Genomic DNA, 281259 nt, shown 5'->3' with positions numbered 1-281259 from the left:
CTCTGTGATTAGTTTTAAACATTCCCTGTCCACTGCCCACCACCTTTCTTACATGCTTTGAAACACCATTGGTGTGTAACAAACTCCACACCGGGTGACATCTCCAGTCTTCAGGACAACCCCAGGGTGCAAAAAATCCAGAGGACACCACGAGTGTCCTGGGGCACCATTAAATATTAATTATTTAAATTGATTAATATTAAATATCCTTATCTGAAGGGCAGGCAGTCAATGGGCTGGGAGTGCAGGGAGGGAGCAGGAAGCTGGGGAGTTTTGGTTGAAATGTCAGGTTGTTTTGAAGCACTGTGTGTGCAGTATGTAGGTCAGGGCTGGAGGGACAGACTGCCTCTGCAGAGGTGCTGAGAATGATTAATTTCCCTGGGCAGAATTCTCCGGGTTTTTTTTCACTGTGTGCTCAAGTCAAGCTGCAATTTCTCATGGACAGTGGGCTCAGGTTTTGGACCATCTGCCCAAAGGGGAAATTTATCCTGGTAGCTGCTGAAAGGGAAACTCTTGTGGATTGGTATCAGCTTGTACATTAAAAAAATGGGTGGTTTTTTGCTGCATATTGGGCAGCCTTTCAAGGATGGTTTGTTTATGTTGCTGTTGTGTTCTCTGTCCATTTGCATCAGTGAGAGGTGACATTTGGGTGCTTTCCAGCAGCTGCCAGGCACCACAGAAGGTGTGGGCCAGGCTCCTTTCACTGCCTGAGCAGCAGTACCTAATTTCCTGTGGAATACTGTGCCCTTTCGGTCCTTAGCCCTTTGTCTGATGCCCAGCTCCAGTCTGTATTGCCAAACCAGAGATGCTAATGGGCTAGTATTGTTTCAAACACAATAAAATCCAGCCTCATGGAATACTTAGGGATGACTTAAAATCTCACTGACTCTTCCATTGTAAGAGCACAAGCCTTTTTCTTCTTCCCCTTTATTCGCAAGCAGCCTGAACTTCTGTCTCCAGCAAAACACATAATAATTGGCTGATAAGTAGTTTTAAATGTCAGTAGAAAAAAGTCTGGAAAAATTGCTTGATGTTCTAAAATACAAACTTTAGATATTCTAAACTATTAACTTTAAATAGCATCTTATTGTTTATTTTTTGTCACTTTGCTGTTCACATATGCAGGAGTGGATTTTTCAAATGGCTTCTGTGGTTGTTGCACAGCCCATCTTCTCATACTTTACAGATGGATAGTGGTCCTGAAATTGTCCCAAGGAACATGTCTGCAGGGCTTGGGTTTTATTGGCATTGCAGGATGCCTGAGCACAAGCCCTGCCTTCCCTCCTACTCACTCTCTGTGTTGTCACACACTCCAGAGTCCCTGAGAGATGAGAAGCGGATGGAGGGATTATGCATAGGGAACACATTGGATGTGTTCTGTGCTGCAGAGATGCTTTAAAGGTGGGTTTGCTCAATAATTATCTCAGCCAAATTTTCTGACACAGCTTGGCAAATTCCTCCAACACTTCTGGTATAGGTGCACGTGCCACTTGTACATATCCTCAGAGCAGAGTTTCATCATTTGACAGGAGGCTTGCAGACAGTGCTATTTATTGAATAAAATGTGTTTTCCTGTAATCCCAATGGATTGATTTCTTGCCTCTGCAGTTTTTTTCTGGCAGCTGCCCCATTATGGAGTTGTGCCTTCTGGGTCAGAGATGAAAGGAGCTGGCTGTAACCCTGTGCAACTGAAACCCTTTTTCCGGAGGTACAGTAAAATTTTAGCTGCTGAAATGCAGCTTTGCCTGCTCAGTAAAGCCTATGAATTCATATTTTTGTAGCAAAGAGAATGCTTGGGTTCTTTGTTGCTGGACACCTTTGGTTGCTGCTGGATTTTTGAGATGTCTAAGTCAAAAATACTTTCTTTTCATTTTGACCTCTTTTTCATGAATGATGGAAAAACCCCCATGATCTGGAATTCTGTTTGTGGATAAGTGTATAATTTCCAAAGAATTTCTTCCAATCCGGTAGAATCCTGTTATATGGGGGGAAAAAACACTGTTAAGGATACTTACAGAGATTTTGCACTGAGGACTGCCAGTTTTTCTCAGATCTACCTTTAGAAGATTGTCAGTCTGCTGACAGCTCTTGAGGTCAAGTTCATAAGTATTTTCAATATTTATGGTGCAAAATGGCATCACAGTGTTAAGATAAATTTGTCCATCCTGAAGCAGAGCTTGGAAGTGAAATGACAGGCAAAAATACTGGGAAGTAGATGAGTTTTGTGTGTTTCTTGTCACCGCTCAGATCACACCCAAATCTGAGGGCTTTCTGATTTTCAAGCAGTATTTTCAGTTCTGCAATACCCTTTTGAAATTCCAGATTTCAGCTGAAACTCCAACTATTAAACCAGTATGAAAGAATCTGTGCTGGAGAGATTTCCAGCCAGCTTGAAACACAATCAGTACTGGAATTTTCTTTTGAAAAATCTGATCTTGCAGAACTGCACTGTGTGTTTCCAGGCCATTAGAGTCTGGACAATTTAAGATGAGCAACTAAACTCCATGGATTTCTTGCAGCTAAATCTGACTTGCAGGGACTCACACCACAGGCAAACCTCCCATGTTAGAGGCTTGTAGAGACAAAAAACATGGCTCTCAAAGTTGTTTAAAAGCACTTCATCTGGTTTTAAATATTTTGGTTTTTTTCAGTCAGGAACATCATTTTTCCTATTTTTTGGATGGAGGAGTTTTTTGTTATTAGTAGTATCTGTACATTAATTTAACTGTTATAAATTAAGATTTTTTTTTTAAGAAACCACAAAAAATATTAATTTTAGAGATTTCAGAATTTCTGGAACTATATTCAGAAATATAAAACTGGTCCATTTTTCCTGGATTTGAGTCTCCTCCTACCAAACTATAAGGGAGAGAATTCTCACAGAAGTATAGACCTGTCCATTTTTCAGGGGCACTGTGGAGCTGTGGACCTGGAATCACTACAATTGCATCAGGGTCTGAGTGTACATTATCAGGGAGGAATTCCTTTTTCTCAGAAGTGACTGACATTCCCAAAAAGTGTCCTCCCATTTTTAGGAGAAGATTTTGAAAGGCAACATTGTGATAATTCTTTTTGATCTGCTGTTTCCTTGACAGAGGTAAGAGTGGTCATGGATCTCACAGCTGGAGAGAGGAAAGTCCTCCAGGAATAGGATATGATGTGTTGATATGTATGATATCATATCCACAAATAGGATATGATGTGTTGGCTGCTTCCTTGTGGAATTATCAGGAGAAGCAGAAGGAGGGCTCTTCTTCTAGTGTGTTGGGTGGGGTTTTTTGGTTTGGTTGGTTGGAGCTTTAATTCATCCAGGTTTTTCCTTCCTCTCCTCCCATGACAACACGCTGGAGTTTCTGGGAAGGGGGTAGCATGGTGGAGGCATGGCTAGCAAACTTGAGGAAAATTGGTAGAATTTGTGAACTTCTCCAATCTGCCTTAGTCCATCTGTACAGTGAAGCATGTTATCATTATATTCACCCATTTTTTGGGTTTTGAGGGAACATTCAGAATATCCTCTGAATGAACACCATGACTTTGAATGTCCCAGTTTTAGGGAGGTGGGTGGTTCTGCAGGTGTGCTAACGTTTGGTTTTTTGTATGCCAGCAGCCATAACAGCAAATCAAACCAATTTACATCTGATTCTTCTCTTGCTCTGAGATCAGAAGACATTCCCTGAAATGTCCCTTGAAGAGCTGCATCCAGACAAACCAAGGAGCTTTGGCACAAAGGGTTTGTGTAGAATCCCTGCAAAACCTCACCTGGCAGGGCAGGTCCTGCTCTAACCACCTTGCTTGCTTGATTCTTTCTGAAGTTCATAGCCACAGGAACAAGGAGAAATTGCAGTTAATAATGCCCACATAAATCTAAGAAATTACTGATTTAGAGTGTCTAATTTTTATGCTAAGTTTTGGAAAAATATTTCAGAACTCTGAGAGTTCACTTCTTGACTCTAAATTTGATTAACCATTTTTCTCACTCCTTGCCATAAAGGAATATAGAGAACCCTGATTATTTCATCTGAAGTGGTGTGTTGTAAATTAAGTCTGCTTTTTACAGGGAGTCCACACCCTAAGTTCCCCCTGTGTGAAAAACATTTTTCTTAGGAACTAAAGCATGTTTTTAATTCTTGTCCTCTTCAGTGAGGGGCCAGACAGTCCTCAAAGCTGCAGTGAAGGTATGTGAGCACCCTGAGCTACCCCAAAGGCAGGGCATGGCAATTGAAGAAATGATAGATTCAGAAATGTGCTGCTAAACATGGGAAATCCTGCAAATACTGAGGTTATTGCACCCAACAGATAAGAAGTGTTTATTTTGCATTTTTTACTTTAAAAGAAGAAAAACATGAGCATGAAAGAAATCTCAATCTGAATTATTCATCTCATAGTCCTCAAAAGACTAACCACTTCAGTTTAGCCACAGAAAAATTAATATTTCCTGCTAAGGATTGTATTCTTGAGATACTCATCAGTGCATGCAAGAATATTACATCGCTGTCCTCTGGGAATATCCATTTCCATCTTTTTCCATCCCATTCAGTAAAACACTCTGTGAGAATGAAATGGTTCCCTGAATGAATTCTCATTTTCTTTGCCCTCTGCCCTGCTGAGGAACCCTATAAACACAGAACAGAATTATGTAGCACAGAGGAAACAAAGATATACTTTTATATTAAAAATATTATTAAGGCCTCTGCATCTGGGGATGTTCATTCCCAGTCTGGAGAGTGGTGCTGGTTTTTGGATGAACCATGTCACTGGTTTCCATAGGTGTGGCATATGTGTGATTTTCTCTGTTGGATGCAATGTTCATTTTGGCAGGAAAATCTGTCCAGAGCCTGTTGAAAGGAAATGGGGCATGGTCAGGAGCGATTTTTCCTCCCTACAGCTTGCAAAGCACCGTTCCTTCCACTAGACCCTGATGCTCCAAGTCAGAAATAAAGAGCTTAAAGCATGGGTTTGCTGGGATTTTGGGACTTGGGGAGCTTCTCCATAATCAAAATGAAACTTGTGGCATTGCCATTGCATTTCACTCGTGTTCTGCATTGCTGGCACCAAAATGTCACTTCATCAAGAGCAGATGTTGTTGCTATTAATAAATTAATACAGGATGGCCCTTTTCACAGTGTTTAGCATTTAGCATGTTCCTGTGGCTGGAGTCAGATAATGGCTTTGTTGTTGTTGTTGTTTTAAAGTCTATAAACACTGGCCTTTAACCAAACCTTACAGCAAGAATGTTTCTATACTGGGTGAAGAGGGGAGTGAGTCAGAATCTCTGTCTTTTGGACTTTTGGAAATATTACTGGAATATGACAGTAAGTTGTTCCTGTTGACATCTGAGTATAGATAGGATGGGAATGTGGGAGGTATTATGTTGAGCAGGACCCCACCTGTGCCAGGACTGTAGGAAAAACCAAAACAGGTTTTTCCTCCTCTTCCATTTTTAAAGCACTGTGTTCCACATGGAAAGATAACTGTTATTTACAGGGATTCAAAGAGAAACTGCTAAAGCCCATCCCCTCCACAGTGCTCTGGGTTGTGCTGCAAAGATACAGCAAATCGCAGAACATGTTTGAATGATCTGTGGCCAGTTTTAGCTTATCTTCTGTCCAATTTACAGACACTCTACAGGAAAGTATATTCACATTGGGCTGGACATTCTAACTGCTCCATGGAAAAGGTAATTCAAAGGCTTATTGCAGATTTTAAGCTATTTTGTATTTGTTGCAGATATTTTATCAAGCTATAATTTAGAAATTGACTCTGGATTAAATTTATTCAGTGAGAAATCATGCTGGAAATTGCTGGTGAGCAAGATTTCTAACAACTCCTGGTTTTGACAACCTTGGAAGCATAAGAGGAGTGGCCTTCCTGGTTTCCTGCATTCCTTCAGTCTTCAAAGGGGCTTTTGGTCATTTTGGTTTGGCTATTCAGGAGAATACAAACTCCAGTTCTTAATTCGTGTGAACTTTGTGTACATCCTCAGAGTCTATTTCTGTTGAGAAAGCTTGGAGGGCTTTGATTCCTATGACATCTCCTTTATCCCTCCTTTTAAGCTGATACAGGAAAAATGCTGAATAATGCTAAATTCAGTGTTTATGTGGAAGGCTCCAAAGGTCTCCCTGAACCTGCATTATTTCTAGAACAAGATGTTCTCTGAGGGTCACATGTGTGGGGGTAGGTGTGAGCAGAGGCTGGGGCACAGCACCAATACGAAAAAGAAGGCAGAGTCTATCCCAAAACATGACAGCAGCTGCCTGTGGAAGCTGTCCTGGGCCAGGACAAGTGGATAAGCACAGAAAGCCTAAAAAAATGAGGTATTGTTTCCTCAGGAAGGTTTGTTTAACTAATAGACTTAATTTGCCAATGGTTATCTTGAAATCAGAATTTACAATCCCTTGCCTGATTGCTTCAAGATGTATGTTTTTTTTTTTCCTTCAAGGACTCTTAAATCCCAGGGAACTCCATCTGTTCTGGCTTCTTTAGAGATGGAGATGGGTGGCTGCTGTGATACTGTAATTAGATGTGGCTCCTTAATTAACTGGGATTCTTGTGTCCACCTGGTGACACCTTTGAATGGGAGCAGAGAAGTGCCTGTAAGTGAAAGAACTTCATCTGTAAAAATGCTGAAATGGAATTCAGGGCTTGTTTTATTTCTATATTACTTTTATTTTATGCATGTAATTGTCTAAGCTCTTTAGGGTATAATCTAGTGAAGTTACCACAGGTTAAGGTCATGGTTTGGTGTGAGCACAAGCAGTACAATGATTTATGTGCATCCAGTGAAAATTATTTTACCTCATGAAGGATAAAATTCCAAAAGTTCTGAACTGATCTAATACTGCTCTTACCAGAGTTGCCACAGGTTTGAGAGGCAGTTCTTGTAAACCTGTGTGTCCTTGTATATTATTTCTTCCTTATGTCTTTTGCAAAAAGCTTCTGGCCATTTGGTTAAGTGCATGGGCCTGCTGGTGTGTAAAAGAGCAGCCTGGCTTCATTTAGCAGACCAAGCTGCTGTTGGAAGTGAAAGGAAAAACAATATTTTAAGTCCTGGAGAATTATAAATGAGAGCTGGATGTAACAGCTTGTATTTGGATGGGCAGGCAAAGTCTCAGACCTCTCGGTTCCTGTGGCTCAATCTGTAGATTGATCTGAAGGTGTATTCTTGGATTTCAGGTCTGGACCTGAGTTAACTGAACTTCTCCAGTGTTTGGTGATCATTAAATTGGACTTAGAATCATAAGAAAAGTGCTAGAAAACTTGGAGCTGGCTCTGAATTGTCATTCAAGCAATACATGTACAAAAAGGCTGCCAGGCATTCACACTTGACATAGCATCACTTTTTTTGCTTTGCTGAAGGAATGGAAGTACCAGATTATCTCTCTAATGCCAGTGACCAATTTCCAGTGCAAAGAAAGACAAATAGTGCAGCCTTACTTCACTGTGATGGTGGTTGTGATGGGGCTGGTGACAAAGGAGTTAGTTGGTGACTGTTTAGTTTCTCTTCTGCTGAAGATGCCACTTAGGATTGAGTTTGGGGAAGGGTGAAATTCTGAACTCCTGGCTGAATACTCTGCACAGAGAAGCTGGGTTTGGAGATGAAACACTGAGTTTGTACTCCTTCCTCTCACTAATCATTAAATACACATGAGGAGCCATGGCAGATGGGCCACGTTCCACGTTTTCAGAGCATATTTCAGAATTAATTGTGCTGACAACATTTTAGAAAGAGCAGCTCCAGACTCTTTTCTCTTTGGCAACAGTGGCTTCTGGCTGCTGTCAGGCAGATGAACATGTTTTTCTGGGTTTATTATTTTGGGTTTGGCTCACATGCTCACTGTACTGATGATTGGGTGGTATAGGGGGAGCATTACCTGTGTTCATTAACCAGGCTTCAAATACTTGCAGCCATCAACAGCTTTTTACCTGAGTGCCTGTGGATCTGGGAGGGGAGTAGCTCTGGGAGTGGGTAAGGAGAGGTGGGAGGGAAGCCTGGAACAGGATCCACGCTGTGTTGTTGTTTGTGGCCAGTAGAGGTGGCTGTCAGGGATCCAGAGGGCTGAGGTCTGCTCTGCAGAGAATTCCAGCATGGTTTAGTCTAGACTAAACATTTTTGGGTGCACCGAGTCTATCACTCTTGCTCACATTCCCCTGCCAGGGACTAATTGGAGCTGATGATTGCCTGCCATGAGAATTGCAAATTCCTTTTCAAAGGTACTTTTTTTTGTTCTTTTCCTTTTTTAAAAAGCAGTTTACAGGTTTTGGCAAGAGGCTGGTTTTGGCTCTAAAATGACAAAAATGCTTCCAGCATAGATTTAGGCATAACTGTTAATATTCTCCAGATTCCTTCCTTGAAAAACCATGCCAGTTACAAACAAGCAAAAATCCACTCCTCTCTCCATTTTGGTTAGCCAAATTTACTTTCTGTTCTTTTATTTTCAGCCCATAAAAGCTCTTTCCTTCAAGCCTTGAAATGCAGAATGCATTCTTTCATTCTGCTTTTGACAGACATCCGTTATATGTTTCTGCCACAAAATTTGCATGCTGTGGTGGGATTTCCAGAGCATTCCCCCTCAGCCTCATATTTCTGTGCTTGGAGTCAGCCAGATCAGTGTTAGACTGACTCTGGATGCCCTGGAAATCTCTTTCTTGTTTGAACACTTTGTTTTTTGTTCTTTTCTTAAAAAACGTTGGGTTTTGTTCATTTCTTCAAAAACATTTTACCTAGCTAGACCTTGAATACCTTTACTTCATTCTGAGTGTTCAATATATATTACTTGACAGTACAAGAGGAAGAGGATATGTGGTGTACTAAGATGGATGTTAGGAATTGTTGAAGGTTTTCTTTAATTTTTAGAAGGAGTTTTGAAGCATCTTCTCACCCCATCTCTAGTTTTGTCAGTTACAGGAAGAAACCTTCCTGTAAGGGCAGATATTTTAATGGTGGCCAATCAAAGGCTTTTTTGAGAAGAGGTATCAAAAGCCAATTTCTGTTAAAATTAAGTTTTTCTTATGAGGGTTTTTTTTTTGTGTGTTCTCCTAATGCTAATCCAGGAACAAGGAGATCTCATACAAGCTGTAAAGCAGCATTTTTTAGTAATGCAATTTAATTAATGTACATTTTCAAATTCTTTTAAAATCAAAACCAGATCCAGAAGTAGCTGCAAGAAAGCTGCAGAATGGGTGAAAAGGTGAAAAACACAAACTTTGCAGAGGATGACTTATCTGCTGCCTTAAGAAACAGTGTTTATATGCATAAGGTAGAAACTGGGATTGGGATCAGAATAAGAGTCTGACTGGGATGAGATAAAAAGTTGCTGCTTCTCAAAAATCCACCTGAAGCTAGTCAAGGTTTGAGGACTTGGATTTAAAAGATCTAATAATCACCCTAGCATGCATTACTGTAATAATCAGATAATTATTATCTTCTCTTTGTGTGGTGAAGTTAATTTCAGTATTATTCTGAAAGTCCTAGCTCAGCTGTCTGGCTGGATGGGAAGAAATGCAGACTTCCAGAAAAACTCTCCCCACTTACTCATGGTTTTTCAATGGTAAAGCCTGTTTTGTGATGAGTCAGGCAGTTCTGGCTCCCATTTTGTGGGATAAAACTCCTGACATACTGTATTCTTCCTGTTGCAGTAGCAGCCCCTAGAAATCTTGGGAACTTCCAAGTTTATTCCATCTCTCCTGAGATTTCTGCAGCATCTTGGGAGCAGCTGAAGCAGATTTCTCTTTGCAGAGAATTCTCCTGGAGGGCCTGCCTTCTGTGCCCTCTCATTCCTTGGAAAGGCTTCTGAGGAAGTGACAGCTGACTGACCCTGACAGGATCACAGGGTTTGGACTCCTTGATTTCCCCCTATAGCTGAGGCAAACTGCTGGATATAAGTACACACAAAAAAGAGGTGAGATCCAACTAGAAATGGTAATTCCAGTTTGAGACTGTCATCTGCCAGTCCAGGTGAAAGGTAAAAGGTTTTGGTAATTGATTTTTTTTTTTAAGAGTCTGAGGTTGATCTTTAAATAAAGCATTTGCACTCACTTGTAGGAGCTTAAGCCAGTTGTGTGCCCTCTAATTACATCAGCCCAGGAATGGAGATGTTGGGAACAGCACCAAGTACTACAGGAGCTGCCAAGAGGGATTTACTCCAAGCACCCATGCAGAATCCTAGCCTATGCTGAAGTCACAGTGTATTTCAGCAGTAATTCTTGGGCTCTCTGCTCTGGTGTTAGTTCAGTCATGGCCTTGTAACAGCCTCAGTGGAAAATGCTGGAGAAATGCCGTGTTAAAACACATAATGCCAGAACTGGAAATAGTGGGTTCTTATATTCTTGTAAAAATGAGGCTGTAACAGGCCTAAAGCAAGAACCCGAATAATTTCTTCTCAAATCATAGAAGCAATAAGATAAGTAATATTAAATAGCATCGCTCCATTAATCAATTAATTTTCCTTGATTTACACCAGCTTAGTGTCACAGCACATTTCTTGCCCTAAGGCAAGCTGTTCCTGGGAGATGTGCAAAGGATTTTTCTCCTAAAGAAACCTGGGTTTAAAAAAAAAAAAGAAGTAATAAAATGTAGAAGAGGCCTTGTCACATGGTTTGAATTTACCTGGCTCACAGCCAGCAGCCATAGGTTTGATTTGTATCCCAGCAGGTCACTGCAGATCATAGCATTTCTGTTAAAATGTGCTCAAATTTGTTAAAGGCAGCATTCACACACAGTGTGTGATCAGTTATCAATTTTAATAGCATTTCGCTACAAAAGTCAGCAGGAAAACTGCTCTATGTGTCCCTGTGGCCTGCTTTGCTCTTTCTTATAATACATTTTCTTTTCTTTTTACTGTACTTAAACTCATTACCTATTCTAAATTCTTCCCAAATCGCAAATGAGGGCATTTTGCAGCATCATAATAAAAGCTGAAATACATTGTAGCAGAATTAATCCACTGATTAAAAAAATGGTTTAAAAATCAATCAGTATAATTACTTTAACCAAGTCCCTAAAGGATAAAAGGCTGTTTCTTGGCTCAGATGATGCTGGTGGTGAGCAACCTTACAAACCTATAGCAAATTTGATCTCTTACCTCAGAATAAGTCAAAGTGAGTAATCTTTGTTTTTTTCTTTAAATGCTCAGCACACTATCTGTTTATTGTAATTTCCTAATTTATCTCTGTCTTTAGTGTTAGAAATCCTTCAGAGTTTTGCCCTTCATAGAAGCAGGATTAAACCTGCTAAAAGCCAGCAGTGGTATGAAAGAAGAGTACCAGGCAGCCTTGAGCCTCTTGGGAAAAGGAATTCCAGTCAGGAGCACTACATCTCAGAGTATCATAAAGCCTTCCCTTAAACTGCTGCAACTGATGGAGATTTTGGCACTGTCTCAGGTGATCAGCTCCCCACAGACTCTTCTTCCTTCCTGGCTGTGCCTTGGTTAAATGGATGGATTCTGAAGGGAAGCCTCAGAAAACCACCATTTTAGCTGTATTTATGGCATGGTATTTTTTCAAAAACCAGTTGATGGTAATTAACAGAGAGAAGCAGCAACAGCACTATGCTTCATTTTTGCAGAGTAATAACTCCTTTCAGAAGCAGCCTAAATTTAAGGCTGATGACAGCATTATTGTGCAGAAAAATAATGTGTCCGTTCTCTTCCATCTCTCAGACTGGGAGGGAAATCATTTGGTGCTCACAGCAATCAGGACAGAGTCATTAACATATTAATAGAGAAATAATATTTCCCTGTCTCTGTCCCTGGCTGAGTTTTGGTGCCCAGCCTACCCAGGCTCTAGTGATTGCTGCAGCTGAAGTCCAAATTCAGCCCTAGGGCATCACCAAGGGGCCCAAGAGTGACCAAATGAGTTAGAAAATCAAAAAACTAGTGAGACCTGAAGAGGCTACTGCTGTTCTGTGTTCCTGGGCTGCACGATTCAAACACCAAGGGAGAGGAGTGAAGGAGGGGATTACCTTGAGTTTACCTGCCTAGTCAGGAAGGATAAAGAAATGGCCTGCAAGTGATAAGGTATAAAGTGATCAAATGCTTCCTTTCTGGTTCTTTCATCCTTTCACAGGTGATGAGAATAAAAACATACCTGAGAACATACAAGGGGCTTTGAACAGATGCTGACTCACCATCTGTGGGATGTTGAGGAGCTGACTACAGCATGGTGTCATGAAAGGAAATGCTGAGCTTAGGGTTTCTCATGGGATTTTTGGGTGGTTACTGGCCATGTCTGCAGCACTGTGATGTGGGGGACAGCTCAGACTCCTCTGCAGGGAATGCCTGGGTTACTTGTGTGGTGTGGGGATGAAGGGTGGGTGCATTCCTTGGCTGGAAGATTTACTGCTGCATTTCCCTGGCAGCCAACAGGAGCACAGCACTGGGAAAATCAGTTCTGGGAGCCAGAGTCGGTGTTAATCAAGGCTGCAAACTTTAGAATATAAGTGACACTGTGTTATTAGTGGGATGGGAGTTAGGGGTGGGACATGTGATGTTTGTGGGAGAGGCACTGAGATTAGTTACCTTGGGGCAGAAACCCCTTTCCATGTTACATTGCAGAGCGTTTATGTCATGTGGGACACTAACAGCACTTGAGTCTTCATCCCTTTCCATCCTCAGTCCTTCCAAAGACAGATCACTCTGGACTGTCTTGTGTCCTTCCCCAGCAGAAAACATCCATTTTCTGTTTGCGCCTTCTTTGGGAGGAGAACAAATTTTTGGGACTGTCACTGCTTCTTCCCTTTATTCTGACCTGGTGCTGGAGGAACAGGACAAGGATAGGGAAATACAACTTCTCTTTTAAGCTAAGAGAAACAGTTACAGCTGGCACCAGAAAGGAGAGTAATCAATGGCTGTGTCTGGTGTCAGGGAAGAGGCAGGAGCAGAGAAGCTGCCTCAGCAGCCCTGCCCCACCTCAGTCTCTAGAGCAGTGTGTGTTGATGCTGCTCTCTGCCTTTGGAGCGCTCTTTTGCCAATGCAGGGGTGGTAAAACTAGCTCAGTGCATGTGGGGAAGGTCAGGGGATTTGAAAAACATCCAGGAGTATCCAGAACTTACTGGAGTTTGCTGCACTGAAACCATCAGGTTGATCTATCTGTGAGTCTGTGTGAGGTACGAATTTTACATTAAATATTCCATTTACACTGGGTAAGTGGCAGCTAAACACAGCTTAATGTATCTCTAAGAGCAAGCAAACCTTTTCCATTTTAATGAGAGTGAGGAAAGTCCACTATTTATAGTCATATGTTGGCCATTTATAGTCCAACATTGCAGTAATCTGATATTGCCCCAAGTAGACTCTGAGAGAAATATCTAATATTTCAGAGTCTTCATCATGGTACAGGAGCACTAAAATTGTTTCTGCCATCTCTGTTTTATTTTGGTGTGGAGTTGCTGAGATAATACCTTTGCTTAGAGGAAATGAAGTCAGAGTTAAGGAAATCCCAGCTCTAGGGGCTGTTCAGACATTTGAATATATTCCCTTTTATGTAATTTCAGTGGGAGAACTTTGTGAAATACCAGCTGCCTCTCTCCTTATTTTATTTTTCCATGGATTTTTTTTTTCATTTTGTATTCAGGATCTTAACTTCTAAGTGAGTATCTCGGCCTTTTTCATATTTCAGTCTCTGCTTTGCTATTTCTGTTTCCCTTTCCCTGTTTCCCACTCTGCTTTTGCACTCCCTTCCTAGGGAAGTAGGAAAATTCAGGTGTTAATACTGTAATGATTTTTAGTGCTGTAGTTTCAGCTTTGAAACTTGCAGCTTTCCCTTGCTTCCCTCAGGCTGATGAGATCTTCTGTGTGAGAGCAGTGGCATGGATTGTCTGTGTAGATCTCAGAGTGAGTAATCATCCTTGATACATCCAGAATGAAATCCACAGTTATATCATCTCAGCACATCTCTGTCTCATCCCAGGAGGAACATCCAGCTGACATGGATGATACTTTGCCAGGATGCAAAAGGAACCTTCCTTTTGGACAACATTTCTCCTTCATCTGAAGTTCTTCCTTTTTTTTTTTTTTAATTGTATTAGTACAGCTTTTCCAGCTGGTTGTTTTAACTCTTTTTTTCTTAAGATCACCATGATTTCCTTGTGGGGTATTTATTTAAAATATTTTACAATGTAAGATATGCAGCTCCAACTTGACTCTCATTAAAAGAACGTTGCCAAAAATGGAAAGCCTTTGGAGGCCTATTAGAGTGAATTATCCTAATGAGAAGCATGAATTCTGTCCTAGCAGCTCAAACTGCTTCAGTGGATCTGGAATTCTCCCAAAACCTGCCAGAATTTAAGGACCCATGTCTGTCTGGCTTCCCTTGCCTTGTAACCAGGACAGAGAGCAGCCAAGTGCTGTCTCTGCCAGTTGTATATTCAGAATATAATTTAAACAAAATGCTTAACAGCAGAAACTGTTTTGGCTTTGCTTAGCATGTGTAAGATATTTTTTGATAGATAAAAGTTTTCATTATCATTTCAGACAGAAAAGACTTGCTTTCTTCCTGTAATAATTTCCTACAGGTGAGCAATGGGAATTAATGTTCATACTTTAATCTCTGAGTGAGCCATTCAGGAGGATGGAGAGCAAGGAAATGAATGTCCAAAGCAATCAGAACTGTCATTTTGAACGTGTTCTCCCCGCTGTTCCTGACCCAAGATTTTAGGTGAATTTTCCCAAGAAGAAATAGTCACTTTGTGTAAACTATCTCTGCATTGTCTGCTTTAATTGTGAAAGCATCAAGTGGCATTTCCTTCCCCATGAAATTCCCTGGCCTTGTGTTGCCAGATGTGTCCGTAAGTTATGCAGCTGTAAATCAAACCAGTCCCTTTCTTCATCTTGCTGTGTGCTGCTGTTCTCAGGTGCTCCTTGCTGTTGGTTCCCCTCAAAATGAGAAGGTATTGTTACAGTGTGGTACATAAACTTTGTCTCCAGTTCTTTTCCCATTTTCTGGCACCGATAAGCAGTTTGGAGTGGTGATGTGTTACTGGCAGGGCTCATCTGGGCTGGAGGGGTGCCCTGGAGCTGATTCCCCATGCACTGGAACCCTGGCCATGTGTGCAAGTCTTCTGGCACCTCCTTCCTCACAAAATGAAGTGGATTTTTGCCCCTCTGCTTTGTGCTGGTTTATGTAGTGCACGTGCTGATGGCATCCAGCTGATCAGTGACTGTGATCCTGAGAGCCATAAAGTGCTGCATGGAAAGCTGCAAAGGTAACTAATGCTTTTGAAACCAGGCACCTGCTTGGAAGTTCAAATGGCTTTCCATGTAGGATTGCTGGATAGAGCAATTTTTCAATTCTGGATTTAACATGGAAACCTCATTTCTTATTTCCAAAATTAGGAAGGTGTGTTTTACTTTTTGATTTGCTCATTCTGTGTAGAATAGCACTCTTTCTTGCTGCTGCTTTGGTTTTTTCTCCTGGGTGGCCACTTACAAAGTGCTCATCTCAGGAGTCATTTTCACCTCTTAGTTGCTGGAGTCTTCAGGGAGCATCCAACTCTTCCTAAGGCATAAGTGAATCCAGGTTTTCTCTTGAATTCCACCCATGCCAGCTGAGGCTATCTGGGAACTCAGTCCTTCATGAAGAAAACAGCACTGATAGCTGCATAAAACTTTCTGTGCATTAGCCAGATGTTGTGTCTAAACCTGGGATCAGGTAGAAGACCTCTTATGCAGTTATGTTCCTTTTGCTGTGCAGTTTTTACTAGTAAACAATATTGTTCAATATAGCTATATGCCCAATAGCTATAATAAGGATAGTAATTTTTTTTTCCTCTGGGTCTGACATTTCTAGAAAAATAAGTTTGTTGTGTTTTCTGTCAAGGCTGTTTTATACAGAAGTTATTTATTTCTTAAACCATAAGGAGTTAATGGAGAAGTTTCTTCAATTCTATGTCATGCTGGAAATGCTGTCCTAAAAATGGGTGGCTCTGGAAGGGATTGAATGAAGTGATGTACAGGGAGGAGCAAAGGTGCAGATAAATGTAATAATGTCTTTTTGTGAATGACTGCAGCAGCTGTCAAGTGAGTTAAATAGCATTTCTGAATGCAAAAGCTGCCTGAAGCTGATAATTATTGTGCCTTTGAGAAGGCAAAGCCCTCTCATTATGAATATGTAATGAACCATGAATCCCCATCTACGCAAAACTATCTGAGATTAAATCTTCCAATTTGCATTGTTCATTATATCTAGCTGGGGTCAGAGTTTGGATGATGCATTCCTAGCCCTCAGGTTTATCCCCTGGCTCCAGGACCACAATGTCAAACAGCTCAGACAGAGGTTTCCCATTGACTCTGTTTTGGCTATTCTCAGATGTGCTGCTCCTTCCTGCAGTCTAATCGATGCAGCCCTCTGAGAAGTTCTTCTCCATTCTGTGCCTTGCCTTGTTTCTTGAAGCTTTGCTTTCCAAACAGAAACATCCACTTAAAATGCAGAGTCTTCATTTAAATTGCATTCCTTAGAGTGATCTCTTCCCAGTTCCACACAGTAAACCACAGCTACAACAGTACCAGAGAGCTGCTGTGCACAGCAAGGCTCATCTCTGAGAGCCACATCTGGATTTGTTAGGGTGAGCAGGCAGAGCATCTGGAGGGCTTAGGAGCAGTGTTTTCTGTGTGTGGAGCTCTTTGGTCACCCTGCATAGGGGCTTCATCCTATTCACTGTGAAAACAGATGGCCAGGTAACAACAGGATGAACAGGGTGGGATGATAACAGATAAAACTGGGAAGGGATTACAAAAGGCCTTGGCAAATGCAAATCCAGGTCATTCCCAGCACCTCAAAGATGCCCCAAGGCAGCTGCCTGGAATGCTGGATGAGTTCAGTCTGTGTAAGTCCATGTTTTATTTGAAGGCCACTTCCTAAAACAAATTATTCTTCTGAAGTATGTGCAAGATTTAAAAGATTTTCCTCCAGTCCTTTCAGTTGGCAAGAAACTGTTTTCCTGTGCAGTGATGTCCCCTATGTCTTTCCTCATTCCTGCTGGCAGTCAGAGCTCTGATGTCAGAAAGAACAAAGATGCATCAGAAGTCCCCTCACTCTGGAGTTTATTAGATCCCTTTGAGAGTCACCTTTGGATGGTGTGGTGCTACATAAATGTGAGATGTCACCCAGTACTGCTTGTGCTGGTGACAGACCCACCCTGCCAAGACACTGGAAGAAGCTGCAGGGCAATGAGCTGCCTGTGTGTTTCTGGAAGTGTAACTTGACCTGGATGTCATTAGCTTTTATTCGGCTGCCTGTGCATGTGAACTTCCAATGACTGTTCTCTTAAAAAAAAAAAAAAAGGAACAGGAACTGGAAAACCAAACAGATTTGGAGTGAGACTTGGGCTGTTATGCAACTGGCCCAGCACTGGAAGAAACTTAAATCCTGTGCACTTCCAATTGCATTTTCTTTCTTTTTGAATCTTTCCCCTGAAAAATTTGCAGGGTTGTCTCTTGTCTTTTCATACAGAACCTTGCACAGAGTCATCAGCTGGGCTTGCAGGATGAAGAATCACCTATCACCTTCTTCACTTATGGTTAAATGTCAGTCCAAGTATCTTTGAGCTGTCAAAGTAGATTTCTGATGAACATGAGTTATTTTCCTCTCTCGTGCTGCATGTGCTGCAGCTTTTATGTGTCTGGAAACAAGCATGTTTCCTCTTCCTAGAACACAGATTTCATGGCTTACATCACTGAGTGGCATTTTTTACAGCTGTTTTTGCTCTCTAACAATTTGCTTCTTTCCTCTGTAGCTGAAGGAAATGATGGAAAATGAGCCAAAAGCATCGTGTGAGTCAAGAGGCACAGAAGTGATGCCAAGCATTGGTTCCCACCATGGCAGCAACACTCCTGGGCTGGTGAATTCCAAATTAATGGCTCTGTGGTGGCTGCCAGAGACAGGAACAAGGCAGCAGGTAAGAATCTCAGTGTCTCACTCTTGCATCCAGACACTTTGTGGTTTCCCAGTCTGTGCTGTGGGAAGCAGGTCAGCAGGTCATCCTTGGAGCCCTTGGGCTGCTCTGCCAAGCAGGAAGAAGGTGAGAGAGGAGCAGGGAGAGAGGGAGTTCCTGATTTGGGACTGTAGCACTGAGAAGGGAGCCAGACCTCTGCAAGGGTTTTGCCTCCTTCACTGAAATAAATAACCTGAGGTCCAAGATGCTTAACACTTGACAAGATACTGCTTTTTCTTCTGTTTGCTTCTTCCAGCTTTAGACAAATATCCCTATCTAATTCCAGCCACCACCACTGCTGTATTGGCACTGTTCCAGCCTGTCTATGGCTGTATGTGCCCTGATAATGGAGTGTCTGTATGGCTCCAAAGGGCAGAAACAGCTGCATCACCTCCCCATTTGAAATCATGTATTTCAAATCATCTTTAGTTTGGTGAGAAGTGGAGACTATTGGATAATAAAGTCAGATTCTGATTTCTGTGTATTTATTTTAAAGACAGTACCAGCCCAGTATCTTTCTGTGTCCATTTAAATGGGAAACTGTAAAATTTTATCTTCCAAAATCAGGCCTACCAAGACTCCTTCAGTACAGCCATTAGCCACTGCACAAAAACCAGTGTTTTCAACTCAGGATTTTCAAGTCACAGTCTTAGCACCAAATTTCTTGTGGGAAAACCTTTTTCAAGGCTCAGACTTCACCCAACCCTGAGTATCCTATTTGAAAGGGCAGAGTATATTGTACTGGTGCAAGAAAAGAAAGAGCAAGCCAGCTTTACTCTTATATGATGAAAACTAATTTTCTGGGAAGGTAGCTGTACCCTTTCTCAGAACTTTAGGCAGTAGAATATTAAAATGTGTCACTTCTGGACATGCAGGCTGAGATTTCATTTTTCTTTCTGTTCCTTCTTGCTTGATTGTCGCCCTAAACTTAGATTCAATTCTATGAAATAATTTCATCAATATTAAAACTCAAAAAAGGAGCTGAAGAAATATCCAACGCCTTATTAAAAAGGAGCTGATCAGTTTGGAGCCCCAGATTAATTAGGAAATCCCTAGGACAGGGTATAAAATCAGTAAGACTTTGATGGGCATTTTTCTTTTCAGTGCAGGTAGTTCAGTCCTGAAGCACCTGTATAACCTCGTGAATCTTGGGTTTATCAGTGTTCTTTGCAGGTCTAGCTCTCTGCTTTCAGATCTGGCAGGTGTCAGATGCTGGGCACAAACTTTGAATTCTGTTTGTTTTGTTTGATATCAAACCCTTTGTATCTTTAAGGCAGTGTCTTTAAAAATGGTTAACAGTTAAATCATTAATTTTTCCCATTTTCTGCTTATTTACACTTTGAATTCAAATGATTTGCACACAGATCTCCATGTGAAGCGCCCAAGAAGCTAAAAAAATAGGAGCACTTATATGGAATTATAGATATTTCAGGTTCTTCATGTACTTAAGTGCTCTACTGTAGCACAGGACTTAAGGAAATGTTCTGACAAGTATTTAAGGGATAATCTGGTCTAGCTACATCACACTGAGCACTTTTGGCATTTAATTCAGAATCATTATTCAACACTTACCTGTGCAGTCAAAACCAAATCTCTGTATTTTTCACTTAGGAACCATTCCTATACATGTGATGACATTGCTTCAATAAAATATAAGGACTTAAATTATAGAAGGAAAGAAGTAATTTGGGTATTTCCTTGATGTATTTTGAAGGCTTTTTTTTTTCCCTCTGAGGCTGATGTTGCAACTTCTCTTTTAGGCCACTTGGATAGTCTTCTCCTTAACCTACTGCTTAGACTGCATAATTTGCAGGAACAAATTCTTAACAAGGAAACTGCATCTTGGAGATCTCTACCTAATCACTAAATTTTATTAGATTTGGACAGCAAAAACACATTAAGGAAGTACATATGTACACACACAAAAAAGTAATTTTAAAAGTCTTCTCTCTATAGTAAGTTAGCAAAAAACCCCTAATTATTTGTGATTTTCCATCATTTATGTCAATTTAATCCATTTTCAGGAGATCTTAGTAGCCTGTATGTTGTTTTCTAATAACTGGTAGCAGTTGTAAAGAGGAAGAGCCTCAGGTTACAGCCTGTAGTGACAGATCTTGACTCCCTTGATTCTTAGATAAATCTGGGAAGTGAGGGAGTGACCTTTCCCCCCTAACTTTAGATTTAATGTTGGCAGCAGTATGGAAAGAGGTTAATTGGAATGTCTTAAAGGGAAAAAAGGCTTCCCCCATGCAAAATAACGAAGTTTCAGTGGTATTGTGTAAAAGTGGGCAGCCTTTCCTGCCCAGGAACCTAAAAGTAGGTTCCTGGGCAGGAAAGAAGCTTACTTTAAATTGAGATTCTTTTTAAACAAGAAGTGAAAGGTTACATAGCTTATCAGTCAGACTAAGAACACCAAGGGTCCTTTGATAAGGATTTTCACAGACCAGTAGAACATTTTCCAGAGGCATTAGCTTGGACTCTGTGTTTTTTAACTGTCTGAAGACTCTTCTTTCCTACTTTTCACTCAGTGCCTCTTCCTTCTGTTTCTTCTTGCTGCAGCCATATCCTTTATTTTAGTCTGTATTTTAGGCTAAAACACCTCTTATCTCTTGGATGTTCCAACCCCTTGGTGCCTGGTAGTGACCCCATGGCTTCTAAGGGACTACAGCAGTTTATACTAAACCTCTCTCCTTTTTCTGTATCATTGTATAAAAATGTGAGTGCTTTGGAATAGAGTGGGATGAATCTCAATATGTTTGTGTTTGGAAAAGGAGCCTGGGGAAGAGCAGTGTTGTGCTGTTGACTCAGGCAGGATGGGCAGTTCCAGCACAGACCAGCACAGATGGGGCACATCAGTGGAAGCTGGGATGAAAGAAATGCAGAGAAGAAAGGCTGGAAGTGATATTATAGCATAAATAAAAATGGGTATAAAGCATCCTGTGCTGTCAGCACTTAGGACCATCAGAGGAGCAAGTCAAAGCCCAGGCAGTTCACAGCCTCCATTGCCTGCAATGGTGCTTGGGCTGCACCCGCCAAGGGGACTCACTTTTCCTTCCAGTGACTCAGTATAAAGGCACCTCTTATCCTCCAGCTCTTTTAGAGGATATTTTGGGCAAAAAAAGGACAAATATTTTATTGTACAAATGTGATTGTCAGCACAGAATGTTTCAGGGTATTTTCAATGCTGGTTTACCTTTCTTTCATGTCTTCAGAGCTCTCTTTGAGCCTTTGAGATGTCTTTTCCTACTGGAATTTTTGAGCAGAGAGAGGAAAAGCAGTTCTCTTTTCAGAACTGGGGAGTGGGCTGCTTTTTCAGGAAGATTTAAGGTAGGGTTTAATTTTATGTGGAACCTCCTATCCTTGAGGTACACTGTGGTGTTTTATACAGTGATGTGATAAATATAGAAAGGTGACCCAGCAGGCAGAACAGAGCAACCACTCAATCATTTCACACGTACAACACTGGACAGTAAATGAAGGGCTTCAGCAGCAGCAGGGCTGGGATTCCTGACCTCTGGCAGCTCCCACTGGGGTGATTTTAAGGAGTTACTGATTTCTTTCCACTCTGCCCCTTATCAGAGGGGACGGCTCACTGCTGGCACAGGCAATGGAGAAAGGTAACTTGAAATCATCCCCATATGCCATTCCTGAGCTCAGGAGTTACAGCCAGACTGCAGCATAGGAAAGCTTTCCTATAAACTTGGTCCAGCACTTAAAAACCTTTTCAATGACCTGAGCTGATGAGTGGTTTTGCTGCTTAAATCATGTGTAGTACAGACCTTTATGGAACTGTAAAGAAAAATAGATACAATTCTGCACTTTTTATTGTATTTGTCTGTAAGGTGTTAGATTCAGTAAAACCTGCAAAGGACAAGGAGTTAATCTACTGCAGAAGATGAAAGTGGTGTTACCAGAACATTTGCCTGTTGCAAGCCCAAAGCAAGCTAAAAATTCCCGAGAATGACCAAAAGGTGCTGAGATTTCAGTCGAGTTTTAGTATTCTATGTGTTTGTTTTTTCAGCTTTCCCTGGAAGGTTTGAAGAAGAAGATTTAAATAATCAAGTTGTAATGTGTGAGCAATTGTGAGGAATTTTAATTCCCAAATTAAAGTTTGGGAAGTAATTTGTTTTTATTAAGGAAAATGGAAAGCCTGCTCCTGTATTTCTTGTAGGGCAGTCACAAACACCATGTCCTGTGGGACTGAAGGATGGCTTCATCCTTCACAGGAAACTTCCTAGTTTGCTGTGGGTCTGAGGATGACTGAAAGGCACTTGATTTGCTATTTGGTACCCACAAGGAGGCTTTTCATCACCTGCTCCTGTGGTGTTTCCAGGTAAGATCTCTGCTCTGCTGTGGAGTGAAGGGACACACCAGGAAGCAGTGCCTAGCACTCAGAAGTGGCAAAAAGAACTTCTTTTCCTTTTCCTGGCTGAGTGAGCACCTAGCCTCACCTTCTGCCAGGTGTAGTGGCACAGTTACCTGTGTTCTGCTCTCTCCTCCCCTTACCTGATACTCCTTCTTGCTCCTTTTTTCCATCACTTCTGGATTTTTTTGCACTGCCCTGGTTGGCTCACCTGCACCTGGTCCAGCAGCTGAGGCTGGACAATTCCCTTCAGCAAAGTCCACTCTGCCACTGTTACACTGGAGAAACAAGATCCAAGTGTAAGCAGGAAGGGAGAGGGATCAGCCCTGTCCCAGAGCTGAATTACAGAGTGTTCCTGGTTTGGATGTGGAACCCACAAGCTGTAAGCTGCCACTGTCTTTGCCCAGGTTTGAATTCCCCCTTTCTTCTGTGCTGAATTCAAGTTTCAGTTGTGTGTAGAATGAAGCCTGTGAAAAGACTCTGGTATCAAGTGTCTCTTCCACAAAGCAGCATGGCAGCAAGTAGTAAATAAGGAGACTAGAAAAAGTTCCATGCTACATGGCACTCTAGGAGAATCATTAAATGAGAGCTATTTTACTTTACACTGAATAGTGATAGGCCAGGTCCTTTCTTCATTTGAAATTAAAGTAGATATTTTTTTCTCTAAAATGCAGTTGTTTGCTAATAAGAATCCAAGGTTACAAATTCTAATTATTTGGATATTTCACTGAAGGATATGTCCCTTTCTCAGGCTCTGACATGGGATAATCAGGTGAAGGATGCTGGCAGGGAGTGAAGCAAACAGGTAATAGCAGTTACTGATATTTTAAATTTGGCTTGAATTGCCTCAGATGATTCACTTCCCATTTGAGGCTGAATACTACACTTGAGTTTTGTACCTCGTCCTGTGCCTTGTCCTGAAGTCAAAGCCAGCTGCACCGAGTGGGAGGCTGAGGGGAAAGTGCAGAAAGACCATGAGAGAGCAAAGATTCCAAATTAAAGCTGGAACAGTTAAGAAATGCAGGTAAGGACTATGCTTTAATTACACTTAGGTGATGATTACTTCAAGTCACTGAAAGCAGCAGAATGCTTGGGCCCTTGGGCTCGTGGTTGTTCCTCCATAACTGCTGATTTCATTGGCTGAACTCTGCCCAACCAATTAAATTCACACAGGTAACAGAGCCCCTACAAATGTGTGACTTTGCACACAAGTTGAGGCACAAGGAAAAGCCTGTTTACTAGGAAAAGTCCCAGGGTGGGCTCACAAGCAAGTGATAGGAACCTGCAAGGATCAGGCTCCATTACTACTTAGGCACTTGCCTTTCTTCCCATTCTTCTCTCCTGCTTTTCCCTGCAGGGTGGAGAAATAAGAATGTGAGAAGAGACTGCTGAGACCAGACAATTTAAAACTGCAAATCTCTTGCTTCTAGCTGTTGTGGCAGCTCTCTGAATTAAAACTGAGCTTAAATGAAGCTGCTGGGAAGAAATGCAGATCAAGCCTAGGAAGTCATAACCCTGAGGTACAAGGCTTTGGCATCAAGGGAAAAATGGTACTACTGGTTAGACTTTGCAAAAAGTGCCATGATTTCATTTGGGAAATAAACTGGAAAGAGGAGAGATTGAAATGCCTTAATTATGATGGTCTTGACAGTGTGTGTCCTATCAGAAATTATAATGGACAGAAGGAAACCTGAGTGTTTCTTAGTCATCAGATGCTTTGCAGTTTTTAATTGTTTTCAAAGTGAAATGTTCTGTTGCTGGGGCAGCTGTATGGCATCTCCTGGAGCCAGGGACCACTGATCCTGAATATTCCAGTCTGGATAAAGGTATGCAAACCACATAAATTGATAAATAACTGTATTTTTAAAGTATTTCTCCATATAGTTATCATACAGAAGGAGAAGTGCAGTGTAAAACCCCCAAAAGAGGGAGGAGCTAGGACATAGATCACCCCCATTAAAGTGAGGAATTTCAATAGAAGCTATCTTCACCTTTGAAATTCAGTGCTTAGCTTTTAAAATTGATTTTAATCATGTTTCTTTATAACCACATGGTATGTATGTATGCATGCTTGTCTGCTGTGTTTGAGGTCATAAACACTGATGACCTTGACTAGCCAACAGAAAAGAAGCAGGAAACAACAAAGAAAAATATATTTATACATATTTCCCCACATGGTTTTGTGTGCATGCTTACCTATGTGTAACTACACCACAAACTTGAGGTGAATTTCAGGTATTATCCTGCAATTTGTTGCAAACAGGCTGGAGTGTAAATGAAATCCTAAAACAATACCATATGTAGTGTTGTAGCCCTTTTTTAAATGCAGATCAGGAGGTTTGGCCATGCTGTGCTGTCCCAGGGGTTTCTGGAGCTGCAGCCCCTGTGCCGTAGCTCAGCCCTGGATAATGCCAGGGCAGTGTCACACCCTGGAACTGGAGCTCTCAGAGCAGCCTCCTTTAACCCCACTGGGATTTCTATGGACATTTATACACTTGAAGCCAAACACTTGCGTGTTCTGTCTGCACAAGGTCTCCCTTTTCCTCCTTCTTTGGTGCATAGCACTGGAGGTTCCTGCTGCTTCTACTTTTCTTAAAAATTGCCTAGAGGTTGAGCAAAATATTGCTGTGGTCATTTCCCCTCTTAAGCAGCATCCAAGGTATTGTTTCCTCTGCTTTTCCTTTTCCCAGGAACAGCAAGCTGCTCTGTTGAATGGATTTCTCCATGAGGTTATTTTGCAGGTCAGGAGGTTAGCTCACTTTTGTCTTTTTACTCAGCTGCTGCAGAATCCTCTGTGTGTTCTCCTGAATTGTAAAGGCTGGTAAGAAAGAGAAGCCAAAGTCATCCATTAATCCACAGGCAAACGCCTATTGAAGCTGCTGCAGTGAAAGCTCTCACATGCTGCCCTGGAAATAACCCTGGCTGTGACGTGGTGAGATGACCCTAGGTAAGGTCAGAAGCTCAGTTCTCATTTTCATTTAAGCTCCTGGTTTTTAAACAGTATTTGGGATTGTGCCTCGTGATTCTGTTGAGCCCTTAAAGCAGCTGGAGCCCCCTCGGGAGGGAGCGGAGAAGGGGGCTCCGGGGAGGCAGGAGTTTGTCTGCTAAACTTGCCACTCTCTCCTCTCAACTTACTGTTGTTTTGGCTTAAATATTTAATGACCATGACCCCATGGGAGAGCAGCAAGTGTTATCAGGACTTGAGCTTAAGCTGCTTTGCAGAGACAAAGCACCTGTTTTAATTCCTTCTGGAAATGGAAGTGATTTGGAAGTGTCCCAGCAAATTGAAGGCAAAGTGTAATTCTTGACTGCCTGTACACTTTCTCAGGATCTGTGTACACAGCTCCTGGCCAGGATTTTCAGGAGGGCTAAGAGAGCCAGAGGTCTCTGTCCTGGCACCCTTTGCAGGGGTGCAGCTGTAAAGCCAAGATGCATTTAGTGGAAAGACAGTGGCATCAATTGTTTGTCTCTTCTCTTCATAGACACTGATACAATAAAATGTGATGGACAGGGTTATAGTTAGGCTGGATGCAGTCTGCCCCTTCCCCTGGTCCTGCTCAGCGTGCCCTGGGAGCAGCTGGCAGCTTCCAGAAGCAGTGTTATCCCTTGGGATCCAGCTGCAGTGCTTATTGAAATGCTGGCCAAAGGCACTGCTGGCAGCTGTCCACTACTGTGCTTGTTCTTGTGTCGTGGAATGACCTGCTGGAAGAAATTCAAGGAAATAGAAGTGACAAAAGCTACTGACAGGATGGATTTGGGTAATCAGGTAACACAGGAGCTCCTTGGAGTAAGGAGCTGTGAGTTAGAGCTGAATCAGCCATTCCCATTGACTTGCTTGGGGAACTGATTTTCAACAGGATATTATGATTTTTACTTTTCATTTTTCATTTCTGTGGTGCAGCTCTTGCCTTTTCTGGCTTTAGGGAATCATGCCAAGCTAGTTGATTTTCATTGTGTTTGAGAGGTAAGGGAGTGCTGAAGTGTGCAACCTCCTTCCCTCCCTCCCTCCGTATGGAAATGTGTTTTGTGTGAATCAATGACAGAAAAGCAACCACTGAAAATATATTCCCTTTCTTTCTCTTCAGTCATCCCCTTCCCCAAAAACTTCTCTAAGAATGTGACTAAAACCAAAGCACTTTTTAAGTTACAAAGGAATAGTGTTGAGCTGGTGAAGCCAGCTGGAAATGAACATAGAATCCCAGAATTGTTTAGGTTTGAAAAGACCTTTGAATCATCAAATCCAACTGTTAACCTAGACATGGAACAAGGTTATCATTTTATTGAAGATTCAGAGTGCAATTAAATTCAATTTAATTGCATTTTATTTGGCACACATTGTTTTAAAGCTCACCACCTCAGAGCAGGAAGAATTTTATGGCATGTGCTAATTATACAAAATTCACAAACACTGCTTCTTTTAATTTTGTTTTTTCACAATGTGTTTTTTAACTATAATTTTCAAATCTCACATTTTGCTCTCCAGTTTCCTGTGTCTTATGGTTAAATCTTGGCCATAAATCTTGCTCTGCTTTGTTAAAAATAATAGGTGTTCTATATTTCTTCATTTAACAACCTGCTAGATTAATAGTGGCTTTAAAACAATTAAATATGGTTGTGCAGTTTAATATTCCCAGTTTTAATGCATCATGAAGGAGAAATGAGAGGCACTGTCTTTTATGGAGTGCTTGGGTTTCATGTACAGTCTGGCAATCTTTGTCTGACACCTTGGTACTGGGATCTTCTCCTTACACAGGTCATGCCAAGAAAAGCTTTCAGCGCAGGTTTGAAAATCAAATGGCAAGTCACCAGGTGGCAAACAAGGCTCAAATTTGAGTGGTGGTATGGCAGCCAAAAAGGCTTTGGGACTTTGGGATGCACGGCTGGAACTGTGGCTGGGGCAGCTGCAGGAGGTGGGTTTCTGCATTTCAGCGGCAATACTTCAGAACATAAAATTTGGATCTTGTAAATTCTCCCTGTTAGTAAGGCTGGAAACCTGAGAAGGTCATGGTCACGTGCTCTGGTGTGTCACAGAGCAGGATCTGGGTCTCCAGTCACCTCCCTCACAGGGGACTCCATCCTTGTGTTGTATTTCCATCCAGGCAGGCTCCATGGAGGAGAGCCTGAGGCACGAGATCTCAGTCATTCAAAGGAGTCAGGTTTTGACACCAAAGCCGTATTTCAGCAGAAAAAACAGAACTGATGCCTTCCAAACTGGCTCTGATTAAGAAAGGTCATCAAACGCATATGTAGATCAGAAACTCAGAAAATAAAGTGTAATGATTCCTAAATATCAGGAAATGTCACTGCAAAACTGGGCATTAAAACATGTGTGTGGACAGGACCAGTGAAGACTGGGATTTGTCTGGATGATAGCTATTATTCCTAGGTGTTGTAGTTCAGTTACACTATAAATATTCCTGCTAGATGTTATAGTTGAGTTTACAAGGGGCTTGTCCCAAAAAATGAATATTTGAAGTTTGGATTAAATAGCACTGCAAGAACTCCTGATCAGTAACTTCCTATGGTTCCACAGAGGCAATATCCTTTAAATTCAAATCCTTTGAATTCTTGCTCCAATTAAGCTTGACTTTGAAATTGTTTTGTTGCAGACACCTCTGCTGCGAGAGGATGTGGGACCTCACAGAAACTATGTTCCAGATCAGGTAACACCATGTTTACTCCCCTGAGTATCATCCCTGCCAAATCCTCCCCCCTGGCCCTGTGCAAAGCCTTCCAGACAGAGCTCAGTGCCTCTTTGCTTCAGGCCCCAGTCTGGGTTCATGAAATATTTGTGGCTGTCAGTCTCGTGCATCAGCCAAGGTTGCACAGATGCAGAAAGCCCATCTGAAGGATTTTAGAATTGCAAATGCCTGACAGATTTTTAACAGCTCTATATATGTATACACATATGTAAATACATATATGCATATGTATGTGTAACAGACTAGAAATACACACAAGAAATCTATGATTTCTCTGGTAATAGTGTGCCAAACTGGGTTGCTGGAGATGAGAAATGTCTTAAAATTGAACTCTCAAATCCTGCCTTGATTTACGTGTGTTACAGGAGTAGCACTTGCTGTGGTTTCTTATTGGAAATAATAGGGCATCTAATTTTAACACTTTATTTCTCCTTTCTTACAATTCTTTCAAGCCTTTGGTAGATGACAAAACAGAGTATCTGCCCTGGCCCCCAACTCTGTCTGTTGTGTATCCTGGTTTCTCTGACATTTAGGAACTTTTTAAGCCAGTTTGGCACAGTTTAATAATTTAGGAGGTCACAGACTTAACACTTGCAATAATGTTTTAAGAGCATAGAAACAGCTTTACTAGAGGCCAGGGCTTTGTATCCCTGTGCCTATGGAAGGTGTCCATGCCCATGACAGGGGGTTGGAAGTAGAAGAGGTTTAAGGTCTGTTCCAACCCAAACCAGTCTGATTCTGTGATTCCCTGAAGTGCCCCTGTAATTACCCTGAACAAACACCTGGGACTGTGCACGTTCATCGTTGACCCCACAGCAAACAGGTGGTTTGCAGCACACGGCACACAGGTGTGTCACATTACAGACAAGGAGCCTGTGTTCAGCGTCTGAACCATGTGCAGTGAGGTTGGACGTCACTTGGTGAACATCCACGAGGGGAGTAAAACGGAGAATAGCTGCATGGTAAGTGAAATACTTTTTTATTTAGAATTATGGAGCTGGCACTTTACAGTTCCTGAGCCTTTCTGATCCTGGGCTTTCCCAGAAGTGGCTCTGTGAAGCTGCTGGTGCTGAATGTGACAGGCTGCTTCATGTTTTAGGTGCAGAAATCACTGTACACTTGTAATAAAAGATGCATTCCCACTCTCTCAGGAAAATTCCTTTTATTTTTTTTGCTTTGTGAGGGAAAATCATGCAGTTCAAGACCTGTGTCCTCTGAAAGAGCAGGGCTGCTGTGGTTGGAATATTCAAGGTATCTCCTGAAAATCAAGGCCGAAGCTCTCCTCCTCTTTAATGTCGCTGTGACGCAATTTGGATTTAGTAGAACCCGTATTTTCTTTTTCATGTTGATAAGATGATTTCTGGCAGGGAGGTCAACTTAAAAATTCTAGTTAAGCTGTCACATGTATTCTGAGAACATTTAGCAGCAGCAGATCATGTGTTTGTGCTATGTGGGGCCAGCAGAAACTGATAGTGGTGGGTTGTGATGTTTCACAGGAGTGGTAATGCACAAGGTACAATACAATGGGTTTTGATTGGATTTTAGGATCCAGATGTTTGTAACGCTGGCTAATTCTGACCCTGAAAAAATTCAGGCTCAGCTGAACACTGCTGGTGTTCAAGGATGTTGGAGTGGTTGATCTCTGCCTCCTGGAAAGTTTTTTCCCCCATGGGGTCTGTTACCAACTGGTTATGCACAGCTTCAACTGCATGGCATCTTCTGGGGAAATGAAGGTATACAGAGTGTGCTAGTGCAGATTTCTGTCGGTGGAAGGTGCTGTGCAAGTGGATTTTGGCTTCTGCCCAGGCCAGGCACCATTTCCTTTTGTGTTGTGTGCTGAGTTCCCAGCTGGTGGGGAGAGAAATGGCTTTGTGGTCAGACTCCAGTCTAGTGGGACCCTTGGGAACTGTTGGGATGGGACATGGGGTGATGATTTTAAACTGAATGAGTGTCAGTTTAGGTTAAATATAGGGAAGAAGCTTTTTACCATGAGAATGCTGGGGCCCTGGCACAGGCTGCCCAGGGAAGCTGTGTCTGCCCCATCCCTGGAAGTGTTCAAGGCCAGGTTGGAGGGGGCTTGAAGCAGCCCAATCCAATGACCCCCATGGCAGGGGGTTGGAATGAAATGAGCTTTGAGGTCTCTTTCAACCTAAACCATTCTGGGATTTTAAGACTGTAGCTGTTGCAGTCTGCCTTGGGTTAATATGGGAGCTTGAGGATGTGGTCCCGGGCTGGGGAGCTGTTCTGGGAGTCCCTGCCAGGGTGTGATGCAGGCAGTGATGGTGGGATGGATGGACGGACGGACGGACAGATGGATGGATGGATGGACGGACGGACGGACGGACGGACGGATGGATGGATGGATGGGTGGATGGACGGACGGATGGCCGGACAGATGGCCGGACAGGAAAGTTGTTTCTCGGTGGATTTCAGGCGCATGGAGCAAGGGCGGGGAGCGCCGAGGATGCAGCGGGAGCACAGCGATAGGATCTGTGCCTCAGTGTGTCGGTGCGCGGAGCCGGGCGGGTTCCCCGGCGGGCCGGGCCGTGCCTGACGTGGAGCGCCGCTCGGCCGGAGGCGGAGCCGCCGCGGGTTTATCAGCGCCGCGGGTCGCGGCGGGCGCACAGCAACAGGCGGCGCGGGGGACCCGCCGCCTCTCCGCCCGCCCAGCCGGCCCCGGCCCCGGGAGCCGCCGCCGGAGGCAGGGAAGGCAGCGGCAGGAGGAGGGAGCGGGCGGAGCGCGGCCGGGGCCGGGGCGCGGGCGGCCGCCTCGGGATGGTGCTCCTGCCCCTGTGGCTTGTGGCAGCCGCGCTCCTGGGGGCCCGCGCTGCGCCCGGCCGGCAGGTGAGTGAGGGAGAGAGGGAGCGGGGGGACTCCTGCCCTCCCCTGCCCTCCGCGCTGTCCCACGGGGTCTTCCTTCGTCCCCCCTGCCCCGGGGTCCCCGAGCGGTACCGGTCCGGTGCGAGGAGAGGCTGGGATGGACTGGCGGCTCTCCTCTCTCTGCCGTGCTGCAGACCGCTGCATCCAAGCAGCCTGCAACCGGACACGGCATCCTCGGCCCTGGCTGGATCCCGCAGCGGCGGCCTCTGGTCCCTTCCTTCTGGATCCTCTGCCCCTAGGTCCCCTATGCCTGAAAGAGCAAGTACCAAGCCGGCGGTGAGCTGACCATGCTCGGATCACTGCCACCGTCCCTGCGGTCACTGTGGTCCAGTTGGCTTTCCTATTCTCTACCCTAGATACAAAGAGCTGTCAGCTCACTGCTTCCTCTCTGCCGTAGCACCCGTGCTTCTTGAAGCTCATCACTTTCCTGCTGTTAAGCCCCTCTTTGGCCACCAAACTTACTTTTTGGCACAGTGTCACAACGTATAGAACGGGTCATTCAGAATCATGATTGCTAGCAGCTCTATTTCTGTTAAACTTGCTGTGGTCTCTGTTAGTATATTGGGAGAACAGCTGTTTATTCGGTTAAGGAAGAACTGCCATCCCTGGAAACCAAATGAAGAAACGTATAAAATAGTGCAGAACAGACCAAGTGATTTTTCAGCCTTCTGCCATTCCCCATTGCATAGTAATTACACTAACAACTTTGTGCACGTGTTTCTTCTCTCTTCTGCAGGCTGGTAAAGAACAGCAGATCCAAAGAGGTAAGTCTTTTTAGCTATTATTCCTGCTATCAAGACAGAAATAAAAGAAGTTAGCTCAAAGAATAGTTATTTCTGGAGAAGTGATCTGTATGCAGGCAAGCATTCCCGGTGCACTCCCCACTACTGCCACCCAGAAAGGTTTGTAGTTGCAGTGACGTGGCACCGCTTAAATTTGCATGCCCTCTCGTGCTGCGGTTTTGCATCTTTATGTGTCTGTGCTTCCCTTCTGAAATACAAACCAGTCAAAGTTATAAAATCTGTGACTGTTCACTGTTGCCTTGTAAACTGATAGACCTGGGTAAGAAGGTGCTGTGCAGTGAGTTCAGGGTCAGTGGCACATGAGGGAGCTGAAGGGAAATGTGCCTCTGTGTGCCCATGGGGTGCTTCTTACTGAGACTTCAGCCTCTAGGACTCTTCCCAAAGAGAGGAAGCTTCCTTTAACTGGGAGGATGCACCCACAGTAAATTTCAGGAGATCTGTGTTCATTTAGAGTAACTGGCAATTGGGTGCTCCACAGGATGGAAGAGGTACTGGAAGGATGTGGAAGCTGGCATTCCCAGGGCGTTAGTGGCAGGGAATGCCTTTCTATGTGCTTCTTCCCTTAGCCAGTGTGAAATGAGTCTTTGACCATCCCGGTACTGAGTGTGTGTCCCTGCACATGAGTGCTCTCTGGAGCTCTTCTGCGGTGGGAATGGACCACAGCCAGTTCTGCTCCTGCTGTTGTTGGACCTCTAGCCCTGAGGTTTTGGTGCAGCTTTTGTTCAGAAAAGAATTTCAGGCATTTCTGTGAATTTTGGAGGTCTTGTCTCAACTTCAGTTCTGGCACTGTGAGCTTCTGGGCTTAGGTTGGTTTCTGCCGTGATCAGTGAATAATGGGAACAGAGACAGCAAGGTACATTTAAAGCTAATTGGCAAACAGACGGTTTTTCCAGTGGTATGCTGATCCTGTCTTTTATTTCTAGTCCTTTCCGTGAGAAGTGGATTGTATTTGAATTTCAGAAACCATAAGCTATATAGGAATGTGTCTTTTAAATTACACAGTACATCAGGCAAAATTCCTGAATCTGGAAAATAACTTTTTGTCCTTTAACGTCTTCCTTTCTTCCACAGCCCTGGCACTGCTGTAGTCAGGAATATTTGGGGCTGAATTTGATCCTGTAGATTCTGATTCAGAAAGTACAGAACCATAGAATCCCAAAATTATTTGGGTTGGAAGGGACTTGTATGATCATCTCATTCCAAACCCCTGGCCATGGGCAATAACACCTTTCACTATCCCAGGTCACTCCAAGCCCCCTCCAACCCAGCCCCATTCCAGGGATGTGGCAGCCACAACTTCAAACCATGGCTTACTCAGCTGAGAGCTGTAACGACTTGGAGGTAAAACCTGCAAATGCACTGTCCTACTTCTGAGTCCCACAAAGTATTGCTTTGCATTGGTGGTGTGTATTTTGAGTTGGCCCAGGGCTGGCTTCTGACAGCAGCTGGTCTTTTCTTGTAGCCTGAAAAGTCACCTAGGGAAATTAAGGCACCTAGGGGTTTATTTTTGTTAGACATCATCACAGGGATAGCAAGTTAGCACACTTAATTGCCTGCATTGATGCACAGAGTGCTGCAGTGTCTGGGAGCTGTCAGGAGGGAGTCCTTGTGTGTCACTCATCCTGAAATGATGCTGGGCTGCACCTTGGCCTCCCACGCAGCAGAGCTCTGTCTCTGCTCAGTGCCACTTCTGGGAGACACCTGTGGCACAACTGTGCTGGGCCCCACTGCCTGCAGGAAGCACCTGCAAAACACCTGGAGCTGTGCAGAGGCTGCAAAAAACACCACACCAACCATCTCTTGAGCTGTCTGCATCCCTGGGACAAGTGACAGTGAAGTAGAGGAATGAGGACACCAGAGAGGTGTCCCACATCAGCCTCTCACCTTGCTTTCATTCATCCAGCTTACCATCTCCAGATCCCACACAGCCTCATCCCTTTTCAGGTGCAGAGCTGAGTGGAAATTCTCAAGGAATCTGTCCCCCCTTCTTGTCTTCTAAAGATTACAGACTTTTCTTTCTGGGCATTCCTGCCACCTAAAGGCAGCCAAACAGAGAGCAAAGGGTAGTTCTGGAGTGACCCAGGTTGTTGAGAGGGACCAAAACCACTCTGTTGTTTCTGGAAGCCACCAGCCAACAATGAAGCAGAAAAGGGTCATGACAAAATCCCTGCTGGGCTTGTCCAGTTGTCTCCACAGCATCCTCTCTTTATTAAGCATCAACTTGCTGAGTGACCAGAGCAGCTGTGATAAATAGTCTAGGATTTTCAAACCTCTGTTGAGCAGAGCTTTTGTATAGTGCAGAGACAGCTCTTGTGAGGCAGTGGCATTAATTCTGCAGTTTCACCAGGTTTTGAGGAGAAAGAAAGTCAGGATAGCTCTCTTCAGAGCCATTCCTAGGTAATTATGTTTTGGCACAAAATGAAAGAATGTGTTCTTCCTTCTTAAGTGCTTCCTTTCAACCTAAACATTGTGCAACTGGAGCGGCATTTTTAAGGCCAGATTAAAAAAAGGATGAAGAAAATTTACAGTTAAGTGCTTTTCCTCTTGCTCTGATCAGCACTGTCAGCTTTGAATTAGCAGAGCAGATCGGCTCTGAAATTTTAGCTTAGGAAAGGGAACACCTAGAGCTGGGATAGCATTTCCTCAGAGTGTGCAGTTTGTGGAAAAAGGGTAATGTAAGTCAGCAGAGGAGTTCAGATGTCGCTGGGTTTCAGTCATGTCCCATTTAATTTTAATTGCCTTTGAACAAAAGGCATTTCCTCTTCTAGCTCAGCATTTACAGACTCTGGAAAAGGCTTTCGCTGACTCAAAACCTTGACAGTTGTTATTTTCCACCCTTTGTTCCTGCCTTCTTGGGGCTAGCTGGCTGCTCTTATTAGCCAAATAGCCAGGTTTTTCCCCCCAGCCTGTGGAAATGTGGGAATTCTGCTGCAAGATGTGCAGAGCAGTTTCTCGGCTGTGCGGTGAGCACAGAGCTCCATCACCAGACTGTGGTCTCTGGCACTGAAAGTCCTGCTTAAAGAAAAAGGAAAACAAGTCACGAGGAATCTCAGAGAGGTAGAAGGTGGAATGTCAGCCTGGGAATGAAATCCCAGTGTTGAAGCACCAGGAATGTAAGGATCTGTGTTTTTACTTTGACCCAGTTAGGATGTACAACCCAGCACCTCTGTCTCCTGGGCATGGCCTGGTGTCTAATTAATAAAAATGACTTTAGAGTTTTAATTTGGTCCCTTCTCTAAGGAGACAGATTAACAATTCTGCTCAGAATTCCCAGTGTTTAAAATGGGAATTATCCTAAGGATAATGACCTAATTAAGATGCCAGTTTTAGAACCTGATCTTGTGGGTGTATGGCAAAATAGGTGGAGTTTGCTGCTGCTGAAACTCACCCTGTGGCTGCTGGCTGTAGGATGTGGGGTACCAATGGGCTTGGAAATGACTTTTCACATTCCTAGGATATAGAATTTGTATAGTAAGATATTTATAGTGCGAGAATTTACATGTGTGCATCTTACTAGTACCATAGATTGTGTTTCTGTTAGATTCCTCAGTAACTGGCTGGAAGAATATTAAAAACAGTTCCTTGAAGCCATTAGGAACATTTTCCTACTGAAGGTACTTGTTGAATGTGTGAGTCTCTTAAAACCAGCAGCCCTTGCTACCAGGAGAGAGGAACTGGCTGCTGAGCTTTTCCTCTATTTGATTCTCATATCAAGTGTGATGCACACTGGGAGCAGGTGAAATTTAGCTCACTTAATTAAGTATATTTATTTGAGGAATTCTCAGTGGTGCTTGGCACTGACATCAGAGCTATCAGATCTCGAAGCTTTTCAAATTAAATTGTCAGTAATACCACTTTGCTACTGCTTTCACCAGCTCTCCTCGGAAGAAGGGAGTAGTGAATAACTATTTTTGGGGAAGATGTCTTTTTAACTCTCACCTAGTCAAATAGAGAGGCTTAGACTTTGACCCATTCAGAGCAGAAGTGTGGCTCACAGCTTGACCTGGCTCTTCCCTTACAGCCTGAAAACCAGACACCGAATAGCCTGATTGCTACCAGATTACAGAAGTCTCACTGAAGAGATCAACTCATTTGAATGGATTTGTTTTCCAGTGGTGTGAAATTACTTGAAGACTTGTTGCCTTAGCTGAGGGTTGTGCCATTGAGCTTCTGCAGGATTACAAACAATGTGGCTTTGCTGGGTTTATGGCTTCTCTTAGCTGCACTAAAGTGCAAGATTTAGGTTCAAAATTGTGCAGATCTGTGTCAGGTTTTTTAATAATTAGATTCTCTCATTGTTTTTGATCTCTGTTACTCAGAGGAAAGGCAACAGCAAGTTGCTAGGTAGGGGGATTTGTAGAGGGAAAAGTTACTGCCTTTACCAGTGCTGACATGGATTAATTTATCAGCAGCGCCTGATCTGCTGGATTTTTTCCCCATTTCTATTTCCTGAGAAATCGGTATGCAAATTGTGCTTATAACCAAGCTTGGCTCTTCATTTTCAAAAGCTTGATGGAAGTCCTGACACAGAAGCAAGTTCTATGTCAGGTGTACAACGGACATGTGGCATTCCTTACAGGAGAATTCAGAAGGGTCTGTGCCTCTCCTGGAGCTGTTGGGCAAGCCTGAAACAGGAAACTCCCCAGATAAATGTCAGTGAATATTTCAAGCTTTTCTCTTTATTTTCTAGGAAAATCATTTTTATAATAGCAGTTGATAGGAAGAAATTCTTCCCTGTGATGGTGGTGAGGTCCTGGCATAGGTTGTCCAGAGAAGCTGCAGCTGCCCCATCCCTGGAAGTGTCCAAGGCCAGGTTGAATGGGGCCTGGAGCAACCTGGGATAGTGGTGGGTGATGTCTCTCCCCCTGGAAGGGGGTTTGGAACTGGATGTTCCGGAAGGTCCCTTCCAACCCAGACCATTTTGGGATTCCATGATAAAAGAGGAGCAGTGACACGTGTGTAGCTGAAACAGGAATCCTAAAATGGGATTTTTGGAAGGGGAGGTGTGAGGCAGGGGGGTCCTTCAGTCTTTGGGCTCATTCCAAGCTCCTGTCCTTACTTTGCTGTGGTGTCTGGTGTGTTTCTTGGCAGAGCTGCATTGGAGCAGAGGCAGCCCGTACGGCTTGGTTGTTCCCATCAGCACGGCAGCCGATGGCAGCTACGTGTCCAACGTGCTGTCGGCCGGCCGCCAGCGGCGCTGGGCACGCGAGGCACCGCACGGCCCCCGCCAGCTCTACTTCAACGTCAGCGCCTTCGGCAGGGACTTCCACCTCCGTCTGAGGCCCAACAGCCGCCTGCTAGCTCCCCAGGCCGTGGTGGAGTGGTACCAGGACTCTGGGAGCGATGCTGGGAACACCACTCGCACCGGGAGCGCTATGGAGCGCTTGTGGAAGAGAGAGCCCCTGTGGACCGACTGCGCCTACGTGGGGGACATCACAGACATCCCCGGAGCTGCCGTGGCCATCAGCAACTGTGATGGGCTGGTAAGGCTGGTTTCTTGGCGTTTGTGTCTCCTGTCACACTCTGGGCACAGCTTTTGTTGCTTGTAACCACACGTTCCTAGTGATGTCAATTACGGAACTTTATTTCTTAGAAAATATTAATGCCCTACTGCTTTGCTTTGGGATAATTTCTCTGAGGTTGATAAGCGAAGTTCTTAATGTCTCAGGTATGTGAGAGAGAACTCAAACCTACATGTTGGGTTTCATTTTTTATTTGCATGAGGTGTTACAAACAGGAAAATGACTAATGAAGACATTTTCAGACTTAAAAGGTGACCTTTTTTTAACTGAGTTTAGAATTTGCTGTCCAAATGTTCCCTCTTTGCTTCTCAGGTATGGAAATGATGGGATGCCCTGCTATCCAAGAATAGCAGCATTAAGTTTTAAAGGGTTCCTTTATAAAGTGAGCATGCTTTTTGTTCTCTTAGCCGCAGTTTTGTTTCATCAGGAGGTGTCATATGAGAGTTGAGCAAGGGGTAACGGGTTTGTTTTCGATCTGTCTGTGAGCATGCAGGTTTCCCTGTGGCTGAGCAGATGCCCAAATCCCAGAACGAAAGGCTCGGCATGTTTGGAGCCCACACACCATTCCTTGGTATGCTCAGGCAGCAGTGAAAGCCAAGAATACCCACCTTGTGCTCTATCACTGGTGGAACATGCCTGCCACATCCAGGGAGATGGATGTCATGGTTACCCTCCTGCTTCTTTGGGACAGGAACCACGTGAAGAAGTCTGCAACAAGCATCCTTTCTTGGAAGTGGCTTTCCCACTTCCTATAGCTGCCACGTGGTCATGATTTAATTCCATTTGGAGATAAGTCCTGGCTAGGAAACCTCCCACCTCAGCAGTGGCAGTAGTCACTGAGTAACTGCAGAGGTGGCTCAGAACCCCCATTCAGACCAAAACTCTTTGAATTCCTTTGCTTAGGGAAAGGAAATACTGGTAGTGTTTGCATCAGAGGTGATAACTTATGTTAGTTTGGTGTGTTTTGGGGGTTTTTTGGGGGGTTTTGAGGAGGATCTATTGCCAGTGTTTACAGAGGCCAAGCAGACCCCTGGCTGGCTAGATGGAGCTTCCAATGGAATGGCTCTGATGGATGAGACCCTGGCAGCTGGGTTGGCAGTAAGCCTGAGTGAAGCTGTTGTGTTGTGAAGACGAGCAATTGGATTAAATGGAATGAGATTAGGGAGTGTAGCTCCGGCACAGATTGCTGTGAGACTGGCAAGCTGCTTGTGCTGTGTTTTCAGGTAAAGGAAGCCAGAGGGGGACTCCTGGAGTGGGAGTGGCTTCACAGGGACAGAGGACAGGGTTGGATGGCATATTGGGATGAAATTCTTCGCTGAAGATGGTGAGGTGCTGGCACAGGTTGCCTAGAGAAGCTGTGGCTGCCCCATCCCTGGAAATGTTCAAGGCCAGGTTAGATGGGGCCTGGAGCAACCTGATCTACTGGAATGTGTCCCTCTTTTCCCATAACATTCCATGTTCTTCCCATGGTTTTGGTGACTGGACCAGGAGAACATGGCCTTTTTCCTTGAGGAGTGTGGGTAAATGCTCCTGGGTCACTCTTGTCTCTCTGTTTATTCCGACCTTCACTGTTTTAACATCTCTTGGAGCTCTAATCATGTGAGTGTGAGAGAAATAAATAATCCTGATGAGTTATTTTATGCTTTTTTCCTCCCAGCATCTCTCAGGGTAGCAAAAGGAACTTGAAATTACTGTCTCTGGTTTCTCTGTTGCTGCACTATGTGTCTCTCAACCCAGCCAGAATATTTGATCCTCAGTGTATCCTAAAGATCTGAGTGAGATAGTATGGCTTAACAGAAACTGGAGCAAGAGTGAGAAATTCTAGGGGCATGTGTGTGCTGGAGGGATTTATTTTTGACTTCAAAGGAATTTAGACACTGTCCAGAGCAGCCAACTAAGTTCTGAAGCTGTGGAGAGAAAGTGGAGGGAAGCACTGGGGTAGCAGTTTGCACAGTGTATAACTTGTAGAAGAGGTTGGATATCGTAAGAGAAAAAGAGCATTTGGTGCTAAATTTTGATTGTTTGATAGTAAATATGTGGAATAATCAGCATTTGCACTAGCAAAGTGAGATTTTGCCAGCAGTCTCTTCCTCAATCTAAACTTACATTTAAACCCCCAAATACTTGAATGCTTTTGTTTTGAAATAGTTTGCATATCTACTTTTGCAATGGAAGTTGTCTGTCTGCCATCAGTTCTGCAAATTCCTATTTTCACATCTGCTTAATCTCCCTTGGAAATAACCCTGTTTATTTAAAAATCCCACATGCATGTGCCTGCACTTGTCATGGCAGAAGAACCCTTCATTAGTCACAGAGGAGGTGCCTCTTGTCTCCTTCACTGTGTGTCAGAATGCTGGTGCATATTTCTGCTGTTGTTTGGTCAAACTAGCAGTATTTATTGTCAGAATCCTTCAGGGGTGGAAGGTGCCAGCCTCAAGAAAACACTACAAATGGTTTAGGTTGTAAACAGAGAGAAGGCAGCAAGCCTAACATTTAGAAAGAGTGTCTTAAAACACTTTCTACCTGTTAATGTATAGAAAATCACCCCAGTTTGTCAGTTAGCTTCCTGCCTTTGTGACAAACTCTGAGCAGGTGTGTGATGCCTTTAGCTTGTGCTTCCACTCTGGACTGTGTTCCTGTAGATGTGTGTCTCTGTGTTGGAGGTGGGATCTGGTTTGTGCTCACATCCGTGGCATCCCAAGGGGCAGGGCTGGTTCCTGTTTCTCCCAGAAACCTTGCTTGTTTCAAAGGAAAGGGCCAGGCCCAGGACAATGAGCCTTTAATCTTTGACTTCAGATTCCAAGTAAAATGGGACTTCTTTTTTGTTTGTTGGAAGTGATTTGGAGTATTTTTGTTTGTTGAAATTTCATGGCCTTCAAGCCCAGGGCAGCGTGTGGTTGTTGGAAGTACAGCTGTTTGCAAGTGGAAGATGCTCAGGAATCTGCCTGCCTTGTAGTGTTCAGCTGCCAAAGCAGGGAAATCCTGGAAGACAGACCAACCATCAGGAATTTAAAAAAATACCCAAACGTGCTTAGATCTGTCATTTGTGACAGATTATTCCTCACTTGCTTATTGCCATGCCTTTTTCCAAGGATATGGAGACGTGAAGAAACACGTCTGTGCATGTTCACAGCTACTTTCCTTTGGCAAATCTTTTGGAAATACAGGCTGGAGTATCTCAGACTGGAGATAATTGCACAGGCTCTAAACTTGGTTCAGGAAAAGCTTTACAAATCTGTAGGAGTTGGGGCTTATAGGATCCAAGGAGTTTCAGGGCATTTTGATTTGTTTCAAATCCTTTTTTATTACCATTGTTTCATCAGGACTGAGCTATTCAGGCTTATTTCTTGTTCCTGTGTTGGTTCTAAGGTACTATTTCAGCATGACTTCCCCCAAGCTGGCAAGACAGAGCTCCTAAATGGGGAAACATCTTTCTAGGAGCCGAGGGTGTTTGAGCCCAGTGTATTGGAATAGCATTTTGGAGACAAACACTTGAATTGCTGCAGAGAATCTGGTTGTAGAAACTCAGAAACATCAGAAACTCCTGCTGAGTTTGGGATTGGGACTGGAACTGGGACTGTCCCCTCAGGCCTGGAGGTTTCTTCCAGTCCAAGCTGAGAGCTGTGGTCAAGGGGACATCTGGTCATCCAGAACTTTGTGGGAGGGCAAAGCACAAGGACAGCAAAACAAACCCTGGGGAGATGGAAGGCAGGACAGACCCTGGGAGGCGGAAGGCAGGACAAATCCCAAGGAGAAGGAAGGCAGGACAGACCCCAAGGAGAAGGAAGGCAGGACAGACCCTGGAGATGAAGCTGCTCTGGCTGCGTGCTGCTCTGGCAGATGGCAGTGGGGCCTTAGGCTGATTTAACACTCCCATATTCCTGCTCCCCTGCCCTACTGTGCTCTTCCCACAGTAATTCCCTCCTGCCATGAACTCCTGTGACCTGCTCTGCCTGCTCTCAGCACTGGTGCTCACTGTGCTTGGCTGCATGATGAGCTGGGCCTGATGGGCTGCAGCTGGACTCCATCCCTGTCACCTCTCTGCCATGCAGCACTTCCCGCAGCCCTAGGAATCCATAGGAAAGAGGATTTCTCAAAGCTCAGGAACTCCAGAAACTTGGGAAAATGCATTCCCTCGTTTGGGACTGGGGGCTGCTGGAGTAAAACCCAGAGGGGAGGAGCACTGATTGAGAAGGGAGGCGATGGGCACGGAAGTCAAGTGTCAGTATAGTGGAAGATGTTAAATAGAAAATCTTTCATAGGTCTGGTTTGCTTCTCCCTGAAATTTATCAGTCAAAGCAAATAAGTACTTCACCATTACTTCATAGTCAAAGTTTATGCAGATGGTTGCTCCAGCTCCATTTATTTGTTCTTGTTTGTTTTTATAAATTTTTCTAACACAGCCAGATCTGGTCTAATGACAGCTTTGCCTCATTTCCAAGCCCTTGTGCCTCCTCCTCTCGCTCCTGCTTACCTTCCAAGACAGACTTTGGGCCTTAAATATTATGCTTTGGCCCCTTAAGATGAGCCTTTATACCTCAGAAGGGATGTTTGGAACTTGTGATGGTTTGTACCCCAAAAATGATGTTTTTAATCCTAGAGACAAAGTTTTGAACTCCAGAAATGAGGCTTCATGACCCAAAAATGAGTTTCTTAGGTCTAAGTGTGATTTAGACCCTATATATGAGGGATTAGACACTCAAGATGTGTCTTGGACCCTAAGGATTAATTGGATGATAGAAATGGAGCTCTGGACATGGGAAATGAGGCTTTGGGCACTATAAATGCAACTTTGAGCTATATCTGTCCAAAAAAGGTGGAGGTAGTTTAGGTCTTTTTGGCTCATAGGAAGTGTTTTTAGGCCCTTTTTGGTAACTGAAATTAAACTTGTTCTGTTTGTCTCTATCCTCTGTTGAGGAGCAGGTGGCAGCAGGTTATCAGGTAATTGAAAGTAAAGATGAAAGGGAAATCAATCCCATGTGTTCTGACCATTCTGCAGAATTCCTCACCCTCCAAGCTGAGGAGAGATGCAGTGAGTCCAGGCTGGCATCTGAATGACCTGTGATGTCACCTAAGGTGCCTTCTAGAAAACAAGGACCTCCCTGTGAGGCCTCTGGAACAACCAGCAGGAATAGCCCAGAACACCTGAACTGTGAATTTAACAACCACCCCAGGCTGGGCAAAATGTGCACGTGGCACATTGCCATGAGTAGAAAATATGGTGCTCAGGAGACTTGGGTTGTTATTAGTCTCTTTTTTCCTGTCTTTAGACTGGAGACAATATTTGAAGGTAACTTGAGAAAGTTGACAGTCTAGTGTGGGTGAGGCCAGGTGAGGAGAGCATCCTCTAGGAAGGGGTTTAGGAACAGGCAGCTGGAGAGAGTCTGCCTGGAGACTTTCCATAAAAATCTCCACTTTGGTTGCCACAGCTTCAGACTTTTATTTATAGTTTATTTCTGATGTTGAAAAATCGTTCTGTACAGCAAAGCACAGGTTTACATGTAATCCCTCCCTTTTAAGCAATATATTTAGGGGCTGAAACTGCTGTTACAGATCAGTGTGTGGTTAAAAATGCTCTGGAACAAAGGCCTGGTAGTTGAGTGCTGCTCTGGATATGTCTTTTGTAGCTGTTATTTAATCACACCTTGTAGTCTTGGTGATGCATATTCACAAAACACTGCTTTTAGGGCACTTGGGCAAAGAATTTCCTTTCTGGATTTTTACCTCTTTGTTTCCAAAACAGCAGACGCTTCTTAAATGTTTTCATTCCTGGAGGCTCACAGCTGACAGTTTATAAAATAGCAGAAGCTTATTAAAATGACTAAGTACAGCCCTTTTTATGGTTTCAGTAATAAATCCCAGATTGTATAACCTGTGTGGACCCTCAATAACACACCCAGAGTGCATGAGTTGGGCTCTCATTCCTCATGTCCTGCCTCCACATGTCACCCGTGGCAAAGTGTGTGTCCCAGGAACAGAAAGTATACAGATACTGAAATAGCCAGGGTTATCAGCATTCAATCCTTGTAGCCTCTCTCCAAGTTCTCACTGATGGTGGAGTGAATTTGGTGATGGTGGTGCTGAATCTGTGACTGCATTTGGTAGGGTGGAGGTACAGGAGCCATATTCAGCAATGGCTTTTTGATGGTCCATGTTTATCCAGTGTTGGATGTACTTGGATCTGCAATTTAGCCTGCAAGGCACGTGGCCTGATGTTTGCAAAGGGGCAGTAAGCAGGACTGGAGAGAAAATACTGTGCCAGGTCATTGAGGAAAAAGAGTTGCTCTGCTGTTTCCTGTTCTTAGTTTTCTCTCAGGGTCATGCTGCAACTCAACATTTTGCTCCCATCCAGGCTTTGAAAGAGTCATGGAAAGAAAAGTCACTTGGTTCCATCTCTGGCCCCTGTGTTTCAGCAGGAGCTTCTTGAAATGATGGACAAAGTGCTTTGCTTTCACTTCTATTTTAATAGATACTTAGTTTTCATTGAATGCTTCTGCTACTTGGCTGAGAACTTCAGTAAGTTACAACCATGCAACACTAAATCAGCTTCCCTACCTCATAAAAATCCCTTTGTCATTTGACTTTCTTGGTTTATACGTGACCAAAGGTGTAAAACTGCTTCTCCTTTTCCTTTGAGAGATTTTACCATAGTTTGGGTTTTTTTTCCTTTGTGCAAGGATGTAGAACCAATCTAAAACTATGAGTTTGATGGGAGTATTACTAGCTTTGGTGCTTCCTAGCTTTTGATCCCCAGAGTATTTCCATTCAGAGGAAGCTGCATCAGTTTTCTGTGCTCCTCTGACTTCTCTCTGAGGAGATGATTCCTCTCATGCATAGTTTGGGCTGAGTTTTCTGTTGGCTTGGAAGGGTGATGATGCTACAGCATCACTTTTGACTGTTGTGTACAGGCAGCAGATAAATCAGTATTTATTTTGTGTGCCACAGTAGAAATTGATGTTGCTGACATCCACATCATGGGGTCTTCACATTTTTGCCTTATTTATTCGCTTTATACTTTTGGAGTTTTCAGCACTTGAAGGTCTCATTTCCCCTTCTCTGAAGACGATAAGATGTCCTCACTTTTTGTTGTCCTTTCCACATTTTAGAGGAATCTATGACTGGTGGCATCCCATGATTTCTGGATCTGGGATAACACCAGGTTTACTGCAGAACTGGCAACCTCTGCTGTCTCCTGTACCATTTCTCCATGAAATAGCTCCCAGCAAAGACCTGCTGTAGCTGACACAAAGACAAAACTTGTGCTCAGTAAATATTTCTACAGAGATTTGCTGGGACTGGGCATGTGCCTGACTGCTCTGAGCATGTTCCATGCATACTTTTCCCTCTTGAATAGCTGATATTTTAAACCCACAGTTCCTTCTTTAAGGACAAAGCCTTTGGCCTGCCAGCTCTATGCAGCAGTTTGCTGTTAAAATGAATCCCAGTAGCTTTTCCAAGAAGAAAAAAGAGAGACATATTTTTCCACATAAAATCAAAGTTTGTTTTTTTTCTCTGTGCTTTCGTATAACTCTTAGGGGTTTTCATTGAGTTTTCTTAGATTTTCTGAAAGGGGGGAAAAAGAAAACCCAGAATTTGGATCAAAACCAAGCATGAGAAATTTCAGCATAAAGGAATTTTCTTATGGATGTTTATAGAGGAGACTAAAAAACTTAATTCCAGTCCAGTGCAGTGATCCAGTAAATGCTGACATTTTCTTTTCTTCTGTGCAAATTCAACAGGAATTTGGTTAATTTGATGGCTCTTCCACATGCCTTTTGCTCCTTAAAGTGGTATCAATTAGTATGTTGAGAGACTTCAATTCCTGTGGGCAGATGATTTCCAGTATTTTGGTAGGAGCTTGTCTAAGAGCCTTCTTAGTATTGCCCATGGTTTGGATATTAAAGAGGATATTAAACATTCCTACCTTTTCACCTGTGTCTGAATCCTCTGAACAGATAAGACTTCTCTTGGCAAAAGATTTTTTTTTAATTTAAAAATCTGATATTAATGATTGGTCACCAACTGGTGCTGGGTTAATAATTTAGTTGTCAAGTCCCTGTGCTGCCTGTGTTCAACACCCTTCAAGGATGGAGCCTAAAATGATACAGGAGCTCTTGCTTTAATTCTGAGATGCATGACCAGGATAAAACATGGCCTAGAACATGGATTTTATATCACACCGATCTTCCAGAGATGGAAAATGGGCTGTGGAATTTCTGCTTGCTCCTCTGGGAAGCACTCCAAGGGTACTGGAGCTGGAAGGTTAGTAAATGGAGATGTTTTACCCCAAAACCGTGGTGTTTTCCCAAAGCCAGACACCTCCATGGAGACTGGAGGCCCATGGAGGAGGAATTCCATCTGCAAACCTCCTCCGTAGGCACCCAGCAGCTGGATCAGCAACATCTGTTTCTCCAAGATGTGCACAGTGCTGCAATATTACTTTTTTCCAGCATTCCTCCAATGTGTGGTGTTTTTTCATATGCCAAGTATGTTGAGGCCATAAATACTATAGCATGCAGAAGATGTGGAAGGAGGGAAGTTATGTCCATTTAGATGCCTTTCCCTTCCCTGCCACAGGGACCTGCTGGACTGGGTGAGCACGGTTGGACTTGGCACAAGGGCCTGGGGTGACAGGACAAGGAGGATGGCCTTCAGCTGGCAGAGGCCAGGTTAGATGGGGTATTGGGAAGGAATCCTTCCTGTGAGGATAGTGAGGCATTGGCATAAACTGAAGAGTGGCATCATGGGCAAACTCAACAAGTTGAGAAGCTTCTAGAGGATTTTTGGAAAGAAACCCAGATAATCAGTTGATTCTTGCCAAAATGTGGAACCCGTGCAGCATGGGAAATAATATCCACCCAAGGAACTGAAGGGGTAACCCTGGAGCTACACAAACTTAGAATCAGTGTCCACCACTGTGGCTCAGTTTTCGGGGAGGCTGGCAGGGGGAAATGTGCTGCAGGCAAAGCATACTTCTTTGCTTTTATTTTTCTTCCAATAAATCAAGCAGTGTTGGGTGCAACTCCAAAAGCTTTTTGCCTTTGGGTGGAAAGTGGAGCAGCAGGTAGGTGTGACGCAGGTTTTGCACAGTCACCCAACTGGACCCACCTTAAGCCAACAGAGAGGTGAAAGATAGCAGTGTTTTGGGGCTGAATCGCTGTTTTCAGACCAGGCAGCACCTCTTTTATAAAAGCATGTCTCTATCCACTCCTGAAGAAGTTGAGACTGGAGGGCTGTCTCCAGAAGCTGCCCCCTCCCCTTGCAGGTCCCAGGTGTTTGTCTTGGCAGGAGGCAGTGTCTGCTGGGCCGGGGCTGGGATATTAAACTGCGGGAACACAGAGCTCTTGGTGCCTTTCAATAGGGCTTCTATTCAGGTAGGGGCAGGATAGAGCTGTCAGGCACCTGTGATTGTCCAGCGGGGAAAAAAGGAGGGATGAGGAGTGGGAGGAGAGCCCTGGCAATGTTTTCCAGTTCTATCAATAGAATGGTGTGAAGAAAGTGTTTTCTGGGTTGGTTTGACTGCTGAGTCCTTTGCTGCAGTCCAAGCATTGGTGGATGGAGAAATCAAGGATGATACTGGCTGAAACAGTGTGTGGGATGGCACAAGGAACCTCCTCAACTGAACTTCCCACAGGTGGAGAGCCTTGTAAGAGATTTTGCTGCAAGCTGATTGATCCATATGTGGCCCAAAGTGAGAATTAATCCAGGTATCCTGATTCTGATACTTGGGATAGTTCTCACTTTCCATATATATTCCAGATATGTATTTCTGCACTTAATTTATAAGGTATATGGAGTTGTTGATTAATTTAGTTTCCATAGAATGGAAATTGAATTTCAGTGGCCTTAAGCTGAAGGACGAAAGGTTTGGATTGGGTATTAGGAACAAAATTTTCCCTGTGAGGGTGTGAGGCCCTGGCATGGGCTGCCCACAGAAGCTGTGGCTGCCCCTGGATCCCTCGAAGTGTTTGAGATCAGGTTGGATGGGGCTTGGAGCCACCTGGTCTAGTGGAAAGTGTCCCTGCCCATGGCAGGGGGTAGAACAAGTTGGTCTTTAAGGTCCCTGCTAACCCAAACCAGTCCATAATTCCATGATTCTCTGTGGGAAAGAAGGGGAGTCCATTTTGGATGCTTGGAGGAGATGCAGGTGGAAGCTGAAACCAGACCATGACTCTCTCTTTATTGGATAAACCAAACCTCTGTTGGTCTTCATGAGAGTGAAGGGTACTCAGCCTCTCTTGGTCAAATAAAGCAGGTAGGTTCTGCTGCCCTTGTTTTGAAGAATGGAAGGGGGAAGAGAAAACATTTGGAGAAATCTCCAGGCTTTGAAATTCTTGATGTACAGATCCTGTCTGTTTCCCTGTGTTGGTGCGGGTGTTGGACTTGATCTTGTTCTTTGAAGCAAGCAGGTTCATCCTCCTGAGCAGAGTCTCTCCCATAAAACAGGACACACTGTTTCCCACTGAATTTTTCAGTGTCCTTGGATTGGACAGTAACTGCTTGGTTCTTTGACACAAGCCTGCTTCACTCTTCTGAGAGCTGTGATCTTCTCATGCTTCCCTTCGAGGTAGAGTCCAACAGCACGGTCCATATTTGCAACTGTGTGTGACTGAAAGGGTCAAAGTTGGAGCCACCTTCTGGAGGGGAAGGGGATTTTGGCATTCTTAGATCCCTGTGTTCATTCCTGATATTTTTCTTGCTTGTTTTTTACTAAGGATGACCATTTCATGTAGCCTCCTGCTGCTGAGCAAGCTCCAACCTGCTTATTAATCTGCTTCCACTTATTAACAGCCTGCTGTGTTTGGAGATGAATGTAAAGCCTTGAACATAATGTTAAGTTTCAATTTTTTTAGCTTATATCTCCCCTTGGAGATATAAGCCTAAAAAATTGAAATTTAACATCACATTAAGTTTCATTTCAGCTCTTCCCAGTGAAGACCCAGCATGTGGTGTTTCCAGATTGCTGTGTATGACAGAGGGATGTGCAGATCCTGGGACAGAGAGAGTATGTCTGTAATACAAATGAAGGTTCTTGTGTGGAGAGATGCAGGGAAGCTCTGTGCATCTTGAATTCCCATATTGTGTTGCTGGTTTGCTTAAAGCAGCTTTACAGATCTGTTCTCCCACTGATCAGAGCTGGTTTAGGAGAAATAGCTGCTAATTAACGCCTCAGTTCCCCAGGGTGTCACATCAGTGTTAATGCCTTTCTTTGCTGTACAAAGGCATTAAGGACAGTTTGAAAACATAATTTATAACATTTTCTTCCTTCTGAGAGATTGTGTGTTTTGCAAAGTGTTCCCAATGCAGATACCAGCAGAGTTTGGCATGGAGACTGGGAGCAGAAGGTGAGAGCATCCTCTGACCTCGTGGTGTTGGCCATGGGATGGTAGGATGGGTTTAACAACCCAAAGCCTTTCCTACTCTCTGGTGATCAGTTTTAGAAGCCCTTGATAATGGATCACTGTGACTGCTGTGCAAACTTCCTGACATTTTGAGGGTGGCCTTTCCAAAGCTCGCCTGGCAATTCACTGCCTCACCCATACTGCAAACCGCTAGAAAAGGGGGCATTTGACTTCCTAAAATACTTTTGGAAATCCCACCCATAATGTTTAATACTGAAGGTAAATGTGGCCATTAATGGACACTTCACAGCTCCCCGTTGTGCTCTCTGAATGAAGGGCTCTTTCCTCTTTCCCTACAAACACCCCATGCATATTTATAGGGAATCATGTTCCCCCTTAAATACTGTTGATTTTGGCTCAGGAAGTGATTCCTTAGTTTAACCTGCCCTTGTAGGTTATTTTCTCAAGGCTTTATATTGTTTCTTATTCCCTTATGCTTGTCTGCATCTTTTACATTTTGGAAGGAAAAAAAAAAAGTCTTTTCCAGATTTTGCTTCTTCCATGGACTGTCCAGTAAAGGATATAAGGTTTGGTGTCCTCTGGGAAGCCCTCCTAGGTGGGCTGCCTGGGCCAGACTGGGTTTGGCCTCGCTCCCATCTACCTTTTATTATGAACTCCAGCAGCACTTACTCTTGCATCTCTCTCACTCCACAGAATTCCTTCTGTTCACTCTGCACCATTTGTTCTGGATTGAGGGGGACAGGAAGAACTGCAGGGATGAAAGGAATTAATGGTCAGATGTCATTTAGACAGCTGCAGATACTGGAGAGCCAAGTAGATGCAAATGGGGTGCAGATGGGACCTAGGGCAGGTTTCTTCTGGATTCTCCCCTGGGAGAAGCGAGTTTGTAGGAAAGCCAAGGGGTCAAACCACTTCCCTGAGCCTCAGGGCTGAGGTGATGCTGGGAACAGACAGGTTTATTCCAGCCACTATGCCCCAAAGGCTGCTTGTGGATTTTGGTGGTCCTGTTGTCTTCCCTCTTTCACAGAATCCTGAGGACAGCTCTGGAGAGCTCCACAGTAGCAGATTCCAACCTGCCTCCTTCTGTGGATGGAAATTTTCAGTGTCATTAATTTAGAAGAAAAAAGTAGTAAAATTAATAGCATTCCAAGATTGGAGACTGCTTTCCTGGATTGCTCCATCAATGTGCTTTTGTGGGAAAAAAAATAAATTTCCACTACATACTTTTTTCTTGAAAATCCACCACAGCCTTTTCTCCAAGGGAGCCTTGAAAAATACGTGCTCCGAGCACCTCCCTGGCCATCTCTCTGGCTGGGGGGAAGGAAGCACTGGGCTGGCACTGCAGTTTACAGGGAGGATTCACTTGGAAATGCACAGCCTGCTTCTGCCCCTTCGTCTCCATTCATTTGGATAACTTCAAGTTCTTTTTGTTGGTGAATTTATTTTTTTTTTTGGGAGGGAAAGAAATGCATGGGTTACAGTGGTATTACAAGCATTTTATACTTTGTACCTCTTGGTACTTGTTTTAGAGCCCGGGTTTTCAGGCTCTAAAATGGCATATGGACATGTTTTCTCTCTTCCTTACTAGGCTGGAATGATCAGAACTGATGAGGATGAGTACTTCATTGAGCCTTTGGAGAGAGGAAAGCAGATGGAGGAGGAGAAGGGAAGAATCCACATGGTGTACAGGCGCTCGGCGGTAGCGCAGCATCCCCCTGACGCGCTTCCCGATGTGCACACAGGAGGTACAGTACCCCGTGGGGCTGCTTGCAGGGCTCTTCCAGGTGACTCCAACCTATGGAAGCTTTTGGAGGAGGCTGTACAGCTCCTGTAAAAAAAAAAACTGTTTAAAGTTTGGGTCCTGTTTCTTTCTGAGTAACACAAAATTGTGCCAATTTTATTGTTTTCCTCCTTCTCCTGGTTGCTATGAAAGTGCTCTGAAGGCAGTTGTGTTGATTGGATATATTTTTTCACATCCAAGAATTCCCCTCTGCCTTGAAGATGATGTGGTTGGTCCATCTGAGAATAATTACCGTGTCTGAGGATAATTATCATTGTGTAGTTTAATCCATTTGCTTGTGTGTCTTTTTAATGTTACACAAATCCTGATAAGCAAGGCATTGCATATTGAAGGTTGAGGGTTTTGAGGCTCTGGGCTCAGGATGAAAGAGCAGCTCTGCACCCATCAGTGCTCTGACTTTATTTCAGTATCATTCAGCTTCTCACATTCTCACTGTGTTTATGTTGTGTTCACATGTTGTTGAAACTGCAAAGGGTTTGGGAAATAAAAGAAGAAGTATTTACAATGCACAGAACTAGAGGTGCTTGGCTTTTGGTACCCCAGCAAGGCCATTCCAATTTAGCTCATGCATCTGTGGGGAGGTTTAGCCTGGAGAAGAGGAGGTTCAGGGACACCTTCTCTGAAAGAAGGTCAAAACTCCCTGAATGGAGGTTGTAGCCAGGTGGGATTCAGTCTCTTCTCCCAGGTAAAAAGTGACAGGTCAAGAGGATGTGGCCACACATTGCACCAGGGCAGATTTAGATTGGATATTAGAAAATATTTCTTCATGGAAAGGCTTGTCAAGCCTTGACACAGGCTGCTGAGGGCTGTGGAGGAGTCACCGTCCCTGGAAGGATTGAAAAGTCATGTAGATGTGGCACTTGGGGACATGGGTTAGTAGTAGCCTTGGCAGTGCTGCAGGAACAGCTGAACTCGGTCTTGGAGGGCTTTTCCAACCTCAAGATTCCTGAAGGTTAAAGCAAGGTGCCCAAGCCTGTGGAACCTGAGGAAATGTTTGCAGTGGTTGAGTTGTCTGGTTGGTATGAGCTGCACATGAAAATGTTCCTCTTTCTTCTCTGTCCTTACCTCTCCTCCACCACTGTGCTTGGGCTGGAGGCAGCTGTGCAGAGTGCGCCCTGCTCACACTTTGGGAGCTCAGCCAGCACACACAGGAGTCCACATTTTCAGTGACACATGACTCAACAAAACAGCCATTAAGATACAAAAGTACTTAAAATTGTTGCTGTCAATGAAGTCATCACAGAACTGGAAGCAGTGTGACAGCCTTTCTCAGCAGTGACATGGGACATGCTGTGTCATGATTTCCCTAAAAGTCACTTTTCTGGGAGGGAGGCTTCCAGCTCTAGCTATATGGAAGGAGCCTGCAGTCTGACAGGCCATCTGGTATTCCTGCAGGATTTACAGCATTTGGGGGTTGGTTGGACATTGCTCAAACAGTTGGACAGAATGAGTGTAGAGTTGGAAGTCAAAAAGCTGCCATCCTGAGGGCAAGGCTTGAGCAGTGATCACAGGGCTGAGGAGCATGGATGGGTTCCTACCTGGTGCTCTCATGGAAGTCAGTACACCTACCCACTTCTCTTTTCCTGTTTCCTTTAGGGCTGTCCCTTTGATGAAGCTCCCCTGAGCTGTCTTAAGTGGGAACCAGAAATGTGGAGGGTTCTGGGGAAGATGTTGGGATGCCTCAAGCTCCTGGATAGTGTGGGTTCAGCCTTCCCACCCTGGAACAGCACCCTGTGCTGATTTCTGTTGATGGTATCCATGGCTCTGGACAGCCTCTTTAGGGAATGACAGTGGCAATTTGCATGGATTGTTTTCATAATTTGCTTTGTGTGGAGACTGATTTCTTTAGAAGCCTTACATGATACACTCAAGAAATCAGATTGGAAATCCTGCCACATTCCTGTGAGGAATTTTTGTTTGTGTGTGTGCACAACCAGTTTAGGCCCCTTGAAGGATTCCTTCATTAGTTATTGCCTTTTTATACCTCTGTCTTTTCAGTCATTTTGGTGTGAGTAGGATCGCTTGCATATAAATGGACCTGAATATTTGGGGTTTGTTTTGATACCAGGTAATTGTAGATAGTTTTATATCTTCTATGCTTAGAAAATGCCTCTGCTCTCACTCAGTGGTATCAGGGAAATGTGGAAAATTTTCCATATTTTGACAGACTGTTGGCAGGATTGACTATTTCTATATCATGGGCAATCTGTCTGCTGATTCAAAGGATCTTGTTTGACTGTATTCCTTGGAATCTGATCTTCCTTCTGCTAGGTGAGGCAATGCAGGGAAGCAGTAGGTCTTGACCACCAAATACTAAAATAATTTCATTAATCCCAAATCCTCCTTAGACCCTGTGGTGTCCATTGGACAGGGTGTTTGCTGGTTGGAAGTGCTGGGCTCAGGTTAGCTCCCCTGGACAAAAGAAGCTCTTCCTCTTCTGTGGGGAGGAAGGCAAGGCCTCCCATGGGAAATCCCAGCTATTGAAAAAACTTAAATGCAGTGGGATGTGACGCTGGACGTTTGTTTTTAAGCATCTGGGATGAGCACCTGGTCTGGGAATCATCCCACAGCAGGACAGTGTCTAGAGGTCTCCCTGGGTGTAAATACACATGACAGGCTCCTGCCAGCTTTTCCATGGGTTGTCCTGGGATGACATTTGTAAGCTCCACTTCCCCAGTCACTTAAGTCTTGATCCTAAAGACACTGAACATCTGCCCTTCTCGTTGGGTTGAGTACTGCAGGTAATCAGCATTCATTTTGTGTTACTCCCCAGTAATGTTTCTTAAGTCAAAGTAAGACTTAGTTTTATTTAAAAATAATTGTCCTTTGTCCTTAAGGGCAAAAAGGAGCAAAGACCAAGTCTCCATGTTGGGGGTGAAGGGTCTGAGGGACAGAGAGCAAATGAGCTGTGCAGACAGAGCTGAAAGAAACAGAGCTGAGTATGAGGCTGTCATGTTAAAACATGATTTAAATAAATCCTTACCATTTTCTCGCCAAAGCAGGTTTTTACTCAGGAATGGAAGGAAATGCTCTCAGGACAAGCCTGAGTTTGGGAGGTTTTGGAAGTATAACAATGATTTTACTCTGGGTAAGATGAAAAGAAGCTGCTGTTAATAAGCTGAGAAGCATCACTGAAATGTGTGATCATTAACCTTATTCCTTGAAAGCACTCAAGATGCAGCAGAAACAGGCAAAGAACTTGTGGAATTTACAATCAAATTTGCACCTAGGAGTTCTACTGAATTTGGCTCAGTAGTGTGGTAAAATAAAACCTAAGCTATGTTTCAGAAACATAAAAGCCTGATCCAAGTCCAATGGAGTCAGTGGGAACACTCAAACTGACAGCAGTGGGATGATGAGGCAGAGTTTGGATCACATGCTGCTCGAGCTGATAACTGAGTATTGAATTTATCTTTCCTCCTGTTTGTTCACTTATCATTTTTTCTGTGCACTTCTGTGTGGTAGAATGATGACACCCAGCCCTGAGCTGAACGGTTCCACAGCGTGGTAATGTACTCGGAGCTTTCCTCTTTCATCCTCCTCTTCACACCATAGTATTTCTTAAATGACAACCTATTCACCCAGCAAGCACTTGAGATGAAAGTATTTTTGTAATTACTTCCTAACAGTGGGAAACAAGGAGTAGGAGCCTTTATCTCCCAGCTTCCTTTCAGAATTTTCATTTTCCCCAAAGAACCGAAGTGCCTGTGTGTCTGATGGGGTTGCCATGGTGCTGGCGTCGAGTGTCTTTGTCCCAGGTGGGAAACATGTAGGAGGAAGAAATTATTTGGGAATTGCTCCTGGTTGCCTGGGAATGAAACCCTGGAATAGAAGGTAGAAGGGTGGGAAGGCTATTGCCTGCTTGGGAGACCTCCCTGTGCACTTCCCCAGGCACTTCAGTAATTCTCAGGGACACTGTCGTGCTGGAGGGTGTCTGAGCTCTTTCTCAGCAGAATTTCTCATGACCTGTGTTCTGGTGGAGGATATTTTTGATGCTGCACAGCCTACCACACAAGTTTGTGCATCAGAACAATGGGGAAGATGGAAATTATTTCTGTGTAGACTCATTACAGCATGTTGTGTAACATCCTCTGTTCAGTATGGACATTCTTGTATAAACACAGCATCCCGGCGTGGTGTGGGTTGGAAGGGACCTTAAGGACCATCTTGCTCTGCCCCCCTGCCCTGGGCAGGGACATCTTCCACTATCCCAGCCTGCTTCAAGGCCCATCCAACCTGGCCTTGGACACTTGCAGAGATGGGGCAACTTCTTTGGGCAGCCTCTGCCAGGGCCTCACAACCCTCAGAGGGAGCAATTTCTCCCTAATATGAGGCCAAAAGTCTCTCTCCTGCTATCTGGTAGTCCCCCAAGAAAGGGCCACCAATAACTTGTATTGATGGCAATAACTTGGATTGTCTAAGGACATCCTGTTCTTTGTCCAGCACTTCTGGAGTTTTGTTTTTAATTCAGTCTTCTTCTCTTACATTGAAACTGAAGTGGATTCTTTGAAGTTCTTCACTGAATATAGTTTTGCTTAAGGAAATGGTAATCAAATAGAATAGGGAGAACACATTATGGTGTAAAAGATTTGGTGATGGGTGGATAGGAAGCAAAGGGAAACACAGACTTTATAGTGAGGGAAAGCTTCCATTATTTTTTTAAGAAAGAAAAGCTTGAGCAGGAGTGGATTAGAAGGTGCTGTGAAGTGACTGATGTGCTCTGTCTGTGTCGGGGAGGTTGTGCCTGATGATGAGAGCAGGAACATCCATCTGCTTAAGTCGTCTTCTGTTCTTGGCAATAACAAAGGAAAATGATTTTTGAATAAAATCAAGAATAAAGGCTTCATTCCAACTACAGGCACCCAGCGCCAGAGCAGTAAAACACACAGAAAAATCTGTATGAAGGGAAAATTGAAAAAATGGAGACAGGTCAGTACATTCAACTTGCAGCCGTTCCAAGGCTCGTACCATTTTCCAACAAAAACTCCCTGTGCCCCCAAATTGCATAGGAAGAAGAAGACTTTCAATAAACAGTGGTGCTGACAGAGAGGAAAGGGTTTTAAATAATGTGTAAGCAGCTGGTCGTGTGTGAAGGAGCCTCTTTGGTTTATAGATGACATTCTCAAGGTCACCTGGGAGGGACATGCCAAGGTGAGGATCACCCTTGGGTGGCCCGTGTAGGACTGAGGTCCCTGGCTTGGATGTGGAGTGGCTCATCTCCACTGCTGGGTTTGATCAGAAAGGTGCACATGAGATGGTTCAAAGTGTTTTTTATGGACCAGGATATATGTACCAGGATGGCACCCTCTGAGAATATGGGAATGGGAGTCAGAGGAGCTGCCTTAGCAGGGGGAGTTTATGTGAATTAGAGGTCAGGAACCAGAGGAAATGAATCCTCCCACGGCTTGTGGGGGCTGAGGCTTGTTTATGTGTTTCACATGCACATCCTACAAATTTAGGACCAAAATGAGAGCACTGAGAGACTCTGTCACTGGGAGCAGAGAGCCTTGTTTGATCAGTCTGTGTTCTACAGCAGGCTTTTGATGGGAAAATGAGCTAAAACATAGCGGTTTGTGTCATAACATAAATGAGTGATTTCCATGCTGTGGGACTTTTGTTGGACTTTCTCCTCCTGAATTTTCTACAGTTTTAGCATTTTTCCCCACTGTGAGACACCTGGTTTCTAATGGGTTTGATGCTCAGTAAATTTATAGGAAGATCCTAGAAACAGCTTAAGAATCCAAGCTGAGGGCAATTTAATTCATTTCTATCTTCGAAAATACCTGGATGAGATGAGATCCTTGGTTTATGACAGAGAAGGAAAATGCATCTGGTGTGTTTTGAAGGAGCAGTTTGGATGCCATGCTCCTGCTTTGGTGGGGTCCATGTGGGGTTACTGTGGACTAATTCTTGCTGTGCCCCATGTATTACACCAAGATGTCCCAGAGCTCGCTACCACCCCTTCCCTTTACCCCTTCCAAGCATGGTGCAGATGCTAAATGAACTGATCTGGTTTGTGGTGTGTGGGATGACACGGAGCTGGGCAGCTGGAGCTGACAGGAGCACGGGTGGAATGACTGACATGAGAACAGCAGCCTCGTACTTCACACTGCTCCCAGTGGACTGAGTTTCTTCAGATCCATTTCTTGGTTACACAAGTGCAGAAATCTTTCCAAAATGCAAGAGTAAAACACTGCAGAGTAACAGCATGACCCAGCTGTTGTTTGCTAAGAAAACAGGGTTGTTTTGGCTTTTTTTTCCAGAATACCTTGCCTAATCATTCTTTAGACTATTCCAATAACATGGGACAGGATCAGCCAGATAATTAGGGTTCTGGAGGTTATTAAAAAGTCACACAAGTCTGCAGTTAGAGTTGGAAAGGAGGGAACTGATGTCTCAGCGAAGCTGACTTCTCGTGCGTGTTGCCGGGGAGAGGCTGACCTGTGGAACTCTGTGTTGGATTCCACCACATACCATGTGGTTTGGGAGGAGAACCCAGGCAGGGATGAAGAGCTTAGCTGGCTTGTACTCCAGGAGTAGCCCAGGGAAGCATTTCATTGCTGTGTCTTCCTTTGTAGCACTATTGGCAGGGCCTTTCCTAAGCATTCCCTGGAAAGGTCTGAGGACCTAGCCCCAGGAGGCATGGCCTTGTGTCTCCTTTGGCATTTTACCTCTCCACCCAAGTAACAAGCATGCTGCTGCCTCCCAGGAGCCAGTGGCATGCCTGCAGGGAACAGGTTAGTCCTTCCCCTTGTTCCTGGCAACAGGCTGGGTCTGTCAGGTGGCTAGAAAGGGTGGGATTTTCCTTCTTCTCCCATAGTTCTGCACAGGATGCCCAGCAGTGCACCTAGATATCTGGAGAAGGCTGGGTTCAGGCACTGGCATCCTCCATGGAGGACAGGAGTGGTGGACTGTGAGTGTGTGTGGAAGTGCACACTTGATTAGCAAGCACTCTCTGTGTGAAATGACTATCCTGTAGCCATTTTTCAAATAACTGTATTCTGTAATCCTAGAGACATCAAATAATAAATCCACACAACCTGGTTAGTGCAGATTAGAATAAAAACTTCCAAATGCACAGATCCTCTTGTGCAAAATCCTAATAATACCTAAAATAAATTTTCAACTGCAACGGGGTTAGACACAGTGTTAACTGAGCTTTTTTAGTCTCTGCTGGAAACAGTAACAGGTGATACAAGGAGCTTTGTGCTTTCTTAATGGAGAGCTCTGCTCTGCCTTTCCACTTCTCCTCACTAACAGCTCCAGAGAACATAAAGTCACCATTTCCAGGAGGAATAGTAGTTGTGCTTTTCTCTCCTTGACAATAAATCTGTTAGAGGTATTAAAGTAAGAGGTAGTAGTAACTCTGTTAATTATTTACAGAAGTCAGATCAGTGGGAGAGTAAGTGATGGGTCTATGTTTGCCCTTAAGCATGAAAATAACCTCTGGACCTGAAGTGTTTGGATGTGTCTCCTCCTTTTCCTTCATTTATTACAGCAGAGTTGCTGCTGTAATCATTTACCAGTTCAGTGTATGCCCTGTTCCCTCCTGTCCAGGCTCTTCTGCACTGTGTCCAAGTGCTGTGAGTGGTGTCCTGAGGCTTGAGAAGATCCATGTAAGCAGAGAGTGAAAGTTTGTGGGTCTGGGGATTTCTGCAGTGTGCAGCATGGTTCAGCTTCCCACTGCCAGAGGGCAGGGTGAGATGGGACACTGGGAGGAAATTCTCCCCTGTGAGGGTGGTGAGGCCCTGGCTCAGGTTGTCCAGAGAGGCTGGGGCTGCCCCATCCCTGGAGGTGTCCAAGGCCAGGCTGGATGGGGCTTGGAGCAACCTGGGCTAGTGGAAGATGTAAGCCAGGAGAAGAGGACCCTGGGGGAAGAGAAGAAGCTGCTGAGGATGTTCCTTAGGAGCTCTAAACGTAGCTTGAGCACAATCACTGGGGATGGCTGCAGGCTGCTCTGCCAAACAGTGATGTACTTTTCACTTAGGTCTTGGACTTGCTAACCAAATTAGGGAGCTAATTAGGAGCCAGCTACAAATTAGTGTCCTTTTCTTCTTTTGTTTTTGGATGTAGATTTTCATTTGCCTTTGACTGCCTGTGATTTAATGATGAAGATTCTTTGTGGACTTTTTTCCCCCCCTTGCTTAGGGCAGAAAGGAAGCTCTGGCCAACCCATGGTCAAGCTGAGTTCTGCTCTTCCATGTTTCCTCATGACATGGAGCAAATATCTCAAACTCTACTTAAAAATCATGTTGTTGAACGGGAAAAATTCAGCTGCTGCTTATAGACTGAGAGCAATTCCAAGTATGTCCCTTGCTTTCATTTGATCTGTGGGAAAACCTGTTTTGAAAACTCCTGAGAAGTACCTCAGAGTGAAAGGGTAACTCATTGTACTCTGTGGCTTATGGAGAAACACTAATTGATGTCATCACAGATGATGTCACTAGTAGCATCATGGATGTTGTTGATTTTCAGCAAGAGCCCTGTATGCCATAGATCTATGATGGCAGTAAAAATCCAGATCATAAAATAATTTGCTACCTTATTTATTTACTTTTTGAATGCTCAGTTCTAACCAACAGGCAGTGAGTATCCAGAAACCATGTAATTAATTTTTTAATCCGTTTTAAGTAGTTTGTCCTAAAGAGTCCTTGAAAATGCACTACCTTATCCCTGGGTTCTGCTCAGGTTCTTCCATAGCCAGCTTCATGTTCTTTTTATTCCTGGTCACCAGTAAATTTGCAAACAGATGCATTTGAGCCTCTGCTTTAGTAGTTTAATGGTATTTTTCAATTTGCTTTTACAGGGTTGATTCTTGATTTATTTCAAGCCCCTTTTCTTAATCAGAGTTTTCCCTGTCAAGAATAAGTAACAATATAGTTTCATTACTTTCAGCACTGCAAAGCATCCAAGTTTCTGATGCTGAGAACATTTACTACTAGAAGTAAAAATCAGTCTTCCTTTAGTTAACAGTGCTCTTTAATAGGGAAGATAAATCAATTAAAAGTGTCTGTTCTTAGAGGGCTCAGGCAGCACTGTGCCATGTTGTGGGGGTTGATTAGACACTTGGTTTAACTGGAGGAAGGCTGATGAAGTTCTGACCTGCTCAGATCTGCTTCCTTTGCTCTTTGTCAAACATGCTCTATTTTTTTTTTGCTGGTGAGACAGAATCATCATTCATATTTATTTTTTTACATCTAAAGTTTGTCAGGCTGCTTGGAAAAATGGGACAATGAAAGCCATCTGGGCATCCCATCCACTTCCATTTGGAAACATCTGCCTCGTTACTAGGAACATCTCAGCAGCACTGCAATGAACAGATGTGCTCCTTTTCCATCTCCAGGCTCACTTAGAATTTCTGATAGTGAGAGAAATTCAGCAGACACTAAACCCCAAATGCCTGTTTCTTGATCAGGCCCTCTAATATCCCTTATTTGGGATGTTTGTTCCCGTGTAAAGGAGAACCCTGTGGCGTTTGAGGGAGGGGGCAATGGGAAAAGGCAGCAATGTCTCCTGCAGGTCATTCCCTTTCTGTGTCTGTGGGATTTAAAGCTGAGCACTTGCATGCTTGAGCCTTTGCCGTGCAGGTTGACTCACAGCTGTTCATCAGATGTAAGGCTCTGTGGAAATCCAGAGTCCTCTGCCTCCAGCTGCCCTATCTCCTTTCTTAAAGCCTTAAGAAATTAGAATTTAAATTTCTTTAAAGGGAGAGAATTCCCTGCGTGGAATTCACTATCCCTTTTCTGAATGTCACAGGTAATGGCACACTGTGCAGGTGTTCCAGCTGCCAGTATCTCCACATAGCTCCACACTTTGCAGTCCCTCTTCAGGTTTCCAATGAGAGTGGTGAGGCACTGGCACAGGTAAAAGATAGGATTGTGTCTGCAATGCCAGGGAAGCTGAGGCAGAAGCTGGAAAGCCAGGGAGAAACTGCAAAGCTCTGAGTTCCCTCAGGTGCTTTTCTGTGAAGAGCAGAACTGGACAACCAAGAGCATCTGTGAAACCTTTTAGGTACTTGGGACATAACAAGCTGCTTTCAGCATCTTCTGTGGAGGCTTATTTGGGGTGACAATGATATTTACAGCTGGAGTGGGATATTCAAAGACACTGCAGGATATTACCCCTACTAGAAGTGGGTAAGTTGATGCCCACAGTTTGGAAGTGGCTGTTCCACAGTGGCAGAGCTTCTATCCAAATCAAACTTCCCAAGTCCCTCACTAATGGCTCGGGTGTTATTTGTTTTTTCAGGATTTTCAGGGCAGAAGTGTGGTGATCTTTGTGCTCAGCTGGGTTTTTAAAGCTGCTTGTTGTCCTGACCCAAGACCCGCTTTGTGCAGATCAGCCTGGGATTTTGGGACAGCCCCTTCCTCTGTGGATGTGGTATCTGGGTAGAATGGCCCTGAGCATATTTTCACTGTTATCTTGGACACTCTTGTGGTCCATGGACTGTTGGGAAATAGCTTGGGCTTGGAGACATTTGTTGCTCTTGGAATGCTGACTTACAGTGCATTCATGGAAAAAAAAGCAGGAGTCCGAGTTCAACAGCATTCAGTGACAGTTTATAGTTGGAGCTTTTCCTTTATATTTATGCCAGTGGAATTTTGAGAAATGGCTGAAATTCCATGTGGCGAGAAAGAGAGGCTTATTATCCGTGACTAACGCTTGGATACACTTTTTAAAATTGGTATTATTTGCTGTTGTGCCACTTCTACTCTTCTGCTACATTGGTTCATTCTGTTGTCTCCCAGTTTTGAACAGCCTTTCTCTCACCTTGGACTGCCACTCTCACATCATTCCCACTGCCTTCCTCCTTTGGGAGTTCAAGCCCTGCAGCCACATGGTCAGCCTGGGATCCAGAGCCAGGCTAAGCTCACCTTTGTGTTCATTAGAGGTTGAATCCAAGATGAGGGCTCTGCATTTTTGCATGACAGGATTGAAAATAGGACTCTTTCTCACTGCATTTTCTGCAGCACAATATTTGACTAAGCATTTCTTTGTAGTTCTAAGTCATTAAATTTATTACTTAGCTGAGGAGGTCCTTTTATGTGTCTAAACGGAACACTTGGGCTGTTTTCCCTCCTTTTGCAGAGGAGAACTGTCTCCTGTTTGTCATATTTCTACTCAGACCCACTGTATATTCAATGGAAAATTCTTCCTAAATCTTCTCCCCTCTCAGGTTCTTCTCCTTTTTATTATTATGCTTTTCCTTGCTGTCTCTTTTAGCTTTCCACCAGACTGGAGGGCTCATTAAAGCAACACTGTGCAGGAAATGGAGAGAGGTGCAAGAATGGAGCCCTGCTCGCCAGAGAGGGAAAGTTGGCAGCTCTCCTCTGACAGGAAAATTCCTTGGATTTGAGGAGCAGCTCCATTGAGAGAGTGCTACTGAAGGGACATGAAACCCTTGGTCCAGTGTCATTCCACAAATAAATAGCATTTGGATACTCACACATTGTGATGAGGTTCCAGCAATAACCTTCCAATTTATTTGAATTAATTCGTATGTGGGAGTTGGAAATTTATGTTTTGCCTGAGTGTTCTTGAGTGTCAGGAGGGAGAAGATGGGCTCTGGATAGAAAGAAGTACTAATTCCCTGTGGAAGATGTTTCCAGCAGGCCTCACTTTCCATGGCAGACTGCAGGGATGAACCTTGCTGAAAATCTCCTTCTCCTTAGTCACAGCTTTTTCAAGAGAAGTAGTCCTTGAAAGAATGGTCTTTCAGGTCAGAACAGGAGAATTTATGATTCTGACTCTGTGCTATTTTGGATGGGATGGGGATGGGGAAAAGGAGGGGGGAATGATCAAAATATCCTGTGTGGAAACAGTGCAAGTTAGATTCATAACACATCTGTGCGAGGTGCAGGCGAGGCTGGCACGCTCGGAGGAATTTGGTGAGGTGGAAAGAAAAAAAAAATTCGTTGTGTAAGAGTCTATATGAAAAAAGGAAAGTCTAAAGGGGGGTGGATCCATAATGAAAAAAAATCTGTGTTGGTTTCTGTGGGCTGGCATTTGGGCCTTGCAGAAAACTCTTCCCCCCAAAGAATGGCCACAGGAAAGTGGAGATGGGACCCTCTTGTTTGCAAACCAGTTCTGTGGTGTGGCAGTGAAAATCAACCCTCCCAAGCTGCCTCTTTGCTGGGTTTTTTCCTAAAAATAGTGAGATGTCAGTATGTCTAATGTCAGGCTGTGTGGTTTTTGTTAGTGTATCACACTTACTCCGTGTAATTATAGACAGAGCTGTGGGTAGATGAGGTTCTGCTCCATAAGGAATTGTGAGAATTGAGAGCTGGCTTTTACTTCAGGGCTATTCTCTCCCTGTCAGCCCTTCCAGTTTTAAAATCCTCCCTTCCAGAAAATGCTTCCCTGGGAGACAGCCGAGGCTTTGACTGCCTTTCTGTGATTTCACATAATCTGCCTGTGTGTCACTGAATATTATTTTTCAACAAAGAATGAGAAATTATTTACCCAGCACAGCTAGCTGGAATATGTTTATGATTGCTCACTTCATGTATGTTTTTATTCCTCCAAAAAAAAAATTACTCCTTAATCATTAATTCAGTCAGTTCTTGTGTGCAAGTTAATTAAAAAATTAAGGATTTCAGCTAGAGATAGGATTAATGGGCAAATGAAACTCTGCAAAACTTCAGGTTTACGTACCTTACTAGCTAAATATTGTAATCCAATGAATATATCCAAATGCAGTGTATGTGTATCATAGGATGGTGGAATCCTGGGGTGTTTGGGGTGGGAAGGGGACCCCTGCTGTGTGCAGACATGGCTCTGCTGCTGCCTGGCAGTCGGCTGCAGCAGTGGAGGAGCCCTACCTTGGACGTGGCCAGTGTCACTGCAGGTGCACTGGGCTCCCAAACCCAGCTGCTGGACTTTGTCCTCTAAGAAGGTCAGAATCCACTTAGTGCCAAGTGAGCAATTAAGGACAATTATGCTTTCAGCTCCATGAAGGAGTAGGGGGGCAGGAAGACCCTGGGAGGAGGTGACCCGTTGTCACAGGCCTGCACCCTTTGTGACTCACTGTCACTGCCAGGGCATTTGAAGTACTTTTTGTCTCTGTAATATGGGCTGCATAAATATTTTCCCACATTTTTTTCCAGTGTTATACACTCAGTTATTCCTTTTATGTGAGTGATTACTGTGAATTCCATTCTCCTGTCTCCTTGAAACACTGGTCTCAGCAGAAGCCATAGGATAGCTGAGTCTTGCCCATGGTGTTCACATCCTTGGTTCCCTCCTGTGCCAGTGGCCATGCAAGGGAATCACACCGAGGGTGCTGAACAATAATTTTGCCTTCTATACCCATTCATTCAGTTTAGAATGGAACCAGGCCCAGCTAGTCTTCCTTTTCTGTGTCTTCTGTGAACCTTCTGTGAGAGGGGGAAGGAAGTGGCTTAAGGCCCAAGAAATTCAGAAATCTCCTTCGATTTCTTTATGTGCAAAACTCCTGACTTTGGCACTTGGACAGAGCTTCATCTCTTCCCTTCTCCATTTCTTATTTGGCTTTTTAGACTTCAGCTGTCGGGTGGTTGTACTTGAGATTCTTAAAGTTCCTTTCCAACCTTAACAATTCCATGATGCTGTTTTATTGTAACAGGTCACATGTTCACTCCAGCCAGTGACCTCTAGATGGATTATCCAGATTCCAAAGCTCCATCACACAGACAGGCCAGGGGAGAGCTGCCAAGGCAGCAGGCAGCACCCAGATCCCAGTGTTAACTTGTCCCTAATTTGTTGTGGTAGTGGTCTCCTCTGACTCTCAGAGATTCAGGAGAACTTGGAGCAAGTCAGTGACAAGTGTGTTTGTGTCTCTTTCATTTACAGAAGGAAACATTTAAAGTGCCTCTGCTTTTTCCACTGTTGCCACCACAGTGTCCTTCAGCATTTTTGTAGTAGCAAAAAGAGTGTTGCTGTGCCCCACCTTGTTCCCACTGGCGTTCTCCCCTTGGATTTTTACGATGTGTTTTCACTGCTGGTCATCACTGCAATGGAAAAGCTTAGCTGCCTCAGCTGCTCGTGGCTCTGCTCTCCAGCTGGACAGCAGTTCTGCCCTTCAGACAGGCTCTTTGGCTTCTCCGCAGGCAGGAGAGAGCAAACCTGTCCTGGAAAAGGGCAGAGATTCTTTGCTGAGATTTCCCCTTGCATAGTTCCTGATGGGAGAGCTTTCCCCTTGGCGTGGATAAGAGCAGCAGGCCTCCAATGCAGGGATTTTGCATACTTTGTGGGGCTGCAGCAGTGCCACATTTAGGATATTTAGGTGAAGTATCACATTGTGCATTGTACAAGTCCTTCCTCAGCAGCTGTCAAGCTCCATCCCTCATTCCCAGGGGCTGGGGAGGATGGTGTGTGTGTGTGTGTGCTGTGTGAGCAAGGCTAGCTCCCTGCTCAGAATAATCCCCTGCTAAGGGAGCCGGGCTGTGTCCCGGTGTCCCACTGCTGTGTCTGGACAGTGTTCAGGCTTTGCTGACTCCCAGAGGCTTAGGGCAGATCAAGTGGTGATCAGAGGGTAATTGCTGTTGGCAGTGGGCAGCGGGCTGCTTGCTGAGCCCTTGCCAAGGGCTGTGGCTAGGCCTGCAGAGGATCACCAGCCAGGCTGTGTCCTCTTGCACGGTTCCTGTGGCAGCAAAAGGTCCCACATGTTTAGGAATACATTCCTTACACAACTTTTAAAAACAAGCAGCTGCATGTAAACACAGCTCTGCCTTTATCCCAAAGAAACGAGCAACCCAAGGAGTAGTTAGTGCCCTCACTGTGGAAACTGCTCCCATTTGCCCCAGTCTTTGCCACTGAATATTCACTTACTGTCTTTTCCCTGGAAGCTGTGGCTGCCCCATCCCTGGAAGTGTCCAAGCCAGGCTGGATGGGGCTTGGACAGCCTGGTCTAGTAGAAGATGTTCCTGCCGTGGCCAGGAAGCAGAAGGAGATGGGCTTCAAGCTCCCTTCCAAGCCAAACCATTCCATGGGTCTGTGAAATAGGAAGCTTGGCTCCTGCTGTGCTTTCAGCCAGCTGGCAGAAGCTGGGTCAGATGCCAAGGAGTAAGGAGTGAGAGATAATGACTTCGTTCATGAGCACTGGGGGGAGTGCATCTCTGCCAAAGCAACTTCCTCCAGCACTGGAAGCTCACAGTAGTGCTCTGGTGCTGAAAATACCTGCTTAAAGAGTTTAGACCCTGGAATGCCTGTGAAGCCTGTTGGGATCTCAGGGAAGCTACCCAAAAATGTAGACAGCTCAGGCCATCCAGCATTTGTTCTGAATAAGTTCTGAATTAGCAGATAAATTATGAATGCAACCTGTGCTTTCAGAATGTAGTGGATACCCCTCTTTCTGGATTGCTCTATCCTTTTACAGTGCATTATTCCAGTTAGGAATCCAAGGATGCTTTAAGAGTACTCCTTTGTGAAGTAAAAGTGATTTTTGGGTTGATGTAATGGTACATGAAGGCATGAGTGCTTTTAAGGTTGTTAATGCAGAGCTCTCTCATGTTCCTAGGTGAGTGTCTTGACTAGAAAGTCATGGATTCAATGCTCTTCAGAGCTGGAAACTTTGGGATTAAAGCCTGGCCACTCTGAGCTGTAAAATCAAGCCTTCCCATACCCAAACTGGCTTTGGTTCCAGCAGCCCAGGTACCCCAGGTGTGTGCACCTCAGCAGTGGGCCAGGCTGCTCATTTTTGCTGACTTACTTTTTCTCATCTGCAAACCAAATTTCAGAGCCTCTACAGATGCTTTTTCCATACTTTCGGACATTGATACAGATGATGATTTTGCAAACTGGGACTTCTTTTCTTTTTATTTTTCACCTTTTATTGCAGCTGTGTTTGAAGCGCACCATTGATATTGAATCAAAGAACTTGGTGTGGTGTGAAAAAGGGATAGCTTTGCTTGGTTTATTGTGTCCAATATGTGACCCACAGGCCTCTCCATGTCATCTGTTTCTGTGTAAGCACCAGCAGAAGGTGTCGCTCAGGTCTCCTAAAATGCCAGACCCAAATGCTCAAGTCTTCCTCAAATGTCCAAAAAAATCCTGGCCTTTACCCAACAGAATGTTCTCCTGGGATGAAAGTAGAAAAATTCAGTTTACTGCTATTAAAGTCTACATGTGTAAGTTGCTAAAGTGAAGGAAGAGTGACACCATGTAATAATGTCTTGGTAAAAGACCTGGAATTGTCAAGAGACTGTTTTTAATACATTTTCATACTTCAAAATTCAGGGTCAAAGCCAGACTCCAGCTCTACCCATAATTAAGTTTTTTAAATAATGGCATGTAGTAAATATATATTTTTAACCTGTTCTAAAAAAAAATCCACAAACAAAACTAACCACAAAATCACCTGTACCTCCAAAATAAAATTATGATGGAATTCTTGCTATATATAGAGAGAGAGACAATTAATTAAAGAAATGAGGAATGGGGGGATGTCTTGCTCCTGGGAAAACAGGAATTCCAGGAGACATGGTTAGTGTTCCAGGATAACTACCTATTGGCTGAGTTGGCTGTTAGGGCTAAAGCCCAGCTAAAAATAAGGTGCAGAGCAGATGAGGCAGGGCAAGGCCGGGCAAGTCCTGAGGCCGAGTTAAGCCAGCCTGGAGCTGTGATCTGCTATTAGTGGTGGCCAGGCAAGGGGCTGTGCAGGGAGCAGCCTCTGTGGCTTCTCGTCTGCTTGTCCTGTGCCCTCCCTCAACTTTGGATTATTAGAGGGCAATGTCTTTATTCCAAACAAGTTCAGTTTGATCCTGAGCTTTACTCCTCTTTTTTTGATTGTGTGTTAGAGCCTCACAGCAACAGTTCCACCCCTACTAAATTTCCATGGATTCAAAAGCACTTTCACCACAAATCAGGTGAGTGCAGAGCTGTTGCAGGCTGTCCAGGGAGTGTGTCAGGCGTGTCCTCCAGCACTGAGAGCTCTGGAACAGGCTGGCATTCCTCTTTGCTGTTTGTTTCTTGTAATGGGATGGAAAAAGAACAGTTAATAGTTGACCTAAATTCAGGCCTGGTTAATTATAGTTTCCTTCAGTTCTGGCTTTGTTCTGTGTGTGTTTGCTGCCAGGTAAGAATAACCTGCAGTCCTAGAAAGCTTAATGCCAGGGAGGGAAGTGATGACAAGAAAATTACAGGGTAAAATTCCAGCCTTTTCTATTGGAAAAATTTATCCTGAGTTGGCTCTAAGCATAATTCGAATACACAGAGGATTATGCATTTCTACGTGGCTCCCTGAGTGTGGGGCTGGCATCGAGCCCTGGTGCAAATGAGGGCTAGGAGCTGTTTTTGCTGGTGGTGTGTGGAAGGGAAGAGCCTTCCTGTGATGTCAGCACAAGGAATAGAGTGCAGGAAATCTTCCATCCTTCCCAGAATCACTCTGCAGCTGGAGCTGCTCAGGTACCAGAGAAGCACATATTTCATGGAGGCAGTCAGCACTCCAGGATGTTTCCTTTGCTCTTTTAAATGTCAGAACAGAGTGAGATGGGGTCTGTGTTTGTGGCCCATGGAGTTCCTGCATTTTGTGACTAATCCTGCAGCCTGGGGATTCAGACCTTCCTTTAATCCTTTGTTTGTCATTCTGCCAGTCACTGTCACTGCAGAGGTCCCACTGGAAGGGAACATAAACAGAGGTAGTTCTCCAAGCTTAGTCATCTCAGGAGGTCTGTGTGTGTGAAGTCACAAGAACTTCTTTTCTCCCTTTCCTTCATTCCTTAGTGTGATGAAACTGTTGTGAAAGTGGAGCTGTGGCTGAACCTGGTTGCTGGCATTTTTATTTCCATTAGTAAATTCTTCAGTGTCTTTGTCTTCTGCTAACACCTCCTCTGATACCAAGACACCTTTATGAGAGTGACACCAGCACCAAGCCTTCTCTGCCACATGCCAAGGCTCACAGGTGCAGCAGCACTTCCATCCTCATGTGATGGACCACATCAGGGTGATGGGTGAACAGTTGGACTCAATCGTCAGAAGGGTTTTTTGTAACCTGACTGACTTGCAGGCTGTTCTGAGCTTTTCTGGTTTGGTTTTTGTAAATGCTCAAGTGATTTCTCCCACCTGCCCTGAGGGAAATGTTAAATCCGATGTTCTCTTTTGTGTAACTGCACTGTGTTTCTGCAGCAGCAGAGCTGGCTGGCTTTGTGTTATCAAAAGTTCATAGATAATATTTATTTATTGTGAGATATCCCAGAGAGACACTCTGCAGGGGCTTCTGGAAGCACCTCATGGATATAGCCTTGGACATACAGGAAAACTTCAAGTAAAGCTGTGTATTTTTATGGCCAGCTGGCTCAGTTGGGGTTGCTGCAGAGACAAACTCTTCCCTCAGCCCCCAAAAACAAACAAGCAGAAGTTTTGGCAGCAGTTAAGCAAACAACAAACTCTTCTACAGAGACAGTGACAGCATTAAGGATCCAAATCGTGGAGTCAAGACTGCAAGTCCCAGTGTCAGTGCTCCACATGGGAAGGGGGTTTGGGACAGGGACCTTAGGACAGGACACATTCTTTTCATGCCACAAAACTGTTGTGGTGGTGGTAGAAAGTCATTTGACACTTCTGGAGGAAAAGGCAATTTCAGGCAATTCTTCAAGAAAAGATAAGAGGGAATGTGTAACTTGCCAGAGTTTGTTTTTAAGGACCTAATAAATCAGAGTACACGAGTTGCAGCCCATCCCAGACCCTAATGAGAACATCCTGTCATCGTGTCTTCACCCTGCTGACCTGGGTGGTTTCTCTTGCTGACCCCTCCCAGTCAGGCAGTACCAGCAGCACCACAGAAATGTTGCATGTGGACACTTTGTGTGGAAATCACTGGGAGTTATGTTGGAACTGTCTGGAATGTGTGTTTGAACAAAATGATTCTTTTTCTCTTTGCTGCTTTTTCAAAAGGCACACTTCAAAATAAGGCTCAGGAGGTGGTGACGGGATGGACTGGCCTAGTTTCCTTACTTTGGGAATAGCAGAACAGAATTTTTTAGTAGCTGCAGAACACGTCTGTCCCTGAGGACATTTTGTACATTAAAACACTCTTTGGAAAGGGACTTAGATTGATCTCAGTGGGTTCCACACTGATTTCTCATTAGTTTCATTTTGAATTAGTGAAGGTGTGGATCTTCCCTAGATACTTTTCCTTGCTTTATTCAGAAAAAGGCTAAATTAGGCAATGGAGCTAGTGAACATATGGGAGGAACATGATGGATGGATGGATGGATGGATGGATGGATGGATGGATGGATGTAAGGTGTATATACATACATTTTTAAGGAATGGTTCTATCACTAGCACAGAGTTCAGCCCATGTATTTTACAATCTAAAATAAGATGATAAGAATCTCCCATGTGAGTGATGCTAAGGGTTCTCTTTAGGTGCACAGGAGGGTTGGTTTAGGAGGGATTAGGAGGGTTGGTTGATAACAGTGTTGATGAAATGAGATTTGGGCAGATCACAGCTTTATTCAATAGCAGGGAAAGAGCTGTAATTCCATTATTTTGCAGTCACACTCCAGGACAAACACCTGCTGTAACCCAGAATAGCCATTTCTCATGGCACAGGAGCATGGGCTGCTCTGCTCCTACAGGTAAGGTTGGGATGTAAGTGGTGCAGGTGACTAGCAAATTAAAAAAGGAAGAGGTAACAAACCAGCTAATTCCAGAATGAGATTAGGATGGATTAGTCTGTCTAGCTCAAATCCCCAAACAGCCAGATTGGTTCTGTGTGCTTCTTCACTGTTGCCCCATGTGTTATCTTTCTCTCAAGTAACAAGTGATCAGACAAGAGGAAATGCCTCAAGATGTGCCAGGAAAGGTTTAGGTTGGACATTAGGGAAAATTTCTTACAGAAAGGGTTGTCTGGCCCTGACACAGGCTGCCCAGGGCAGCGATGGGTTTTCCATCCCTAGAGGGATTTAAAAGCTGTGTGGATGTGGCACTTGGGGACATGGTTTAGTGGTGGCCTTGGCGGTGCTGGGGGAGCAGTTGGGCCCTATGGACTTAGATCCCACATGTTCTGTTAAGCGCTTGGCCACGGGTGCAGACTGCACCCTTTGAAACAGCAGTGGGCAGTACCTGTAAGCTGGGGTTGAGCCTGGCTGCTTGCTCTGAAGTGCTGCATTATGGAAAACAGACTGGAGAACAGATAAACCCGTCATGTGACACGGTGTTTTGTGGGCTGGGCACTGCAAGCTATGGGAAGTTGGCACCGTGGGCACCACAATGTGACAGTGTTCCAGCTGGGTTTCCCTTGGATGCTGTGCTTGGCAGCTGTGCCAGCTGGAGCGGTTTTTGGAATTGGAGTGGGTGTATGATTTTCCCACTGTTGTGCTGCCCTGGGGTTGGCATACTTGAGAGTGCCTGAAGACACAGGAAGGGCTGGTTTGTGGACTTGCAGCCGTGGCATTCATGAATTCCAGCCAGAGGAGAAGGCTGGAAGTTTGCTGTCATAGGGGAAAGTACCCTGATACAGCATGAGTGCAAAGCAGGAGTGTTCTCTCTCCATCCACTGCATGCTGCTTGCTCTAGCTGGGTTTTTGGAGCAGGGAGCTCCCTGTATGTTTTTTGGAAGAGTGGGGGAACAGGGGTGCTCCTGACTGTCACAGGGACACAGGAACCATAGCGTGCAGCTCACTGTGTGCACCACGAGATGTTCCTCACTGATGTTCATTGCTCAGAGATTGCTGGAGTACTGGTATGGATTTGGGAGGAGCCAAGTATCCTGCAGCTGTGAGGTTTTACCTGTCAAAAATCCCTGGCAATGTTTTGTTCTACTGCCCTAAGTGGATGTAACAGCTTTGGATTTTGTGTGTGGAATAAGAACCATGGACATTTACAGACGCATGTGGTTGAATGAATTTTTCACTTGGTTTTCTGGTGATTTCTCCCAGCCCTACACCACAAGAATAATTTTTTAGGATTCCTGATGTATCTTATCCAGAGACGTGGTGACTCTGCAGGCAAGGATGCTTTGTGGGAGGATGTTTCTGAAATGGAGCTGGAATTCCATTGGTCATATAGTGGAATCACAGAACGGGTTGGGTTGGAAGAGACCTTAAAGACCACCCGTTTCCAACCCCCTGCCAGGGGCAGGGACACCTTCCACTAGAGCAGGTTCCTCCAAGCCCCATGCAGCCCTTCCTTGAGCACTTGCAGGGATAGGGCAGGAGTTATGGCTCCACTGATGGCAGTCTGTCCTTGCAGAGTCCCTCCTGGCTGGCCTCGGGGCGCTGAGTTCCCTGCACAGCCGCATGGAGCAGCAGCTGAACGAGAGCCTGCGGCGCCGCCGCCACGCGGGGGACAGCAACCACAACATCGAGGTGCTGCTGGGGGTGGACGACTCTGTGGTCCGATTCCATGGCAAGGAGCACGTCCAAAACTACCTCCTGACCCTCATGAACATCGTGAGTATCCTTTGGGAGCTGATGGAAGCACTTGTAGGAGTGCCAGGTTTGGGAAAAACATCAATGGGATCATTCTGACTGCTGCTGGAGAAGCTTTTCTGGTTTTAAGATGTACTTTAATTCATCTTTTTCGCAGTAGTTTCCTTCCTAGGGCACATTCGAGGGTATTTCCAATAATGAGGAAATAGTTGAAAAATAGTAAGGGAAAAAAGTAAAATTAAGTTTACTTTTTTTTGAGCTTCTCCCACAACAGAGTTCTGGAGAAAAACTGATTAAAGCATAAATATCTAGAGGAAAAGGGGTTCTAAACCCTCAATGGCTCTCTGACAGAGCAGACCTTCTGGTAATACCAGTAGATATGTCTTAGAAACTGTGGCAGCATAAGGTTTTACAGGAAATGAAAACAATCTCTGAAGGATGAGGATGAGGGACTAATTATTCCCATAATGATTCCCATTAATAATGATTTTATGGCTTTAGGAGTGATTGTTATCTATTTCACACTCTTTTATTCCTGGAATAATTAAAAAATGATTCCTTGGGTTTTCAGAGCTTCTAAATTTGAGAACTTAGAATCTGAGAGGAAAAAAATGATTCCTGTATCAAATTTAACCCAACCAATGTGATGTTTTCCAGAACATCACTCAGAGAATCATCTCCTTTTTCCCACATACACCGTGGAACATCAACATTAAATTTCCATTACACATTACTGCAGAATATTGTCCTTTTGGTTTTGAAACCTTTTCAGTGAGCAGCAGGGCTGATCCATGGCCCAGACCACTTCCATGTTTTTCACATGCCTGTGACTCCATCTGCTGGGGCCAAAGGCAGAGCGAGCTGACACCCTTCTGCCCAGAGCCATCCAGAGAATGGGATAAAATGGGGGCTATGGGGAAATCTTGAAGACTTGAAATTTAAGGTCAACTCCAGGGTCCTTTTCATCTCCAGGGAAGTCATTCCAGTGTCTAGAAAGCTCCCCTGTTGTCTACTGGCACAAGGGAAGTTGTGAACACTTATCCTGGCTCAGCTCTTTGGGAGCAATGCTCTTTCATTGATGAGGAGAAAATAAGAGAGGAATACCTGACCTTTGGGATGATTGCTTCACAGGACAGGCAGTCTGAGCTCTGTGCTCATTCTCTGTCCCACTGCCCTGCTGACTCTGCTCTCAGCCTCAGGGATTTCAGGTTTAAACCATGGGCTGAAATCGTCATGCCAGGGCTCACAGTCTGGACAGCTCCCAGTGATCTTTTTCCCTGAGGGGAAATTCTGTTTAGCCTGACTGAAAAATAAAACAACCCTCTAAGTCCTGCTCAAACCCATGAACCTCTGAACAGAGGTGTTTATTTCTCACCAGTTGCCCATAATATAATATTTATTTTGTTTTTAGGGGAATGAGGAGCTTCATTGAGGAACTGCAGATGTTTCACACACTGGTGCCAGGACATTTCTCACCTTCCCAGACACAGGGAAGGGCCTCAAGAAGGACAACTTTTGGCCCATCTGCATAATTCTGTTTTTCTAACTTCCCTTCCACAAAGCCTCTTTTTAGTACAGAAGTGACTACAGAATTCTAACTGATCTCGAAAAAGTAGGGCAGCAGTATAAGTTGCTCCTAAAAAAAATACTCTTCAAAACAAGAAGCACTGGAAGTACTCCAGGCCAGGTTGGACAAAGCTTGGAGCAGCCTGGTCTAGTGGAAGGGGTTCCTGGCCATGGCAGAGGGGTGGAATGAGATGAGCTTTAAGGTGCCTTCCAGCCCAAACCAGTCTGGGATTCTGTGATTTGCGGGGTTTGCACTTGAAGTCTTTTCCCCAATCCCCTTTTCTTTGAGCTCTGATCCATGAAACATGAGAGGAGGTTTGACATGTGCTTCCCAAAGTTCCATGTGAAGAGGGGGTATGTGATGACAGGAAGTGAATCTACGCTTTCCACTGAGCAAATGATCTGAGACTTGAATCCTCTTCTGAGGACTGTAGTGGTACAGGCACTTGAAAAAACATCTCCGTGGCCTTGCAAGTTCCCTTGGTATCATCAGCGGGTTTTTCTTTCTTCTTAATATTTCCTCTTTTTTCCCTCAGGTGAACGAAATTTACCATGACGAGTCCCTGGGTGTTCACATCAATGTCGTGCTGGTCCGAATGATCATGTTGGGGTATGCCAAGGTGAGCAAGCCACTTCTCCCCCCTCCCCCCGGCAGAAAATCCAGACCCTGCTGAACAGGCTGCCTCTGGGAGCAGCTGGGTGTAAGGTGTGGCTCTCTCAGTCCATCAGCCTGATCGAAAGGGGGAACCCCTCGCGCAGCCTGGAGAACGTGTGCCGCTGGGCCTATCAGCAGCAGAAGCCGGACCCCAGCCACGCTGAGCACCACGACCATGCCATCTTCTTAACCAGGCAAGATTTTGGGCCCGCTGGTATGCAAGGTAATGCAGCTGACCCAGAGCAGAGCTCTGGGCTCGGTGTTTCTTGGCTGGCATCTGCCAGAAAAGAGGAAAAATTGGGAATTGCATTGTGAGCTCCCTGCCTTATTCATTCTGCAAGTGGTTTCAAAAGCAAGGAGACCTTGCCATGAGACCTTGCCATTAATATCCAACCACAGATTGATTTTCTTTCTTGAGAGTTGTAAATAAATACTTCTTAACTCTCTTCAAACTCCTGCATGTGCAGGGATCACTGGGAACCTCAATGCACGTGGCATTCCACTCCCTTTATTTTATTGCATCTTTCACCCCAGATTTCCATATATTGACATCCCAGCCACTCTGACACCTGCATCCATCCTTTGGCTTCAGGGAACTAATGACAGTGGGCAGAAACTCCCAAAGTTTGGCATGTGTCAGAGCAGGCACCGGTCAGGATGAGGAGCCAGGCAGGCTGCCCTGGCCTTAGAGTAATGTTAGCTTTTCCTGAGGAAGTTTTCTGGGGGTTCTCATTTAAAATCCATGTGCTGAGCACAAGACTCAGCCCTGATGTCTCTCTGTAGGGTATGCTCCTGTGACGGGCATGTGCCACCCGGTCCGGAGCTGCACCCTCAACCATGAGGACGGGTTTTCATCAGCCTTTGTTGTTGCTCATGAGACTGGGCATGTGTAAGTACCACTTTTACTATCAGATGACACCAAAATGCTGTGCTGCACCTCCTGCTTGCTCCAAGGGTGTTGGATTTGATGGCTCTGTGGAAGCTGTCCTGATTTTATTTCCAATCCCCTGGGAATGCAGTAGTGGTTGAAGAGAGAGAGAGATAAGTGGGGGAAGGAAGGGAGGAAGGGGAGGCAGGGTGAACTTGTTTTCTCTGGGGTGAGGGAAAGGTCAGGAAGGGACCTGGGAGGTCCAGGCAGTGGCAACAGGAGCTGGCTTGAGTGTCCTTCATTGCCTTCTCCTCAACCGCTTGTGCTGGTGGTGGGTCAGATTTGGTACCTCTTCCAGAGCTGTTTCCATACAGTTGTTTTTGCAGTAGCTCTGAGGGGAGTTCTTTGTTGCAGGTTGGGCATGGAGCACGATGGGCAAGGGAACAGGTGTGGGGACGAGACGGCGATGGGCAGCGTCATGGCCCCCTTGGTGCAGGCCGCCTTCCACCGCTACCACTGGTCCCGCTGCAGTGGCCAGGAGCTCAGGAGATACATCCAGTAAGGCCTCCCTGGTGCAGCCAGGCTCTGATCCCTCGTTTTTCAGACCCTCTTTCCCTTCAAAGCTCTGTTAGAAAAGCTCTGACCCATGAAGGCTGTGTCCTCACACGGGGCTGGTCCATAGCCCATCCACTTGGGGTGAAAAGTCTGTGGAAAGACCCCTCTAACTCCAGTGGGACTTGGAATAGGCCTCAGATTGTCACAGAATCCCAGATTTGTTTGGGTTGGAAGGGACCTTAAAGCTCATCTCATTCCAAAGCCCCTGCCATGAACAGGAACCCCTTCCACTAGACCAGGTTGCTCCAAGCACCAGCCAGCCTGGCCTTGGACAGTTCCAGGGATGGGGCAGGAATTAAGAGTATACATCTTCTCACAGTATTTTTTTCTGTGTCTCTTTCCATAGCTCTTATGACTGTCTTCTCGACGACCCCTTTGAGCATGACTGGCCCAAGCTTCCTGAGCTGCCAGGCATCAACTATTCCATGGATGAGCAGTGCCGGTTCGACTTTGGTGTGGGCTACAGGATGTGCACAGCTGTACGTCCAGACACAGCAAGGGGGTGTGGCCTGGTGGGAGAGCTGCAGTGCCATAATCATTGGAGAGAAGTTAATGCAGTATTTAGAGATCTGTAAAGAGCAGAGGGATATTTATGGGGGAAACTCAGTCCTCTGGGTCCTGTGGAGTAATGGGAAAATGAGTGGTAGCATGGTCTCTGTGGCACACACTGGTGAGAGCAATCCCAAGAAAGAAAAGGGGAAAAAAAATCTTCCTTTCATCCCACTTCTGGGTGTCTTCTTTCCTCTTTTCACTAGCCCAGGGCTGGGGGATGCAAGAAATAATCACTGCCCTGAAGATGCCAGGCTCATTAGGGTGTGTGAGATGGAATCTACGGAGTGGGTTGGATCCTTATCCAAAAAGTATAAATAAAATAACAGATACAAATAAATTATAAACAAAATACAAGAGTATTTACTTATCCAAAAAGTACAGGCCATCTCATGTTCTGCATTTGGTCTCTCTGTGTTTTTCAGTTCCGAACCTTCGATCCGTGCAAGCAGCTGTGGTGCAGCCACCCCGATAACCCCTACTTCTGCAAGACCAAGAAAGGGCCTCCCCTCGATGGCACCGAGTGTGCCCCAGGAAAGGTGAGTCTGGCACTCTGTTTGTCTTGGGGAAAAGCCAACAGTTACCTGATTTGGGCTGAAGGGCACAGAGGGGAGCAGGGAATTGCCTGGCATGCCTGGGGTGAAGCGAGACCATGGGGAAAGCTGTGCTTTCCCAGTGGGATATTCTGGGAGCTGTACAAGGTTTGCCCTAGCACATTTTGGACATAGAGATTCCAGCTGAGGTGCAACCTGTTCTGTGGCCTCTTTGTTAGGTTTTCTGGTCTCATCTGCAAAGTTTCCTTCAAGTGCCTTTAGGAATTCAGGGAAGCAGATGATGCTGTTACTGTGGGATGGCTGCTCAGAACTCACTGTCCAAACAACCTGTGGTAAATGTTTGTGTAGACTGAGGATTAGTGCCTGATTTTTCCCTTTAATATCCCTATTAGTGGGTGTCCTGCTGCCAATCCATTTTCAATTATAAAGTTATACTCAGATACCTGGGTTTTTTTAGCAAATTCTCTTTATTTTGAAATACAGGAGAGCCACTTGTACAATCTGAATGTGCCCCAGGCAGCAGCAAAATATTGCTGTCCAGTGCTTATACATTTGATTTGGGGATTGTGTCTGTTCTCACCTGTTTGCTGCCCCGATTCCCTCAGTGGTGCTACAAGGGTCACTGCATGTGGAAGAACACCAACCAGCTGAAGCAGGATGGACACTGGGGAGCCTGGACCAAGTTTGGCTCCTGCTCACGGACCTGTGGAACTGGGGTTCGCTTCCGCACACGCCAGTGCAACAACCCAATGTAGGTGTGAGCGCTGCACATACCTGGGCATCCTCAGAGGGGCTACTTGAAATGTCATTTGGGTTTTGGGTGGACATTCTGTTCAAGCCTCTCGAAATGGGATCATTTGTGGAGAATCCAAGAATTCCATAGAATTACAGAATCCCAGACTGGGCTGGGCTGGAAGGGACCTTAAAGCCCATTCCATTCCCCCTCCTGCCATGGGCAGGGACACCTTGTGCTATCCAAGGTTGCTCCAAGCCCTGTCCAGCTTGGCCTTGGACACTTCCAGGGATGGGGCAACCTGTGCCAGGGCCTCAGCACCCTGAGAGGGAACAATTTCTATTTCTCCCTGATGAAAATCTCTGGAATATTTTCTTCTCCCAGGCCCATCAATGGAGGTGACGATTGTGCCGGGGTGAATTTTGAGTTCCAGCTGTGCAGCACCGAGGAGTGTCCGAAGCACTTGGAGGACTTCAGGGCACAGCAGTGCCAGCAGCGCAATTCCCACTTCGAGTTCCAGGGCAGCCGACACCACTGGCTGCCCTACGAGCACCCCGACCGTGCGTCCTGCTCTGGGCCTTTAGTGACTCTTGAAAGGGTTTGAAGCCATTCCCCTTGGCCTGGATATCTCAGTGGCAGGCCCAGAACCCCCAGAAAAGCAAATGAGTTGGTTCCTCCCCATCCGTCTGTCTGTTATGTCTGAAAATCAGTAGTTTTGCCTTAAATCCAGACTTTAATACCCAAATTCCCTGCTCTGACTCAAGTTTTTGCATTTTAGCCCCAAACAATCCATTTGTCTCTTATTTATCCCTAAAATTGGCAGTTTTGACCCTAAATCAACACATTATGTGTAAAAAATAGCAGACTTGCCCTAAATCCCTGGTTTTAACCTGCATTTTCCCTACTCTGACCCAAATTTGCCTTTTTTACTGCCAAACCCCAATTTTCCCCCCAGACATGCCCTTTTATCCCTAAAGTTGACATTTTTGCTCTGACGTTGCAGAATTGTGTCTCAAAATCACAAGTCTTGCCCTAAAATCCCCCATTTCCCCCCAGGCCCCCAGTTTAGCCCTAAAATTTGCCTTTATTACTTCAAATTGCTTGTTTATCCCTAAAATGGATACTTCTTACCCCAAATGGCCACATTGTGTCTCAAAACCACCAGTTTTGCCCTAAATCCCCATGTTTCTGCCCAAATTTCCCAATTTTCCCCCAAAATGCCCATTTTCCCCAGAAGATTCCTCACAATGCATGCATTCCTTCCCAAACCACCCCATTCCCCTGCTCTGCCCCCATGCTCACCCCCCAAACCTGCCTCTCCCTTCTCACTCCTCGCTCCATCGGTGGGACAGCTGTTGGGAACACACCTGGATCACTGTCCTCCCTGCAGCCGTTTGTTTTCCCTGGCTCCACAGCTCCCAAGAGATGTCACCTGTACTGCCAGTCCCGAGAAACGGGGGATGTGGCTCACATGAAGCAGCCAGTGCACGACGGGACTCGCTGCTCCTACAGGGATCCCTACAGCATCTGTGTCCGTGGGGAATGCGTGGTGAGTGGCACCTGCTCTGGGGACAGCTCATGGGCAGAGAGAGGCTTTGCAGATGTCTCTGAATTCCCTATTTGCAGCATTGTGTTCCTGTGATTCCTTGAGATGTAAATTAAATTAGAGACCAGCACAGACCTGTTCCAGGGAAATGCTCTGCTTGTCTTCCCCTCATTGTGCCTTATCATAGAATCCCAGACTGGTTTTGGCTGAAAGGGAACCTAAAGACTATCAGTTCCACCCCACTGCCATTTCCTTCCACTAGCCCTGGTTGACCCAAGCCCCATCCAACCTGGCCTTGATCACTTCCAGGGCTGGGGCAGCCACAGCTTCCCTGAGACACCTGTGCCAGGGCCTCAGCACTGTTACAGGAAAGAATTCCCTCCTAATATCCGGTCTTGCTCTTTTTTCTGCAGAAAGTGGGCTGTGACAAGGAGATTGGCTCCAGCAAAACTGAGGACCAGTGCGGGGTGTGTGGCGGGGACAACTCCCACTGCCGGACCGTGAAGGGGACCTACACCCGCACTCCCAAAAAGCTTGGTAGGAATAACAGCTGCCTGCAGCTGGCTGGGGCTCCTGCTGCCTCTGGGGTTTGTGGGACACTCACACACATGAGATAATGCCATAATCATTGAAACCCTGGGAATAATGGGTGTAACACCATCCCATGAGGCCCATCTCTGAGCTTGTTCAGGATAAGCTGCTGTCCATCAGCCCCTGATTGTGGATGGATATGGAAGTGATGGAGGTGTTCAGGGAGTGCTGATAGATTTTCCCTAGCCTGGGTAACCTGGTCATTAAGAACACTAATAGACCTCTTTCTACAGGGAAACATGCAGCAAGAGGTGCTCAAAAAGAATTCGAGGTTCTAGAAAACAGTTTCTGCAAGTACCCAACTCAAAATCCTGCCTGGATTGTCTGACTTCCATGGACTGGTTGTCTTGCCCAGAGTGTCCAAATCTGTTGTAAATGCATTTGGCTATTATGTAATTTACATCTTTTGCTTGTAAAGAGCATCTGGGTGACACCCAGTCAGTGGAATGGCCAGACTCAGCTCTCAGGACATTAAATCCAGGTGTTCTGTTTAAGGGAAGACCAGAGGAGCCTTTCCCTTACCCAGAGGAGCTCACAGTGTTTCCCTTTCTGGGACAAAGGAGGCTCAAAACGTTCTGAGTAAGTGCAAGGCTTGTCAGGAGAGAAGCATCCCTGGGAATGGCAGTTCCTATCTTCCTGTAGACACGGACAGGTAATGCCAAAGCAGGCAGAATCTTGATGTTCCCTGTGCTCTAAAGGCAATGGGGAAAAGATTGGAAATGCTGTTGGGCACAGGCACTGCTCAGCCAGACCTGTGATCTTCCCTATTCCCAGCTCTTCTGTTCCTTCACTTGGATTTTCTCAGGAGCAGGACAGACTGCCAGTACATCCAGTAGTCCCAGAATCCAGTGATTTTGGTTAATTGAATCTGCAGTTGTTAAAAGAAAATAACAGGAATATGAAAATGCCATGCACTCAGAGAACTTAGGGGGCTCTTGATTAAATCTTGATCCCTAGAAGGGATTCTAGTCTTCCTAATGTCAGTGCTTCCTTAATTTTACGCTAATTACCTGTGAATTGCACTGGTAAATAATTGAAATTGAAACTAAGAACATTTTTATTTGGGAACAGCTTTTTACTTTCACTACAGACATGTCCATCTGAAAGGGCAGTCAGTAAGTTCCAGTCCAACAACCTGGCTGAGGACTGATTTGGGAAAGTAGTGAGAAAGACTTGTGCTTGTGCTGAGGAACACAGGAAACATCTCTGTGCCTGAATTGTTGATAGATCCTGCTTGGAGCAGCATGGCCATAAATATTAAACTGATCCTTGTGGGAAGTGGCAAATCCCTCTGTAACTGGTGTTCCTTCTCTCCCTGGAGGAGAAGAGCCCGGGGAGGGCCTGCCCCACCCTGCTCATCCATGACTGCTGGATGCCCTCTCCTGCAAGCAGAGCTGGGCATGCCCTGCACTCCTGACCATGGCTGTTCCTTTCTCTTTCCATTCCTGCTGCCTCCACTGACCCTGCACCTGCCAAAAGGGTACCTTAAGATGTTTGATATCCCTCCCGGGGCTCGACATGTGTTTATCCAAGAAGATGAGGCCTCTCCTCACTTTCTTGGTAAGTGTTTTTCTGCTCAAGTTTGAGAAGCACAGGGGACTCAGGCGAGAGAATCTGAGGGATGAGAGAATCCAGTGAAAGGGTTGGGTAAATGTGGGCTTTCCAAATTGCATGGTCAGGGCTTAATCCTGCAGTCCTACAGCTCAGCAAACAAACATCTGCTTGTTTGAATTCTCCAAAATGTTAAAGTGACCCCAATTTGCATGTGTACTAACCAAGGATTGTGATGACTCACATGAACGTGGGAACTGCCAGGGTGAATCTAATTCAGTATCTTTTAATTATTCCTATGGTGCATTGCAAAAAGCTGTATGAAAGAACAATGGGTCTTGGAACTGAATGATCTTTTAGGTCCCTTCCAATCCAAAGCATTCTGTGATCCCAGCTCTTAATGCATTGGCTTCTAATTGAGGCATCATCATCGTCATCATCACAATCCCCACTGTACCTGGCTGTTGAGGTGTGCTGTGGAAGCCCAAACCCAGGCAGTTTCACAAGGCTCCTATTCCTCAGCTCTTCACTTACAGATTTTAGCATTACTTACAGATTTTAGCATCTGGGACACCCTAACCTGTGTGCACAGGGCAAAGTACAATGTGATGAAGATCTGTTGTTTTCATAATCTGATGGAAATACCCCTCCCCGTGCCACCCCAATTGCTGCCAGTGCGGGGGAGGCACGACAGGCTCTGCTCTCACTCCTCCCAGCAATCAAGAACCAGGCTACAGGACACTATATCCTGAATGGCAAAGGGGAGGAGGCCAGGTCCCGGTCCTTCATCGATCTGGGTGTGCAGTGGGAGTACAGCATCGAAGACAACACGGAAACGCTGCACACGGACGGGCCCCTGCATGATGCTGTGGTGGTGCTGGTGGGTGACGCGCTGAGCTCAGCCTGAGGGACCATCCAGAGCCAGACCTCGGTGTCTGTACTTAGCAGAGGAATCTGTACCAGTGCTGGGTTTATGTTTGCTTATTCCCAGATCATTCCTCGGGAGAACGACACCCGATCCAGCCTGACCTACAGGTACATCATCCACGAGGATTCGGTGCCAACCATCCACAGCAACAACGTGCTGCGGGAGGACACGGACACCTTCGAGTGGGCCTTGAAGAGCTGGTCCCAGTGCTCCAAGCCCTGCAGTGGAGGTAAGCCGGGGATGAGCACCTGTAACAAAATTGCCAAAAAAGGGAAGGGGAAGGGAATGATTTATATTACTGGCTTCCCTTTTTTAACATTGGTTTGTTATTTTAGGGCTCAGGCTTAAAATATCTGAAGTACGTGATTGTTCCCAGGTGTCACACTTGCAGCCTAGGAAGAAAAAGGCTTCTTTTGGTGTTTAAATTCAAACCCCAAAGCTACTTGGGATGCCCAAACTCAGGCATTGATGCTCCTGAGCATTTCCTGTACTAATGGTGTGTCCATGGCTCTTAAGCAAATAATAGGGAATGCAAATTCCAAAATACCTGTCCTGTAAACCCATTTACTAGGCCAGAAAACCCTATTTAAGCCAAACATTCTAACAAGGACCCGATTCTCCCAATTCCCCTGATGTGTTTCCCAGGGTTCCAGTACACCAAGTACGGGTGCCGCAGGAAGAGCGACAACAAGATGGTTCATCGAAGCTTCTGCGAAGGCAGCAAAAAGCCAAAGCCCATCCGTAGGATGTGCAACCTGCAGGAGTGCACAGAGCCCCTGTGAGTGTGAGAGCAGGGATTGTTCCTTCAGACAGGGGTAGCCCCAGCCAGATGAGGTGGGATGAATCTGAGGGCATGCTGACAGCTTGCCAGCCTGCAGTTCCTGAATGTGGAGGGGAGTTTGTACCTGTGTAAGCATGGGTACTAATCTGATTGGGTGGTTGTGGTATATATATTTATTTATATTTATAGTATTTATTTATATTTATTATTTATATTTATATATGTATTTTTATATATAAAATCATGGGGTTGGGAGGTACCTTAAAGCTCATCTCTTTCCAGCCCCTTGCCATGGGGGAAGGAATTTTTCCACTAGATGAGCTGGCTCCAGGGATGAGGCAGCCACAGCAGGACAAAAAGGTTAACAGTTGAAGGTGTCTGACTCCATTTCCCTTCCCAGCTGGGCAGCAGATGAGTGGGAGCACTGCACCAAGACGTGTGGGAATTCTGGCTACCAGCTCCGCACGGTGCGCTGCCTCCAGCCCCTTGCGGACGGCACCAACCGCTCGGTCCCTGCCAAGTTCTGCAGCGGGGATCGCCCCGAGAGCCGGCGCTCCTGCAACCGGGCACCCTGCCCCGCGCCATGGAAAGCCGGGCCCTGGTCCCAGGTGGGCAGCACCGGCCTGTCCCAGAAGCTGTGGCTGGCACATGGGAACTTGTGCCGAGTGCTGTGCCACAGGATGCCCTGAGCTGTGTCCTCTGTGTCCGGCAGTGCTCGGTGACGTGCGGGGAGGGGACGGAGAGCCGGCAGGTGCTGTGCCGCGCCGGGGACCACTGTGAGGGGGAACGGCCAGAATCCGTGAGGGCTTGCAAACTCTCTCCCTGTGATGGTAAGAGAACGCTGCAATGGCTGCTGGGGGGGCATGATTCCTCCCTGAGGAGCACTGTGCTGGCAGAGGGGTCACACACAGAGGGCAGCTTTTTCTCCCCTGTTCAGTCCAGCAGTCTCAGGATGTCACAGCTCCGCACACTGGGGTCTGTCCTGTACATGTGCTCACACAAGGTTTAACCACATTGGCCCAAGTCGTGTTGGCACAGACTGGGGCCAGAGGTGAAGGTCAATTCAAAACAAACCCTGCTTGACCTCTAAATCCCAGGTAAGTTCTGCAAGCTGCCAAGTGAGGGAATAAAAATACACAAATGTGGAACCAAGAGCATTAATGAGGTTTCTGGGAATCTGTTACATTATTTTCACAGAATTTTTAACAGGTTTTGAAGCTTTTTATGACAACAATGGATTTCTTCCTTTGGATTATTCATTCTGTAGGACTTGGGGTTTATTGGGGTTTTTAACTCCCTCGTGGTGGCCCTGACACTGCTCAGGAGCTGGTAGGAAAAGCAGTCAATCTGCTGGAACTGGAGAAGCATAACCCCAAATCTCCACACTGTGGGTGGAGTCGTGGAATCTGAACCAGCACAAATGGATGCTCCAAAATGATCCATGAGAGGACAGGACCAAATGAGGGTCACTGTCACTATGGAGAGGCAAAAGGAATTGTACCTCTAGCCCAGAATTCCACACTGAGACTGGGATAGCCTCACAGTGCCTCATGGAGCATGGGTATTCCCAGGCAGAGCTGCTGCTTTTACCCCAGGAACCAGCAAGGGTTCTGAGGAAGCTCAGCAGGATCAGGACAAGGATATGTCTATATTCCATAGGATTTGCTATTTATAACCCTCATCCCCCAGCCCCAGTAGTGACCATGTCAGGTATTTTACTGAGTTCCTTGGAATTGAGCTGATTCTCACCCACTCTGAGCTCAGGCTCCAGTGGATATTTTAAAGCTGGAGAAGGCGGTGGCTGGATGTGCTTCCAGCCCATGGTGAGGCAGCCCCTGTGCCCAGGTGAGGACATCTTTCCCCGCAGAAAGCTGATTTTGGTTCAAACCTTCCAGAAGACCCTCTGGAAGTTCTTTTTCCTGAGCAAAGGGATGCAAATCCCTGCCTTGGTGGAACCTCAGGTGTGACCCACTGTTACAGCTTTCCATCGGTTCTACAGATCCATTTGCTTCCTGAAAAACATCAAACCTAATCTGAACAAAACTTCATCTTACTCTAGTTTTTTATTTTAAGGCATCTCTGAGGGCTATTGCTTGGGATTTAATTTCTGTGAAGGAAGCTTGCCTTGGCTTTAATGCTGCTGATGGATGATGTCCTCTCAGGCTGGAAGGGAAGGCATTTGGGGTGGGTAGGACATAGCCAGTGTGCGGGGGAGCTCTGGGAGGTTGGCACTGGGAATTGCTGTCTGTGCTCCTCTAAAAATGCCACGTGCCAATGTTTCCCAAGTGCCCATCAGTGGGTTCCCATCCCTGGGACATGTGTTTTACAGATGAGCCCTGCCTGGGAGACAAGTCCATCTTCTGCCAGATGGAAGTGCTGGCCCGATACTGCTCCATCCCTGGCTACCACAAGCTGTGCTGCGAGTCGTGCAGCCGGCGAAGCAGCAGCTTCCCAGCGCCCGGCGGGGCTGGCAGCGAGGGGGACGCAGCCCTCCTGGATCCAGGCAGCCTGCCTAGGGCCCCAACGGTGCCCACGCCCGCGGTGCCCGCCCGGGCGGAGCTCCTGCCTGGGAGCAGCTCTCCAAGCCGGCTGCCTTGGGAAGCACAGCAGGCTGAGCGGCGCACCCCCCCATCCAGCCCCGAGCCCCGAGGTGCCGGCGTTCCGCACTGGAGAGCTCCCGTGCCCAGCAAGACTTCCCTGCCGCTGGCTCTCCTGCACCAGTCCCCTGCCAACAGCAGCAGCCTCAGCTCCGGTAGTGCCCCGGCGCCGGCCGCGGCTCTGCCTCTGGTGCCAGCAGGGGCTCCTGTGCCAGCCAGGACCTCCGGGAAGGGCGAGGGGCGCACAGGTAAGCGATGGCCTCCGAGGGCCGCCCCTGTGGAACGATGAGCAGGAAGTCCTGTGCAGGACAGCCATGGAAAGGGGCTGCTTGGCACTCCGTGTGCGACTCCCTGACCTCTGGACTCTGCGGAGCGTGCTGCGTGCCCCGGGCAGGGCATGGGTCGTCCCCTGTAAATACAAAGGACAAGAAGTGCTGGTTCACTTTCTGGTGCTCCCAGCCTCCTCCCACCCCTCCTTCCCTGGCTGGCTGGGACACACAGAGGAAGCACTAAAGGAACCTTCCTGGCAGTGAGTGGGAGTCGCTGAGGGCTCCGTCCAGCTCTGGGCACAGAAGTTAGCCCTAACCTCAGCAGCCCTGTGGTTCTGGGCTCTGAACACCCCCATGGTAGGAAATGCCCCACTGCAGGCAGGACCAGGCATGGACACTCAATGAGACACCTGCCACAGACCGAATGAACCCTCAGGACTCGTGTCTCCCTGGAAACAGACGTCGTTGCATGAGCACCACTGCAGCTGTTGGGTAAATGCAGGAAAGCAGCATTATTGTAAGAGTTGTGTGCTGTCCCACAACTGTTTTCCTGTATTGTTCCAGTGCCAGCTGCCGGCCATCAAGTTCTGCCCTATAAGCATTCCAAAGGCTGGTGTTGAAAGCAGTTTCAAGGTGGATTTTGAGGTGTGAGAGATAGTTATATTTCCAGCGTGGATCAGCTCCAGACCTCCCTGCCCACGGTGCATCCGACTGCAATAATTAATTTATGTCCACCCCCACCTTGTCCCAGCCCAGCTGGCTGCGCTCTCCTCGGCACGGCGCTGTAAAGTACTTGTCTATAGGAGTGAGAACTGCAGATATTTATTAAAAGTGGGTTTCTTGACATTGTTTTGTGTACTAAATATGTATGCTGGGGGCAGGTGACTCTTCCTTTTGGCAAGATCAAATCTGGAGATGGAATTAGATGCTGTGTCATATGCATATTGAAGCTGCTCAACTGCTGTGGAGAAATTGTTGATCTTATTCTTTAAAAAAAGGTTTTTTATCACAGGTCTCTCTCGTTTCTCAGTGGCCATCAAGGTTTCATGTGCAATTGCTGCTTCCCTGGAAGAAGTGCCCAGGATGGAGCCATTTAATGCTGTGAGGGGATTGGGGCCCCAAAGATACAATTCTGGCAACATCCTGGCAGCCCTGTGGGGTGCCTCGGGGGAAATAAGGGTGGCACTGGCCATCAGCAGAAGCTTCAGACGTGACAATAAAACAAACCTTGGGCATCCCGAGGCTTTCCCTGCTTTTGCCCACGTGGCAGCGTCTGGTTTTGGCATTTTTGTTCCCTCTTCTTTTAGCCATTTCCATCCCAGGTAGGACCTTCCCCGAATGGAAATAAAGATTAAATATTTTAACGGGATTTTGAAAAACAGAAGTTTTGCCATTGGAGAGTGCGATGTGCGGGAAAATTGAGGGAGAGGAAGGAGGGGATCAGATCTCGCCTGGCAGCTGTCAGATGAGCCGCACCTTATTAGTGGCAGGGAAAAAGCCGCTGTTTGAAACTCCCTAAGCTCCCAAGGCACGAAGGGCAGGAAATGCTGAAGGCAGAGCTGGGAGCGCACGGTCAGTGCCACCTCCTAGGCCAGGGGCGCTCGTGGAGCCGCCCGAGGACGGGCACGTGGAAGAACACACAGGCGGCCGCTCTGGCTTCCAGAACACCGGGGGAACCCGCAAAACACCGCTGCTGCCGCCGTTCTCCCGGCAGAGCCCCGGCTCCCCGCGAGCGGGCTCGGTGCACCGTGCCCGGATCCCCGGCGGGAGCGCCGCGCTCGCACCGCGCTCCGTGTCCGCCAGAGGGCGCCCTGCGGGGTCCCGGGCCCGATCCAGATCCCGATGCCGCCTCCATCCTCCCGACGAGGAAGGGGCGGCACAGCCCGGGACCCCTCGGCAGACCCCGGCAGGACCCGAACGCCCCATCCCGGCTCCGGCTGTGGGCTCCATCGCCCGCTTACGGTCAACCTCGTCCCGGCATCGTAGCAGGAGCGGGCATCGAGTCCAGGCTGGGCTTTGCCCAGTCCTCAGCCCAGTCTCAACCCCAGTCCGGCCGAGAGCCGCAACCCTCCCGCCGGGGCAGAGGCAGCCCCGCCCCGCGAGCGGGCACCGGCAGGACTCGGTCTCACAGCCCCGTCCCCAGTCGCGGCCCCGCCGCAGCGCTCCGGGCTCCGAGCGGTCCCCGCCACACAGGGCCAGGGCTCACACAGCGCCGAGCGAGGGTCCCGGGACAGCGGTACGGGGGGGCGGGGCCACAGAGTGCGGGCATGGGATGCTCCAGCGAGACCGCGACGGCGGCCGGAGGTCCGGATGCCGAGCACTGCTGGGGTCTGCCGAGGTCCCGGGCGGTGCCGCCTCTCCTCCGTCGGGAGGATGGAGGCGGCAGCGGGCCCGGGATCGGTTTCGGGCCCGGGATGGCCGCGGGCACGGGGCGCTGCCGGGTGCGGGATCGCGGCCGTTCCCCGGTGCGGGCGAGGCGCCGCCGTGTGGGGCCGGGACCCCACAGGGCGCCTTCTGGCGGACACGGAGCGCGGTGCGAGCGCGGCGCCCCCGCGTGGCCGCGGGACAGCGGTGCGGGGGGCGGGGCCGGCACAGGTGTGAGGGGCGATGCCACGGAGTTCGAGGCGGTGCCAGAGAGCGCGTGCGTAGCTCGGGACAGCAGAGCGCGTGCGCAGGTGCGCGGGTCTCCAGAGCGACTGCGCGGAGCGGGGCCGAGGGCATTTAAATTCCGGAAACCGCTTCAGATGCCATTTTGACCCCAGCGCGGAAAACGCTGGACGCGGCCGCTATGGGCTCCCCAGGCGGAGCCCATGTGAGGGCCTCTCTGTCCCTCTTTTCTCCTCCTCCTCCTACCTCTTACCGCTTTCCTTCCTAGTTCCCCATTCCCTCCTCTCCCTGCCCCTCTATGCACCTCGACCCCCCTACTCCTTTCCTTGCCTTGCTTTTCTCCTCCCTTCGTCCTGTCCTGTCCCCTTTCCCTTCCCCTCTTCTGTCCCCTTTCCTTATCCCCCTGTCTCTCTCCCTTATCCCCCTATCTCTCCCTTGTCCCTCTCTCTCTCCCGTGTCCCCCCGTCTGTCTCTGTCCCTGTGTGTGTCCCCGCAGCCGCGGCGTTCAGGGTGCCTCACAATAAAGCCCCGAGGTCCGGAGCCGGCGCCCCTGTCTTGGTTCAAAAGGGTCGGGGCCCGCTCTGGGGCGGTCCCCCCTTGCAGATGCCAACACGGCCCCACACTGCCCGCCCTGGGCTGTCCCCGCATCACACCGGGATCAGGGCGGGCCCTCCTCAGGAGGGGTCCCAGGCCGGGGGGGGTCCCGCATGGGCCCCCTCGTTAGGAGGGGGGCCCTGGGGAGGGTGGAGACCCTGACCTGAGCGTGGGATGTCCACTCGTGTCCTGCTGTCCTGGCTGCTGTCCTGCTGTCCTGGCTGGATGTTAAGGACACCAAAGGCGACAGGCAGAGTCTCTGCGGACTGAGCTTCCTGTTCAAGTCATCCCACACTAACTCAAGGAAAGATTTTAAGGAAAATAAACTAAATTATGAAATAAATTTTAAAATACTCAAATGACCTCAAGTAACCCCTGTGACCTAAAGTAACCCTGATTGTGACCTCAAACGACCCCTGTGACTTCAAGTAACCTCAATTGTGACCTCTCATGACCCCTATGACCTAGAGTAACCCCGATTGTGACCTCAAAATGACCCTGAGCAGGGTCTCAAATGACCTGAAGTAACCCCTGGAGAAACAAAAAAATTCTCAAAGGATCTCAAGTAACCTCTGTGTCCTCAAATGACCCCCTATGACCTGGAGTAACCTCGATTGTGATCTCAAATGACCCCTATGACCTGAAGTAACCTCAATTGTGACCTCTTGTGACCCCTGTGACCTAAAATAACCCCGAGTAGGGACTTAAATGACTTTCAGTATCCTCTACTGGTTTGAAATTAATCCAAAATGTCCACTAGACTCAGGCACTGGCCCTGTAGGGTTGAACAGGCCTTGGTACCCACCCCTTGGCTCCCCAGTTCCCAAATAATCTCATGGGAATGGAAATCACAGACACGTGGAGACAACTCTTATTTGGTGTTTTATTTTGTTTTAATTAAGGGGAAAAAAAAAAAAGAAAAAAAAAAGCACTTTGGCCTTGTTGAGATGTTGTACAGCAAGTTTATGTTATGATGAAGATTTGTTGATGATGCAGAGTTGCTGTGGTGATTGGTACTCGTTCTTCTTCAATTCTCAGCAGTCCCACAGCAAAGTGCTCGCCTGAGAGACCAGGCAGGGTATTCAGTGTTCTGTCTTCTGTCTGTACAGCAGCAATCCCAAAAGCCCAACACTGTCCTTTGGGTCTTAGAAATACTCACTTCTGAGCTGGTCTGTGCTGAAGATGCAGAGCCTCTGGGCCAGCCACCACGGGGTGTTTGTGCCACTTGTTCCCAGTGCTGGGATCCTCCTGTGACGCCAGAAAGGGAAATGGATTCCACTCCCACACACCCTGGTGGCATCAGGGTGCACTGAGTGCCAGTGTGCACCAAAGCTGTCCCTCTGTGTGGGTCAGATGTGCCAGGCCATGGACCCACACAGTCCAGTAGATCCAATTCTCCTTCTCCTCCACCTGGCTAGCAGCAGGGCCCCTCTAATCCTGGTCAAAGTACAGCTGGTCTCCTGCTGTAAATGTGTTCCTGAGAACAACTGCTTCTTCATGAGAACCAGTCATGTTATCATTCCTATTTCAACAGGAGTTCAGTCCACAAGAGACCAGAGCAATATTGACTCTAGATGAGCTTCTTGTGGTGGGTGTTCCTCTTCTCAGTTCAGGTACCCAGGCTGCTAAGGAGGAGGGAGGTTCTCCATCCCATGTTCCTGAAAGAAAAAACAGAGATTACCTTGTGGAGTGTATCCTCTCTGCCTGGCTGGGGGACATCTGCTCCTAATGCAGAGACTTAGTGCTTCTGCTGAGATGTGGTAAATCCCTTCCTCAGCTCCTTTCTCAGTTTCTGATAGCCCTCTTTCATTTTCTCTTCCAAGTTCAGATGTGCTTTGCTTTTGGTTTCTTTTCCATGTGTAGCAGGCTGTGCAGATGTGGTGCCTGTTCCTTTGCTCTTGGTTTCTTTTCCCTCCATGGCAGGCTGTGCAGACGTGGTACTTGCTGACTCTGTCCTTCCATCCTCCTCCTCCTCCTCAAGATGCCACTGTACCACACGGAGCACTTCTCTGTATCTAAGCATGCTGTAGAGGGTGCAGAGGGTGCAAGCTACAGAGAGAAGACAAAGCAGAACTAACACCAAGAGATGATGCCATCTTTGACACCCAGAGGGAACTCGAGATTTTCAAAAACTGCTCTGTCAAGTCTGAATGTCAGGGGCTGGCTGTGATTGTTGAGGAGGATGCAGATGCAGCAGCCCAGACTAGGACAAGTGAACAAAAGTGAATTTCTATTCCAAGTTATGTTCACTTCCCCAGAGGTTATCAGGCAATAGACACAATAAACCAACAAAGCAATTTTCATACCATTCCCTGAGCTCAACAGGAGCACTGCAGAAGACAGGCAGCTCCCCATGTGTGGAAACAGACAGAGAGCAAGGTGTAAGAGCCATGTAAGCATGGTGAGCACCACAGTGAACAGGAGGTTTCTGTAACACAAAATTGTCATTCTGACTTCTCTCAGGACTGGCTCAATATAGGGTGCCAAAATATGTACCAGTTTGAAAGCAAACCAGTGGGAGATCCCAAGTCAGAACTACAATTTAATAGGAGAAATAAAATAAAGGCAGAAAGCACCAGCTTAAAGTGACAGAGTGAGAATACAATCTGGCACCCCAGTGGTGGCTGTGGCTCTCTGGGAGGGATGGATGTGGTTCTGTCACAGCACTGATCCTGCAGAAGGGCCTGGTCCTCCTCTGAGGGTCCCCTGGTGATCCTGGACCTCTTCTCCTCTGGGAACTCTCCAGGCAAAGGGCTCGTGGTGCTCCAAGTCTTGGCTTACATGCAGGTGGGACTGCTTGGCTCCTCCCCCTGGGCAGAGTGTCTCACAACGGGGTGATGTCACTTAGGAGTCATCCAGAGAGATTTTGGGGGCCACCTGCACAGAAATATCCCTTGGAGAGACTTACTGGAGATGAGTCATGGAAGAGAGAAAAAACACTGTCCCAGCTGTTTTAACAGCTTATGGAGATGGGGATAGCATGCATACTTTCAGTTTCATTTTTTATTCTAACCTAAGACATAACCCCACCCAGGGACTGCAATGACACCAAGAACCCCCAAATGACCTCAAGAAACCCCTGTGACCTCAAGCAGCCCCTGGGGTTCGGCACCCTCAGCTCCTGGGGAGGAGCAGCCCATCAGAACCAGGCTGGCAGGGGCAGGGGTGCCAGGCAGGCTCTCTCACAGCTTTCCCTCCCTGCCTGGTCTCTCCATCCATCTGTTCTTCCCAAGGAGTTGGCTCTTCAGCAGCAGGATCTGAGCAAGCCAGAGAACTCACCTGGCTCATGGCAGCCCTTCAGTTCTGCTGCACACAGTCAGTACAGGCTCTTAAACTGGGTTCAAAAAACCCAAAAGGGATTTCCGGTTGGGTTGGTTCGATCTTAAGGACTGTTCTGTTAGTTCTTTTAATTTTATTTGTAGTCTTGGTTGCTGTGTCCATTATTTGGAAGTTAGTTAAGAGACATTGTGTAAAGTTGGCATCCTCCCCAAACGTTAATCAAGTGATGGCCTTAGAGGATGGACAGTCGGCTGAGCTACAAGATGCTGAAGAAGAACAGTGGGCGTCAGTCCTGATGAGCCACCCCTGGTTTAGAGACCTCTATGCCGACTCAGAACTTGACAATCAAGAACAGTTTGAATCCTTTTAGGCCTTCATTTATTTTTCTTTTTTAAAACAAAAAAGGGGGAGATGTTGTATTATGTTCTGTTGGACTGTTCTGTTCCCCCCTTTGTTCGATAATGGTTCTGCCCCGGTTCTCCCTCCCATCCCTGTTAATGTCTGTCACCCTAACTCCACCCCAGTTGGTATTGTATCCTTTGAAACTCCTCCCCAGTTTCCCCAAGAACCAATGTATCCCTTTCTCAACCCCTCCCCAGTGCCCTGCCAGTCACTCTCCATCCCCACCTTTATTGCTAGAAGTTTCTAGCTGGAGAGTTGGATGATTGGTCCAGGGACCGGGGCCCCTCCTCAGTATTATCCTCATTGGTGTTTTCCCTGTGTCAGTCCTTCGGATCCCACTCCCCCACTGTGTCTCTATTGGTCCAAGGTCTGGCACCTCCCTTACCTCCTCCACCCTTTAAAAACTGCTGTAGTCCCCTCCTCCCTGTCTTCTTCTGCTGGTTCCCCTGGGAGTTATTAAACTATGGATAAAACTGCAGTTGGAGTCTGCCCTCTCATTCTGCTGGCCGCAGCTTCAATCCAGTCTCATCCTGCACAAGGCAACGCTTACAGCCGCAAGCTGGGCGTTGGCCTTAGGCGCTGTCCTGAAGCCTGCTATCGAGACAAGTGCCCCCTGTGCTGCTAGCTGTGCTGGTCAGCTAGCCAGACGTCTTTCTCACAGCCACACTGCTGCAGGGATGAATATTGTTCCACAGAGAAAAAGTGTAAAACAACTCAGTGGACACAAGACTGCCCATGTCTCATTCTTCCTGGCCTCTCCCAGCCCTGTACAACGTATTTGAAGGGAATGGCAGCTGTGGATATTACACACACAGTGCTAATTCCCATCCACACACACATTCACCAACAGTGCTTGAATACACCTCATCTTCCCCACTTCACTAAAGAACATCTGAACAACTCTTCCCCCTTTGGCACAAAATTCACATCAGACAGAGAAGTTCCTGTGCCTGCCAGGAACACTTTTTGGCCCAGCAAGGGCTCCAGTGTGGGGAGCTCAGGTACAACAGCAGATCCTGACACCCTGAACAATCCATTTCTAATGGTCTTTTTTACAAATGGCACACTGACTCCTTCCCAGTCACTATCCTGGTGGCTGCCCCCTTCCCTTTGCTCTTGGGGCTCCCTGTGCTTTTTCCCATTGGGGGGTGTAAAAACTGTGCCATTATCCTCGCCTGTACCCTTACCTTTTCCTCAGCCCTTCTTCCACACCTTTCATATGCCTGAGATCTCTTTCTAACCAATTCCAGCCCCCTCTCCACCTGCACGTGGGCTGTCACCCTCCCACAGCCACCAAACTCTTTGTAAAATCACTCATCTTCTCAAGGACTCCAAAAAAATCCCTTTGTTTACCAGGCCAGGCTTTGGTGACACATTATCTCTTACAGGGTACACAAAAAGTGGTCCCTGTGCCATACACCACAGCCTGTCCCTGTACCTCACGCTGCATATCCAGTCTTTCCTGATCACAGAGCCTCCCATTTCCATTTGCCTTAGCCATATTTCCCCACATTCCCCTTTGACCAATCCTTTCCCAAACCAACACCATATTGCTCCCTCTGGGTGTGGATTGCCAAGATCCTTTCCCGGCACCTCTTATTGTCCCCTCTGGGCGTCCATGTGCTCAACTACCTCTGGGAGAATGTGCAAACATCCCATTTTCCTAAAGGCCCCTTCAGGGGTATTTTTGATCATCATCCCCACTGTCCAGACCCTATTTCTGACTTTGCTGCAATGTATCCTGTCATGTTTTATTCCCCAAGGTTGCACTTGTTGGGAAGGATGAAAGTTTGACAAGAAAGTCTCACAGATATGTGTGCTTGGCAGAAAGATTTTTGAATGTAGAATCTGAAGAAGGAATAGAAATGAAAGCAAATTTTGATATAGAAGAAAAGAATTGCTGAGCCAGTCTTACTGGCTAACCAAGGAGGCAAAGGGTGTATTAGTTGGAAGAGGTTTTTATGGCTTAGAGAAAAGGATAAACCCACCTCAAACAAGATGGTTTTACCATGCAGAAAGATAGCACAGGCAAACAAGTCAGTAAATGTTGCAAGTAGGAAAAAAGTCTCCGAATTTTCCACTGCAAGAAAACTGAAAAACAACTTCTAGCTTAAACTGTAATGTACTAACTTTTAGTGATTGGAGAATAGTAACATGAATATGGTAATTATAGTAGTTATGATAGGCTATAGATAGAAGTTAAGGTGTAGATTGGTTCTACTGCATTAAGATGCTAAGCAAAGAAAAGTATATAATGCACTGTAACCAAAACCAAAGGGTCTCCAGGCCCGCCTGCAGCACAGCTGTAGGCACAGCTCTGTCACCCACAACCCTGGACTGCTGTAACCTCTTGGACACAACAAACTGCATTTTGGAGAGCTGCCTGGGGTCCTGCATCCCTCATTTCAGCTCTTAAAGCACTCATCAGTGATATTTGCCAAAATCCTTCCTGACTTTCCCTCAGTGCCCTTTCTGTGGTCCTTTCTGTGCACTCCCCCTGGCCCCCCATGTCCCCTCTCCTCTGTCCTGGGCAGTCTCAGGTGCCCCATGCACTCCAGGTGCCAGCCAGCACCCAAGGGAGCTGGGCACCCAAAACTGGGGGCACCAAACTGGGCCAGGCACCTCCAGCCCCTCCAGCCACATGCTGGACCTGGGCAGTAAAAGGACCCCAGACAAGCCTCCACTTGTTAGGAAATGCCACAGGTTTATACCAGAAAGGAGAGAGTCCTGCAACCTTAGTCCAGTAAAGGGAGAGGCCACTGGGGAACTTGCCCAAGGGGTTTTTTCTTTCTCCCTTCCTTTCTCTCTCTCCCTCCCTCTCCTGTTTTTTTTCTCTCATCCTCTCCCTCTCTCTTCTGTTTTTTTCTCTTTCTCTCTTCTCTTTCTCTCTTCTCTCTCTCCCTTCCTCTCTCCCTCTCCCATTTTTTTCTCTCTTTCTCTCTCTTTCTCTCCCTCTCTCCCAGGGCCCAGGATGTTGCCAGAATTGTATCTTTGGGGCCCCAATCCCCTCACAGCATTAAATGGCTCCATCCTGGGCACTTCTTCCAGGGAAGCAGCAATTGCACATGAAACCTTGATGGCCATTGAGAAACGAGAGAGACCTGTGATAAAAAACCTTTTTTTAAAGAATAAGATCAACAATTTCTCCACAGCAGTTGAGCAGCTTCAATATGCATATGACACAGCATCTAATTCCATCTCCAGATTTGATCTTGCCAAAAGGAAGAGTCACCTGCCCCCAGCATACATATTTAGTACACAAAATACTGTCAAGAAGATTATAAATAGCAAATCCTATGGAATATAGACATGTCCTTGTCCTGATCCTGCTGAGCTTCCTCAGAACCCTTGGTGGTTCCTGGGGTAAAAGCAGCAGCTCTGCCTGGGAATACCCATGCTCCATGAGGCACTGTGAGGCTATCCCAGTCTCAGTGTGGAATTCTGGGCTAGAGGTACAATTCCTTTTGCCTCTCCATAGTGACAGTGACCCTCATTTGGTCCTGTCCTCTCATGGATCATTTTGGAGCATCCATTTGTGCTGGTTCAGATTCCACGACTCCACCCACAGTGTGGAGATTTGGGGTTATGCTTCTCCAGTTCCAGCAGATTGACTGCTTTTCCTACCAGCTCCTGAGCAGTGTCAGGGCCACCACGAGGGAGTTAAAACCCCAATAAACCCCAAGTCCTACAGAATGAATAATCCAAAGGAAGAAATCCATTGTTGTCATAAAAAGCTTCAAAACCTGTTAAAAATTCTGTGAAAATAATGTAATGGATTCCCAGGAACCTCTACAGATGGCCTGACATTATCCCCCCAAAATATTCATTTTACTCACAGAGCAGCTCAACTTTTGCCCCAAAATTATCCTGACAACCTCCTTTTTACCTCAAAATGTTCATTCAGTCCATTACAAATTGCCTCAAGTTTTACCCTCAAATTGTTAATCTTGTCCCCTGTGGATGACTTGGATTTTAGCACCAAAACCCTCCACTATTTATCTCTATCTAATCCCTAAAATATTCATTCTGTCCCTTACAGATTACTTCAGGTTATTCACCCAAATGTTCTTTGTTTCTTACAGATTATCTCAAATTTTAAAGGCAAAATTTTATTTTACCAGTACACTACTGATTACCTCAGTTCACCTCAAAATTGTCTTTATTTACAGACTCAGAATCCAAGATTTTTACTACCTGTTACTATTAATTATCTCATCTTACCTCACAATGCTCATTCTCTCCCTTACACAACCCCAAGTTTTAATCCCAAATTTTTCCATGCCTATCTGCTAATGATCACCTAATTTTTACCTCAGGATTTTCAGTCTCTCTTCTCTACAGGTTAACTCATATTTGAACTCCAAAACATTAATTTTGTCCCTATAGATTACTTCCATTTTCCCACCAAAACCCCTCACCAATTACCTCTATCCTGTCCCAACTATTCATTACATTATAGATCACCTCAAGGTTTTCCCCTGAAATTTTCCCTACCTGTCCAGTTGTTTTTACCTCATATTTACCTCAAAATGTTGCTTTCTCTCCTCTACACATTAACTCAATTTTACCCCTAAAATTTTCTGTGCCTGTCCACTGCTGTTTCCAGTTTGTTTACCTCAAAAAGTTCATTCTCTATCCTGGAGGTTATCTCAGTTTTTAGCCACAAGTATTTCCCTAATGTGTGCTACTGATTACCTAACTCTTAACATTTTCATTTACTCTGCTAGAGGTTATCACAAATTTCACCAAGATTTTCCCTACCTGGCTACTACTGATTTACCTCAGTTTTACCTTAAAGTATTTATTCTCTATCCTGGAGATTATCTCAAGTTTTAGCCTCCAGTATATCACTACCTTTGCACTATTTATTACCTCAGTTTACCTCATAATGTTCTTTTTTCCCCAAGAGATTACCCCAGTTTTTGCCCCCCAAATATTCCCTCTCTGTCCACTTCTGATCAGCTCATTTTCTCCTCAAAATCTCCATTTTCTGCCAATACAGAGTACCTCAAGTTTACTCCCAAATTATTCCCTGCATGCCACTTCTGATTCCATCATCTTTCCCTCAAAATATTCATTCTCTCCCCCAGAAAGTACCTCAATCTTTTCCCCTATAAATTTTCCTTTGTTACTTATTACCTCATTTTTTCAATAAATTGATCATTCTCTACCCTCAAGATTACCCCATGTTTTACCTCACGAATGTACGTTTCTGTGCACTACTGATTTCCTCATTTTGAACCCAAAATGTGCATTCTCTCCCCATAGCTATTCCCTGAAAATGCCATCTCTCTCCCCTCCACATCCTCTCACATTTTCCTACACAAACACATGTTGGGTCCCCTCTAAATTACACAAGTTTTCTGCCAAAGTGTCCCCTCTAAGTTATGCCAGGTTTTCCCAGCTTGGAGCTGCAAGGAATTCAGGCAGGTGAAATGATATCAGGGAATACCTGTAAACAGAGATTTTACCTAGGGTTTCACCTCCAGAGTATTCATTGTACCTTACTTGGGAGCAAATCCAAAAACTCCCCTACCTGGACACTGCTGATTGCCTGAGCTGACCTCAAAATGTTCCTGCTCTCCCCTAGATGTTACCTCAGACTTTACTGACAAAATTTGCCTACCTGTGCATTCCTGATTTCCTCTGTTTACTTCTAGTTTTCCATTCTCTGCCCAGTGCGCTACCTCAAATTTACACTGAAAATTTTCCCTACTTATGGAAAATACAACTACTTCACTATGGATTACCCCACTTCACCTCAAAATGTTCATTCTTCCCCTTACAGATTAACTAAAGCTTTCCTCACAATATTTTCCCTATCTTTCCACTAGTAATTACTTCATTTTTACCTCAAAATTGTTCATTCTCTGCCCTAAAGGTTATTTCAAGTTTTACCCCCCAAAATTTCCCCCGTCTGTTCCCTACTGACTCCTTCAGTTTATTTTAAATTTCATTGCAACCCTGACAGCTCTGAGCTACTCCCATGTACCTGGAGTGGTCTGGGGAGTGGCAGGACAACATCCCATTTTATGTTTGGGAAAATATTAGATAATAAAATGTAATTTCCCTTCCTTCTCTGACCCTTGGACAGCACATCCCTGAACACAAGGGCAAATGGAGATATTTACCCAGAACTCAGTGAACAGCAGAGCTGTGCTGACATTTCCCAGTGAGCAAATCCCAACAGCCAGGAAAAGGGAAGTGTCTCCCTCTGACCTACCCCACAGCCTGGGCAGGACCAGGTCTCCTCCAGTGCAGGCCACCAGGGCTGCAGGCTCTGGCCTTTGGCTGCTCAATCCCACACAAAACCAAAGGTTTTGCCAGAGCTGGGTCGAATTAAATGATTTTTCCTGACCTGAAAGAGAGAAGAAAAGGAAAATTAAGTCTGCTGTGGCAAGGCAAAAGCTCCTGGCTATCACATATTTGTTCTCATTGTTTCTGATAGAGCTTTTCATTTAAAAAAAGGAGAGGTGGCAGCCATATTAAATACATAAATGTCCTTCTCCAGGTTTTTTTTATTGCATGGAACAGTGAGAAGAAAGCCCTGAAAGGACAGTACAGGACAAACATTTGGAGAAAAAAACACCAAGCAGCAGCCCCTGTGCTTGGCATTCAATTCCAGGCTACTGGCTTCCTTTTCCTTCTTTTGCAGCAATTGGTGTGGTGCTCTAAAAGCCACCTTCCTGCCTGCCACTCCCTCCACATTCTCTCCTTCAAGGGGGATGTGGCTGCAGCTCAGCAGAGGCAATGAAACTGCCTTTCCATTCCATACCTACCTGGGAAAGACCAGGACAGCAGAAGCAACAGAATTCCTTAAAGTTCCTGCTCACAGGCATTTTAATTGTGCTTTGCTTCACAGGGGCTTTCCTGCCAACCTCATTTCATTCTTTCTTCATCCTGAAAAATAATTTTGACAGTTGAGTTTGTTGAGAACCAGTTCATCTTTTGATGAACTGCCAGCTGGAATTCTCCCTGCCACCTCTCCTTCCCTGCCTGGAAAACAGCTCTTCCTCATCCTGCACTCTCACCTCCTTGGAAACAAGACCTGCATCCTCCTGGCTCCCTCAGCTGCATCTCCTGGCTCTGGGCAGCTGTGGTGGCTGTGCCAGGGCAGGTGACACCACCAGGGGGTCACAGCAGCGCCGAGCAGCCTCAGCCCTGGGCTCTTCTGCCTGCAGGGAAACACCAGCCAAGCTGGGATGCTTTTCCTCCCTGCAGGAACAAACAGGGACAGAAAACATCAGGGCAGTAATGGAAGCAGTTTTGTGCACCTCTTCCTCCCTCCTCAGGCTAAGGGATGCAAATCCTGACTGGAAAATGAAGGAGCACTTTGAGTCACATCACACCTTTGAGGAAACCAGTACATGTATATTTTTGGGGTAGTTTGTAGAATTGCCTAATGCTTGAGAGGTTGAGCCAGGAAATGTGAAATGCTGAAATTCACTGGAGGACAACCCTGGACTGAGAAGCCTGAATGGACCTGAAGGGAGTCCCTGGCCCATCTGTTGAACTCCTCCAGTCACTGCAAATGAAAAATTAACTCTGAGAACTTCCCTTTGATCCTGATTTCCATCTCATCTTTCCTACAGTTTGAGGCTCAAGGACTGGGGAACATCCTGCTGTACACAGACTGGTAACAACACAAGTAAAATGGCTCGTTTCGCAAATTCTGTCTCTTATCTCCTCTCTGCTTAATAAATAATTCATTTTGTGAACAGACCTGATTTACCATCCTTTAAATTTGTGGGCCAGAGTGCTTTCTTAAATTTTAAGTGCTAACAAAAATCTGAGGCTAAGGCAGGGCTTGCCTGGAGCTGTCACTCATCCTGTGACAATCAGGAGCCTGAGGATGCTCTGGAGACTGCAGTTCACAGCCTCACAAGGCCTGATTCCATGGGGAGGGAAAAAACAACCCAAACAAATAAAACCACCTCACATTTCAAAATAAAGACATGTTGATTCCCTAACAGGAGCACATAAAATTATTTTACACTAGAAATGAAATGACAAAGCAGAAAAAGAGCCAAAAGAAATGCTCTCCATCACTACCCTCTCTGGTTGCTAATTCCAAAGAAACTTAACCATGGATCAAAAGTAACTGCTAATAATTTTCCCTCTGTAAAAATTGCTGGCATGGGTTTCTCAGAGACTCTGTCCTCAGAGGGAAACACAACCCGATGGGACACAGCCCTGGCACCTCACACCCTCCTATTTGTGGCCTCCTTGGAATGCTCAGTTCTATACAGGCCCTTGGACATCACATCCCTGAACACAAGGGCAAATGCAGCTGTATCCAGAGCCCAGTGAACAGCAGAGCTGTACTGACATTTCCCAGTGAGCAAATCCCAACAGCCAGGAAAAGGGAAGTGTGTCCCTCTGACCTACCCCACAGCCTGGGCACTGGGCCAGAGTGATTTCTTAAATTTTAAGAGTTGACAAAAATTTGAGGCTAAGGCAGGGCTTGCCTGAAGCTGCCACTCATCCCCTGACAACCAGGAGCCTGAGGATGCTCTGGGGACTGCAGTTCACAGCCTCAGGTAGCCCTGCATGGGAAAGCCAAGTGGGTTTTCCTCTTGCCAGAGAGGAAAGGATACAGCAGGAGGGGCTGTGGGAACCTGAAATGTGTGCGTATTTCAGAAGCTGCACAGCCCTAAAGCTTTTCCACGTGTTTTATACTCCCATGTGCACTTCCAGCACTTTTCAAGAGAGTTTAAATGAGAATGAGCTGACTCAGTGACAGACCAGCACTAGCTCAGGGACCTCAGGACACACACTAGACAACACTCACTATGGACAGCACAGATTCTTGTGCTTCAGGGCTCCAGCTTGTCAGTACAGCTCCAGTACTGCAACTGAACCTAATGGAAAACACCTGGCAGCAACTCACATTAATCCAGGAGTGCCAGTGCATCACCTGTGTGCTATCTCAGTAAGTACAGCTGAATATTCACCCACTATAGTGGCAGGCACTTGGCTGAAATAAAGACGTTTATAATGCATTATTTTCTGCTATTTTCTGAGAGATTTATGTTTTCCTGGCATTATTTCCATATACTTGAACCTGGGTTCCACTCCCTGTCCTAAAGAAGAGCTTGGATATCATCTGTGATCCAGCTCTAGTTTTTGAAGTTACAAACAAGTTTTGAAGTTTTGAAGCAAACAGACAGAAATCAATGTTTGGAGAAATTAACACAGAAATAACTGCGTGCTTCCCAGTCCCTGCCCAGCACACCCAGTTCTCTATTGGGAGCCTAAGTCCTGTTCTTATCATAGAAACTCCATTATTTCATAGTTATGTTTTATAGAAGAGCTTTGCAGGGAAATTGCCTCTCCCAGCATCAATATCCACCCTCAGCACACCACCAGCCCCACAGGAAATGCCACCTAAAGCTTAAATGACACAAAATGAGCAAAATGCATTAATTCAACATGAAAAAGATCAGTAAACAACCAATTCAGAAAATGTTCCCCTCATAATCTGCACGGGGAGAGGCTCTGGGATGCCAAGGCAAACTCAGAGATCAGAGATTCTCACCCTTGCCATGGCCTTGCTCTCGCCTCACCCTCTCCCATTCCCGCCTCCCGCGGCCAAACCCTGGGATCGTGTGAGGGGGGACAGACCCCATGTCCCAAATCCCAGCAAAATCCCCTTTTCCTCTCTTTTATGGCAGAACCAAGCACTGATTTGGTGTTTTCTCAGCTGGATATGGAGTGAAAGAAAGTGCGTGCTTGTGGGAGAAATGTTCCTCCTAAAATGAGGGAGAAATGCTCCTCCATAAAGTCCAAAGAGACATTGTGAGGAGAAAATGAGTTAACAAGCAGGGGACAGACAGGGAAAAAAATTTGGAGCAAATTTGAGGTAGGCTGTAGTGCAGAAAATGAACATTTTGAGGTAAACTGAGGCACATGGAGGTAAAGGTTTGAGGATAAAACTTAGGTAATAGGTAGGGAAGAGAATGAGCATTTTGAGACAGTGAGCAGCAGGGAATGTCATAATGTGGAAGTCACTCCTATTTATGTGAGGGAGGACTGCCCTAGGGAATGGCTTTACCTGGGATTTGGCTCCTGTAGGGCCTTACAGAATAAGCCTTAGCGCTCTGTGATCTTGTGCTGCTCCTTGCACAAATTCTATTTCTCACTATTCCTCCAGTGTCACTCTTGTCCCTGCTGAGGTTTGTCCCATCCACTGGGCTCTCAAGTGTTTTCTCTCCTGCTCATATTTAAATTTCAGTCTTTTTGGGTGACTTCTATGCCCCTGCAACATCAAATTGAGTTCCCCAAAAAACACACCACTGAACCAATTTTTTTATCCTTTATTTCTCGAATTTCCATTTCCACTTGTTTCTCTAGCTGCAATAATAATGGACGTGACAGAAATAACAGCAACCAAGGGGAATAAATGGAATGTGATGGAAAATGCTAAATTTTGTCATTTGAGCAGGACCCAGCGCTCACAATGTCCAGGAAGAAGCACAACCATGAGATAATCCAGGGGTTGCTGGGTGCCAGACTGGGTCTGCAGTATTTCAGTCCATGAGAGTTACAGGATGAGGGATTCCTCACAGGAATGAAATGTGACCACAAACAGGGTTCAAGCAGCCCTGTTCCATGGGGAACAGAGAGATTGCCAGAATCACAGTGCCTTTCACTCCGTCCCATTGCCTTTGAGCTCCTCCATCAGCAAATCCTGCTGCTTATGGACCCAGTTTCCTCCCTTGGCTGTGTGGGGAGGGGGATCCTGGGCCGGCGGGCAGGGGGCGGCGGGCAGGGCGGCCTGGCCCGGGGCTGGCTGGGCACAGGCGGGCCTGGAGCAGAGCTGGAGCCGGAGCGCGGCCTGGAAGCCGCGGCGGAAGCTCCGGTTGCAGAAGCCGTAGATGATGGGGTTGACGCTGCTGTTGGAGAAGGCCAGCCAGTGAGCCAGGGGATAGATGTACACATTGATCAGCCGCAGCTGCACGTCCGACAGGCTGCCGTAGTCCGACAGCAGCATCAGGCTCCACAGGGGAAGCCAGGACAGGGCGAAGAGCAGGGTGACAAGGACGAGCGTGTGGATGGCTTTCCGCTTCCTCCTCCACGCTCCCCGCTGCTGCTCCCGGCCGCGCTTCCCGGCCGCGGGCACGGCGGCGTGGCACAGGGAAACGCCGATCCTGGCGTACAGGAGCGCGATGAGCGCCAGCGGAGCCAGGTAGATGTTGGCAAAGAGCACCGTGGTGTAGGCCTTCCTCATGGCCGGCTCGGGCCACTCCTCCCGGCACCAGAACACCGGGCGGGTGGCGTTGCCCGTGCCCAGGAGCAGCTGGAAGCGCTTCTCCTGCCGCAGCCGCAGCAGCGCCGCCGAGGGACACATGATGGCCACGGCCAGCGCCCAGATCACCGCGATGGTGGCCACGGCGGCGGGGACGGTCAGCTTCGGCTTGAAGGGGTGCACGATGCACCGGAACCTGCGGCAAGGCCACCGGGGAAGCCGTGTGAGGAACGCCTCCTATCCCGGGCAGGGATGCACACACATTTTAAACTGCCTGTCTTTCATCCTCCCTGTCAGTTGCTGCCTGTGCAATCCAGCTTCATGGCTGAGAAACAAACCAATTCCTGGCAAGCTGGGATAGCCCAGTTCCACCCTCTTTAAGAGACACCGGTGGAGGAGCAGATTGCTCTTTAGACCTGCCCAGATTTTATTTTGCTTAGGATTTGTTGTGGTGTTGGGAGGGTTAATGACTGGGCTCAGGGTGGTCAGGGGGCCAGGGGAGATGACAGTGGTGGTTACAGACTGCAGCATCTTACCTGTCCATGGCAATAGCAACCAGAGTGAAGACAGAGGCAGAAACAGAGATGCCTTGGACCATTCCGCTCATCTTGCACACCAGGCTCCCAAAGGGCCACCCTGCAAGGAAACATGCATTTTGGAATTGCTGCCATCTCACTGCAGGACTCTGCTTAAAATCATTCGCTCTCATCTTCCATTTCCTGAGTACAATTATAGACTCATGGGGTGGTTTGGATGGAAGGGAAGATCATGGAATTCCAGCCATGGCCAGGAACACTGTGCCATGGGCAGGGACACCTTCCACTGACTCAGAATGCCCACAGAGCCCCCTGGACACACGCCCCTGGCTCTCCCCACCCCACGGGCAGCCAGCCCACCTGCAATGATGTTGTCCAGGAGGGTGGTGGGCATGCAGAAGAGCCCCACCAGCAAGTCACTGACGGCCAGGTTCAGGATGAACAGGTTGGTGACCGTGCGCATGTGCCTGCTCCACAGCACGATGAAACAAACCCCCCCATTGCCCACCATGCACAGGAGGAAGATGAGCAGGTAGGAGGTGATGAAGACAGCAGCCACCCAAGGCTGGTGGAGGTAGAAGTCCACATAGGAGACATTTCCTTCCAGGTAAAGGTACTTGTACGTCCTGTTGTAATTCAGCAAATCCAAGTGAGGCCAATCCAACGAGGAGTTTGAGTCCATTCTCCTCCTTGTGTTCCAATGTGCCCTAAAAGATATTTGTAAAGAGGCCATTTTAGTCTGCTTGCAATTGATCTGAAGCAATGTGATGATATTATTATTATTATTATTATTATAGCATTGTCATCTCTTTTGGGTGCACTATGTGCTGAAATTAGTGTGAAACTCACATGCACCCTGGCAGCAGTGAGGTGGCTGAGCAATAATCACTAAAAAGTCACTAATTCCAGCACTGAAAAACAGGGATTAAAGCTTTCTCAAGTGGCACAAGCCTTCTGCCTGCAAGTAACTAAATCCAGCCCCATTTCATGGACATGAGATGGTTTTGTGTGCAGCTGGATGATTTAATTCCCTGCTCACAAGCTACCCAACTCCAAGGCTGCAATCAAGAAGGACCATGCAGTGTCTGAAACATGCTGAGCTTCAAGAGAGCTGGGTTCATTTCCAAGCAGCTAACTTGACTTGGAGGCAGCATTTCAAACTCTTTCCCACATATATTTTGTCTCCCAGATGAGGATGCCTAAAGAAGCAGGGGGCAAAATTAATTGGTGGCAGCAGGCATGAAATTAAAGTGTGAGCACAGGTGCTTTCAAGATGCTTCAAATTCCTTAATAGAAATGGGATTTAAATTTAGGCACAAGTTATCTGAATCCTGATGAGCTTGTATGAAAGCTCAGCAAAGCCTCTGCAAGTGCTTTACTCTCAAGAAGTAAGTGCAGTAAAAAAAAAGTATTTATTCTGCTGTGCCTCAGGTTTGGAACAAGCAGAGCAGTGAAAACCCATCATGTTCTGCTCTCTTGTGCCTGTTCAGAAATCAGCAGCAGTGCAGTGTCTTAATGGGTCTGTATTTTACAGACTTATTAAATGCCTTCACAGCAAGGCAGGGAGACAAAAATCTGGAGTCCCTCACCCAAAATCAGCTGCTTGTAGGTTTGAACAAGTGTAGGAATAGTTGTACATTCTGTGGGGATGTCCTTACAGACAAAGGCTTATTTATCTTGATTAGTTTTTACTCAACATGCTTTCAAAATCATTGGAGGTGATCTTATTGAGATATCTGATGAGCCAGATGCTTTCTCCAGCCAGAGCTCAGAGTCAGCCTTGTGAGAAATGCTTTAATGCCCATTTTCCTGATCCCTCAAGGAAGCAGCACTGGTGCTCTTGCACCCCAACCTGGGCTCAAGGTGGAGAGCTCTGACAGAATGCCAACACGGATATTTGACAACACGAGTTCACACTGCTCCTTTAATCCCAGACCTGGAGCTGGGCTTTATAAATCCCAGGAGATGCTCTCACCATTAAAAAGCAGCATTCCTGTTGCTCCCTTTGCTGCTCTTCCCCACATTACTATTACTATTATTATTATTATTACTATTGCCCACTAATTTTCTGCCATAATCTTCTGCCTCCCAAAGGAGTTGCTTTAGGGAGACACTGTGGCCAGGGGAAGGTGGCTTTTGGCTCTCACCACATTCCCAGTCCCCATGCCCAGCTGTCCCTGTGCTGTCCCCAGAGGTGCCTTTCCTCCCTTACTTGCTGGAGTTTGGCTTTTCCAGGGGTCTCTGATGATCTGAGGCACAAGTTCTTGGTCATGCCATGACAGGGCTGTCCCTTATCACACTAAAAACAGGAGAAATAATGGTTATTTTGGATACATATTTTGTTTTTTCTCTCTGTTTCTGACACTGTGCTGTGAGGCAGCAGTTTCTAATCTCCTCAGTAATGATCTCTGGAATAGTTTTTGTCCATAGCTGGTAAACAAGAAGTTGTAAACAGCCTTGAGGCAAAACTGGAGCTGAGTCTCTTCCCAGTTGCACTAATGAAATTTTGGTTGTGGCAGGCATAGGGAAGTGGTTGTGCAAACACTGCAGATGACAGGAAATGGAAAAGCTCCATGGATTTCTATTATCCTGAAGCTGAGGGGGAGGAGGATTGGCTGGAAGGAGAAATTAAGCCAGTGCCTTGTGTTTTCACAGGGACCTTGCCTGCTAAAACAAGGGGTGATAAATAATTGAGAGAGGCACAGAGGACAGAAACATAAATCATCTAAGAAAAGGGAAAAATTATGCAATACCTAATTGGTATAAGATGATGAATAACAGTAATCTGCTTCCACGTGGTAACTTGATAAGAGCAAGGCCTCCCTCCTTCATTTAATACACCAGAGAAAATCTGCAAAGGAATAAAGTGGGAGGGAGGCTCCCAGAGTGCAAACTGCCCCAACCCACAGTGGGCTCCCAAACACAGGAGGCTCATTCCCTGCTGGAATCCCAGACACAGCCTCCATAGACAAATACACAGTGTAACACCTCACAGCCTGACCAGGACAATTGTGTACCTCTGGCTAGAGAAAAACAGTTTTCCCTCGTTAGAGCAGCAGTTCCAAGCCATTATGAAGTGATGCCATTGTTTTTATGTTGGGCACATGGAAGAAATCCCCTGGAGCAGCCACCACTGCCTCACCCCCGTGCACAACCTGCTGGGTTTGTCATCTTGATATCTTCATTTTTATGTGTGAAATACCCTCACAGGATCCTCTGAGGCTGAAACAAAAATAAGGAGACTTCAGAGATGGGAGGAACAGCAGGAGCATGTAGCTGTACATGAAGAACATTCAATGTGGTAAGTGCTAAAAAACCTGTTCTTCCCTTGTCCTGAGCTCAGTAATGGCACAAGAACAGAGACTTCCCAGGGCTCCCAGTTCCCAAGGTTTCCCACTTTGGAAAATGATCCCTGGTCTGCTGAAAAGTGAGAAATTCCCAGGAGCAAAACACAGCCCCTGAAGGATGGCAAAAAGAACAGGACATTCGTCTGTGATTGTCTGAGAAATAAGGGAGAGAGAAATTTATGGATCATCCTCTGCCTCAGGGAACCAGGAAGGGAGCCACTGACTAAAAACCTGAAATGCTGTTCCACAGGGACCCTGTGCACAGCCCATGGGATTCTGGGGTCCTCTTGGCTTCTCTTTCAGAGCAAGGGGGAGCTGCAGCCACCCCAAACCCCCCATTCCCAGTTCCACAGGGAGTGGTGCAGGAGGTGTTTGGTCTGGGCCATGCAGGGCTTGAGCTGGGGACTCTGGGGATATTTGTGAATTAAGGTAATAGAACTTACTCTTTAAGTATTTAACTTTTTCATCCATCAATATTTCCATCCTATTTTATAGGACATACCTCTGAGTGGTTCATCTCCAAATAAGCCCAAATATCCCAGCAAGTTTTCAGCTGGAAAGGAGAAAGGAGCTGTGGAAGAAAACACACCCTTAAAAATAGCCAGTTGCAATCAAATCATTCTTTCTTACTGACATTGACTTTCATAAAGAAAAACAAGTGCACCTTGAGAAGCAAATTTCTCATTTTGAAATGGGCAATCCCAGGCAGATGTGCCAATCTCAGAGCTGCACACACATCTCCTCTCAATGAGCTTAAACTGCTTATTCCTCCCCTCAGAGTCATTTATCTGCATAGTCTGAGCTGGGGCCACAGGAAATAGTTTGTAGGTATTTCTTTTTGAAATAGGTATTTCTTTCTAAAAGATCTCAAACTTCAAATGATGGAGAACAAGGCTATCAGCAGGATGACTGGAATAAACACCAGACTTAGCTGCAGATTACTCATCCACTTGAGCTGGGAATAGAAAGCATTTCACTCCAAAGCCAAATTGTAACTGTAAATCAGGAGATGTAAATGGCAGGTGAGGCATTCACAGCAAGTTGGTAATGGCTCTGTATTTTTATACATATATATATTTATATATAATTTCCACCCTACTTCATTAGAGCCAAGGCTGCTTACCTATTTCTTATCATTATGATCCCTTTTTTTCCCTTTACTTCATGTTTAGTCAACCTTTAAGCTTCTAAATATATTTTTTAATTTTTTTATTTGATGCATCACAGGCAGTTTTAAATCTTAACTAAAATCTCAGCCAACTGCTCGCTGAAATCAGGTTAAAGTAAGATTTCCACACCCAGGCACACTTATGCCACCACTTTATTGAGAAGCCTGGCAAGCAATAAGATTTTAGCTGCCTTACCTTGGAAGCAAGTCCCCGTTTTAAAAGCTTTCAGTAGGAAATTACTCAAGTTCCCTGGGATTCAGTCTCCAAGTAGCAGTTTCCCATCCATCACTGGAAACTGGGCAGGGACCCCACAGAATATCTGGACTGGCCACAGCTTTTTCCCTGGAGAGATGCTCCAGCAGTTCAGCAGTGAGTGCTGGGGTTTGATCTATAGGAAGAGCTAAATCAATGATCCTTGCTGGGCTCTTGGCAGCACTAAACTCCCCACAAATGGGACATGAGCCTCCTAAATTGCACCTTTCAGCTCAGCCTGTGCTCATGAGTCACTCCCTGACAGCCCTGTCATTTGGGGCACTGAGACTGAGGGGAGTAATTGGGGAGCAGGTAGATAGAGGTAAAAAACACCCCTGGAAAGTGGGACAGTCATGGGAGAGTCTCAGTGGAGGACAGGATTGGCAAAGAACAGAAGTGCTTAGGGGCCCATCAGCCAGTGAGGGCTAACGCAGCAGGTACAGGAGACAGCTCTGCCAGCAGGCAGTTTGTGTCCCCCCAGAATGGGGGCACAGAGGATCCTGTAATCACTGCCAAGTGAAAGACCAGAAAACCCAAACCTATCCCAAGGCACAGAGCACACCACAGGCGTTCTTTGCACCAGCCAGAGCCACGGAAATGTTTGATTTCCATCTCTTTTGGCACAGAAGTGCCATTGCCCTCTCTGAGACAGGCATGAGAGCAGACAGCCCATGACCTGGTCACACAGGGCACCATGACTTACAGCCTGTCACAATAAACACCATTTTACCCCCACCCAAGCTCCTGGGCTGCAGAATATTGGATTATGCCTCACTAGGAATTGGGCAGAGCAGCCTGCCTGGCCCAAGGGCAGGGCAGGTGAGCTCCCTGTGCAGCACCCTGGGGTTGGATCCTTAACACTCCACCTCAGCCCATGCTGGATTTGCCCCGAGGCAATGCCTTTAGTCTTAAATAAGTGCACAGGAGAAGAACTGGCTGTGGGGGTGACAGCAGAGGTTTAAATGCAGTGTCACCTCTGCAGAAAGATGATGGTTGTGGAAGGGCTGAACTCTCCCTGTACCTTCCTGCCTTCTGACTGCTCCCTTTACATCACCATCCACATCCACACAGGGGTTTTAGGTAATCATTGATTTTTTTTTCCCGTGACCTGCTCTTGAATTTCCATTTGCTGCTGCCTCAGTGACTCAGTTTTAATTAACACCAAATTCTAAGCCTTACCTGGATAACATGGATAGGTACCTCTGATTGATGTCAGGAATTTGACACGCTGAGAGGTTACCTGAGAAACCTCCTGGTTGGACTCCAGTTGAAGCCAATTCTGCTCAGTAAATGACAGCTGCAACCCACAGCAGTCCAAACAGCAAGGACTGCAAGGAAGTTTTCCTTGCTAGGATTTTCTTTTGGAAAAAAACCCCAGCAGCACAGATCCTTTCTTTTGGGATGAGGTGCCATCTTACCTGCCAGCCTCAGGAAATGCTCAGAGTTACACTTGTTTACACCCCTTTCCCCAGCAAAACACCCCAAACTGATCTCACTGCATTTCAGACTTTGCAGCCCCTGACAAGGTTCAGATTTCAATGCTAACATGAGCTACTTCAAGCTCCAGACACTTTCCTCCTACTGGAGGTACCTGCTACTGATATAAGAGCAAAATAAAATGATGTGAACTTGTCTTAACCACTGAAAAAAAACAAAACAAAACAATCAGCCCCAGGATCTTCTTTCCCCAATTCTGGAGCTCTGCAGAATGCTCCAGCTCCCAGCCCAGGCCCTCCTGCAATTCAGGGGCTGGAACCCCAAAGGCAGAGGCTCAGGGGCACCTGCTGCCATCCCCATCCCAAACTGCTCCTTATCCCAGCCCTGCCCACCCCGGGCAGCCCAAGGGGGGCTGTTTCCAGCCGGCAGGTCCCTGGCATCACCGGGATTCCGGGGCAGGCAGTGCTGTGCCCCCCTGCCAACCAGGGCACCTCCAGCGGTGGCAGCAGCATTCCAGCTCTCTCTCTCTCTCTCTCTCACACACACACACACACACACACACACACACACACACACACACACACACACACACACACACACACACACCCACCCACCCACCCACCCACCCACCCACCCACACCCACACCTGTTGCTCGCCGAGCTCCCGCGGTTTTCCCCAGCTCCCAGCTGCAGCAGGGAGGCAGGAGCAGCCCAGCCCCGGGGGAAGGCAGCCCCAGCCCGATCCCCCCGGGGTACCTACCCCGCTTACAGCTCCGCCGCCGCCGCCGCTGGCTCCGCAGGCAGCAGCGAGGAGAGGCTGCAGCCTCTGCTCCCGCAGCCCCTGCGGCTCCTGCCTCAGGCAGGGAGGAGGGACAGGAGGAAGGAGGGAGCCGAGAGCCCAGCCCAAAGCCAGGCGCCAAGCCCCGGGGCTTTGGGGGGTGCCCGGCTGCAAGAGTTTCTGGGCTACGTTCCATTGCAGAGCCTCCCTGCTCTGCTTGAGGCATCCCTTGGCCTTGGGAAGCTCATTCCAAGGGTCAGGAAGTCACAGTTTCATGGTTAAGAGCTTAATTCATGGTTAAGAGGTAGAAATTAAAAGGCCATTTTTGTCACTATCTGATGTTCAAGACTTGAATCCTTTTCAATTCTCTTGTCTTGCTGAATTGGGACTGAAAACTTTGGGCAGACAGAAGTTTGGAGATAGGGCACAGAGCTGGTGCTGTTGGCCAGTGTGAAGAGCTTGTGGACAGTTGGCTAGCTGAGAAAGGTCACGTAGACATGATACCGCTGGTCAAGTTAGAAGGAGACAAGTCTAGGAGTCAGCAGTCAGTGTCCAGTGATGGGCAAGGACATTGTGCCCTTGGTGCAACAACAGGATAGAGGAGAGGATCTTTTGCCAAAAATATGAGGATAGTTTCAGCAGAATAATCACAAGAATGTAGAAGTAGTAACAAAATAACCATAAGAATATAGAAGTAGGCGTGGTTGACCGATGAGTAATTAACCAATAATGAGCTCAGCTTTGCAATATGTATAAGCTTCATTAACACCAAGATAAATATGTGTGACTATCAATAAAGTCCAAGACTTGCTGATCACTCATATTGAGTGCTGCTTTTCTCCCGCTGATCCAACAAAATGGTGACCCCAGTGACGTGATTCCTGTAATGGCAACCACGGTGGATCGGTGTAGGAGTTCGAGTCCTGTCGCAGCACGGACGGCCAATAAGCACCGCTGAAAAAGGGAAAAGTGCCGTGCCCTAGGTGACCTCAACGGAGAGCCTGGCTGATACGTGCTGCCAAGACCTTGTGGGGCTGCAACAGCGCTGACGTTCTTAAAATGGAAAGAGAAAGGCAAGCAGCATATGATTTATTTACTTGCTTTTTACAAAAGCGTCAGGTTAAGGGCATAGAATTGCAGAAAGAGCTTCACGGGTTGTCAGCTTGCGGGTATGCACAGGGAGTTTTTCAAAATCCTCATACAGTACATGAATTAACAGAGTGGTATAAATTTGGGGACAAGATGTGGTAGGCAGCTATAGATGAAGATAAAACTGCAAAAAAAGTTGGGAAAGCAATGGCGAGTTGTGCATGATGAGTTATTACAATACCAGGCAGAAGAAAAGGCTGCTAAACAAGCTAGCATAGCACATGATAAGAATAAGGGTTATGGGGACTGATTTAATTGTCCTTTACCCCCTGCCACATCTACAGTTATCTTGCCACCAACATCAGCTCCTGCTTCAAGCAGCAACTCACCCCCTGTGTGTGCCACAGCAGCACCGTCTGCACTGCCTGTACCATGGCCAGACCCTCCATCTCCTCCTCCTAGTAATGAGCCGATCCCTGGGCCAGAGAGTGACCTAGCGGGGGCCGTTGCACAGGAGCGAAGGAAGGCATGGGCAGCGGTAGCAAAAGATATCATGGACTCGGGGGATAGAGAGGCTATAGCAGCAGCTATGGATGTTGCTTGTCCGGTGATATATTCACCCGTGGCAGGGGGCAGGTTTCAAGCAACAATAACTGCTCTAGACTGGAAGTTGTTGTCACAATTACGGTCCACAGTTAGTCAATTCAGGGTAACCAGTGAGCCCACAAAACAAATGCTTGATTATATCTGGGGGACTCAGGTTTTGCTGCTGGCTGATTGTAGAGGAATAGCAAAGCTTATCTTCACTCAGCATCAGCAGCTCTTGTTTAATGCACACTGGCAGTCGCTCTGTCAGGAATGTATAGCAGTAGCATGGCAGCCAGGCGACCCGTTACATGGGATAACCCTAGAGGAGCTAATGGGTCTAGGGCCTTTTCTTCGGACAGAAGCACAGGCGTTAATTGGTCCTGATAAATGTCGGGAGGCTATGCGCCTGGTGCGATTAGCTATAGATAGGATAAAAGAGCCAGGCGGGATCCCCTCTTATATGGGAATAAAGCAAGGAAGAGATGAGTCATTCGGATCTTTTATAGATAAGGCGGCCAATGCTATCGAGCTGGCAGGAGTCCCTGATTTCATGAAGGGTACTTTGTGGAAACAATGCGCACTCCAGAACTGTAATCAGGCTACAAGGAATGCATTAAATACCCTAGGAGCTAATTGGTCTATAGAAGAAGCTTTAGAACGATTGGCAAATGTGCCCGTAGGAAATCAAGCGATGTTAGTAGAAGCTATTAAGGAGTTAGGAGTAGGATTACAAAAACAAGCAGCAGCCTCACAGAGTCAGGTGTTAGCTGCTCTTGCACTCCTACAAGCAGCGGCAATAAATACTCCACGGGCTCCATCTCCTGGCCGATTCAAATGTTACCAATGTGGAGGTCTAGGGCATACGCGACGGGCTTGTCAAGCAGCTAGCGTCTGGTGCCAAAATTGTTGCTTGGATACCCACAACACCGGAGCTTGCCGACGCTGTTTGGGAAACAGGAAGGCCAGCGCGTCCACCAGTCGCCGCGCCCAGACACAAGTAGCTGCTGTCAACACCTCAGCACAGCTTCCCTTCAACCAGCCACCGCCGGGAGCCTCGGGCTGGATGTGGCAGCCTCAGTAGCAGTAACATTGATGACCACCCAACCGGAAAAGGTTCTGACTGGAATAAAGGGACCAATCATTATTGATGGATTACCTATGGGAGCTTTGCTCCTGGGACAGTCATCGGCCACCATGATGGGATTGTTTGTTTTAGCCGGGGTAATAGACGCTGATTATACGGGGGAAATTTGTGTCATGGTGCATACTCCTTTTCCACCTATACAAATCGAGAAAGGACAAAGGATAGCTCAATTGGTTCCTTTGGAACAAATGGCTAAAACTTTACCCCCTCAACAATCACAGTCGAGAGGGGAGCGAGGGTTTGGTTCCACTGGAGGAGTTACTTTATTAACAATGAACCTGAATGATCGACCTAAGCGCACTGTAATAATGGAGTATCGGGGTGGGAGGCAAACCTTGGAAGGTTTATTAGATAGTGGCATGGACTCCAGCATTGTTAGTCCAGATTTCTGGCCCCACAACTGGCCATTACAGCCAACCACAGTGACAGTTACCAGGGTTGGAGGCCTAACACTTGCAAGAAAATCACCCATGTTATCCATAACTATTGATGGAAAAACTTTGCGGAGTGTTTTCTCAATTGTACCTTTGCCCCCTACTGTGCAGTGCCTCATTGGTCGGGATATTTTGGCTCAAATGGGAGTAGTGCTGACAAATGAGCACCCTTTGGGCTAATGGCCATTGTGTGGACTTTCCCAATCCCATTAACTTGGACCACGGACGTTCCAGTGTGGGTTAAGCAATGGCCGTTAAAAAGGGAAAGTCTGGAACAAGTTCATGTACTAGTACATGAACAATATAAGCAAGGTCATTTACAGTTGTCAACAAGTCCATGGAATACCCCTATCTTTGTTATTAAAAAGCAGTGCCAGAGAAGATCAGGGTGACGTGGCGAACTTATGCTGCTGTTTTAGTAATCTTCACCCTCTTAATAGACAGTACAGACATTGCTGGAGGAGTGGAAGCCCTTCAAGTATGGGCCCCACTTCAGTCCAAGACTAACATCTGGGTCACCCTGGCAAACTTAACTAACCAGGAGGCTATTTGCCTGTCATTATCCTCTCCCGGTAATCCATTTACAACCTGTTTGATTGGGTTACCAGCGGATCCCTGGCCATGCCCCTCACATGTAGGACCAACAATGCTAGGGCAAGTGTAGATAATTGAGACCAATGGGTTTCCTTTTTTCCCATAGCACCGCAGGAACCTCGAGATTTGGAGCTGTCAGGTTCAGTGATGGCAGACGCATGTCTTAATTTCAACCATAGAAGCCAGCTGCCAGCCAAGAACCATTCCACTATTGTAACCTCCAGCATGGCTGTCTACCAAAATGCAACAGCCTGGTGCAATTATACCACTAAGAAAGTATCAATCTCATCAAATGACCCTATTCAATTGCCAGCAGGTTACTTCCTGGTATGTGGGGACTGTGCTTGGCCCGGTATCCCATCAATGCTGCACGGGGGACCGTGTACAATTGTATGGCTGTCTCTACTTACACCCAACACGTCCATGATACTGAACATGAGCTGCCACCATCATCAAAATAAACGAATGGCTCATGCATTTGCTGCAGACTGCAAGGACAATGTAAAATTTTGGTCCCCAGGGGCTATAGTTGCAGCATCTTTCTTGGCTCCAGGGGTATCGGCAGCAGGTGCTCATGCCATTTTAAACAAGTTGGGATGTTGGCTGGCTAAGCAAACCAATGCCACCTTTTTGGCACTTTCTAGTCTTTTGCTTGGTGTTGATTCTATTCGCCATGCAACGCTTCAAAATAGAGCTGCAATTGATTTTCTTTTACTTGCACAAGGCCATGGTTGTGAAGAATTTGAGGGCATGTGTTGCATGAATCTTTCTGATCATTCACAGTCCATCCACTCCCAACTCTCTGACTTGCAGAGGTTAACTGGAAACTTACAGGTAGAATCGGGTTTTGGTATTGATGAATGGCTCAAATCTTTAGGCCTGGGATCATGGTTACGCTCTATTGTTAGGGTCAGCTTATAGTGGGCATTATAGCTTTGTTAGTACTAATAATTTTGCCGTGTTTTTGCATGTGCCTACAGAACATGGTACAAAAAATGATATCTGCTGCATTTAATCAGACCATGCTTGTTCAACAGAAAAACGGGGGAAGTGTGGAGAGCTTTGTGGACAGTTGGCTAGCTGAGAAAGGTCACGTAGACATGATACCACTGGTTAAGATAGAAGAAAGCAAGTCTAGGAGTCAGCAGTCAGTGTCCAATGATGGGCAAGGACATTGTGCCCTTGGTGCAACAATAGGATAGAGGAGAAGATCTTTTGCCAAAAATATGAGGATAGTTTCAGCAGAATAATCACAAGAATGTAGAAGTAGTAACAAAAAAAACATAAGAATATAGAAGTAGGTGTGGTTGACCGATGAGTAATTAACCAATAATGAGCTCAGCTTTGCAATATGTATAAGCTTCATTAACACCAAGATAAATATGTGTGAACTATCAATAAAGTTCGAGACTTGCTGATCACTCATATTGAGTGCCGCATTTCTTCCGCCGATCCAACAGGCCAGGATTTCAGGGTGAGTGCAATGGTGCTGTGACTCCTGTGGGGCTGGTTCTTTGTGAGTGCTGTGCTGTCTAAATGAACCATTTCTGACAAATAGAGGCAGGAGCAGGGGAAGAATCTCTTCCAAGGTATTCTGGGACACTCAAGGAAACACAGCAAGGACACACAGGTGACAGAGGAGAGGGGGGTCACTGAGGTTCGAACATGAAGCCATTAACCACAGAAACAGTGATTACAGTCCATATCTTACCTGAATTTGTGCATTTGATCTCATTTGCACTTCCACTTCATAAGCTTAGGATTTAAAATGCTTTTATTTGTTTTGTTCTGTGACTATTTGGGATAATATGATAACATTTCATACCAGAAGGTGGTGGCCACAGCCAAATCCTGAATTTCCATCACTTAGCTTATTGTTTCAGTGGATTTCCTTATGGGGATTCAGCCTCTCTCTGACCTAAAGGTGGCTTTTTGTCACTTGGTTTGCTTTAAATGCTCCCTGTGCCCTTTGTGTCATTTGTCCAGCGAGGACCTTCCCAAGATCTGTGCAGCTCCTTACGCCGACAGCATTTTCTCACTCCTTTGGATGAGTTCTGGACCCTGGAAAAAGGAAAATCCCTGGGAGCATCAGTGTCAGGAGGGTGGCTGGTGTGTCTGTGACACGTTCAGTGCTCATTAAGCTGTGACTGCACTGGCGCTAATTAATGAGCACGAGAGCAGCAGGCCGGGTTCGGCCGAGCTCGGCTCGGTTCGGCTGAACTCGGAGCCGCTCGCTGCATTCGGAGCTCAGCTCGGTTCGACCGACCCCGTAATGTTCAGGTTGGTTCGGCTGATCTCGCGTTGGTTCGGCTTATCTAGTTCGGTTGGGCTTATCCAGTTCGGTTGGGCTTATCTAGTTCGGTTCGGCTGAACGCGGTTTCGTCCCGTTCCGTTCAGTTCACCTCAGCTAAGCTCGGATCGATTCGGCAAATCGCGGCCAGAGTCGGCCCTTCGGGTACGCTCGGCTGTTCTCGGCCACACTCGGCTGTCGGCGGCTCCACTCGGCCACACTCGGCTCTTCGGCCGTACCTGACTCTGCTCCGCGGTGCAGTGGCGGTCGGTGGCGGGGCCCCGCTCCCCGGCCTGAGCCCCGTGAGGGGACAGAGCGCTGGGACAGCCGCCTCAGCCCGGGTCACCCTGTCCCTGCCCGGCCCCGCGTCCCCCGGAGCGTGCCCTGCGGCGCAGAACGCGGCCTTTGGGCCAGGAGCGGGGACAATGCCCTTGGCTCGGCAGCAGTGCCGGGAGGCAGCGGGCGATGCCCTCAGGTGAGCGGCCGGAGGGGAGGGAACTGGGCCGGGGGCACCGGGGCCGGGGCACCCACAGGGGGCCGGGGCTGCTTCGGGCGCTGCTGCGTGGGACCCGCTGTGGGTGGGACGGGTCTGTCCCAGGCCTTGCGGCTCTCTGGGATCGTGTTCCGTGGAATAAAGCTGGGGCTCGTCCCAGCTGCGGGGACAGCGCTTTATTGTGTGAGAAACAAAGTTCACTCTTTAGAATTTTTACACGTTTGTTAAGGGATAAAAGGCAGCGTTGGGGTGCTTGGCTGTTTGCCGGGAGCACCCGGTTACCTTAAACCGTGTTCTCTATATTGTGTTACATTGCAGTGGTGTGAGCATATTCATTATAGTTTATACATATTCAAAGAGTCCTTTGAGTTTAGATGTTCTTTTGCTTGGTTTTAACCTTCGTGCCATCTTGTGGATTAAACCAATATATTTTATTTCTTCCTGTGGTGCCATCCTGTTTTATTTTCACTCCCTCGTTATTTGATAACGAGGGTCAATAATTTTTTCCTTTATTTCAGTGCTCTGGTTTCTGTTTCTGTTATCTTGTGTTTCAGATAAGATTGTCCCCAAATGTGGGAAATCACCTAATTATCTTACACCATTTTCTGAGTTACTTGCATGTAAAAGCATTTTAACATTTCACAGTCTCTATTATGCTACAGTCTAAAATAGTATCTATTACACTGCTATTTATAAAAGCTATGCAGGGCATACATGAACTGACAGATTATACTTTATCAAGAGCAGTAGTTACAGATTGTACTCTCTCAGGATTTTTGTGGTCAATAATACCGTGCCAGAGCTAATAGATAAGTGCCAAAGGCAATAACTGCATTTGTTATTTATATTTCTGGGGTGGGCTGAGCTCTGTTTTCCGGAAAGCAGTGGGATGGGTGTCCCTGTGCCCACCCCCCTGGGTCCCAGAGAGAAGCTGCTCCTGTGGCTGCAGCTGAGGGGCAGTGGGAAACCTGAACAGTCCTGATGGAAACCGATGCAAAACCAGGTTTTGTTGGGTTTGGGACTTGCCATTTTCCCCTGATCCGTGTGTTTTGCCTTAGGAAACAGGAACTAGGCACCAAGACATTTTGTTACCCTAGAAGGGACGAGTTTATTTGTGTTTATTTCCTGAGCCACCTGGAACGATTTGGGTCTCAGTTGGCACCTGAGAGCCTCCTTCTGTGTCCTGGGTGGGGTGGTGGCTATCAAAGGGGTAAAAGTTGGAGCAGGAGGGTGGGTGGAGAGGAGAGCAGTGGCTCTTTGGGGATTTGCATCTGGAAATGGCCCTCAGTTTCCTGATGGGAGTCCTGGAAACAGAGCTGAGAGTCCCTGAGCAATGAGGATGGTGCAGCTGGAGTGCTGAGAGTGCAGAGGCTGCAGTGGGTGTTGTCTGCTCGGTCTCCCGATGTCCCATCTCTGATGCTGGGCTGGCACCCAGGCACCTCCCAGGTCTGGACACCCTCAGGGCAGGGGTGGTTTTGAAATGTTTTAAATGCTGCAGCAGCTCCCTCAGCTTGGATGAGTGTGAGGATATCCAGCGCTTCCTTAGGGCTTGGAGCATGGCAAGGGTGCAGGGCTCATGGTCAGTCTTGTTTAAACCCTTGCAATAGCAAAATATTTTAAAACAGAGACTTTGAGGAAATAACATCGGTGAGTCTGTTGCAAGGATAGGTACAAGCTGTCTTTATTAAAGATCCACACTGCTGGATGTTGTGTCAGAGCACTCTGGGGACAGAAGGTGTCCCCAAAGCTTCATTAACCCCTTGTTTTCTGCTGGTAGGGCAGGGTGTGAGCCCAGCCTCGGGGGCTGTGTGGCTCATCCTGCCTGGAGCAGGGACACCCCGTGAGGCTGAGCCACAGAGGTTCAGTTGTTGGAGCAGCTGGGGATCTCTTTGTGCCTGGGAATTGTTGTTGCTGCGTTCCTGTCCCAGCTGCAGGGTTCCCTCAGAGCCTGTGCCCTGCAGCAGCACTGGGAGCTCCTGTGCTGGGCAGGGAGCAGCTCTGGCCTGGGGCTTTCAGTCCCATCAGCGTCCATTGAAATCCAGCGTTTGTTTTACTTCCATCGGCCTCTCTGCTGTGCCACCCTCGGTGCCAGGGGACAGAGCTGTGGGGAGGCTCCATCCCATCTGTACCAAGTGCTGCCAGCGCTTCCAGCAGCACTGCTGGGGCATCAAGGGCTGCCTTTGGAGCCTGGCTTTCACAGAGGGTTACACACTCTGCCCTTCAGCATCCAGCTGCATCCTACAGCTGCATAGTTCAGCTCGCAGGGAGCAGAGTCAGCTCTTGGGCCCAAACCAGGTTTTGTCCCACAGAGAGCGACTGAGCTTCCTGAGGTAGCACACAGATGTGCACTGGCCTTTGGGGCTGATAGTGAGTGCTGCCAGGTGATTGTGATAAGGTTGAACTGAAGCTTTCTTAGAAAAGCCACCAGCTGTAAGGAGAATCTATGGAAAACAGGTGGTTGGTGCACTAGCTGGTAGTAGGTCCTGGGCTTTTCTTCTTCTTCTCTTTAACCTGTTCTTAAGAGGACCCCAAAACTGCAAAATCGAAAGGAAGGGGGATGTGCGGGTGAAAGTTGCTTTTCATTTTTTGAAGTGTTGCTGTGGATTTTGGTGTGTCAAGTGGCACTACCAAAACAGCATTGGAATAACCAAACTTCAGGACTCTGCACTTAATTCCTTGAATGTGTTTGTGTGGGTGCAGGAAATGCCAAATCCCAAGGCAATTCCATGTCTGTAACTTCAAGTGCAACATCTTTAAAACCAAGTGCTCAGTGTGGGCTTTCCACGTGGATGCAAATGGTCAAAGGCCTCTCTTGTGTTCCAAAAGCAAAAACCCTTTCTCTGTGAGGTTTTGGAGGGGATTCTCTTTGGGATTTCTTGTGATGCAGCATCCTGGGTGTCCCTTCCTTTGTGCAAAGTCCAATGGTAAAGGATGGAATGGCTGACACGTGGGGTCTGGGATAAAAATGGTTCTGTTAAAATTGGGCAGAGAATGCAATAAGAAAAATGAGCATCCTTTCAATGTCTGAAATAGTCAGGAATAAAAGTGCTGGAAAAGGACACGTTTATGTTTGAATTGGTGTCACCTCTCATGGATAAAACCCCATAGTGAGCAATCAGAGCAGAAGTATGAGAGCTGGGATCCTTTGACTTCCACAGTGGACTTAATTTTCTTTTTCTCCTCTCTTTCAAGGCAGGAAAAATCATCAAACTCCTCCCATCTTTGCCAAAAGCTTTGGTGTTTAAGCAGCCAAAGGCAAGAGGCCTCAGCACCAGGGGTCTGCACTGGAGGGCTCTGGTCCTGCCCATGCTGTGGGGCGAGTCAGAGGGACACAGGGCTCCTCTTTTCCTCTCTGCTGGGATTAACTGCCATGGGAATGCTATTGCTGACAGCCCAGCCCCAGCTGTGTCTGCTGGAGAAGGGCAGAGGTGAAGAGACAAATGCCAGAGTTCCCTGGGGATGCTGGAGTTGTGGTGTTGGCTGGGCCCTGAGGGGCAGGTTGGGCATTGTCTGTGCACCCAAGGACTGCTCTGGGGGTTCGGGAGCTCTCAGTGCATTCCCAGCTCTGCCAGGGCTGGCAGCCGGTGCAGGGCTGGGTGACAGCCTCTGCTCGGGCTGGGGGCAGGCACTGGCCCTGGCACAGATGCAGGGGCAGGGCTGGGAGGATTTGGGAGCAATGGGAGGAGAATGAGGGATGGTGCTGGGCACAGGGGTCAGCCTGTGCTCGTGTCAGCACAGCCCTGCAGGGCCCTGGCATCTGGGAACAGCTCCAGCTCTCCTGGTGCCCAGGGATGGGCTCTGAGGGACTGGGTTTACTTGTGGCTTTCCAGGTCAGCAGGAACAAGGGCAATGTGGTGCCAGAGCTGTGGCCCATCCCATCAGGCTGTATTTCCCTCTGGGAAAGCAGAACAGTCTCTGGGCTGAGGTGAGTTTCCTGCAAGTGCTTAGAATCCAGGGAAAAAGGAGTTCAGGAATTGCATCTGCTGCTGGGAACAATGCCTTAGGCTTGCTTAGTTTGTGTCTGTGAGAAGTGGGCTTTGGGCTGGAGAGGTGCTGTTGGCAACAAAAGATGGAGTCAGTCCTCTCCAGGGATGTGCAGTGAAGGACTGAGTGGGAGGGAAGGGGAGTATTTAGAAATGATATCAGCATTTCTCCCAACATTGGGATGGAGCAGTGATGGGGGTGGTTGGGTTTGCTCTGGGCCTTGTTATTCCTTGTGCAATTTTTCAATTCTGTTGCATGATTTATTATCCAGTATCTTTCTAACAAAAACTGACAGAAATTTAGGTTTAGGATTAGAACTTAGGTCCATTCAGTGCAAAATCTTGCCAAGGCTGGAGGACTGGGATGATGGCTGCTCTCAGCAAAGGTCACTTATTAATGCTGTGTCAGATTTCCCTCAGTGCTGGGCAGGAAAGGTGAGGGTTTGGATCAGGAATTCTGCAAACAAGGCCTGGGTGATTGTTGATTTGTTTTGTTTTTCAGTGAGCCAGGGCTGGCACAGGGAATCGTGCAGGTACTGATCTGGCACCAGAGCTGCTGCCCTTTGGAGCCATTTTAAAGGTATGATCATAGAACATTTTGGGGGCTGTTTTCAGAACTCTGGGTTTCAGAACTCCTGTCCCCAGCCCGTTGCTAACCCTGAGACATCTGCTCTGGTTTCAGGCTGTCCTTGCTGGAGCAGCCTGGTCCCTGCCATCCCCAAGCCCTGAGACACAGAGGGAGCCCTGTCCCAAGTGGCCTTTGGCACCTTGTCAGGAATGTGGCAGCAGCCCCGGGAGCAGGCTGGAGGTGAGAACTGGGTGCTTGAAACTGAGGAGTGCTTATCTGGGGCTGGGGGGAAGGGGGAGGAGTTTCCATCCCCCCTGGAGCTTTCCTGCTGGGATGGGGCAGCACAGGGAGCGGAATTAATTGTGCACCTCCCACGGGCATTGCTGGCCTTGGTGTCTGTGTTGTGCCATCAGACCGTGGCACTTTACTGCTGTCACTGCCACTGCCATCCCACCTGGGGGCTGTGCCCTCCTGCCAGCCCCACACAGGAGCTCCAGGGGTGCCTCTGTGCTCTGTTGGGAGCGTTTGCTGGGAATGTGCCTCAACCCTGGGAGTGTCCCTTTGTCCCTGGGCTGCCAGACAGAGCTTTGGGCTGCTCAGGCTCAGGGTTGGATTGCCAAAGGCCCTGAGAGGGAGCAGCACAGGGAGGGTGCTCAGAGAGGGGCTGGCAGAGCCCAGCTGGCAGGCTGTGCTGGGTGCTGCAGGTGGGTGTGTGTGCACTGCAGGGAGTGAATGTCCCCTTCCCTAACCAGCCCTGCAGATCCCAAGGGCTCCTAGAGCAGGATTTTATCCCTTACTTCCCTTTGTGGAAATTCATTCTCCAAATTGCCATGAGCAATTCTTGGATTTCTCTAGGAGAAAACCTCCCAGCAGAGACAGATTGCAATGGAGGCCAGAGTTGTGTTTGGAGCAGGGAGTGCTGAGAGCTGTGTCTGCCTGTGCTGCCACAGCCTGACCACAGCCACATGGAACAGCCTGGAAAAGGGACTGGGGGAGTTGCTGATGCCCCAGTGAGAAGAACACAAACTCACAGCCATTCAGCCTGACAGTCCCCTCCACCCAGAGCTCAGGAGCTCAGCACACATCCTCAGAGGTAAGTCCAGCAGCTGAAGGAGCAAAAAACCACCAAAAAACAGAAGAAAAAGGTGATTTATTTTGCTCTAAAGTTATTTCGAGTTGTTATTAAAGCCTAACCAACATTTGCTCTTGATTTTGGTTGGGTGAATAACAAGCAGTGGGCATAGATGATGCCATTCATGTAGCTGAAAACCTGGTGTAATCTAGAGGAGATACAAGAACTGTTTGTGTAGGAAAATGTGAGGGGATGTCAGGGGGAGTGAGGTGGCATTTTTGAGGGAATTGCTGAGGTAATTGAAGGGAGACCAGCAGACAATTTCCCTGGGAAATCCGAGGCCCCTGGGGCCCACAGCCAGGACTCTCCAGGGCTAAGGGGTCAGCACTGGAGACTCACTGTGTCCTCCTTCCTTGGCAGCAGCCAGCAGGGAAGGGAGAAGAGGATCCCTGTGCGATGAGGCTGGAGAGAGCGAGCAGAGGAGCAGCCTCGGGCTGGAGAAAGGCAAAGGGACCAACATGGTGTCACCAGGGCACCTGTGAGGAACAGAATGGACACTTGGAGGCCACATGGAGGTGAGGAGTGGATGGTTTGGGGCAAAATGTGAGTTAATCTACAGGGAAATAAGTATGGGATATTATGAGGGAAAAGCTGAGGTGATGAGTTCACCCAGCCTGGCACAAGGTGTGTTTGCACAGGCTGGGGCCAGAGGTGAAGGTCAATCCAAAGCCAGCCCTGCTCAGCCTCTAAATCCCAGGATAAGTTGTACAGGCTGAGGGATTAAAAATACATAAAAATGAAACCAAGAGCATTAATGAGAATCCTGGGAATCCCATTAACTTGTTGTCAAAACTCCTGACACAGTTTTGAGTTTTGATGACAAGAATGCATTTCTTTATATGGATTATTCACTGTGTGAGATATGGAGTTTATTTGGACTTTAAAGCCCTCATGGTGGCCCTGACACTGCTCAGGAGCTGGTAGGAAAAGCAGAGTCAGAGCTCCTGGCAGGCACAGAGATGCTTTCCCCCATAGTGGATTGTGGAGGAATTGTCTGGGACCTGGATTGTCCCTCTGGGTGATGCCACTTGCTGTGGTTTGTATAATTCTGTTCATTTTATTCCCAAAACTTCCCAGCCCAGGGGTTTGAGCTGACAGGGCAGGACAAAGATTGTTCTCTGTGTGGTGCCCAGATTTGGGGTTCCCTGTCAGCTGTGCTAGATCTGATGAATTATACCCATAGCCCCAACTTCCCTGCTCCATTCCCACTGCAGTAACCTCACAGTGCCCCATGGAGTGTGGGTATTCCCATGCAGAGCTGCTGCCTTGGACAGCAGCTGTGTCAGGAGCCAGCAGAGCTTCCAAGGAAGCTCAGCAGCACAGGGACAAGGACAGGGTTCTATTCCATAGAACTGGCTATTTAGAACCCTCACCCCAATGGTGTCCCTGGGCTCACTGGACAGAGCTGCCTGGAATGGAGCTGATTTCACTCCCCTGAGCTCCAGGATAGAGAAGATGCAGTTGGTGTTTTAAAGCAGGAGAAGGCAGTGGCCAGATGTGCTCCCAGCCTGTGCTGAGGCAGCCCCTGTGCCCAGGTGGGGACATCTCTCCCTGCAGAAGCTCAGCTCCTTTCAGAGCCTCAGCAGTGGCCTCTACAAATTCTTTTCTCTCAGGAAAGGGATGTGCATCTCTGTCTTCAGCACACCTCCAGTGGGACCTAGCTGTGAAAGCTTTCCATGACATCTGCACTTCCAGCTGGATCCCTGGAAAACTCCAAACTCCATCCCACTGATTTTCAGGTATCTCTGAGGGCTGCTGCCTGGGATTTAATATCTGTGGGGGAAGATTGCCTTGGCTTTAATGCTGCTGATGGATGATGGCCTCAGGCTGGGGAGGAGGGAAGGGATTTGGGGTGGCTGGGACATAGCTGGCAGCTGTGTGGGAGCTCTGAACCAGGAATTGCTGTGTGAGCCCCTCTGCAAAGGGCCCTTGCCTGCATTCCCAGTAATGCCAGCTGCTCCTTGGGGTCCTTCTGGGCTGTTGGTGGTCTCTGTCCAGGTTGAAGCATTTCCACGTGCCTGGTCAGAGCAGCCCCTGGCCGAGGAGCCACAGTGCAGGCACAGCTCCTCCCCTGCAGATCCCAAAGACACGAGGTGCTGCTTGCCTTTCAGGAGCTTCTGGCCTCCTCCTGCCCTCCGCTCCCAGCCAGCTGGGACACACTGAGGGAACACCAAGGAGCATTGCTGGCAGCGAGCAGGAGACCCCGAGGCCTCTGGGCCAGAAAAACAACCCTGGCCTCAGCAGCCAGCATCATTTTGACCTGGCAACACTCACCTGCAGGAAATACCCCACCACTCTCCAGAAGAACTTTGGCCATGGAGCAAGGTAACCCTCAGGACATGTCTTGTTCCTGGGGAAACAAAGGGACATTGTGGGAGCACATTTACAGCTGCTGGGTAAATCCTGGAAAGGGCAGAAAAACCAGGGTTATGGGGAAGAGTTTGGTGCTGACATGTTGAGTGCCAGCCAGTTCTGCCCTACAGCCATTGCAGGGGCTGGTGTGTAAAGCAGCATTAGCAGAAGGGAAGGAGCTGCATTTGTAGAGGAGTTCTCTTACTGGCAGCAGTCATTCCCATCCCACACAGGACCTTTGGAACAACCCTGGGATTGGCTCAGGTGTTTGGAGCAGGGTGCTGAGAAGGCCAGAATTCCGTGTTCCAGGTGCAGCTGGGCCAGTCACTTCTCAGCATTTAACTCAATGATCCTCATGGCTCTGGAAATAAAGAACAAATAGTTTCCACTGGTTTTTTAACACTGGGGTTTTTTCCCTTGTGTTTCCCAGGGGCTCCAGTCCCACACCAGGCACAATCAGAGCAGGGGCAGCAACACCTCGGCCCCAGCGGCCGCTCCCGGCCGGGGCGCTGCAGCCCCCGGGGGTGCGGACACGGAGCAGGGGCTGCGGGCGCTGTGGCTCGTAGGGGAGCGCGGTGCTCGTGGGGTTACCGGGCCGGGGGGGCTGCGGGGCGGCGCCGTGTCCGCCAGGGGGCGCCCCGCGGGGCGGGCGGTGTCGCTGAGCGAGCGGCGATGCCGATGGGGTCCTGGGGCCGGTACGGGCGGTCTCCGTGTCCTTCCCGCTTCCAGCCGCGATCCAGAGGCTGCTCCCGGGAAGCGTCATCCTCCTGGCGGGCATAGTAGTGGCACAGCACCGGTTCCTTACCGCCAGAGCATGCCTGGAGCCCCAGCGGGACCCAGCCCTGCACTGGCTGCAGCCGGAGTGGCAGCACCTGTCCCGGAGCGGCTCTTCCCGACCGCGGCGATGCCGGTCCCGATCCCAGCCCCAGTCCCCCCTCGATCCTCCCGCCCCGGCACCCATACTCGGCTCGCCAAGGAAGAAACTGCTCAGCCCGGCTCCCACAGGAAATACCAACAAAATCAGAGCCCAAATCCCTGGGCCCAGATCCCAGTCCTACCTGAGCACCTTGGACCCTGCGCAGTACCAGCAGCAGACCCCGATCCGGATCTCCGTACAGCGCTCCAACCGATGCTCCCGCGGCATCCCGAGACGAGCATCCCACACAGAAAGCGGGACAGGGGCGGATCCGCCGGGTTTTTTGGGTGGGCGGGGGGGGAGGCGGGGCCCCGGGGGCGGGGCCGGCACAGGTGCGAGGGGCGGGGCCTGCACAGGTGTGAAGGACCCCAGTGCGGCTGCACGGGGCGGGGCATTGGGGGATTTAAGGCGCGGGGAAGAGCTGGCGGCGCCATTTGCTCCTCGGCGTTGGGTGAGGGCGGTTTCTGCCGGCCGGGGCCCTATATCTCTTTTTCTCTACGTTTCTTTACTTCTGCGTTTCTTTCCTTTTGTATATCTTTTTCCCTTTACCTCTGCTTTTGTTCCTCTCTTCCTCCCTCTCTCAAACCCCCCCTCCCTCCTCCCCTGTGACCGTCCCCCGCCCCCCCTCTCTATTCCCCTACCCTACTCCTCATGCTCTTCCTTCCCTCACCGATCGGGCTCCCCCCTGCCCCTTTTTCCTGCTTCCTTTCCCCCCCACCCCCAGTCGCTCCCCACCCACCCTCAGTCCTGCTCCTTCCTCCACCTTGCCTTCCCCCCAGCCCTGTCCCCTGCTGCCCTGCACACCCCGACCTCTCTCCACCTACCCCTCCACTCCCCTAGTCTCGTTCTCCATTCCCCCCCTTTTTTTTTTTTTAAATATGGGCTCACACTGCAGTGACCTGCCCCCCTCTGCTTCCCCCCGTCCCTCCCCCGTCCCTCCCCCCAGGCCCCGGTGCGGAGGAGGGGTCCAGGGGAGGGGGCGGGGCCTGGAGGGCGAGTTACCTCTCAGGCTCTGCTCCCTCCCTTCGACTCCCTCCTTTGGAGGGAGCCCTTCCCGACCTCCCCCCCAGGGACCCCCTCCTCCGGAGGGGGCGCCTCCTAATCCCTCCTCCCCCGTGACTCCCCCTATTGAGGGGGCCCCTGTAATTCGGCCCCCCCACGCCAAGACCCACCCCCCCCCCGTGTGATGTTGGGAAAGCCGGAGCCCTGGCGGTGTGGGGCGGTGCATTGCACTGCAATGGGGGCACCCGCAGAGCGGGTCCCCAGCGAGGGTGGGGGCGCTGGGCTCCGGCCCTCAGGGCTTTATTATTGTCTGGCACCCCGAGCCCCGCGGCTGCGAGGAAAGAAGGAGAGGGGAGGATGGGGAGACAGGAGAGATGGGGGAGGTGAGGACGGGGAGGGAGAGGGGTCGGAGTTAGGAGGGAAGCGGGAGAGGAAGGGAAAGGCCGAGGTGGGAGAAGAGGGACGGTGGAGAGACGAGGAATAGAAGGAAGTAGCGGGGAAGGGACCGGACGGGAAGGAGTGAGGGGGAGGGGTCGGGTTTGGGAGGAGAGGAAAGGAGCGTTTCAGGGGGAGAGGGAAGGGGGAGAAAGAAAGGGAATACGCGGAGAAGGAAGGAGGGACAGAGAGGGACAGAAGGGGAGGCCGAAGCCTCCGCACCTTACCTGCGGAGCCCGCACAGGGAGCTCCCGTTCGCACCGTGCTCTGAGTGAGCAAATGCCGGTCGAGGCGATTTCTGGGGTCTAAATCACTTCGGCCCCGCCCCGTGCAGCCGCCCTGGGGCCCCGCGCACCTGAGCTGGGCCCGCCCTGCACACCTGAGCTGGTACCGCCCCCTGTGCCGTCCGGCCCCGCCCCCACACCTGTGCCGGCCCCGCCCCCCGCAACGCTGTCCCGCGGCCACGCACCCGGCAGCGCCCCGTGCCTGCGGCCATCCCGGGCCCGAAACCGATCCCGGGCCCGCTGCCGCCTCCATCCTCCCGACGGGGGAGAGGCGGCACCGCCCAGGACCTCGGCAGACCCCAGCAGTGCTCGGCATCCGGACCTCCGGCCGCCGTGGCGGTCTCGCTGGAGCATCCCATGCCCGTACTCTGTGGCCCCGCCCCCCCGTACCGCTGTCCCGGGACCCTCGCTCGGCGCTGTGTGAGCCCTGGCCCTGTGTGGCGGGGACCGCTCGGAGCCCGGAGCGCTGCGGCGGGGCCGCGACTGGGGACGGGGCTGTGAGACCGAGTCCTGCCGGTGCCCGCTCGCGGGGCGGGGCTGCCTCTGCCCCGGCGGGAGGGTTGCGGCTCTCGGCCGGACTGGGGTTGAGACTGGGCTGAGGACTGGGCAAAGCCCAGCCTGGACTCGATGCCCGCTCCTGCTACGATGCCGGGACGAGGTTGACCGTAAGCGGGCGATGGAGCCCACAGCCGGAGCCGGGATGGAGCTGTGGAGCTGCCGGGGTCTGCCGAGGGGTCCCGGGCTGTGCCGCCTCTCCCTCGTCGGGAGGATGGAGGCGGCATCGGGCTCTGGATCGGGCCCGGGATGGCCGCGGGCATGGGGCGCTGCCGGGTGCGGGATCGCGGCCGTTCCCCGGTGCGGGCGCGAAGCTGCCGTGTGGGGCTGGGGCCCCGCAGGGCCGGGACCGCACCCCGGAGCTCTCCCGGCCCGGTGCTCCCCGAGGCCGCCCCTGAGACCGCGGCGCCCTCGGGCCAGAGCAGCCCGTGACTCCCTCCTTCCCTTCCCTGGCGCCGCAGCTCCGAGGGGCTCCCGCTGCACCCCAGGGGAATGAGCGGGACCGTAGGGGTGGCAGAGGACAGGACAGCCCGGGCACCCGGGTTGAAGTTTTTATTTCAGCTTTACTCTCTTCTAGAGGACACAGAGACTGCCTGAGAGCTCCCACATGCCGGGGGTGAGGGATTATTTCCCCACGCTGCCCAGTGCCGGGGAGAGCTGGAGCCCGCTGAGCTGGAGCAGCACCGAGAGAGGACAGCGATGCCATGCGGCGAAGTCGCTAGGACAGGAGCAGCGGGAATTGACAGCTGCTCCTCCTCAGCAGACTAAAAAAACACCCATGTGGCTTTTCAGTTTGGGGTTATCTTTATTTTACAGTTTATAAAAAGCTTTTCCCAACGCGTGTGCTCCGTTAAACTTCCGTGCCGTCGTGCAAATTGCTATGGACTTTGACTTCCAAGTTCACCTGCTTCACCTTCCTGCCGTGCCCCTGGCAGCCACCGCCGTAGTCCCGCGGGGGATGAACGTTCCTGACGGTGCAACACCGGCTGCCCACGGCCTGCGGGCCGCCCCGAGGCAGCTCCACCTTGGTGTTCAAGGGGTGCTCCTCAGGAGTGCCCCCGGCAGCCTCCCGCTTCCTCCGCAGCTTGCGGCACTCCCTGGCCAGGAGGCAAATTCCGGACAGCACCAGCAGCAGCAGGGTGAGGGCGGCGAAGGCACTGCCCAGGGAGGCACCCGCTTGGGACAAGGAGGCTGCAGTGGAAGCTTCCTCCCTCTCCAAGAGCAGTGACTTCATGTTGGTGCCATTCTTCAGCTGGTCGCCCTCGTTGTCGTAGATGAGGGAGTCATCCAGCGCCTCGGGCAGGTCCCTGCGGCCGCGCTGCCAGCGGCGAGCCAGGGAGCGCTGCACACGGGGCCCGGCCGTGCCTTCCGGGCCGATCACGTAGATCACCTGGAGGTACCACTGGTGCCCAGCTTCCACCTTTCCCAAAGAGAAGGCATGGAGAGATGTCATTAACATCTGTCGAGTTTTACATCAAGTGATTCTGTTAAAGAGCTGGTGTGTTTTGTGTCCTGTGTCTGACAAAGTCATCTCAGTGGGTTTTTCTAAGCAGTAACACTGACCACCTAGTGGGGTGTCCAGCCTTTGCCGGAGGCAGTAATTTATTCAGGAAAATGAATAACATATTTTTAAAGAGTTTTTTCATTAATGCTTCAGGAAAAAAAAATAAAATCACCAGAATAATATCCTAATCTCCATTTCCTGTGTCAGAGTTGAATTCTGAGGGCCCAGAGCTTGCAATTCACCAAGTGTTTGGGAGGTCGTGGACAGACAAGTCAGTGTTGGGCTACCAAAAGCACTGGGTATATACCTTGTAGAGAGCATCCACCTTGAGAGTGAATCCATCAACTCCAGGCATGCTGCTGACTGAGTGGAACTCGGACAGCTCGGAAGCAAAGTGGGCATCAAAAGGCACATCGTGGAAATACTTATCCGTCACTTCCGGCTGGTTTCGGTCCTGGAAGGCAGAGAAGTGTCCTGAGGGATGCTGTCTGCTTTCCCAAAAGAGGCTGGAAGGCAGGGCACTACCTGGGTAAGGGTTCTAATACAAATGCTCCATCTCCACACCTACATGCAGGCACAGATTAAGGGACACTCATGGACAAAGGGCGGGGAAAAAACCGGTCCTGTGTTCACACTTTGCACCAGCAGTACAAAACATCCAGTGAGCTCCTTTCCTCATCCCTCTGCAGTCAGGATCTGCTTGCTGCCAGAGGAAATCCCAGAGGGGAAGCAGGAGCAGAGCACTCACCAGGAGCAGGAATCTGTGCTTCAGGTACTTGTTGGGCTGGATGCAGCCATACTGGGGCCCCTCGTTGTAGACGGTGCCCGTGGGGTCGAAGAAGGGCACGTAGCCATCCCTGCCCGTGCACAGGTAGACCTTCTCCAGCTGCAGCCTGTACGCCGCATTCAGGTTCTGCTCCGGGTGCCAGAGCACGCGCCCATACAGGATTTGCCCTGGGAACAAAGTGGGGCAGGTGGAAGCTCCCAGCCAGGGGAACACTGCCAGAGCCAAGTGTGCCAGACCACAGGTGAGTCTGTGCTGAGAAGGGTTTGGGTTGTTTGGGAAGGGCTTGGGGGGGTGCGAGTGGCAAAACAAGGTGCCAGAGCATGTTGTTGTTTTACAGGGCTGTAAGATGCTCAAAATGCCATTTATTGCTGTGGAAGAGGCAAAGCCACATCTGGGTTTTGCCCTTTCCTCTCCAGGAAATGGAAGCTGTGCAGGGAAAAACAGTGGGAACAAGCAGAAGAGGAGAGGTAAATCCTACCCTTGGAAAAAGCCCCTTTGTAATCCATTTCTGCCAGAGATATTTCTGACTTGGTGGGGTCCATGAGAAAAACCTTCTCGTTGTTGCAGAGCTGAAACTCTGTGTTCAGGGAGTAAACAACTGGAACCGGGCGGTTTGTCTGCTGGAAGGCAATCGGGATCAAAAACCTGGAATTGGGACAAGGAAGGAAAGAAAGGGGAGATGAGGTTTGTGCAGCCCAAAGGGGCTGGCCCTGCCCTGCTGCCCTGGGGCCGGGGCCTCCTTACCGCTCGGGAGCGTGAGCTGTGCAGGGCAGGGGCTTGTCTCCAGGCTCTGTCCATGGCTGCGTGGGCTGCACCGTGCAGGGGATCAGCAGGATAGTGTATTCTCCAGAGTAATCCTTCCTGGGAACAGACAGGAGCAGTCACCAAGCAGAGCTCTGAGCTCTTCGCCCAGGGCAGCAGCTCTCTCTTGCCCCGGCAATGTCATCCAGCATTCCCTGAGGGACAAACGTGACCTTCTGAAATGCAACGTCACCTCTGGGATCAGCCTGTCCACAGGCTTCATTGCTGGAAAAATTCCTTTACAAGAGGCTGAGCTGATTTTCCTCTCAGTAGAACAGTGTTCCAAGCTCTGGCCAAGCTCCTGAGCATTCCACACTACTGCAGTGGCTGCTGGAGGGGTGCCAGGGAGAGCCTGGTGCTGTGGGAAGCTGCTGAAGGGGACTGGACCCCCAGCCCTCACCTGTTGTAGGAGCTGGTTGCTCTCCAGAGCTGGTAGGGAGAGTCAAAAGTCTGAGCACTCCACAGCAGCTGCAGGTCAAACTCGATCCCTCCCAGGTGCTCTGGAGTCATCAAGGAGGACCTGACATCTGGCAGGCTGTGGTGCTCCATGACAAACAGCCCTGGGGGGGGGACAAGGAGGTGACAGGGCACAGAGATCCCATGTTGTCAGCACAGAGGGGCTCCTGGCAGGGACAGGGACTTGCTCTGCTGCCTGTGGTGCCAGAGCAGAGCTGTGTGTGACCCTACTGTGTGTCCCTGCCAGGATCAGCGTCCTCACCTCTGAACTTGGCCTGTGTCCTGAACTCGATGACGAGGCGGCCGTCATCACGGATGTAGATGCGGATGATCTGCAGCCGGGCTGAGAGCACGCTGTCCGTCTGGATCCCTGCAAGCACATCGGGGCCACGCTCGCTGCTCAGCTGGGCTCTGCCAGCCCCAGGAGCTCTGGGAGACCTCCCAAAGGCAGGGTTTCCTTGGCATCATCCTCCCCTGGGCCAGCTGCACACTTCCTCCCTCCTCCCCAGCTGCCTAAGCCCCCCGCAGGCATAAAGGAAGGAATATCCGAGTGTCCACTCCCTCAGGACGCTGGTGGCAGTGCAGGAGCTAAGGGGAAACATGAAGGAGCCACTTATTCCACAGCCCTTGGAGTGCCCCAAGCTCACCTGTCCTCCAGAGCACGGTGTCGTAGAAGAAGGAGAACTCCATCTCCGTGTGGTGCTCCAGGGAAGCCCAGCCCCTCGGGGCCGTCACGTAGATGTAGGACACGTACAGAGGCACGTGGACTGTCAGGAAGGACTGGGCAGAGTCCCTCACCTGGCAATAAAACCCCAAAAAGGGGGTTAGGCACCTTCAAGGGAGGTCAGAGGTGACTCTGGGTATTCTTTACCTCAGACAAACCTGAGTTTTAATTCAGGGGCAGTGCTGAGGCTCGCTGGGACCATGGGACAGAGGAGCTCTAGGTGCAATTTCACCTCAAAACCCCCCAATTTCCAAGGCTGGAAATTAAAAATCAGCAATTCTGCTTGCTCAGGCCTCCCAGAGCTCTCCATTTATTATCTGCAGAGTGCAGCTGCACTTTGCAGGCCCTGGAGAATTCAGGGAGATGTTCCAGCCTGGCTGGTGCCAGGCTCCACATGCTCCACCGGGTAGTTGTTCAGGCCAAGTAGCTTCTCTGGGCTTGTGCAAACAATTGGAGCTATAAAAGGAAACAATGAAGTAGTCCAGGCTGGCAGGAATCAAAAGAGATGATACTGGTCCTAGCAATGTGCCTGGGAATTTAATGCCGGAGCTTAGGGGAGGTGGAGTGGGCTGCACATGGATAATGTAGCCACGAGAGGGCGGTGAGACACCTCACATAGTGGAAGCCACTCATTTATGGAGGAACATTTCTGGGTTTTGGTCTGCCAGCCTGTTAATTAGGAAATGAGTTAAAATATCCCATGGCCTCGCTCTGTTGTGGGGCATGGACTGAGCTGCCTCTGCTCTGTCCTTGGTTCATTTCTATTGGCTGAGAAAACAGCCAAAATTATAAAAGAGAGCCCAGCTGAGAATGTTTTATATTTCCAGTATGGCTATACATTAAAAAAACAAATATTTTCCTGGTGCTCTGAATATTAAAAGAATAAAACCTGTGATACTCCTAGGAAAATAAATGAAATAAATGCACTGTTCTCTTCCAGGTGATGGGGGGGAAAGCCAGACTCCACCTGTACAGAGCAGAGCAGCAGCTACACTCAAGTGCAAGGCAGAGCTGTGCCTGAGAACTGAGATCTGGGATAGGTGGGAGAGCTGGGGATGGACCTCTCACCTGGAAGTCAGCAGTGACAGAGCCTCCACAGACATCGATTAACTCGGTCATGTCGTAATAGGCGTCGAAGGTCCAGATGCAGCTCTTGAGGTTGAGGTGCTGGTACAGCTGGATGCTCCGGGGCTCCCTCACTGCAGGGTCCAGCTGGTAGGGCCGGTCATAGCCCGGGCCCAGCACCGAGCTCTCCGGGGCCACCTCGGCCAGGAACCCTGCCTCTGAAGGACACAAACCAGGACAATGCCCCCTCCCGACTTTAAACTGCCCCAGGCCACATGCTTGCTTCACTCTTGAATCACCAGAGCTCCTCTCCCTTCCTTATCCTGGAGGACACACTCAGGTCTTCACAGGGGAAACTGTTACAGGAATGGGGCAAGCATCCTAAAAATCAAACTTAGGGACTGACTGATTCAAGGCTGAAGTTAACCTTTAAGAAAAGAGGAATGGGTTCAGTATGGAATTATCAGAATGAAGTACAAGATCCTGCCTGGATCTAGCATGGACTTCATTCCCTGGAGTGTCAAAGACACAATCTGCCTGTTCTTTTCAGCTCTGACATTTCTTTCAGCAGTGAATAGATTTTGTTGCGTCATGGGAGACCTCAGTGATCCAGACACAGTGATCCAGCCCTGCAGACCCCTCTCTTACTGGGAGGATATCACAAAAACGATTTAAAAAGCAGAAAATCACTAGCTCAACATGAACCTACAACCCCAAATGTTCCCATGCCTGGAATCCCATCTCCAATGGGGCACCTCTGGTCACTGCTGTGAGACCAGGAAGATTCATTGCTATTTACATCATGTCAAGAGAGCCCAGAGGAAGACAAAGACCCCTTCTCTGATTTCTTTCCAGGCTTCCATCTTCAGGAAGCAAAGGCTGGCTTTGAAGGTTACCTGAGATGCCTCTGAGGTCCCTGGCAGTGACCAGGTTGGAGCAGACGTGCTGGTGCCTGTAGATGGACTCGGAGAGCAGGAAATGAAGGTTGTGCAGCGGCAGCGTGGAGATCAGGGGCAGCATCCCATCCTGGTGGGGGATCTGCACCGAGATGTGGATCCTGGAACAAGCAGCACGTGAGACAGCAGAACAGAGCAGCCTGGCAGGCACAGGATCCCCACAGCAGCACATCCTTAAGCTGTATCCCCCCAGCTCCCCACTGCTGAGGGGAAGGGCACCCCCTCAGCTGGGCAGGCTGTGAGCAGAGAGTGGGAGCAGGAACCTGAGCAGCCCATGCTGCCTGAGGGATGTGGTTTTATACACGCACATCGTGCTTGTGAGCCCGGGCACCCCTGTAAGCCCAGGGGGGCTGGGGAAGGGCTGCACTCCCCTTTCTCCAGCCTCATACCTGTTGGGATGCTCCTTGTGCTTCACATCCAGGTACTTGAGCGTGGCAATGAAGGACTGTGCCTGGAACCCTCGGGCTGTCCCTGCCACCACGGGCGTGTGGCAGATGGCACTGTCTGTGCCTATGGTGACCGCGCTGCTCCTCAGGGGGGTCCCCACGTGGCCGGCCCTGTCCACAGCCTTGGCCACGCAGCGCACGTGGAACCGCCGGCTGAAGTAGATGCTGTCCAGCACCTGAGGGAACAAAGAGGGGGAAACCACTGGTGCTTCCAGCAGGCTAAGGGAAAACAGCGTTTAGAAAACCCAAACCTCCAGGCCTCAGATCCAAGGAGACTTTAGTCTGGAATGTCTGTGTACCCTGTGGTTGACGCTGGTGAAGGGGGTGTTGTCTGTGATGGTCTCGAAAGGCGACCGGGCTCCGTTGCCGTCCATGGGGGCGGCCACTTCCCAGCTGAACTGGATGGAGGACTGGTTGATGCCAGCCTCAGCACAGCGCTCCCTCATCAGGGTGTACTTGGGGAAGTGAGGGTCACAGGGAGTCACACAGACCAGGGGGTAGCCTGGGGAGGGGGATTTCCTAGCGCCCTCCTTGGTCACTTCTTCCACGCGGTCGTAGTCAGCCAGGGTGACAACCTGTGTGGAGGCAAGAGGGGCTGAGGGAGATGGTGGAAAATGCCATCCTTCCCTCCCATATTGTCACTGCAGCTCTACATTTTATTTCCAAAATCCCACTGTGGTTTCCAATCTTTACTTGCAGGGCACTAAATCACATCCACTCACCACGGGAGGTGCTGGAAGAATCAGGCTCCCTGCTGCCTCCTGATCCAAAATAGTCACTGTGGCAGTGCTGATGTCTCCCAGGACTGCTTCCACTGGATCATCTGGGCCCAGCACCAGAGAAAAGGACTCATGCCATTCCCGGTCCTCGTTGGACATGATCTCCACCTTGAACATGATGTGGGCCACACCTGGAGGAGCAAGTGCAAGAGAAACAGAGGGAAGTTGATTCATCACCAGAGACTGCTCTCAAGTTCTCATCTGAGCCCTGCACAGCTGCTCCAGGCTGTGACCACAGAGACATTATGATAAAATGCACATTATAAATTTTATTTCCACTCATTGCTGCTAATAATTTACCCAGAGGAGTCTACTATCAACATAAAACTCCAGCTATGACAACTGATCCAATCGATCCGGTGATAGATTTACTGGCAGATGCCGACTGAGGATTAATAATGACTGTCTTGTATTAGCTGTCTGAAGGAAAAACCTGGGATGCAAAGCACATTCCCATCCCTCCTCTCCCTCAGACTGGTATGCAGAGCTGTTTAGTGAGGGTCCAGCAACATGGTCTGAGGTGTTCACAGCCCTACATTCCCCGAGGAGGACTTCACTCTGCCAGGTGCCAGTGCTCCTTCCTCTGGTCCCATCACCCTTCGTTTAACACATCAGCTAAAAATTCCTGCGACAAGCATCCCCTGGGCGTTCTGGCCACGCCCCCACCTCTAACCCTCCCCTCGAGGCCCCTTTACCTGGGCTGAACTTGAGCATGCGGCTCTTGGGGTAGTAATCCACGCCGGCCTGCGCCGAGCCATCGCGGGTGCTGCAGCGCACCCGGGAGGTGCGGTTGTGGTCGCCCCTGCGCACCACCGGGATGCTCAGCACCGCCACGCCCTCGGGGCCCGCCGGCTCCCGCACCTGGTATGCCGCCTCCTCGAACTCGATGGTGGGGGCTGCAGGCACAGTAGGGAGGGAAAAGCCCCGGATTTGCACCCCTGGCTCCCCTCAGGCTCATCCACACACCTTCAGGGCAAGGAGCTCCTCAAAGCGGGGGCCAAAAAGGCTTGGGTGTGGATGTGACTTAGGGTAAAACCTAAGGAGGGTGTTGGGCTACAGAGAATGGCAAATGATTCTCCCATCCCTGCCTCCCACATGTCCCCAAATCCCTGCCACGTGCTGGTGATCCAGCCTGGAATCCCTCTTCTCCCCCACAGATCTCTCCAGGCTGTGCTGCTGTGGAGGGAGAGGAACATCTCCCAAGGGAAGCACAGCAACTCCAGCTGCAGGGGAATGGGAAATAGGAGAGGTGGGGGGTCCAAGCACTCCTGTCCAGCCTCTCCCTTCAGCCCAGCCCAGTGCACAGCAGTGACCTGCGCACAGGGCTGTGACCATGGCACCGAAGGCATCCACATTGATGGGGCTGTGCTGACTCCCTGGGAGCCCCCAGCCACCCTTGCTGAGCAGCCTCACTCACCATCCTCATCGTTGGTGACAGTTATGGTTGCCACATCCATCTTCCCAATCCTAGCTCCACTCCAGTGGTTTCCAAGGGGGCTCCCCAGATAGACCTGGAACTGCTCTTCTGGTTCGAAGGCAGAGTCATCACTGATGTGAACACTGCAGTTCTTCACCTAAAGCCAAGTGAAGAGGAGAAAGCAGCAAACTCTGGTAAATCTGATAAAGCCACATAAAGGCCAGGCTGTACTTCCCTATCTAGGGCTGCACATTGGAGTGCTGTCCATCCTGGAAGAAGCCCTTCCATTTTTAGGGCTGCTCCTTCTGTGGAGCAGTGTGGACCAACCACACTGTCACATGATGAGACACAGCAGCAAAAGCATCTCCTTCCACAAATCCACAGCTCTCTGTACAACAATCCTGGGTCCTCCTGATGTATCAGATTTGCATTTCACAATTTAACCAGTTCCATCCTGGAACACCCAACCCCTTCAGAGTGGGTCATGTTGCCAGGACAAGAATTTGCATCATCTGAAACCAGCCTGGACCAGTCTGCCAGCTCCCTCTGGTGAGAGAGGGCCGAGGAGGAGATGTGAACCTCTCCCAGCACTGGTTCTTCACTCCCCCAGGAGGCAGGTGCAGCTCACCTTCTCCCCTTTGAGGAAGGTGATACGAGACTCCTCTGCATCCCTCCTCTCGGTGAAGTCCTCCATGACCTGCGCTGTCAGGCTCCGGGTGTAGCACCTGACGGAGGACTCGTAGCTCAGGTCCCCCGCGCGGAAGATGGGGATGTGCAGGGCGCCCTCCTTCTCCCTGGCCGTGTAGGTGTCCTTGGTGAACTGCATGCTGGGCACTGCAGGGGGGCAGAAACAGAGCCAAGCAGTGCTGGGGATGCACAGGGAGCCAAGGGGCCAGGAGGGAGCAGTCACAGCTGCCAGGGATGACTTACCGTCCTGGAAGATGTCATTGATGGCCACGATGGCTTGGAAGGGCTTTGCCAGCTCGGCTCCGTGGGGGGAGCTGAGGTAAACAACAAATGTCTCCAGCCCTTCTATCAGTGGGTACTGGGCATCATCCAGGATTGTCAGGGGGCAGAACTGGGAAGAAAGTGGAATTCCTGCTGTTAGACGTACAAAGCTTTCATCCTTCCCAGCACTCACATTTGGGAGTCTAGTGTAAAGCCATTATGTCATTATGTTTTCTGAGTCCATTAATCAATGTAAAGAATGTTCTACATAAACTCAGCCTATCATTTCAGAGAACAGGCAGCCATCCTTGCCCTGGAAGAGGTGGCATGACCAAATCTCTCCAGGCTGGAGTGCTGATGGCATGGAGAATCTGTGCCTAGCAGAATTATTAACAGTTCTCAAGTGGCCCTGAGACGATTTTCAAAACAAATGGCAGATATGCACAGAAACACAAGACAGGTGTCGCCAGGCAAAGCAGACTCAGCAGGAGTCCAAGTGGCTCCTCACCTCTTCTGTCTTGCCTGGCCTGAACTCTATTTTCCTGGAGCTGGGCACATAATCGACTCCCGGGCTGGCCGAGGGCGGATCTGATGTCCGAGTGGCACACCACACCGACGTGGGAGTGGAGAGGTCGGGTCCCTGCCGCAGGACTGGGATCTCAATGTGTCCTGCAGCACCAGATGCACATGAGAGAGAACAAACTGAGAGAGCAGCCACATTCCAAAAGCCCACCCCTTTCCCTTCAGCACTGCTCCTGCCCCCAGCCTCCCCCTTGGCGCAGAGGGAAGCACAGAGCCCCTCTGCAGCACATCTTTGCAGTTCTGCTGTGCCCTGAATTGCTCCTTCTGACACCTCTTCATGGTGAAAGCTTCTACAGGGAGCATCGCAACACAGCCCCCTGCTCCTCACCTGCAGCCTCGCTGACAGTAAAGGTGGCATTCCCCAGGGACACCGTGGAGGCGTCATTGGGACCGGCAATGACCACGTTGGCCGAAGCCCGGCTGCCAAGGCGCGCGTTGTCCGAGGCGTCGGCCAGCACCACCTCAAACTCCTCCTCCTCTTCATACTCGCTGTCATCGATCAGAGTGACATCACAGGTGACCACGGTGACACCCGGCCCCAACACGAGGCGGCTCTCATCCGACAGGCCCCGGGACTTGAAGTCGGAGCCGGATTCCAGCATGTAAAGGCTGCTGCCCCTGGCTGATTTGGGGATGGTGTAGCAGATGGCAGACACAGTGCTGCTGGCATCCCCTATGAAGCAACAGGAAAACTCCATAGTGGAAATACTTTAAATCTACTTGGTGGAGACACCTTTCACTTAAATAATAAAGCAGCATTTGGAAAAGAGGATGAGGAATGAAATGCTGAACTTGGATAGCAGCTGGCTTAGATGTGACTTCCAGGCAAACTTCTAACCCACACTTAGGAAGCTGAGAGGTGGCACTTGCCTATTAAAGAACACACAGCCACTGACAGGCACCATATAAAGCACTGTCTAGCTCACAGAGAAGCAGCAAACAAATACAAAGGTTTGCTCCTGCTCATGCCGGGAGCTGAAACAAATCCAAACACAAGAGGCTTTAACAGCAGAGACAGGAAAGGTTAAAAAAATAAACAACGCTGCCCCATGCGTTACGTGCCATTGCATTGTGCCGCAGAACCTCTTCCAAAACATTGGAGAAGGCCACAAAACCATAAGCAGGCAAAGCCCAGGGGTTCCCCCTCTGCATGTGTCCCTCCCACGGGGCTCAGCACGGCCCAACCCACCTTTCCTTTGCACAGGAGCTGAGAGGAAGCCGGCGCTCTCGCTGACGTGGAAGGTGCTCCTGTCGAACTGCAGCGTGGGCTCGTCCTCGGGGTCGGCGATGGTGATGGTGGCACGGGTGATGTTGCCCAGCAGGGCGTAGGCTGGCATGCTGAGCTCCACGGAAAAGCTCTCTGTGCCCTCGAACACGTCGTCGTCGTGGATGGCGATGGTGCAGGCCTTGGTGTCCTCCCTCTCCTCAAACTGTACCTACAAGGCAGCAAGATGGCCGCTGTCCTTGGAGTGCCGCCTGGAGCTCCCCGTCCTTCCTGTCTCACCCTGCCCTGAGTTGTTCCCTCTTCCAACAGCAAACAACCCACCTGACTTTACTAATAGAACACACCCTCCTTGGTGTTTTGGTCACTTCCCACCCATTCTTTGCTCCAGGCTTGGTGGCAGGCATGGTGAGGCCGTCCCTTTGCTGTGTGCCACCCACCTGCCCCGCGTACTCTACGTAGTCCTGCTCTCCGGGCCGTGATCCCGATCCAGCGGCGGCCGTTCCCTGCTCGGTGCGGCACAGGACGATGCTGTACTGGTTGAGGTTCCCCAGCCGCCTCACGGTGACGCTCACGGAGCCAGCGCTCTCCCTGACCTTGTAGCTGGAAAGGGATCAAGCACACACGAGGAACAGGCTGGGGAGCAAACCCTGCATGTTTGTGTGACACTGAGGGTGAGGTTCCGTGGAAAATCCGAGGCAAGGCAATAACCGGGCAGTTACTCCGTGGTTCAGCCTGGCAGGGCCCTCTCCTCACTGGCAGGATTTCCTTCCCACACTGTAGGGAGCTCAGGTAAGAGCCCAGCTGCCAGGCAAGTGCTGTGACCCTCATGGCACTTACCTGGAGTGAGTAAAGCTGAGGAGGGACCACTGGATGTGGAAGACGTTGCCACTGACCACGGTGGGTTTGCTGTCCTTCACCAGGAACTGGAAGCTGTCAGTGGTCTCCTGAACCTTCTTCTCGTGCATCATGTACCGAATGAGGCCCCGGTTCACATCCTCTGCCAGGAGGGAACAGCCAGTGAGTCAACACAGGAATCCAAAGGCAGCTTTGTGGATGAGCAGTGTGGATCTGCTGGGACTGGGGATCCCAGTGGCACAGGAAGCAGTTACCCCCTCAGCTCCCCTTCCCTCAGCCCTGCAAGAGTGAGCTTCCCCCACAGTGCTGACTCTGCACAGCTAGACCTCTGCCAGACTGTGATGATCAGATGCACTTGCAAGATCTGCAACCCCTCTTTACTGTCCCAAGTCACATCTCCAGCTCTAACAAGCCTGGAGAACCTGGGACAACCTACGGGACACAGGTTGTTGTCTCTAAGAAATTGTAGGATTTCTGCAACTGACAGCAAAGTTCAATGCTTATTTTCAACATGCTGCCCCTTGGCTTTCTCCCCTCACACCTTTTTTTTCCTTATTTTAACAAACTGAATCAACTGATGGAAAAAAAAGCAGCAGCGCACAGCCCAGCTCCATACCCTGTGTAAAGGTGGTCACAGCTGTCCCTGGCTTCAGCTTGTTCTCCACATGACCATTTCTGGGACCAGTTGTTATCTCATAGATCAGCTGTTTGTCATCTGTGTCAGGATCTGTCGTCAGTAATTCCTTCTTAGTGATGAGATTGGTGGCCTGGATTAAAGCCAAATCAAGGGAGTAAAACTGAGGCTCCAGCAGTGCAAGTCTGATTGACTGTTCACACAAAAAGCCCAGCCATCCCTCTGTCAAAACAGCTCTCCATGAGGGAAGATCTAAGGATGTGGAAGTACAAAGCAGCCTTGAACAGAGATATCCCACAACGTGTTTGACAACACAAGAAGGATTCAAATTTTGTCTCACATCTGGTTACTTGAATTAAAAAGACAAATGTGGGTCAAAGAAAAGCAAATTCCAAAGCAGCTGCCCAGCCTTATTTAGCCAGAGCTAAAAGCTAGGACAAATCTTTGAGTTTCTCTTAGACACCTCTATTCCATGAGCTGTGCTGATGCTCAGGTGAGGCCCTCCTTGGCAAAAAAAACCAACTCTGCAAACAGCCTCAGATTGAAGGACTCACTCAAGACTGTTCACACAGCTCTGCTGAGTCTCCATGAGAGCCTCTTTCAAATGCCCTCACAGGGATCTGATTCAGTTCCACCACATTTTGCTTCCTCTTCAAAAACAAAATGTTTTTAACAGCAGGAGAAAGAGAGAAAATTGAGCTGCTTGAGGCTGCAGGAGTGCTTTGCCTGGAAGTGAGGAGTTTGAGCTGAGATAGCCATTTCATAATACAATTATTTACTACAGCATCTTCCACTCATTTTTTTTCTGGGAGGAACCAAAGTGTTTCTTTACAGTTAATGCTGGCTCCTCAAAAACAAGCCAAGAGTTTCCTGGGGTTCTCTTTGGACTTCAGCACAACAAAGGCATGTTACAACAAGAAATTCCTGCACCATATCCTTGGAAAGCCACATATCTCTGCCATGGCTGCTACAGCACATCATCAAGCCATCTCCACCATCAGCAAAGCTAAAAATGTACCCTGGGCATTCTCCCTCACAAAAACAGAAGTGCTGAAGGATGAGGATGTTTTCCTGAGAAGCCCCTTCTCCTGGAGCAGCCTGAGAAGCAGCCCAGGCTGAGGCCAGGCACGTGTTACCTTGCCATCCATGTACTCCAGCCACTGCAGGCCCAGGTTGGTGACAACCCTGGGTGTCCCATCATCCACAGGGAGGATGTCCACCTGGAAGCGCTGCGGTGCTGTGGTCACCACCTGACAACAGTTCAAGATAAAAGGGGGTGACTCTGGGAGGCAGAGCCTCACCCAACACATTATCAGCTCGGCTCCCTTCAGCTCTGCTGCCATCGAGGTCCTGGGGCGAGTTTGCACACCCAGAGGGCAGGGAGGGGAAGGAACAAAGGGAAGGAGCAAAGGGATCACATAAAGGAGAGCACTCAGCCCTTGCGTGCAGCCACAGCAGCTCAGCCCCCTGCCCCGAGAAGAGGCAGCTCCCTATGGGCTCTCAAGGCCCCTTCCCATCCCCTGTGCCCCCTGACCTTCCTTTGGCCCTCCTGCACCACGAAGAGGGCGTTGGTGCCATCGGACACGGTGAAGGTGAAGCGGTCCCTGAGCGCGCTGCCGCCACTGCCATGGTGGCTGTAGCTGATGAGGTTCTGGTAGATGTCAGCCATGGTGAAGGTGCTGGCCTGGAGGGGACGCTGCCCGCGGCCGCCACGCTCCAGCAGCCCGTGCCGGGGCGGCTGCACCACCCGGAATGTGATGGACTCCACCTGTGCCCGGACAGGGAGGGGCAAAGCTGGCACACCACCTCAGGGCCAGCACATTCCTGCTTCCCCCTGAGCCCCACCCTGGCCTTATCCCTCTTCCAAGGTGTCTCCCTACAAAGCAAGGCACGTCCCACCCAACTCCTGGTTCAGCTGGTCGGAGACAGCTCCCACCCTGTGACAGCTCCAGGAACACAAGAGCAGTCCCCAGCCCTGCAGCCATGCTGGGCAATGTGTCCCTTGCCACTCTGCCAGGGCAGAAGCAGCAAAAACCTTTGGGGGAAGATTTTGGCTCAGGCAGCCGGATCTCTTGCTGCAGGGGAAGCAGTGGTGAGGTAGAGCCAGGGTCAGACAGCTCAGCCTCTGGCCAGACCCAGCAAGAAGAGGAAGTGCCATTCTCATCCATGCTAAGCATAAACTCAGTGTTTATGAGTCCTAAAACACAAGCCCATTTTCCAACAGCCCAGATGTGCAGCAGAAGAGGGGAGGGAGGAGGCTGGGGGGTCCTGCCTTACCTCTGTGTCAGCATCTGTTGCTTTGAGCTCAAACTCAGTGATGGTTTTTCTCACCCCTTCCTGAACCGTCATCCCAAAGATTTGCACTACGGGTAAGGAGTCATCCACAGGGTTTATGGTGATGTCAAAGGTCTGGCTCACCTGGGACAGGAGGAAAAACCTCTCTTGATAAACTCAGCCTTCCAAGAGTGCAACTTCATGGCAAGAGCACAGCAATCTTCAGGTTGGGTCATTTCATTTCAGCCTTGTCTGGTGAGTAAATCTGAGCTGCTAAGCCCAGATCACATGAACATGACCTTCTTTATCCCTCCCCACTAATTAATTCTCCCTCTTTCTGTGATATTTATGGGCATGCACTCTCCCTCCCTCTCTGTCTGTGTTGCCCCTCTCCCTCTATGTGCAGCTCTTTCAGAAAGCAGCAAAGAGGCATTTCTCCAGGTCAGGTGGAGGCATTTCCAAAGAGGCATTTCCACTGTCGTCAGGTGGCTCCCTGCTCCCTGCACAGGGCTTGCTCCCTGTTCCCTGCACAGGGCTTGCTCCCTGCCCTGAGGGATGTGGGGAATCTCACAGCAGGAGGAGGAGGAACAGCCAGCTCTGCCCAGGCTCCTTCTCAGGCAGAGGTCAGGCTGGGACTGACCTCGTTTGTCCCATCAGACACAGAGAAGGTGAAGGTGTCCCTGTGCTTTTCCGTGTCACTGGTGTGGATGTACTGGATGCTGCCAGAGGCCAAGTCTGTCTGGCTGAAGGAACTAATTCTTGTCCCTGGGAAATGAACAACGGGGGGAATGTGCAACAGAAAGAGCAAGGCAAGGAAAAACCACAGGAAGCAGGACATATTTAGCCATAAGGACTCAGTTTTGGCTGGTTCTGATCCAAGTCAGGCTGCCCCATGAATCTCAGTGGAGCCAGGGATTTAAGCTGGCACAGAGCCTCCTAAAATCTCCTTCTCCAAAAGAAGTCCAGGCTTCTTTTGACCTCATTCTGTTGGGAGTGGGCCTCCTGGGGCAGAGGGGGAGAGAAGCTGGGAGAAAAATGGCCCATGTAACACTTGGATTGTCACTGCTGGGCAGGACTAACCCAGCCAAGGCATCACTGAGGATGAGCTAAAGGCCTCCTGGCCTCACAGCAGTTTTCCAAAATGCCTTCCAAGTGTCTCTTCTCTCTACCCCTCCTTGTACCCCTGCATTTCATACCAAGTCCCTTTTTCAGCGCTGATTTATGGTGACATCTTTACAGGCCATTAGGTGTGACACAGCCACAGAAAGGTACCTGACAAGCATTTCAAAAAGCACTTGAGCTTTTTAAATCTTGCTGCTGTGTTCAACAGTTTTACTGCTGTTGTCAACAAACACCCCGACAAGAAGTTTGCTACCAATATATCACACTAAATGGCTGCTGGCAGATGCTGGCCACACTACAGAAGACACCAGGATCTGATTTAAATAAATGAGCCAAAATGGAATGTTCAGCTAATATTTCTTCAGAGCTCATCAGCTGTAAAGGTTTGGGTTCTCTTTTGAACACTTCAGTATTCTCTTCTTAGGTTTAGGTCGTTTAAATCATGATTACAACTACTTCTCAGTCTGTGACTCTGTATCCTTATTAGTCCCTCACAGACATGAAAAAGCACAGAAGTCAGAATCATCATCAGATTTTAAATAACAGGAGGAATAAAGTCCTTAATTGAAGTCTCCAAAGTACAAGATTCACTGGTTAGTTTGCAATTTAGGCAAAAACAGTGCATGTTTTTAATTTACTCTCAGCAGTGAGTTATTATAACTCATTCATTATTCCTGCCCTTTCAACATGTTTTTGGTGAGAAGATGAGGCAAGCCCCACACTCAAACTGAGCTGTACAGGGACTGTCTGCATCTTGAAAACACACAGCAGATATTTCCACTTTAATCTCATGTAAATGAGAAATCTAAAGCTAAGAAGAAATATAATCTTGGATGAGTATAATAAAATCAGAAGAGCATATAATGTGACACCACAGATTTAGATTAATTCATCAGAGGGACAGCACACTCACACTGTCAGCAGGCATGAAAGGCAGCTCTGAAATTCAGATCACATGTGCAGGACAAGTCATCTGTTTACCAAGATGGGCTGTTTCCAAGGACATTAAGGGATGGATTCTTTGGGGCACTGTTCACAGCAAAGTCCAAAGGTTTTTCTGTCATGCAGAAGCAGCAGTAGGGCCATAAACTCACATAAATCCTCAACTGGGATTATTGGGCTGCTCTGCCTCCACTCACCTTATTCCCCAACCCTCTGGGCTAATGGCCCTTTGGTTCCTAACAATTCTGTGAATTGTTCTGTGAATTGATTTCTAACAATTTCTGGGAATTCCGTGCTGCTGCCTCTGGGCACGTTTTTCCTGCAGTGAATGTTTAGGGCTCAAGAGGCTCCAGTGTTTTGATGCTCCAAGGACCCAACACCTCCCTGCTCACCTGGGGAGGCCACGTGCTCCAGGTGGCCCAGCTGTGGCTGCTGGGTCACCTTGTACTGCAGCTGGGAGGCCTTGCTGTCCTGATCAGTGGCTGAGAGCTGGAGGGTTGTGATGGCCTTGGCTGAGTTCTCATCCAACACTAGCCCCTTGTTGGTGATGATGGAGGGGGGAAATCTGTCGTCTGGAAGGGTTAAACACAAAGCTGAGTTAGGAGACAGTCACACTGCATCCCTCAGGTACTTGTGCTCAAGCAAAAGACAGCACACGCACAAACATTTTGATAATTCCAAAACAGGAACTTGGGGCCATCCCATTTATCAGGGATGGTAACATTATAATGTCCTAAAGACTATCTAAACAGCATGAAGGCATTAAGGGGAATTTTTCTACCTTTTCAGTGAGTTTGTCAGAAGCCAAAGAATGAATCCTTGCATCTGCAAAATCTCCCTATGCCGCTCACATCAAAGGCCTTTGAATTGACAGCTCACCAAAACCTCAGCTCAAAAATTCCATTTTGCCTTGCAGTACATATGGGATGGGAATCTCTGGGCAGGCTCAAGCTCTGCAGCAAAGAAAACACAACTTCAGCACTACTTTTTACCTATTACATGGATGTGAAAAACCTGGTCCATCAGCTTGTTGCCATCTGCATCCATCACATCAAAGGTAAAGGGGAAGTTTCCACCGGGATCCCCTTTGCCATGGCTATACACCACGTGTCCTGGGGAGAGGGAAAGCAGAAAAGAGATGCTTTAGTACAGGCTGCAGCTTTTAATCCTTACTTTGGAAGCAGGCTGGCACCATCAGCTGAGGCACCTGGGGCTTGGCAGGGCTCCTGGATTTGGGTTTCAAAATTTTTTTTTCCTCTTTATTCTCTTTCTTCTGCTGAGAGAGACTTTTTAACATATATTTAATGATACATGGTTCTGCTTTAACTTAACAACCTGAGCTTACTTCTTTCCCTCTCCCTTCCCTACTTCAGCTCATCACTCCCCCCTCATAAAGATGAGAGTCATGGAATATCTCAAACTGGAAGGGACCCATAAAGGTCATCAGGTCCAACTCCCTGCTCCTCTCAGGACTACCTTAAACCAGCCTTGGTTTATATACTTGCTGTGACTACCTAAAATCAAGCACTCTCACCTTTGTTTATATCAGCCTGGGTGAAACTTCTGAGGGGTCCTTTGGCAGAGATCTGGACTGGGCTATCAGCTGTGGTCAGCTGCAGCTGGCCCCTGCTGGGGTCCCTCCTCAGGACAAATCTGATGGCCGTGTCCCCTGAATGTCCAGCTGCTGCTTTCAGGTGCTGAGCCGTGAGCCGAGCTGCAGAGCCTGCACCAGAGAGAGCAAAACCCACAATCAGCTTCAGTCAGCCTCAGGCAGCCTGGCCAAGCGACAGCAGCACCCAGCAATGCCACTCTCACACCTGTCCCCGTACCAGCTGGCAGCTGCAGGTCCCTGCTGACAGCCACCGTGGGTGGCAGCTTCCTGGGCAGCTCCATGGAGAACTCCAGCCTCCCTGCCTGCGTGTGGAGCCCATCAGTGAGGGAGAAGCCGAAGCCATCGGTGTCGGTGTGTGCGGCAGCCCCGCTCCGGGTGTAAACGATCAGCTGCTCCAGGACATCCTGGTAGGTGAAGGAGGAGCCCCGGGACAGTGGCCGGCCCTGCTCCGGCGCCTCTGCCGCGCTCTGCCTTCTGCGCAGCTGGCCTGCCAAACCACACAGGGCTCAGCACAGCCAGCTGGGGACAGAGCCTGCCTTCACCTGGCACCCTGCCTGCCCTGGGCACTGCAGGGACAGGCACCTGCCAGCAGGGAATCCCCAGGGAAACACCTGCACCACCCCTGCTGCTCCCCAGCAAAGAGCAGGGACAGCCCGCCAAGAACAGGGCTGTCCTCAAGCATAGTCCTGGTCGAGATTGTGCTTCTTCCCACATGCCAAGCTTCCATCTTGCAGCAGAGGCTCTTACAGACACACAGACAGACAGACTCCCTGTCCCTCAGCCCTAGCCTGTCAGGACATACCATGCTCAGGGCTTTGGCTGACCACCATGACCAGCTCGCTGCTCTGGGTGTCCAAGTCCTGTAGGCTGAGGGAGGCGTTGGTCACGACCACGGCTGAGCCCTCCTGCACCCGGACAGGCTCCAGCACCATCCTGGGGGGCTCGTCATTCTGCCGCTGCACACAGCCAGAAGAAGGAACATGAGCACAGGGAAAGGCCCACCTGATTGAAACACAAGCTCCCAAATGACAGAACTGGTGCTGGCATCACCAGTCCCTCCAAATCTATCCAGCACCACAGCTGCTTCCAAGACGGAGGAGACACCAGAGCAGTAAGCCCTGGGGAAGAGGCTACAATGCACAACTGTCCCTGGGCATCACAGGTAAATTACGTGCCTGTGCTAGGGGAAGGAATCTCCATTTAATCCCCCTTCCCACATACTAAAAAGGAAGGAGTAAAGCCTTGAAAAGAGTTTGTGTGAAAGGAGAGGGCTCTGGCAGCTGGCGTACCTGGATTGTGATGTTGATGCGCTGCACCTCTGACTGGCTGAAGCCATCACTCACATAGAAGCTGAAAGCGTCACTTGTGGGCTCAATGCTCTCATGGACACTCTGGAAGTAGTAAATGTTCTTCTCCAGGACATCATGAAGGGAAAAGGATGCATCTGTGCTCCCCACAGACTCACTCTGCGGGCCAAAGCTCTCTCCTGCAAACCAGAATACCACTGGTGAAAGGATGATCAAATGGCTGATAAACTCAACAGAGACCCAGCACATTGTGAAGGACGCAGAAGAAGGGATGCTCCTTTCTACAGCTTGGCTTCCCACACCTTGTGGCCTTTGAGGGAGAAAACATCTGCTGTATTAGAGTGGGCCCTGGGGAAGCTGCAGTTTTTGTTGCAGCACAAGCCATCCCCTCCATGGGATATGACAGATGTGATCCTGTTGGGGAGCCCAAAGGAGGGAAGAAGGGAGAACCCAGCAGTTTACCTGTCCTGGTGTTCTCGACACAGCCATACACAGGCAGAGTGACCATGGTGACCCTCAGGTCCTCCTTGGCAGCAGTGTCATAGTCAGCAGTCAAGTGGTGATGAGCCAGCAGTGGGACCCTGCCCCCCTCATCCACCTAGGAAGCAACAGCAGACAACACAAATCCTTACTGAACAAGGCTGCCTCCATGGGAGAGGCTTGCCCAGGCGCTGGAGTGCTGTCCCACTCTCCCCTAGGTCTGTTAATCAGGAATTCAGCAGGGAGGTGAGGTGAGGTGAGGTGAGGTGAGGTGAGGTGAGGTGAGGTGAGGTGAGGTGAGGTGAGGTGAGGTGAGGTGGGATGGGAAGAACAAAACCCATCTGGCCTCCAAGAGGAGCCTGGACAGGACAGGAAGGGAACTGGCAGTGTCATGGTGACCTCTTGGAAGGCAAGACCTGCAGTTCTTGTTGTGGAGAGCCTTTTGAAGGCAAGGGAGGGGGAATGCACAGCTGGAAAGGAGGGAGATGACTTCCAAAGGCCTTGATAAGGAGTGTGAAATGCTCTGTGTCAGCCCAAAGCACCAGGTGTCTTCAGACTTGAAGAGTCTCTTACACACACACTGGTGAAATTAGGGATGAAATATTGAGTAGGGCTAAAAGTGACTTGCTCCACTGATATCAAGAAGACACCCTCGGGACAAGCAGCTCCTGAATGGACAGATGAGGTTTGGGGATGCAGATGGACTGTCAGACTCCTCCAGCCTCCAAGTGCTTTGTTCACCTTTTGGGTGGCACAAGGAACACTATGCTTTATTCAGTCACTTCCCCCCAGTCCAGGAAAACTGTTCAGCTACTCCCATCTGAGCCGTGGCTGCCCCTGTCCCCAGGCACTCAGAGCCATGGCTGTCTGTCCCTGTGCCCAGGCACTCAGAGCCATGTCCCTGTCCCCAGGCACTCAGAGCCATGGCTGCCCCTGTGTCCAGGCACTCAGAGCCATGTCCCTGTGCCCAGGCACTCACGGTGACGTGGTCAGCGAAGGCAATGAGCGTCGGGGCGGAGGTGATGGTGACGGTGAACATCTGTCTGTCCAGCCTGTTGTTGTCAGCATCCAGCACTGAGAAGTGAAAGATGTCAGTCACGGGCTGATTGCTGGTCTCAAACGTGGTGGAGTAGCTGTGGGATGAGGACATGAGGAGTCAGGGAGCCTCACTGACCCCCAGGCACATCTATCCCATCCTCTTGGAAGAGAGGTGGTGTCTCAGTTCCCAACCCTCTGTCACTTTCATTCCCTGAATTCTTTTAAGTAGCCCAGAGATCCCTGGGGAAAAGCTCAGTGAGCTTTTAACTGGTATGGCTTGAGGGAGAACAGTGTTCTTTGCTACCTGATCCTCTGGCTGTTGATGTCTTCCATGGTGAAATTGTAAACCTTGGAAAGGTCTTCATTGTGGGAGCCTGACATCCTGAGGAGGGTTCCATAGGCTGGCAGAGATATCAGCTGGATCTTGATCTCTGAGTCAGGAGAGTTGTTGTCCTAAGCATGAAGAAACAAACCAAATGAAAACAAGGCAGAATTAGCCATTGCTGTGTTCCACTAAAAGAAGAAAGAATAAGAGTTTTATGGTTTTATACCTGCCTAGTTGGGTCAGACCCACAGATGAATATTAAATGAAACTCTACTGATGAGAGTCAGGAGGGTTGACATTTTCAAAGCATACCACAACATCTATTTTCATTTTCTCTCAGCTCAGCAAGGCTTTCTCTATGTCCTTGTATCACATTAACACAGTCTCCCAGACATAAATGTGATATTTTCATTTTCAAAGTACTTCACAATGAACTAAAATCTGATTTTGTCTCTTTTCAACCACATTAAGTACAACCACACTGTGGTATCACAACTCAGATGTCATCTTTCTTAGAAGAGTTTTGTTAGGTTATTGAAAAATAAGACCCAGAGCAGAAATCAACATATCCTGAGCATATGGGTCAGAAGTGAAATCTTTTCCCTATCTGTGCTCTTATTCAGATTAAACATGAGCATCTCCCTTGTCAGCCTTCCTCCTTAAGAGGAGGACAGGACAGATTCCAGACTTGTATCCAGACTGATCCCTTAAAAAAAAAAACATTCCCAATCATCTGACAGCCAGCCTCTCTCAGCTCAGGTCTCTCCAGCCTTGTATCTGTACTGTGATCTCTCCTCCCTCAGGAGGATGCTACATCATCTGCAAGGAGTACAGAGCTTTCCTGGGAATGTCACCAGCAGGATAACTCTTGCACAGCCCACAGGCCCTGGGACCAACTCAATCCACCAAGCTCTGCAGCATCCTGGGGTGGTTTACTCCTTCCCCCTTCTGATCTGCCCAGAAAAAGGTGGGTGAGGGGGCTGAAGTTTTCAAGGGATTAACACTTGACAAATCCACGTGCTTTACTAGCAAGTCTGTTAGACAGAAAAATCTGGGATTAACTAGGTTCTCATGTTTAGCATGGCAGTTCACCTCTGGTACAGTCAAATGGGGATAACCTTAAATCCCTGTGGGATGAAAGAGTCTGTTATCCCCTCTTTGGCAGCAGCCAAAACTTGAGCTCTCTAGCCAGAATCCATGTTGACAGCAGGGAGGTGTGTGGGGGATAAGGAAAGGGAGCCTGGCAGCATTCCCTGGGCTTAGGAGGAGATGCAAACCCACCGTGTAAGCCAGGTGCTGTCGGGACAGGGTCACAGAGCTTTTGCTGGCCAAGGTGACAGCCAACAGGCAGCCTGGGGCCAGCTGGGGGCCATGGGTGTCCAGCTGGGACACGTCCACCCTCAGCACCGTGGTGACCGTGGTGACACCGTCGGTGACAGAGATTTCCATGCTGTCCTCTGCCGCTGCTGAGCCATCGTGCACGTACTGCAGAGCATTCCGGGTGACGTCCTCGTAGGTGAAGGTGTCGCCTGCCCAGGGAGGAGACACAGGAGTCAGAAAGACTCTGCTCAGAGCAGGAATCCAACTCAAATGACTTTAATCAAGAACTAAACTGGCATTTCATCCCATCCTGCCAGGGCTGTGGGTTATGAGGACGTTCATTAAGGAGCTGGCAGGGCAGAGGAAAAGCTGTGACCTTCCCAGTGCCAGTAACTCAAGGAGGGCACCAACCCTCCTTTTCTTCCCAGCTGCTTCCTGAGCTCACAGCTAGATAAGGCTTCGCTATGGATGTATCCTGATGTGCCAGGAGCATCTGTCTCCTCTGGCTATAAACCAGCCAGGCTGAACCCTCTCCTGCACTGAGGGAAACTCTTGCTCCACTCACCTGCTCTCATGAGCTCCTGCACATCTGCGCTGTACTTGAGCACGATGCCATGATGGGGAGGTTTCACCAGCTCAAAGAAAAGGCCCTCAGGAGCTGTATCCGTGTCACTTACAGCCAACTGGATCCCTGTGCCAGGGAAAGAGAGCATAGCTGATGTGAATGGAGCCAAAAAAAAAACGTGTAATTCAGTCAGTACAAGAAAAGTAAATAATTCTGGAGCTCCCCCAGCCTGAGAGCTACAAGTTCCATGGAAATAGTTTGTGCCCTGATGATGCTCAGGCTGTGTCAGGGAATTCTCTCCTAGACTGGCTCTCAAGTGACCCCTGGGCAAATGAAGCTGGGCCTCCTGGCAGAGAACTGAGGCCCAGCCCATGCCCCATGCACCCAACTCACCGATGGTGGCTCTTCCCCCCTGGCTGACCTCCAGGAAGGGAGCTGCAATCTGGAAGACTGGAGGCTGCTGCTCAGCAGAGAGCAGGTGGATGACAAACACCATCTCCGGGCTCGTGTGCTCCCCACCAGACACTAGGCACAGACAGAAACCATGCCTGAGTGCAGGAATGGGTTTGCAGGGACCCTTCACCTGGGAAATTCACCTGTCTGTACAAAAATCACCATTCCACATTGCTGACTCATCTCCCACCTTTATCTGTGAGCATACACACACTTCACCCAGGCCAAGAGCATTTCTCTCTGCCCCTAACTCAGAACATGGACTTCTCCTTGCTAGTGGAAGCCAGAAAGCACATGGAAACAGAAGGATGTGTTAAACAAGCAAGCAGCTTATCTATGGCAATTTAATTGCAGAGATGTCTCCATGCTGTATTAAAGAAAATGAGAGCGTAAAACTCCTTGTTCACAATGGGAGGACAACGGGGATAAATCAGGCCTTTAGGACTGATTCCAGGCAGCCTGGAATCAGGAAAAAGATGTCTCTAGCAAGCTGCAGCTCAGCTTCTGTAAAGCACTGCTGGGAACCTGACAAATTAATATTCCCCAGGCACGTGCATTTCCAGGAATTCCTACTGAGTGCCCACAGGTGTGCCTGCAGCAGAACAAAGGCCAAGGGGCAACAGGCAATGGGAAGGGCAAAAGAAGGATGAAAACTGCTGTGGCCAGGAAAGAAAAAGTGGCTGACATACCTGTGAATCGGAAGCTCACGGACTCTGGGAGACCTGGCGGGACAAACACAAGCACAGAGCGACTATGGTCAGGACAGGAAAGCACGCCTTGACGTGGACTTGGAGGAATTTGGGAGAAATTTGAAGTGCTGATGTTGAACTGGGCAGAGCCTTTCCTCAGCAAGGAGGAGCAGCAGCAGTGCAGCTGGCGTCCCAGCCCTGCAGGAGCACTGGGACCTCACCTGCAAAGGAGAAGGCCATGATCTCCCGGAGGTGAGGAGCGGCGGTTGGCGGGCGATAAGCGATCCTGCCGTGGTTGATGTCGGCCTGGCTGAAGTACCTGGCTGGGGACAGAGGCCTGTCCCTGTGCTCCACAATACCTGTGGATGCAGAGACACCAGCATTACCAGGAGGGGTTAATTACTCCATCACTCCATCTGATCCCACAGCTTCCTTTGCTTTTTCCCCTTTGGGTACTTCTTCGTACTGCTTCCTGAACAAGTCACACGGATGCAACTGCATGGAGGATGGGCTCTAGGGACAAGAGAAATGAAACAGAGATTCCTCACTGAGGCATTTCTTCACAGAACCTCTCACTCGAGAGGTGGGAAGCAGAAAGCCATGGGACACAACATTCAGTATTAATCATACAGTAGCAAAAACTGTCTGAACCCTGCAGCACATTCCTAAAGAAGCCAAAGAAGCTGGGTTAAGGAACAAGGTGTTTAAAAGCCAAGGAAAGAGGCCAAATGGATTAACAGGTGCCTCCACAGAGTGATACTCCGAGGGAAGGAGGAGATGTGCTCAGAAAATGTGGCATGCAGCAGGTTCACTTGCCTTGCCCAGGAAGGAGAGGCACAGTCACGTTGTACAGGATTTTCTCACTGGGAACCTCCGGGTCTACAAAGGAGAGGTGACGGGGCTCAATCACTGTCACACGGTCCTCCAGCACCTCAATAAACACATCAGACCATGAGCATCAAGGCCAGAGACAGGGAAAGATTCACCCAAAAATGCATTGAAAGAGAATTTGCTTTGCTCTAGTAAACATAAGACACTCTTGAGATGTAAAGGCCCAGTTCTGAAACCTGACCCTGACCCCCTGTCCCCTGCAGATGCACAACCTCCACACTCACAGGTGGCCAGGTTTCTCTTTTGGCCTACAGCAATTAAAAAGAGAGAAAGGAAAACCTAGTTTGATCAAGAACCCCCTGGAATGAACAAATAGTTCATTGTCTGTGTAGTTTTCTCATATAGTCTGATGTGGCTGGACTTCATTCTCTTTCAAAAGAAAATGACTGAAAATGACTCAGCCCTTTCAATTGGAATATAGAGGAAGCAAAGCTCTCCCTTTTATTTTAAACCTGACTAAAATTGCTCCGATCCTTCCATAACAAGATTATCACGAACCAAAGGCAGGCAGGGCCCTAAAGGAATTACAGTGCTGCTTGAAGAGACTTAAGTGCCCAAAACCAGTTAATTTCCACGTGTTCATGAACCTTAATCCTGCAGAATTAACAAATTAAACTGCTCATCTGGGTATGAAAAGCATCCAGCTCATTTCATAATCTTGAGCAAAAATAGGGAGAGAACAAGCTAAGTTAAGGATTTGGGCACTTAAATAACCTGCTTTGGAACATGAAAGGTTACCAATATGGGGGAATGAGGTTTACTAGAGTGAAGAAAAACCAATATAGACGTTGTGTCCAGTTTAACAAAAGAGTCATCAAACTTCCCTGGACCTTTCCCAGCAGTGCAAGTCCAAGTCAAGACTAGAGGGATGGGAGGACTCACAGTATTGTGCTTTCCTCTCAGCTTTAGAAGTCTCATTCTGAAGGAGTCTGAAGATGAATGAACAGAACTCCATCACACTGGGGCAGGGAAGTGGGATTATCTGACAGAAAGATTTAAGGTTATGTTTCTTCCTTGCTGCCTCCAAGGCCTATTTGTCTCTCCCAAAGGTGGGACTTGCAGGTGGTGAAGTAAAAGGTGTTTTATGGCCCTATTGAATTTTGTGGGGAGTAATTAGCTATAAAACCCAGTGCTGTGTGGCTCTGCCAGACATCTCTCCCATCAATTCTGTCAATAATGACAACAACAAAAAGTCAGGAGTGGGAAGATGAATGGCTCCAAGTAGCAGTCTGACCATGTTTCATTATCACCCAGGAAAGGTTGCCACTATTTCAAACCTTGACAAGGCGTTGTGCCATGGGCTTCCCACTAATCCCTCTCCCATTGCTTCCTGTGCCTTTCCTGGCCCCATGCCTGGCATGCAGGCCAGGAAAAGTAGAGGAATCAGCCGCAGGTGGTGGGGACACACAGGGAAGGCTTGCACCACAGCCTGAGAGCCCACAAAACTGACTTGAAACTCTATGATTATCTTTCCAATCAACACAGCTGGGGAAGGAACCAGCTTGGAGAGACAATTCTCATTCAAATAGTCATTCCCAGAGCAGCAGGTGGGATCAAGTTTACAGTGGAACTACTGGCAAACCCCATTCATTATGGTCTAAGCCACAGTTTTTCTCTCTTGCCATTCCTCCTGGCTTCTCAGGAAAGGGTAAGAATTGCATAAAACGTTGATGTTGCTTCTCTTTCCCCCTCTCCTTTCCAGTCTGTACATTCATTACTTTTAATACTGAGTTTTTCAGCTTTTCATGGATATATCTGCACCCCCCAGCCCAGTTACTCTTCTAATCTGTTTTTTTCCCCTTCCTACTCCAGCCATATGTTGGTGGAGTCACTTACAGCCATGTGCAGAGAGGAGCCAAGGGAAAGCTGAGGGGCCTTGGGTGTCTGGGGCAGAACAGCAACGTTGAACACGTGGCTTTCCAGGCTGGCTTGTGGACTGGCAGAGCTGGACACCTGGGAAGGAAAGGCCACAGGACAGTGGTGTTCAGGTGTTCACATAAGTGAACATCCTGAAGCCTTAATTTTTAGAAAATGCATAAAAATGTAAGCTCTGATGAAAGGAACAATGTCATTTTAGCCATTTGCTGCACCTGCTCTGTCCTAAAATCAATGAAATGTCCCAAGCCAAAGTTCAAGGCCTGGGCTTGGACAGGGGTGCCATGGTGTCCTGATGTGACCAGGTATTCCCAGCTCCCCTTCTGAGCTCTCTGTGCAGTCATTGCTACTGCTCTGAGATACTGAACCCAAACACTCCACTCATGCAAAATGCATAGTCTCTAAGAGGAATGCAGCAATTAAGCCAAAGATTAGCTTGTTCAACACTGACGCTCACAAATTCCTCGTTATCACTTATGTTAATTACTTTAGAAATTACCTTAATTGCCTCTGCGGTGCTACAGTAATTGCTCCTGTCTTGTAAACCAGATGTAACAAACACTGCGTGCCAGTGTTCATGTAAGCTTATTGAGGGCAGGCTGTGAAACCTTCCCAGCAAACAGCAAGGGCCTGTCTGAGCAATTTTATGGCTCTTAAACCTCTGGGGAGTGGGGATTTATTTCAGTTTCCCAGCTGCTGGGGAGTATTTTTACCTTTTGGCCTGTTCGCAAGACAGAGGACTGGGAAGCCAAAATGAAATTATTAGCTTAGAAACCAAGGGCTGTGTGACTCTGGGGCTCACCAATTTTTAAAAAGTCACTTGGAACGTTTTTCACTTGGTGTCAATATTCTAGGTTTTATGAGAGGGTGCTGTGTCCTGACTCCAGAGGACACGAGTGGAGTCACCTCAGAGAGCTGCCATGTGGTATTTCTAGGGAAAGGACAAGGAATACCTGGAACTGGAAGGAGTCACTCTCCACTTCAGCCCCTGAGTGCCTGTACCACACGATGCCATCGCTGATGTCCTGCTGGGTGAAGGAGGTGGTGGGGGAGGCTGCTCTTCCATCGGGTAAGAGCTGCCAGGAGCCCGCCGGGCTGTCCGCCGCCATGGGCACCAGCAGCACCACCTCCCCTGGGAAAGGTAAGCAGGAGCTTGGGAGAACACAGGCAGCAAGCCAAGAACAGCCAAGGTAAATGCCCACCCACTCAGAGCTTTTTTCCACGCAGTGTCAAGTGACAGAAATGCCAGCAGAGCTGCCAAAAGCCATCAGCAGACATTGAGACATCCCGGTGACATTGGGCAATCTTGTTAATTTATTCCATTAAATGGGTTGATAATTCTGCTGATTGATAATTAATCGCTCTGTTATGTGAATCATCCATCATAAGCTCTCCCATTTCATTTCCCCAAACCACCCTTGAAAAGTTGGAGCAACAAAAAAAAGTAATCCAGCAAGATACAGTATCACACTTCCATTCCATCATCAAACTCTGGGCTAAAATTCCTTTTTCAGTACCCTAATTACATTCCAGATCTTATGGTTTTGCTTATGGGAGTTCCTCTAAAAACCTAAAAATCAAATTCTATATTTTCTATAGGTATGAATATCTTTCCCATTATTCACAGACTAAGTTAGGCAGATAAGGCCTCCTGGATTCAGGACCAATTTTCCACATTTCTCTCTCTTACTTCTTCCCTCCCTTTCTGCTGCTTCTTCCTGCAGCTACAAACCTGCTTATATTACTGCAATTAATCACAGCAGCAATAATTATGGTGATACAAATACGGGATTATAAATTTTAGTTAGGGTTCGGCAGCAGGAGACAAGCTCCTCAGGGAAAAACTCCTGTTTCATGTAAATGCTTATTAAAAATTGGAAGACAGACCTTCATCTGCAGAAAGCAAAAGGGGGAATACAAATTAATTACTTCTCTTCTAAACTGCAAAACTCGCATTATCTCTGTTTCCATCAGGTGCTGGCAGTTGATGGAAACCAGCCTGTCCTCCCAGCAAAAGGAAATAAAAAAAACACATGGATGTTGCTAGAGGGATCCTCTAATTTTCCCAGATCGGCAAATTAAATGCAGTATCATTTCTTAGAAGTGCAAAACATGTTATTTGAAGACATGGATTTTGTGAAGAAAGTAGTGATGCTGAGAAAGAAAGGAGCATTTTTCTTTTCTTTCCATATTTCAATTCCCTCCACATGACATCTCTTTTTCATCCCGTGTTTCTCCATTTATGGCTCAGTCACAAATCCCAGAACCTTCCACACCCCCCTTACCCTGTGCCCAGAAGATCCTCCATAAGCATGGGGTTTCTGGTGAAAGTCACTGCTCTGAGAGCTGAGCTCAGAGCCTTTCAGAAGGAATCTGGAGACAAGAATTATCTACAGATCCAAACAACACCAGAAATCCTGTTTCGGTAGCAATCCCTTCCTCTGGGCCAAATTAAATAAAATGTCACAGAATGTAGGGAATTCTTCAAGGTAAATTTCTGCTCAGCAGTTTCTAGATGCAGATACTGCTCTGTGCTTCTCAAGGCAGGCATTCACCATGGAGGATTATCTTTTGGCACTAACATTCTGCTCTCTCAGGGCTGTAAACACACCAGGATTCCACCACAACTGGAGGAACACAGATGATCAGGAAGGGCAAAAGTGCTTTGTTCCTCTGCACAGCCATTAGGAGTGGAAAAAGATGAGGTTAGCACATTCAGCCACCCTACCATCCGAAGGAAATATTCCCCCAAACGTGCATGTAACAGCCTGGAAGGGTGCTGCTGTGGGGCAGCAGGACTGCAGGGGATTTACCATGTCTGGGCTGCTCCTCAGTGATGGTGTAGGTGATGTCAGAGTCCCTGGCACCGGGCAGCTCGGCGTGCAGGATTGTCCTGGAGATCTGCAGCATTCCTCCCTGGGGCACCCACACCAGGGAATTGCTCACCAGCCGGGGACTCCTGGCACCCTGCAGGCAGGGGACAGCAGGGAAAGACTGATTGCAATGTCAGCAATGGCACTTCCAAGGGAAAAGAGAGGATCAAGGAGAGTATTCTGGAATTTCTTAGGCATTCTACCCTGGTTGTCTGCTTGAAGAAATCTTCTGCTGTATCCCTCAGACCCCATTCCTAGCCTGTAGAACTGACCTCATCCTCTAATTCCTAATTTCCTGCTGCTGACCCTAAACTCAAGCCTCCCTCCATAATTTTTTCTTTTACCACCATGCTCATTCTCTCTGAGCATCCACCCAAGTCTTTAGTTACTTTGTGGGTTTCCTCACCTTCAAACTATTCCTGTGGCTTTTAAAATTTTTTTCCAATATTAATTTAAGCTTCCTGAAATGTGGATGTCAGCACTGGATTGCAATAATAGTTTCACTACAGTTTCCATTTATTTCAGTAACGCTACTCTGGCATTCAAGGATTAGATCAGCCCTTTTTGGCTCTAATTTGCTTTGTTGGACAGATCACCAAAATCCCTGTGACCTCTTCCATGCCATGGCTCTTTCTTATAAGCCCAGCTGCTGTAAATGTGACTTCTTTTGTGGATTTCTGCACATTCACCTTGAAACTGGCTGTGGCTGCACTTCGCCTTGAACTGTGTGATCAGTCAAAATCCTGACTGCTCCATCTAAGGGATCACCTCCCTCCTCACTTGCTACTCCACATAATCAGCCCCCAAACTGAAAAATGACTCACTGCTCTGTTCTTCTGGATCTGCCACTAAGACAGGAGAGAGAGCTAAAAAGATGTTTGTGAAAAGGAACCACATTACAGGATGATTCCTCACCTCCTTTTTGGCATGTCTGCTGTGCACCCACCTATTTTGTACTGCACTTACACTGTGTGTTTGTTATAAACATGGAAACCTTCAGCTCTGAGGTCACTAAATAACTGAATGTTCCTTCACTGGCCACATCAAACCCACCCAGCACGTTGTGATACCATTCCCACATGGCTTTGATGCTGCATGTTAATAAGAACAGACTCATGAGACAGCACTTTTTGCTTGGTAATCTATGTTAAAAATATTTTTAAAATGTAAAAGTGTTTTCATCTACCTGCTCCCAGGCAGGGCAAGGTCAGCTGCCTTGCAAATACCTTGGAAGCCTCCCTTAGCTGGATCTCTAGAGGTCTGGAGTACCCCTAAAATAAACATCTTTTGCCTTTTTTTTTTGTGTTCCCCCTGGCCTCTCAGAAAAGAAAGGCTTCCATGTCCCTTGGAACTGCAACAGTTCCAGCAAAGGGTCTGGATGGAAAAAGCAGCCATTAGCAACTAAAGGGACTGGAAAAAGCCCTAAAAGCTGCCCTGCTCTCGCCTCTGTCACCACCTTCATTCTCCTGTGTAGCCAAGTGCTGCACAGAGAAATGTGGAATGATAAGGAGAGACAAGGGAGCACAAAACAGGATAATAAAAGAAACCACTCTCAACAATTCACCCTCATTGGCATTTACAGGAACCTGCTAAATCAGAAGTGGGGGAAAAAAGGTGTTACAAAGAACACAGAGTGGTGCCCAAGCATTTCCACAGCCCTTGTGATCCTGGTCAGGCTCCTTAGGGCCATGGAAGTGGTCTGGTGAAAACCACAGGCAGGGCTCCTCTTATTCCAGGAGTCTAATAGCAGCACCAGCCTTGAAAACAATGCCTTTTTCATCCCCAGGCTGCTGTATGAGTCACAGCACTAATTAACATTAATTACTACCATAACTTTAGGGGAACCTGCAGGGTCCAAATGGGATCAGGGCCTCCTTTTGCAGAGCTCCACGGCCACACGGAACACTCACCAAGTTCCCTTAAATTGTCCTCCCCAAGTTGCTGTGAAAGACATCTCAAACTGCAGAGAGGGCCAAAGAGGGGCAATGTCATCTCCTCCTAGCTCCTTCCCAAGGGGGGGAACTCCAAGACAGTGTGTCATATCTCTACATAAAAGACTGCAAACTGTGACCTCTAATGACAGCTCTACTTGTTGCTACTCCTTCACTTTAGTAAGGAATGAACATATCTTCAGCTATTTTCCTTCTGCTTTATTACAGTTTATTACCTTTTATCAAGTAACTATGGACTTTGAATCAGCAAAGCTGCACAATTGGAGCTGTGGCAAACCAAAAATTCAGGCAACCTCCAAAACCCACTCAACCCACTACTTCCTCCGGCTGGTTACTCAGGATTAGTGACACCTCAGGGACAGAGTGGCACTTCTCCAGACTCCCAGCATGCCTGCCAGGGTTCATGTGCCAGCACATACCTCGGGAGCAATCCTGATGAGGAGGAGGATGTTCTGGAAGTGGTACCCGTCGCTCACTTGCAGCAGAGCCGCGTCCTGCTGGCTGTCGGAGCCGTCGTGGGCGTAGCGCAGCCGCCCTCCTGCCAAGTCACCCAGGGGCAAGGTGGCAGGGTCCCCAGGGGCCCCAAGCAGCCTGCCGTGCCTTGGGGGCTCCAGGACCATCAGCACCACGTCCTGAGGGTTGTCACTGTCCCCCACGCCGAGCACCAGCTCTGATATGGTCCTGGTTTGCCCCCTGCCGATGAGGAGGGGCTCGTTCCTGAACACGAACGGTGCCTAGAACACAAAAGCAGCTCTGAGGTGTCTTCTGAGCCTGGGAGGCTGGATCATGATCAAAGGGTGGAATTAAAAGTTTGGGGATAAGGACATCAGCTCACTTCATCCCTGGAAATCTCCTATTTCTTAGCAGCAGAGAATCGCTCTCCACACCTTTTCCCCCAATGGGCAGATCTAAGAATATTTAGCATTTAAACTGAATTAGTCCCTTTAAAAGAAGATTCTCATGCCACATTTGGCTTAGGAAAGGCAAAAACTTGGGACATTTATATAGCAAGCACCTGACTCTAGCTGATCCTCATGAGCCTTTTGAGACGACAGCAAAACCGGGTGTCTTCATCATCAGTATTTATTTCATTTCCAACACTCCCCACAGCCATACTCAACTTATACCAAAAACCTGCTAGAGGCCATATTTCTGCTGGTTTAAATTAGTTCTCCAGTTCTTTGTCATCAAGAAAAGTTTCAATCTGCAGTGTCTATTGATCCCAACAAACACCATTTGCCATGGGTAATGCACTGCCTTGGGAGGGAGGCGTTCCCACAGAGACAAAGGCAAAGCCCTGAGAACATCCACCAGGGAACCCCCTCACCTGTGCACAGCTTCCCAGGGTTATTAGGGAACAGCAGTCAGAATTCCTATCATTAAACCTCACTTATGTATTCTGGGGCAGTGACTGCAGCTCTTACTTAGGTGAACGTCCTACTGAGGCAAACAAGAGATTAGGCTGAGCCAAGATCTCAGCACCAGCCAGAATCAATATAAACACTGCAGGATCAAAACCCACAGTTTGTCTTATTCTAAAGGACAAACTAGAGCACTTCTAATTTCCAGAAGTTATGGGAATGACTACTATGGAATATAAATTACCCATGGGGAGGGTGGAGGCTGAGCCAGGCTTGTAGGCAGGAAGGAGCCAGCACTAGAACAGTTCTGTCAAGTCATTTGGTGCCCCTCTTAGGATGTAAATGGGCCTTAAGAGTAGCAGATTCTCTTTTGCATTTTAGGGTGTCTATTTGTAAGAATATGCCAAGTAGTCACAACTCCTGACAGAGCTTTCCACACTGGAAAAAGCTCAGTGTAAGCTGCTAAGCCCCCCTGGAAACCTGGAACTTGTTCAGGTGCCTGTACCCTCCCTGGGGTGAGACCCATAGATTGTGCCACAGACTTTAAATAAAAACAATACAGGAGACACTTGGCAGTACCATCACCTTGCCCAGAAGTGGTGAGAAGTTTAAGAGACACACTTTAACTAGCTCATGCTGATTTAATTCCCAGCTGTCCAAGAACAGAGCACTGAACCTGAGTGTCAAAGCTCTCCTGCTGTCAGGATCAATCCTGGCCCATTTGGCCTGCAGCAAGAGGCTGAACTGGAGCATCAGCAGATCCAGAGGACGATTGGAGCAGTAGGGATTCCTCAGCCCTTACTGATAATTGCTCTGTGATTGCACAGCTGCCACTCCCTGCACAAGCAAAACGACACAGGCCAACCTCTCCAGTCAATTCCCCAAGTTCTTTTCCTCCATGTGACTCCTGGCTGCTGCCCTAAGGGAGAGCTGAGCCAAATTTGCCTGATCTGAACCTCTGCTCAAGTTCTGCCCAGCTCCTCTGTTACCCCTGCAAGAAACCAGGGCTTCAAATGGTACCAAATTTGGGGTTGTTTCCAGGCTTTCTTACCTGTGTTGAGAATGCTTGAATGTTGATCACCTCAAGGTGGGAGAATGACTCTTGGTCACTGACCTTCAAGGAAAACTGTCCTTTCCTAAACAGGTCCCCAGCAAGCCAAAATACAGGATAATATAAATTAATGAAGTACTCTTCCAGGACTCAGCAATGATAAGCACATTACATATTCAGCAAAAGTGACTGGCTCAGTGACAGAAGCTTTAGCTCAAGTTTCCTTCAATTACATTTTTATAGTATTTTTTCCTGAAGATTCACAACAGTCACAACAGACAATAAAGCACCTTTAGCATTGTGATAATATACCCTCATCTTCCTTTGAGTAACATCAGATGGCATCCCCAAGATAAAGTGCCAATTCTAAATGCTGCTAAAGAAAAACCTCACTTCTCTGGCTTCAGGACTTGCCAGGAATTTTCCTTCCCATTGACTTTTCAATGATGCCACCCCAAACACCTTGAAGTTTAAAGTAACAGTATAAATAATAAATAGAGTAATATATGGTAATAAAGCAGCTTTGTTTCTCAAGACAAGATGCTGACATTTCATGGTGACTACCAGGTAGACTAAAAAAAAAAAAAAGCAGGATACAGGAAATACAGGAACGTATGCCTGAAGTCTGGTGAACACCAGCTAACCCTTGGCATCAGGACACCCTGAAAGTCTTCTTCAGATCTGATTTAGATGGAAGACACCCCTGATTTATACAGCCAGAAATTTAGAACAGTTCCACCCATGTCACTCTGGAGCCAAGGCTTTATGGTGATGCAAATCAAGTGTGAGATTTGGCAGGGTGGCTGGCTTATTGCCTGGCTGCAGAAAAAATCTGCTTCCCTGCAACACCCTCACAGTGCAAGCTTTGCCAGCTACTAATCACCACTAATTATTCCAGGGTACTAACAGAGCTCTCACTGGAGGCAAACAAGGAATGGCTGAAGGCAAACTATGCCAGGGAGCACAGCAATGACATCACTTGAGCATCTTCCTAACAATGTCAACAAACTGTGGTAACAATCAGATTAATATGCCAGTTTTAGCTCTCAGCTGAGTGCCCTGAAGATGGGACATATTCCTGCACCCCAAAAGCACAGAAGGTTTGGGATTGGGTCACAGTGAGCTCTTCCACCACGAGCTGAGAAGTTTTGCAGCACCAGTTACACTACGGTACAGTGTAAGAAGCTGCAAGTCGATTTAGCAGCAGTGGGAAGTGTGCCTCCCCGTAGGAATGCTTCCAAGGGAAAAGGAAATACCCGTTCTCAAGATACAGCAATTTTTTTGTGAGGCAAGAGCTCAGTAAAGAAGCCTCCCCCGAGTCACCTGGGCTCCTGTGTGCCGTGCACGAAGCGGACCCTCCTGTCCCGCACGTCCGCGCAGCTGAAGCGCCGGCCGGGGCTCAGCGGCACCTCCCGCCCGGCCTGCAGCATCACCAGCCGGCCGGTGGAGGGAATGCTGTCCACCTGGAACTGCGCCTGGCCCCAGGAACTGGCCGGATCACAGCCCAGCAGGGCCGGGTCTAGGGGCTGCACCCCGCCAATGCCCACCGTCAGGGTGCTGCTCACACGGGAGCCCCGGGGATGCCTGCTGCCTGAAGGGAAAGGAGGGAGAGGTGTTACTGCAGGGACCACCACGGGCTGTGCTGACATCATGCCTGTCAGCACTGGTTTTTGGGTGGCCTGTTCATTCCTGACTCAGGTGAACTGCAATCCATCCCAATCTCCACCACGACTTGGGCAAATCACTTCCCACCTTGATTTCCCCATCACAGAACTGAAAGCCAGCTGCAGACAGACTAGTAAATCTTCATTAAGAATAAAGAATGGATAAGTAACCACTCAACTTGATTCAGAAAGGGATTTCCCCCAAGACATTTTGACACTGGCTTTACACTGATGATAAATGGCACTGTCTCTTGAGAGGCACTCACCTTCTTCACACTCTCTGGTCTGTAGATTGCCATAGAAACCCTGGCCACAGGCAGAAACACAGATCTTATTCTTCAGAAACGTGCTGCGGTCACAGAGGTGGCACAGGCTGCCACTGTCACACTCCAGGCATCCAGGAGGACAAGCTGCATGGGATGGAAAGCACAACCCCACTGAGACAAAACCAGTCTCAGTCTCAAAACCAGCACATCCACTGGCACACAGAGCTGTCCCCAGGCTCAGAGCAGAAACACAACTATGTGTGTCTTACCTACCTGACAAAAAGAGTCAAGATAGCGGGCAAAGAGCTATGATAAAAGTTGGCAAGCAGTTCCTTCCTCATTTGCCCACTGTGCCTGCACCAAGCTCATGGTGCTCACCTGTGCACTGGCGCTGTGCCTCGTCTGCGTGGTATCCCTGCCCACATTTGGGAACACAGGCACTGCCCAGGAGGAAGAACGGGGCTGGGCAGAGGCTGCACTCATCTGCTTGGTGGCACCGAAGGCAGGGCTGGTCACACCCTGAAGAGACACAGGCAAAGAGCTCAGCCTGGCAGCTCTTGGAAGACAAGCAGGGGAACATGTTGAAGGGAATGCTCCATGAAAACTCACTCTGGCACGTGTCTGATTCCTGGTAGAAAGCTGGAGGGCACTGTTCCACACAAGCTCCTTCGTGGAGAACATGGCCTTCCATGCACTGCAGGCAGTCAGTCCTCTGGGGACCTTTGCAGGCGTTACAGCTCCAGTCACACTCTGGAAGAAAACAGAAATCAGTTCAGGGCAGTCCTTTCTGGGGGGCTCACCCTGCACAAGGGCTTAGCACTTGGGGTCTACAAGCTGTGGACTTATTTCCATCATGGAACACTCTGCTGGGGAGTTCTGGAAATCTTTCAAGTCATGTGTCTTTTAAATCCCTCCAAACTGCTGTTTCTGCAGCCATCTAGTGATGCAGGATTTAGTAAGACAGAGAGACAGGTAAGTACAGGAGGCCAGATAAGTCCCTGGAAAGAGACTTAGCCTGGCAAGCTCACTCCTTATCAGCTGACCCGTGACTAAATGAATTGCTGGACCTGACCCCTGAAAACTTTGCTGGCTCAGTTACAAAATCATTTACAAGAGAGCGATTTGCAATCATCTTGTTCCACTGAAAGGCTCAAGTATGTGACAGCAGGCTGCCCGAAAAGCAAAAAAAAACCTGCAGAAACCTCGCAAACAACCTGTCACTGAACAATTTTCCCCTTCCTGCGCCCTTTTTAAAGCAGGCCACCTGCACAGCTCTCGCTGCCATCTAATGGATTCTTAGCCAAGGCCACTTGCATTTATTCCTTTTTCTCTTTCCTTTTTTTTTTCCCTTGAAACCAGCAAGGCATTTTTCACCTTTGCAAGTGTTGGTGGAAAAGTCCAGGTAATACTGCTGAGCACAGCTGTTGTACTGGCACTCCCCAAAGAGCAGGACCTTGGCTGCATCTCTGCACGACGTGCAGCCGGTGGCCGAGTCGCAGCTCCGGCACTGGCTGCTGCAAGCTGTGGGAACACAAGATAAAACAGGCTCATTCCTCATGCTGGTTACCCTGCAGCCTTCTACCCCTCTTGTCCTCTGTGGACACTCCAGGGTTTTTGCTTGTTTTGCTCCTTTTCACAACCTCCAAAGTGTAAAGAGCCTCGTTCCATTTGGAGTAGGCTGGAATGTTCCCTCACACTGCTTCTTACTTTCCTCTGGACAGGTCAGGGTAAAACATGGACTCTGAATCCAAATCCCCAAATAAGAGCTTTCCCTGCCTCTGTTTTTTTTTTTTTAATTTCCTTTTTCATACAACTGAAACACAAATTTGGAGAGCAGAGTAGACTGCTGTGATCCTTGGTGGGACCAAAGGCCCATTTAATTTCACTTAACGTTTGTACCTTTTTATCTGCGCACAGTGTGAAATTCTGGAGCTGCAGGGAGCAAAAAAGATGCCAGGAAAAAAAATTAATTCAGGGATTTACTGAATCTAGGATCAAAGTCCAGAGGTTCAGAATATTTCAACTCACCTCTTTGATGTCCAGGAACTAAACTTTGCAGGAGGCTGTACTAACAGTTTGGGTGATAAATACTGACATGTTCATTCAAAGCACAGTTTTATAACCAAAAAACCTCCAAAGTAAATGTGAAAATTTACCCATGTTGCTCTCCCTGAAGCAGGAACACAGTGTTTTTCAAAACAGTTCTCTAAAAAATGTCACAGAACGTCTGCATTTTATTGATGTACAAATGATTTCTAGCAAAATGTTTACCTAAAGAATCAAGTAGCTGCTTTTAGGTGCTCTGGTGCCACTCTGATTTTTCTTCACTTAAGAACACTACATGAAAAAAATATTTTTTTCAAGTGCTCCAAAGAACCAACTATTAAAAATACAGTAAAACATTCTACATGGGGTCTAAATCCACGGGAATCTGGCTACCCATGGAGGCATGCCAGAAGAGTAAGCAAAAACTGTATCTGGAAGCAAACCTGTCTGCTTGTTTTATCAGCACGACTCCCTATCTGCATTTTTAAGCCTGTTAAGCTTCTCACTGTTCCTGGGCCAGGATGTCATTGAGTTTAAAAATATCTCCCAGGGCCCATACGTGCACTCAGCATCTCTCTGAACCTCATTCCAACCCTGAGTTCCTCAAAAGTGCAAAGAGACTAAAATAAACGTTGAAAAGGGACCAGATTTTCTCAGCCTGGCAGCCAACCTCCGATTAAACAATCTTCATTCCCTCCAAGTGGCAGTTTCCCAGCAGCCTGGGACAATTTGTATCTCCCTGGCTTATCAGCAGCACTTGAAAAGGCACAAGTGACACTTGGAATGACAAAAATCCAACACACTTGGCCTTGAACCCCCTGCTCCAAGGATTACAAACACTTCTTAAAAAGCCATTTGCAATAAGGAGATTAGAGTAGCTAAATTGGCTTGCAAAAAAAAAATCTATTTGAGCCCCTGAACCAAATTCAGGAAGGGTGCAGGCCTCATGAACATTCCCAGTCTAGGTTGATATCCTGAGGCAGAAGCTATCAACAGGAAAGCTTTCATTAGAAAGGGACATGTTAATTAGGAAGGGAGATATTTTGGTGCAGCAAGCAAGAAGAGAATCCCTACTGCTGGAGTAAACTGAGTATTTTATTGAGCTTGTAAGAAACCAGCCAGAACATTTTTTTAATTCCTATTTTTTATTACTTCCCCCTTTTTTTGTTATTATTATTGAATGCCCTTTTTCATTTTTTTTCCACAACAGAAGAATGGTACAAGTCCTTCCAGCTATTTCCTTGAACTTACGTAAGGTGTCTCCATTTCTGCTGATCAGATGGAAATAATAGTTTCAGGAGAACCATCTATTTCAACAACAGGCAGGTAAAGCTGACAACCACTTCAGTTTCCTCCTACAGGACCTCATCAGCGACAAAATTGGGTCTAGGTAGGATGACACTGATACCTGGACTCAGTGCAACAGAGTTATTTTATCATAAACTGGGAGAATTTAAATCAGAGTAATGCAGGACTTCACTAATCTGAACCTGAGTGTTCAGGTTCACAGTGACCAAACCACATCAGCAGTCACTCACTTTTAGGTATGTGTATTATAGTGGGACAATTCAAGCAGGGCTTTTTCCAGTTTTTGTATCTTTAGGCCATATAATTTTGAATTTTAGAACATCAAGCTAAATAATTTTTGAGAGGAATAACCCAGGGTCGGAGTGAACACAAAATAATACAGGAAAAGAGAGGCCCTGAGAGAGGGACAAAGGATAGCAATAGTGGGATAAAACATAGCCTAACACCAGATCAATTCCACCAGATCATTAGGATCAGCTCAGGTCTGTGTCTGCCAAACTATGCCTTGATTCTCCTGGGGTTTCCCATGAGAAGAAATGGACATAAAAGCTCCAGTGCAGCTTCCATGGCATGTACTGGCAGGCAGTGCAGTGGGGAGGGCGTTTGCCTTAGTAAGGACTCATTAAAACTGGTCTCAACTTGCCAAGTTTTCATCAAGCCAGAATCCATCACAGGGAAACCTACACAAATGCTCCTGAAGATTTTTACAGCAGGACACAAAGCCTCTTGTCTTTTGAGATCAATAACAAAACTGCAACTGTTTTGAAATTTCAACCCTGCTCTAGGCTCTGCTCCTGAGGCAGCTCATCACCTCTGTCAACTCACATCACGTTTTTAGGCACCTGAACCCTTTTTTTTCCAGGCCACAGCCATGGTGAGCAAAGAAGCAAGAAAAGCCAGGTTGGAAAATGCACTGTGGGAAGGAGAGGGGGCTGGGGGAGAGGCACTCACGTCTGCAGGTGTTGCTGTCATCCCTGTAGTAGCCCAGGGAGCAGAGTGGAGCACACGCACCCATGTGGGACAGCACCAGGCCGGCACTGCAGGACGAGCAGGACAAGGGACCCTCGCCAGTGCAGCTCTTACAGGAAGGATGGCACCCTGCAGGGACAGCAAAAATAAGGCTCTGGTCAAGGAAAAACAGGTCTCAGGGCAAGTGTCACAGGCTTCAGCAGAAACACTCTGAGACTCGCAGCAGGGGTGGTGAGCACCAGAAGTTCCTGCCAAGTCTAAGCCCTCAGGGGTGCACAGTGCCCCCCACCCAAGAAAGGATCCTTTCCTTTCCTTCTTTTTACCCTCTTCTCTTCAGCCTTCCCTTCTTAAGAAAAACCCTTGCAGGATGTGTCCAGGACCTGTCTAACAGAGAAGAGTGAAAAAAGGGCTAGCGCATACCTCCCTCTCATGCTTTCTCCCAGCTAGCTTCAGGTTAGATCCTCTTTGTCTGTGCAGGAACCATCTAGTGCTTTTCTGACAGCTCCATACTTCCCTGAAGATTCACATCCATCCCTTCAGCAGGAATTACACTGATGAAGACCAGACTACCTCCATGCACCCTCTCCACATTTCCCTCATGACTTTTCAGGCTCATTTCTTAGTCTGACCAAAGGGATTTAAAATATCACTGGGGCTGAGGCCAATGTACCCTATTACTTTCTCCAGAGAGGTTACATACAAAATGAATAATCTGTTTTGCTTCTTGACAGGCCTTTATTTAAAGATTGATACCATCATTACACTTATCATGATAGGTGTAAAATTAATCATGAGAAAGAGTGGGACAAAGGGATCAGAAGCTGTGCTGGGGATCTTAAAAGGCAGAACAAAATATCCTACAGGCTGTGACACAGTCTGAAAAATGCACAACTCCTTTTAAATCAAACCTTCAAACCAAAGGGAAGAAATGTTATCCCTAGGCTTACACTGCCAGGAAGGCAAAACCTCTCTCTCTCTCTCTCAGAGGCCTTTCTAATCAAGTGACACAGAGTATGTTTCATAGCTCTGAGATCTCATTTGTCAAAACTAGGTAAATAAACACACAATAAAAAAATAAGCTCCCAGAATGCTGGAGAGAAGCTTTGAAATATTACCCACCCTCAACTAGATTAGGAAATGCCACTTCCTGCAAAAGGAGCATCTCCATTGTGCTGAATTTCTGCTCTTGGTTCTTTTCTCTCAAACTGAAGTGCAATACCCTCTGCTCAGCTTGGAGCTTTACTACTTCTTGTCAGGCTCAGAACAAGAAAAAGAATCTGCTTCCTTCTAAGAGCCCAGGGAGTAGAAAGCAGCTCAGACAATGACTGGAACATGAAGCCACATCAACAACAACAAGTGGAGGAGATGCAGGCACATGTCAGAAAATGAAATGTGCCCTGGGTGCTGCATCCATTGCACCAGCCTAGAAAGCTGAATGGAATTGGCTTTCTGTTTTGGGAACTGCTACAAGCCATCACCTTCAGGGCCATTATTGCAGCAAGACAAGCCTCAGCAAGAGACCTTAGGCTGCAAAACATCCTGAAAAAACTCCTACAGCACAAAACCAGAACTGCTCCAGCGCAGTGTCCTGCCAGCTGGACAAAGCCTCTCCACTAGACAGGAGCCACTTGATGGGACTCCTCCCGGGGGTGCAGGCAGCTGCCCGAGGTTTCTGCAGGAGGCACTCACGTTTGCAGGCTCCATGCTCGGTGTAGTGTCCCGGGGGGCAGTCGGGCAGGCAGCGATCCCCCAGCAGCAGGTGCCGCCCGTGCTGGCACTTGAGGCACACGCTGCCGCTGTCCCGCAGGTCGGCCACGCACCGCTGGCACAGGGGGTGGCAGTCTGGAGGGAACAAGGGACACTGAGCATGGAGGGACAGCACAGAGCATGCGTGAGAACTGCAGGAGGGCAGCAGGGATGGAACTTGGAGAGCAAATCCCCCTACCCAAAACTCCCGCATCCCTTCCTCTTGCCTCATCCTCATCTTGTGCTCTTCCTGAGCACCACAGCATTTTCACTTTCCCTCTGCACCCCTCCTGCCCCATTGAAGCATCCTCTTTCCATCCTTAAGTGAGCTTGGGAAAGTTTTGCACAAAGCCAGCTCAAAGGCCTCTGCTTCCCAAGCCCCTTCTCTGATTCTGAGTGCCTCTGCCTAAGGTTCCTCTTTAGCCCCACTGGAGGCCTCGGGCACCCATCTCCCTCTGCTCCCACCATGGCAAAACGAGGAGCAGGACCTGTACAGCTTCATGACCTTCTGTAGTTCCTGCTGCTCCCATTTTCCCACACAAATGAGACACCCACACCCTGAAACAGCCACAGCAGCCCTCCAAGCCAGGCCAAGAGTGGCATCAGAGTGCCTCAAAACCTTTTCCTTTTTCCATTTCTCCCCAGCAGAACGCAAGCGTTTCCTGACCTCTGCCTGAACTTAGGTGCTTCACAAGGTTTGACAACAAGGCTTTTGTGTGCACAAAGGTGCAGTGTAAGGCAACCTGGAAGCCAAATTAATCCTCATTATGGTAATCGAGAAAATTGTAAAGGAAATGACGACTGTCTTGAAAGATATGTAACAATGAGGCTTGATTGGAGTGCCTGGCTTCTTGTCAGATTTCTGCTGCAGGTTCACCTTTCTGTCTTTTGTCTCCTGTGACAGCACTACTACAGATTGTCAGGCAATCTAGATTTACAAGCTGAGCACAGGCTCACATGGGAGCCTGGAGGAATTCTGCATCCATAGCTGCAGGAGCCTGGCCCCAGCTGACATCTCCTGCATGTCACACACAGGAGATTCTCACCCCACACTGCTGCAAAAGCCCAGAAGCAGCTCAGAAACTGATCCAGCCCTGACTGCAGGCAGGGATCCAAGCTTCTTACAGAGCTGCCTCCTTCAGGTCCTGCTTTTACAGGGTGCAGAACCCATGAAGTTTCTGCCCCGTGCTCTCAGCCTTGGAGCTGGGAAATGGCCAGCCAGAGTTGGGGTACAGAGGTGGAGTCCCTGGAGCCAGGGAGAAAGGACCACATGCAGCCCACCTTAGGGAGCAAGGACTGAGAGATCATCCCAAAGGCCCTGAGTACCTGTGATTTGTATGGGCTGGAGGTGGGGTGATGAGGTTTATGTACTTATAACCAATAAAATTACCAAAAATCCAATTAGTTTTTTGTACTTCTACATTTACCTGGTAATATGTTGACTCTCCTTACTGCTAAAATAATACTCCTCCAGTTGAATCTCTTGCTGGAGCCAGTAGTCTCTAATAAAGACCTTTGGCAGGGTATAATGAGTAACAAATCTGCTCAAAAGGTTTCATACACAGAGCATAAAAATGAGGCTGAGAAAATGCAGGGTATCCACACAGTCAGTATCTGCAGCAAAAACCTAGCTTCTCACAAACTAACACTTAAAAATCCAAGTATCTACAAAACTCAGTGCTGCTGCAGCAGAGTTTTCCCTTCACAAGACTCTATTTTCACTCCAGTGAGTGGCAAGAGTTTTCTCAGTTACTGTTTTAGGATGAATCAGCCCCATAACTCTCTTGTTCCTTTGCAAGCCTGGAGATCAAAGCACACACAGCACCAACAAAAAACCCAGGGCTGCCACTCGTGGTGAATTTCAGGGACATTGGGGAGTGAGTGAGAGAGCGAGGGAAGAACTGAAGGGCTTTGTTTAGGGAGAGATGATTTCACTTTTTCACAGCAGGCTCCCTTTGAAGCCAGGACTAACAGAAGGGGGATGTTTTCCTTGTGCTTCTCAGTCATCCCCCAGCCTTACTTGTTTCCTGCTTCTGCCTTCTCCCTGTCAGTCCTGCCTCCAGCTCAGCCAGCGAGCACAGCCTGCAGAATTTGGGTTTTCTGGAGCCTTCACATCCCCAGCTGGCTGCAGGTCAGTGCCACACTAGTTAGTTAATTTCCTTAGACCCCTTCCAACTGAATTCTTAGGAATTCTGTCACCCCTTTACTGGTAGTCCCAATGCCTCCCTCCCCATCTTTCTGAGACTGCTGACTTTCCTCCCACTCTCCAAGCAAAATGTTTTCCTGCTCCCTTTCCAGCTGGCTCTGATTTCTCTCTTCCTCACCTCTATGCAAAAATAACCCCCATCACTGATCTTCCTATGAAGTTACTTCCATTGCAAAGCAGAATGGAAGTACTTACATGGATTTCCAGAGTTACTTGACTTCCACAACCTCTTTAGCTTTCTCTTAGCAAATAAAGCAAGAAAAATGTGCCCTTCCTATATGGAAATTATCTGTTACAGGTTGTTCTAAGACAAAAGAGGCTGTTGGGGAGACAAAACCATCTCTGAAGTGTTTGTGAATGCTCACAAAGGAAACCAGTGGCATTTCTGCCTCTCAGCTCCACCACTTGCTAAGCATATATTGTTTAAACACAGCACCCCTCTTAGGGGCTCTCGAGGAAAGTATTTCCTGACGCAAGTTTTGTGCTGTGCTCTAAGATGAGACTTGAGGTTTACAACAGAGCATGACTTAAAATCAGCACTGAAAACACCACACACTTTATAGTCACCTCAATGGGCAAAAAAGCCTCTGGTCTTACAGTAACTCCAGAAAGCAAGTCAGTGTGTTTGGTTTAGAAGGATATGCAACACTGACCAGGATTTTTGGCTTGCTTTGGTTGTTGGAATGTTTTTCTTGTCTCTCTTTTCCAAGACCTGAGAGGGAATCTGTCATTGAAAGAAGCCAAGTGAATTCTTGATGAAGTGCAACCAGGTTTGCAGGGATCTGCCTGCTTTGGGAGAGCTTCCCCAGGCAGTGTGAGGTGGGAGACCCAGCTGGAAGGTCCCTGGCACAAAGAAGCCCAGACCAAAGCAGTTTTCCCTCCTCTGGCAGCTCAGCTGCTGGCTCTGTAGGAGGCTGTAGAGCAGTGAGGGAGTGGAGCTGAGCCCCTCTTGCTCCAGCTCTCTGTGATGATATCAGTGTCTCTCTAAACGGACAGCAACAGCTCATTAATTTTACAAGGAGCTGAGGATATTTCTTGTTGTCAGAGTGTCCCTTCTGGAATTTTAAGAGCAAGGCAGCAAAGCTTGTTACAGGCCTCCTCCTGAGCGAGCTGTTCTGGTTTAGCTTTGAAGGTTTTCCCAACTGCACACAGGCTAAGAAAGCAAGGGCCTGAGGAACACAGGGAGTGGGAGCTCCCTTGCAGCTGGAGTTAAAACCAGACTGAAAGGGATTCTCTATCAGTTGGGGTGCTCAGTTTTCTTCCACACCAGTCCCTCTGCATTTGTCTAACTGCCCTTCCATGCAGTCAGGAAAAGTCAGGAAAAATCAGGGAAGCTTCCCGATCAACAGGGAAACCTCAAATCAGAAAAGCAAGGGCAGGACAAGGCTTTCACCAGTGATTGGGATTTTTAGAGTGCTTATTGCAAAGTTTCCTGAAGCTGAGGTCAAGCTGAACAAGAGGGAGAGGGACATCTGGGAACTGGGAAAACAAACACCACAGAAGCTGTGAGATCCAACGGGGAATGGCTCAAGTCTCAAGCACATTCCTGTACATTTGGGCTATAAAGTGAAATTAATCAATTGAGCACTCTCAGGGGAGAGTTGGCACAAATTCTGTGTGCCCAAAACAGAGCTTAGGGACTCATTGATTTTCTGAAAGTTGAGGACATTTTATCTTTCCTCTGCTTAAATGTGAAATGCTTATTTGATTAACTGCTGAAAACAAGACCTTTTTTTTGTTCCTATTAACAAGGCAAATGTTCCAATCCTCATTCAGGTAACATGCACAATAACACCATTAATTCCCAGGCAATCGTTTGGAGTGACAGTTGCTTTTCTCCAGCCTCTGTGAAAGATTTCCCCCTCCAGGTCCATAAAGGATGGCAGATGACTGATGCACAGCAGGCCCTATAAGCCATAACACAATTCTGCCTGCAGGGTGGGGAATTAAAGATAAATGGGAAGATAATTGTAAGAATATATTGCTTTGGGAGGTGAAGGAAAAAGCTTTGTTAGATTCCGTTGCAAATCATATCTTATGAGGGTGTCAGGAGTTTTAATGTGCTCTTTTATGGGACAGCTGCTCTTTAACTGGTAATTAATAACTTGCAAGGGCAAATTCAGCATTTCAATCAGTGTTCAATGAGAAGAATGAGTGAAACTTAACAACCTGGATGTGGAGCACTTTACCTCCAGGAGAACTGGCCACAAACCTCTTTTGCTTAAACACCAGACATAAATTTAGCACAAAGAGCAACACACTTCAGACTGCAGATCCTGGGCCAAAGCACAGCTTTTTGGTCAAGGTGAAAAACCTCAGTTATGTTGCTCTGCAAGGGTTCTCACAGCTTCTGTGGGACAAGGAAACACCTGGACACTGAGGGTCCCATGCCACAAGGAATGCCCTCCACACTGCTTTCAGTTCCTGGGACATCTCCCTGATGATCACTGGGATTGGGGAGCAGGAGAACTGGTCCATGACACCAAAGAAAGGGATAATTAAAGAATAAACCCTCCTCAGAAAGAGTGCTGACTGATGATAAATGGTACTAAGGTTTTCCCAACGCAATTCACAGGGGAAGGCCACTTTTCCACAGGACTTCTTTCATAGGAAGCATAATGCAAATTAACGGGGAAATAAGGTGGAAGAATTAAAATGCACAGCGCTCTCACATGCCAGGACATTAGTTAGTACCACTGTATCCCCCAAAATTGTAGAGGACAGAGACACCTCTTTACACTGAAATGCTGAATTATTTCCAGTTTGCAGTTATCTGGCTCTATCTTGATTCCCCAACCTGAATTCCTAAGGAGCTGTACAGTACTTTTAGGATATTTTCCTACTCCTCACACACCTTCTTTCCCTGTTCTTTTTGTCCCTGCAGACAAAACAGTCACTGTTGTTTAAAAGGGAGATGAAAAGATGGTTCATAGAATTAAGCTGTTGAGAGCAAAGAAACAAGTCTTTCATTAAAAAACATACAGGACATAGATGTTCAGCAAAGAGAAGGCTCTGTGAAGGGAAATCATATTAAACTGAGAACAATAGCCTCTCAATGGATATATTTATTACTCCTAATGCATTTTTCCCTTTTCTTAGGATTCCTTATCTCATTTGGAACTGTTCAGCCTGGATTAAGCCTCACACACCGTAGCTTTTTCTGATAAAGAAAAAAAAAAAAAAAGGCTTGATAAAGCTTAGAAATGGTTGGAGCTGTTCCCAGGATATGTTTATACGTGTCTGTGGGACGGATTAAAAGCGATATTTCTTTTTAAACAGATAAATGCAATCAGTGGTTTCAGAAGATTGGCTTAAGTGCAGGCAGTGAGCACCCACACAGCACAATCCCCATCCAGAAATCCTATTACCTCCCAAAAATGCACACAGCAACTCTTGCTGTGCCAGCTTTTCTTTAGGGCCCCATCAACTGCTTCTTTGGATCGCAAATTCCAACTTAGCTCCTTTTCCTGAAGCTCTGAGCAGCACCCAAGCAGCTTTGCTGGCAGTGTGAAGCAGCAGTTAATGGCACAGACAGCTCATGCCCCAGAAGCTGTCCTGACTCACCCACACAGTAGCCCACCAGGTTGAGGTACTGCTCCTCCTTGCAGCCTGTCCTGCACTTGCCACCATCCAGAGTGGCATGGGGGTGGCAGGTTGAGCATTCCCAGTCAGAGGGGCCATGGCATGTCTTGCAGGATGGGTGACAGGCTGAGGGAGAGAATCAACACTCCTGGTTAGGCTCCTGGTGCACCCTCTCCCCTCCCTTCCCAAAAACCAGCTCCCACCATCATTTACGCCCACAAAACATGGGCACAAAGTGGTCTCATGGCACCAGGGACTGCAGGGTTGTGGCTTGGAAGGCTCATTTTGAATAAACAAGGTGAGGAAATGGGTTGTCAGTGATTTGTTCCCTGCATTAATCAAGGTATAGATCTAGACACAATATAAAAGAGAGAGAGATAGGTTGGCCCTGTTATTCCTCCCTCCAGCATACGCTTGTGCATATAAAAAACCAGAGTGGGATGCCCAGGGGAGATAAATTAAACTTCTCTTGGGACTCTGTCAACATCATTGTGGAGCTTGATATGCATGAGAGGAAAACCGGGGAATGGTTTTTCCACCAAGCCCTCCCAAACTGAAACCTCTGAAGCAGGAATGCCCTGCCAGCTCATTAGCCACTTCTGTCTGCCAAAAGCTCAACAAAGACATGGCAGAGAAAGTGGCTTAAGAGCACTCAGAAATATTTCATGGGCTGCTTTTGTATCCTCCCAGCTTTAATGACAGATGTCAGATTTCCATGCTACAGAGCTGAGGGAGATAAAAATACTACGGCTACCAGTCAGTAAAAAATTCTTAAAAACTACTTTCAAAGCTCTTTAGGAATGAAAGGACACAGCTTGCAAGATGGCACTTTCCTGACACTGAAATTTTGTTTCTAAGACATTTTTATAAACCTGAAGCAGCGTAAAGCAGCACTCAGCAGTTACCTCAGCTCTAAGGTGGCAGTGCACACCTCAGAACTGATGAATCTTTACAATGGCCTGCCAAATAAATCTATTTATAGAGTTGTTCCTTGGTTGAATAAATTGAATAAATAGAGCAATGGACTTTTTAGGAAAGGTTTTTCTCTCTAAATCTGAGACATTGCCAAATAAAAGCATTTTATTTTTTTGGTGTTGTCCATTAAAGAGTTTTTTTCCACAGCACACAAGCTAGGAACACCACCCTGAAATCAAGCACAAAATATCTTCAGGGAAACAGTCCTGAGGAGCAAAACATAGTGCAATTTATGATTCCAAGTGCGTGTCTGTTGCCCTGGTTTTTTGGATTTTCTAAGCCTTCTGATGTTTACATTCTTGAAATGAACTTTCTCACACACTTTATGTAAATAACTTATTGTTTTGCATTCTTTTATGGAGAAGAAATTTGATAGACTGCGGGTTTGTCCAGTGCCATTGGAGAGGTGGCGCTGTCATCCCCCAACCCACTGTCACTTTTAGAAATCTATAAATGTTGGAGTCAGAAATTAAACTTCCCTCTTTTTAACCTTGGAGAGCTGCGTGTCCACGTTGTTTTATTTCATGTGCTATGAAATAGCATGTGCTACACACATCTCTCTCCCATTAGGAGGAGATTCCATTCCCTGAAATTGGACTGAAAATACCTAAACACCCTCAGAGAAATTACAGCCTCTGTAATTGCAGGTGCACTCACGGGAGCAGCGGTTCCTGTGGCTGAAGAGCCCCTCAGGACACGAGGGGAGGCATCTGCCCAACAGCAGCACGCGAGGAGCCGGGCAAGCCGTGCAGTCCTGGGAGGAATTCCCCACGCAGCCTGCACAGGAGGAGTGGCACTCTGCAGCACAGGGAGACACAAGAACACACAGAAAGCCACGTTAATTCTGCCTTATTTTGCTCCTTACTGCCTCAAAATATGCTTGGGAGAGGTAGGAAGGAGTGCAAAGTAGAGAGCAGTTCCTGAAGATAAGGGGCATGCAGAGACAGCTGCAGATTTAATATCTCTTTGCACCCACACAGTTCATTGCTGAAATGCAAAGCTGAGCTGCCCAACACCATGTGATGCTCTTGTCCTCCCTGGAAGAGCTCTGGGGTTCTGCAAACTCACCGGCTGCTGAAGTCACCTTCTGTTATCACCCTGCAGCCACTCCAGGCAGGGTTTCCTATCTCTGCACAATTATCATCCATTCTGGAGCAAACACCCACAGAGGTGGACTGACCACCTGAAACAAACACTCACCACAAGGATGGCCCAGCAAGAAGGAGGAGTGCAGTTAAAAACTGCATTTCTTTCCTGGAACTGGCCCTAAACCGATCTATCTTCAGCTAAGCCATCTGATTAAATAAATACATAAACTCACTAGCCAAAAACCTTATACTTATTAGAGTGGCTGGAGGCCACAGGTTCCACTGTATGAGTTGAACGCAGACCTCTGGACTCTGGGGAGACAAGACACAGGGCTGGACAGAGGAAATTAAATTAAATAAAGTAATTTATACAACTACACAGGGCTGGACAGAGGAAATTAAATGAAATAAAGTAATTTATACAATTACACTTAGCTGGCAGCCAGGGAGATCTTTAGGGTTCCCTTCCAACCCAGGCCATTCTATGACTCTACAAAACCAGTATTTTGCCTACATATGAACATGCTTCTGTTCTGCACAATGTTGTGGGTTTGCTTTTCAAAGCACTATAAAACAAAAAAACCCTGGATTTTAAATTATGTCCACTTTTACAGATAGTTTTTTTCCTAACAGGAAGAAATAGCCACCTGTAGAGTTGTTACTATTGTTATTACTACTACTTTACTTCAGTCACTATCTCTCTGACTGGTGGGATACCACACACATCCCCAGTGTACATCCCATTACTCCCTTTTCCAAACTCCAGCCTTCATGGAAAAGCTTCCTAGTTGGTATTTCAGGAGAGTGGCTGAAATGGCAGCTGTCCTGCAGGGCATGTAGCAGAAGAGCTTCCTCAAAAGAAAAGACTGCTGTGGGATGTCTTGACCTGCTCCAAGGGCTAAGAAGGAGAAAGCTCAGTCTTTTTTCAAAAGGATTTAAGGGTTGATCCTGCTTCAAAGTAAGTCAGTGCTAAAAATCACATACTCAGCTTCAATGGAAAGGAGCTGAGCTGTGCAGGCTTGAACAGAGGCATTCAAAAAGAAAGTACCTGAGTCTTTTAGTCAGGAGTCTTATGTAGATTACATTTTCCCTCAAAAGCACTAGGATGTGTCATTTTGAAAGTTACAGAGTTTAAACACTCATGGCAGGCACGAGGCAAGCACAGGGCTGTACAAATCAAATGCTCTACAAGCTCCCCCATAACACCCAAACCCCAGGGCTCTGACCAGCTCTTCTCACCTCTGCAGACTCCTGTGCTGTCCACATGGAAATGGGATGGGCAGAGGGGGAGGCAAAGGCCATGGAGAGCTCCTTCCCCAGGCAGGTGAGGCTGCAGGACATCCTGGGGTTCCCGGCACTGCAGGCACTGCGCGGTCCCCGGGCCGGTGCAGGAGCGGCAGGATGGGTGGCAACCTGGGCACAGGGGGACAGAGCCATCAGAGCCACAGCTTTCCCAGGGAGAAGGACAATGGACAGCTTCCCAGAGACCCAAGAGACCAGTCTCAGCAGCATGTGGTGCTGCTCTCTACAACAGAACAGGGACTTAAGAAAAATACTTTGACATTGTTCTCCCCCGCCCCCAAGGAGCAGCTCTTTTCCTGAGTAAAGCTGGTGAACAAAAAAAAAACTGCAGCCCTGGGCCACAGACAGCCAATTCTCCTTTAATTTCTGGAACTGCAACAGTGAGTTCAATCTCATTAGGAGGGACAGCAAGAAATGACAGGAGAAAAGCCCTTTGTGTGAAATTCACAATTCACACAAAACAGAAATTCACCTTTCCAATTTTTGCTTTTCCCACTACTGCAAAGATGACCTCCATCTTTGCAAATCTGCCAGATGTGTGTGGAATTTCATACTAGGTATATATGGAATTTCATACCAGGTATATGTGGAATTTCACCCACCTCTTAAGTCGTGTTGAGAAAAACCTGGGAGCAATGTACATTTATTTCAGCAATGTACACAGAGAAGGGAAAAAAAAAAAGTCCCAGAAATTACTAAATCCTGGGGATGTGAAATCAGAAAGTATGTGGGAAAATTCACTTTTTTCAAAGCAGAAAACAATCAGCAGGAAAGGCAGGAATTAAGCATTGACTGGTTCAGCACAGGATACAGGAAAAACAAAACCTGGTTTACAGCAGCTGGGGAACTTATCCCAAGCGCAGAGCTTACCCTTGCAGATGTTGTGATCCTGGTAAAAGCCCTCTCCACAGCTTTCCAGGCACTGGCCCTGGCGCAGGGCCAGAGGGAAGGAACAGGAGGTGCAGTGAGTGGCCAGAGGTCCCTGGCACGTGGAGCATGAAGCGTGACAAGCTGACAGAGAAACAGAGAACACAGAGCTGAAACATCCCATTTCTACTCCTTCAGAGTGGCGCTGCTGCTGACTACAGCCTTCTCCAGCTGTGGAAAACTCCCAGCTGGAGCCAGACTCAGCTAGGTGAACTAATGAGAGCAGAAGTGCCCATGTATTAATAAGTACTACCAGTAATTACTCTGGCTCACACGATGTTTTGGATGTGTACCTCAGCATGTTTGGCAAGGAAGAGAGGTTATTTGAGACAATCCATCACAAGTGAACGAAAGAAAACAACAAAAAAAGTCAAATTCCCTGTCCGCACTCCCATTTCTGTGCCCTCAAAATTCCTTCCCCACGACTGAGGAAGAGCAGACAACACAAGGGGGGTGCCCTGAGAGCTTAGGAAAGGGCAAAAATACCCCTCTTACCTGTGCACCTTCCAGTGCTGCTCAGGAAATGTCCGTGTGGGCACTGTGGGAGGCACTTCCCCTGGTGCAGCAGCTTCCCTGCAGCACAGCTCACACACCTGCCTGCCTCTGGAGAGCATCTCTCACAGAACTGGCCACAAGCTGCCACGAGAAGAAGAACAGCAGAGCCATCAGCCTCTCCCCATGGATGGAAAGCACCCCATAAATTTTCACAAGCAGCAGTTACCAGACTGTTCAGAAAGGAAGCGGGGGGAAAAGGTGATTTCAAAAAATGGTAATTTCCCCCCTCCACCTTCTCTTCAAAGTGGGAAAATGCAGCTTAACTCAAGCATGATAATTTTTCTTATCAATTCCTGTGGTCCATATTACCCCAGGCAATCAGCTCTGAAGTGAACTGACCTGTTGTCCATGGAACTCTGGCTTTCCTAAGGCAATATGATGCTGGAGTTTTAGAAGAGTCAGGCATTTTACTTAACCAATTTCTGTTTCTTTTCACTAGACAAAGCAGCTCTCCAGCTGGGTATCAAAATGCATGGTTTTTGGTGAAAGATCTGACTCCCAGAGGCTTCAAGGAACAGCTATGGGGTTTTGAGAAACCACTGGCAATAAGAACCAAACCTAAGTTAAATTTCCTTTTCAGCTTAAATTATTTTCAGCTGTAAGATTTCAAGCCTGCACACTTAAAACATAAGTGAATAAAGCTGCCTGGTACAGACACTGACCAAAATGAAGGGGAACCTGGTCCTTGAGAATAAGCACAAATACCAACAATTTTGCCACCACGTTCCAGCTTTTAAGCTCTCTCTATCAAGCTGTAGCCCAGACACACCTGTGTGAGCCACACGCCTGAAGCCAAACAAGCCCTGACTGACCATGGACAGTCCTCCCAGCAGCTGGAGGTTGCTGCCAACAGCAATCCAGATTAGACTAGAATCCATGTAGCAAATGCCAGATTCCTTATTTGAGATCTTTTTTCTCCCTTTCAGGATCTCTTTGACTTATGTCTTTTAATCCCCTCTAGCCACCTCTTCCCCCTTTTTCCCAGCAAACCTTCCCATTTCCCAAGGCACATCTGCTGTGCAGGTATTAGTTACTGTGATGCTGAATTATAATTAAATTTACAGAAAGCTGCTAGCAAAAGCCATTTTTCTTTCCACAGACAAATGGATTTGTCAAGCCCTCAGAAACAGCCCAGTTTTTCAAGCTGTTCAGCAAGGAAAAACCCCTCAAACCTTTCAGCATCTGATTAGTGTAAATGAATTAATAATCTCACAAACAAACAGCAGCTTCCCTCATCCCCTATGAATGCTCAGGGTGCAGCTGGCTTGTCAGACATGAATAAACCCCCAGCTGCTGCACAGCAAAATGAAATATTGATTGCTGCTTGTGCAGAGCACTCCTCTCACAGGTATTTACCAGTGCAGACACCATCCTTTGGGAAGAACCCCTGGGCACAGCTGGCCAGGCAGAGCCCAGCTTGGAGCACGTGTGATGGGTCCCTGCAGGACAGGCAGTGGCTCTCAGCAGCTCCCCAGCACGAGGAGCAGGACTCATGGCAGGCTGCAGGGGAGAAAAGTGCAGGATTAGCCGACAACCTCCTTCCAAGCAGCTCCTTACAGCCCAGGGCCTGCACCACTGCACTTCTTCTCAGGTGTGCTCAGGCTTTCACTGCTACAGAAGATGAAAAATAACCAACACAACCCACTGCTGCTCTTAGGTTGGAATCTTTCATCCAAGCCATCCCAGCAGGACAACTCCAAGCTGCGTTTTGCATGTTTTGGAATGTGGCAGCAGCACAGACCAGACAAGATGGTGTAGCTGTTCCCACCCCAGGAGGAGTGCTGGAACACTCTAAAGTCCCTGGAGCACAAAGGGAAACAGGAAGAGATCCCATCAGAGGCTCCTTAAAACTCAGATGCTCGGGGTGGCTGCTGACAGTAACCAAGCTCCAGGCACAAACACAGAATTGTGCTGCAGTCAAGGTTTGGCAGAAAGAAAAACAAGCCAGCCTGCTTCTAGAAACAACTCCTCCTGTCCTTCCAGGTGCAGAAGGAACTGACTTATGAGGAAACCTCACGTGCTCAGCCTGAGTAATTCCTGGGGAAAATATGGGACACAGACTCCTATCAAATCCTCTGCTACCAGTATTACAGGAACGGTGCAAATTACAGTTCTTGTAGCTGTTAAGGTTGGTTTTTCTTTTCCTCAATTACACCCAACTATGTTCCAATGCTTGTGCTCCCAGTCCGTGGCAGGTAGGAGAAAAGGGAACTTCTTGATGTTTGCCCTGCCAACACTGCCCTGAGTGTTGCAGCCACCCAAGAAAAACTCATGTGTGAGCAGCATCAGTGCAATGCAGGGACCTGCAGGCACAGCAGCTCATCCACAGCACTGAGAGCGCATTATACACTAGTCGTATGGCAGAGAGGGGCACAGCATCCCATCCCAGGGGATTTCCCTGCTGCCCTAGGCAGGGGAGAGCTATCAGCTCCATCTCACACAGAGGAAACTGAACACTTGGGGTTAGAACAGGGAGTGTTCAGGGGGCAAGACACAGGACATTTGAGCTCGTGCCCTTGGTCCATGGGCATTCTGGATGCTCCTTCTCCACACTTCCACCCTGGTTTATTTTCCCTTTCCTTGTCCTGATTAGCTGCTTGCTCTCCTCCTTCTCACCCTCCTGCATCTTCTTTCCCTCCACCTCCTTCCTGATCTTTCCGGAATGCTGTGGCTCCTTGCCTTCCTGAGCACCCCAATGTGAGAGGTGTCTCAAAAGGACCCTGGGCATCCTGTACTGGGTAGGATCCTCCCCTCACAATCCCAAGACACCAAACACCAACCATCCCATCCCAAGGCAGAGCTTGAGCACAGTTTCCTGCTCCAGTCGATAATTTCCCTTGCTGATACAAAACCTGCATCTCATTCCAGCTTGGATGATTTCTCAAAGTTGACTGCAGAGTACGAGTTCATGCTGTAAATTTCTAAGCAGTGAAATGTCCTCACTTCACCTTCCAGACCTGTGTTGCTCCTCTCTGAGCTCACTCTAACTTTCAACATGTTTTTTTAAGAGTGGGTGCCAGGACTTGGATCCTTTAATTGCAGACTTCCACTGCACAGCTGGGACCCCTGCCTGTTAACCTGCCTCAGTATGTCAGCACATCTGAACATTCACAGTCATTTGCAAAGTTCTCAATTCCTCCCTAGAGGTGCTGCTCCTTTCCAGGAGACACTTTTCCCTGCTGGCAGCCTGGCTGTGTTTTTAAACAGTTACCAGTTGGCTCTTGCTGGCCCTTGGCAAAGCCCTGTGAGGGGGTGAGGCTGTGGCACAGGTTGCCCAGAGAAGCTGTGGCTGCCCCATCCCTGGAAGTGTTTAAGGCCAGATTGGATGGAGCTCTGAACAACCTGGGATAGAGAAAAGTGTCCACAGCAGAGGAGTTGGAACACAATAATCTTTACAGTCTCTTCCAACCCAAACCATTCTGTGATTCCCTGATTCTGTGATTACACACCCTAACTCCAGAATCCCTGGCTCCCTCAGCACTGGATCCCTGCCAGGCTCAGCAGCTGCTCCTCACCCAAGCAGCCAGGCACCAGCTCCACAGAAAGAACGGGAGAAATGGAAGCATTCCATGAGCCACTGTCAGCTCAAACATCTTTGCCTGCAGCAACCAAGTGGCCGTGTGAAAATAAACAACAGAAGTGACTGCACAGCCAGGAAGCTAATTCCACCCCCCTGGCTATTCCCAGTTGGGATTTGTAGGGGATTCTTTTGTTGCTCACCAACTTCTGCAAACACCTGAAACCCTCCAAGGTCTGACCACAGCAGCAGGGCAATGCCAGTGGTATTCCAGTAAGAACACAGAAGGCACTGCTGGGCTTTGGGGTCCCATGGATCTGTGCCACCTCTGCCCTGCACTCCTCTCTGGGAGCTGGGCAAGCTCAGCTCAGCTGTGCTGGATCCTGGAGGATCCTCCACAGCCCAGGGACAGCAGGAAAAAGGAACATGTAGGCAGCAGGAATCCAAGTGCTTTGCTCCAGAGCGAGCAGGGTCTGTTAGTGTCAAGTTACACACTTCAACATTGGCATTTTGGGAGATGAAAGCAGGTACACTCCAGTTCTGCCTGGGCTTTTGAATAATCCTGAAAACATAAATAATTAAGTAAGAAAAATGCAGTGAGAGCATTGAACACTGTGAGTCCTTCGAGCCCTTCCATTCTACCATGCTAACATAGTTTATTCTTGCTTCTCTTTGCTTTGCCTTTGGTGAGGGAGTTCTGTTTCTGCCAAGGGAGAACCCACCACTCTGCCTGACACAAACTCAACCATGAACTTTAAATCCACTGCTACATAACTGAACTTATTACCTTTTATTCTCAATTCTACTTTCTCTTAATGGTTTTAATTCTTCACAAAAGCAAGTGGAGGGATGGGGGCAGGAAACAACCCCAGTGCAGGATTCAAATAGGGCAGAGATCAAACAACTGTAATCAAAAATTCAAAAGAGACTCAATTAAACCAGCTGTTATAAAACATGAACAAAAGGAAAGGCTAATTCACTGTGTTTTTCTACAATGCAGACAACAGTGTTCCAACAAGCGGCTAGAGCAAGAAACCTGGTGTTAAGTCTCTTTCAAGTCCAGAGCAAATTCCTCAAGAGGGAGTTTACTGGAGCTACAGCAATTAACACAGTCTAGTTCATCCTTTCTGTGCTTTTGGAACATGCTTATTGTAGATGTTAAAACCATTATGAGGAAAATCTTTTGGAGCAGTCTGAGGCCCATCTTGACAATCTGATTAGAGATTCGCAGCAATAAAGAGGATACAAGGAAAAGATTGAATGGCCATTTTTTTACAGACAGCATCTGAAACTTAAGACTTTCTCCACTGGTTGGACTTTATGCAGAAAATGCAGCCAGGCAGAACTAAAGCAAATTGGTTCAATTCCCTTGAGGAAAGAGGAACAAATTTTCCCAGCAACATTCAGCCACAAGCATGCGTGACTGCAAATTTGGATGGAGTGTACAATCAGTAATCTACAAACCAGCAATAAAATGAAACATTAGCCTTTCCCTACCCCTTCAGCAGTGCATGGACACTGCCAATTAAACCACCACCAGCAGGTGGAAAGGAAATGATAAAATAAAACCAAATGAAGGAGAAGATTATTTGATACTTAAGCCTACAAATTCTTTTGGACTGGGTCTCTCTTGTCTGTTTATACATCCACAATGATGCCCTGGGCTGTAGTGGCTGCTGGAGGACAGAGGTTTTTCAGACTTTCACAACCTGAAACAAGTAGTCAGCTCTTCAAGGGAAGCCACTTCAGAAAAGGAAGCTGGACTAACCCTCTAAAGTGCTTTGCCCTGAAATGTGCCAGAAGCCCTCAGCCTGTATTTAATTCTGAGAAGAGGGTTAGCTCCAAAGAAATTAAAGCGATGGCTCAGAAGTTAAGCATTTGCTCCACCCCTCTGCTGAATAAGAGCTGCAGAAATAATTAGAAGCCTTCTAAAAAGGCCAACATGAAGATGAGAAAAGTGTTAATTTTAGAGAAAACAATTAAACTGCCATGATGAAAAAGCAGCTGCTTTACACTTTGGGAAGAGTTTAAAGTATTTCAGATGAGCAGGGGAAGCTCATAAAAGCACTGTCAGAGTCCCATCAAAGAGAAAGCTAACTTTCCAATCTTACTCTCAGTCTTTCCAACTACTAAGATAAAGGATTTAGACACCACTCCGTGTTTTATAGAATTACCAATTTACTTTGTAAGAATGCTTCCTGAGAGCAGCGAGCTCAGTGCACTTCTAGGAAGAGCACATGGTATGGACTGAATGAATGGCAAAACCAAGCAGGAAACTTCCCCAGAAAGTATTTCCTGAGTTCTATCAATCCCCCACCCCTCCAGGCAATTTTCTATACACCTCAAAGTACCATATCCTGAGCACTTGCAGGCAGTCTGCACTCAAGTCAAAGAATCACACAACAGAACTGATCCACTGAGGAATTGTCACAAATATTTCCCCAAGCAGTGATCAATGTTACCCTGCATGGCTTGGTTTCTCTGTTCACTCACTCCTTCCTTTAATCAAGGGTGAACATTAACACCTATGTCAACAGCAGATGCCTCAAGAGAGAGGGTTCTCATAGCCCAGGTAAAGTTTTGCCTGCTGCTTTGCCATCCCAGAGGGCTGAAGCCCCTTGTCCTTGGAGGTACCTGTGCAGAGGACCTGATCCTGGACGTAGCCCTCCCCACAGGAAGGCACACACTGCCCGTCCTTCAGCAGCAGGGGTGCCTGGCATGAGGAGCACTCAAATCCATTGCTGCAGGCTGAGCAGGTTTCATTGCAGGCTGCCAGGAGAAAGGAAAGAGAGAAGGAAAATCAATCCCAAATCCCTGATGCACAAGGACCCCCCCCCCGTCTGACAAAATGAGATTATTTTGTCTCATTTTAGCTCAAGAGTTCCAGAACTTGCTTCTGCTTCCATCTGAAACCTCCCAAAGTCTCATGGTTACAGCACAGCACGTGCCTGGATGCTTTCCCAATCTCTTCAGGATGAGCCCATGGGATCCCACAGCCCAAAGCACAGCATGCAGCAGAGGAGGGGGGTCCAGCCCCTTGCAGAACTCACCCAGGCAGGCCCCCCCATGGAGGTAGAAGCCTCTTCCACACATCTCCACACAGCGCCCGTCCTGCAGCAGCTTCCTGGGGTCCCGGCAGGAGTCACAGTGATCAGAGGCCTGGGAGCAGCTCACACAGTCTGGGTGGCACTCACCTGGCACAGGGGCAACACACAGAGCACTGTTGGCAGCCAGGAAGGAGCAAACCAAAGCAACTCTGAAACCGGAGTGAAATTCACGGCTTTTTTCCCTGGGTGGTGCAAGGTGTGCTAGCTTTGGAGTGGGTTTTTATACACTAGATTATTTCAAAGCGGCTAAATGTTTTATTGCTCTATTCAGTATGTGAGAAGCCATTATAGAGACCCAGATTTTCTAGGCAATTGATTAAAGGGGTATTCACTGTCCACATGGTTTCTCAGCAGTGAAATTGTAAGTCATCAGGAATCAATGGCCCAAAGCAACCTGAATTTGAGATTCCTAAAGCCAAACCCTGCAGTAAGTCATGACTCTGTGTCCATGCCAGGTCAGAGCACAGCTGGCAGACTGCTCCCCCTACATAAAAACCTTGATGCCACAGCACCACAGAAGGATCTCCTGGTCACAGGTACATGGAGAAATTCAGAACAGAACAATTTTTCTCTAGCTACAAAAAAAGCCCCTCTGCTCCCAGCCAAGTGTTCTCAGCGAGGCTCCAAGCCAAAGGTTCTCAGTGAGAGGGAATACTTGCTGGTTTTAACATAAATACAGCAGTGCCCAGGGCTTTTTGCTTTCCCTTGGCTGAAAAGGAGTGGGTTCTCTCTGCCAGCTTCCCTCCAGCACATCTCTGAGAAGCAGCAATCAATTTTTGCTGGCTTTATGGAAGCAGATGCAGCAGGGGCTGGTGTTCTGGGCTCACAGATCGAACTGCTGCAGGCTGCACTTTGCATTTGTTTCTCATCCCCCCACCACTGCAAGACAGAAAAAACACAGAGGGAAAAGAGTAGGTTTGGGTGAGGGAAATGGTCAGTTACATTTCAGGAAACAAAAAATGCAGGCTTGGCTCTGGATGTCCAATACCATGACTCCAAAGCTTGGGTTTTCCAAAATGTTACCATGATGGAAGCTAAATGACCAACTTTTTCAAGGATAACAGACAGAGGCAATTCTTGATAAGGAGAAGGTAGAGGTGCTGAGAATACTGTATCATCTATCCCTTCCTCAGCAGCCTATGCAGATGCTGTTCCATCTCAAAAATCTAGGACAATTCCATCAGAACTTTCTAAAGCCTGTTTCCTTCACTTTTCTATCTCTAGTGCTTTGCATTTCCATTAGCATGCAGCAAATAACAAGCTTTAAAACAAGAAGATGGCAAATGTGCCTGGGCACTCCAGCACAATTAAACTGTGAAGCTATTTTCTTTTTTACTGAGATAAAGCATTAACTGGAGCACCCTGATAAAACCAAAGTTATGTGACTGCAACAAGAAGAGCTACCAAAAAGAACGAGCAACCCACAGCTAAAGCCTCCCAACCATGAAATGTAAATCCAGGGGAGTGACAATATCCTGGAGAAAAAGGAATTTATAGGCAAAATTATCATATAAGCCAAGGCTAGGCTAGTCTTTCCAAACAATTATTAACTGGCAGCCAGTCAGCCTCAGGTGAGCTTGTGGCATTAACAGTGTGTGCAGTCTTTCTTCTTCCCACTCCCAAGAAATAATCAGGAGCCTATAAACTCCAAAACTCATGCTGGGATTCAAGAAAGGAGCAGCAGAAGAAAAAAGACAAAACGCTTCAGGGGAAGTCACTGGGAGCATCAAACTTATCTAAGAGCTAAACTATAGAGTTAATCAGCAACTGCAGACTGGGGGCTAGATAAGAGTGGTGAAGGGGGAAGGAGGGCTGCAGGGGTTCCAGAAGCAGGCAAGGGCTGCCCTGGCTCTGTACCTGGCTGGCAGCGGGGGCAGCAGTGTCCCTTGGCCTCCTGGGGCCGGCTGCCCCGCGGGCAGGGCGGGCAGGAGCGCTGGAAGCAGGTCACCGTCGCATCCCGGCACTCGCACTCCCGGCACGGCCCCTCTGCCCAGCTCTGCCCGTCCTGCGGGAGGAACATGCCTTCAGGAAGCCTCCTTTGCCAGGCAGGCGGGTGAAACGGTACATAAAAGAGACAGCAGGCATTTCAAACGCTCACAAAGCTTTTCTGCCAGTTTCTCTTTCAGAAAGGACCAACTGGAAAAAAACTCACACCTCAGTGTTTTACCTCACCTGGGACAGAGAAAGGGATCTGAGCAAAGAAAGGCTCAGCATCGAAAAAAATAGCCCCATACAACATTAAATTTCTCATTTCCCACTTTTGTTGGCAAGGAGCAGCTATCAGCTCCAGCCCTCATCAGTGAGGGCAATGAAAAGTCCACTACTGGAATATTTAAACCGAGATAATCAATGTTCCCTCTTTTCTCTTTAACTTCAGAGGGAAGTTCCTTGAAAATATTAATAATGGGCTCCTGCTGCAGAAAAGATTATAATCAGTGGGATACATTGGTAGAAAGCTACAGACTGCCCCAGCTCTGCAGCTTCTGCTTGATAGGATTAAAATCAACTATCATTATGAAATGTGCAGGAAACCTCTGAGTAGGGATATTAAATATTAAAGGAAAATGATTGATTGAGCTGCACAGAGGAGACCAAGGAAAACTGAAATTCTGCAGCAGATGCACACAAGTGTTTCTGCAAACTGCAAAAGCAATCTGCAGACTGTATTAATGATTATTTTGCTACCACACTTGCAAATAATATCCTTCTCAGAGCCAGAGGGGGAGAGCCAGCCCCTCCAAACCTTTGTAAGCAGAACTCACTATACCCTGCTGCAATCCTGTACAAGGGTACTCACAGCTTTGGTATACTCTTTGTAAACACAGTCACTATGGCTGGAGATACATTCAGGACAGCACTTCCCCTCTAAGTGAATTAATTCTTCACCCTGTGAAGAAGAGAAAGGTTGTAGCAATTTCAACGGAATCAACACTGCCAAAACCACTGTGGAATGCCGAGGCAGAACAGCTCTTGCCCTGGAATGCAATCTCCAATATCTAATTTCACCTTATCTTCTCCCTATCCCACTTCACCTCTGTAGGCAGAGGTTGGAAAACGTTCTTGGCCAATATTGCAGCTGCAGAATAAACCCCAGGAAAGGCCTCAGAATTCAGTGCTAAGGCCATTACCTCATCCCCAAATCCCACAGAAAAATACACCCCCTTTTTACCATGGATCACTGGGATTTCACCAGGCCAACCTTAGGACTTCAATGCATAGAGGCTTACCTTCCTTTTCAATGTTCTACTTTTACTTCCCCAAGAGAATTTCAAAGCTCATGCTCTATTTATCCCAGATGGAAAAAGCCTGTTCTTTGTCACAAGTGTACAGCTCCGCAGATTCCACTTAAATAACTTCAGTTTGAAGATAAGAATTTAGCAGCAGGAGAAAGGAATAAAGTGCCCCAATTCACTACTACTCTTTGTGCCCAAGTGGAAGCTGAATATTTAGAAAAGAGAGAGATTTCTTTTTCCCAGGGAACCAGGACACAGCTCACAAGAAACAGCTTTGGTTTCCAAGATTACCAGTAAGTTTTTCTGATTTATGCCAATTGGGTGTTTGTTCCAGGATCATTTTCCCTGTGCCACACTGGCACACTCAATCGTTGTGTGGGAATTATTAAAGACATAGACAGGGCAGCAGCAGCACTGGTCATTGCTAGGGTCACCAAGGAAGAACACCTAAGCCAGGCCACACTCTGGCATCCCTGGTGCATTCCTCAGCAGGGGAACAGAGGAAAAACCACCTGGTTCCTAGTCTCCGAGGACCACACACAGCCCAAATCTCTCCCTGCTGCTTCTATACATCTCTGCTCTTCAATTACTCCAAAATGCCTTTGGCAGGGTTTGGATCTCATGTCACTGCTGTGTACTGTAAACTCTGCCATCCCCACCCACATCCATAAACAGAGGCTATAGAACTGGGAGCAGCTATCCATGGAACACGGCTTGCCTAGCCCCAGAAAAATGCAGCTATGCTGCTCTGCCAAGGCTCAGAAAAGGGAGAGGCTGTGAGAGATAACTTGTGGCTTTGCTGCAGAGAGATTGATCATATTCCAGGTGGAGAACATGCTCACAGCCTGCTGAAAATGGCTTTTTGAGGATCAGGTCAGAATCACCACAGACACTTTGCTGGGCGAGTTTGTTTGAAAGGGTTTGGAGCTGAACCTCTTGCAGTTCCTATCTGTGGCTTCATTACACTTCCAGTAGGAGGATGTGACCAGGAAATTAATAGTGCCTTGTGAGGAGAGAAATCCAAGAGCTCCTGGCTTCACACTGGCTCTGGTTTCTTGAGGCAGGTGCCTGAGTAAACAGATCTGCAACTTTAGAAGGAAAATACAAAGGAGAAAGAAAACATGGCATTTGCTTTCTGAGCAAACATTTTCTTGTAATTAATTAATGCACACCTTGCACTACTGAGGCAAACCAGGACTGAACATGACTTGAGGGGTTTTGAACCCTACACGTTAACATCTCCAGCTGTTGTTCTGGAAGACACCCCTGGCTTTTCTGAACAGTGGATTTTTTTTGTCAGTACCCAAGATGTGAGCATGAATATTAACTAATCCTCCCCACTGAGCCATGACAGCAGGCCATCATCATTAGTGTAAATGATCCAATTTACAGCCAGGAGCACGCAGGCAGCTTGCTCAGACAGCTGCATGCGATTTTATGGCAACCACGACTTTTCATCCAGCAAAATCTCTCTGAGCAGTTTCGGCTCCTGTGATCAGCAGCTGCACCACACCAGGGGTGACTTTGGGTCCCACACTCAGTGCATTTTGGCTCTTTCAAAGACACAAGCACAGGTGAACATCCACTTTTATGCCTTGATGCACCCTTTTGTGTCCCATTTAGGAGCCCACGTGTGGGTTTTAACTCCTTTGAACACTCATTAGAACAAGCTAATCCAGTGAAACCATTATGCTGGGTTTTGGCTGGACCTCAGACACACCACAAGGGTGCTGCTGCTCAAGAGTTAGCACACACAGGCAGGGTCACCAGAAGAGCATCTCCACTGAAGCAGAAAACCCAGGAGGCCACAATTCTTTCCCTTTTCCTCACTGACACTGTGGAGCAGTGGGTATAAAACAGGTAAGAACCCACCAATTGAAACAGATCACAGAAACACACAGAAAGGTTTGGGCTGGAAGGGACAAGTGGTCTTGGATACTTCCAGGAATGGGGCAGCCACAGCTTCTGTGGGCAACCTGTGCCAGGGCCTCACCACCCTCACAGGAAGGATTTGTTCCCAATATCCAATTTAAACCTACTTTCTGTCAGTGTGAAGCCATGACCTCTTATTGTGTCACTCCAGACCCTTGCAAAAAGTCTCTCTATGTTTCTTGGAGCCCCTCAGGTACTGGAAACTACAATTAGGTCACCCCAAAGCATTCTCTTCTCCAGGATGACCAATCCCAATCCTCTCAGCCTGTGCAGTGACAGACAACACAGAAGTCTTATCCCACTGCAAAAAAAGACAATTCAAAGCATGTGGGGGAAGCACTCAACCCTATCTAATGCATTTTGCACATCCACTGCAGAGCAAATATAATGTAACCTGGCAGGGAGGGTATTAGTTTTGGAGTAAAAAGCACTGGGAATAAAACACCTTGCCAGCCTCACTTCCATGCTGAGAGTGACATGGAAAAACTGAAGAAAAGTAGAACACTGACTTCCATATCCAACTACCTTCCTGAAGGCCACTGCAGCACACAGAATGAGGATAAAAGGAACATTTCTTAGGCTTTTAACCATCTCTGACCTGCACATTTTCCCCGTGTTCAGCTCCTGATAAGTCCAGTGATCACCACTGAATCCCCTGTGTGTCTGACCCTCCACTACAGCAGACAGACACAGCATGGGAGAGAATCCAAGTTAAATTAACTGGATTTGCTTCACAGTGGAAGCCCACTGTGCAAACTTGCATGGGAAATTCCAGGTTTGCTCTCCTTCTCTGTGAAATATTTTTGAGGGGATTGCACAAAACAAGGGCTGGTTCTTCGAGTGCCTCAAGCTGAGAAACAAGAAAAAGGGAGGGGAAAAAATAAAATACCAAGCCTTGAGAAGAAAGCCTTTCTCACCTTGGCACACTCCACTTTGGCACACTCAGCTCCCTGGCAGGTGACTTCTCCCTCCTGGCACATGCAGAAGTCACAGAGGGTGCTGTTCCACATCTCCCCGTGGTACCTGATGGTGCCACCATCTGAGCAGCTCCCTTTGGAAGACACACACTCCTCACAGCACTTCCCAGGACGCTGCACCTTGCTCTGCCCCTGGAAACAGCACCCAGCAGTGAGCAGGGCTCTCTGAGGCCCCTGGCACAGCAGAAGTGCAGCTGGGCTGTCAGAGTGGGTGATTTTTCAGTACCTCCTCACAGGTGACAGAGCCACAGGTCTCCCTCAGACACCTGACTTCCCCTCTCTGACACACACATGTAATGCAGGCATTTTTTTGCCACTGCTCTCCGTGCTGTTGAAAAAGAACATGGATAGAGCTGTTAAACACTCTTGGAAAACAACCAAATTCCTTTCAGAAACCTGAGCTGCTTATGGAATATGATGGCTCCTTCTGCATGTCTGTATCAGATAATAAACTTTCCTTAAAAAATGCTGATCTCTACATGCTCAGCAAACAGGAAGAAGAGGGGCTGAGGTCTAGATCATACTGTGGGTGTGTATTTCTCATTAATTGCAAGCTAGTGGCATTGGGGAGGCCTAAAATACTATTATTAGCCAAAAAAAACCTCATTGACAGAAAATCCCACATTCATTAAATAATGCACTCAATTAATTCCAGATGACACAATGAAAGCTATAAATACTTTGACCACCAGTGCTTTCTGCTTTCCTCCTTCAAAACAATTGTGGAAAGAAAGCGCCTCATCTGCTTTGGCCAGCAAATTCTTATCAAGTCCTGATTTCTTTCAGCTCTCCTGCCTTGCCAGGAGGGAAAAGAGCAGTGTTTGCAGTAAGCTATCAGTGCTGGCAAAAAGTCAGAGGCTGGGGAGAAGGGAAAGAGAGATGTGCTAAAAATTGGGAGTGGTTTTGGTGTGGTTTGTCACAAGTCACCTGGAATGTTCTTCCCGACACTGAGCAGGGCTTGGGGACACATTCTGGGCAGCATTTTCCAGGAGGCAGAACCATGACTTCCTCCTAAACAGCAGGCAGAGACAAGGAAAAGAAAGCATGAACATTATTGCTTGGAATTCCAGGCATTTAGCATCCATGGGATAACCCTCTGCCACTCAGGGCTTCATTTTGGCCCAAAAAGCAGCACAGGAGCAGAATAAAAGGCTTTAAAGATGGTTTCTCCACCTCATTTTCTGGGCTTATTTAGATGGCAACTGAGGTGTGAATACATGGAGAGATGCAGATAAATTCATACACATGACATAAAGTGCTTACATTCAGGTATACAGAGGAAAAAATAATTATACAGCTGTGCAGGGAAGCACAATAAAGCAGGAGCTGGATGAGAGAAGTTTTTTTCTGGAATTGCCACATTTTGAGGTTTTGAAGGTGTGATTTACACTCACCACCTCTCAGGCATCTGCACTGTTTTAGTTAAATCTATCCATACTGTCTGTGCAAATGCTAAATTATGCTTAAAACTGGATTTTTCCAATTTCAATTGTTTTTTATGATGGATTTAAATCATGTTGGAAAATGCTGGCACTTCACACCAGTATTACTTTTCCTGTGTGCCTCAACTCCAACCATCCAAAACCTGGCTAATTCCACAGCTCCCAGTCCATGTACATCCTACAGCTGGGAATAGCACTGTTCATCAGTCAAACCCTGATCTCCCAAAGAAACAGTGGAAGACTTTTCACAAAAGTTACCAAGCAAAATTTCCCAGCAGAGTTAAAAGACCTTCTTTGTGTATTTTGGTGGCATGCAACAGGAATTTTTGGTATTCTTCCCCCTCAGCTCCTAGGGAAGAGCAAAGTTATCAGAAAGATGGAAGATGAGAGTTTAATCCTGGGAGAATTTTTGTCTTGGCTTTTGTGGAGTGGAGAACAAAGGAAGGGACAGAGATAAAGGCCCATGCAAGAAAATCTTTGGTTTGGCTGAGATCAGAACAGGTTCTTTGCACATCCTGCTAATGTCCCTTCCAGTGGGACATGTCCTTGGTAGGAAATGCCTGGAACACCATCAGAACTGGCTTTCTGCTGCATTAACTTGGATGCTGCCACCCAATTACTCTCAAATACATCCCAGCAACAACGCAGTCACTCCTGATTCCATAAATTAGATCCTAATGATTAGCTGATTAAACATTAGTGCAATGGCTCAGCAGGTAACGCCAGTCCACTTGGAGTGGGAAAGGAGGGATCTAAAGCAGGCATAAATTCCTTTTAATGTAGAGTACTTAGTAAATGAATACTAGTGGAATATCTCAGGACAAAGCAAAACACAATTAACACACACACACTCTCTAACAGGTGGGGTTTCATCGACCAAAAAAAAAGTGTTAATTGTCTAAACATCTGTCCAGTAACAGAAAGCTGGGAAAGCATCAACAGAGAAAAAGGTTTGTGAGTACTGCTTTTGATTTTCTCAGTGAAGTGTTCTCATTCAGGGAGCTCCTGGATTCATCATTGGATATATCAAAAATACTTGGAAAATGGCAGTCCCTAAAACATAAAGTCAAGGTCAGAGACAAGGATTTCCAGGGAACCAGTTCCAGGCATGCTGCTGCAAAGGAGTACACCAAGGGGCCCAAAACCAGGGTACAATGGGCCCCATGAAAAACATCCAAAGAGCACAGTCACACCCTTCAACACAACAACAAGAATTCCAAAATCTGAGTGATTTGCCCAGAGTCTGGAGTACTGTGAACAGTTTGCTGCTTTTCCTAACCCTGTGTTAATGCTCTGTAGAGTCTTGTAGGGTTTTGGCTGTGGTGATCCCTGCATAAATGCTAAAAACTCATCACTTGTCCACAGCAAAGACCGTGGAGACAGCAGTTTCCCTGTTCTCCTAACTGGACTAAAACCATGAGCTTGCCTAACTCCTCTTCCCAGTTTTGTTGTTTTCTAAACACAAACAGACAGAAGGAACACTGCTCTGAGACTTTTCTTTCAGCTCAAATTGCCTTGCATTTCTGAAGGCAAAAGGGGAATTTAATCCACAGTTGACTACTCTCAAATGCACTTCTAGAGTTCTTGTACAAAAAAAACAGTAACAAGATCTGCAGATCAAGCTTTCCAGCTGCAAACCAAACATTGAAATTTGTAAAGTTAAACCCCATTATAAATCTTGTGTTTTCATTCCTTCACTCAACAGAAATAAAAACACTTCCTGATCAACTCCAAATCAATTTTTTTGAGTGGAAAACAAAAAGCAGTTGCTTTAGACAGAATTTTTGCCTAATTAACCAGTAAGGGGATGATAAAAATGAAATGATGGGGAAAGAAAGTATTAGGGAACAGACACACAGGCTTCACCATCACTCCACACCATTTCTGCAGGTCAAATATCTCTTTTCCAAACCACCCACTTGTCACCCAGAAGCTTTGCTTGCTAATTTGTTCCCCAGCATGAGAAATGCATGCTGCCCACAGAAAAGGAGGTGCTGAGGAACATTCCCAGAAGGCTGGAGGGTCCTGACCTGGCTGCAGAGCAGAGGCTGGCAGGAAGCTGTGGAGCACTGAGCTGCACCATCCCTGCAGACACACCTGGAGCACCGACCCAGGCTCCAGCCCTCTCCATCCTGGAACACGTGGCCATCAAAGGAGCAAGGCTCTTAGGGACAGGAAAACAAGGAGGAGGTTTATTTTCCAATGCCCTTTCATCGCTTTCTGTCACCCATAGTTAAAACACAGCTCCTGTGCATCTCAGAATTCCAAACTGCAGTTTGCCAAAGCAGGTTAAGAGGGCAACAATTCCCCCAGTTTCCAAGGGGTTTGTGAGTTAAGAGCTCTGGATGCACTACTCCCACTGGGACTCTACAAGGAAAGGCACCCAACAGCTGAAGAAGCATTTCTGGAACTTGCAGTCCAAGTGCACAGGAAATACCTGAGGTGTCTTTCCCAATTTTAATCTCCAAAAGGAGGACAACATTAGGCACATCTGCTCCCTGCTTAAAGCTTGCCCCCACCTCTTGGCCCATGGGTGAAGCCATTAAAAATGTAAAGATGGCAGCAGGAGAGAAAGGGAATTACAAGACATGCCTCCAGTGTGTCCCCAACAAAACTGCACAAGAACAGAAAAGCTTTCCAGATTTGGGGCTAAAAGGAGGTTCTGAGCTCAGACAGTACTCACCACCAGGGCCCACACATCTGGGACAGCAGGAGCCCTGGGCAGTGTCCTGCAGCTCCCCTTGGCCACAGGTGCGGGCTGGGCAGGTCCTGGGGCTGCAGGTCACCTTCCCATGGGCACAGGAGCACCATACACATCCCGAGCTGGCCCACTGCGTGCCGTGCTGCACACAACACAACCAAGGGCACAGTGAGAGCTAGAAATAAGCCTTGTCCCTTTTCAAGTTCCTCCTCTCTCCAGGATGAGGCTTGGCACTGATAAAAAGTGGTTTTCTGACCACATGGCAGCAGGACTGGGATGTGAAATGCAATTGAGGTACGAATACATCCATATCTTTTTTGTGGGGATGCCTGTCCAAAGAACAGGCTCAAAAAGAGCCAAAAGACAAAAGCTGCAGCAGGAGAACAGCACAGGAAAATGCAGAGATAGCACATGAAGAAATTTAATGTATTATGATAAAACATAGTGCCACCAAATGACAGGCCCAAAGAAACATGAGAAGAGGATGAGTGTGCTACCCCTCCTGTTCCAGCTTTTGTTTAGCTTGTACCAGCTTCATGCTGGCCATGCCTCATGCTGGAACAGAGGGTTTCAACATCCATCTCAGGTGTGGAGAGCACAGCCCTCCAATATGCACAGCCCTGCAAATATGTCTGGGCATTTTAGCATATTTCTTGAGACTTGGACCTGACTTGCCTCTTGTCAAACAGAAAAGTCTGTGAGAGACCACACATAGGACTTGAGTTTGCTGTTAAGCCATTTTTCTACATTTGCCAGTTGTTTGACATGATTCATTAACTACTACCCATGAATCTTGATTTTTTTCCTCATCTCCAGACACTTATTCTGATTGTTTTGGCCTTTCAGCCCCCCTGGGTGAAGCTACATCCCAGAACCTGCTCTGTGAATGATTCAGGATTACAGAACACAGAACCCAGGTGGCAGAGCAGCAATCAATCTCTGGCAGCATAGGTGGCTGCTGAGAGGAAAGCTCCTCTGAGCACAGCTAAGATGTCAATCTCTCTGTGTTTTGCTCCCCTTCTGATGTTACTGCACTGCCTCAGCCAAGCACAGAAACAGCAAAGGGAAGGAATAAGTGGGGAAATTTCTCCCATTAAGCCACGCAGGACACACAACTGCTCAGCAACTGCAAACCCTGCTGACCAAACTCCTGCTAAATTCCACTCTCTGGCAGTGACAGGATATACATGCAGAGATCCATCCTTCTCCTGCACACCAGCTCAGTAGCCTCCACTGGCTGCAGCAAACAGGGAGCTAAAACCAGGTAAGGATGGTCCCTGCTGAGACAGTGGACAGGGCACTCACGCTGTGGATCTGTCCCTCGTGCTGGCAGAATCCTTCAGCTCGGGAGGCACACTGGGGGCAGCACTTGTTGGAGGCTATTTGGAGCACTTCTCCCTGAAAAGAGACAGGATTTCAATAAACAGCTGACATCAAACAGGGACTCTAAAATGCAAGTGAAGCCATGAGGCCTGGCTGGACCTGGTGCTCTTAGCTCAGAAAGGAAAGGTTTCAGGTGAAATACAGAATGCTGCTACACTACATTGCCTTGCTGAGAGGTGGCACAGCACTTTGTGTGTTTGACATTGTGCCCTCAAAATAACAGCGGAATTTACACCCCCAAGAGTACAGTTGGGAATTCTTCAGGTGAACCAGTTTTTAAAGAATAAAAAACAAAACTCAAGGTTCTTCACTGAAAGGCCACTGAGAAACATGGGACAGATGTTGCTGAAACAAGATCGGCCATATTTGCATAAATCTCATAATGAGTAGATAAGAAATAAACCATAGAGAAAGATGATGATTTCTGACCTTGCTTTTCTGTTGGTGGTTTAGCCTTGAAGCATGAAAGGATTTTTTTCTTCTGAGATCCTTGGTGATCCTTTTCAATGTTTAAATGACCAGATGTTTTTGGAACACTTAAACATTTTATCTTGGAGATTGCCCATGTCAAGGAGTCACACAGATTCACTTGACACTATAAACCTATTTCCCTTTATGAGCTTTAAAGTAGCTACCTTTTCATTTATCTGATTTTTATAATTTTATCTAGTGCACTCATTATTACATGTGCCATGACAGCACTTGATCTCCCTCCTCTTTAGCACAAAAATTCCTACTAGTTCAGTCTAGCTTTAATCAATACACAGCAATAATAATGGGGAAAACCAGTAAGAATCAAAATTATTTCCTCATTAGTGCTGTCATATTGGGAAACATTTTAACCTGCTTCACAAAGCCATATAATTATCCTGACAGCCTCTTTAAAACACTCTTTTTCACTGCTATTTGTGCACTCTACCCCAGCAATCCAGATGTTAATGCAAGACCAGTCCCATGGCCAATTAATGAAGATCCAGACAAAGACAAGCAGGAGACAAGGAAAGCTCAGCAACCATCACGAGGAAGAAGAAACTGGAGGACAGACAATCTCAGCTCTGTTGTTGCTCAGCAGAGTGGAAAGTGCCCATCTGCACCTCCCAGGGAGCCCCAGCCCCACCTCCAAAAGAAGGGGGGCTCATGCTGGGAGGCTGCAGCCCAGTTCATGGGCTTCCTTTGGGATCAAGCTGCTCCAACACCCAGCCTCTGGCTGCAGGCAAGGGGACAAAGGCTTCCCACACCACGTGTTGTCACTCCAAGGAGGAGTACAGGGACTCAGAGCCCGTGCCTGGCTCTGGGCAGCCACAGGAACTCAGCCCTTACCTTCTGGAAGTCACACTGAGGGGCTCTGCAGACTGTAGGCTGGCAGGTGACAACACCGCTCCGGCACCGGCAGTCTTGGCAGGAATCCGGCTTCCAGGAGGTGTTATTCTGCAAAGGAAGTTGGAAACCAGGCCCATGCAGCACAGGGCACGTCCTGTCTTGACAGCACATCTCAAATAGCTCCACAGAGACGGACTGCAACAGAGCCCCCTCCCTCCCACACGCTTCTCAGGCCCTGTGTTGGCACTTGTCACTCAACAGCTTCCAAAACACAGCTGAAAGACAAGGCCATGCAGGGCCAGTCATCAGCTCCAACAGCAACACAATCCAACCTCCAAGAGCCCCAGGTGAGTACAACATCTCTGGAAAACTTCCCTGTGATCAGGCTCACACTGGCCACACTGCAGGGTGGATCCCAGGTGGTGCTGAGGCAGCAGAGGTAGCTTTGAGGCAAAGCCACTCCTGGGGTTTGCTCTACCTGGGCACGTGTATTCCCAAACACCACGGAGGAGACTCTGGCCAAGCAGAGAGCCTGACACATCTGGAAACAGCTGTCACCACCACTCCATCATTGCACCCAGCTGGAACACCCACAGCTAATTCACAAGGGTTTCCACCAGCCGTGCTTGACCCCTTCCATTCCCTCCCCGCTGAGGTCACGATCCCACACTGCCTCCACAAGAAAAGGGGAAGAGGAGGATCAGTTTCTCAGCTGAAACACTGTTTGCAGCTAGACAATCCCTGTCCCTGTTGTATAGACAAACACTGGGCTAAACTGGCACCACACAGGATGTTCTGGGTAGGATGGACAGCCCCTAGCCCAGTCATCCAGCCTATTTTTTAAGGAGACCAGACCTTGCTGTTCATTTACACCATGTAGCGATTTACCTCAATATACTCACAGTGCTAAGCAGGACTTTGGAAGGATGATTAACAGTTGACTGCCACGAGCACATTTACAGCTAACTACTAAAACTGTTAAGCATAATGATAAAATACTGAAATGTGCCTTAAAGGCCCATTAGGACACTTAATGAGAGAAAAAATATCCTGAAAAACCAGACCACTTGCTCAGGCACTTCAAGAACATCAATCTGCAAATAGTGGGATGGCCAAAAAATATTGAAAAAAAAAAAATCCTTGGGTCTCTGCCCTGCTTTCCAAAAGCATTTCTCCCACATCAGTGGCAATGCTGACCTTAGAAGGTGCACAGCCCCTGGGCAAGGCAAAGAGGGATGGTAATTCCTGCTCAGGAACACAGCTGGCTCTCCCCTGGCTCACATAGGGCTGCAGAACAGAAACCCTGACACCATCTCTGCCAGCAGATTGATGGTGCAGTTAGGGAAGAAATGAAGGTTAAGTGATGTGTGTGCCAAGCTGTAGCTAACACACACACTGGAGTTAACTCATCCTGCTGGCTTCAGCAGAGCTCTGTGCTGGAAAGCTGGCAGGGAAGGCAGCCACAGGGTAACCAGGAGTGGGAAGGGAGGGGACAGACTCAGTGCTCCATCCTTTGGTTCTCCTAAACCTTCATCTCTGATCTCTCCTGCTTAGTAAAACTTTTAAAAAAGGAAAATAATTTTCACCGTGGAATAATAACCAAAGGAGCCTCATGGCACAATGTCAGCACAGAGCCACCCTTATTCACATTTTGAGACTTAAATACTCAGGTTTGTGGTAAGAAAACCCCTCTTTGCTCTTCTTCCTTCCCTGGTTTCTATCATTGCCCAAGCAGGCTGACTCCTGTCTGTGGGCTCAAATCAGCTGCTTCTAAATTCCTTTTGCCAGGTACAGGATCCAAACCAACACTTCCCTGCAGAGTTTTAAAAAATTCATTATCTAGTTAATAGTCAGGAAAGTACCACCTGATCTGTTGGGATATGAGAGTCTTCCAAGCACTTCACGGGTCTCAGTGTCCAGGTCTTTGGACAATTCAACATTTAGCTTAGGATTCCTGGCAGCAGACCTAAAGTGTCCAATTCAGAAAGTCTGGATCCCACCTGTCCTGTTGTGAGGCTTTGTTGGTGCTCACCCAGCAGGCACAAGTACACCTCAAAGCTCCCAGGCAATACAGTTCCAAATATAGAGCAAGACTTTGCAGTAGACACCCAAAGAACTGCTGGAAACCTGCCTGGCATCTTCTCCAAGGCCCTGCACCTCAGTGGACAAATTATCTGCTGCAATCTAAGTGCTGGATTCCTATCCTGTTGAGAGTGTATTTTTCTCAATGACAATTTCAGGGGCTTTTTCCTTACCAGTACTAATATAATTAACAGTATAAATAATGAAATACCATGCAGAGAGTGCTTTGAAGATGGAAAGGATTCCTTAAACGCCAAGCAGTGCCATTATAATTTATTAATTCCCTGGATTTCCCTACATCAAAAGAAGAAACGATACCTAATTCAACTGAATTTTAAAACACCACGCTGCAAGAAGAGATACATCTACATTACTTGGGCAAGCCTGCAGAACAGGGGCCAAAAAACCAAGAAATGCTCCCAAACCTTTTGAGCCTGCAGATAGCCAGACCAAGACAAAATGAGATAAAACTGGAGACACATGAGCACAGTGTCCTGGGTTTGGAGAATACTGATGAGGATTTAGAAAAGATAAAAGAAGGAGGCAAGAACACAACAAGCAGTAAAAGCAAAGAAAAAGCTACAAAGAGCAGACATGGAGCAAACGGAGCCCAGAGCAGCTGTGAGTGCTCCTGGTTTGCTGCTGTCACCCTGTCACATTAACCAGAGCACAGAAAGACCTAAATCTCTTGGACCACTGCTTTTTCAACTGGCGATCGGAACTTCAGACAACTGCACCTGTCCCTCCTCGACCTCAACAACAAAAACAACCCACCCCACCCAACAAATCACAAATAACCAGTCTGCTATTAATATGTGAAAAGCCTCAGTAATTTATTCAGGATATTGTCACACCAGATAACAATGTGTGAGCTATTCTGGTGCAGCGACAGGGGAAATAAGAAGCACACAACAGCTGGTTTGCATCCTCTTATGGCTCCCTGGAAACATCCAGTCCATGCCTAAAATGTCCTTGGGTGCTGGGGTGTCCCCTGCAGCATGCAGGACCTGTGAAGGCGGTCACTGGGCTGCTGGCATCGCTGCAGTTGCTAAGCAGGGTGAAGGCAGCAGAGCACAGCTGCAGCCTTTGTGCCAGCCAGGGGTTGAGCTGCCGATTTGTGCTGTCACAGCAAAAACGAGGGGGTTGCTGCTTGTCCTGTACCCCACCAATCACCTGATGGTGATGAGGGGTCTGGAACACCTCTCCCACGAGGAGAGACTGTGGGAGCTGGGCCTGGTTAGCCTGGAGAAGACTGAGAGGGGATCTCATCAATCCATACAAGTATCTCCAAGGTGTGCCAATTTTTGGTGTGCCCAGTGACAGGAGAAGAAGCAGAAGCCATAAACTAAAACACAAGGAGTCCCACCTCACCATGAGGAAGAGCTTCTTTCCATGAGAGTGGCAGAGCACTGGAACAGCTGCCCAGGGACGAAACTCACCCAGACCCATCCCTGTGTCACCTGTTCCAGGTGACCCTGCCTGGGCTGGGGGGTTGGACTGGGTGACCTGCAGAGCTCCCTTCCACCCCCAGCTATTCTGGGATTCTGTGGTTAACTCTCTCAGAGGCTGCTCTGCCCCAGACTCTGCTTTGGGGAGCAGGGAGCTGAGAAACCCCTGGGAGAGAAACCACGGGGAGAAACCCCCGAGAGGGAGGTCCAAGTCCGAGTGCCAGGTGGGATTTACCTTCCAAGTCGTTCCTGTGCCAGAGACAACTGAGAACAGGCAGGGATCGAGTGTCTCAGAGGAGGAATTCCAGGCTGCTCTGTTGAAACGGCAGGCAGAGCCTGGAGCAATTACACTTTTGGTAACAATTACCAGCATCACCCACCGGCTGCCAGGCGAGGAGCCCTGGCAGCACCGCTTTCATTTGTCATTTCCACTTCCATTACCTGACAATGCCAGAAAATTGGCAGGAGAAGCCCCAAGGAGGGGGAAGCACAGAGAGCACTGCATGGTCTATGGGGATACCCATTAGTGGAGCAATGAGGAGATGAAAGCAATTCAGAGACACATAAAGGATTCCCAATGTTCACTGGGTTTGGATTTGATGTTTTATCTCTGGCAACGGGGAGCTGTTGCTCTGCTGAGTGTGTTTTTTAGATCTGGTATCTGCTGGCAGATAATAGAAATTCCTTGACAAGGGGGTTTTAATGGGCTAGTTCCAGAGTGCCCACAGCCAGAGAGCAACACGGGAACAACAGGGCTCGGGAATCTCACGGAAATTCAGCTCCTCTCAGTGGAAACAGCTTCAGTCCTATGTCCTAGGAGAGCACAGAGCAGCTAAGGTAAAGCACAGGGCTTGATTAACAGCACAGCAACACGAACACACTGTTCCAGGAATGGGAACCAGCTCTCCCCTTCTTCCAGTCAGGGAATTAAGAAGTTACATAAAGTAAAACAAGGTACTGTTTTCACAGTTCAACAGTCTGCCACGTTTTCCAACTGTGAAAATCTTTCACCAGTTGTACCTCGTAAAAATCAAGAGTCTAAAAATAACATTTCCCACCAGCCCTGAGATATTTTAGGGATATGATATTCCAAAATATTCTTCAAATACTTAGGTACTGTTGTAATCTTCATCCTATCTTTCACACAGACACCAGGAAAGGGCTCCAAATGAACCAAATGCACTATGTAAAACTATGGTTTCAAATTATTGGTTCTAACCAGGATTTAAATCAGCACACAGAGCTCTTTGTTCAATATTTTGGGAGCAGCAGTGTTCCTGTAGAAAGGTTAATGTCTTTTGATTTGCCACTATTAGATTTACCCAAAACAACTTGCAGCCTCTTTGCAAACTTTATTCTCACATTAAATCAATCTATAATGGACTAGATAACTAAAACAATTACTATTTTCTTATCATCTTCTTATGCTGCAGATTTTTTTCCATGCCCAGTTGTGTGTTTTGATGAACAGCACACACCAGAAATTCTCCTCAGCATGCAGGAATAACATTTGGGGTCCTCCTACTGGTTTTTCTCCCCTTTGCCCAAGTAGCACCTAACCTGCCAACTGGCAAATTTCAAACATCCTGCCCCCAAAATGACTTCTGAGTGGATATCAAACTGTTAATGGATGTCAAACCCAAAGTGCTTTACTGAACAGCTGTGGAAAAGAAGAGAGGCAAAGGATTAATTTAATCTAAACTAGATCACAGCTTTAATGATAGCATTTATTACAGCATAATGGCTACTTCTGGAGCAGCAGGGGTGCCCATCTCTGCTCTGTGATGCTCTGGATGTTCTGTCCCCTTCAAGTGATGCTGCTTGCTCCAAACTTGAACCTGGGAGAGCCACCAGGACACCAGCAGCCAACAGCCAGTGACAGATGTGTCAAATGGTGAAGTGAGACTGCCAGGGGGATGGGGGATTTCAATTAGAAATGCAGGTTATGGGGGGACAAATGCTGCCATGTTAACTGCATCATCTCAGCCAGGGCAGAGTGAACAAGACAGACTAACCCTTTTATCCCTTTTGTAACAACAATAACAAAAAAAAAAAAAATTAAAAAAAAAAAAAAATCCCATCAGGCCATGAAAATCCTTGCAGCTGATTCAGCAGAGGAAGGAAATTTCCTTCAGTACCAGTCATGGCCCTCAGAAGCTCTGCACCAGGTGAAAGGTAACTCTAATTCTACTTCTTGAAGGCAACAATCCACTCCTGAGCAATTCTGCGAGCCATGTCAGCAAATGTAGAGCTATCTCCAGTTCCAGGCTGGATATTTAGGGAAGTGTCCTTTCCAAGCAAGGAATTATACACCTCAAATCCTACTGTTGTCACTGTGGGTCCAAGGACAGTAATGTCCCTTCCAGCCCCCAGAAAATACAGCCCTTTATGTCCTTATCTTTCATCTCAGCTCCCTGGGCAGCAGATTAATAAAGTGGTTCTCCCTTCCCTTCCAAAGGGAAAGAGGACCCCTGCACAGTCATTAATCTTGGAGAGCAAAGGCTTCACTAAAGAGCAAAAATGATGAAGAAAAGCCTGTAGAACAAGGAAATGTGCAGAGTGTCCTCACGTCCTCCAGAATTGTTTCCAGTATTGCTCTGGTTCACTGGGAGCTGCTGAGATTCAACAAGGTGACATGTTGAATGTCCAAAACCAAATGGAAATAATGGCAGCAGAAAGTGGGTGACATCTCAGTGCTTGACTCAAACACATGCTCCTTGCTGCCTTCTCTTACAAATGAGTCAATTAATTGACTCTGGCACATAGAAACTACAGGCCCAAAAAACAAAATCAGGCTCAAAACATCCTGAAGAGGGCAAAGATGATAGATGTGTTTGTGTGCTTCAGTGCTGTGAAGTGGGATCAAGTTCATCGGGATCAAGAGGGACAGCATGGGGGGAAGGAGGGAAGAAGTTAAGCAGCACAGTCCTTGGCATTCACTGGGTCACACGTGCTTTAAAAATTATCATTATTTTTTTACAGTGACAACAAAAGCCCACCAAACAGATGAGGAGAACTACAGCTAATTGCCCCTCTCTCTATGAAATGAAAATGCCAGGGCTACAAAAGCTTATCCTGTCCAAGAGTGGTGAGCAGACTGAGGGAGAGGAGGCAAAACTTGTGGAATAACACCAACAGGGAAGCAGCCATGGCCAGAAGGTGCAGGGGAGGAAAAAGTAATTCCAGGGCTGGAAAGGCTGGTCAGATTAATCACAAACCATGGCTTTCCACAGAAGAAGGCATAAAAAGCAGCTCTGTGAGGCATTGAAACTCCCTCCCATGAGGCAGATAAAAGATGGACAGATAAACAGAGCATGGGTTGGCCTCACCAGGAGAAGTACCAGTCTATTAATTAGCACGATTGGCCATCAGTCAGAAATAAATCATATTATCCATTGCTAAGTGGCAGCATTCAGCAGGAAACAAATTGCACATGTCTCTGAGCTCATGTTGGAACAGTTCCTTTTGCTTTCATTATTCAGAAGCACTGTGTGTAAGGTCATGGCAAAAAAAAATATTTATTTAAAATTGAAGCCCTGTAATCCTCTCTAAAGCATATTTATTTTTTCAATGCACACCACCATGAATCTGGACCTGATTTCCAACACAGTGCCAGGGAGAAGTCAGGAGGTGCTCTGGAAATTACCATGATCCATACCTGGAGCATCTCTCCAATTTGTTCCCTTTACCCTTCTACAGAAAAACTGATTTTCCAAAATTTGACTGTCCACAGGAGAAGCAAGCTCAAGGACCAAGATTGCCATAACCTCTAGAGCTCCTGCACATGAATTTTTGTCTCTCACCCCCTTCTCAGTACTGAACATCTCTCTCAGAATAAATCTTGGAACAATTTACACAGCAAGCCCGTCATGGGGGCTGCAGCAGCAAGGCTAAGCGGGAGCACATGCAGAAGCATTTATTTAGACTCTTGAAAGCAGACTGGGGGGTTCCTAAATCTCTCCAGTGCTCATCGTGTAAAACAGGGACAGTTTTATATCAAAGCACTTGGCTCCTTCACTGTAGTGATGTCTTAATCTACAGAAGCTGCTCCATGAAATATTTAGCAGAGGCAAAGCATATGCATCCCTTAAGTTCAGGCTGAGGAAGAAAATGCATCTTCCCTCCATCCTGAGGCAGCAAGAATGGGCTGGGTACACCAGGTAATACCTGAGAAAGTGCTTTTGTTAACCATTTTAACTCTCCCTCTTTAATAAGCTTGCAGCAGTGCTTGGTAATGTGTTTTCTGGCTCACATGAAGCCTCAGGGATCACTGTCCACACAGATTCAGTGAGAGGAGGAGCACAGGGCTCTGTTCACATCCCTCTCCATGCCATGGATATTTGCCAGGCTGAAGATTGCTCCCTGACATGGTGTGAGCCAATTCCTGTTAGGCTGCTTCACGCTTGGTTAGAAATAATTGCTGCCTCATTACAAATTTAATCATGACACTGTGATATGGCAGAACTCTTCCTTGCAATCTCCTTCTCTTCCTTCTTGAAGATGATGTGAAACAGATTGACCACTACGTAGCTTAGGTATTTTTAATTTTATTTTTTTTACCTCCTCAAAGAAGGAAATCCCATTTTTCAACATTTTGTTCATGCAGTTCTACATGGCTTCAGAAACATATCACAATGCCTTTAACTCCAGGTTCCTGCAGGATCCTTGGGTTTTAAGTTTTTATTCATCTGCATCTACTTGGAGAAGGTCTCAAAGTAGAAGAGTCCCACACTTGAGGGCTTGCCTGTTCCCTGAACGATTCACAGCTTCCCTGAAGAATGCAGAGATTTAGGAGAAGTGGCACAGGAAACACTCCTGAGGGAAGTGTCCTCTCTACTGAATGGGTCAGGAAGGAAAAGCCCTGGATGGAGAGGGAGAGGTTCCCCTGTAACACAGCTGTAAAACCTGGGAGATGATTCCACACTCTCCTTTCCCCACCTTAACCCCCTCTGTGCCATGACTGTAGCTGATGCCATCACCAGCCTGGCACCTTCCTAGAGCTACAGCAATCCCACACCAGGGATGAATGGGATCCATCTGATTGCAGGGATCAACTCAGTTCTAAGGAAGAAGCCCTCCAGAGCAAAAGCAGGGTAATCCCCCTTGCTGCACAAGACTTACTTCTAAGAACATTGCAGCAAAGCACAAAGGAACATTCCCAGAACTACAAGTACTTAGAGCAGCTCCAATCACAGTCCTGGTTTCAGTACACCCATCTCTCCTGAAGATCTTAGTGGTGGGAATTCCCATCAGCAAGGCCTTGGTGCTTCCAACACTTTCAGGTGTCTCCCTACCTGTTACTCCCTAGGCTTTCAAAACCAGCAGCACATAAACAAAGCACAACCTGATACCAAAAAAGAGTAGGGGATTTAGAAAAATACTCTGCTGTATTTTTCCTTCCTCCCCTTTCCCTCTTTTTTTCCCCCTCAGCAAAATAAAAAAACTGAGCTGGGAGATTGGATACTATGAATTAACTTTCTTTCCTGCACAGCTCTTCCACTCCTCTGCACTGGCACCCTTCCCAGAGGTCTGTGCACACCAGCATGGATGGATGGCTTTTCCAAACACCTGCATCCATCATTTCATTTGACCTCCAGAGGCCACATTCTTCCCTGCATCTTTAGTTACTTTTATCTTAAAAAGAAAAAAGGAAAGCAATGTGGGTCACCAGAGTGAAGCTGGCAGCAGGCTCCCTCCCTTCCTGCCTGCAGGGTAACATCCCTGGCTGCCTGGGTCAGTGGTGCCTGGCTCAGCCACAGCTCCTGCACTGCACCAACCCAGAGGAGAGCCTGCCCCAAAACACAGCCTTCACCTTACGCCTGATGTTCCCCTCTCAGGGCCATGAGGAATGTTGTTTCAGGCTCTGGAAAGAAACTGCCATCATGTGCAGCCCTGGTGAGATAGCCCATTTTTCAGGAGCATGGGAACACAAAGTATTTCAGTGTTCTTTTCTACAGTGCAGTAAATATTGCACTTGGAATCCACCTGACAGCTGCTTAAGTCCTGCTAGGAATGCAACCTTCAGCTTCTGGGAACTACAGCTGTCCCTGCCCCAGCCCTGGAAGTGTTCAAAGCCAGGTTGGATGGGACTTGGAGCAACCTGGTCTAGTGGAAGGTGTCCCTGCCCATGGCAAGGGGCTGGAAATGGCTGAGCTTTAGATCACTGATGTCATTTATGACTGTTTCCTATTTCTAGGAAAACACAGAAGTCCTTGCACAAGGGGATGTTGAACAGAGGATGTGCAGTGACAGGTGAGTGGGAAGTGGCTGCATTATCACCTTCCAGGACAAACCTGCTAAAACAGCAGCCAAACCCAGCAGGAATTGCAGCCATCCAGCATCCTCTCCTCAAAACACACACCAGAGAGCCTCACACTGAGGGGAGGCTCCTAAAAACAAAGAGGAAAGCAAGCCTGCAGCTCTTTTTAACACAGCACACTAAAGATCCTCCAGCTTCCCCTCACCTTCAAGAGGCCAGTGGAAGATGTTTGATGAAAGCCTCAGGACAGTCAGGGCCCTCCCTGCAAAAGCAGATTGCTCCAGGGAAATCCCAAATCCCTCAGCCCATAACAGCTCCCACAGGGCTGAGACACTGAGACAGCCAAGACACTGTGTTCTTGGAAATGAGGATGTACAAAGGCAGAAAGAATTGCATCACCCCCTGTTAATGTGCAGAACTTTCCCTCCCCACGATGAGGAACAGAGAGAGGCAGAATTTCAGAGCCTAGCTCGGAGCACACTTGACTTGAAAAGAAGCCAACCCATGGATGTTTTTCCCTCCCCTTGCCTGGATGATTAACCTGGGCACCACTCCCACATCTGCAGACAGAGCACAGTGAGACTGAAGTGCCCATGAGCTACGTGCACAAGTCCTGTCGTGTCCACCCCACCTTCCCCACCCCAGCATCTGCACTGGAAAAATAGAGGTTTGTACCTAAAGAGAGCTCTCCTCTCAGGAACAAGGAGTAGCCACCCCACTGGAGGTTTTGTAGCAAGCTTATCCAGACATGATCACAGCTGCATTTCCATCTTGGGTCTGCAGGTGTAAGGAAAATGTCATCCACGATGGCAGGGAAAGGATGGGGTTTTCCTCGTGTTGCCATGCTAAAGTGAGCATCTCTATCTCCAGGAGGAAAAAGGAGGAAAACCTGGGGCAGAAGGACAGCAGACAGGCCCCCAGGCTCCTTGATGGACCTCCAAGCTGTGGCCATGGGAAAGAAGAGGGAGTTGTATTTCCAATAATCCCCTCCAGCCACATCACCTGCTCGGAATCATCAGCACATGGTTCCCCCCACATAGCAGGGGATAAGGAAAGATCACAGAGACTAACCAAACCCCAGAGCCTGCTGGGAATGTTAATCCAGCCTCCTGCCATGACCCCCAGCAGCCCTGCTACGTGCACTCAGGGCAGAGAACTGAAATCCCCACGCCTGGCAAAGGGCTGATTTGGGAAAGCACCAAGGACCTTCAGAAAATCCGTGATGGCAGGAGTTATTTCAAAATTCTTTCCCTACAGGGGAGGGAAGCATTCTCTACATCTTCCTAGAATGTCCTTCTTTCCTGTCATTTCTCCTTTCTTCTCCCTGATATTTTTCCACTTCTTACAGACATCATCCATTACATTCTTAATATTCAGCCCCTTTCATATCATTCACCTTTCCCTGCTTGTTTTGGGGGCGGGCTCTGCTAATTGCTGTAACTTCCCAAAACTTCACCAGCTTCACCACTGTGCCATTGTGGCATTCACCAAATTTTGCCATTGTGTTACCATCTCATCATTCAAATCTCTTTACAATTTTTGGCTTCTCTTTCAATATTTAAGTTTTTAAACCTTCCCAGAACATAAAGAGACTCTGAAAGGAGATGACATTTTACTGGTGCTTTGAAATACCTCTGAGGAAAAACAGGGTGAAGTATTCCAGTGAACCACCTTGTCTCAAAAAAACACTTGCTTTCTAGACCTAACAGTTTGAAGGAAAATCACTTTAGACAAGGGACAATTTCTTCATGGACCAGAATGTAAAGTAGACCCAAACCTGCCCTTTTTGCTGACCCAAAACCCAAGGACCGCAAGCAATTATTGCTTTCAATGAAAAGACACAGCAGCCAGTGCGATACCAGAAGAAAATCAAAAGCCCACACACCCTTAGGGTAAGAAACAATATCACATTTTCTCTCCAAAATCTCTCCTGTGGATGCTGTGCCCTAATTTTTAGGTGGTCACAAGTCCCATCCCAAAGGCTGAGATTCTGATTTGAGCAATACCAATGTAATGTAAAACAACTTGAATATTTCAGCTGGACGGGGCTGGCAAGTCCCTTCCTTTCAGATGTCATTTAAATTTTATAGAGAGGCATAAGAGAAGTGATTTATGCAAGATGGAAGTCCTAGGAGGAGCAGCCTGTCACACACAGTACTCATGCTTTGTCCACTGCTCCAGTGTAACAGCAAACTGCACGAATTCCAAGGAAGGAGAGAGCAGGGAACCTCTCAGGAAACTGGCAGGAAAGCAGAGCTTTCTGTTTCAGAAAGCTGTTAATGAATGATGGCCACTCCGGCTTGGTGACCTTCACAAAACGAGCTGGCAGTGTCAGCTCTACCCCTGCACGGTCACAGGTCTAAGTCCCATTGGGATACAAGTGTCCCCTCGAATGGCAATTCCAGCCCTAGAGCCAAACCCCCATTAAGAGGGTGGAGTGATCTTTGATCCCCCCAAAGCACTTTGATCACACAGCCAGGAGCAGCCGAAACCTGTGCAAGTTTTGGCTGTGATATGCCCTTTGTTCGCAATTTTTTCAACACAAGTATTAAGCACCAATAATTTGCTTGTGTAGGATAACGGAACTTGCTTGATCTCTCCAAAATCTCTGTCTGTGGGAGCCAGGAACATTTGCTGCCAACTTGAGAACCCTGGCTGTTCTGGGCATGAGCAGGGTGCCACACTGAAACTCATCCAAGAGCTATTAGCCCGGAAGGAATTTATGACAGTGAGCAAAACCACCTTCCTCATCAGGAGAAGTATGTCCCTTCACAAAAACCCGAGAGAAAGACTGTAAAAAGGAGTAAGAGGAGATGCTCCACAATAAATTCTTTAAAAGGGACCAGCTAAAGGCAGAAGGCCATTTCAGTACCTTGCCACTGGGCAATCCAGAAATAAAGCCATGGTTCCTCACTGCCCAAATGCTGCAGTGCAGCCAAGTCAGCAGAAACCCACCCTGACTCCACTGTTAGATTTTCTTCCTCTCCCAGCAAAGCAATTATTCCTGCTGGTGTTCGTCCGGGTGAGGTCTCCTCCCTCTGCAGCCGGCTAATGAATCCAAACCAAACCCTGCACTTAACAAAACCCACGTCTGACCTGCATCAAAGCTGTCCCTTGCCCTGCTTTGATTCTCCTGCAGATAAACAAAATAAAACAAGTCTCTGGTCTCATTTCATCCTCTCCCGCAGGCAAGTTGAACTCCGGTCCTGCTAAGGATGGGTGCACTAGAAATGCCCTTGTATAAACATTTGGCTTGTCTCAATTACCCCATCTTTGTGTGTTCAGCATTTTACAGACACATGAGCAAGCACAGGCTTCCTCTCCCCTCCTTGCCGCTTCACATCTGCTTAAATTCAAGGCAGCCCATCCTTCTGTTAGGAGCGGAGTTAAAGCAGGGAAAATGGGGTGTGAAGTGCCTGTTCACATCTCCAGTGACTGAGGGAACCATTACTATCCATCCAGTTGTCACAGGCCTTTTCTATCATCTGCTCGGGCCATTAGGATTTCATTCCTTTACACCGCATCCAACAGCCATTTTCTTGTAGGAACCTGCAATTAAGAGCCAGGCACAGCTGCTGAGCCGTGCTCATTCCCATTCCTGTCTGTCAGTGCCAAACGGGCACCTGGAATTCCATCCCAGGGCGCTGGGCCCTGGGTAGGGAAAGAAAGGAGAAGCTGCAGGAACATCTCTCCATCAAACCTCGCTGAAAGGACACTGCTCACGCTGCCACAGGCCAGCCCAACTCTGCAGCAAGCCCTTTATCCCCGGCCAAGCAGCAATTCCGGGGCTTCCCAGGCTGCTTTTTCCAAGCAGCTATGGCTTGTTGCCTCCCTCCAGGCAGAGCTGGCAAAAAATAAGGCAGAGTCAACAGTAAATTCAGTGTTGCCCAAAGCAGCAAAATGTGTTCCAGTGGCTAACCAGATCCATCAAACCCTGGATGTCAGTCACTGCTCCCCGTGCAATTCCACCTTCCTGGAAACTCACCCTCAGCACCAGCATCAGTGTCAAAGCCTCATTAGAAACAACTCTTTTTTAATTGCTTTTCATTTCCACGTTTTCCCTAATTAGAGGCATTTTGGAGCTTAACGTAGACCGAGGCAGGTAAGAGGGATGCAAATTAGGACAAGGATTACCCAGAAGGCCAGAAAACCTACTGTAGTCTTTTTTTAAAGGGAGGAAAAAAAAAGACCCGGCTCCAAAGCACCACCCAACTGTCCTGACATGAGATTTTTTTGGAAATCCTCCCAAAGGATCCATGATTTATAGGGTTTTTTTTACACTTCCCATCAGTGCACCACAACAGGGCTAAGAAGACTTAAAAATAATGATTTTTTTTTAAAAAAGAAAATATACTTAACAGACGCCTCAAGGAGAAACAAATAAACTAATTATCCTCAATACATAAAAATGCTCTTCTTGGAAAATACCTTTCCTGAGCAAGGACAACTCACAGTGATACAGATAAATCCAAACAACAGATAAATCCAAACAAGCAAACTCACAGTGATACAGATAAATCCAAGCAGCAGCAATTAGCAGGAAGTAAATGGGGTGAAATAGATGAACACAAACCCAAGACTGTTTCAGGAATGTTCCTTTTCAAGGCACCTGCAGAAAAGTATTTCCCAGGCTTGACACAGATCTCACACACAAAATAAATGCCTTGGTAAATAGAAATGTACAGGTGTTACCCAGCAGTAAACTACTTTTTAATTCCAATTTCCCCTCATTTTAGGTATAAAGCATCCAAAAAATAAATGCAATTACTAAATGTTTGCACATATGGATCTATCAGTCCTTCCTCCCCCCTGCCCATGTGGACTTCTGGACTGTCAGAATTGGACATGCTTCTTTAAAAAAAAGCAATTAAGACCTTTCCATCATTGTGGCTCCAGGATTGTCCAGGCAGGCCCATTCAAAGCCTTTTGCAATTCGGCTGGGTCTGGACTTGCACAATTTTCTTATTTTTGGTACCCCATTGGCTGCTTGCCCAACTCCCAGTTTGAGGAAAGCCACATCTCTCCTTCCTGAAAAACAAGTTGGCAGAGATCCCATTGACACTGCACTCATCAACTCTGTAAAACTCCTCAGCATTAATCACCCTGAGCACAAAACACACGTGCACTCCTGAGCTGCTCCCAAGGACAAGGGAGCGAAGAACATTTGGTTGTTGTGTTGCTTTTCCTACTGCAAGGAGCAGCTTTAGAGGAGGAATGAGGATTCCCTTTAGCAGAACAGCTTGGAAAGGAAAAGAAAAAGACATTTTGCAGCATTTTATGACGAATATAAAAATTCCAGCACTTCCTCTAAGAACATGTGCTGTTCCCACTGATCACAGAGCCTGTGCTGTGTTATCTGATGAAGCCCAAAGGCCAAAATATTTCTCTTCAGCTGCATCTAAACCGTGGGTAACCAAAAGCAATTCCTCTGAGCACTTACCTGCAGGGCAGTGCAGGGCCAGGCTTTTAGTCCTGGATCCCTTAGAGAAGACTTAAAAATGCATTTCAAAACCAAAACTGACTTAATGCCAACATAAAAGTTGAAATATTTTTGCTGCTTGAAATCTACCTTCATTTAAATGGTACAACTTTTTAACTTGCTTCCTACATCAAAAAGAGACACTGGGCAAGACTGGTTTCCTTTTAAGCCCCCCTAAACTGCAAGAGAAAGATTACATTTTCAAGTCAGCATTTTCCAAACCAGCTAAATCAAGCTCCTCAGCCTAAATTTATGCATCAAAGTGTTCAGTGCTCCTCTCCAAAAGTCCCGTGTTCAGCTGACCATTCACAAGTCCTGTGGAGCCACCACACAACTAAAACAGCAGAGGAAAGAATCAAATCACAGGCAGGATCTCTAAATCCACAGCCTGACTTTAGGCTCCTGATCTTGAAGGAGCTGCCCAAGTCACCTTAAAGCACCCTACATGGACAGGGATCTGGGAGAGGATAGAGAGACAGCAGGGGAAATAATTCAAAAAATATTATTTTGAGAGAAAATAATAGTTTAAAAAAGCACTCCCTTGGGTATTAGATCTCCTGTAGTTCCTTTAAGGACAAGCTACTATCCACTTGATTGTTCAGCCAGGCACAGGGTCACACTGAGAGTGTCTGTAGTGACAAATGTCTAACACAACCCCAACTGTCCAACTTCAAACAAACAGCTGAACTAAACAAGCACAAAAACTCTGTCACTGGCCACCAAAAGCACTTCAAAGTAGACTCTTGGCTTTTCCTCCCCAGTCAATTCTCCCTGTCTGGAAAAGCTCAGTTCATTTAAGTGGCCTTTCAGTTCCTCACCACGTCAATACCTGAGCTGCCAGGGGTGAAATCACAGGTTGCCAATGAATTAATCCCACTGTGGGATTATGTCATGGACTCTTTCCCCAGAGCAGCCCTCCTCCATGCCCTGATTCCCAGCCCCAGCGCTGCCATCCGTGGGGCTCTCTGCTGAGCAGATTTTCACTTGCTAAGTCAGCAGAGATTTATTCACCTTTCCCTGATCCAGGCTGCTGCCTCCTCTGAGGGAGGCAGGGGAATGCCAGCACCCCTTTCTGCAGCAGCACACGAGTCCCTGCGATTCAGAGCAGAATGAAACTGTGCACATCACAGGTGACAGCTGGATGAACTTGCATTTCTCGGACTTTAAATCAGATAACATTGCTTGGAATATTACATCAACATGCAGAAGCTCTTAACTTTCAGATTAAAACACAAACCTGCAGCCAAAATGAGAATCCAGGGCTCCCATAATCCCTGCACCACATCAGTCCAGCAACCACAGCGGCCACAGCCAAGCTGGTGGTCAGTGCTTCCTCCTCTGCCATTGCCACAATTGGAAAAGAAATGGCCAAATGCACGTGGTGGCAGAATATCAGGAAGGATTGAGCGTATCAGATAAACCAGGATTTGCTGACTAAGAGGAATTCAGCAAGGCATTAGCAGAAAGTTGTTATTAATTCAAGCTACCAAGGCTTTACCAGATAATAAGTTTAAAAGCTTGTGGTTTAAAATTCTACCACTAAAGCACAAGAGGTAGAAGAAATTGCTTCAGTGGATTTAGACACTGAGGATTCTTGTTTTTAACTTCCCACAGAGTATTTTCCTTTTCTACTCTCGTCATCCTATCCCATTTGGCACAGATTACAGCCCTGCTTCAGCATTTGTTTAATGAAGTTTACACAAAATTAGAGGCACTTGATTTAGCTGCCACAGCCACCATCTGTAATTAATCCTCCCAGGAGCCAGGGCGCTGCACAGCTTGTTCCTGCAGCCTTGGTTTCTAATGTGGAACAGGCTTATGCCCTCCATAATTCCGGTCTCCCATCAGTTTTATGCCATCATAACTCCCAGGCATTCATTTGGCCACTCAGCCCAGCTGGCGGAGAACAAGAGCCACAGGGACAGGGTGTAAATCAGCTGGATGTTACCAGCAGGTGGGAAGGACGCCTTTGCCTCCTTCCTTTCCCTTTTCCCAGAGCAAGGAATAAAGTAGCACACAGTGATTTCGCCATTTCTGTGCATATTGCTGTTATTCAGCAAGAGTTACGTGCAAGCAAGACACAGCTTTTAATCCTGGGGCAGGAGGGGGCTTTACCTTCCACTCACACACAAGGAGTATCAATGGAGCAAGACAGAGTTCCCTCAGCTTCCACTTAGTTGTGATGTGAAAAAAAGGCAGGAGAGATGAACACTGCACCTTCCCCACAAGGCTGTCCCTGTGCCACTGCACTTCCACAGATCCCACCCTAAAACTGCCTGGTTTGCAATGCAGGGGGGCTGTGCTGCTTGACTCTGCCAATAAATAAATTAGTTCTTGACTCTGGGCCAAAAACTGCAATTTAACAAAAGAGTAACTTTCAGGGGGGGGAAAAAAGCCAACCATGATTTAAAGATTTCTAGTGATACAGAATAATTCATAGCACACACCAGGAAACAGTTCCAACGATTTCCAATCTCCACATTAAAAGTCTACCTAGTTCCTAGGCTGAATTAATCTAGCTTTCATTTTCTGGCTCCTCCATTCTCTTATGGGTAGAAGAGGTTTATTTATAATAATTTCTGTTCCCTCTGTAGCATTCTACAAATTACTCCTTAACTTTCCCTTTGAGAACTGGTGCAGACAGAGCTCAAGTCCTTTGTAATGAGGAATCATGACCCTCTTCTGGATCTCTTCCATCCCTGTGCATCCCCCCCACAGCTCAGCACAAATGAATAGTGAAAAATCAGACTAATGTTCTACCAGCTGTGACAGCAGTGCCAAACACCCAGCTCATGTAACACTGCTCCCCCTGAACTGTAAGCCCCTAATACTCACAGAGGAATTTTATCACACCTTAACACTCAAGTCTGAACACACCAGGAGCCCCCGAATGCTTCCCAGAATCACAGAACCATGGAATCCCTCAGGGTGGAAAAGACCTTCAAGACCATGGAGTCCAACCATCAACCCAGCTCTGCCAAGGCCACCACTAACCCAAGTCCCCAGGTGCCACATCCATAGGGCTTTTAAACCCCTCCACGATGGGGACTCCTCCACTGCACTGGGCAGGTTGTTTCCATGACTGGCCACTGTTTCACTGAAGAAATTTCCCCTAAAATTCAATGGAAACACCCCTGGTACAATTTGAGGCTATTTACTCTTGTCCTGTCATTCTCACCTCCTGTCAGGGAGTTGTAGGACCAAGAAGGTCCCCCCTGAACCTCCTATTTTCCCCCTCAACTGCTCCTCATCAGACCTGTGCTCCAAGATCCATTCTGTTCCCTGGACATGTCCCAGCCCCTCTGTGTCTTCCTTGGAGCCAGGAGCCCAAAATTGTCCCCAAGGGTGCAAGGTGGTGCCTCACCAGTGGCCAGCACACAGGGACAGTCCCTGCTCTGGTCCTGCTGTTCCATTATTTCCAGTACAAGCCAGGATATTTGTATCTTGTATTCAGATGTAATATATCATAATGTGGGGGGGGGGGGGGTTGTAAAAAATACTGAAGTGTAGCTCTTTTTCCCCCTTTCAGAAAGCCTGGAGACTCCCCTCTAATTCACCCCTGCCCGCAGCCAGTTCTTTGGGACCAGAAACAAAAACAGCATTGGCCCTGGCCTCTAGGGCAAGATAAGAAGGAATGAATGCTTCTGTGGTAGGTTCCCCAGCTAAGCTGTTATGCATGCCCAAAGGACTCATGTGCAAACATGTTTAGTGACTCCACACCATAAATCACTGCTTCCCAAAGCAAATCCAGCTTTGTGTTTGTTTTGTGCACAAATCTGGTATAGACAGACAACGAGGAGCAAGTCCTGAGCTTCTGAACCTCTTCCTCTCCTTGGGGCTGGGACATGTCCTGCTCCGAGGAAATTAAGATGGAAAATTAAGATCCAAGACACACCAGAAGGGCTTTTTTCCCTCCCAAATACCTTCATCTAAAACCCCAGCAAAGGTGACAGGTTTACAGGTTTATCACAGCTGCCCTAAATCCTGAATCAAAAACTTTCAAAAAAACGTATTTTGAAAACAAACAAACCCCTTGATGCACAGCCTCTTCTGCTTGGTAGATTCTGCAGGTTTTTTTGGTTGTTTTTTTTTTTTTTTTTAATGCTATTCCAAGGAACTACCCAAAATACTGCCTTACCTACAGCGACCCTTCAGATGTAGTATGCACAAAATAAACAGCAAAACATCTGGCAGAAAACAAACCTCCAGCAAACCCAAGGACACAGAAATACAATCAACCACTGCTTAGTTCAGCTTCCAAGTTGCCATTTTTTTTAAGGGTACACCTTGCCCAAAGTTGGATACAGGAGGTGCACACCTGCTTTTAACACTTCAAAGGGCCAGGGTGGTTGCCCCTTGCTGATCTTGGCCTACAGGACTTAAACTCTGGAAGTGTAAAGTCCACAGGAAAGGTTTTTTCTTTCCCTAGGCCTGTAAAAAATCAGATTAAATTGGAAACAGGCTCCTGTAAGTGCAGCTATTTAAAAGTACAATGCAAAAAAAAAAAAAAAAAAAGAAAAGAAAAAAAAAGTAAGATGCCTGCAGGAACTTTTATTTATTCATTAACATGCTCACATTGAAATGCCAGGGAAAACACTCTATAGAAAGAACCCTTGTCACTGATAAAATTGAAAATTTACTCTCTGTGTAGAGGATACCAAAAGATTCCTGCACACCAGTCCCACTGCACTGCTCTCATTTTGAGGTCCCCACATTGACAACAGGGTCAATAAAGCAGCATTTGGAACACAAGGCGGCCAAAAGCTCATCAGAAAACCCTCTGGAAGTCTGTGTCAAGTGGTGACTAGGAGAAAGGGGAAATGAGGGGAGGCAAGAGAGAAACGCAGTTTTGGTTGGAATCCTACAATACCATTTTGCAACTCCTTCAGACACGTAGGGATCATCACCTTCACAGTGACCAAACTGACTGTGCAAAGAGGGGAAAAAAAACCCCATTTGACTTCTCAGCAGCCACAGCAAGAGCCTTGCCAGGAAACAGAGACAGGAACACAAACTACAGCCGGGAGCTGCTCCCAGGGAAGCCAGAGGCAAAGCAGGGATGGATTTCCAGCACTCCAAGTGCCTGGGAGGGCAAGGATAATCCTGTTTGACTGGAGTAAGAGTAACTCTGCTGGAATTACTGCAGGAACATGCACAGAGCACAAAGCACAGGCCCTACTGCCCAGCTCAGCCATGAGAACATCACCTGGACACTGTAGCCACACCCAGGATGCCACAATGGGTGCAGCAAAGACCTTGCCAACCCCCCAACACCTCTGGTATTCCAGCCTGGACTGCAGCCTCTGGATGCCAGAGCACGCTGCCCCTCACAGAAGTGGTCCAGAAGCACAGGAGGAACTGCACACAAGGAACTGCATTCCCATCCAGGGCAGCTGAGCATTAGGGTGTCTAAAGGCAGCCATGTGAAGGGAATCTCCATCCCACCTTTACCTCATCCCCCAAAGCCAGCTTCCTCTGTAAACTTCCAGATCCAAGGCCAAATCATTTTTTATGTGTGTAGGTGAGAGCTTGGCTCACAAGAGCCAAAATTTCACATATAGGGCCAAGACAAGGTACGAAAAAGAGACAGGGCACAGCTGGGCTTGCTGCAAATCCCTTGAAAGGAAATGAGAAGGCAAATCCATGCTCTCTCTGGAAAACACCAACTGGCAAGGCTGTGGCCAGCCTGCAGCCCTGCTTCATGAAATGAGCTCAGTGCCTGGAAGGCTGACTGCCAGCACCAGGGTCAAGTGCTCAGCTGGGAAAGTGCCCAGCTCCACTGACATCAAAGCAGCTGCAGCACTCACAGGAGCCCAGGAATGCGGGCTCCCCAAATAGAAACGTGTTGATCATGTTTCCATGAGCCTCCCCTCCAGCTTCACTGCAAGGCTGCAGGCTGGCAGGGCTGCAATCCCCACCTAAATAACTCAGGCATCACTTTCCAGAGACTGGAAGATGCAGCAGGGGAACAGCTCTCCCTGCCAGCACAGGGGAATATTTCTCATTTCTCTGGCCTGCCCAACACTCCTGGCACAACCCTGCTCTATCACCCCACACAGATGCTGCTGCCAACACCACCTCAGGGAGGTTTCCCAAGAGGAATCCCAGCAAATCAGAGCTTTGTGGTTTCCACATGGTCATAGTTGAGGGTCTGGATGCCAGCTGAAAGGTGGCTCTGCTGTTTCAGGTGTCACTGCTAGCTGATGTCACAGAAAGTGACACTTAGGGCACCCCAGTGACATTAAATATCTAAAGCCTTTAAAACATTAGTGGAACCATCCAAAGGGGGAAAGGCTTGATTACCAAGGTTATTTTTTCAGAGGTTGTTGCATGAGATGTGATGGATTTCACCAGATGCTCTCATCATTTCCACTGCAGCGCTTGATAAAATAGCATCTATAAATACACTAAAAACCCAATGAATTACAGAAGCATGAAATGACTTCAGTAAGGTTAGAAACACGCTGGCACCATGCAGAATGCACTAAAAATATTGAGTGTAGAGACCTCACAGCACCTTTTACGTAGCCCTACAGCTGATTTTAACAAGAAGGTTACTTACTGAGGCTGCCAGATGAGGAATTATCATCTCCTCGGCCTGAACATGTGGATTTAGCAGCTATTTGCAGAAGCTAATGAAGGCATCTGTATAAACAGGATGCTGAGGAGAAGATTTGACCTTGAAGATCACATCAGGTAGACCTGCAGAACAAAATGCCTGTTCCCATGCTAAACTAAAAGGAGGGAAACCATCACACGTGAACAAACTGCAGGTTCCCTGTGCTAGATTCCAATCCTGCATTTTCTTCACAAAGCCACAGGCTCAACAGCATCAAGCACTGCTTCCTGATAAGCAGTGAAAGACCAGCAAAAACATTTTGCTTAGAGAGCATCATACCCAGTTTATTCTTGCTACTAATACTTCCTATTTTAATGAGGGAAATCAGCATCACCATAATCATTCACAAACTGGTGATGAGAGGGCTCCATGTCACAAATCAGTGCTCCTGGCAGCCTGGACACACCAGGTGCCCACAGGTAGCTCTGCCCAGACAGAAATGCCATCCAAGGGGATAAGTGGGCAACACAGGCTGCTGATCCCAGCAGGACAAGCAGCTGAACTGCACAGCTCCCTGCTAGGCTGCAGTGTATCATGGATCATGCCTTTTCCTAGGGATTTCAAGAGGTTTGCCTCTGATCTCACAGATAGATATTTCTCTGCCCGAAGCAAGAAGAAGAACTGACAGTCTTATATCTTGTGAGCTTAGATCTTCCCCCACAAAACGAGGTCAGAGGAGAGGAAAGGATCTGTGGTAACTCCAGCACACTCCTCTCCAAAGAGTGAAGCCTTACCACTCTTCTAAAGCCAGCAAATCCTTCTGAAGCCCCCTGCAAAGGATCCTGTAACTAGAGGAACTCTGAGGTGCACAGCAGGATGTACACATGGTGGTTAAAGCCACATCACCTTCCAAAACAAACAGCAGGACCACTGTTTAATTAATTAAGTCTGCTCAGAAAAATCAAAGTATTAAGGGACCAGACAGAAAAGGAACCCCCAACGTTACAGAGGTAAATGGCTTTAAAATCCATTCTGCTTTTCCCATGCTGATGGGTCTCAGTTATCCTGTGCCACCACAGATACACCTGTTAATCACACACCACACATCCATAGCATCCCTCCCTGGATTGCATTCAAGCCTCCAAAAACCTCTCAGAAAGTAAAATTACAACATGGAAATAAAAAAAGAATACTGCAAAACACTGCCCTGCAGTCATGGCCAGACTCCTCTTAGGTAACAAGGCTTTAAAGCCTAAATTCTGGGACAAATTCTCCTCAATTTTTAATCAACTGTATCTCAATTGGTTCCACTTTATCTAATATGAAGTCTCCCAACGTCCTTGGAAGTAACATATTCGACTTTGCTTTGTCCTAAGGATTTCATTAAAATTTAAACAGGTTTTCATTAAGTTTATTGTTTCATTGAGGGAATTTTTGTTTTAAATAAATCATGTCACTCCATGGAAGCACATAATTCGTCTTTGGTTTGGAATATTTCCATTTAACAGCAGATTGAGACACTTTGAGGGTTCCCTTTCCATAACCACAATGGTCTCACAATTTCACAGAGAAATCAAGACAGAAAAGAGTAAATGCAATTTTTAAGTGCCTTCAATTTAAAACCAAACCCGGGATTTCAAAATGGAACACTCTTAGAATTCTGATTTTTTAAAATAACAACAAAAATTTAACCCACTGCAATAAAAGCATAGCAAGTTACTTCTACTCTGCAACACTGAGAATTCCTTAGGCACTCAAGAAAATCAGGCTTTTCACATACACAGAAGAATCCATAAAACTGCAAAAAAATGTGGGAAAGAAATTGCTAACAAGTTTGCTCATGTTTTCCCCTGGAACCACTTTTCCAAGCTCGATGCATAAAAGGATTTACAGCATCCACTAACTCAGAACTGTCTCCTGGCATGTCAGTAATGACAACTGTGTCTCCAGCAGCAGGAGCTTTTCACAATTAAACAACCAACCCTGTGTTTCCTCTGAACACATAAATAGCCATGAACCACGACACCTGATGTATGGCATGTCAGTCTTGAGCTGGCTGAGCACCCAACAGGAATTAATCCCACATGACCATAACCAAATCTATTCAGGCAGGACAACAGGTGAAGTCCCAGGAAAGGAAAAGTTTCAGATTTTCAAGGAGCCATTCTGTTAGAAACAAGATTTCTAGTTTGATAACCAAAGGGTTCAAAGTTTCTTATCTTTGCAATCTTTCAGCTCCTGTAGATGTCTCCAAAACTGTATTATACTTAAACTAAAATTTCCCAGTTTTCAGCCTGCAAGAAGTTTCATTTTCATCTCCATAAAACACGAGCAAAGCAGGTTAGGAAACTTTTTTTTTTTTGAGTAACAAAACATCTGGCTTTAAATTATTCAAATTAATCTGGGAAGAAGATAAATCATGTCCAGGATTTATCTTTTGGGGGAGGAGGGAGAGGATTTTTTCCCCCTGGCTGATCCTCAGAAACACAGATCCTGGGACTCTCCTTAGCTGCAGCACAGCAGCTGGTAATATTAAGATCCTTTGGCTGCTGCGCTCCTGGGGTTAGTGAGAGGATTCATTACAGAATGACTCTGGAGTAGATACAAAGATTACAAAATCAAGTCTTTTTTCCTAAAGGGCCTCCTTAATCTGTGGCTGAGCAATAAACCACAGCACAAGGAGAAATACAGCAGCCTTCCCAGGCAAGCCTGCTGCCTGCATTCCTACTGGGAGCTATTCAATATACCTGGCAGAAATATTGGCATCCTGGCATCACCAACCTCAGAGCACTGTGTGGCTGACATAAAATCAATGCACCCAGCTGGGAATAACTTCAGATTTGGGAGTTTTTGTCTTCCTGAAAGTGTCAAGGAGTACCTCAGGTGAATTCAGTGGTTAAAACAGCAACAATGGAGAGGTAATGTCTGCTGAAAAGGCACAGGGAATGATTTATCCTGGACAACACTGAACGAGCTAATTTAACTATCATGGCATTTTTGATGGGGATTATTCAAGGGGAAAAAAGAAAGGGAAACAGGAACACAATGAAACCACCCTAGAGATGAGAAATTCCACATGGGACCACTGTCCAGACACAGTAGTCCAGTTTTGCCTAAGGTTTACAATGGATTAAACCACCAACAATCTATTTCAAAAGCCTGAGAAGACATTCAGTTCCTTTTAATTTCTTCACTCCAAATGTTCAATTTGTCAGCCAAGTGGGCATCCACTTCCCTCAGCCATGTTGCAGTGTCCCTAAGCTCTTTGGAAGTCACTGAAAATGTACAGCAAAGTTCTAAAATTTCTCTTACCAATTAGTTAGACACTGCAACCCCTCCTCTAATGAGAAGATGCTAATGGGAATCCTGACCAAGGTTTTGAAGGGGTTGAGGAAAGGGAAGGAATGAGGAAGAGACCCTGCAAAGGAAAAAGGCATTTTGTATGGTGGGGAATTAAGAAGAAGAAGTAAATGATGAATTATAAGGTGCGATAAACAGAGCTGCTCAAATGGATCCTGAAAGATGGAAAGCACAATGACTTGGAAAAAGTCTAAATGCTGGGTACTTGCTGAATTCTTGTCCTGCTGAATGAAACCACGGGAAAGCTGCTATCTCCTGCCAAGGCTCTGGCCCACAGCTCCCAGCACTGTGCTATTAAATGTGCATCATCTACTTCAGTCAGTGCCCGTGCACCAACAGCTGCTGTCCCAGGAGCTCACTGGGATGGTGTTCCAGATTGCAAGGCAAGATGCATCCTATTACCATCTGTATGGCAGCTGTCTTTTGTCAAGAGGACAGTTTGCTTTATCTCTCTCTCTGAGTGACCACAATCACTGCTCCCTCGGGAGAGGACATCTGCTGATAACAGACTATTGAATGTCACTGCATGACTGATAAGAACTATAACATCCCATTGTGAGATGCTCCGCCCAGAGGGAGGAGCCAAGCATTGCTACCCAGATAGAATCCAGAGGTTTTGAGACACCAGCACAGCCTTCTCCACTGGATTCCCCAGAGGAAGAGCAGCTGCCTCTTCTTCCACTGGATCTTCGGAGGAAGAACACATCCTTCTCTACAGGACCCCCTGCTCCAGCAGAACCACACCTGACACTCCAGGAGGGCTGCAGCCACAATTCCAATGGGACTGCCACCAACACCCCACAGGGTGTCAGGTTGGGTTCTGACTCTGGCAGCGTTGTTCTAGTGTACTGCATTGTTTATTTTATCCTTTTATTTTTTTCTTCCCTATTAAAGAACTGTTATTTCCTGCTCCCATATTTTTGCCTGAGAGCCCCTTAATTTAAAATTTACAGCAATTCAGAAGGGTGGGGAGGGTTTACATTCTCCATTTCAGGGGAGGCTTCTGCCTTCCTTAGCAGACTCCTGTCTTTCCAAACCAAGACAGATGGAAAAGGTGGAAGAAGGCAGCTCTTGTACAGACCCTGATCTCCAAATAAAGCTGATGCCAGATGACTCCCACAACCAACACAGAGAAGATTAAGGCATATGAGTCTTGCACCCAGCAGGATGGAGAAGAAAGGCCTCTGGAGGAGAACATCACAGCCAGCAGACACTCAGAGCTCCAAGGAGAACAGACCATAGTGTCAGATTAAAGCTCAAAAGCCCCACAACTCCCAGAATTCTTCTGCAGTTTATGAATTTCTCCAGATTTATGAATTCCTCCTATCCAAAGCAAAGAGGAGTCTTTTTAAAAGTCCCTTCTTGCCAAAAAAACCTTGCCTGTACCTGGCAGGGGGGGCCAAAGACATGCACAGACAACTGAAGAGGGGCACAACCTCACTGCTGGGCTCCGGACTACTGGAATACAAGATCCAAAAAGAAGAAAAAGAAGGAGAAAGAACAACTTGTGAGCAGTGAAGGAACTAAGAAAAAACACAGACACGTCCAGATGCTCAGAGAGGTTGGAGGGGAGGGAAGGGGATGATGAATCCCATGCACCTGCAGCCCACTGTGGAATACCTGGTGAGATAAATCACCTCAGGGTGAGCAGACAGTGGCTGGATGCTCCTCTGGCAGCAGGGCAAGTGTGCCTGGTGCAGGGAAGGGCCTCAGCCCTGCCTAGACACCTCATGGAAAAGGGATGTGGCTCTCCAGGTTCCACTGCTGCTCCCAGACAGCAGGGCTGTGGATCTGAACCCCTGCCCAGCTCCAGGTTCAGGGGGAATGGAGAGATGCTGCTGCTGCATGAGGGTGCATTTGGTTGGGCAAGGAGGTGACATTTAGACCCACTAAGATAAAACAGAAATATTATTTTGTATGAAAATGTCTTCCTCTGTCCCCTTCATTTGCTGATGAAGGGAAAACCTCACTTCATCCTCAGAGGAAAACTCTTACATCTAAGGTTCTTTTACCTCATACCATGAAATCAAGAGCCTATGCCCATCCCTCTGTATTTCACTGCTGTTTTCAAGGAACACAAAGAAGGGACACACATAGAGCACAGACTTGATTCAAAAATCACTTTTATTTTTCACCCTCAGTTGATCCCAGCTTTCTGAAACCCACAAGCAGATGGGATTTGCTCCATGAGAGGCATTGCATTACTGTATTCATAAATCTTAACTGCAAAACATTCATGTACATCCAGAGGATGCAGCCCCAGGCTAAGTAGTGCCATTTAAATCACATAATTTATAAACAAAAATATCTTCACCATTGTAAGAGTTAACAAGCAAACCTTTCAACTGAAATATTCAATTCTGATCTCATTTTTCAGTAGTAACTTCTTACCTTTCTAAAGAAATTAAAATGAAGCCCATTTTCCACTGCTAATTTGACATATTCCCTAACCAGAAGTGCTTTGCACTGACTAACATTTATTTTAAAGGTCACTGAATTTATTCGGAGTAGAAGCTCTCTGGAATAGGAGATTGGAAATTTGGGGGAGAAGAGACCCCCAGCATTTTTTATTTATTACCTTTCCACTCTCATTCTGTCCAGCACAAACTACTGCTAGAAACAGAAATCTGATTTAAAAAGCATAAAATCAGGATTTGTTTAAACTTCTGACAACAAAATGCACAGAGATGTTACAAAAGAAAGCAAAATTTTTGGTAGAAGCACAAGTACAATTAAGCTAAGGCTTTTTATTCTCTTCACAATTTTTGACCCAAAGACTACAAACATTTTCTTTCAAAAAAATGCTTCTTTAGTGCTTTCTGGTGTTAAAACCAAGCAGCCCATTTGTGTCTCAGGAAACTTCCAAAACAATCCAGCCCAGAAACCCATCCCTAGGTGCACTACCAGCAGCTGGTGCCACAGATAACATCCATGTTTTAAAGAGGACAAAATAGAAATTGATGTTGCTCAGCTGGACTTGTCCTTCTGTGCTGCAACCTCTACCAGACACAAACTCATTTTTCAAGTCACACTCACCATTCAAATCACCTCAAGGCACAGCCCTGTCCTTCCCCTCCCCCTTGGCACAAACTAGCTGGCAGAAAGACTCCAGCTTTTTGGATTTGCTCCACACCTCCCACACACCCTGACTTCCAGAGTGACATCAGTGTGTCTCCTCATGGCCTGCAGCTAAGAACAAATAAAGTGGATTTTCCTCTTTCTAAATAAAGGGAGCTGAAAGCTCGCTGACAGGGGAAGCCAGAGGGAGGAACACCAAGCAGCTCAGCTGGGAATCATGCTCAGGGAAGTGTTTTCCCTCAGAGCAAAGCCACAAACACCAGCTGACCCTGGAGCTAAGTCAGCCAAGCAAGAGGCAGGACTTGTGCAGCATTAACAATTGCAGCAACCCTGCAGTGCCTGCATCGCTGCACTTCAAGGTTTGATTTATGCACCAAGGGTTTTCCAGGTGACTTCAGAGACTTCTGCAGCAAACAGCATTCCCACAATCACCCAGGAGCAGCTCACCGACGGCCACTTCCACATGCAATCACACAATGGCTTGGCAGGCGCCTAAAGCTCATCCAATGCCACTCCTGCCATGGGCAGGGACACCTCCCCCAACCCCAGGGTGCTTTAAGCTCCTGGCCTTGGACACTTCCAGGATCCAGGGGCAGCCACAGCTTCTCTGGGCAGCCTGTGCCAGGGCCTCACCCCCCCACAGCCAAGAATTCCTTCCCAATATCCAATCCGAACCCCCCCTCTCTGTTGGTTTGAATCCATTCATTCCCCTCTGTCCTGTCACCCCATCCCTTTGAAACAGCCTCTCTCCATCTCTCCTTCATGCTCCTTTCAGGTAAGGGCGACCCCAAGGCTTCTCCTCTCCAGGCTGGACAATCCCAACTCTCTCAGCCTCTCCCCATGGAATGGGTGCTCCATCCCTCTCATCATCCTCCTCTGCGCCAGACACGGACAAAAATCCTAACCAGACACTGGAAGGAAACAGTGTTTCCAACCACCGTTTAAAACACAATAAAAAGTCACTACAGGTTTCTACTGGGGGCTGCCAGGACCCTCCACAGTGCATCAGGAAGAGGAACAAACACATTTAGAAGCATTCCAGAGACACAAAGTAGCTCAGGCACCTCCTTTTAGCCCAGAGTAGTGCCAGAGCAAGGCAGACCAGTGTTACCGAGCGAAACACTGTTCATGAATACTTAAAAACTCCGATTCTTGTACCGAGTCACTCACGGATTACATTTCTAGAGGCACCAGAAAAGAAAATGTGTTGGGTTTGTAAGGATCAGTCAGGGTACACCAGACTCACCGTGACCAGCTGAGGGCAAAAAGTGTTAAGCTGCTGTCATTACAGCTCATTAATTCAGGGAAAGAAATACATAGAAAGAACATATCCTGGCATTTCATTCATGTTTTACAAAGCACCACCTCCATCCTGCCCAGCACTGCACATCTGTGGCTTCCAACACCCCAGAAATCTCTCACATCTTTTCACCCAGTTAGACTGGCTGGGTCCAAAGGCACAGGGAGAATTCCCAACCTCTCCAAGGAGAGGGATGTGTGTTCCCCAGCAGACTGGAAGCTGCCAGACCTGCAGCCTACACAGGGGTGACAAAAAGCAGGAATTGGAGTCAAGTTCATTGAACAGCACCCTCTCCAACCCTTCCCCAGCATGACACGTTCGAGCTCACCTACCTCAAATAAGAAGCTGTGGGAAACACAGGCACCTGAGGGAGCAGGAAAAAAAAATCAGGTTAGGAATGAGTAAGAGCAGCAATACATCCTCCAGTGAGCCTGCTCTGAACTGGGCAGCCACAAAAAAATACAGTTTTGGGGCAGCTGGGCAACCTCTGGGTAAGGGAAGGACCTCTGGCCATCTCAAAAAGGCAGGGAGAAAAGAGGGGACCTGCCAAAATAACAGTGTGAGAAGAGCCAGTGTGAATCCTCATTCCTAAACCACTCCTGCATGGACAATAGGACAGGCTCGCAGGGCTCCTCCTGCTTCAGCTGTCCTGGCCTTGCTGACTGAGAGAAAGCTTGTCCCAGGCAGGGACAGGGGCCCAACCAATATATTCAAATATATTCACATATTTCACCCCAATAATCAAATAAGAGGTTAGGAAGTAAAACCAGGAATAAGCTGAATGACAGCTCTTCTATCAATTTTCTGGGAAATGGTCACCCTAGAGCAACTGCACATGATCTGTCTCCCAAAAGAGTGAGGGGAATGCACAATCCGAAACAACCCAAGGAGCTCCGGGATGAAAGGGAAAGAGACCACGGAAAGGCTGCCTCGAGGGACCACCCAGAAAAGTCAGAATTTTCCTGCCAAAGAGTGGAGTTTTCTGAGAAATGCAGATTAGACCAATCTGTACAGAAAACCTGGGAGCTACACTTCTTGGAATCAAAAGCTCCTCCTTTGAGCTCGTCTTCAGCTCAGCTGCAAGTGGCTGTGGAGGCACCCCCGGGAATTATTTTCCCTTGCCAAGAAGATGAGCCACAGGAGCCCAGCCACATTTCTCTCAAATTCAGCAAATAGCTGTTCTTTTGGCAAGAGAAAATAATTTCAAGGTTCATCATCCAGCTCCACCTCAAAATTCAGTGCAAAACACAAGGTCACACATTATTGGGAGGCATGGGGTGGGGGGGGGAAAAACCCCAAAAATTTAACATCATTTAGTTAAGACCAGCACAACCCATCTGTTTTACCCCTCCAGGGCTGGCTGCCTTTCATTTTTAGCTCACTGACAGCTAGAGTTCCTTAAAATACCAGTGTGCTCATCCCCTCTGGGGCAAGAGCAGGGAATAGGGACCATGTAGGAATATAAAGCAAATTCACCAACTCTGATCCTTCTTCGCCACAAAGGGCAAAGACACAGCTCCCTCCTTGACAAGTTACCAAGGGAGACTAAGATACAACCCAGCTCAGCAGGACTTGGACAATCCTTAGTTACAAATAAATTTTACTTTTGTCCCCAGTTATGGGTGAGCCAAACACACCACACACATTAATTAATTAAGGTTGCCATGCAACAGTGACCCCGATTTTCCATGAAACTCAAAGCCCCAGGTGTGATCAGCACCTGTTGCAAAGCACAACCGAAAAGCATTCTGCAAATTTTGACTTGCACATACTGAAGCACCCAAGAAGGAAACCCCCAGACTTATTGCTGTGGTATTTTTGTGGGGGACATCTTGGATGCAAGTTGTTGGTAGCGTAATTTACCAAAAATAAAAGCTCTCAAACCAGAAAAAGTGAAGTCCGTCGGAGCTACCCAACGAGTTACCACTGGGTAGCAAATGTCCAAACCCACACCTAGCAGCGCCTCAGCTCGCACGCAAATCGCTGGTTTGAACCGCTGCTGTTCACTAGGAATAGCAGCACTTAAAATCGGGAATTACGGTGGGAGCAGGACTCGGGGAGACTGCCACTTCAGAAACAAACAACCTACAGCCAAAGGACAGGCTGGAAAACCACCCAGGAGCACGAACGCGTCCAACCCGCACCCCCAAACTCCAAACATCAGCACGGCACAACCTTGCGCTAGCCACGAGTCCAGCACCCCGAGACAAATCCCGGTGTGCGTCCCCGAGCGCTCCCAAGTTGGCTCCAGCCGCAATGAGCGGAACAGGGCTGCTGCCGGCTCCCCTCACGCTTTCCCGGCCCTTCCCGGCTCCCAGCGCCGCATTCCCGAGCGCTCCGCTCCCCACGGCCCCGCCACCCGCGGGCTGCCTGAGGGCTGCGGCTGCCACTGCCCGCCCCGGCCCCTCACACCCTGCATCCCCCCTCACCTGGGCACGGCCGAGCGCCGCCGCCTTCCCTCCCGCCCGCCGTGAGGGGCAGCCCGGAGCGGGACTGGCGTTCCCCCGTGCCCGCCAGCCGAGCATGGCTTCGCCCGGTGCCCCTCACCTCGCCTGTGGAGGAGCCGCCAAAATGGCGGGGGGAGGAGGCGGACCCCCGCCCGGGCCGGCAGCGCGATCAGGGAGGCAGGGAGGCAGAGCCGTCCCGTGTGCCAGGGGAAAAGGCGCCCAGAGCTGGCTTTCCCCTCAGGGATCCCCCGCCCGCGGGACCGGGACGCGCTCGGCGCGGGACTCACCTGAGGCGGCATCGGCCAGAGCGGCTCGGAGCAGCAGCAGCAGCACGGTGGCCCCGGCGGCGCTCGGGGTGCCCATGGCCCCTGGCGGCGAGCAGCGAGCGGGGAGTGCCCGCTGGGCCCGCGGCAGGTGCCGGGGCAGCGCCTCGGCCCCCGCCTCGCCGCCAAACTTCGCCCGCAGACAAAGGGGCAGCTCCGCGCCGCAGCCCGCCCGCCCCCCGCCCCGCCCCGGGCAGCGCTGCGCCCTCCTTCCTCCCGGCACCCGAGCCTCTCCTCCTCCTCCTCCTCCCCTTCCTACTCCCCGGCACAAGGTGCCGGGGGGGCAGAGGATTCCGGCTTCTCCTCCCCCTCACACCGGCTACCTGGGGATGGAGCAGTCCCCGGTGATCCCGCAGCCCGTCCCAGCCGCAGCAGTGCCAGGATTAGGCAAGGCAAACGTGTTTGTGTTGGACCTGACCCCAGTGACTCGATCCATCCCGGTGGCTGGAAGGGAGAGGTCACCCTCTCACCCGGGTTGGAAGCTTCTGATTTGCTGTGTTTTGGGTGTCAGTTTGGGTTGTAGGATTATAACAAGAAATAGCAAAGCCTGGTCTATTTCCATGTCCATTTCTTCTTGGCTTGCACACACACAGTACCATGTCCATTCAGAAAAGCTTCCTCCAGCACTGCACACTCAACACATCTCAGAGCCAACGTTTCCAAATGAACATTTGGCTCCTACAAGTCACAGGATAAAGAAAAAGAGCCCTAATTTGAAGTTACAGCCATTCCAAGCCCCAAATTAAAATGAACTCGGAAAGTGAGTTTATTTTTACTAGTCTGTGAATGAAATGTTGTTGGTTTTTTTTTTCCCCCTGCCAATTTCAGTGCTCCTGCTTCATAGCAGTACCCCAGTTCCCACACAGCAGTCGGTTGCACAGGGCTGGGCTGCTGCTGCTGCCTTCATCTCCTGCTTACCTGATTAAATGCAGCGATGGCAGCTCAATTTGATAACAATTCCCCACGGTCACTCCATCTGCTCACTTTTGATTCACTTCCTAATGATTTTTTGGGGTTTTTTTTCCTCCTCAGGACTGTATGCCTTTAATCACTGTGCCGGAATTCCCACAGCAAAAAACACACAAGCCCCAGATCCCTTCTAATTCCTCAGGTGAAACTCTGGACAACTTGACCAAACTCAAAGAAACACCAGCAAGAAAGAACAGGTGCAAATAATTAAAATCAAGCACACAGAGTGTTCAACAACTTCATATAGAACAGGTAAAAATAATTAAAGCCAAGAATAGAGTTCAAGAATTTCATATAAATGTGTCCAGTCCATTTTTTAACCATTTTTGTTCTTAATCTTTAGGCTTTGACAACTTGTTTCCCTAGTTCAGCTACTGCTTACTCCTCCCTATTTCTACCTTCCTTCCTACTTTTCCCAGAACACTACTCCAAAGACCCTCTTAAAAGTCAGGAGAGCTCCAGACCCATAACTTAGATTTTTCAGATTTTCCCTCTAGCAAACACTCATTTCCAGCATTTCTTAAGTTTAACACTCAGTGCAAAAGACTCAAAATTTTCACAAATTCAAAGTTTGCTAAAGTTTTGTCCTTCACATCCTATTGAACACAAAAGCAGCACTTCTGTTTTGAGTCTTACACATTAGCAGCAAATAAAATTATCAAATAAGCTTCAGACTCTCTCAGGAGAAATATGAGATAGTTCAAAGGCTGAAAGCTTGAAGGGTATGAAGGGTACAACTTGCAAAGCACTGATGCAGCTGTCAGCTGCTGCCACAGATCTTTGAAATGATGGCACAAAAAGTCACTAGGGTTGTAGAAATTAACCTCTTTTAGCCTCCCTTTTACCAAATCACTAGGCAGAGGTCAGTTTTCTGCAAGTTGGTGTGAAAAAGCCATTCCTCCACTTAGCAAATCCCTGGTTGAAGAGATTGGAGCCAGACATACCTTGTGTTCCCAGAGAGTTGGCCACGTGCTGGCTCAGACTTGCACAGAACAGCTGGACAAACATGGCTCTGAGAAGGATCCATCTCTGGCAAGTGAAGTTGTTGTCATGTGCATTCCCCACTTCCAGAATCCCTGACACTAAAATGTTTTTCCAGCTTTTAACTGGGTTTTTTACAATTTTATTAATAATCCTTTTTAAAATCCATGAGATTAGCCCACAAAAACAACGCAGCATGGCAGTGTCACCACATGTGACCTTCACCCAGCATCTCCCAGTACCTGGCAATTTGGGAAGACTGACATTTTCCTCTTGTTTTCCAAGCAGGAGACATGCTGACACTTCTGCCTTCGTGTCCTGGTGGGATGAAGCCTCTAGACACCTGCAAGCTGAGGTATCGACAGAAATAACTGCTTGGAGAATTATGTTTATCCCTAACAGTGTTTTCTGTCAGCCTCAAAAGCTTTTTTCCCTCCTCTGTCCTATTTCAGTCAATCCAACTATTCCCACATGGACAGAGTTTTGGCTACAGCATTAGCCTCTCTCCCAGAGTCTGGCAAGACCAGTGGTATTGCAGAACATGGATAACAAAATCCTATTTAATCACTCAGAACACCCATCTCAGCACTAAAAACCTGTCAGCCCTGGTGGCAGCTGGAACATCCCTGCCCTGCTCCTCCAGCCGTGGCACACCTCCCATGAACTCAGCTTGACCCACAGGGATTCCAGGTTTTTTGGAGTGCCACTAATTCCCTACAAGTCCAGGTTGAGGCTGAGTGTCAGCCCTGCACTCCCCACAGCTGCACACAGGCTCCCAGGACAACTTCTTCCTTCTTTGGGCAAATGTTTCTGTTTCACTAAGCTTGAATCCCAGCTCTTCTCCTTAGTTAAACTAACAGCAGGTCCAGATAAAACAAACCTAAAAGCCATCATACATCATCTGCCTGCAGATGCTAAAGGTGCTGCAGCACTGCCTCCCTCCATCCCACAGTCACTTCCAGAAGCCAGTAGTGCCACTGCAGTTGCGCTCAGTGTGACAATAAAGGGATTTCTAAGGCACCTTGGCCCAAGAACCACATGTACAAGTCCCACTCTGCCTGGCTGGGGACTCTGCTCATTACAGAGGAACCATCTCATGTTGATCATCCCTTCCATCTCTCCCCTCCCTGTGCCAATCCAGCATTCCAGGATAAAAAGAAGTCCCAAGGCACTCAACAGCTTGTACGGCACTGTTTCAGCATGGCACACACCAGGGGCATTATTCCTTCAGCAATCAGTAGCACGAGTTCAGAACTGCACCTGAACACTTGCTGAGCCCACCAGCTCCTTCTCTTGCCCACCTGACCTCCAGAGGCCCAGATTGCTTGGGAAATCTGGGATTTTCCAAGTGCAGATCCCTGCAGGAACCTTTGTTATTCCATGCTTTTATTCTCTGAGAGCACACTCAGCAGTCTGAGAGCTTCTGATTTAAGCTCACCTGTGCATTTATGCTTAAGCATCGGGTTTTTTTTTAAATCCACCCATCAAAGACAGCAGGCCTTTTATCTTTTCCCAAAATGGACAAGTGAAGTCTTCGAAATAAGCCAGAAGAACAGAGAAATCTATTCAGATAATACCACAGGCTTTGCTTTTCTACACCAACAGGTAACTCACATTCAAATTTTGGGTCACAAACAACACACAACCACTGGAATGCCTCATAATATCCCTTACATGTGTAATTCCTAAGCAATAAAGATATCCCAGGGCAGTGGCATTGCTTTTCCCACTTGCAACACGCAAAGTCTATTAAGTCAGTGTGAAACCTTCCTATACACTCCTCAAAGGGAATTTTTGGATCAAACTCTGAGCAAAGCACCTCACACAACCAAAAATAATGAGCGTGGCCTGGCAGGAATTGGTCACCCTGACTGACAGCAGCCAAATGCTTCCGATGGGAGCTAAAGGAACTCCCATACAGCCAGATCCCAGTAAGCTCTTGGAAAAAGGAGGCCTACCTCCAGTAATAGGAATGATTTAAACCTTTCCAGATCTGGACCAGCTCATCCCTGTGGTAAACAGCCAATCCTTTCTGGGACCATCTTACATTTCGGAGTGCAGCTTTACGAACGCGCGTTCAGCAACAGAACCCGCCCCAAAAAAAACACTTCAGGAGAAATTCCAGGAAATTCCAACGCCTGCACAGGAGGGAAGGGCGGGAGCGCCACCTCCTGGAAAGAAAGCGGAAAATAGCGGGAAAGAGCCGGGTCCGCAGCTGGTATTCCAGAAAACACGGGAGCAAGGTGCATGCTCACTCCCCTCACAAAACACGTCAGATTCTTCCTTAGGGGAAAACATTTGCTGGGTTCTGACAACAGGCTCCTGCTCATGACAACGTCACACCCAATTTTGACATGAAACCCACAAGCTGCATTTATTTTTTGTTCTCACAGAGCATGATTTGAGTGATACTTCACGTCTGCTTCTCCAGCTGGAGCACCATGCCCACAAGGAGAAGACATCAGGTACTAATGGATTCCTGGACAGGTTTTTGCTCATCCTTATCAGCTGCATCTTCTTCTTCTTCTTTTTCCTCTGCTTTCTCCACCTGAGGTAGGATTCCATCGAGGTTCAGCAGCAAGCCTTCACTGGTGGAGGATCTGATAACCAGCCTCTGCACAATGGGATCTAGGAACACAAGAGGCACCACCCAACTGGTCACTCCACCCCTTGCCATCAAGGCAGTAAACAAACACCACCAGAATCAGGCTTAACACTCCAAATCAGTAGAAAAGCTGCTCAGAGCAGAAAAGCTAATCCTCACTAAACTGGGCTGATGTACATCGATTTAAATTCATTTAAAAAATAATAAAACCAAAGCATTCCTTTCTGCACCTACTTTATATTTCAAGTCAGGCAACCCCTTATAGTTTTTATTTGGGCTTCTCAAGGCTTTTTATGGTCTGGTCTCTGCAGCTACTGTGAGCAGCATCACTGGGAGAGAAGCAAGATCATTCTTCTGGCAGACATTAAGCAAGTATCAACACAAAAAAATGGGATTTTAGCTTACACAAAGCTCCTTGCCTAAAATTATTTCATGAATCACCATTTCCTCTCCAGCTAAGCAGATGCCCTCTGCTTAAAGCTGACTTGATTATTCCTTCGGCTAAGGAATTAACATTAAAAAAAAAAAGGAAACAAAGAATCAACTTTTCCCTTGGAGGAGCAGGAACTTTAGAGATACTTGGAGAGCAGCAAGATAACTGCATGACTACCCAGTAAAGAACACCCATCTCCCACTTGGGTTTGCTGCAGCCTGAACAAACCTTACCAAAATTGGATGGCTTGAAGGTGCAGATATCCTGGATAATTGTTTTCAGGTTGGCAATGATGTGCTCAGTGGGCATATCCAGCTGCAAAAGGACAATGCCAAGTTAGTCATGGTGATGATGCCTGGAGCCCAGGTGAATGGATCTGAAAGCACTGGTGTTGATGTTTATTCTACATTTGGGTAGGTTTCCTTTGTGTGTGTTCCCTGTGAAGGAGTGACAAATCCCATTAACAGCCTTATCCAAATGCTGATTTGCTCACTCTTCTCCCTAGTTCCACTCAGGACATGAAATTCGCAGGGCTGCGTAACAATGTAGCTTTAAGGGCTGAAAACTCTTAAAAAAACAACATATACACAAGTGCTTCTGCAAAAACCTCATTAAAATGAAGGAGCTGTCAAAGGCCACAAAATGCATCAGCACCTAGAGCTGGAGGCATCAGGAGCTTGAACAGAATGAAATCCATCAAAAGAACCAACTCATCAGCTCCATGACAAGGACAGGTCATACTCAGAGGGTTCCAAGCACTCCAAAATGGCTCCCAAATGAAGATGCCAGCTTCCAAAGCAGCTTCCCACAGTAAATCCTTTAGTTCCCTTCTTATTTCTTAACTAAGTCAGACTCCTCCAACAGCAAGGTCCAGAATTCCAGCTACCCACAAAAATACAGGCAAGGAAGCCCCTGGAATGCCCATGCACAGCTCAGAGCAGCTAATGAGAATTAATAAACTCATCTATCTCCAGCACTGCCAGGCAAAGCTTCAGGCATTTCCTACCCTTCCTGCCTGTGCCACCCTCAGTTAGAGCAACACCAAACATCAGGCAGGATTACAAAGATGCAAACCAGAAGGAAAACAAAAAAAAACCACCAGAGCTTAGGGCACAAAAAATGAATAAATAAGCCAAAATTAATGTTCTATTTCAGGTAACACAAACAGTTCTTGCTTCCTACTCTAGTCCAGAACTACAGTTATCAAAATTAGAAGTCTTTAATTATTTGGTTAAAGCAAAGACTTTTTGACTCTCCTGCATCTTGACCATGGACTTACAAACCCATAGTTTATTCCTTACCAAAAAAAAACCCAAAAACAACAACCCAAAAAGTTAAAACCAGCTGAAGACGTCACACAACAAAGAGTTGTATTTTCTCCAGAGGTTAGTGAAAAAATGGTGAAAAACTTTGAGAAAGAAGTTGACGAGATGGTTTTTTCCCCTTTTTGAATACTACAGTTCTGCTCAGGGCAGAAAATGTAAGAGCTCTACACACAACTTACTCTGGCTATCCTTGTCTTGATGACACTCTCATCCTCCACCGAGTACTCGTGACATTCCCTGAAGAACTGCACCATTTTGGGAATGTCACTGCCCAGGGAATCTGTTAAAAAACAAAATAAAAGAAGCTGTCTGAGCAATGCTTATTGGCACAGATGGGTGTGACACCAGGAAAGAGATCGTTCAATCTGTTAATTAAAGCAAACACCAGTCCAAAATGCAGTTTCACAGACAGGACAATGGTGCCCTCACGGAGATCACAGAAACAATCTGTTCCCTCCTTCCCCACTCAGCAGGATTAATAAGCATAAGGGCACTTAGCAGCCAAATGCATCTGGGTTCTTATCCCAGGTTTGCCTGTTGCAGGAAAAAATGGATCCCTAAAGTTCCCTTGACTAAGACAAGTGGTGCAGCCACAACCTAACTCCCAAAGTAACCGCACATCCTGACAAAAACCATTCCAGGGGCACCCCCAGGGCTCCAGCTCCCTCAGGAATTGCTAACAGTTGTAAGCAAGAACTGCTCCTTACTTCTCCTGGTGCTGGGGTACTTCTTTTTCAGCTTGTTCCTCAGGGGGATTAACTTGGGGATGATGGCAGGGACAGCCACGTAGAAATCAGCCTGGATTTCATCCTCCAGGATCTGCAACAATCACAGTTCCACTCCTTGCATTCAAGCTGGTTTATAAAAGGGTACAAGCACAGAAACACATCTCCCTGCCTGCTGCCTCCCAGTCCAGAGCTCACTGGACATCATGCTTCCTCCCCTCCAGTCTCCAATTTAAATTAGGATTTTTCTGTAATTCTTTAAGAAAAATACATACCCATTTGATTAATTCAACTCCTCCCACGATGGCAGCCCCATGCTCTCGAGCTACCTCAGCTTCCTGCTCATTCTGTCGAGAGAAAAAATTAATTAAAAACAGCTGGACTGCCAATTAGGCTGCTGCTGGTCTGCTGCCAGTGGAGCTCAGGGAGAGAATTCCAAAGAATTCAGTCCAAAGAGCCACCAAATAAACCCATGGCAGCCCTCTGGGATCATCTCACAGAGATAAAATGATTAATTGGCAAAGGACAGCTGCAAGAGTGTGCGGAACACCAAAACCCATGGAAATGAAGGAAATCTGCCTCACTCGCCTCTGTGAACACCAAAAATCCCATTAAAGCACAGGAACCCTGGCTCACCCACCTCTGTGAGCACCAAAACCCCATGAAAACAGAGGAACCCTGGCTTAAACACCTCTGTGAGCACAAAACCCCGTGAAAATTATGGAATTCTGGCTCACCCACTTCTGTGAGCACAGAAACCCATGAAAGTGAAGGAACCCTGCCTCACCCACCTCTGGGAACCCCAAAACCCCATGAAAACGAAGGAATTCTGGTTCACCCACTTCTGTGAGCATCAAAACCCCATGAAAATTAAAGAATTCTGGCTCACCCACCTCTGTGAACACCAAGACCTTGTTCACCTCATCCGTAAAGCGATGGGGGAGAGCAACACCGCTGGAGAAAGGATCCACTTTTTTCTGGCAAAGGAATAAAAAATATTAAAGCAAACAAACAGAAATTATGACTTGAGTGTAAATTACATCACCACAGGGAGTTGGTTCCCTAAAAATGAAAAAAAGAAAATGCAAACAAAGGTGAGGGACTGCCCTCAGTCTGAGCAGCCCCAAAGCCTTCAGGAGTGCCAGAACTGCCTCCCCACCTTCTTCTGCAGCGCCATGTCCAGGAAGACGTTGATGTACACAAACTGCTTGGGGTGGGTGAAGTCCAGCTCCTGGAACCTCTTGAGCATGCCCACGGCCTGCTCCAGCCCATAGGAGGGTCTCCTGTAGAGCCACGTCAGGTACACGTCGTCCACGGGCTTGCTCATCAGCGGCCGCCTCCGAGGGAGGGGCTTCTCCTTGGCTGCCTCCTTCGCCTTCTCCTGCCTGCTCCTCTTGGCATCTTTTTTGGCAGCTCTAAGACCAAAAAAAACCCCAGGCACGTTGTGAGGTCATCAGTTATCTTATTTTCACAGCACTCTGATTTTATAAAGCAAGGTTTTCTCCTTCCTCTTCCGTGGCATTTTGCATTCAGTTGAACACCCAATTCTCATTTTCCTCCCTATTTTCAGAGGGTCTCCAGGTAAGGAAAACAATATTAAAATAATAACTGGACCCTCCATCCCTCTGTAAAGAGTCTGCAGCACTTGAGAACACTTGATTCTCCTGTCTACTCTTGCTTCTCCAAGCCACGCTGTGTTATTATAGAGATGGGAAACTAAACAACAAAAAGCCAATTAAAAGACGGGAAGGGTTTCAAACCAACTCCAGAAGCTCACCAGCTTTCACTCTGACATGCAACCCTGTAACACCCCGCAAAAGCACAGCCCAAAACCACAGCCTCAAGCTTTCCCTGTGCCATCAGCACAGAAAACACTCCCTGCGAGTGCAGGCTGTTCTCCGGGAGCCTCTGAGGGTCAGCTGGCTGTCGGACCACCCCTGCGGACACCAAACGCGCCGGACACCAAACGCGCCAAACAGCCCCCAACACCTCCCGGGACGCCGGACCCGCACTTACTTGGCTGCTGCGGCTGCGTAGGGCCGGGCGGTGGCGGGGCTCACCGCGGCGGGGACGGCGAGGCGCTGCTCCAGCCCAGGGAGGACCCAGCCGCACCGCGGGGCCAGCGCTGCGGGGAGAGAGCAAACATCACCTCAGACATGCGCCGCGGCGGCCCGCACCCCCGACCCGCCCGGACAGGCCCCCCTGCAGCCCCTCAGGGCCGCGGCAGAGCACGGCAGAGCCCGCAGCTCCCTCAGCGCGGCCCCCTCACCTCGCCACAGACAGCAGGCGCTGGGCGCCGCCATTTTGCCGAGCCGCCCTGGTGCGCCACCGGAACTGTTCCCTGCGGAACTCTCTCCCCGGGGCCGAAAAGAAGCGTTCCGGCGGCCCGCAGGCCCGGGTTCTTTAGCGGTGTGCCATCTAGCGCCGTCTCCCCCAACCCGCCGCGCCCGGGCTTGCCGTTCCGCGGGTGCGCGGGTTCCGCTGCCCCGAGAGAGGTGCCCATTGCCCAGGGCTGGTCAAAAGCCTCCAGCTCGCTTCTTCAGCGGCCTCAGAGGGGCCTCAGGGGGAACCCGGGGTTATCTCGTAGCGCTGCTGGCCGAACTGGTCCCCCTTCCCTGAAGCAACATGGCGGCAGCTCCTGAGGGCAGTCAGAGCCGTGGCCCTCAGCCATGGGGGCGTTGACACCTGTTCAGCCACGGCTGTGTGCGAGAACATTGCCTGCTGCAAGCCACGTGTAATTCCAAAAAGAGATTTTGTGGCTGCCATCTCACCCCTACTCCCTTGTGGATTGGGTGGGAAAAGAGACACCTAATTCATTGTCCTGGAGCAGCATCCACTTACAAACAACCACTTGCATCTCCTGAGCTGTTCAGATCCACACCACAAACTGTAAGGGTTAAAGGGGGCTTCTATTCCACACTGATGTGCTTTTGATTAAAAACATTCCAACCCCCTAGTCTTCCCCAATCAGTGTGTGTCCAAGTGTTTTTACATCAGGGATATGTGGCTGCCTAAAACTCCCCAATGGATCTGTGTGCAAGGATTATTAAACCAGACAAGGGTGGCTGTCTAAAACAAACTGTAACAAAACTGTGTTCATCCAATCCAACACCTGGCTCAGTGTCCTGGGAAAGGATGGACATGGGGAGGAGGGAGGGCGACAGGAGGAAAAGGAACGCTCCTCGGCTAAAATGCCTCAGCTGAGGAGTGACAGCCATTTTTTAAGGCTCCAGGGGTAAAATGAAATTATTTTGGACAGGCACTTGGCATTGTCCCCTGTCCCTCAGTCCCCTGTGAGCCTCTGGCCTTTTACCCAGCAGGTCTCTGCCTGGAGCATGGATGGAGCACGGATTTCTGGAGAAACACGGGCTCGCAGATAATGTTCACCCATCCCCAACACCTCACTCTCCCCAAAGTCTGTTTCCTACCAACAGCCCCTGATCCGTCGCTGAGGCCCTTCCCCCTCTCCGGCCATCAATGAACTTCTTGGGTCCACCATGACCTCGGGCAGCTGCAGCAGAAAGCAAATTCCAATTAAAAGCCCCAGAGCCTGATCTCTTGTCCCTCCCTGTGCTCCCCCCGACCGCTTGTTGCTTCCTCAGATACTCCCTGGTGCTTTCTAATTTTTTTTTTTTTACCTGCACTTCCCTGCTCCGGCTGCCCACGAGGATCCGTGCCACCGACACTTGGGCGCCCAATAAAACCCCACTGCCTGGAGGAGGAGAAACAGAGGGGTCAGACACCGAGCAGATGCCCGCACACTCAAATCCCCGCCGTTCGCCCCGCATTCCCAGGCGTCCCTTCCTTCTCCCACCGCGGCTGTGAAACCGAAGGGGGAACAACAGGGGGAAAGGAAGGGGTAAAGGGGGCGGCGGGTTCCTTCGTGCCCCCGCCGGAGCCGCTCCGTGATCGCTGACACGGCCCCGCGAGTGCCCGCGCTCCCCCCGCCGCGGCCCCGGCACCGCCCGCCGCCGCCTCCCCGCGCCCGCCCCCGTCTCCTCCGCCCTGCGCGGCCCGGCCGCCGCTCCTCCTCCTCTCCTTCCTCCTCCTCGCCTCCGCCGCTGCCGCCCGGGCCCCGCGGCTCCGTCCCCGCTGCCCGCGGGCCGCCGCCCGCATGTCGTGTGCGCCCGCCCCGCCGCGCCGCCGCCGGCCCCGCCGCCCCGCCGCGCCGCATGCAGGTGAGAGCGGGCGGGAGCGGCCCCGCCGCCATGTCGGGCCCCGCTGGCAGCGGCGCGGCCAGGCCGCGGGTGCGGGGGGTGCGGGCGCAGCCCCCGCCGCGGGGAGATGGCGATCGGCACCGCCGAGCAGCCCCGGAGGCCGCGGCCGCGCTGCGGCCGGAGCCGGAGCTGCCCGAGGGGATGCCGCGGTCGCCTCGGAGCCGCGGGGGGCGGCCGTGGGGAGAGCCGTACTCGTGGGGCCGATTCCCGGCACGGGGGGACGGATCCCGGCCGTGGGGTGAGCCGTGGCCCTGGGGCAAATCCCGGTCGTGGGGTGAAGCCGGGCCCCGGTGTGAACCCTGGCCGTGAGGTGAGCCCCAGCCGTGGGACGAACCCCAGCCGTGGGGCAGATCCCGGCCGTGGGATGAGCCCCAGCCACGGGGTAAACCCCGGCCATGGGGTGAGCCCCAGCTATGGGGTGAATCCCGGCCATGGGGTGAATCCCGGCCATGGGGTGAGCCCCAGCTATGGGGTGAATCCCAGCCTGGAGGTGAACCTCAGCCCCGGGACTAATCCCAGCCATGAGGAGACCGGGGCTGGAGGGTGGTGCGTGGCCGTGGAGCGAATCCCGGCCACGGGGCCAAGGCTTGGCCCCAATCCCCACCACGTGCCGTGATGGCATCTCGGCCTGGCACTGTGGGTGACCGCCAGCGTGTTTGGGGTGACGGTGTCTTTGGGGTGAGGGTACTTTAGGGCTTAGGGTGTTTTGGGGAGATGCTGGTCTCGCCACCTTTTCCCCGTGGTCCGCAGCAGTTCCGTGGGAGGAGGAGGGTGACAGGAGTGTCACCTGCAGTAAAACCTGGGCTGCCAGCCCAGGCGTGGTGCTCGCAAATGAAAGCACGCACTTGAACGTTCGGTTCCAGTCTGGGGCTCCCTTGTTAAACTGAAGTGCTCCTGCTCAATGTGGTGGTGGAGGGCTCTGTTGCTCCCAGCCATGCCACATTTTATCTGACCTTCTGGAAATCTTTAGACCAGTGGCTTTTATCAGGCCCTTTTGGAAACTTTGAATTGGCTGAGTATTTGTTTTGGGGAGGTACAACTTCTCCTGAGTTGCCGTGCTGATAAAGATTTTACACGGCCTTGGTTAAGCAGGGAATTTTTTACAATTAAAATGTGACGCTCCCCCACAAAACTCAGAGCTAACCCAGAGGGCAAACACCCACCCAGGAGTTGTTCATGGTGTGTAGACATGGCTGATAATGAAAATTATGGCAACGTGCTTATTTTTAAAAAGAAAAAAAAAATTGCACGTTATTCCTCACAACCCAGGGAATTCCTAGAATCATTGTATCATCCTGTATCCCGGTTTGGAGGGCCAGAGAGCTCTGGTGAAGGCAGAGCACGGCCTGCCAGGGATTTCATTTCTGTGAAAAACGGGGAAATGGTCCTGCCACACTCCCTGTCCCGGAGGGCAGCATCCATGGACATGGCTGTGGTGCCTCCCAGCAGATCCAGGCTGGCAGGACACTGAATTTTGCTTTGTGCCACAGCCTGACCTGGTGTCCTGAATGGAGCCCTGCTCCCTGCCCACCAAGGGAGGTGTTTCCAGCCTGACTGCAGAATTTGGCTCTGGAGCAGATGGATAGCGTGCACTGCTGGCACCTCACTGCTCCGTGCTCTGGAACAGTGATCCAACCTGCAGGATCGTGTCAAACACAACACAACTTGTGTTTGAGCTCCAGCCCAGACACCAAATCTCCTCCCGAGGTGACTGGAGGTGACTCCAAAAGCCCCATTGCAGTGTGCCTGTAGGATTTCACAGAGCAGTGGAAATTCTGCAGTGCTCTGCTGTCTGCTAAACAAACCCTGCTAAACACTTTCAGTTTTCTTCCCTTCTTACTATTAAAAGCGGGGGCTGCTCTGAGTGCTGAAGTACAGCACGATTTAATTTATTCCGTTTTATCTCTTCCTACAGGGACTCTTTCTCCTTTCATTTGTGCATTTAACTGAAGGACAAAACTCAGTGTAAGCAGCCCATAGGTGTTCCTGTGCAAAGTTTAGTTTTGTGGCACCCTTGGAGGGCCAGTCCCTAATGTGTCAGGTCTGAGACTCCCCACCAGCAGCCTTCTGGACAAACTCACCCTGGCTGCAGCATGGAGAAGGCAGAACTTTGCAGTGGCTGTGGAGTTTCCCACCCAGCAGGACGAGCTCCTGCTGGCACAGCTCTGTGTGTGCCGTGCCGGAGTGTGACCCGTGACTGCCAGAGCTGTGCCAGCAGCAGCCCAGCTGCAGGAGGAGCATAGTTATCTGCACAAGTGCACTCTCACTGATAGAGCTTGTTTGCCTTGCCTCGAGGGTGCTTCTCCCCAGCCCTGGGAGCACTGCTCCTTCCAGGGATGGAGCTGCTCTGGCATGGATCTGCCTGCCTAGGAAGGAAAGAGAAATGGAAGGCTGCTCCAGGTGTATTTACCATCCTCTTCCCATCCAGAATCTGTAGGAGCCCCATCACATTTGCAGTGGGAACTCTCTTATTGGCTGTTCTCTTTCCACGGGATAAAACTTCCATTCTGTGGGAGAAACTAGGAGCATTTTGTTTTTTCCCATTAACAGCCGTGGTTTTGACCAAGTTTAGCTTTCACACCAGTCCGGGGAGAAAAAAAGCCAGAAAGCAATCCCAAGGTATGTGTGTGGACTCTATTAGGAGAATGAAAAAGCACCAGTGGAGAAAAATTAATTAATTTCCACACTGGGTAAGCCTCTACTTAATTTAAATCTAAACCACCAAGAATTAAAACTTAGAGTTAGGTAGATCACAGCAGCCACTGGCTTTTTTGTTTGAGCCAATGTGCACATATGGAGGGATGTGTTTCTTCTTATTAAAACCCTCCCAAAGGTTTTAGGTGATAAAATTATCCATCAGTAACTTGCATAATTTCCAGGCAAACTTTCTTGAATCACCCCCAAAAATTCTGCTTTTATCAGCTCTAATCTGCTGGACACTTGTGGGTTACTTGGGCTTAAAAGGGGAGATAAATCCAAATAAGTGCTTACTTTTTACTTGCTTACTGTTTAGTGGAAAGAGGTTTGGGGAGTGCCAAAAGGGCACTCGAGGCATGGGACTGTAACCTGATTTGCAGACTACTGAGAAAGCAAAAGTAACAGTGGAGCTTAGTTTTTTGGGAGCATAAGATGGCATTTGTGAAAACTTTAAAAAAATAAGTTAAAATATGTCTTAGGCATATTTAGATTCAGGAGGATTTGCTGCGGATTTTGTGCTTTAGAGCATTAAATGCTAAGCCTCTTGTAATATTTTTTTTTGTCCAGATTCTGTGGTTCTCTTGATGGCAGGCTGTAATCAAGGCTTGGGTGCTTGTTACAGTGACAGTGTGGTGTAATCTCACCTTCTGATTAATTCTTTGGGTTTCCAGTGATTTGTCTGTGCAGTTTCTCCATCTCACCTGTAATGATTTAAAAACAAAAAACAACAAAAAAAGGAGGTTTATTTATCAAGATCCCTAGGTGGTGACAATATTTCTGGAATTCTGCTGCTCTCCTTTCCTGTCTTTTGTGCACCTCGGGGCTGTCATCAAACTTCCCACTACAAGACCACCCCAAAAAGTTCAAATTAAAGTAAACTGAAGTGTCTGGCAGGAAAGGGCAAAAAGAACTTGACATGCGCAGGATTTTCTGGTCCCATTTGTGCCTTCAGATCTCGGGGCTGGATGAGGAGAGCACCGTGGAAGGCCTTTAGCTGAACTTGCTGACTGGCTCTGCTGGCAGCTCAGTAAATTCACAAAAGGGCTACGTGACACCCACCTCCAATGGCAAGGTGCTGAGCCCGACTGGGGGGCTGCTATTTGGGAGAAAATTCCTCTCTCCAAGTTGAAAAGGAGAAAAAAAAAATCTACACTCCGCCCAAAACAAAAACCAAACTGAAGTTACTCTGAGTAAAAGGGAGCACTGGAAGAAAATCTTCCTGCAATCCTGTTTAGGAGAACAATTTTTGCAGTCTCTTGGACATCTCCTTACAGAGATGTAGCTTTAGGAGTGTTCAGCTGCCACCAGGAAGCAACTGGGCAGGTGGTCATGGCAAACAGAATTGAAGACAGGCAGAAGTGCTCTGTGTCCTGTCTTACGAGGAACACATTTTATCCCTTAGAGGGGGAGATGTTCAACCAGCACTTAGAAAAATGCTCCAGGACCAACAAAAAGCAGCTCCAAGCAATTGTAGCTCCAAGTCAGGTGCAGTGAGCCAGCACAGGGGTTTTGGGAGCTATACCCACACCAGGGGAGAGAAGAGAAGCCCAGTGAGCTGTTGGGAGTAATTTAACTACAGTTTGTAGGTGGTGTGTGCTCACCCCTGCTCTGGCATTTCCTGAGGGCAGTCATTAGTGCTGTTTAGGACTGCACAGCACCATTTATGCTCAGCATTCACCTGGGTGGGGTGTGCTGTCTTCCCTATTCTGCTTGCCTGGCTGGGGAGGAGCTTGGTAGTTTTTCTGAGAAAGATAGAAGAAATGTGAATAAAAGGGCTGTGAGACGCCAAATGCAGATTTGCAGGCTATGAAGGCTGGGGTGTAAGTGCATGTTCTAAATTAAAATTTTCCCTTTAGCAGGAGTTTGGTTTTGGGTTCCCCCACTTGCAGCTGGAGGGTTGGGAAATTTCAGACATGAAGAGACAAATCCTTCAGAACACCCTGCCACCATCCCTGTTGATTTGAATTTGGATTATTCCTTACACCCTAAACAAAGCATAAAGAGAAACCTCTTGTGCCCCCAGCCAGAAGCAGCAGGAATTTTTATGGAGGCAGCTCTTGTCCCGTGGGCCTTTCCCCTTCCCAGGTTCTGCACCCACCTGTACTCTGCAGAGGCTGTGTTGGGAACAGGAATGCAAAGCAAAGCTCCTTGATCCTGGCCCTTCCACAATCAGCTCTCCAGGTCAACAGCTCTCCACACTGCTGCTTCCAATGGCCTGGAAGTGAAGGCCCAATTAAACATTTTACATGATTTTTTAAAGGCAGAAAAAGTTCCTGGGCTGAGGCAGCTCGTCAGGCTGCAGGAGAGGGAGGAATGTTTAGCCTTGTGTTGCTGCAGAGGCAGCCTCCTCCTTGCTCTGGTGTCAAACACATTTTTTTTAAGTTCATCAGATTCCAGGAGTACAAAAGAAAGTACAAAACCCATAAGCTTTTGGTCAAGCTGTTAATAATAATCAGGATTTGTGGCTGGTGTTCAAGTTTGCTGTTTACCCTTTAGGGCAGCTCAATGAATTGCTTTTGGTGGTTTTCCCCTTGCTTTTCAGGAATGCTTCCATCTGAGTGAACATCTTTGTGCCTTCTAATCACAAATTAGTTTTGGTTTGTTTTTTTTTTTCCCTTCCTAAGAAATCAATCTAAAGGCACTTTCAAAAGGCTCTGGATTATGGACCATCTAAAGAGAGGGCTGAAGCCTTCCTTCTGCAGATTTGTAGCTCTTTTTTCTCCATAGGATGCTCCCAGGAAAACTGAGAAAGGGGGAAAGCAGAAAGCATACTTTGTATACTTTGCTGGGTATCCCCATCCTGTGTGAGATCACAAGGGGGGTGTATGAGACCAAAAAAAAGTCCTTTATCCTGAGTCAGCCTCGACATGTGGAGAATATCCTTTGCTCTTCCTGCTTCCCCTATAGCTCAAAATTCAATTTCTACTTCTTGTGTTGCATTAATTTACAACTGGCCCTGGCAGTGGGAAGGAGCTAGCACAGGATGAACGGCTGCCCAGGCAAAATTCCCACTTGTGAACGCCTTTCCTTGAATCCCTTTTTGTTCTGGAAGGTTAAGAAAGCAAAAGGAAAGCAGGGCCAGATGACTTCTCACATACCAGAACATTCCCAGGTGCCAGGAAGAGCTGGGCTTACCTTTTTTTTTTCCTCCATCCAAGTCACATCTTGCCACTGGGAACAGGTCAGTCTCCAGGGACATGTTTGTACCTGTGCAAGGAGCCTCTTCCCCCTCCTCCTCCTCAGTCTGGAGCAAAAGACAGGGAAGCAGTGGAGTGCACCAGAGAACTAGGAATGTTTGGAGTGCATGAGAGAAGCACATCTATGGGGTATTTTGAGACCTGTGGACAGACCAGGAGGTTTGAGACTAGGTGTTTTTCTGCCTGCTCTAGGAACCCCCAGGTGCTTCCTGTGCAGGTAAAGGGGGAATAATTCAGTTTTAAGTCATTGGCCATTTATTTCATGGCAGCTGCAGGTCTGAACAAAACAACCCTGGACGTGGGGAGATGATCATAACTCACAAGTATTTTCTGCCTGGAAAATTACCTGCTTGAAAACCTCAGGCTGTCAACAAGGCTCCAGCATTCCTGAATCCTTACCTGCCTCCTGACCTACCCACTGTGTCTGTGCTCTTCCTTTACTCTCCACTTCTGTACAGCAGGGGAGGTAGCACCAGGCCTTGGACTGCATTTGTCTTCTTCAGCTTCCTTTCAGAGAGCTCTGTAATTAACCTCTCACCTGCCAGTATGTTAAGAAATGCCAGAAAACCAACCTGTTTGAAAAACTACAGCGAAACTTGCCAAAGGTATTCCCTGGCTTTAGGTGAAATCCCTTAATATGGCTGAACAGAGCCCCCACAAGCTGAGGAGCAGGTTACCCAGGGAAGCTGTGCCTGCCCCTGGATCCCTGGCAGTGCCCAAGACCAGGCTGGACAGGGCCTGGAGCAGCCTGGGACAGTGGAAGGTGTCCCTGCCCATGGCAGAGGTGGAACTGGATGAGCTTAAAGGTCCCTTCCAACCCAAACCAGTGTGGGATTCTGGTTGGAAGTTTAAGTTGGAAATGCTCATGGGAAAGACTGGGATAATCAGATACAGAAGCACTATCTTTCAATATTCAAATAATATGCTTTGTTCAGGCTGTTAGGCAAACTTTTTTAAAAAATGCAAAGTACATTTAAACACACCCTCTGGAGAAGAGGGTTTATTCCTATAAACTGGGGGGGTGGGGGTTTAACAGATCCCTTCTCTCTTCTCTGAGCATACAAGCCCAGCTACTCTGAGCACTGTGCAGCATCCTGGGGCCTGTTCAGTCTGAAAAGGCTCATTTATTGTGCCAGTGATTGCAAAACAGTTTCCACTATCAGTGTGTGCTTTTTCCTTTGGCTTTTTTTTCCCTTTTTCTGCTCCTTCCTTTTAAAATCTTGAGCTTTGACTCATCCAGACTTACCTGTGGTTTAACAAGGCAAGCCTTGTAACCCTAAAGCTGTTTGAATTGAGTTTTTTTGGTGGCACATTTTCTTTGGATTGTTGAGGGAGAGTAACTGAAGTGTTGCTGGGCTTTGCTTATTTTGTGGAAGTGCTGGTAGTCTCCCACTGAAAAGGGAAGATGACACCTTGGCCGTGGAAATAATGTCATTCCTTTTCTCCTAGCGCAAACTTTGCTTTGAAGGATGAAAGGGTATTGATGATTCCAGCTGTATTTTAAGCTTGGTTCATTGAGAAGACCTCAGTGTGCATGGATTCATAATTCCTGTGGAGTTTTGCTCAAAACCCAGGTCAATAGCTGACTCCTCTCCAGGTATTGATCCTGAGGAGTTGAGTGAGGCACAGTGCTGGCTCTCAGCACAGCCTGAGCAGGCTCTGTATCATTTTGAGTGACTGCATGGGTGTCAGATCAGCCTTGTCAGTAGAGCAGCCTTCCCCTCCTGGCTCAGAGGGACACTGGCACACCAGGCACTGCCAGCTCACTGTGCTCGTGCTCTTTGGGGTTTTCTGTCTCCCCAGTCCCAGGAAAACCTCCTGCTTTGAGCTGCAGCCATCCTTGGCTGCTTCTCTGCCATGCCCACAGCCCAGGATGGTGTTTTGTCTTGATCCAGCACTGGCTTCTTCCTTCCCCAGACTCCTGGTGACTTCAGCTCCTAATCCTTTAAGCCACTCTGTCCTGGATCTCATTAGAAGCCCGGCACTCCCCAGGGGATGGAGCAACATTGCAAATGGGTCATTTCTCTGAAACAGTGCAAGATAGTTGTGTAAATAAACAAGCACACTGCTTAAAGCAGCCCTTTGGGGGCTTCTGATGACATTTATTTACAGGCTGGCTGCTGGGAACACTTCTTGCCCTACAGTGGCCCCTTGCATGCATTTCTGGTAAGCAGAGCCTTATTTTGGGGAGCAGCCTGCCCTGTGCTTGCTCCAAGAGCTGCTCTGGAAGCACCAAGTGTAAAAGGCACCTGCAGATCTGATGTGTGTTCAAGGAGTTGTCATGCACACCCTGAGAGTAACAGGCTGCTTCCAACAGGGAGGAACTGTTCCTTTGGAGGGAGGACTGACTCTTAACCAAGCACAGCAATAAAAAACAGCTGTGTAATGCTGTGTAGGATTTCCATGCAGTAAATAGTTCAGCTAGTCCTGTAAGTGGGGGTGTGACATGGAGAAAAAGGAAGGGTGGAAACCTGGATGTGCTTGTGTTACCTGTGATTTAAGAAAAGACTGCTTCATTTAGAGGAGATGAGGGGAATAACTAGTGGGTGTATGTCAGTGGGACAATTAGCATTTCCATCAAGTGAGTGCCAGTTGGCTCTGGAATTAATCAAATACGGCTTGTTCCCTCCCTTCCCACTCCTCCCCTTGGCTTTTGCTGTTTGCTTCTATGACTTGTCTGTGCTTCTCTGGGCTCAGAGGGATAACCTGGGAACCCCCTAGGACCTCAGCACCACTAAATTTACTGCCAGCTGCAGGTTCCTGCTTACCTCTTACCTTTCCCTAGTCTCAACTTGAATTTCCTTGTGCTCTGTGTCACATTTCCTTCAGGGATTCTTTCAGATCTCCTCAAACATGTTTTTTTTAATTGTTTGGGTTTTTACAATTAAAAAAAACATGATGAGGCATTTACATTTGATTCCCTGCTAATCTCTATCCCCAGTCAGGGTATTTGGATTAAGGAGCTGGAAAGACACGGTACCTAGGAGGGCAGACTCAGGGTGCTCTTTGAATTCCTGGGAGAGGCAGTGTACACAGAGATGGTTGGACACAGTCCTGCAGGAAAGCACCATGACAAAAGCTCAGATCCACACCAAAGACCATGAGAATTCCCCATTCTCCCATATTTTCTTGCTGATTTATACACACTAGGTGCTGTATATAGGGATATAGCAAATAGTTTACCTTAAGCTGACACATCTGTACATACCCCAGTATTGGCAGGTCTCTTTGAATCCGCTTCCCATACCCTTGAACAATCACCTGGTTTTCCTGCCCCAGAGAGGAGGAAATCCAGTTTTTGTGTTTGTGGTATTGGCTGTGCTTCTCTTCTCCTTGGGGAGGCCAAAATGGGGAGACTTTGGTCACACTCCCCTAAAAGCAGAGCAGTGCAGACAAGCAGCCTTTGCAGCCACTCAGGCCTGATTCCCAAGCACAAAAATGGCCATGGGGATGAAGAGATCCAAAGGGTGCTGTTCCCAGCTTCCAGCCCAGCTGCCCAGCCTTGGACAATGTGTGTGTACACACGTGCACGCCTGCCAGCCGACAGCGTGGCTCATTGCTGGGAGGGATCAGCAGATGGGAGGGCATGGACACTCAGCAGATGGGAGGGCATGGACACTCAGCTGTGCTCACAGGAAGGAAGAGCCACTCAGGCCTGCCTGCTGGATTGCTTCCAAAATGCTTTGGCAGCTTGACTCACCCATGTACAGAGGCTGGGGGAAAAAGGAAGGAGTCACAAAGGATGTCACTGGGCTGCAGGTGAGGGTGGAGCTGTGCCCAGCATCCATGAACACAGGGCTGCAGCAGGAGGCAGGCACAGCTCTTTCTCCACTTGCCTCCTCTCTTAGGCACTGAGGTATCAAACAACTTGAACAAAACACCTTATGGGCACTGTAATTTAACAAATGCATCTTCTGCACCCTTTGGGGAAGGGACTGTGTGTCTGAAACCCAGAAGTTCCTGTTGTTTGCTGCCCAATAAACATTTCTTCATATTAAAGCCTCTGCTGCAACCCAGTAACTCAGCCTTTGCTCTCTGACACTCCTCACACCTTCAGTAGTGTTCCAGTACTCATTTCTTTTCTCCAGACATTAAATGATAGTCATTTGCATGCCTGCCTCATACATACATTAAAAAACAGCCCAGCAAATAAAACAGCATAAAACCCCAAAAGTCCAAGGAAAAGGCAGGCACAGACCTACTGGTGGGAACACAGTACCTGCCCCTGGCCCTTTTTATATCCACCTCAGAGAGCAGCTTAGGCTCACCCAGGACCACACTTAGGGTTGCAACTGAATAATCTTGCTCTGCCAGTCCCCTCTGGGTTTTTTCGGACCCACAGAGTTCCATTAGGAACCCCCAGAGTTTATAAATATTGTTCTTACTAATGCACTGATGTCCTCATCTCCAGGTTTTCTGTAATTTACACAAAATGAGGAAGAGATTCTGTGTTTAATTTACACAAAATCGGGGCTGGATCAGTAGCAGAGAGCAAGTTTTAGTAGCTTCAGAAGTTTTCCAAGGGGAGCCTTTAGGAGAAAGGCCTGCCAAAATTTGCACTGATGCACATTGGATTTTGGAGTTAACAGATCCAGGGAACTCAGTGCAGCTCCCTGAAGACTGAGCAAAACCAGGTTGGGATTTCTGGATATTGTTTCAGTTCCAGGACAAGCAGAGTGGGAGATAGGAATGGCAGGAGTTGGGCAGAATCCATTTTTTGCCTAAGAACAAAATTACACATGGTGACTTTCAAGTCTTGCTCAATGTTGCTGTGATGAAGAAGGAGGAGAAAAAAGTGCATTTGATTTAGGTTTGTTTTCCCCTTTCTGTAACTGTGGCAATGACACTGCTGCCTGTTTGACTCACCACGATTTCAAAGCAATATTCAAGTGACTAACAGCTGAAAAATGTGATGTCCTTTGCCTCCCAGCTCAGGGCTCACTCCTCTGCAGGCCCCTGATGGCCACACATCGCTCTGCAATGGCAGAGCACTTCTGTATTTCAACATCATTTCTTTGGGTGCCCTGCCAGGGAGCACTCCTGGAGCTTTCAGATGGTGTCAGTAGGCATCTCTGGGCTGGTGTGGATGGGCAGGGGGTGGCTCAGGTGGTGGTCTCAGCACCATGGTTTTAAGGACTTCATCACAGAGCACTCACCCAAATCCTGGGTTTGGACAGCAAAGTTTTCCGTGTCTTGGGTCCAGGTGCCGTAGAGATACAGATCAGTTTGAGATCTGACAGATGAAGCAGCAAGGGCAGGTGGAATAGGGCTCTTGTGGCTGCGAGGAGTCTGTTTGAGTGCTCCCCACTTTCACACCAGCAGTTGGAGAGCAAAGATAAATCCAGCAAAATGCAAGCACCAGAGATTTGGCATCCCAAAGCGTAGCCTGCTCATGTGGGGGGGTGAAAGGCTGTTGTGATTTTGGGGTTCTGGAGCAAAGATAGAAGGATTCCAGGTGTAATCCCTTGTGCTTAAGTAACTGGTTCCCTTCATGGCCCCGTGCCAGGCAGTGTGAGCACAGAATCCTCTTATCCCATAGCTCTGCTGGCCGTGTGACTTCACCTGGACATCACAGGGGGCTATAAATAGATGTGGGGCTCACATATGACCCTGCAGTTCCCTTGGGCCCTGGTCAGGGAAGGAAGCAGCAGCCCTGTAAGTGAGACCCTTGGCAGGGGACAGCCCTGCCAGCTCCTGCCCCGTGCCAGAACACTGGTCTGGCTGTCAGCATCAGCTGGAGAACACTGCAGGACTTGAACCCCAGAGAGGAAAAGTGGCATCTTGGGTTAGCTGGACTTGTTGAACAGAATCCTCAGCTTGTTACCTCAGATTCAAGTTGGAGCTGTTTGAAGAGCTTCACAGCTACTGCAGCTGGCTGGAGGAGAGTCTGTATGAGGGAAGAGCTGCATCCTCTGGAGCAGCTGCTTTGGAATTGTATGAAATCAAGGCTCGTGGATTTTGTGTGTCTCGGGAGGAAAAGGTCAGCCAACAGCAAACTGGTGTTTTTAAATCACACACAGAGTCCTGCTCAGCACAACAGCGTAGGGAGGCATGGAATAAAACCTCTCCCTGTGTCCCCTGGCAAGTGGATGGTTCTTAAATGGGACATCAGAACTCCTGTCTGACAGTCAGGACAGTTGGATGAATTTGGCGTGCCCAGGCTCTTCCTTAGGCTTCTGATATTCACATTTTGCACTGGGCTGGAGCCCTTTGTGCCCCAGAACAGCTAAATGAGAGCTTTACCTGAGGTCTTTTTGTGGCTCCTGGGCCATTAGGAATACAAAGGTCTTCACTGGTCCCGAGGATGAAAAAGCACAGAACACAAAAGCTGGAGAGTTAATGGGAAAATTGAGCTAATTCCCCCTCAGACTGCAATTTCGAGCAGTGAACTAGAGTGCAGTGCAGTGGAGAAGTGGGACTTTGTAAGCTGAAGTTAAGAGCCTTCCCTTCAATCCTTGGTTCCCTGTGGAAGCTACAGGAGGGAGCAATCCAGGAACAGCAGAATGCTTCTGATCTTGTCTGCAGGCTCTGCACACAGCAAAAAACTCTGTGGGTTATGGGGGATAAACTGGGAAACCCAGCAGGTGACTGCAGAAACCCCAACTTCCTAGGATGAAATGCTCTTCTCCATCCTGGAATTCTGCCCAGGTGTGAGCACTGCTTGGCAGCCCCACGGTTATTGTGCATAAACTCTGGTATTTACTATTGCTATTGGTAAACTGGTATAAACTCTGGTATTGTGCATAAACCCTGTGGTGTTGCAGGCTATCCTGGGAAAGGTCAGCTCATGGCAGGACAGAAAGGAAGGAATGCTGTGCAGTAACAGTTGTGATGGTGTTTCAGACTAACAGGGATGCCAAAGGAAAAATATGATCCTCCAGATCCTCGCAGAATTTACACCATCATGTCGGCGGAAGAGGTGGCCAACGGGAAGAAGTCGCACTGGGCTGAACTAGAGATCTCGGGTGAGTTGGTTGGGGTTTAAATTCCAGCACAGCTGGTGCCCAGGCCACTCCAGATCCAGAGGGGGTCCAGACTGAAGAGGTGTTTAAGCTCTTTGCTTTGCTCTTCCAGGGAGAGTGCGGAGCTTAAGCACATCGCTGTGGTCGCTGACACACCTGACTGCTCTGCACCTCAATGACAACAACCTTACTCGCATTCCACCTGATATTGCCAAGCTTCACAATCTGGTTTACCTGGATCTGTCATCCAACAAACTCAGAAGTTTACCAGCAGAACTAGGAAACATGGTGTCTCTCAGGTGAGGGGAATTATTCTGGTTCACTTCCCAGCAAATCTCTGGTGTGGGATTGGGACCGAGAGTTTCAGTTTGTTTCCTGTGCCTGTTATTTCATATAATCCTGAAAAACTCCAGGCTAGTGCAGAGCTTTGGTTCTAATAATTACTTTTGGGTTCACTGATTGTTGATATGTGACTGTTTCCATCCCTGGTTGCATCTTGGGCTTTGTGGCTTTTCCCCCCCAATGAATCTTTGACATGGGAAGATTGGCATATCTTTCCATAATAAAATTCAGGGTGAAAAGTGTTCTCTTTGAGGACGAGCAGTGTACAGCACTTAGGAGTTTGTTTTGCAGTAATCCTCACCCAGAGTGTTTTTGCATTTGCTGCAGGGAATTGCTTTTAAATAACAATCTGTTACGGGTTTTGCCTTATGAACTTGGACGGCTCTTCCAGCTGCAAACCCTGGGTTTGAAAGGTAAGCTCTTCCCAATTCGATATTCCTACGAGTTCTTGGGAATCCTGAGGGGGGCTGGCCTCAAAACCTTCCTCTGTTACCTCAAGGTTTTCTTACAGGTTATTTTAAGCATTAAGTTGGTAGCAAAAATGACCAGGGAGTTGGGAGGACAATGCTCCTCTTTCTTAATGCTGCTAAACTTCCTTAGGAGCTCATTTCAAATCTGCAGTCAGGGAAATAAACCCTTCAACCTGCTGAGTTAATTTGTCTGTTCTCATTCTGGGAGATTTTCTTTGGGTGGAAAGCCTCAAGAAAGGCAGGCAGCTGATCCCCCTGCTGTTGTTTTGTGCTGTTGACAGGCAATCCTTTATCCCAAGATATTCTCAGCCTCTACCAGGATCCAGACGGAACCCGAAAGCTACTGAACTACATGCTTGACAATCTAGCAGGTACAGCCCGAGGGATCTGGTGCAAAAAGGATTTAAAAGTAGCATTTGCTGTTAAAACAAGACTCTGAACCACTGCAGGGAGACTATTCCTTCCCTGACACAGTGTTTTTGTCAGGTGGCTCCAGTCATATCCCAAAACACACCCTCACCCCCAGTGGAAGAGGCTGATTGTAGTGTCTAAGGGTCTCCTGTGTTACAGCCAAACGATGTCTCTGTTCTGTTTGAAACCCTTCAATTACCAGCCAAGGGCAAAGTCTGCCTTGCTGAAGCCATTTTGGTTCTCCCCACCAGAAATAATCATTTGAATGCAAGCAGAATGTCAAATTTAGCCCAAGAAACATGGAAGCCATTAAGAACATGTACCTGACCTGAGTCCTGCTTTGTGGTTCTGTAACTGAGCCTTCTGCTTTGCCACTTGATGTCTCCCAGGTTCAGGCACTGCAGGAATGATGGATGCAGGGCAAGGTTCTTGGAGAAGGGATGGCTGAACCATGCCAGAATTTACCCTCCTTCTTCAGCAGATTATTCAATGTGCAGGAGCATTTCGGTGGTGCTTCTAAATCTGAGAAGAAGAGACAGAAATAGTCACCAATCTTACAAATGACATTTTTTCTCTTACTAGAGCTATTCATTTAAATGATTTTTTGATTTTTGCCTCCCCTGAAGACTCAGGGAGTTGGGGATGCAAAACACATTATTGTTCAGTCATCACTTTGACTTAGGAACTGTAACTTACAAATAGAAACTCTGAATTAATCACTGGTTTAATTTTTTGCAGTTCACCCAGAGCAGCTGCCTCCAAGGCCATGGATTACTTTAAAAGAACGAGACCAAATTCTGCCCTCAGGTAAATCTGTGTTCACAAGGTGACACACTGGGAAACTTACCTTGGGCTTAATTTTCCTGGATCAGAGTGAAAACAGCAATTTGTTCATTTGTACTAGAAAAATTACCATATGGCTGTGCTGTAAATACCATTTTTGCCATTTGAATGGGATGCCGGGCATTTCTTTTCCACGTGGGGCTTTGTCCAAGCCAAAGAGACAATCTCCAGAGGCTGACAACCTTTCCTTTTCTCTCTCTCTCCTTGCAGCTTCATTTACAGTCATGTGTTACAATGTGTTGTGTGATAAATACGCCACCCGGCAGCTCTATGGCTACTGCCCGTCCTGGGCACTCAATTGGGAGTACAGGAAAAAGGGAATCATGGAAGAAATCGTCAACTGTGATGCAGACATCATCAGTCTTCAGGTAGTAAAACATAACTGCATTTTCCATCAGAAACAGCAAACATGAACCTCCACCTTTAGGATTAAATGTTCCCTTGGGAGCACCATAGTCACCTGCTCGATAGCAAATTCCAGGTCTTCCCAATGCAAGCTGTATATCCATATTCCAGTGTAAAACACACCAGGTGTGGTCTGCTGCTATCCAAAATACACCTCGCACTTTGCCTGTGGGAGGGATTCCAGGAAATGCAGGAATGCACATCCATTCCCAGCAGGCCACTGGTCTAGGAAGGGACATGGATTGTGCAGCTTTTCTGCCTGCAAGCCTGGGCAGTAACAAGGAAGGGTTTCCTTCACTTCTTTAGCCTGAGGTGTTTGTGTACAATTGCAGGAAGTAGAAACGGAGCAATACTTCACCCTTTTCCTGCCAGCCCTGAAAGAACGGGGATACGACGGATTCTTTTCTCCAAAGTCACGTGCCAAAATCATGTCGGAGCAGGAGAAAAAGCATGTGGATGGCTGCGCCATATTCTTCAAAACAGAAAAGTAAGGGGCAGCAGCAGCTTCCAAAATTCACACTTAAACCTCAGAACAGCTCCCAGTCATTAGGATGGAAGCTTCCCAAAGCCTGAGCTGCCTCTCAGAGTTTTCACTGCAAAAGAAAAATGCAGCTCTCAGGTTGTGTCCGGTGGTTTGGAAGAGAGGGAGCCTGTGGGAGCAGATAGGGATGGTTTTCAGATGGGGACACTGCCACAGGGACTGTGTCACAGTTGCTCACTGTGCTTCTCCCCTCCTTGCCCAGGTTCACTCTGGTGCAGAAGCACACGGTGGAGTTCAACCAGGTGGCCATGGCCAACTCGGAGGGCTCAGAAGCCATGTTGAACAGAGTGATGACCAAGGACAACATCGGGGTCGCCGTGGTGTTGGAGGTGCACAAGGAATTATTTGGAGCAAGTGAGTATGACTGTGGTGTCCTCACTGCTACTCAGCTCCAGAGACAGGCACGAGTTATTCCTAGGTAATCCATGCTGTTCCCATTGGTAGTGCAGCCAAACACAGCCCATGGGTGGCTCAGACAGGCAGAGATGACATGGTCTGTTGTGCTCACAGCAAGAGGCCCAGCATTTGCTTTTCTCCTTTCAGGCTTCTATCCCTGCTTACTTACTCTGTTACTTTCTGCTTGAGCAGCTCAGCTTTCCCAAGGTCACTGTGTTTACACACATTTGCTCTTACCAGTAGTTGGCAACAATGTTCAACTTCTATTTTCAACTCTCTTTTCCTCCCTTGGATTGACTCCTTCCACCCTCCCCCAGTGATTAGATGTCAGTGCTAATGTACTGATGTGGAAGAGGGAGATTATCGGGTATCTTTTCCTCTCTTTTGATTGACTGACTGTCACATTTTCATTAATTTGATTAGATGCAGCAGACAATTCCAACATAGGTAGCTGCTTGGTCTCCATGGCTCTGTCATCCTGCTCTGTCTCCATGGCTGGGGTTTTCATGGCTTCAGAGGAGGCTGGAAGGAGCTCCCTGGGCTATTTACAGGCATTTCAGCAGGTTTAAGCAACAAAAACACACCCACCTGCTGCTGTGTCTGAGCCCTGAGGAGCTACACCCCGAGTATGAACAAGCAGGAACACAGAACCTCTCACTGCTAACATTGTTTGTCCAGGTATGAAATCGCTTCACGTGGACAAGCAGCTGCTCATTGTGGCCAATGCCCACATGCACTGGGACCCCGAATACTCAGATGTGAAACTCATCCAGACCATGATGTTCGTCTCAGAACTGAAAAACATCCTGGAGAAAGCCTCGAGCAGGCCCAGTAGCCCAACAGCAGATCCCAACTCTATCCCTCTGGTGCTGTGTGCGGATCTCAACTCACTGCCTGACTCAGGTAAGGCTGGCTTTTAGGCCTGACTTTTAACTTACCTTCTTAGAACGTTCAGGTCCGCTTTCTGCTCTGAAGGTGAGGGGGTTGTTTGCACTGCCCAGGGAAGGCATGGATGAACTGCTGCCTTTGGAAATCTGGCTGAAGAGACTGTGAGTCCTCCGACTGAGTCGCCTGCTCTTCATGCTCAGCTAGACACTTCAGGAGAGCTGGCTGCACCTGCAAAAGTGTAGAAAGGCACAGTTAGATCTTAAATAAATCATTACATAAACACCCATGCCTGAAGCAGCAATAAGAAGTAGGAAAGTGAGTTCCTGATTAAAGCTTTCTAAGGAGAGGGGTTTAGGTTGCTTTGCTAACTCTGAACTCATGGTGCCTTGGTGGCCTTCTGGTTTTTAATATCCCAAAGCTGTTTTTCAAAGCAGCTCCCTAAACCCTTCCCCTTGCCCACAGGTGTAGTGGAATACCTGAGCAATGGCATCGTAGCTGACAACCACAAGGACTTCAAGGAGCTGCGTTACAACGAGTGTCTGATGAACTTCAGTGGCAACGGCAAGAACGGAGCCTCGGAGGGCAGGATCACGCACGGCTTCCAGCTCAAGAGCGCCTACGAGAACAACCTGATGCCTTACACCAATTACACTTTTGACTTCAAAGTAAGCCCCGATTCCCGCTCGGTTCCCTGACCTCGGCTGCCCCGGGGTTAACGAGGGTGGGCCCTGTCCTGCCCTCACCACGCTCTCTCCCTCCCTCTTTCCGCAGGGTGTGATTGACTACATTTTCTACTCCAACACTCACATGAACGTGCTGGGAGTGCTGGGCCCTTTGGACCCTCAGTGGCTGGTGGACAACAACATCACAGGGTGCCCGCACCCGCACATCCCCTCGGACCACTTCTCGCTGCTGACGCAGCTGGAGCTGCAGCCGCCGCTGCTGCCGCTGGTGAACGGCGTGCACCTGCCCTCCCGCAGGTAGTGAGTGCAGCTCCCACCCACCCCATGGACCTGTACACTTGTAAATCCCTCTAGATAGGAGTGAAGTATGGCCAACCTTCAGCTGCTTCTTCGAGCTCCTTTCCTTACGTGTTTGAGAAGAGATTTTTGCACATTTTGGTGCATATCGGTATCATTTGGCACTAGGGCTGGAACCAAAGTATTATTCCCCTTTCCAGGTTTTTAATTTAATTTTTGTTTGTGTTTTGTTTTTTTTTTATTTTACTTTAAACTGGCTTTTTCTTTTCAGTAGGAAGCTGCACTTCTAAATGGACAAAAGAGATGTAAAAAACTTGCATTTAACATATTTCAAGGTAATGCTTTTTTCCAGAACGTGGCAAATTGAGCCAACCTTTTAGGAGAAAGAAAAACAAAACTAGAGATGCTTGTATTGTAGGAAGAATGTTAGAAATACTGTTTGTTCCAATCCAAAATGGAGACTCAACTCTGCATCCAATATAAATTTTGCACATTAGCAAAGCACTTAATTACCTGACTATAAACAATTGGCAGCATGGCCCTGCCCCTCATCTCAGTACTATCAGAAAACCAAAGATAGCCAAGTATCTGTGATCAAATTCAAGCTCTGTATCCTCCTGGTTCCAATTTGTTTGGGAGCTGTTGTCAGTCAGGGCTGAAGTAAAAAGCTGCTGGTTCCTTCCCAAATGTTAATGCTCTTTGGATGTGTTGGAAATCCTTGTTTTCTTTCCTTTTAATGCTCTGGGTGGCCAGTTCAAAACCTTGTGCCTCAAGAGGCATTAAACATGATGCAATTTTCTGGAGAAAAAAAAAAAAAACCAAAAAAAACCAAGTTGTTTGGCTGCTTAATGTTTAAAAAAAAAAGGCACAGTGATAGGAAAAGGTCGTGTCTGTGTTTTTAAGTTTTTCTTTATTCTGCTTTTTTGCTGCTATAAGATTTTCTTGAATTTCTATTTGAAACTTTTCACGCACTTTACTGTTTCTAGTCTCCAAATGTGATATTTTTAATAAATGAAAAGCATTTTCCATGATGTGAATGAAATTTTTAAGCAGATTGATAAGCCTATATTTATGTCTCATTCGTATACTTCAAAAAAAAGTCCAATTTGAATTGTGAAATTAGTTTTAAATACAAAAGAGCCATCTTCTGTCTTGCAAAACTGCCAAGTCAGGCTGTTCCTCTTTAATTAAACATTTCCTTTGTCATTTTATACACAAGAAATTTTCCATAGGGGGGAAAAAAAAATCAATTGGACTTAGAGGAGAAACTATTCCCTGACTCTGACTAGGAGCCAGGGAGGGGGTGGAGTGGGCCAGAAGGCAAAAATGGTTTCAGCAAAGTGACAACTCCCTTGGAAAAGTGCCTAAAAAATGGGGGTGTCATCTATGGCCTGGGATCAATTGGAAGCAATGGGAGCTGGGGGAAAGTCCTGCATAGCACTTGCTTTGTGCAGAACCAAAACTAAACAAAACAAAACAAAACAACAACCAAAAAAAAAAAAAAACCCCACAAAAAAAACCCAAAACCAAACAAAAAGGGGGGGAAAAAATCCCTTTCCAGAGATGGATTTTCCTCTGGCTGCAGGTATCTCTGTTGGAATATACCTCAGCATTCCCTACCTGGCCATGGCACATGGATTGGAGAGCACTGGAAAGTAGAATAGCATGAAAAACTTAATTCTGTGGACATTACCTTTCTGTATTCAGCTGCTGTATGTTTTCTGGGGAGGGGGGGATGCTCTGGTCCCCCTGTTCCTCCAGGCACGGTGGTCCCAGCGTGAGCAGTGTTTCCTAACCATACTTCACTCCCAATATTTTTGGAGCTGTTTGTACAAAATGGAATTTCTGATTCGCCCGTGACTGTCTATGAACTGCAGAGGAGCCCATTTAGTAATAAAAATCCAAACCCAGCACCAATGTTTTGTAGTGTGGGGGTGGGAGAGGATGGGGATGGGAAAACCCAAACCTTGGCAAACGTTGTAAGCTGCTCCAGCTGGATTTCCCTTGGGTTTCTAGCCATGGAAGTGTTCCGTTGCACCAAGGCGTTCCACTGGATTTTCTCTGCTACACTTGCCTACGCTAGTCACACCGCATGGTTTTTAACACACAAAAATGGTTTTTTAACAGACATTGCACAAAAAAAACGAGTTTTGTTCATGTTTCAGTCAATGCATATGTTTGCCTGCCTCTCCTGTGTGGCTCCCTCCTGGTTTTCCCTTCCCAGCAGGAGCAGTGAGGGGATGGTGCTTTTTTTCCCAGCCTCGGTTCCCAGCATGTTGCAGGCAATACCTGGAAAAAAGGCTCCAAGCCCTTCCCTGCTGCTCACTGCCTCCATTTACTTCCCAAAACACAGTGCCTGGTGTCCACTCCCCAGCAACAGCACTGCCTAAAGCCAGCAGAGAAAACAAAATCCAACACCCTTCTACAAGCAACTTTTTAAAAAAATCTCAATCTGGTGAATCTGTCCGATTACGGGGGTTTGTGTGTGTATATATATACATATATATAAAAAAAAGAGAATTTTGTACAATGCAGCTGAATATTTCTGCTTCCTTCTTTCACTGCAAGGAGATTGAGCCTTACACAAGTTTGGTCACACACACTTCCTCACCCTTTGGTGTTCCAAGGTGACCCAGATCCCAAGAGAACCTGGTGGGAACCACTCACATATTAATTCTCTCTGCCAAGCATCAGCCAAGAATTCACTTCAATTAGAAATAATTTTAGGTGGAGATCATAAACCTCGAGATCCAGGTTTGGCACAACCCCTCCCTGTGGGAATGCTGAAGGTGAGAGTGATCCCAGTGCTTGGGGTCCATCCATCCTCTTTGGAGGCTCCCACACCACCTTGCAGTGGTTACTTTGAGAGCTCAGGGGGTTTTAAGTCAGATTTTTTTCTTGTGTGCTGCCTTTGCAGGCGGGAGGTCCCATCCCTGAGAAGGTGGAAGTGCACATGGAGCAGGGGCAGCTGCAGGGTCACTCCCGGGCATGCTTACACACTACAGTTCTGGGGGGATTTACACCCTGCCTCATGGGAATAGCAGCTTTGCTTCAGCAGCTTTGGGGGCCTGGGGGGCTCTGGCAGGAGGAAACACTGCTTGCCCTGGACCTTCGGGCAGCTGGGGAAAGGGAGGTCATCAAAGCCCTGAACTGCTACATTTTTCTTCCCTTTAAAAATTACTTTTTTTTTATTTGCTCACTGTGCAGATGGGATTTTGCTCACTCACATTGGATAAGGCTAAACATCCACCGGTTTCTTCCCACCTGTGAACTTCCACATCCTTCTGGAGTCAACAGCCCTTTTGCAACCATTCTTATCCCTGCTGTGGTTCCTGAGAAGCACAGGGCAGGAAGAAGGGGGATACAGAGCTTGGGTGGGTGTTTCCCAGCTTGCCACTGCCCAGGGACACATTACTGGCATCAAGTGGGGGTGGGTGGGCAACACAAACTTGATTCTTGCAGACCTTACACACCTCCTCCCAGAATGGCCAAGCCAGATTGCAAACAGGGATAATTCTGCACAGGTCACAAGTCACACCTGTGTCACCTCAGTGTGTGTGGCCAAGGCACACTGATTGCTGTGCCAGGCTGGGAAATGGGACTCCACAGAAAGCCTCAGCCAGTCACTGGGAAATTTCCCACTGCTGTGTTTCCACAGCCAGGAGCCAGCAGCAGACCCTATCCAACTCCTGCAATTACCTGCTCCTGCCGGGAGCTGTCAGGAAAAGGCACCAACTCCTGGAGCACAGGAAGTGTCCTCAGCAGGGCAGCCAAAGGCTTCACGGTGCCACAGTCCAGACTAACTCCTCACCCCAAAAATCCCAATTTATACCCAAATCCAGGCAGAAAGAGCCACCACAGCCAGGGAGAGGGAGCACATTCAGCCTTTTATTGCTGCCACCGGGATGGGCTGTGATTTTGTGCAGGAACAGCACAGGCACCCGAAAGGGAAGGAAGCAGAGGGTGCCTGAGCGGAAAGCAGGGAAAGGCTCCTGCTCTGCCAAAACCCAGGAGCAGAGGAGGGCCAGCGTTGTGGCACTCAACCCAGTGTGCCTCAGGGCAGAGGGGCTGTGTCATTCCTGTCCCACGAGGGATTCATAACCATGGATTCCTGGGATGTGGCCAGTGGGAGGGATGGGGTGGGGGGTCTCCAAGGGGTCCGGCAGCATGGTGCCTCACGCCGCAGCCGTGGCAGTGCTTTTTTGATGCCATTCCTGGAGATTTTGTGGAGGGAAAGAAAGGAAACCAGGAGGGTCAGGGGAAAGGGATAGTCCTGCAAAGGTGTTGGGTATGTGTTTTCCAGCCTCTGGGCATCGCCTACCTCTGCATCAGTTTGTGGATGAGCAGCTGGATCCAGGGCGCCTCAGGGGTCACGCACACCTGCCTGTTCTTCTTCAGGGTGAGGCTGCAAGGCCATGAGGCCCCTCAGCCCCATGCATGTTCTTTCCCCAAAGCTTTTCTAACCCACAGAGAAAACCCCCCTCCTCCCTCGGCATGAACATTTTGGGGCCTTGACCTGATGACCCTGAGCCACGCAGGGAGGGACACGATTGAAATTGGGACCAAGAGTCAACCCAACATTTATGGGCTTCCCCCCTCCACATACTTCTGCACCAGTACACAAAGGAGCAATTGGCAGGGATTGGTTCCCAGGCTTTGCACTTACATGACCTCCTTCCTCCTGCAGTAAATGCCCGGCGGGGTAACGTGGATGGTGAGGATCAGCCCCAGGTTGATGACGTGGGCGGTGGATTTGATGCACTTGCACCTCATGTTGGTCAGCAGGCTCTCCAGCGACAGACCTGTGCCCCAGGGCAGCCCACACCAGGTCTCGGCCCCCCGAGGGGGAGGCACGTGGGGACACTATCCCCCTTCCCCAGTATCCCATCCCATCCCATCCCTGACACCCAGCAGGGCTAATCCCTCCCAGCACAGCCTCAGAGCTTCTTGTCCTGTATATGGAAGGGGTTTAGCTGCAGGGTTGGAAAACTTAGCCAGCATTTTATGAAATAAACCCACTGCCCACCCACCAAGCACTCGAATTTTGTGGGGGTCTGAAAGAGAAGCAGTTTAAACCCAGAAGGCAAACCCCCCCTCTCCACCCCCAGTACCCCCCTCCAGCTTAGCCACAGGGTTTAAAAGACAAGCTCAAAGATAGGCAAGAACCAAAACTGAAAGCTTAGTAGATAAAACCCACACTCAGCCCCATCTGGGACACCCAGTGCCCCTGTCCAGGCGTTTGGAGGGGCCATGGATGGACAGACACCAAAGGGACTCACCGCCCACTGGCACCGAGCTGCTCAGGAGCAGGAGCAGGGCCAGTGCCAGGGCTGGCAGCAGCTGCATCCTCACTGCCCACCCCGAGCTGTGCCAGGGCTGCTTTATAGCCAGCCCCTCGCCCCAGGGGGGATTTCACAACCCCCTCTGGGGCTGGGAAGGCCGGAGGAGGGGGAGGACAAAGGGACAGCTCCACGCCTCAACTTCCCTGCCGTCGCTTCCCCCTGCTACACGTGGCCCGTGCTGCCTCCCTGCCACAAAAAGCAGAAAATGCCGCGGCCATCTCCTCAAACCTGCCGTGGTTTTGGCCAAAGGCTGCTGCCCCCCGTGCCTCCCACCCCGAGCACCCCAACCCCTGGCATGCCACACGAAGGGAGGCAAGGGACAGTGACAGAGGGCTGCCACCTTTATTGGGCCTGCTGGGTCATGCCCAAAAGGGACTCCCAGCGCATGGCTACAGGATGGGAGAGACTGGAAGCAGGGATGGGCATTTTTAAGGGTTTAAAGGCATTAAAAGGGGCTCAGGCAGCAGCATGCTTCCCTCTGGACTGGGGTAAGGCAACAGCAGGATGGGGAAGGGAGGCAGTTTTGAGCCCAGCACATCTGGCCATGCCTCTCGTGGCAGCTTCCTCAGCGGGGAGTCTTTTTCTTCCTCCTGCCAAAAGCAGAAGGGGGAGCAATGTGTGAAGACAGGTTCCCACGGGATGCCCCTGGTGCTTAGGGGGAAAGGGGAGCTTACAGGTGAGGGAGGTCCTGCAAGAGTTTCCTCATCCACGGCGTGTCAGGATCCACACAGACCCTCTTCAGGCTCTTGAGCTTAATCCTAGAAAACACACGGCCTTTCAGACACTACACTTCCCCTCATGCAGACAGCCAAGCCTCCCACCCCTGTCACAAGGACAATGAGCACCAAACCACAGCAGGTCAGGGAGGACAGGCAGGGCAGAGGGCACACAGCCCTGGGAGCACTTACACCACCTCGGGGCGCCGGCAGCTGCTCCCCACGGGCCACACCTCGATGCTACTGTAACTCTCGGGAGGGATGAAGGCTCGAGTGCTCTTGAGGCAGCGGCAGCTCAGGTTGCTGTTGGCTTCCAGGATTGCTGGAGGGGCACACGGCCATGGCTCACACAAAACCCCAAAAGCCTCCCTGGGCAATGCATCTCCTGCCATGTACCACCAGCATCACCCACCCCAAACTCGGACAGCCTCACAGCCCCAACAACGCCCAGGGCCACCCGTGGGGGCAGGGGAGGCTCACCTGTGTCCCCAGGGCGGTGGGACAGCAGCAGCACAGCCAGCAGCAGGGCTGCCCACACAGCCATGCCGGCCCAAGCCCTGGGCCCCGCAGCATCCCTCTATTTGAGCTGGGAAATAGGAGAAGTAAAAGGGCACGGGAGGCCCCAGGGTCGCTGCCGACGGCGGTCGCTGAGTTTGCAACTGCCGATAAAAGTGGCTTGGGGCTTGGCAGGGGGCCCGGCTTCCCGAAACCGGCTCTGCTTTCCCCTTCCTTTCTTGGTCGTTTCCTCCAACTTTGTTCTTAGCACACACAGCCCCACCAGCCTGGAGGCTTTCTGGGGTGCTTTTCTATCCTGCACGATCAGGTATTACTCATTTCTCCTACAGCCATCTTGTCCCCCTACAAGGCACAATTCAGCAGTGCCCTGGTGACATTTGCTTTTAATTTTTTTTACCCCAAAACTCTGCCAAGACACCTCACTCCCACTCCTGACATATTTCCTTATTGGCCTGGACTGGTTTTTAAAACAGCCACCTATAAATCCCAGCTCCATCACTTGGATGTGGGGCACTTCGGCTGGATTGTCCCATCACCCTACTACCAACATTGTACCCTCAAATCACCACCAGGGGAGATAACAGGTTATGATGGGAGGGACCCCTGACAAGATGGGATAGCTTCACAATGCCAGAGGGCAGGGTTAGATGGGATAGTGGGGGAAAATCTTCCCTGTGAGGGTGGGGAGGCCCTGGCACAGGGTGCCCAGACAAGCTGTGGCTGCCCCTGGATCCCTGGAAGTGTCTAACACCAGGTTGGACAGGACCTGAAACAACCTGTGATAGTGGAAGATGGCCCTGTCCATGGCAGGAGGTGGGACTGGATGGGCTTTGAGGTAACTTCTAAACCAAGCTGCCCTATGATTCTATGTCATACATGGCTTCAAAGCTAGGAGATCCAGGGAAAATACAAGAGAAAAAAAAATCCTGCATTTTATTGGACTTGAGCTTCTGGAACAGGACATGCCACGCTGTGCCACACAACCCTCAGACACACACTCTGTTGCCAAGTACTTCACATGGAGGAAGTCACAAAGTCATTCATAAAGAAGCAGGAGCAGCCCCTGACAGGGAACAGTTTCACAGTCCACAGGCAACTAAATAAATGAAGCATTCATATTCACGCTGATCCAGGGACCAAAAGCAGGGAAGAATCCCTCCCCCAAACCTGCCACGGGGCTGGGGCCAGCAGTGAGGCACCATCCCCACAGCCACTGCCACCAGAGCCAGATGTGGGGCTTTTGGGAAGGGGAGGAAGACAGGGCGAAGTGAGGAGCAGCCAGGTCTGCACACCTGGGCATCATCTGCCAACCTGTCTCAGGGCTCTGGGCACCAACTTCCTTAGCAGGAAACCTATTTTTTCTTCCTGTGAAAAGCAGAACAAGGAGAAACGTGTGAACACAGAGAAAATGGGGTCTGGGAGAGGAAGCTCCTGCCCCAGCCGAGGGAAGTCGCTGCTGTTTCCCCGGGGCAAGCATTGCTCGCCAGGATGGCCACAAACCCAGCACAGGCACCACACAGCAGGGCAGCTTTCCCAGCATCATCACACTGCTGCACCTGCCACAAGCAAACCCTGCTCCTGCCACTGCTCCCCTCGTGCTGCTCCCCCAAATCTAAGTGCAGCACTTGCAGTGTGTAAGCCAGGGGTAGCACGACCCACAGATGGGTCGTGTTGGGCTGAACACTGCTTTGCACAGTAAAGTGTTGCCCCTCATTGCTTTGGAAGTTTCAGCTGGACAGTAGCAGCTCTCCCAGAGCTCCTGGGCCCACGAGAGCTTCCCAGAACTGTGGATGTACTGGGATGCTGTCCAGGGACACCTGAGCCAAAGGAGTTTCCATCCAACAACTTACGTGCTGGCAATGCGCTTCAGCAGCTTCTTCACCCAGGGGGCTTCAGGATTCACACACACCTTCCCTGAGGTTCTTAACTTAATGCTGAAATGCAAGGAGAGTTCCTGAGCATTCCTGTCCCCTCCAAAAGCAGGGATTCAAGCAGCCAGAGCTGATGGGGAAGAGTCAGATTTTGCTCACAGCACCAAAAATTGTAGAAAGCTGCCAGAGACAGAGAAAGCCACAGCATGGCTGGGAACAAGCAAGACGCAACACATTCCTAGGTGGAGCAGACACTTGAAGCCCAGAACATTGCTCAAAGAATTTTTTCTGTAGATTTACAAATGTATCAACACCAAGCAGCTAGAAAAATCTGGGAAAACTTGTTATGGCTTATGGTGCCTCAGTGTCTGAGGAAGTGCATCCTCCAGGCTGCAAACACCCCTGCTCCAGCTCGAGGAAACCACACTTTCCCCTGCTGGAGAGAGATTCCTTTAAGCCCTGGGGATCTGCATTTCTGCCTCTGACGTTTTTCAGCGAGGAAGCAGGTGGCGCTTTTGGAAAGGTTTAGATTCCAGAAGCAGGATGGTGGCAGCAGAGGAGCCCCCAGCACTTACATGATCTCCGTGCGCCTGCAGCTGCTGCCCACGGGCCTTATCTCAATGCTCTCGTACTTCTTGGGACTGATGTATTCCAAGGTTGTCTTGGCACACCTACAGCTCAGGTTTCCGTTCACCTCCAGGATGGCTGAGAGACAGAGAAGGTGGCAGCTACAGGCACAGACAGGCTGACAGGGATGCAGCGACTCCAGGAGCCAAAGAAAGTTCTCCTTCCCATGTTTTCACTGCAGGGACCACAGTGCGAGGCTGCCACCTGCACCTGCTCAGTTCCCTGCTCCCACACCGCTCCCAAAAGCTGAACCAGAGCCCTGCAAAGGATGGTGCTGCTTTTTCCCTGGCAAACAACAAGGCAAGCCCTCACCAAACAGGCAGGAGGATCTCAAGCTCCCCAATGGCTCTGGGTGCAGGATGATGCCAGCAAAGGCACTCTGAGCTCACCTGTGTGGGCAGAGTGGGACACCACCAGCAGCAGCAGCAGCAGCCAGGGGAGCAGGGGGGCTCCCATCCTCAGGGAAGGCTCAGCCCCACAGATGATCTGCAGGAGCACAAACAGCCCTATTTATCAGGGAGGGTCACGCCCTGACACGGGCACAGAGTTCACACCTCAGCAGTCACACCCGGCCAGCAGAGACACACAGAGGTGATGTCATTTCTCAGATGCTCCCCACAGACAGCCCAGAAGCTCCGTGATCAATATTTTGGACTGAAACCAGCCATTGGGACACAGTGCAACGTTTGGATTCCCCACACATCTCCCCCACATGACCCTTCACTCCCTTGAGCATTTACCCCTCAGCCACAAAAAAAAAGCCCAGAATGAAAGCAGAGCCCAGGCCCCTGACTAAGCAGGGGGGATTTTATCGTACTCAGACATTTACATATTTCTTTCTTGGGGCTATATTTTCCCCATGCTATTTTTGCTGCCTCTCTCATCAGCAAAAACGCCTCACGTCGTGCCAAGGAAAAACAATCATGATCTCCCTGCTCTATGCTTGCACTCAAATCCTTCAAATTTCACACTTGGCTGGGCGAGTAACTCACCCAGGATGGCCACAGGAGCACCCTGTGCCCTCAGGTGTTGGTGGGATGGGAGCTTTGCCCTAAACAAATTCAGTGAAGTCGGGAAGCAAAAGGGGAAGGGGATATGTGGCGACGCGAGGAGGAAGGAAGAGGGCAGAAGAAAAGAGATGTGGTTGTGTGATAATGTTGTAATTTGGAGCTTTCAAATCACATCAGCATTTTATATAGCTGTGACCAAAATAGTAAATATTTTTTTAAAAGTCTTTCATTCAAGCTACACATCTCTCTTTGAAAATCTTGGGTTTTTCCTCTGAGATAGGTCCAAAAGTTTTGTGAAGTGCAAGAGATGAGTGGGAAGTTTAACTCCCTGTACACCAGTGTCACAGAGAGGCCAGGGACAATTTCTATGAGCTATTCCCAAAATCCTATAGAAAGAATGGGTGCCTTGCTGTCACAGCAGTGGAAGAGGAGATGACCTTAAAACTGCTTTTCTTTAACCCTTCCAGAGTTTTCAATTTCCTTGCAGAGACTTATTAGAAGGAACACAACCAAGAACTGGTTTTGCTGGGTTGTGGCAGGAGTCTCTTAGAAAAAATGGTGGGAAAGGCAGCAACTTAGCAGAGAGATGACTGGTCACCTATGCAAACTGCTATGAAGGCATAAAAGACATCTGAAAATCTTTCTGAAGTTCCTGAGAACAAAATTATCCTGCTTTTTAGAACTGGGAAAAAACAAGAGAAGTGAAAGCAACTTTCCCCAGAAAAGATGGAGCTGGAGCATTCAGCTGCTGCACTTCCAGCACTGGAGGAATCCAGCAGCATTCCTGGCAGTGCTTAATGAAATTGGTACAAGAAGAAAATTATCCTTGGACATATGCAACAGACAGAGCAAGATGAGCCAGATCCTGCCCCTGATTTGTGGCCACAGGGCAGGTGTCCACCTCCTGCCTGCCCTGGAAAGAAGCAGGAGCTCCAGAAGCATCAGCTGGATGGATTTCGGGAGGGTGTGTGAATGGGCAGGGCAGCAGGCACAGTGCTGTGCTGGATGAGAAAGGTGTAAGTGATGAGCACTGGGCTGGTTTCTCAGAAGGAAACGCCACAGCCGTGGTGGTGGCAGATATTTCTGCACAAGTGGTAATTCTGCAAAGGGAGAAGCAGGGGGAGGATGTGAGCCATGTCTGCATTTAAGCTGAGTGCTTCCTGGATGCCAGGAATTCAGAAGAGTGGCCCTCAAGTAGGGATGTGTGGCGTCATCCAGGCCAGCCTCAACTGAAACACATCCAAAGCACCCTCACAGCTTCTCTGTTTTCTGCAGCAGCTGCCCCTGTGCAGGCAAGACTTTGATTTTAGTAATTTTTTATCTAATTCTTATTGGATTTTTGTAATATTTTTTACACCTGTAATACTTTTTAATCCTTCCTAAATCAGAGCCCTCCAAAAAAGTGGTGCAAACAGCACCTAAATGCCACATGAAAACCTTTTCCATGTTTACCAAGATGGGCAGAAACCCAACCCTGACATCAGTGCCAAGGAGATGCAGCTCTCAAGCCCTTCAGGGAGGACTCACAAGACGCTGCATCACAAACATCTGCAGTAAACAAACCTCTCAAAGAGAATCACTTTAGAGAAAGTGATTTTTCAGTTTACTCCTCCTTTGCCCACAACTCACTCAGGGCTCCTTGCAGGAGAGAAAAAAAAAACCCAACCTGTGGGGTTTTTTTTTAATTATCCCCCAAAAACCCCAACTGCAGTGAATCTTCACCACTGTGGTTTGTGGTCCATCACCTGCTTCAAAGATAAAGATGCTTCCTGCCAAAACCTGAGAAACCTGAAACCCACACATATTTCAGTGTCAACACGAGAGCACCAGAATTAGCCAAAACCTAACGAAATCAGTCCAAAATTAGATTGGGTGAACAACACATTGAGCTCACTCTTACTTGCTGCCTTCAAGTGAAGATGCACAACTTGCTGCTGATGCAAGGGGACAAAATTGTGAGTTTGGGCCATTTTTGGAGACAGCAGAGTGGTGTCATGACACCACTGCAAGCAGGTGAGAAACGTGCTCCGGCATCTTTCCAAGTATTTGGTGTGCTGAGGGCTAAAGAGGGGGATATGGTAAGAGGGAGCTTCAAAAGGGATTGGATAAGGAAGATGGAGCAAGGCTAGGAGCAAGAACAAGAGAAATTACAGAACACTTAAGAATAAACTGCCTCCCCAGTCCATCTTGGGGACCTCTGGGGAGCAGCTTTCTACTGAAGGAACAGAAATACAAAACTAGGGATGCACAGACCCAAGGGGACAGCTTCTGGGAAGTCCTGGCCACCCTTGACACACAAATGGCACCGAGTAAGCACAGGAGAAAACCCCCAGACCTCTGTGGCAGCCCATCCTTGCTGCTAGAAAAGCACCATGAGGAACTCCCCATCACCCCCATGCTGCTCCAGAGCTCTCCACTGGTTTCCTGTCCAAGTCACTCTGAAACGAACCCAAAACTGAGCACAGGAGCACCATTATTCCTCAGTGCCACTTCTGCCTGGCACAGAGGATGTCAGGCAGGAATGGCAGCCAAGGACTTTCCCAGAAAATGTCACCAGGGCCACATGGCCTGGCTGGCTCGTCACAATTTGCATGTGGGCGCAGGAACCAGTCTAGACACCGCAGGTGCCGCTGAGCCTGCAGGCGCCGTTGGCCATTTGCATCAGGGCACCTTGGGACAGCGAGGGCTCAACCATGGAGCAAGGGGATGAGGAGGGAAAACTTCATCCTGGGCCAGGAGGGAGCCAAGGAACAGCAGCTGAGGGTGTTCTAAGTGAGCTGTGCCTGGCAACTTGGCCTTTCTGCCCTCATGTCAATGGCACGATGTGGTGTTCTACACATCCCCACTGGATGGAGGAAGGTCTCTGGCTTTGAGCGCTTCCTTCTGGGGCTAGTGAAGAAGCATTCCAGGTCTATTCACAAAACCAAAACTCCTCCAGCTACATCCAGCCCGTGCTTCACGAGCTGGGAAGTTTCCGCTGAACTCAAAGGCTGCAATTGCTAGAGCTGAGTTATTCCTATTGGACAGCACATTCAGGAAAACACTTGGCAACAGCCCTGGCTCTCCAAGCTCTCCAGGAGTGTTATGGCAAAGTCTCCTCCCCTTCCCCTTGAAGCCTGACATCTTGATAAATGCAGCTACAAGTTTGGTTAGAGTCCAGTTCAGCATTTTATATTTTTCCAATTATTTGTGGTTTCCATTTTAGTTGAGCCCATAATTTAGTTGTCTCCACATTACTTGCAGAATAACCCGTAACTATTATATCTGGTAGAGCTTAACATGGCCTTGACCCATTTTCTACTGGTTAAGTCAGAAGACAGCAGCCCATCCACAAAAAACAGTGCTTCTCTCTTCAACCACACATAAGGTAAAAACACACCCAATGGACCCAAACTTGACCATGCATCCTGGGCTTACACCTAGGGTTGTTATTTTCATTAATGTCCACTTAATGTTTTGAGGCCCCATCTCTTCTTGCCAAGTGCCTCCCCACTTTTTTTCCTTGGGGAAGATTTCACCAACAAGCCACCATAGGAGTAGAGATTTTTCTATTAGGAAAAACCCCAAACAAGCCAAGAGATGCTGTTCTCCAGCAGCAAGTAGAAGTGCACACAGCAAGGAGGGGAAATCCAGGTCTTCACTGCAAAGGAAGCTGCAATACCAATGAAATGAGCAGCCCTCCCTTTGGAAAGCCCCTTGTCAACTTTTCTCTTGGAACCAGCACCCCTGAATCAGCACTCACACCCAGAGATGCTGCCAGAAGAGACTGAGAAACTCCAGCCCAACTTCTGCAAAAGATGTAAATCTCAGCAGCTGAAAGAACCGATACTGAAAGGAGTCATCTTGGGCAAAAATCATCCAGCATTGCCCAGATTTTGGGGCTGCAAGAAAGGTGGCTTGAGCGTGTCCCAGGCTGGGAAGTCACCAAGCTCCGCCCTGCCAGGTGGAAACACGGAGGGAGATGAAAGGGAGAGAAGAAAGGCTCCGGGAGACACATGAAAGTGAAACCAAGAAGCACCAAGCCATGAAACCCATGAAACCCGCTTTGATCTTTGCTCAGCTTTTATCTCGCCTGTCACCTACCACACACACCCTGAAAACCAGCAAGGCCTCAAGACTCAGATCTGTCCCAGGGCACAGCCTTGGCTTAGATACAGAACATTGCTGAGGCTGTTTGGGTATCTCCCCTTCCATACCCCACATTCCCGTGGTCTTTGAGGCAGCCAGGAGTGAGCATTTCACCCAGCAGTTCTGGCCATATGGAGTACAAGGAAGGTACTTGGAAAGATGTTCCCCAATATAACCTAAGCACAACAAAATGAGGGACTTTCCTCTTGCCTCTAGGTTAGGGCTGGGGGAACGAGGGCAGCTTAAATGCTGGTATTGTGGATGTTACAAGGTTTAGACTTGCTGTGGCAGGAGGATACTGTGTAAAAATAAATCTAAAACATACATACATATATATATATACACACATATATTTTTATTTATATATATACACATTTTTATTTATATATACATATATTTTATATGTACATTTTTATTTATTTATATACGTATATATATATAAAAACACCAGCTAGGTTCTCATTTTGCAGTGCATGCAGGCTCAGAGCTGGGACCACTAGGGAGCAGCAGACACCACTGTCACAGAGAGCAGCCGAGCAAGGAAAAACTGGATCTGCCCAAGCACCCAGATCCCGGCAGAGGATCACAACCCAAGTTAACTGACTACAGAAAAAAGGAACTAACATCTTTGTAGGTGCTACACCTGCCCGCTCTCATCTCAGAGGGCTTTTTTTTTTTTTTCCCGAAAGGCAGCTTTCAGAAGCATTTCTGAACCACCAGAACACAGACCAGGGGAAGGACAGACGAGGCAAGACCTGAAGTCAAAGAAGGGCCTCCTCCTCTCCCAAAACACACAGGCTGGTGCTCTTTGCTCAATTCCCAGGCAAGAGCAGTAGCAGAACTGGCTTGTCTTGATGTTCTGCAGCAAAGCAGAGTTTAGGGGAGTTTTTTGGGTGGGGAGAGGCATGCTGGAAATCCAGAAATGCAGGTTAGACCCCGCAGACCCTGCAGCAATGTTAAGGGACCTTGAGGAAGATTGCTGCACGGATCACCCTCAGAGCTGAGGAGCACAGAGAGCTGCCTGCTTCCTCCTGCATGGCTGGGGACTGCATGAAATCCACATCACTCCTGCTTTCCCAAGGTCAGAGACAAGTTGTTAGCATACCTAGAGTTTTGCCAGAGGCATGAGGATGCAGGCTGATGTGCTGTACCTTTCCAGCCTGTGCACCCTGGCCCTATTCCCAGCTGGAAAGCTGGAGGTTAAGCAATGATAAGCTGAGACAGGAGCTTGACACTGTCCAGCTGCACACCTGGGAACAGCTGGAAGCTGCTAAGTGCCACACAAACCCACAAACACAACCGCTGGTGCTTCCCACTGGGAGCAGCTGGACAAGCAGGGCACAGGCTGCCTTCTTCTATCTCGTGAGGCTGTGATCCCACTCTGTTTGTGGTTAAATCCTGGCAAAGCACACAGTTGGGATCTCTCCACTGAATCCCAAAGAGGAGCAACAGTAGGATCCAAGTTTAGGGCAGTGCAGGGCAAACATCTTTGCTATTTTTCCTGGGGTTTTGTATCCCATAGACACACTCAGCCCCGCACACCAAGAGGTAACATGGGTGCCAGCCTGCAGTGTCAGAGCTCCAGAGAGGAAAGATGAAGGATGGAGAGCCTGGGCAAAGGGGGAGCACTTCCCCGAGGCTTCACGTATGCCCTGGAGAGTGGCAGATATAGCAGCCTGTCTGACAGTTATGTCCCAGCCACCCTGAGCCTGGTTTTTCCTGCCTGGTATGACTGGTTATCATTCCAGCTGGAGGGGAGTGATACTGGGAAAGCCATCCCATGGGACTGGAGGGCATTCAGCTGCTCCCCAGGGAATGCAGAGCTCTGCAGGGAGTGTGGATAAAATGCATTTCCAAACCAAACACCTTCAAAAGCTGGGAATTTTTATATTTGGGAAACTACAGCCAATGTAAACCAATGCTTTAAGTCTATCCCACTGCTTCAACACTTATCCAGCCTTTGGAGGCAACAGCAATGGGCCCTCCCCAGCTAAATTCGTCATGCTAAAGGAAATCATGTTTATCTGCCCCAAATTCACCTGCCTGGGAGTGAGAGACCAACAGCAACACAAGAGGGTGATTCACAGCACATTTCCATCGAGCCCTGCCTCACCCAAAGCGTTGTCTCTCTCTTGGGTCAGCCTGTGGAAGTGTTCAAAGGTCACGGTGCTAAATGCCATCGAGATATTTTTGCTACTCCAGCTGTAGGCAGGGAGAGGAAGGCTGCTGCGTCCTGCCTTGAAGCCACCAGACACGTGAAGACGTGCAGGAGGTCACAGTCCCCGCAAATCTCCTGACACGTCCTCCCAGCCCTGCCCACCTCCCCTCCCTGAGACCGGGGCAATCCAGGTGAGGGTGCACATCCAATCCCGCCTCCGTGCCAGCTCCCGAGCCAGCAGCCCCTCCTCCTCGCTCGGAACACCACAGCTATCTGCCCTGCCCAGCTGCTCTTCCCTGATGCTATTTCCTCCCTTTCTACACTCTTTTCTCAGTGCTCGGCTATCAGGGTGTTTGCATGAACAGCAGCACACTCACCCCTTCCCTCCCCAGCCTCTCCTAAGGTTAGTCACCCTCCTGCCCAGCCTCAAGTCCACATTTCTGCCACACCTACAGAAAAAACCTTCTCTTGAGGCGCACGTAACCAGAGTAAATTCTTGCGTTTCAGGGTCACTGCAGGCCAACTGCAGCCACTTGCACATAGAATCACAGACTGGTTTGTGTGGGAAGGGACTTAAAACACCATCCACT

The 281259-nt window shown here is 48.0% G+C and overlaps 8 protein-coding genes and 1 long non-coding RNA gene across 20 annotated transcripts; 3 read left to right on the top strand and 6 right to left on the bottom strand.

Moving 5' to 3' along the window:
* The first annotated feature begins 30752 nt into the window (after window positions 1-30752).
* Window positions 30753-86527, top strand: ADAMTS3 (ADAM metallopeptidase with thrombospondin type 1 motif 3). Its single transcript, XM_066549403.1, has 22 exons — window positions 30753-30835; window positions 31608-31635; window positions 36766-37157; window positions 50148-50304; window positions 71535-71734; window positions 73816-73899; window positions 74001-74157; window positions 74718-74823; window positions 75217-75360; window positions 75764-75896; window positions 76392-76505; window positions 77126-77271; window positions 77638-77813; window positions 78669-78802; window positions 79213-79336; window positions 80870-80950; window positions 81658-81821; window positions 81933-82098; window positions 82515-82647; window positions 83051-83258; window positions 83363-83480; window positions 84980-86527. Exons 1-22 carry the CDS (start codon window positions 30767-30769, stop codon window positions 85534-85536), a joined length of 3591 nt encoding a protein of 1196 aa, XP_066405500.1. The 5' UTR covers window positions 30753-30766; the 3' UTR covers window positions 85537-86527.
* Window positions 86528-102698: 16171 nt separating this feature from the next.
* LOC136556285 (neuropeptide FF receptor 2-like) lies at window positions 102699-111257 on the bottom strand. Of its 5 annotated transcripts, XM_066549398.1 has the most exons (7): window positions 108894-109836; window positions 108032-108100; window positions 107200-107404; window positions 106936-107033; window positions 104543-104889; window positions 104183-104282; window positions 102699-103842 (listed from the first exon to the last, which is right to left on the bottom strand). In XM_066549398.1, exons 5-7 carry the CDS (start codon window positions 104862-104864, stop codon window positions 103047-103049), a joined length of 1218 nt encoding a protein of 405 aa, XP_066405495.1. In that variant the 5' UTR covers window positions 104865-104889; window positions 106936-107033; window positions 107200-107404; window positions 108032-108100; window positions 108894-109836; the 3' UTR covers window positions 102699-103046. The 5 variants fall into 5 exon arrangements, with proteins under 5 accessions (XP_066405495.1, XP_066405494.1, XP_066405498.1 ...); XM_066549397.1 differs by lacking the exon at window positions 106936-107033; XM_066549401.1 differs by lacking the exons at window positions 106936-107033; window positions 108032-108100; window positions 108894-109836 and adding an exon at window positions 106395-106481 and having other exon boundaries at window positions 104691-104889; window positions 107200-107267.
* A 6258-nt stretch (window positions 111258-117515) lies between these two features.
* LOC136556284 (uncharacterized) lies at window positions 117516-126232 on the top strand. Of its 5 annotated transcripts, none has more exons than XR_010783613.1 (7): window positions 117516-117779; window positions 122283-122360; window positions 122463-122588; window positions 123204-123441; window positions 123841-123995; window positions 125094-125219; window positions 125592-126232. It is a non-coding gene; the product is annotated as an uncharacterized lncRNA (long non-coding RNA). The 5 variants fall into 5 exon arrangements; XR_010783614.1 differs by lacking the exon at window positions 117516-117779 and adding an exon at window positions 120605-121722; XR_010783615.1 differs by lacking the exon at window positions 117516-117779 and having other exon boundaries at window positions 120614-122360; window positions 125592-125805; window positions 126066-126232.
* Window positions 126233-129809: 3577 nt separating this feature from the next.
* Window positions 129810-234954, bottom strand: FRAS1 (Fraser extracellular matrix complex subunit 1). The gene is made up of 75 exons (XM_066548866.1): window positions 234879-234954; window positions 234574-234696; window positions 232477-232508; window positions 232091-232099; window positions 202580-202687; window positions 201182-201274; window positions 199859-200018; window positions 199206-199339; window positions 196661-196744; window positions 195960-196061; window positions 195674-195865; window positions 192389-192478; window positions 191449-191596; window positions 189535-189678; window positions 189119-189253; window positions 184324-184467; window positions 182908-183048; window positions 182356-182496; window positions 181423-181596; window positions 179753-179893; window positions 178103-178246; window positions 172276-172428; window positions 170569-170715; window positions 167638-167784; window positions 166873-167013; window positions 166642-166782; window positions 166260-166407; window positions 165657-165917; window positions 164334-164418; window positions 162341-162655; window positions 159910-160063; window positions 158050-158228; window positions 157058-157174; window positions 155147-155261; window positions 154552-154689; window positions 154331-154363; window positions 153582-153713; window positions 153189-153314; window positions 152585-152832; window positions 151283-151431; window positions 150920-151073; window positions 149923-150058; window positions 149443-149639; window positions 148956-149109; window positions 148371-148640; window positions 148076-148264; window positions 147534-147653; window positions 146934-147113; window positions 145118-145242; window positions 144481-144621; window positions 143738-143971; window positions 143340-143453; window positions 142186-142336; window positions 141552-141711; window positions 141152-141314; window positions 140679-140925; window positions 139818-140162; window positions 139416-139576; window positions 138890-139037; window positions 138588-138793; window positions 137960-138116; window positions 137238-137438; window positions 136486-136673; window positions 136063-136338; window positions 135707-135939; window positions 135258-135418; window positions 134365-134579; window positions 133220-133370; window positions 132835-132942; window positions 132517-132676; window positions 132060-132176; window positions 131794-131960; window positions 131277-131482; window positions 130836-130982; window positions 129810-130444 (listed from the first exon to the last, which is right to left on the bottom strand). Exons 1-75 carry the CDS (start codon window positions 234952-234954, stop codon window positions 129875-129877), a joined length of 12096 nt encoding a protein of 4031 aa, XP_066404963.1. The 3' UTR covers window positions 129810-129874.
* A 4257-nt stretch (window positions 234955-239211) lies between these two features.
* On the bottom strand, window positions 239212-245900 carry MRPL1 (mitochondrial ribosomal protein L1). 4 transcript variants are annotated; one of them, XM_066549393.1, is made up of 11 exons: window positions 245591-245900; window positions 245381-245463; window positions 244222-244651; window positions 243969-244077; window positions 243112-243367; window positions 242846-242929; window positions 242228-242299; window positions 241935-242046; window positions 241407-241507; window positions 240136-240217; window positions 239212-239492 (listed from the first exon to the last, which is right to left on the bottom strand). In XM_066549393.1, the coding sequence occupies exons 3-11, from the start codon at window positions 244253-244255 to the stop codon at window positions 239326-239328; spliced, it is 1017 nt and encodes a 338-aa protein (XP_066405490.1). In that variant the 5' UTR covers window positions 244256-244651; window positions 245381-245463; window positions 245591-245900; the 3' UTR covers window positions 239212-239325. The 4 variants fall into 4 exon arrangements, with proteins under 4 accessions (XP_066405490.1, XP_066405491.1, XP_066405493.1 ...); XM_066549394.1 differs by having other exon boundaries at window positions 244222-244590; XM_066549396.1 differs by lacking the exon at window positions 245381-245463.
* A 166-nt stretch (window positions 245901-246066) lies between these two features.
* Window positions 246067-266211, top strand: CNOT6L (CCR4-NOT transcription complex subunit 6 like). The gene is made up of 12 exons (XM_066549391.1): window positions 246067-246130; window positions 258907-259028; window positions 259138-259324; window positions 259695-259780; window positions 260119-260208; window positions 260987-261055; window positions 261302-261459; window positions 261829-261983; window positions 262240-262391; window positions 263112-263336; window positions 263784-263986; window positions 264093-266211. Exons 2-12 carry the CDS (start codon window positions 258917-258919, stop codon window positions 264303-264305), a joined length of 1650 nt encoding a protein of 549 aa, XP_066405488.1. The 5' UTR covers window positions 246067-246130; window positions 258907-258916; the 3' UTR covers window positions 264306-266211.
* A 1969-nt stretch (window positions 266212-268180) lies between these two features.
* Window positions 268181-269676, bottom strand: LOC136556068 (interleukin-8-like). Its single transcript, XM_066549123.1, has 4 exons — window positions 269581-269676; window positions 268968-269103; window positions 268623-268706; window positions 268181-268515 (listed from the first exon to the last, which is right to left on the bottom strand). Exons 1-4 carry the CDS (start codon window positions 269645-269647, stop codon window positions 268356-268358), a joined length of 447 nt encoding a protein of 148 aa, XP_066405220.1. The 5' UTR covers window positions 269648-269676; the 3' UTR covers window positions 268181-268355.
* Window positions 269677-270028: 352 nt separating this feature from the next.
* On the bottom strand, window positions 270029-270910 carry LOC136555965 (C-X-C motif chemokine 6-like). The gene is made up of 4 exons (XM_066549010.1): window positions 270840-270910; window positions 270552-270681; window positions 270318-270401; window positions 270029-270233 (listed from the first exon to the last, which is right to left on the bottom strand). The coding sequence occupies exons 1-4, from the start codon at window positions 270901-270903 to the stop codon at window positions 270209-270211; spliced, it is 303 nt and encodes a 100-aa protein (XP_066405107.1). The 5' UTR covers window positions 270904-270910; the 3' UTR covers window positions 270029-270208.
* Window positions 270911-272192: 1282 nt separating this feature from the next.
* Window positions 272193-273829, bottom strand: LOC136556021 (C-X-C motif chemokine 2-like). Its single transcript, XM_066549070.1, has 4 exons — window positions 273763-273829; window positions 273322-273451; window positions 272726-272809; window positions 272193-272240 (listed from the first exon to the last, which is right to left on the bottom strand). Exons 1-4 carry the CDS (start codon window positions 273827-273829, stop codon window positions 272228-272230), a joined length of 294 nt encoding a protein of 97 aa, XP_066405167.1. The 3' UTR covers window positions 272193-272227.
* Window positions 273830-281259: the final 7430 nt, after the last annotated feature.

Source organism: Molothrus aeneus, chromosome 4 (genome assembly GCF_037042795.1).
Source record: "Molothrus aeneus isolate 106 chromosome 4, BPBGC_Maene_1.0, whole genome shotgun sequence".
Lineage (NCBI taxonomy): Eukaryota > Metazoa > Chordata > Aves > Passeriformes > Icteridae > Molothrus > Molothrus aeneus.
Note: the sequence above shows the minus strand (reverse complement) of the source record. Positions and strands in the feature narration are given on the sequence as shown.

Excerpts from the sequence above, each read along its gene's own strand:
- ADAMTS3 (XM_066549403.1), top strand. The coding sequence starts at position 30,767 with ATGGTGCTCCTGCCCCTGTGGCTTGTGGCAGCCGCGCTCCTGGGGGCC. Across the intron at positions 74,824-75,216 it reads GCTCATGAGACTGGGCATGT|GTTGGGCATGGAGCACGATG; the intron begins GTAAGTACCACT and ends TCTTTGTTGCAG. Across the intron at positions 78,803-79,212 it reads GTGTCCGTGGGGAATGCGTG|AAAGTGGGCTGTGACAAGGA; the intron begins GTGAGTGGCACC and ends TTTTTTCTGCAG.
- LOC136556285 (XM_066549397.1), bottom strand. The coding sequence starts at position 107,252 with ATGGCTTGGAACTGCTGCTCTAACGAGGGAAAACTGTTTTTCTCTAGC. Across the intron at positions 104,890-107,199 it reads CTGTTTTTCTCTAGCCAGAG|GGCACATTGGAACACAAGGA; the intron begins GTACACAATTGT and ends AATATCTTTTAG. Across the intron at positions 104,283-104,542 it reads CCTGGACAACATCATTGCAG|GGTGGCCCTTTGGGAGCCTG; the intron begins GTGGGCTGGCTG and ends GTTTCCTTGCAG.
- FRAS1 (XM_066548866.1), bottom strand. The coding sequence starts at position 234,954 with ATGGGCACCCCGAGCGCCGCCGGGGCCACCGTGCTGCTGCTGCTGCTC. Across the intron at positions 136,674-137,237 it reads CATGCTCAAGTTCAGCCCAG|GTGTGGCCCACATCATGTTC; the intron begins GTAAAGGGGCCT and ends TTGCTCCTCCAG. Across the intron at positions 132,177-132,516 it reads GCAACCAGCTCCTACAACAG|GAAGGATTACTCTGGAGAAT; the intron begins GTGAGGGCTGGG and ends GTCTGTTCCCAG.
- MRPL1 (XM_066549393.1), bottom strand. The coding sequence starts at position 244,255 with ATGGCGGCGCCCAGCGCCTGCTGTCTGTGGCGAG. Across the intron at positions 243,368-243,968 it reads TACGCAGCCGCAGCAGCCAA|AGCTGCCAAAAAAGATGCCA; the intron begins GTAAGTGCGGGT and ends TTTTGGTCTTAG. Across the intron at positions 242,300-242,845 it reads AGGTCTTGGTGTTCACAGAG|AATGAGCAGGAAGCTGAGGT; the intron begins GTGGGTGAGCCA and ends TTCTCTCGACAG.
- CNOT6L (XM_066549391.1), top strand. The coding sequence starts at position 258,917 with ATGCCAAAGGAAAAATATGATCCTCCAGATCCTCGCAGAATTTACACC. Across the intron at positions 262,392-263,111 it reads CAAGGAATTATTTGGAGCAA|GTATGAAATCGCTTCACGTG; the intron begins GTGAGTATGACT and ends TTGTTTGTCCAG. Across the intron at positions 263,337-263,783 it reads CAACTCACTGCCTGACTCAG|GTGTAGTGGAATACCTGAGC; the intron begins GTAAGGCTGGCT and ends CCTTGCCCACAG.
- LOC136556068 (XM_066549123.1), bottom strand. The coding sequence starts at position 269,647 with ATGCAGCTGCTGCCAGCCCTGGCACTGGCCCTGCTCCTGCTCCTGAGC. Across the intron at positions 269,104-269,580 it reads CAGCTCGGTGCCAGTGGGCG|GTCTGTCGCTGGAGAGCCTG; the intron begins GTGAGTCCCTTT and ends CCTGGGGCACAG. Across the intron at positions 268,516-268,622 it reads ATCCACAAACTGATGCAGAG|GAATGGCATCAAAAAAGCAC; the intron begins GTAGGCGATGCC and ends CAAAATCTCCAG.
- LOC136555965 (XM_066549010.1), bottom strand. The coding sequence starts at position 270,903 with ATGGCTGTGTGGGCAGCCCTGCTGCTGGCTGTGCTGCTGCTGTCCCAC. Across the intron at positions 270,682-270,839 it reads CCACCGCCCTGGGGACACAG|CAATCCTGGAAGCCAACAGC; the intron begins GTGAGCCTCCCC and ends GTGCCCCTCCAG. Across the intron at positions 270,402-270,551 it reads TGCCGGCGCCCCGAGGTGGT|GATTAAGCTCAAGAGCCTGA; the intron begins GTAAGTGCTCCC and ends TGTGTTTTCTAG.
- LOC136556021 (XM_066549070.1), bottom strand. The coding sequence starts at position 273,829 with ATGGGAGCCCCCCTGCTCCCCTGGCTGCTGCTGCTGCTGCTGGTGGTG. Across the intron at positions 273,452-273,762 it reads GTCCCACTCTGCCCACACAG|CCATCCTGGAGGTGAACGGA; the intron begins GTGAGCTCAGAG and ends TCTGTCTCTCAG. Across the intron at positions 272,810-273,321 it reads TGCAGGCGCACGGAGATCAT|CATTAAGTTAAGAACCTCAG; the intron begins GTAAGTGCTGGG and ends CTTGCATTTCAG.